The 288,358-nt window shown below is 42.3% G+C and overlaps 4 protein-coding genes across 13 annotated transcripts; 2 read left to right on the top strand and 2 right to left on the bottom strand.

Annotated features, from left to right (window-relative positions):
• Window positions 1–83,338: 83,338 nt before the first annotated feature.
• Window positions 83,339–154,238, top strand: tprb (translocated promoter region b, nuclear basket protein). 2 transcript variants are annotated; one of them, XM_060917353.1, is made up of 50 exons: window positions 83,339–83,519; window positions 93,024–93,128; window positions 94,873–94,946; window positions 95,097–95,193; window positions 95,292–95,395; window positions 96,971–97,135; window positions 97,433–97,525; window positions 97,602–97,682; window positions 97,892–97,979; window positions 100,487–100,627; window positions 100,705–100,808; window positions 101,055–101,252; window positions 101,437–101,544; window positions 104,494–104,723; window positions 105,006–105,169; window positions 105,255–105,397; window positions 107,608–107,756; window positions 107,905–108,067; window positions 114,885–115,019; window positions 115,103–115,243; window positions 115,801–115,966; window positions 117,177–117,343; window positions 120,196–120,348; window positions 121,038–121,358; window positions 121,479–121,666; window positions 122,991–123,138; window positions 123,228–123,365; window positions 123,743–123,874; window positions 125,715–125,845; window positions 126,047–126,257; window positions 126,422–126,568; window positions 127,687–127,885; window positions 129,516–129,706; window positions 129,849–129,922; window positions 130,046–130,242; window positions 130,450–130,731; window positions 131,358–131,500; window positions 131,612–131,692; window positions 132,175–132,366; window positions 133,031–133,153; window positions 142,629–142,716; window positions 142,846–142,985; window positions 143,256–143,324; window positions 143,447–143,544; window positions 143,716–143,822; window positions 144,204–144,302; window positions 149,814–149,967; window positions 152,351–152,469; window positions 153,739–153,828; window positions 154,012–154,238. In XM_060917353.1, exons 1-50 carry the CDS (start codon window positions 83,369–83,371, stop codon window positions 154,053–154,055), a joined length of 7,026 nt encoding a protein of 2,341 aa, XP_060773336.1. In that variant the 5' UTR covers window positions 83,339–83,368; the 3' UTR covers window positions 154,056–154,238. The 2 variants fall into 2 exon arrangements, with proteins under 2 accessions (XP_060773336.1, XP_060773334.1); XM_060917351.1 differs by having other exon boundaries at window positions 143,444–143,544.
• prg4b (proteoglycan 4b) lies at window positions 153,894–168,089 on the bottom strand. Its single transcript, XM_060917354.1, has 13 exons — window positions 168,030–168,089; window positions 167,860–167,938; window positions 166,370–166,486; window positions 165,605–165,727; window positions 163,814–163,882; window positions 163,314–163,424; window positions 162,433–163,206; window positions 162,074–162,160; window positions 161,191–161,327; window positions 160,939–161,092; window positions 160,148–160,243; window positions 159,659–159,784; window positions 153,894–155,897 (listed from the first exon to the last, which is right to left on the bottom strand). Exons 2-13 carry the CDS (start codon window positions 167,924–167,926, stop codon window positions 155,776–155,778), a joined length of 1,983 nt encoding a protein of 660 aa, XP_060773337.1. The 5' UTR covers window positions 167,927–167,938; window positions 168,030–168,089; the 3' UTR covers window positions 153,894–155,775.
• A 5,208-nt stretch (window positions 168,090–173,297) lies between these two features.
• On the top strand, window positions 173,298–193,949 carry scyl3 (SCY1-like, kinase-like 3). Its single transcript, XM_060917350.1, has 14 exons — window positions 173,298–173,502; window positions 179,788–179,981; window positions 180,666–180,851; window positions 182,450–182,563; window positions 183,965–184,021; window positions 184,128–184,230; window positions 184,620–184,731; window positions 184,877–184,954; window positions 185,048–185,187; window positions 185,923–186,110; window positions 187,272–187,440; window positions 188,046–188,213; window positions 191,664–192,403; window positions 192,988–193,949. The coding sequence occupies exons 2-14, from the start codon at window positions 179,817–179,819 to the stop codon at window positions 193,048–193,050; spliced, it is 2,283 nt and encodes a 760-aa protein (XP_060773333.1). The 5' UTR covers window positions 173,298–173,502; window positions 179,788–179,816; the 3' UTR covers window positions 193,051–193,949.
• Window positions 193,950–194,068: 119 nt separating this feature from the next.
• On the bottom strand, window positions 194,069–278,739 carry firrm (fignl1 interacting regulator of recombination and mitosis). Of its 9 annotated transcripts, none has more exons than XM_060917341.1 (25): window positions 278,636–278,739; window positions 271,964–272,089; window positions 254,948–254,988; window positions 254,749–254,837; window positions 254,542–254,646; window positions 248,757–248,897; window positions 229,511–229,673; window positions 229,186–229,270; window positions 223,821–223,959; window positions 220,635–220,724; window positions 220,476–220,540; window positions 220,178–220,326; window positions 217,722–217,851; window positions 214,808–214,994; window positions 214,399–214,481; window positions 211,947–211,998; window positions 206,948–207,037; window positions 206,556–206,741; window positions 203,721–203,837; window positions 202,851–202,946; window positions 201,382–201,495; window positions 200,953–201,057; window positions 200,751–200,831; window positions 200,518–200,646; window positions 194,069–194,437 (listed from the first exon to the last, which is right to left on the bottom strand). In XM_060917341.1, exons 2-25 carry the CDS (start codon window positions 272,050–272,052, stop codon window positions 194,237–194,239), a joined length of 2,727 nt encoding a protein of 908 aa, XP_060773324.1. In that variant the 5' UTR covers window positions 272,053–272,089; window positions 278,636–278,739; the 3' UTR covers window positions 194,069–194,236. The 9 variants fall into 9 exon arrangements, with proteins under 9 accessions (XP_060773324.1, XP_060773323.1, XP_060773328.1 ...); XM_060917340.1 differs by lacking the exon at window positions 278,636–278,739 and adding an exon at window positions 272,231–272,343; XM_060917345.1 differs by lacking the exon at window positions 278,636–278,739 and having other exon boundaries at window positions 254,948–255,028; window positions 271,966–272,054.
• Window positions 278,740–288,358: the final 9,619 nt, after the last annotated feature.

Below are 288,358 nucleotides of genomic sequence, written 5' to 3'. Positions count from 1 at the left end.
ATTTAGACCTCATCACAGCACAGAGACAGCACTGGTTAAAGTAATAAATGACCTACTGTTGGCATCTGATCAGGGCTGTGTCTTGCTGTTTGTGTTGCTTGACCTTAGTGAAGCATTTGATACCACTGATCATTCCATTCTCCTGGATAGACTAGAAAATGTTGTAGGTGTAATTAATGATTTTGTGTATTTAAGATTGGGTAAGTGATCACTCTTTAATAATTACATGAAATCAGTCTCATTAAATTTGAAGGTTAATAGTTAAAATGAATCAATCCTATTGAATCGTTTAATTCGACTCATTTGAATTGAATCATACCATAGAATCAGTCTCATTTGAATCGTGTGAAGTGAATCATTCAATGAATCGAGTCAGTGAATCAAATCAGGGAATCATTTAGTGAATCGTTCAATGAATCATTTAGTGAATCAAGTGAATCATTTAGTGAATTATTTAAAGAATCAATTGAAGAATCGTTTAAAATTTGATAATTCAAATTGATCACTTACCAAACTGCATCTAATTATTCATACACCTTAGGAGTTCTTTTTTGATGTGGGCGACTTCAAAAGTATTTAAAAACAGCAGGTAGACACCACGCAATTTCAATAATAATGGAGTTTATTATAAAAAGATAATAAAAATTTTAATAAAAAGAAAAGGAAAAATTGAACAATCTAATAGCAGCAGAATTGAAATCTTCTGTAAACAGAGAGTGTGTGTGTGTGTGTGTGTGTGTGTGTGTGTGTGTGTGTGTGTGTGTGTGAGAAAAGAGAGAGAGAGAGAGAGAGAGAGAGACCTTGGCTCTCTCTCGAAGTTGGAATGTGTCCGTACCAGGACGTGCTATCTGCAATCTTGGTATGTGTGTGTGTGTGTGTGTGTGTGTGTGTCCGTGCCAGGACGGACCAGGGTGTCTTATCTGCAATCTTGGAGGAGGGGAATCCTCAAAGTTTAGTGAGCACGTGTGTGTATAAGCAGTTTTAGCTTGTGGGCTAACTGAACAAAAGAATTTCTAACTAGCCATGTGCTTCCAGGCCTAGTTTGTAAAAGCTGAAGGCTTTAATTAAAATTAAACATTCAAACAGTCATCTGTAGTTTATATGGCTTTAAATGTAAACAGGAGAATTGCAATCAAGGTTGAATTAAACTTAGGACTTATGATAGTTAATTCAAAGATGAGATACAGGACCTCTTGGAACAAAGGGGAAGGAGGAGGGGTTTGCCACAGGTTTCCTTTGTAGAACAAAGAGTTTAGCTCTGCCTTGCTAGCTTAAACATGTGGTCAGGGCCTGTGAACACGTGTTGAAAGCCCTCCTTGGAGACAGAGACTTTTCAAACAGCTAAACCCTCTTAGCTTTCTAGTATTACCCGAGTTACTGAAATCTTAATGAGATCAGGATATGTGTGAGTAATGAAATTAGAATGTTAGGAGAGAGAGAGAGAAAGACATGAACAAACTTATGGATTAACCAATTTTAAATCAACAAACAAATGATAGAGAACCAAGATTCAGTGTATACACTTCATTTAACTTCATACAATCTTCACATTAAGTGAATAACTAATTCCTAAGACTTAAACTTCTGTTTACCCAATGCCTTCTTACTGCAGAGGAAGTTTGTCTTCTGTCTGAAGTTGGAAGCTCGAGGAAGTTGCGCGCGCTTCCTGAGGTCAGAAGTCTTCGGTGAGGGAGAGAGAAGTTCTGAAGCTTTCTTTGGTGATATTCGTAGTTGATAAGACGAAAAGTCTTTGTTCAACACCATGCACGGATTTAAAAGAAAGAAAAGAGAAGACCTCTTTAGAAAACTGCCTTTGCTCGCAGCCGTGTACGCGTTAAAAGACAAGTAATACTTGCAAACCGGTTAATAACTCGCTTGAGTTGATGATCGCATGTTTCTGAAATCTAACTTGATCAGAGTTAGATAAAGGAGGAAACGAGCGGTCCAGACGTCTGATGGTGAGTACCCATCTTCTGGTCAGTCTCGGTTGGAGTCCGATGCGAAAGAGCGAAGATGGCCGAGTTCCAAGTCCTTTTGTTGAAACCTGAGGAATGTGTACGTGATCCCACCCAGGCGTGACGCAGTCAATGCGGAAGTTGCCTGGGAGTTGTAGTTCTGACACAAGATGGCGGCATGATACCTACAATGTTGTGGGAGTTAAGGGAACTACTATTGACCTTTAAAGCACTGAATGGTCTTCCACCACAGTACCTGAGCAAACTTCTGGTCCTTTATGACCCGCCACGCCTACTTAGATCAAAAGGTGCATGCTATCTGCTGGTACCTCATATAGTGAAGGCTACATTAGGGGCAGAGCCTTTTCTTACAAAGTCCAACAGTTATGGAACAGCCTTCCAAGTAGTGTTCAGGACTCAGACACAGTCTCAGCATTTAAGTCTAGGCTGAAAACATATCTGTTTAGTCAAGCCTTTTCTTAATTTTATTAGGTAAAAGAATAGATCTGGAGGGTCCTCAGGCATAGAGTGTTTTGGTAAACTGGGATGTATGGATGCTGTCAGCCCCCACTCACTTGCTCATTCAAGTTTGTTGATGGTGTAGTGGTTGGCTGATTTCTGTCCAAGGGTGCCCTCATGCCTGTGTTACTTTCTGGCTCTCCCCTTTTAGTTATGCTGTCATAAGTAGTTTTGGCGGAGTCCCTGCTTGCACTCAGCACAAAATGTATACTGTCCTTACTCATCAGGTGACATTGGGCATACCTATAGCAAGTGTTTTCTGTTGCTGTTTGCTATTTACCCCCAGCCAACTCCACCAGGCAGGTGGATGCAGCAGACTTTTATGAGAGTCTTTTTTCAGACATATTTAGATTTCAGAAACTTGGTCCCTTTTGCATTATGGGTGATTTTAACAGCCGTTGTGCAAATGTACAGGATTACATTGATGGGGTGGATGCAATAGAAGAAAGAAATATAGTGGATGTTTTATCTAACTCATATGGGGAATTACTTGTTCAGTTTCTTATCAGTGCAAATTGTTGTATTCTAAGGCCTTGTCCACACGGCAACGAATTCAGGTGAATCTGATAAAATTGTTTATCATTTCGGCCTGGCGTCCACACGGCACCGGCATTTTGGGTGCCCCAAAACGAAATCTTTTGAGAACGGGTTCCAGAGTGGAAAAATCTGGCAATGGCGCCGTTGCGAAGTCGTCTGGATGAGTAGAACAGATTTGTTTACGATGACGTCACAACCACATGACTGTCAGTGCTTCACGCTGGGTAGAAGTGTAACGAACTCGATGCGAGTTGTCAACAAATCCTATAACTTGGTTCATGAAACGCGCTTACAAAATATTTTCACTGCTTTCCAAAAACAAAAACAATCCCGCCAGCAAAAATAGGGGAAAAAAATGGAGCGATCTCACCTCTTCAGATGTTGGTTTAAGTCTGACAATACATTCCTCAAAAAGGGCATAGAAGAACAAAGTAATCAATCAATGTGTAGCATTCAATTTATTCCTGACCATTAAAGAATTCTGGAGGATATCAGAATGTTGGCGTACTGGCTTCCATCTACCCCATTCATTCCTCTTTTCGCGTCTTTCGATTTACGCTACTGATTAATAATCAAAACTTTATGTGGCTGATGCTACAGAAGAAGGGGTTTATGCGCATGCGTCTACTTCTTCTATTGTTCTGGTGTCTCCGATGGGACCATCTTACAGCGCACATAGAGGTGTGGCATGTGTATTGCATCGTTTTCAGCAAGCGTTGCATTGCTATATGCACCTGATATTTTACTGATCCGTTGCCCATGTGGACGCGATATTTAAAAAAAAAATCTCGTTGCCGTTGTCATGTGGATGTAGCCTGAATGGGAGAAATTACCATAATAAAGATTTTACATGTGTGTCATCTAAGGGGCTGTCTGTGAACAGAGAGAATCAGCATTCCATTGATCACCTTAACGGGCAATCCATTGATCACCCTAACGACTCTCGAGGCCTTTCACATCCAGCCCCCAGTGACCCACACCAACAGGATGACTCAACGACACCTTAGATGAGCTTTTCATCCATGAGAGGATAAATACCTGATACTGCCTACTAGTCAGACAGAACTGAAGAAGCCTTTTGAATGAGAGGTGAAACGTCTTCAAGAATCTTCAAGCAAGTCCAGTTGCTCTCTTTTACCACCCACAATCAAGCAAGATACATCATATTATAATAATGATGCCCACATTTGTAGTCTAATCACCTCATTTGGTGTTTTTCAGTTTTTTTATTTGTTCAGTGAGAGAAATCTAGTCTCTGTTGGTCTTTAATGAGTGCATCAAAGTCAGGTTGAATGTCTGAGATGGAGATGCGAAGCACAGCTGACATGATCATCGGTGAGAGAGGATCTATACCTGGATTTGTTAAACTTCATCACTGAAAATGTTTGTTCACATAAACATACTTGGCAGTCCATGTTTTGTTGAAAGCCCTGCATTCAGCATCTACCTTTCTTCTTTTTGCGGACATTTTGGGGGCTAAAGTCTTCTTGTGACCTGCTCGCAACAATGTCGATTTGGTGTAGGTATCAGATCTACAGATCGGCTCGGGCTCTGGCGCCTGCTGATGACGTCACACTATGTGTTTGGCTGGACTGTTTGAAGGATGACGTACAAGTTTGTGGTTGGTCTGGACAAATTACGGAAGTAGTTATCGTGGGATTAGGTTTCGGGGGATTTCATGTCATGTTCATGTTGTGCGCATTGCGTTTTTGTTGAACACAACTTCAAAATAAAAGCAATGCACATTCAGTTCATTCATGAGGTAAAATTAGAAAATATGTTTATTTTGTAATTTCTAATTAACCTTACGCAGGCTGGTCAGAATGAACCAAAGGGCCGGATGTGGCCCGCGGACCATAAAATGCCCAGGTCTGGTCTAGGGGGAGAAGATTTTGCTGGCTGGGAAGCAAGAGTAGATAATGTGTTAAGTGATGAGGAAAAAGAGAAGAGCAGAGAAGATGCAGCAGATTCAATGGGAAGATTGGAGAACAATTCAAAGGGGGGAGGGGAAGCAGTGACAGAGGAGGCAAGAGAGGAGGGAGAGAGGGAGCAGAGGTTATGACAGACTGTAACATTGGAGGGAGGGGTGGAGAGGAAGAGGAAGGGAAAATGAAATTAAGTGGTGGTCAGACAGATGGAGAGGGGTAACTGAGATCTGAGGTGGAGCAGTTTCTGAGGAAGACCAGGTCTAGAAAGTTGCCAGCTTTATGGGTTGGAGAGGAGTGCAGCAGGGAGAGATCAAAGGAATGGAGTAGTGGAAGGAAGGCAGCAGTGTGGGAAGCTTCTAGGTGAAAGTTGAAGTTTCCCAGGAACATAAGTGGGGTGCTGTATTCTTTGGATTTTAGTAGGATGTCCATTCCATTGAGGAAACATTCCACAGGGCCTGAAGGGCAATGATCAACAATGACAAACAAGAGAGAAGACTGAAATAAAGTGAAATTTAAAGGAGAAGATAGAGAGGTGACAAAGTGGAAGAGGTGAAAATTTCCATGACCGAGAGATCAACCAAGATCAACAGTACCACCACAAAGACCAGATGGTCAAGGGCGTGAGAGAAGGGGAAGGAGGTGGAGAGGGCTGCAGGTGTTGTGGTGTTGTCAGGTGAAATCCAGGTCTCAGTCAGTGCAAGGATGTGAAGGGACAGGAGGGAGGCATAGGCAGAGATGCAGTCAGCCTTCCATGTGGCAGACTGGTAGTTCCATAATCCAGCAGTGATCCAGAAAATGTCAGTTGAGGAAGATGAGGGGCAGATGAGGTTGGCGAGACATCATCCTCGTGGGGGTCCATGATGATAGAAGCACCTTCTGTGGGTAAGAGGACAAACAAAAATGGGGTAGAGACACATAATGAATAATTTATGGCAATGGTAGGAGAGGAAGAGCAGAGAGCTCTCCATAGACATTCCATGAGATCATCCACTCAGGGCAGGGGGTTGGTTCAGTCTCCAGAAGTCATTACAAATTCTTAGGCTTCTGTTGGGCTTTGATACTGTTAGGACTGGGACTGTTTTGGCCTCTAGAGGCAGCTGTTTTTTCCTTATCTTGTCATGTTTGTTTTGGCCTCTAGAGGCTGCCACTGTTTCTGTGTTTTGTGTTTTTGTTTTGACAGCCATGTGCCTTTGTTTTGTGCCCCGCCTAGTCCTCATTATTGTCACCTGTGTCCTATTTAGTTTGTGTATAAATACTCCCTCAGTTTGGTCCCTAGTCACGGAGTCTTTGTGCTGTTATGTTTAGCTCCAGTAACCTCTGTTCCGTGTTCCTCGCCTGTGTCTTTGTGGTTTTTGTATTTTGCTTTCTTTTGGACTTTTTTGGACTTTGTGTTTACCATTTTTGGATCCTCTGAGCATTTGTATTTTTGCCTCTTCTTTTCTGGTTTTTGTCTCTTTGTTTCTTTGAACTTTTGGTTTTTTCCCGATTATCTTTTGAGCGTTTGGATTATACTTTTGTTTTTACCCTGTATTGTAAATATTGTAAATAAACTGTTTTTCTACTCTACTTTCGCCTCACTCCTCTGCACTTGTGTCATTCCCCTGGTGGCCTAGTGGGAGTTTGCTGGATCACTACACCAGTGACCTGGGTTCGATCCCCAGCAAAACCCTAACAGATACTACCATGATGGGGCTGGACCAGGGGCTGGCAGACTCCTCAATTATGCCATCCTAGAACATCCATGCTATTTCTGCCTGAATAACCTAATGTCAAGTCAGTTTATTTGTATAGCACTTTTAACAACAGACATTGTCGCAAAGCAGCTTTACAGAAGAAATAAAGACTTTAAAAATATGAACTAATTTTATCCCTAATAAATGTATTTATCCCAGGTGAGATTATCCCAGAACACCAGGCTTCAGGGACCTGGTAGGGTCTCTGGTAGATCACTACTCTGGGCAGGCTTTTGATGTCACGTTGAACCAGGTGTGTGAGCCCAGGCTTGGTTGAGAACATGTTCTCAAACTGGTCTTCCAACTTGAGGTCTTCTTGTTGTGTGGAGTTGAGGGCTTCTCACCAAGGACCAAGGTATGCTTTTTGGGATCTGTAGAGGTGGTAGTAAATGCTGACAAGGCAGGAGCCGGTTGTTTCGTCTTTTACCCTGCTGTTGCAGATGGTATACTACAAACCCACTATAACAAACTCCTTGGGGGATGTCCAAATACTTCATAAAACTGAAAAGTTTGTAATACTGAAATTAACCCACCTGTCACACCAAACATTCACTCTTACCTAAAAGAAGACCACTTGTGTTTAATTTATATTTACGCTTAATTCACTTACATATTTATGAAGTAAAGGAAATAATACCCTGTCCACACTAGGGATTTTGTATCAATACGATACTACTTTCGTACCGCAACACCTGTCCACACTAGCAACTATACCGGTACTGTAGTGGTATAACTACATCGGTACAAAACCCACAAATGTATGGGTTTTGTACCGGTACAGTATCGGTACTGTAGTGCTTCGCTGTAGTGTGGACAGATGAAGCAGTTCTGTATCGATACAAATATAATGTGCATGTGCAATGAACCATTCCTACTTCTTCCGGGTTATTCATACAATACAATACGCACGTGCTTTCCAGCTGTAAATAAAACATCAAAATGGCTCAAAATGACTGTGGAGCTACATGGAGCAAAGAAAGGGGGGAGAAAGGGGGGAGGGGGAGGGAGGAAGAAAGGAGGAAGAGGGGGAAAAGGGAGAGAAAGGGAGGGGAAGAGAAGGAAAGAGGGAGAAAGTGAGGGGAAGAGAAGGGAAGAGGGAGAAAGTGAGGGGAAGAGAAGGGAAGAGGGAGAAAGTGAGGGGGGAGAAAGGGAGATTCATTTTCTTTGTTTCTTTCTCAACTGCCTCACGCGTTTTATACAATTCGACTGAATAAATTACCACCAGAAATACAGACTATACATTGACAACAAAAAGCACACACACGTTGTTTCATCCGCCATATTCTCGGAAGGAAGTTACTCGGTAACCACGGAAACATTTCGCGCATGCGCATTTCAACTACTGTGAAAGAAAACCACAAACATTTCTCGCTAATGTGGACAGATGCACTAAACTGTACCGGTATACTTTGTATCGATACAGTTATACCACTATCGTACCGGTATATATGTGAACACAGCTTAAGTCACTCTTAATTAAAGAAAATAAGTCGTACTCACCGTCATTTGTTTGCCACATCTTTTTGTCAGCCCATCATGTTGATTGCAGACAAAGTCTCGAAGCTCTTTTTCTTTAAAAGTTGACATTTAATTTTTCAGGATACCATATTCTTTACAGAAACACTTTAATTAGACAAAGTTATTGCTTTCTCACTATGCTTTAGACAGTCCAGGATATGAAGTTTGTCTTCAGTGGTGTCACCTCCGTGCATACAGCAGCATGCCTCGAACTGCTACTCACGTGCACGTATGCAGCACCATTAGGACCAATTATCATGCACCTGTTCTGCATTAGAGTGCAATTACAGCATTCACTTATAAGGACTCTCACTACACACAGACTTTGTGAAGTATATTTGCTGTACCTTGTGTCTCATGTTGCTGTGTTTTGTAGCACTGTGTTGATATTCTGGTTTCAAACTCTGTTTTGTATTTTGGATTTTGCCCCTTGTCTCTGCCTTTAATATCCTGTCTGTGCCTCCTTTGACCATTGTCTGATTCCTGTTTCTGATTTTTGATCACTGTTTGCCAGCATGTTTTTAAATAAAACTCTTCGTTTTCTGATAAGCAGACGTTTGAGTAGCCATGACAACAATGCTTATGGAGTAAAGACTTGAGTGAAACTGCTTTTAGCTTGTAAAATAAAGTCCTTTTAAGGGATTTTTTTAAGTCAATGATCACCATTCTTGATAATTGTGAGTGATTGACACCTAAGCTAGGTTAAGCCTTTGTTTTATGGTGTTAACACGTATTGTTAACTTGACTGCAGACTTGATTTCTTATTGTTTGTCTCTGGGGAGAAGAGGAATGCATGACTCAGTGATTTTTATTTTTTTTGAAGACTCTGACTCATTGTCATGGTGTCCTCATGAGGTACAGTCAGTGGGGTGCAATCAGCAGTCTGAAGGGATGCCAGGGCAGCAGTCCTTGGCTGGTGTGGGGGAGTGTGCCTTTGGAGCTGCTGTCTGAGGGCAAAGAAAGAGAGTGTATCAGAACTGACATTACATATGAGCATGCTCATCTGTGTGGTAAGAGCAGCACCCTTTTATACTCTCTGCACTTCTAGAGGGTGTGTGTCTGTTAATTATCCCACTTAAGCCATGCTGAATTGTTCTTCCTTGCCTTGCAGCCATGTGGGTACTGACTCTTCAAAATAGTGGTTCTGAAGTGGCACTGTGCCTTTAGAACCATTGCAGGAGCGCAATGAGGAATGAGACACAGCTTGTGTATGTAGGGCAGAGACAATCCCTTAACAGCACCATTGTAACCACACCAAAAAGCACCCATGTGCTTTCTTTTTGAGACAGTTAACACAAACCAAACAAAACTATGAATAAGGGAACCGAGAACTACTCATCATAAAGGCCGCACTAGAAGAGTGGCAACACTAGCTTGAGGGAGTATTCCTCCATTCCTAATCTTTGCTGACCATAGTAATCTTGAGTATGTCAAGTCTGCAAAATTATTAAAAATGCATCAAGCCAGGTGGGACCCTTTTTTTAACACATTATAATTTTACTTTGACATGTAGACCTGGGTCATAAAATCTTGAAGCTGATGCATTTTCATGTATCTGTGAAAAAAATTCAAGCCAAATAATCCCCTGAAAGGATCCTCTCTGAGTCGTGTATTCCAGGACCTCAAAACTGGGCAATAATGGAATATATCCAAAGGGCTCAATAAGAGGACCCAACTCTTCCTGAATGCCCCCCTGAAAAGACAGAGGTACCCTGATCTATGCAGCAGAATATACTACACCAGGTATATACTGTATGTTACTCAGATCTGGACACTCAGTTATTCAGAAAACAAAGAAGTTAGTGGAGAATAAATTTAGGTGGAAAACACTGATTATGGATGTTGAGAAATTTGTCACATCATGTGGAGTATGTGCCCAGTCTCAAAATTCATGGAAGCTACTAGCAGGTCTCCTCAAACCACTGCACATACCATGATGACCCTGGTTACACATCAATCTCGATTTCATTAGCAATTTCCCTACTTCTCAGGGTAACACTTTGATTCTCACCATTATCAACTACTTTTCAAAGCCTGTCATGTGGTACCCTTACCAACTGCTGACTAACTGAATACTGGAGGTATTTAGATTCTATGGTATCCTGAATAAATAGCATTTGATAAGGGATTTCAGTTCATATTGTGATTCTGGCATGCCTTTTTCACATATTGTATGTTTTTATAAAGAAATATGGAACAATCTCAAATATTGATGGTTGCACCATCACACCATGTGATAATTTATGATTTATACATCTATCAAGTCAAGTTTATTTTTATGGTGGTTTTAATAATAGACATTATCGCAAAGCAGCTTTACAGAATTTTAATGACTTTAAACATAAGCTAATTTTATCCCTAATTTATCCCCAATGAGCAAGCCTGTGGCGATGGTGGCAAGGAAAAACTCCCTCAGATGACATGAGGAAGAAACCTCGAGAGGAACCAGACTCAAAAGGGAACCCATCCTCATTTGGGTGATAACATGATAACAGTTTTAACACTTTTAACATTAAGTCGGTTTCGTTGATGTTATAAACTGTTCATTGATGGAAACTTGAGTGCAAAACTGTTCATGACAACTGCAGTCCTAAAGTTAGCAAGTCAACTGTAGTCCTCAGATATAAAAGCATTACTGTAAGTGTCCAGAGCATCTTCCAAGTGCGACTTTCAACTGTCCATATGGGGCCATCCTCCACAGGAGCAATGTGATGAGACTCCAGCCAGACGTAGGGCATCAGGATGGATCAGGCAGGTCTGAGGAGTAGAAGAGGTCAGCATCTCTATCTCAGGATTGGCATGTAACTCAGAGGGAGAGACAGAGTGTGTGGGGGAAGAGAGAGAGAATGAAAACACAGGTTGTTAGGTATGCCCAATGTCACCTGATGAGTAGGAACAGTATACATTTTGCGCTGAGTGCAAGCAGGGACTCCGGCAAAACTAACTATGACAGCATAACTAAAAGAGGAGAGCCAGAAGGTGTAACAGGTATGAGGGCACCCTGGGACATAAAGCAACCAGCCACTACACTGTCAACAAACTTGAGTGAGCAAGTGAGTGGGGGACTGACAGCATCCATACATCCCAGTTTACCAAAACACTCTATGTCTGAGGACCCTCCAGACCTACTCCTTTATCTAATAAACACTACTAACAAAAGGCTTGACTAAACAGATATGTTTTCAGCCTATCCATCCATTATCTATACCATTTATCCTTCAGGGTCACACGGGATGCTGGAGCCAATGCCAGCTGACTTTGGGCACCCTGGGCAGGTTGCCAATCTATCGCAGAGACAGACAACCATTCACACTCACATTCCCACCTACAGTGCAGGGTTTTCATTAGTAACCGATTGCCAATCTAAATCATCAGTTGTAATGTCGTCTGAATCGGTTGTTTTTCGGCTAAATGCAATTTTCCCATAATTGTTCGAATTTTCTCATTGGACTTACTTGATAAGGAACGCCGTTACTTGCGCGCCATTTGGTTGCTGAGGCTGTGTACATGTGACTAGATAAAAGGTGGGAACCAATTGGCTAATCCTTCTTATATCATCCAATTATTTAGCGCATATTAAATTATAGCATATCACGTGGTTCCCACATGGTAAAACGGCGACCCTATCCTGTATGGTATACCGTGATGGCGACCGCAAAAAAACAAAAGCGAACACTGTTCGATTTTGGCTTCACAGAAAAAACTGGTAAGTCTCACGGAAAATGCCCAGCAGTGTTCTCCATGGGCGCTTTTAAATTAGCGCCACATTATAATTCTGGCCCGCCACCCCTCCCTTGGCCAAAAAAAAGTTACTTCATCAGTATACACCAAATATAGTGTATAACAAAGTATTCACTTTATTATAATTTTGTAACTATTTAACACGCAGAAGACCATTAAATGAATGCATATGGGGCTACCTGAAGTGGCCAAAATAACTACCCAGTGGCTAAATAACTCTGCGGGTGTTTGTAGTGTTATTGTGCAATGGTTACACTTATCTATTATCTTTTCTGACCATACACAGTTACAGTAATTAAATAACAGCACACACACTAGATAAGTGAAGGTCTTTTATTTTACATATCTGTGATGTGTAGGTGAGAGCTGCATGTTCCCACTGCTTCACTGCAGGAGTTCCAGGTGAGAGGTCTGCACGGGACAGAATTTACAGTCCCACTCCCGCCCACTCCCACATTGTGCAGTCCCGCTCTGTTAGGGTTTTGCTGGGAATCAAACGCAGCTCGCTGGTGTAGTGATCCAGCAAACCCCCACTAGGCCACTAGGGGAATGACTCAAGTGCAGAGGCGTGAGGCGAAAGTAGAGTATCAAAAAACAGTTTATTTACAATATATGCACTACATACAATCCAGGGCAAAAACAAAAAGTATAATCCAAAGGTTCAAAGTCCAAAAAATGAGAAAAGAAGAGGCCAAATGCAAAACGCTCAGAAGATCCAAAAAGGTAGTACAAAGTCCAAAGAAAAGAAAAGAAAAGAAAAGAAAAGGCAAAATGAAAATGCTCAGAAGATCCAAAAGGGTAGAACAAATCCAAAGAAAACAAAATACCAAAAAAATACGAGAGCATAAGCAAGGTACACGGGAAAGAGGAAACAAACCATAGGTAGCACAAAGACTCCATGACTAGGGACCAAGCTGAGGGAGTATATATACACAAAACTAAATGGGAAACAGGTGACACTGAGGACAAACAGGCACTCAACACAAACACAAAATACAGGAACAGTGGCGGCCTCTAGAGGCCAAAACAAACAAGACAAGTTAAGGAAATAACAGCGGCCTCTAGAGGCCAAAACAGTCCCAGTCCTAACAGGATCCCCCCCTCAAGGAGCGTCTCCTGACGTTCCCAGGGTGATCCGGATAGGCCGAATGGAAGTCCCGACAAAGTTCCTTATCTAATACATCCCGAGCGGGGACCCAGCAGCGCTCCTCAGAGCCATAGCCCTCCCAGTCCACTAAATATTGGAGCCCACCGTGGACCCGGCGGGAGTCAAGCAGGCGGCGCACAGTGAACACAGTCTGACCCTGGAGGATGCGGGGGGGCGGGGGATTCCTAGGGGCAGGGGCATACGTGGACAACAGTACGGGCCGCAACAGGGAAACATGGAATGTGGGGTTGAGCCTTAGCGTCCGTGATAACTGAAGCTGGTAGGAGACAGGGTTCACCCTGCGCACAATGTTGAAGGGACCAACGTAGCGAGGAGCAAGCTTGTGATTCTCCACCTGCAGTGGAAGGTCCTTGGCGGACAGCCAAACCCGCTGCCCAGGGCGGAAAACGTGGGCAGGCCTTCTATGGCGGTTGGCCTGAGTCTGGTTTGACCTGGAAGTCTGGATGAGGGTCCTCCTGACCTTGCTCCAGGTCTTGCGACACAGTCTCACATATTGGTTGACCGAGGGCACTCCAGCGTCCTCCTCCTGGTCCGGAAACAGAGGTGGCTGGAAACCGAATTGGCACTGGAACGGCGACAGCTTGGTGGCCGATGACTGCAGGGTGTTGTGGGCATACTCTGCCCATGGCAGCCAGGTGCTCCATGATGTCGGGTTATCCATCACCAGGCCTCACAGGGTGGTTTCCAGGTCCTGGTTGAGCCTCTCCGTCTGGCCATTGGACTGGGGGTGGAACCCAGAGGAGAGGCTGGCAGTGGCCCTGATGAGCTTGCAGAAGCCGTGCCACACTCGGGAGGAGAACTGGGGCCCCCAGTCTGAGACAATGTCCTGTGGGAGACTAAAAACTCAGAAGACATGATTAAAAATAAGTTTGGCTGTTTCAAGAGCAGAAGGGAGTTTGCAGAGTGGTATGAAGCAGCAGGCCTTCGAGAATCTGTCGACAATCACCAATATGACAGTGTTACCTTGAGACTCAGGAAGACCCGTGATGACGTCAACTGCCACATGGGACCAGGGACGCCGGGGAATGGGCAGGGGATGCAGGAGGCCCTGGGGACGCTGTCGTGGGTTCTTGGTTCTGGTGCAAACATCACAGGACAGGACGAATGACCTCACTTCCTTATCCATGCTTGGCCACCAGAAGCGTCTTTTCAAGAAGTCCAGGGTCCTCCGAGCTCCCGGGTGGGCGGTGAGAGGGGACGAGTGACCCCACTGGAGAACCTTGGCCCGGGCTTGACGAGGGACGTACAGGAGGCCCGGTGGCCCCATCCCAGGACCGGGGTCCTGGCGTTGAGCCCGTCGGACAATCTCCTTGACACCCCAGCAGACAGGGGCCACAATCCGGGACACAGGGATGATAGGCCCAACTTCATTCTCCCTGTTGGTGGCAGAGAACAGCCTGGAAAGCGCATCAGGCTTAGTGTTCTTAGAGCCGGGGTGGTACGATAGGGTGAAGTTAAAATGACTGAAAAACAGGGCCCACCTAGCTTGTTGTGGGTTCAGTCTCTTGGCTTGCTGAAGGTACTCCAGGTTCTTGTGGTCCGTCCACACCAGGAATGGATGTTGAGCTCTCTCCAGCCAGTGCCTCCACTCCTCAAGGGCCAGTTTGACCGCTAGCAGTTCTCAGTCCCCCACATCATACCGGGACTCTGCAGGGCTCAGGCGATGGGAGAAGTTTGTGCAGCGGTGCAACTTCCCCTCCGAGCATTGAGAGAGAACCGCTCCGACACCACTGTCCGAGGCGTCCACCTCAACGATGAATGGTTGAGAAGTGTCCGGGAGGACCAGAATGGGTGCCGTGCAGAAGCGGTGCTTGAGGTCTTTAAACGCCTTTTCTGCCTGAGGAGACCAGACATAAGATCCACCAGTCCTTTTGGTGAGATCTGACATGGGTGCTGCTACGGAACTGAAGTTCCTGACGAACTTGCGGTAAAAGTTAGCGAATCCTAAGAACCGCTGCACCTCCTTGATGGACTTGGGAGTGGGCCAGTCCTGGACGGCCAGGGTCTTGGCTGGGTCCATTTGGAGTTGTCCCGTCCATACAATAAATCCCAGGAAGGAGACCTCGGGGACATGAAACTTGCATTTCTGGGCCTTCGCAAACAGATTGTTCTGTAGCAGCCTCTGGAGAACCTGACGGACATGGTGGCGGTGCTCCTGCAAGGTCTTCGAAAATATTAAGATGTCATCGAGGTAGACGAAAACGTGCTGATTGATCATGTCCCTCAAGACGTCATTGATGAGGGCCTGAAAAACAGCTGGTGCGTTGGTGAGTCCGAAGCGCATCACCTGGTACTCGTAGTGCCCTGACGGGGTGTTAAAGGCAGTCTTCCACTCGTCTCCCTGTTGGATACAGATGAGGTGGTATGCGTTCCGTAAGTCCAACTTGGTGAAGACGGTGGCACCTTGGAGCAGGTCGAATGCTGTGGACATCAGTGGAAGGGGATAGCGGTTGCGCACAGTGATCTTGTTAAGGCCCCTGTAGTCAATACATGGTCGGAGCCCCCCATCCTTCTTGCCGACAAAGAAGAAGCCGGCACCAGCAGGTGAGGTGGAGGGTCGAATGAACCCAGAGGCCAGGGCATCCTTGAGGTATTCCTCCATGGCCTTGCATTCTGGCTGAGAGAGGGAGAACAGTCTGCCCCGAGGAGGGGTAGTCCCAGGGAGCAAGTCGATGGCACAGTCGTAGGCACGGTGCGGAGGAAGAACGGTGGCCCTGCTTTTGCTAAATACTTCTTTCAAATCCCAGTATTCTGTGGGAACTTGAGATAACTCGGTGAGATCAGGAGGCTCGACAGGAGACACAGGAGAGCTAGAGAGCAGACAAGAGGTATGGCATGCAGGACCCCATTCCACAACCTGGCTTGTTACCCAGTCTATACGAGGGTTGTGGTGGGTAAGCCAAGGAAGGCCTAGAATGACTGGGAACTCTGGTGAATGAATCAGATGCAGGGATATTTCTTCTTTGTGAGCTTGAGACTGGAGAAAGACTGGAGAAGTAACTTGGGTGACTCTTCCGTCACCTAAAGCTTGGCCATCAAGGGCAGACACAGACAGCGGGATTTCAAGAGGAGCCGTAGGGACATTGATACTTTGGGCGAAGTGGATATCCATAAAGTTTCCCGCCGCCCCGGAGTCTAACAAGGCCTGACAAGAGTGGACAGACTCACCCCAGGAGATGGAGACCGGGATGTAGACTCCTTGGCCAGGGAGAGAGGGAGAGAGGGTAGGCCTCATCACAACCCTCCCTCGGCTGGACGGGGCGGTCCTTTTCCCGAAAGCTCAGGACATGATGCTCGGAAATGGCCAGGCTTGCCACAATAGATGCAGCACTTATCCCTCCTTCTGCGCTCCCTTTCAGCTGCGGAGAGATGAATACAGCCAACTTGCATGGGCTCTGGACAGTCACTGGAGGAGGTAGACAGGCTCCAGGTCGAGGCAGTGAGGCCGGGGAAGCTCAGGACTCGGCGGCGCTCTCTAATCCTGTTGGCAAGACGAATAGCATGTGAGATCAGGGTTTCGAGGTCACTTGGGCATCCGATAGAGGCCAGGCTGTCTTTGATGGGGTCAGACAAACCATGGTGAAAGGCTGAAACCAGGGCAGCCTCGTTCCATCCGCTGACTGCTGCGAGCGTCCGGAACGCAATGGCGCAGTCTGCAACGCTTCCTCCTTGCCGGATGGACATGAGCTTTCTGGCTGCGTCTGTACTGATGTCCGCCTGATCAAAGACATGAAGCATCTCTTCTGTAAACAGCTTGAAATCAGAGCACTCGGGTCCCTGTCTCTGCCAGATGGCCGTGGCCCAAGCTCGTGCCTTATCAGCTAACAAGGTTATCACAAAGGTGATCTTGCGGCGATCCGTAGTGTAGGTGGTAGGCTAGAGCTCAAAGGTGAGTTGGCACTGGGTAAGGAACTCCCGGCACTCACCGTGCTTGCAGTCATACCTCTGTGGTGCAGGAAGGCTGGGTTCACGAGGTGAAGGAGGCAGCGTGGCGGAAGGCACTGGAGCGGGAGCAGATGGTGGAGCAGGAGCTGGATCAGGATGAGGAGATGCGGGCAGAGGAGTCAGCTGTGCCAGGGTTTTCCCAATTTGCTGAAGCAGTACCTCGTGGCAAGCAAGGGCATCATGTTGGCTTGCAAGTGTTCTTCCATGAGTGTCCATGGTCGCTCCGAAGTGTGTCCAGCACAAATTATATATGATAGACATAAATTAATAATTTATAAATTTTATTTTAAACACGTTTTTAGTTAGCAGGACTGCAGCTTATCACCTCTCCTGCCCGCTCCCGCATTGTGCACTCCCCCTCCCGTCCGCGCCCGCAATGAGCTTTCAAAATTTGTCCTGCGCTGCACTGCTTTGCGTCGGGTCCCGCGGGACTCCTGCAGGAGTGCAGGGCTCTATTCCAGGTTCCTGGGTCAAAGGACCAAAACTACGGAGGCTGGGGTGGCTTTGTAGTGCCAGTCTCGGGCACGTGCACCAGATTCTGCATGGATTGGAGTGGTTTCACCCAATTAACATTGTGTATTCTAAAAAATATATGCATTTATTGTAATTGGGTATTTTGTTTATGCATGGAAGTTCATTTATTTTTCACACACAAAAAAATATAATTAATTCAGGGATGCATAACAGGCTCATCAGTCTCAACTGAAATGTCAAATGAGTCTCACACTGACAATCAAGATGATATGTACAGTAAGAATGTGTTAATTTTTTGTAAAATTATTTTAACAATGATTTAGCATTTCTTATCCATTTATTGGCCAGTTTCACTGTCAAAAAAGCCCAAAGTCTGTCAGCTTCAGGGGGACTTTGTCCCCCTGGACCCCCACTGGGGCCCCGCCCCCTCCACCGCCTTTTATTTTTGAAAAGGTGGAGAACCCTGCCCAGTTTACATTTTAAAAGTTATTGCTATTTTGCATGTTTGTCGTTAAACATTCAATTTCTTCATTCTGCAAGTGTTCATGTTATGTTCTGATTTCCCAAATCTTGATTGGGCTTTGTGGCATATGAACTGTAATTGCCATGAGACCAAGGAATGACTGTTGAATTTCTATTTCAGATGGACCATGGAGAGCTAACGATTGGCTGTTAGAAATTGCGAAATTCATTACAAAACCATCTCTGAAGAGTTTGGACTCCACCAATCTACAGTCAGACAGATTGTGTACAAATGGAGGAAATTCAAGACCATTGTTACCCTCCCCAGGAGTGGTCGACCAACAAAGATCACTCCAAGAGCAAGGCATGTACAACCCCGATTCCAAAAAAGTTGGGAAAAAGTCTCATCTCATCTCATTATCTCTAGCCACTTTATCCTTCTACAGGGTCGCAGGCAAGCTGGAGCCTATCCCAGCTGACTACGGGCGAAAGGCGGGGTACACCCTGGACAAGTCGCCAGGTCATCACAGGGCTGACACATAGACACAGACAACCATTCACACTCACACCTACGGTCAATTTAGAGTCACCAGTTAACCTAACCTGCATGTCTTTGGACTGTGGGGGAAACCGGAGCACCCAGAGGAAACCCACACGGACACGGGGAGAACATGCAAACTCCACACAGAAAGGCCCTCGCCAGCCCCGGGGCTCGAACCTAGGACCTTCTTGCTGTGAGGCGACAGCGCTAACCACTACACCACCGTGCCGCCCCTTGGGACAAAGTAGAAATTGTAAATAAAAACGGAATGCAATAATTTACAAATCTCAAAAACTGATATTGTATCCACAATAGAACATAGACAACATATCAAATGTCAAAAGTGAGACATTTTGAAATTTCATGCCAAATATTGGCTCATTTGAAATTTCATGACAGCAACACATCTCAAAAAAGTTGGGACAGGGGCAATAAGAGGCTGGAAAAGTTAAAGGTACAAAAAAGGAACAGCTGGAGGACCAAATTGCAACTCATTAGGTCAATTGGCAATAGGTCATTAACATGACTGGGTATAAAATGAGCATCTTGGAGTGGCAGCGGCTCTCAGAAGTAAAGATGGGAAGAGGATCACCAATCCCCCTAATTCTGCGCCGACAAATAGTGGAGCAATATCAGAAAGGAGTTCGACAGTGTAAAATTGCAAAGAGTTTGAACATATCATCATCTACAGTGCATAATATCATCAAAAGATTCAGAGAATCTGGAAGAATCTCTGTGCGTAAGGGTCAAGGCCGGAAAACCATACTGGGTGCCCGTGATCTTCGGGCCCTTAGATGGCACTGCATCACATACAGGCATGCTTCTGTATTGGAAATCACAAAATGGGCTCAGGAATATTTCCAGAGAACATTATCTGTGAACACAATTCACCGTGCCATCCGCCGTTGCCAGCTAAAACTCTATAGTTCAAAGAAGAAGCTGTATCTAAACATGATCCAGAAGCGCAGACGTCTTCTCTGGGCCAAGGCTCATTTAAAATGGACTGTGGCAAAGTGGAAAACTGTTCTGTGGTCAGACGAATCAAAATTTGAAGTTCTTTATGGAAATCAGGGACGCTGTGTCATTCGGACTAAAGAGGAGAAGGACGACCCAAGTTGTTATCAGTGCTCAGTTCAGAAGCCTGCATCTCTGATGGTATGGGGTTGCATTAGTGCGTGTGGCATGGGCAGCTTACACATCTGGAAAGACACCATCAATGCTGAAAGGTATATCCAGGTTCTAGAGCAACATATGCTCCCATCCAGACGACGTCTCTTTCAGGGAAGACCTTGCATTTTCCAACATGACAATGCCAAACCATGTACTGCATCAATTACAGCATCATGGCTGCACAGAAGAAGGGTCCGGGTACTGAATTGGCCAGCCTGCAGTCCAGATCTTTCACCCATCAAGTGGGCGAGGACCGCCCACTTGATGGCGAGACACTCCTTCTCAATTGTGCTGTACTTGCTTTTGCGCATTGACAGTTTCCAGCTGATGTACAGCACGGGGTGCTCCTCGCCCTCCACCTCCTGGGACAAAATGGCCCCCAGCCCTCTGTCCGATGCATCAGTCTGCAAAATAAAGGGGAGAGAGAAGTTGGGAGTGTAAAAGTGGCCCCCACACAGTGCAGCTTTTACCTCAGAGAAGGCCTGTTGGCACTGCTCCATCCACTGGACCAGATTTGGAGCCCCCTTTTTAGGGAGATTGGTTAGTGGGCTGGTGACATCCAAATAATTAGGTATAAACCTACGATAATAGCCAGCCAGCCCCAGGAACCATCTCACCTCCTTTTTGGTCTTGGGCAGGCTGCAATCGCTGCAGTCTTGTTAATTTGGGGACACACCTGCCCATGACCCAAGTGGAACCCCAGATACTGTACTTCCACCTGCCCAATTGCACACGTTTTCGGGTTAGCTGTGAGGCCCGCTCGCCTTTAGAATGGCCCTCAGATGTTCCAAGCGCCATTTGGCGCATCATAAAACGGAAGATACGACAAAAAAGACCTAAGACAGTTGGGCAACTAGAATCCTACATTAGACAAGAATGGGTTAACATTCCTATCCCTAAACTTGAGCAACTTGCCTCCTCAGTCCCCAGACGTTTACAGACTGTTGTAAAGAGAAAAGGGGATGTCTCACAGTGGTAAACATGGCCTTGTCCCAACTTTTTTGAGATGTGTTGTTGTCATGAAATTTAAAATCACCTAATTTTTCTCTTTAAATGATACATTTTCTCAGTTTAAACATTTGATATGTCATCTATGTTGTATTCTGAATAAAATATGGAATTTTGAAACTTCCACATCATTGCATTCTGTTTTTATTTACAATTTGTACTTTGTCCCAACTGTTTTGGAATCGGGGTTGTAATAGTCGTCGAGGTCACAAAGGACCCCAGGGTAATGTCTAAGGAATTGAAGGCCTCTCTCACACTGGCTAATGTTAATGTTCATGAGTCCATCATCAGGAGAACACTGAACAATGGTGTGCATGGCAGGGTTGCAAGAAGAAAACCACTGCTCTCCAAAAAGAACATTGCTGCTCATCTGCAGTTTGCTAAAGATCATATGGACAAGCCAGAAGGCTATTGGAAAAATGTTTTGTGAATGGATGAGACCAAAATAGAACTTTTTGGTTTAAATGAGAAGCATTATGTTTGAAGAAAGGAAAACACCGCATTCCAGCATAAGAACCTTATCCCATCTGTGAAACATGGTGGTGGTAGTATCATAATTTGGGCCTGTTTTGCTGCATCTGGGCCAGGACAACTTGTCATCATTGATGGAACAATGAATTCCGAATTATACCAGCGAATTCTAAAGGAAAATGTCAGGACATCTGTCCATGAACTGAATCTCAAGAGAAGGTGGGTCATGCAGCAAGACAACAACCCTAAGCACACAAGTCGTTCTACCAAAGAATGGTTAAAGTAGAATAAAGTTAATGTTTTGGAATGGCCAAGTCAAAGTCCTGACCTTAATCCAATCGAAAAGTTGTGGAAAGACCTGAAGAGAGCAGTTCATATGAGGAAACCTACCAACATCCCAGAGTTGAAGCTGTTCTGTATGGACGAATGGGCTAAAATTCCTCCAAGCCAGTGTGCAGGACTGATCAACAGTTATGAGAAATGTTTAGTTGCAGTTATTGCAACTAAACACACCAGATACTGACAGTAAAGGTTCACATCCTTTTGTCACTTACAGATATGTAATATTGGATCATTTTCTACTAGCTTTTCAGCTTGCATTCATCCGCTCACTCTATACACGCACATGCGTTGTGGTTGGGAGGGACCCCTTTTCTCTGCTCTCTCCCTCCTTTTATGCTCTGTTCCTGTAAGAAACACACCCACCCACACACATTAACTGACAGCAGATGGAATGACTTAGCCACTTACTTTCCCCGACCCTGCCCTCCATTCACAGACTGCTGCTTGGCCATGCCCCCGCTGCCACATACCCCCCCCCACCTGACTCAGGCCAGGGAGCCATCTGGCCTGCAGCTGACTCCCCCCCCCCCGATGGGACAGGAAGTCCGCCGCCACCATCTGTGCCCCCGGCCTGTGGATCACCTCGAACTTAAATGGCTGGAGGACGAGATGCCAATGCGTGGATCACCTGTTGGTATCCTTCATGCGATGGAGCCACTGGAGGGGTGCATGGTCCAAACAGAGAGTGAAAGGGCACCCCAGCAGGTAGTACCGGAGGGCGAGGACCGCCCACTTGATGGCGAGACACTCCTTTTCAATTGTGCTGTACTTGCTTTTGCGCATTGACAGTTTCCAGCTGATGTACAGCACGGGGTGCTCCTCGCCCTCCACCTCCTGGGACAAAATGGCCCCCAGCCCTCTGTCCGATGCATCAGTCTGCAAAATAAAGGGGAGAGAGAAGTCGGGAGTGTAAAAGTGGCCCCCACACAGTGCAGCTTTTACCTCAGAGAAGGCCTGTTGGCACTGCTCCATCCACTGGACCAGATTTGGAGCCCCCTTTTTAGGGAGATTGGTTAGTGGGCTGGTGACATCCAAATAATTAGGTATAAACCTACGATAATAGCCAGCCAGCCCCAGGAACCATCTCACCTCCTTTTTGGTCTTGGGCAGGCTGCAATCACTGCAGTCTTGTTAATTTGGGGACGCACCTGCCCATGACCCAAGTGGAACCCCAGATACTGTACTTCCACCTGCCCAATTGCACACGTTTTTGGGTTAGCTGTGAGGCCCGCTCGCCTCAGCAACTTTAGAATGGCCCTCAGATGTTCCAAGTGCCGCAGCCAATCATGGCTGTAGATTATTATATCGTCCAGATAGGCAGCCGCGTAGGCAGCACGAAGGTGGAGGACCCTGTCCATAAACTGCTGGAACGTAGCAGGCACCCCAAACAACCCAAAAGGGACCATGACAAATTGGTGTAAACCAAACTGTGTGGAAAAGGCTGTTTTCTCTCAGGATAGAGGAGTCAAGGGGATCTGCCAGTATCCCTTTGAAGAAAAGAAGAAAAAACCTTTATTTGTCACATGCACACTTCAAGCACAGTGAAATTCATCCTCTGCATTTAACCCATATGAAGCAGTGAACACACGCGCACACACACTCAGAGCAGTAGGCAGCCACACCAAAGCGCCCAGGGAGCAGTCAGGGGTCAGGTGCCTTGCTCAAGGGCACCTCAGCCCAAGGCCGCCCCACGTCAACATAACTGCATGTCTTTGGATTGTGGGGGAAACCGGAGCACCTGGAGGAAACCCACGCAGACACATGGAGAACATGCAAACTCCACACAAAAAGGCCCTCACCGGCTGCTGGGTTTGAACCCGGAACCTTCTTGCTGTGAGGCGACCGTGCTAACCACTACACCACCGTGCCGCCAGTGTTAGATCCAGTGTTGAATAAAAGCGAGCAGCGCCTAACCGATCAAGCAACTCATCAATGCGAGGCATTGGGTATGCGTCAAATTTAGACACCGCATTGACCTTTCTATAGTCCACACAGAACCGGACTGACCCATCGGTCTTGGGAATCAGGACCACTGGGCTGCTCCAGTCACTGTGGGACTTCTCGATTATGCCCATTTCGAGCATGGCCTTGAGTTCATCCCAAACCACATTTTTCTTGTGTTTGGGCAAGCTGTAAGGGCGGCTACGCACTACCACCCCCGGGGGTGTTTCAATGTGGTGTTCTATGAGGTGGGTGTGACCAAGAAGGGGCGAGAACATGTCAGAAAATTCCTTTTGCAACTTGGCTACCTCTGTGAGTTGGGCCGGTGAGAGGTGGTCTCCACAAGGGACTGGAGTGGTCCGAGATGTTATCTTTTTCACCTCCGGCCCCAGCTCCACCTTCTCTGGGACTATCGATGCCAACGCCATGGGGACCCCCTCATTTCAGCATTTTAAAAGGTTGAGGTGGTAGATTTGCAATGCCCCGCCCCTACCCGTTTGCCTCACCTCATAGTCGACGTCCCCAACTCACCGTGTGACCTCGAAGGGCCTTTACCACTTGATGACTAATGTGGAGCTCGACGTGGGCAATAATATGAGCACTTTGTCTCCTGGCATGAACTCTCTAAGGAGCATGCCTGTCAAACAGCCGGATTTGACATTCTTGTGCCTGCCGCAAATTCTCCTGGGTTAGGTCCGTGAAGGTGTGGAGTTTTGCGCGCAGATCAAGAACATACTGGATTTAGTTTTTGCTAGGTGAAGGTCGCGTTGCATAGTCCACCAGAACTAAAATAAAGTGATATCCCTGTGCTGACCAATCTAATGGCCTGACAAGATCCATCCCAATTCACTCAAATGGGGTCTCAATTAGAGGAAGAGGGCACAAAGGCGCTTTTGGAGTGGCTGCAGGATTTACTAATTGGCATTCACGGCATGCCGCACACCACCGACGGACATCCCCGTGAATCCCTGGCCAATAAAACCAGGCCATTATTCGGGCTAGTGTTCTATCTTGCCCCAAGTGTCCAACCATAGGATTAAAGTGAGCCACATGGAATACGAGTTCCCTACAGCTCTTTGGGATTAACAATTGGGTTATTCGTTTGCTAGTTTAAGTGTCCTGCATCGCTCGATACAATCTATCTTTAATAATAGCAAAATAAGAAAAGGTCAGTGCCGCGCTTGGCTGAAAAGTTTGACCATCGATTACTCTCACTTGGTCAAACGCATGCCGCAGAGTCTCGTCTCGTGACTGCTCTACCAGGAAATCCCCAGAGGAATCCCCGAGAGAGGGAGGAGGAGCGGGCTGCTCCTCACTCTGACGCGGTATTGACGTAGACAGCTCTGTGACAGCTTCTCCAGTCAATGCCACACCCGGAACTTCCTGTTACCTACTACTGCAGGACCCACTACGTGTTAAATATTCCATCAGCTTTTTAAACCCTGGCCAATCAGTACCCAAAATCAACGAGTGGGTGAGACGAGGACTAACCGCCGCCTTTACTCTATGCATTTGGCCCCGGAATAGAATACGGACGGACCACACACACACACACACACACAGTGTTTCAAAAAAACCTTTTATATTATTTGAATCTAAATTGACCTTAAGTGTGAATGTGCGCATGAATGGTTGTCTGTGTCTATGTGTTAGGCCTAGGGTGTACCCTGCCTCTCGCCCATAGTCAGCTGGGATAGGCTCCAGCTTGCCTGCGACCCTGTAGGACAGGATAAGCGGCTATAGATAGTGGATGGATGGATGGATGGATGGATGGATGGATGTTCATTACACCCATTTGCTAGCAGGCAGTCTTGTGCTAGATAAGCACTGCCTGGTCAAGGCAAATATAATTGATTGCAAAGAATTAGCCAATCACTGAATAAGTTCAGTCCTATTGGTGCTGACTGACAGATTACAGGAGAATTAAATAAAAAGTGTCATTATGAAATAAAAGAAGCCTCTAGAAAAAGCCATTTTGAAATAAAACCTGTTATGAAACCTGAAACTGAAATATGTGTTACTATGCCATATTTATTTAATTTAGACTAAAATGGTAGTCCATAAGACCCTGAATGTTGCTAACTAGCTTTAGTAGCATTGCATTAACTTTGTGTAACCGGCTCCAGACCTACTGTAGAGGTATCTGGGCTGGCAACATGCATTATACAGCCTAAGCAGCACTGTAGATCTATGGATCAATAGAAAGAGAACCAAAAGTTAGAGTCTTGCTCAAGCCAGAGCTTGTTTATTTCTGAGCTGCGCATGAGCCAAGCTTGTTGTTACAGAGTCCCTCTAGTGAATCCACAGCAGCATGAGAACACCATCTACTGACAGAAAGGTGGATTACCTTGATGTAAACACTGTGTAAATAATGCTTAAATAGTTCATTTTATCACAAAAATTGGGGGAGGGGTGTCCGTTTATGTAAAAACTGAACATGTAGCTACTACACTCTCCCCTGCTTCAAGAAATGTCTCCAGGCATCTAGAACCAAATAAAGACAAGTAATGTGTCTTTGTTTGGTTTGTTAAGAGTTTGTCAAGAGTCTAGAAAGCCTGACAGTCAATGTACAGTCTACTGCAGTTATACAACTGAATGTCTTAAGTTACTGTGTACACTGATACAGGTCTAGCATGTCCACACTGGTGTAGGGTAGTAACAGGGTTCAGGAACAGCTGGGTAGTATGGCAAGGGGTAAGGGACTTGGGCAAACATCAAGTTTGCTCCAGGCCTCCAGGGCTGATATGAAGGTATGTGAGCATTTCTCGACATTTCATTGCTTGGGTTGACCTCCTCACAGGCAGCACTTCATCCTCTGATGGCTCTGTGACAGGGACACTATGCAGGGCTCGACATTAGCACTTGCCCGATGGCCCGGCGGTGTTTTTTACAGTGTTGGGAGTAATGCGTTACAAAAGTAATGAATTACTGTAATGCATTGCTTTTTGCAGTAACGCGGTAATGTAAGGCATTACAGAAAAAAAATTGGTAATATTTTACTCGGTACAAATGTCAGTAACGCGCGTTACAATGCATTTTTAACCTGGAATGAAGCGGTGGTTTTTTTTTCCCTTCATACAAATTCGCCAAAATCACGCGAGATCAGCAGAAGTGAAACGTCCGCGCAAAATGTTTCACTTCCTTTTCCTTTAGGCTAGTCAGACAAAAGAGAGAGATGAGTGAACCTGCAGCTGATCTAATGTCGGATAGCACATTCTCCAGATGGGCACACGCCCATTACTTTAAGTTTGTGAAAAATAAGGATGTGAAGAACATCGTAGTCAAATGCACTTTGTATGCTAAACCTAAAGAACTGTCCACTTCCCGAAATAGCACCAGTAATTTAACTAAGCATTTACAGAGGTGCCATAGTAACATGAAGTTAGCAAGGAAGCAAGCGGAGGATGAGAGTGGTGATAAAATCACAAAGCAGCCAAAATTAACGTTCTGCCACTCTGAGATGCTCCTTCAGCCTCAAGAGGTTAGGAGACTTGTGGCGGAGTATGGTGTTGAAGATATGCTGACAGTTTGTTTACATTTTTGTCCTGTATAACAGTTTTTTTTCTGGTCGGAAGTCAGACTAAAGTGATTGAGCTGCCTTTCCTTCGATGGCTAATATGCCTAAGCACTTCAATATCATTAAAAGCACTTTGATTTTGTTATTTCTAATTATGTTTTTCGAAATGTGACTGGGTAGCCTCATATAGCTAATAGTCATTGTCTAGCTGTGATTTAAAAGGCTTGTGGGTTTTTTTCAGGCCAGTTTTATTGTAGGCTACGATTTGCCATAATATGTTCATTTTTGTCAAATTTCTGAAATGGAGTCATATTCCTTAGGGTTAATCTTTTTTTTTATGAAGCATAAACTATGCTTATGCTGTAAACTTGAAAACAATAAAGGCATAGAAATGCTAATTTTGTATCGTGTCATATCTTTAGACATTACAATACAATACAGTTCAATTAATGTTAATATGAATAGGCCTAGTATTTCTATCACAATTTGCCAGACTTTCACCTTTTGTCTGTTCTTGCGATGATTGTTCCTTGTATTGTGCCATGAGCCATCACTGTGGCTATTATATTCTATTGTTTTTAACCATAAGCCTAGCTCAGTCAGATACCACATCACCTTCCACTGGATGTGTGATGAGCTAATTGAGCGTCTTGAGCTACATTTAGATTGCCAAATCCATACTTCCAGTTATTTTGGTGAGAGTAACTTAAAAGTAATGCAATAGTAGTGTAATGCCTTCATTTTAAATACAGTAATATTGTAATGTAACTAATTACTTTAAAATGACAGTAACAAGTAATAAATAATGCAAAACAGTTTTGAAGTAACTTGCCCAACACTGTTTTTTTTACATCTTTCGGGCCAGTTCGGGCCACTACATTTGGCCAAACAGTGGCCCGGGCGGACCAGTACGTTACGATACAAATTAACAAATCTTATTACTCATATTTTACCCAGAATTGTGAAGAAATTGTTCGTAAAATGCACCTTTTTGATACGAGGTCCGTCATCTTTGTTTTCGTCACGCTCCGCTCCGCGGCAGGAGTGTGTCGTCTTCGTGCATCTTCGGAGATGTTTGGCGCTGTTCGGAAGCGTCATTTTGGCAGGAAAATAGCATCTTGTAGACGAAGACGGTTGCGGCAAAGAGACCACCAGAACGGTGAAATTCAAATATGTTCAAACTCCACACTCCCCAACCTGGCCAAAGGCCAGGTAAACAGTTTGCCAAGGGGATTGGGGCAAAGAGAAAGCTGCCAGATGAAGAAGTGAAGGAGAGGAAGGCAGAGTATGAGAGAAAGAGAAAGTTCATACCCTCATGGACACAAAGATGGCCATGGCTGCACCATGACGCCGAGACAAACACTGTATGGTGTTCAATCTGCAGGAAATATCCTGATGTCGCTGACAAGTGAGTATTTATGCCTGGTCCTGGTAGACATCTGGTATGATTTCATACACCAGTTTAAAAGTTATTACAAGTTTGCTAGAAAAAAGCCATGTTTTTTAGTTTTTGTGAACAGAGGTGAGGAATATGTCTCAAAAATATATATTTTTTTAATTGAAACGTTGTGGAATAACAAGAAAATTCAATGACAACATGTGCTAGGTAAAAGTTATTACAAGTTTGCAAGAAAATAGCCATTTTTTTAGTTTTTGTGAACAGAGGTGAGGAATATGTGTGAAAAATACAAATTTGTATTTACAAAATACAAATACCTCTAGTATTTGGTAGATTCTAGTCGTTTTGTTACCCCAATAGCAGTGGATTTTTAATCTTTTCAGGAGCTCAATACTGTACAAGGGCCAGCTAGCGGAGCCATGCACTGGGTTTGATCCCCATCAGAAGAGTTTGTCACACGAGATGTGTGAACAGAGAGAGAAAGCAGAGACTCAGGCAGAGAATGGAAAACCTAGAGTTTTGACAGGAATTCACAGAAATGGAGATATCGACCCCAAGTTCCACCAACAGATGGAAAACATGTTCCACGTTGCCTACTACATCGTGAATAAAGAAAAGCCTTTCACAGACTACCCAGATCTGATTGATCTTAACACAAGAACTGGATCAGACATGCCAAAATGGTACAAGTCCGACAGAGCCTGTGCAAGGTAAGATACTAACTGTCACATTAAAATGTGAATGAAAGTTTAAGTTTAATTAGACAAATTTTATATTCTGAATTTCAATTATTATCATCTGATAAACTATTTGCCCAATGATTAATTATAGATTGGAAAATCTTCATTGAATTTGGAAATTTGTGTTTCAGTAAAAGTCCTGAAAGCTGGTTATTATACATACAATACATATAATGGTTATTTCTTCTATTTCTAATCTTGTAGGTTCACAGTGGACATCTACAACCAGGAGCGCAAAGAATTCATCACTCAATTAAAATCTGCCAGGTTTATGAGTGTCATGATTGATGGAGCGACCGACAGTGGCAACCTCGAGAATGAGATTGTTTATGTCAAGTTTTTCAATGAGAACAAGGGTGTCCTACAATATTACCTGGGGATTGAGGATATCAAACACGCAAATGCTCAGGGAGTCCTGTCTGCTATAGACCCTTTTCAGTCACGTGACCTTCGTAAACGCGACCACCATTTTGGACATGTAGCGGACTTCGGCTCGAATTGGTTTGAATGCGAGGAAGGCGACAAACGGAGAACATACAAGAAAAAGGAGCGAGATGCAGAAAATACCTTCGCTATCCAGCGACGTAGGGCATTTACAGGGCGAGCAGAGGGAGAAATAACAACAGTAACGACACATTAGCAACGCCGTACAGAAATAACGGTTTATGGCACAGACCCTTTCGGTTCTTGCTCATCTAGCTGCTACAATGACTGCTTAGACTGCAACAATAATACCTAACACACATTTAAGTATCCGTCGTAAAGACGTGAAACTCGTCGAGTGACGAGTGTGTTCATTGGTAAGCTAACACAATCTAAAAGTAGACATACCATCACACTGCCCTGGCGCTGTGTACAGTTTACCTTCTACGGTTTGTGCACTCACTATTTGCCATTACTTTCTCCAACCGTTGTTACAGATTACAGGGAACGGCCTGGATTTAAGAGACAAATACATGTTCCTCTTGTTTTGAACACTTATTTGTAGGCAGTGCTTAATTTGTAAAGTGGGAGGTCCCGGAGCGCAGAGGATGAGCGGCTCCGGTGCGGAAAAAAAGAGGGGGGGGGCGGCGCTGCGCTTCTGGGCATGTTTTGTAATAACACTGCAAATTAAGTTCATCTGCAGATATTTTGTGGATGTCGTTTCATGAGAGAAATCACCAACAAGACAGATATCAAAATCAGACATTAACACTAAATAAACTTGCATTTTTTTATTTAATTATTTGTTTGTTTGTTTTTTTTGTCACATAGTCAAAAGAGGTGTCGGATCACCGGATCCAGTGTAAATAGCTGCCGGAGCCAACGCCCGAGGTTCTGGAGCGCGCTCCGGCTTGCTCCCCCTCAAATTAAGCGCTGTTTGTAGGACACTGCCTCTGATCTGTCCTACAGTCTACCAACAGCAAAGGAACACAACGCTAGCTAATGTCGTTAGCTAATAGCTACTACAGAAGAACAGAAGTTACAATGGGTTATTTTAGCCTATTTGGTTACACACTCGCCGCCACAGAATGTTAACAGCAATGTAATGCCTTTTCTGGCTAATTTTATTCGTCTTACCTCCAACAAAGTGGTCACTACACAAGTGTTGGTATGCCGAGGGCTGCCAATCTTTCCTGTTAATGGTCGCTATCCATCTTCTCCGTCGGGATCCGATAAAATGATAACCCTTGCCTTGTTTGTTGATGGTTACTACATCCAGGTGCACAACAATATAGTGGCATGATGGAAGTCTTGCTGAAAATAAACACTTTCTTTGCTGCCGTTCCTCAATGCTGGCTGTGGTAAACTACTGGTAGTACATGTCCAAAATGGCGGCCGCGTTTGTCGTGACGTCACGTGAAAAGGGTCTATAGATACTGGTAAGTCTCATTTAATATTATAATGTTCAGTACAACCCCCTTGTCTAGATGGTGTACCAAATATATCTAGATGGATGTTATTACAGGTATATTATTTTTCATTTCAGTCTTTCTTGAAGCCGGCATTGCGGACTGGAAGAAGAAAATGGTATTCTTGTGCGCTGATGGTGCTGCGGTAAATATGGGTCGGAAAAATGGGGTTGCAGCCCAACTGAAACGTGAGATCGACTATCTCCTTGCAATACATTGTATTGCCCACCAGCTGGAATTGGGCATCACAGATGCAGTCAAGGAGAATGCCAAGTTAAAGCATTTACAGGAGGTAAATGTTCAAGTTCCAAAACTTTAACAATGTCTATAATGATTTGATTTGACTTTTGATATATAAAAAGTGTTTGAGCAAATATGAAAGAAAAATTTCAAAGTATTAAAAATATGTTCACAATAGTGTAAAAATATATAATTTAAAAAGTTAATAGCAGTGTTGCCTTGGTATAAAATATTGATAAATATACTTTAATGATGTTCTTATTTTCCCTCGTCAGGTGCTGGTATTTTTGTATGAACAATACCACTATTCTCCAAAGGCACTACGAGAACTGCAAATGTTAGCAGAGGTGCTAGAAGAAAAAGTGCTGAAACCAACCAACCTCAAGGGTGCCAGGTGGCTTCCATATATTCACAAAACTATAAAGGTACATTTTATTATTGATACAGGCCATCACTGAAGCATGTCAGTAGAGGAAGTGATTGTTCAAAATATATTTTCAAAACTTTTGATTTGATTTAAACATATTTTATTGTTTACCAACTAGCTATACAAGCTCACAAGATAATTTTTGAAACTCAAAGTATTATAAGATATATATATCTTATAATCCTTATAAGAGTCCTTAATCTGGCAATGAGTATTTCATAATATTTTATTATATTTTTTCCAGATTTTATGCTCAAGTTACTCTGTGTTTGTCGCCCACTTTGAGGACCAGATAAGTCCAGAGAGGACTCCACAGCCATCAGCAGCTGTCCAGGGGAGAGCAAAGAACATCCTGCGGTACCTCAAAGACTGCATGAATGTCCAATTCATGCATTTCATGTGTGATGCTCTGGATGTGCTCAAAACACTTAGCCAGAATTTTCAACTGGATGCACTGACTCCTGGTAAATACTTTAATATACATGTATATCAGGTATTCATTGAATGACTTGTGATAAGACAGTGTTCATATATTATCAGTTATTATTTTTTGCAGGACAAAATACATATTTCTATTTTGTTGCTAAAATAATTGATGAATATTGATGAATTGTTGAAGGTGAAGCTGTACAGTACCAAGAGACATGCAGTAATGGCCTGGTTGAAATATCTCTCGATTCTGGGATCATGCAGACACAAGTAATATCTAGTGTAGCATTGACAGACAAATATCAAGATGTTGAGTTGACCAATATACAAGTAAACAACACGTTAGCTGCAGAAAGAAAAGAAATAACAGGTAAATTGAGTAAAAACTTTTTGAGCAAGATATAGAAATAGTCAATCTCTACCAGTAATTATTTAAGTTCAAGTTTATTTTCTAAGAAATGATTTGGTTGCATAACTGTATCCAATTACTTCATAAAAAGTTCAATTTTTTATTCAAATATTAAATCTCTATTTCTGTGTTTTGTTGGCCATGACCATGTCACATTACCACTGCACCTAACATTGCACATTAATTTTTTAAAATTCTATTTACAGATGCCATGATTACACACGTACAGTCATGTCTTGGGGACATAATCTCGAAATTTAGAGCACTTGATTACAGCTTGTGGCCAAAGGTTGAGGATAAGGAAGCGTATGTTCTGCATGGCAAAGAGGACATTATGGACCTCTGCTACCACTACCAGAAACTGCTAGACTCTGAGGGAACAGATGTAGAGTCAGTTCTTGGGGAATACCGTTTAAACAAGGCATTCTGCCGTAACAGGAAAGTGCCCCTTAGGGAAACACTCCTAGAAATTCTACAGAGAGGTGAGTCTTTGTTTAATAGAAAAAATTAAATATATAGTTCAAAATATATCCTTCATTGGAGGTGCTGTATTAATAACTGTTTATTCATTTTGTTCTTAATTGACATAATTTGATCTGGCAATGTATACCCCTTTGTACTGAAAATGTTCATTCATTCATTCATTCATTCAAGTTTCAATACAAACATTATTGATAGACTTGTCTTTATTTTCATTTTTAGCTGATCTGAAGAAGTTTGCAGGTCTGGGTATACTTGCAGAAATATACCTAGTGATGGCAGTGAGTACTGCAGTCTGTGAGAGGGGATTTTCGTGCATGAAACGAGTGAAGACTGATTGGCGTTCATCTCTGACCACAGTCTAACTGAATCGACTCCTGTATTTAACCTTGGAAGGCCCTAGTCTTGACCAGTTTGATGCCCACTCTGCTGTTACCAGGTGGTGGAATTCTGGTCAGCGTTCTAGATGTCCTGGTTTCACTGTCTGGGAAGGCCGCCAGTCTCAGCCGACCGAGGAGGAACTAGAACAAGAGCTGGAGGAGGTCGAGCGCCAGATCGAGGAGAGAAGGGCTGAGTTTACCAAAGTCTCAGATGACCATCGAGACACACTTAGTGACACCATGGCAGCAGGATGTGCACGCATTTTAGATGAGAGTGTGGAAGAGGAAATTGCACTAAACTATAAACCTTAAATTGACTTTTTTGCTATTTCAGTGGAGTGCACATTTTCAGAAGCAAAAACATTTTATATATTTATTTGAATTTGATTTGACTGTTTTTGAGTCCATTGCTGGTAATTTGGACTGAGTTACTGTCTTTTGTCAGTATTGTTTTCAGGTACAAAATCAAAATATAAGTTGTGATAATCTTGAGAAGGCTCTTTTTAATTTTTTATTAAGATTATTTATGGGGGGGCTATGAATTTATGGAGGGGGTCATGAAAAAGTGACACTACTTGATGGGGGGGGTCATGAAAATGTGACCCTACTTTGTATGGAGATGAGGAGATTATTGCCTCCGACAATGATGTGGCTTGGGGATATTTTGCAAAAATTTTCAACCTCACTGTGCTCGGCAACAACATATACCCCTAAAGTCTACTTTTCTAGCCAAAAATCAATGATCATAGTGTATTATGAACTGTATGAAATGTGGTGGCCCGAATGCGGGTACCGCGCGCATTTGGGCCACTACATTTTCCATTTGGGCCAGTAACTTTTCAATTCCACTGGCCCAATGGGCCACCAGTGGTAAATGCTTAATGTCTAGGCCTGCTATGGTCAACCTGCTCTTCTGAACCTGCCTCTTTCCTAGTGTTGGCTCCTCCGTTAGTTCCGAAGATATACTAGTGCATCTCAAAAAATTAGAATATTGTGAAAAAGTTCAATATTTTCCATCAGTTATTTAAGAAAGTGAAAATGTTATATATTATAGACTCATTACACATAAACTAAAATGTTTCAAGCATTTTTCTATTTTAATTTTAATCAGTATGGCATACAGTACAAAAACATAAAAAAAATCTCAAAATATTAGAATATTTCATTTCGAGTTTAAGTAAAACAGTATGAACACAGTGCATCTCTCGGTCTAGTTCAGTACACACAACCACAATCATGGGGAAGACTGCTGACTTGACTGTTGTCCAGAAGATGATCACTGATGCCCTCCACAAGGAGGATAAGCCACTAAAGGTCATTGCTGAAAAGGGTGGCTGGAAAAGGTGCATAAGCAACAGGGATGGCCGCAGTCTTGAGAGGATTGTCAAGAAAAGTTGATTCAAGAACTTGGGAGAGCTTCACAAGGAGTGGACTGAGGCTGGTGTCAGTGTATCAAGACCCATCACGAACAGATATCTTCAAGAAAGGGGATACAACTTTTGCATTCCTAATATCAAGCTACTCCTGAGCCAGAGACAATGTCAGAAGTGTCTTATCTGGGCTAAGGAGAGAAAGAAATGGACTGTTGCTCAGTGGTCCAAAGTCCTCTTTTCAGATGAAAGTACATTTTGCATTTAATTTGGAAATCATGGTTCTAGAGTCTGGAGGAAGAGTGGAGAGGCACAGAATCCAAGGTGTTTGAAGCCCAGTGTGAGGTTTCCACAGTCTGTGATGATTTGGGGTGCCATGTCATCTGCTGGTGTTGGTCCACTGTATTTTATCAAGTCCAAAGTCAACACAGCCATCTACCAGGAGATTTTAGAGCACTTCATGCTTCCATCTGCTGACAAGCTTTTTGGAGATGCTGATTTCCTTTTCCAGCAGGACTTAGCACCTACCCACAGTGCCAAAACTACTACCAAATGGTTTGTTGACCATGATATTACTGTGTTTGATTGGCCAGCCAACTTGCCTGACCTGAACCCCATAGAGAATCTATGGGGTATTGTCAAGAGGAAGATGAGAAACACCCGACCCAAAAATACAGATACGCTGAAAGCCACTATCAAAGCAACCTGGGCTTCAATAATACCTCAGCAGTGCCACAGACTGATCACCTCCATGCCACACCGCATTGATACAGTAATTCATGGTAAAGGAGCCCCAACCAAGTATTGAGTGTATAAATGAATATACTTTTCAGAAGTTGGACATTTCTGTATTGTAAATCTTTTTTTTGATTGACCTTAGGGAATATTCTAATAATTTGAGATACTGGATTTCTGATTTTCATGAGCTATAAGCCATAATCATCAAAATTAAAACAAAAAAGGCTTTAAAAATTACTTTACATGTAATGAATATAGAATATATGAAAGTTTACCTTTTTTAATTAAATTATGAAAAAAAAGGAACCTTTTCATGGTATTCTAATTTTTTGAGATGCACTAGTAGTTGTAGCAGCCAGGATTGGCATCTGCACTGAATCTGGCACTGCCAATGGGTCAGGTTCCTGTGGCTGTTGCAATTGAGCTGTCCCTGTTATCTGTCTCATTGGCTGAAACTCTGGAGCAACAGCACTGAGTTCACTGTGTGGTTTAAACTGAGGCACTTGGTGTCTGATTCTTCTTTCATACACAGGTATGGTCCTGATTCAACATGTGTATTCATCCTCTTCATCAGAGTGTTCAGACTCCTGCTCCATTGTTTCATTGTTGTTTATGTGTTCTCTTTCTGCTTTTGTCTATTCTTGGGTGCATGCTGACTCTGCTCATCTTGTTCCAAGGGCAAATCATTAATAGGCAGTAGACGTTTACGATGCAAGACACAGAGGATTCAGTCTCCTGTCTCTGGCTGAACTCTGTACACAGGTCTATCTCCAAGCTTTTCAACAACATGATGAATTCTCTTTTCCCAATTGAGGTATTTCACCTGACGTCACAGGGTCACATGACGCCCCGGTGTCCGCCATTTTGGATGGCAAGCTACATACTAACGCTGCAGACAGAGAGGGAGAACCAGTTTGGAAAAAAACGTGTTACAGACACCTAGAATAGATTAATTTGTCAGTAAGCACTCTATAAATAACCATGGTGTTTGCTTGTTGTGCTGTGGGCTGCCACAACAGACAGGGACAGTGTGCTCCTTTTACCGGTTTCCTACTGACCCAGACAAGAGGGCCAAATGGATTGCAGCTGTGAAAAGACAGGATTGGGAGCCAACAGAGTACTCCAGACTTTGCAGTGATCATTTAATTTCAGGTTAGTTTATCAGTCAACGCAATTTTGATAAAATATATAGCAAAAAGTAAATGGGTCAGTGTTTGTTTACCCATCTGAGCAGTGAAACAAGGCAGTGTTAATTTGTCTAGGGTTGCATGTAGCAGACATTTTGTTCTCCTGTTTGTCATGTATTATTTTCCTTTTGATGAATAAAGTTTATAAATACTACTTATATCATGTCATAGCCGGAGCTCGCTAGCGCGCCGGGGAGCTCGCTAGCGCGCTCGCTGGCGTGCCGGGGGAGCTCGCTGGCGCGCCGGGGGAGCTCGCTAGCGCGCTCCGGCTATGACATGATATAAGTAGTATTTATAAACTTTATTCATCAAAAGGAAAATAATATTCTATTCAATATTCTATTCTAATCGCCCAAACCTGTGTATGGCGATGGGTCAGTGAACAATCCTGGTGGAAGCAGGTAAACGTCGTTCTCTAAGCCTGCTAACCTCAATTTTTGCAAATACCTCTCCCTCTGCTCACCCTGTAAATGCCCTACATTGCTGGATAGTGAAGGTGTTTTCTGCATCTCGCTCCTTTTTCTTTTGTTTTTCGTTTGTCACCTTCCTCACATTCAAACTGATTCAAGCCGTGCCGTCCAAAATGGCAGCATCACATGACTTGGTCACGTGGGTGAAATACCTCAATAGGCACAAACTTTGTCTGGGAAACCTATCTGAAAGAGATTTCTGACAAGCACATGATCTCCAGGCTGTAGCACAATGCCTTTAACATGCCAATCATAGTCTTTTCTTGTCCATTGTTTTCAATGAGGACCACAGTGAGGCCCTTAGATGCTAATCTTGTGAGTGCATGTGTGGCTAATAAGGGCAATGAAAGCTCAACACCCCCCTCCCCATTATGGATTTGGGCTCTCCATAATTTGACCACGATGGCGGCGCGTGAACAACTCAAGGCTCAGTGTCTCTCCAGATTTTACGAATTAGCGGTGTTTTATCTGCTCCTTACTGGACTGTTCATTCAGTACAGCACTGCTTTAACATCTTACAGCAGACAGGAGCTCTTGGGCATTGGATCACAAAATTCCGACAGTTTTATCACCAATCTTCGACTCATCCCAGAGGTCTCCAGAACGCTGGAGGCTGCTCACTCTTTCCAGCCCGGCGGAAGTGCTCGCAGATGGCGTCGGGACTGTAAACAAAGGCGGGGTAAGCAAGGGGGACTACAAGCTAAGCTAAGGCTAACACCGCATCGGCTCCCTTTACCAGCATTTTCCTTGCTAATGTCCGGTCTCTGGCGAACAAAATGGATGAACTACGACTCTGCGTCGCCAACAATAAATGGATTATGGACTCCAACGTCATGATCTTTACACAGACATGGCTAAACAGCAGTTTTCCGGACAGTGCTATTGAGTTCGCAGGACGCCACGCTCACAGTGCAGACAGGACTGTAGATGGCTCTGGCAAAACCAGAAGTGGAAGTTTGTACATTTATACAAATAGAGCTTGGTGTACAAACTGTTATCGCCGAGAGACACTGCTCACCTAATGTGGAGTTTCTCATGGTTAAATGTAGACCTTTGTATCTCCCAAGAGAACTCCTATCAGTTATAGTTACTGCTGTAAATACACCACCAGACACTACCCAGATAGCAAAAGGGCGTTGATTCGATGGGGAATCATCGGCATGTTCTTCGACCATACGCCGTCGAATCATCATGGATCACCGGCGTTGATTCAACACCGCTTTGCTCATACGAGTTTGCGTTGAAACGACGTTGAAAAGTGGATGGTGGCCGACAGAGAATAGACCCCCTTTCACCCTTTATTCAACTACGGATTTCGGTCGATTTATAGTTTAATTTTCGGCGATGATTCATCCAACTTTACTTCCTGTTTTATGTACAACAGGAAGGCTACAAATTAAGCAAAACAGGCTAAATTAAACTAGCTAACAATAAAGCATCGGGGCTCTTGCCTAGGATGAACACACACATGCATACTTCAACCATGAAAGTGAAACTTAATTTATATCAATGTGCGTAGGCTACGTCCTGTTTTATGTACAACAGGATATAAAAATGCATGCAACAATGCACCTCTCCTAATGTTTGTCAAGCTATCTAATGAGGCATAACTTTTAACATTTATAAGGAACAGAACACACTTGAACAAGTTCTTAGAAACATTTTATGATTTATTTATAATTTATAATTGTGGCCTATTCCTCCTGCGGCGCAGACACCTGTACATGGAAACAGAAAAACATAACCAAAATTAATTTGATGCAGCATTGATAAAGAAAGTCAGCAGTAGGCTATGGGTTTCTAAATGCCACCCTACCTCATTATTTGGACATGGGGAAAAACTATATTTAAAATCCAAAGAGGGATGGAGGGAGGAAAATTAAAACAAAAGAAAGAAATGAAATATAGAGTAGAGAATATTTGATAAAATTAAGGATGTTTTTATTCAGTAAACATTTAAAAAAAATGTTCTACAACACTCTAGCCTAGTGACTTACCAGTAACAAAATAGACTTTAATGGCCCTTTTCCACTACCCTTTTTCAGCTCACTTCAGCTCGCTTCAGCTCACTTCAGCCCGACACGGCTCGCGTTTCGACTACCAAAAACCAGCACGACTCAGCTCGTTTCAGCCCTGCTTAGCCCCTAAAACTCGCACGGTTTTGGAGTGGGGCTGAAGCGAGCCAAACCGTGCCGACTGAGGCTGGGGGCATGAGCAGACACTCCCCTGTGCACTGATTGGTGAGGAGGAGTGTCCTCACATGCCCACACACGCCCCGCGAGCGCGCTGGGATCTGTAAACACCGCAAACCCGGAAGGAGAATAATTATGAATTACGAGAATTTCTGAAGCCTTATGCGCCTCGCCTCATCTATACGCTCTTGCCAGTATCTGTCCGCGTTGTCGGTGACAACAAGCCACAGCACCAAGACCAGCAACACTAACGACTCCATGTCCTCCATGTTTATTGTTTACTATTCGGGTCGTGAGACTACCGCTTAAAAGATCACTGAATCAGTGACATACAGAGCATCGTGGATGAGTTCGCGGAGCGCAAGGCTCGTCGTATGCCCTTCAAATAATGCGCGCAGTAGGCTATTGATGTTTTATTATGAGCCATGTACAGTATGTCGCCGAATGTTTTTTTTGTTTCTGAGTTACATGTTCGTTTGAAGGACTTAATGTACAAAATAACATAGTTGCACCCCGGAGTGTTGAAATTGGTAAACACAGTGCATTCAGTGAGGTTTGCACCGCCCTCCTTTTATTTCTGACTCTTCCTGTCACCGTTGCAACCTCTGAGCGCTCATTCGTATGCCCTTCAAATAATGTGCGCAGTATAGGCTATTGATGTTTTATTATGAGCCATGTACAGTATCCTAATGTTTTTTGTTTCTGAGTTACATGTTCGTTTGAAGGACTTGATGTACTAAATAACATAGTTGCACCCGGTAGTGTTGAAATTGGTAAACACCGCAGTTGCGGACATTTTGTAGCCTAAAATGATGTTATGATAAGCTTTAATAAAGGGCCCGGTCATTTGCCCCGCCCCCGGCCCGGCTCTGACTTGTTCCGCCACTGTCACTGATGTCACTGTTTGCGCTGCTTAACGACATCACATGACGTCCACCCACTTTCGCTAACTCCACCCAATGTGTCCACCCACTTCCAGCCAGCACGGTTCAGCGCGGTTGTAGTCGAAATGCAACTCCAACAGCCCCACTCAGCCCGACTCAGCTCGACTCGGCACGGCACGGCTCAGCCGCGTTTGTAGTGGAAAAGCGGCATTAGTATTCAGATCCGCTCTGCATAAAGCAGCTAAATCCTCTCTCTGTCTCCTGGCAGAAAGCTCCTTGGTTTGCTTGTTGTCTCAATCACAGCTGGTATTCTGTAGAAAGACTTCTTTTCACCTTTCCCATCAGCTTTGTTAGAACCCTAACACAGCACAAAAGTTTACCATTGTAGGTTTTTGATGAACCAAGTGCCTCGTGGGTTCACATACCGCGCGCTGCCGTTATTTCCCCCTAATCACGAGTTTGTTGATCTTCCAATGTGGCGCAGGGTTTGTTTACTTCCGGTTTTGGGTGACGTCAGTGAAAGGGGTCTAATGGGGGCATTACCGCCACCCACTGGATTGGGGTGTAAAGCAGTCTGAACAAAACGTGTAAACATAAACAGGAGAAATGAGCCCGTTTTTCTAACTCGTCCTCACTTAGTCTACTTTTCTTTTTTGATTAGTCTGGATTTGATATTGTAAATTTAAATGTGAATCAATGTATATTCATCGGACATGAACAAATGAATAAATCTTGAGTAATCTTGAGGGGCGTGTATGTGTCCGGGGCGCGGTGTCGCGGGGGGGGGGGGGGATCGAACGAACCCTCCGATCCCCCCTGGCTACGGGCCAGAATTAGGATCATCCTACCAATGTTGAAAACTGGCCGGCAAAAGTGACGATGGTTCAACATCGTATATTCGACCTTCTCTGACGGTCGACAGATCAACCTTTACCCACGGTGATTCAACAGTGATAAATCGACCTTCTCCGACGGCAGAGAAATCGACGTTTCACTGCGCCGTTTCAGCGTTGATTTTCTGACTTATGATGGAAACCGACCATTCTGACCAAGAATCGGCGCCGTTTCAACGTCCCTCTGCTATCTGGGTAATGCTCAGCTTACAATGGAAGAATTGCATGCAGCCATTAGCAAACAGCAAGAAATGCACCCAGAGGCTGCCTTTATTTTTGAAAGTGACTTTAATCACTCCAACTTGAAGACCGTACTTCCTAAACTGCATCAACATGTTACCTGCCACACAAAAGGAAATAAGACACTGGACCATGTTTACTCCAACATAGCTGGAGCCTACAAAGTTACACCCCTCCCCCATATGGAGCACTTGCATGTGACGTCACAGCCGATCCAGATTGTGACAGACGCCATCGTGTCGGTCAAACGCCATATTCTGTCTTCTACTTCTACTTCTGGTTCTACTTCTGCTTTTACTTCTACCTTTTCTTCTGGAAAACCCTACTATATACAATTCTACTACAACGGCTGCGGCTACAAGCTCTCCCTACCTGTGCACATTTTTTATGTTTTTTGTGTGTATTTTTGCATGTTGTTCGTCTGTACCGGACTTCAATATCCACTACAACCGTATGGACTTACTGGACATTGGTTTCCAGCAGAAAATGACGGTTTGTAGCGATTTCCATCGCATGCACAACATTCCAGACGAGAAAAAAAAAATTATAACATTCCGGACGAGACAGCAAGACCAGCGGGGTCTCCGTGGATTGTTATCGGAAGCAAAGCGAAGGAGGCGGCGCCGGGAGCAAAAGCGAGGCTACAGGCAGAGCCGGCCTGTTGACTAAGCTCAGAAAACAGCCACTCAAATCTCCACTGCTAAGCCTCTATCTCTCCAACGCCAGATCCATGTAAACAAGACGGACGATTTGGAATTACCTTATTCTATTCTATAATCGGCTGGTCAGTGCTATACTCAATACTTAAGTGACTTACCCATCCAATGAGGATTCTTGTTACAAGATGCCACATCTGAGTCACTGACAAATCCTGAATTTCTGTAGAGATAACTGTCCAGAGATTTATAAGCATGCAGTGCTTCACCACTGAACAGCGAGGGAAAGTTGATGAGGTAATCATACACGTCCGGGTATTCCGCTGGCAGTTCAAAATCCGGTCGTGAAAACTCCGTCCGGAAAGCCATAAGGGTCACAAATCTGTAGATCGTTTATTTTAGACATATATCTAGTTATCTGTTCATTAGAAAAATGAGCCGTGTAGTCCGTCGGTTGAAATTGATCCATTCTGTACACGAGTGCAGCAGTATTCAGCGGTGTTTTTGACCGACAAGATGGGGGTTGTGTACTTTCCGGTCACGTGACTGCAAGATCTCTATTGAGGTATTTCACCTGACGTCACAGGGTCACGTGACGCCCCGGTGTCCACCATTTTGGACGGCAAGCTAGCTAATGTCAACAACATAGTAGCTGGTATGTTACTGTAGCAATATTTACGTTCAGTCATTTGGATGACTGTTAAAACCTTTCAGTCTCAAGTTTTTCCTTTACTGGATTTACTAGTTTACTGAGCTAGCGCGCGATGGCTCCGGGCTCGGCCGGAGAGCGCGCGATGGCTCCGGGCTCGGCCGGAGAGCGCGCGATGGCTCCGGGCTCGGCCGGAGAGCGCGCGATGGCTCCGGGCTCGGCCGGAGAGCGCGCGATGGCTCCGGGCTCGGCCGGAGAGCGCGCGATGGCTCCGGGCTCGGCCGGAGAGCGCGCGATGGCTCCGGGCTCGGCCGGAGAGCGCGCGATGGCTCCGGGCTCGGCCGGAGAGCGCGCGATGGCTCCGGGCTCGGCCGGAGAGCGCGCGATGGCTCCCGGCTCGGCCGGAGAGCGCGCGATGGCTCCCGGCTCGGCCGGAGAGCGCGCGATGGCTCCGGGCTCGGCCGGAGAGCGCGCGATGGCTCCCGGCTCGGCCGGAGAGCGCGCGATGGCTCCCGGCTCGGCCGGAGAGCGCGCGATGGCTCCGGGCTCGGCCGGAGAGCGCGCGATGGCTCCGGGCTCGGCCGGAGAGCGCGCGATGGCTCAGTAAACTAGTAAATCCAGTAAAGGAAAAACTTGAGACTGAAAGGTTTTAACAGTCATCCAAATGACTGAACGTAAATATTGCTACAGTAACATACCAGCTACGATGTTGTTGACATTAGCTAGTGCTAACAGCTAGCTGCTAATACACTGCTACAACTACACCCACCCTAATAATACAGTTCTTGGTCATTGCCTGGTAACAGCAAATTTATAACGGGCCATGTCTCAACAGACTAAGAAGTTATTTCAATGACATTTAATAACATTTTGTTTATCCTGAGGACCGAAAGTAAATGAAAATGTGAACAAACCTTAGCTGTAATCAGATGGCGACCACCGGCTCCAGGGACGACCCGCTGATGTAGGCATGTTACCCAGCCTGACACAAAATATTTGTAGGCATCCAAACTCGTATACGCTTTCAGATCAATACCTGTGTATGGCGATGGGTTTTTAACAACATAGGTATACAGATCCTGTGGGCCGAAGTCAGGTAAAGACGAGGGCTTCGTGTACTTCCGTACGTCAGTGAACAATCCTGGTGGAAGCAGGTAAACGTCGTTCTCTAAGCCTGCTAACCTCAATTTTTGCAAATACCTCTCCCTCTGCTCGCCCTGTAAATGCCCTACGTCGCTGGATAGTGAAGGTGTTTTCTGCATCTCGCTCCTTTTTCTTTTATGTTTTTCGTTTGTCGCCTTCCTCGCATTCAAACTGATTCGAGCCGTGCCGTCCAAAATGGCAGCATCACATGACTTGGTCACGTGAGTGAAATACCTCAATAGGACAGTCAGATCACCTTTCTCTGTTTCTCACCCCTAAGTATTCACCACTCATCCAACGTGTGAAACCCATAGTGAAGACAATAAAAGTGTGGCCAGAGGGGACAGACTCTGTGCTGCAGGACCAGTTCAAACACACAGACTGGAATATGTTTGCCATTCAAGCAATCCGTCACTCCCACACAGACATTGAGAGCTACACTTCCTCTGCACTGGACTACATCTCCACCACCCAGAAACTGATCACCTTGTACCCAAATCAGAAACCTTGGATGAACAGAGATGTCCATCTACTGCTGAAAGCCTGCAACACTGCCTTCAGATCAGATGTACAAGCCTACAGTACAACCAAAGCTGACCTGAAGTGTGGCATCAAGAAGGCCAAGCACTGCTACAAACAGAAGGTTGAGGAGCATTTCTCCAACTCCACCCCCCCATGTATGTGGCAAGGCATTCAGGTCATCGGTGACTACAAGTCCAACAACCCTTCCCTTCCATCCTCTGATATCTCCTTTCTCAACGAGCTCAACAATTTCTATGCTCGGTTTGAGGAGGACAACCAGGAGTCTGCATCCAGGGTAAGGCTGACTATAGACCACCAACCCCTAACACTCTCCCCCACTGATGTCAAAGCAGTGCTGAGCAGGATCAATCCACACAAAGCTACAGGCCCTGATGGCATCCCCAGATGTGTGCTCAGAGCATGTGCTGGGGAGCTGGCAGGGGTCCTGATGGACTTATTCAACATGTCTTTGGCCCATGCTGTTGTTCCGACCTGCTTCAAGACCACCTCCATCGTGCCAGTACCAAAACACTCCACTCCAGCATGTCTCAATGACTACCATCCAGTAGCACTCACCCCCATCATTGCAAAGTGTTGAGAGCAGCTGGTCCTAGCACATCTCAAATCCTGTCTTCCCCCCCAACCTGGACCCCCACCAATTTGCCTACCACAAGAACAGGAGCACAGAAGATGCAGTCTCCATCGCACTGCACTCCATCCTCTCGCACCTGGACAATGGCAACACATACCCCAGAATGCTGTTTATAGACTTTAGTTCAGCATTTAACACTGTCATCCCCTCTAAGCTTATCACCAAACTCACAGATCTGGGCATTAGTGCTCCCATCTGCAACTGGTTGTTGGATTTTCTAACCAACAGGCCCCAACATGTTCGCTTAGACCATCACTGCTCCTCCACCCTCATCCTAAACACTGGCATACCACAAGGCTGTGTGATGAGCCCGTTCCTCTACTCCCTTTTTACTCATGACTGCAGACCTGTACATTACACTAACACCATCATCAAGTTTGCAGATGACACCACAGTGATGGGCCTCATCAAGGACAACAATGAGTCAGCCTACAGAGAAGGAGGTGGACCGCCTGGCTGTGTGGTACAGCGAGAACAACCTGCTGCTCAACACCAATAAGACCAAGGAGCTCATCGTGGACTTCAGGAGGAATGCTGACACACACACACACACCCATCCACATCAATGATGCAGCAGTGGAGCGTGTGACCAGCTTCAAATTCCTGGGGATCCACATCTCGCAGGACCTCACCTGGACAACCAACTGCTCCAACCTAGTTAAGAAGGCTCACCAGTGTCTCTTTTTCTTGAGGGGATTGAAGAAAAACCACCTCTCTTCAGACATCCTGGTGAACTTCTACTGCTGTACCATTGAGAGCATCCTAACCAACTGAATATGGTCTGGTATGGGAACTGCTCTGTCTCGGACCAGAAGGCACTGCAGAGGGTGGTGAAAATCGCCCAGCATGTCGGGAGAGCCTCACTTCCTGCTATTGAAGACATCTACAGGAAGCGATGTCTCAGGAGAGCCATAAACATCAACAAAGATTCCTGCCACCCAGCATACAAACTGTTCACTCTCCTGCCCTCTGGAAGGCGCTACAGGAGCCTTCGGACCAAAACCACCAGGTTCAGGAACAGTTTTTTTCCTTCAGCTGTCTCACTGCTGAACTCCGCCCCCCCAGTCCCCCCCTACACACACACACACACACACACACACACTCACCAACCCGCCGTACAAACTGAATTGACTTGAACTGACTTCACTGCACTATCACCATTTGCACTACTGTTTATTCATACCGTGTTTTGTATATACTGCAAATATCTATATCATACCATTGCACTATAGTTCATTCATATTGCACATTTGTACATACTGTAAATATCTATCATACCATTCCATACCCTGTAATTCCTGTACATTTATATTTGTATATTACACTTGTTATTTACTGCTATGCACTTCTGGTTAGATACAATCTGCATTTAGTTGCCTTGTACCTGTGATGTGTGCAATGACAAAGTTGAATCTAATCTAATCTAATCCATCCTGGTCTGTCCTTTGCTGATTTTTCCCAGGTGTCCAGGTTGACCTCAAAGCTCCTAAGAGACTCCTTCAAACTGTCCTTAAAGCACTTTCTTAGACAGCTGCAAGAGCACTTCTCTTAACAGAGTTCACCGTAAAGTCTCTTTGGGAGCAGGTCATCTGACAATGCAGATTAGATGCCCTGCCCATCTGAGCTGGGCCTTCTGGAGCAGACAGTAAATGCTGGGGAGTTTGGCATGCTCAAGAACCTCTGTATCTGGAACTCAATCCTGCCACTGAATACGCATCAAACAATGCAGACAGGTAATATGAAAATGCTGGAGTGCCCTGGCATGACTGGCATACATGGTCCAGGTCTCACATGCATGCAGAAGAGTCGGTAAGAATCTACTGAAAGCTGCACTAAGCTTCGTGATCTGACTGTTCACCTCATCGTCAGCACAGCCATATCTGGACAGTGTGCTGCCAAGATATGTAAATTTGCTAGCAGGCTCAAGTGTCTTCCCATGAGCTGTAATTGCAGGCTCAACATACTCCTTGCTTGGTGCTGGCTGGTACATTATTGCAGTTTTCTTCATGCTAATATTGGCACTTGTATGGTGACATGTCCAGAATTCTTACTACAGACCTGAAGTTCAACCTCTGCCCATCCCTCAAAGGGAACATCTTTGCCATTAGCTGCAGTAATCTCCAAAGGCAGATCAGAAAGTAAGGATATGAGTGCTTGGATTTGGGGAAATACTTTTTCAATCCAGTCTCTCCCCACCATAATCACTAGAGCTCCTGACTCGAGCAACATCTGGAAAATGACTCTGTGGTAGCAGGAGCATGGTCAAGGGCTGGTTTGTGAATGGAGAATGAAGCCAGGGGAAGAACTACCTCTCTGTTCCTCTCCCTCTTTTATCTGTTCCCTGTCACTGCCCGCAGACACACAGACACAGCCCATCACACAACAAGTGCTTCCACTTTGCCATTCACCTTCCCTGGCTTTGCTCTCCATTCACAAACTGGCCCTTGACCACACTCCCGCTGCCACATACTCAACAGCACATTACATTACATAGACCATATGTCGCTTTCCTACGAGTTGTGCGGAGCACTTTTTTGGTGGTGGTTGACACTACATATGTTTGTTTTTACACGTGTGCTTATTGATACAGGGTTGACTGGTGTTGGGAGCTCCTCAGCTGTCATGGTTACTGACTGCCCCTCTCCAGTGACAACGGCTCATTTCCCAATATCTTCCTTTGCAGACAGCTGAGGGTGTGATGTCCAGCTTGGCCACAAACAAAGCAGTGAAGGCAGCTCACCTTGCTCTGCTGTACATAATCATTTGCTCCTGGTGTCAGATGTTGGTGCCTGAGGACAGGCTGCTGGTGACTGGGGGTCCCCAGGTGACACCCTGTCTATAGTCTTCAACATTTGAACCAGATATTTGATCAGCGAGTCAGATCTTTAATAGCACCACAATTAGCCTGTAATGCAGTGTCAACTTTAGCTTGCTTAGCTGAGTCACTACTGTCCAGGCGAGCTGTGTTTACAGTCACTGGTCAGGCTTTAGCTACTGTACCAAGGCATTTTAGTCTTTCTCCCTCCTCACTAGTAGACTTGGTGATTTGATCTAAGAGGAAGTCATCACTAACATGCAAGTCTGTGAGAAGGGGTTTGAGGTCATGTAAAATGTGGCTGTTTTGCTCATTTAACCCATGGAAAAGCATGTGGAGAAAGGTACTTTGAACAAGCTTTTTGTCATAGGTGAACTCTGCACCAAGTTGTTGTGACTCAAACAGAACATGCTGCTTTAAACCCACGATTCTGTACAAAAAGTGCTGTGGGCTCTCTTTGTCTTACTGTTTAGCATTACTTAACTCTTAGAAAAGCTCAGTATTGTTTTTGTCCCTGATGTATGCATGGAGAAACCCCTTAAACTCATCAACAGTTAAGTCACTTTTGTTAGTTAATATCTCTCTGAATGTACCATGTTTTATGATCCTAATCACAGTGCAAATTACCTCTGACTCAGTAAAACCTTCTTGCAACCCTTCATCTATTTGTTTACAAAGGTTACTGTAAGACAGGTCAGAACCAACATCAGAGATTTTCTGCCATGTAACTTAAACTGCCTCCATGGGAGCAGAGCTGCAAAATCATTAAACCTCGTAACTTGATCTCCCATACTGGAAGGCAGACTCACCCTACCAAGGGGCACACCACCAACACCTGCTGTGAGTGACTTGGAAGATTATGGAATGGCAAGGTTCCTGTCTGGCATACCGCTGTCCCTTCCCACGGGCGATGGGAGTGAGTAAATGTCTCTGTTCTCTGTAGATGGATGAACCCGCACATCTTTGTCCCGTAGAGAGGGTGGCAGAGTGTGAATGTCTCTCGCCCTGTGTGATGGATTTGTGGGAATGTCTGTGGTGAGTATAGTTGAATGTTAGTCTGGATTGTTGTGGTCAGGAGGAGGTGGAGTGGAGCATCCACTCCACCTCCTCCTGACCACAACAATCCAGACTAACATTCAACTATACTGACCACAGACATTCCCTGTTGATGGGTCATTGCATCTCCCATCTCAGGGAACACAGCCTTGCAAGCTCCAACTGCTCCAGTGTCCATGGCCAGCAGGTCACTCAGCATGTCGTCAATGAGGAGGAGTTGAGCCATCCCTGCATCCTCCAGGGCTCCCAATTTCTCACATAATCAACAATCAGGTCATACAGTTCTGGTTCACTCAGATCATCAATGTTGCGAGTTATGCTGCCATCATCAATTGAACTTGCAACTGCCAGTAACTGACTTACACTCAAATCAGACAGTCTTCTCTGGATCTTGAAAACCAGCATCTGCTGTGTGGTGACAATGACCGTTATAGCATTACGTGAGTAGCCGCTACTCTGTGGATGACGCATTGGACTGCAGCCCTCCCCGAAGCTTTGGACACAGGTTCACGCCATTTTGGCACCCACTTCACCATGCTAGATCAATCCCGGACGAGCTATCCAACTGTGACCAGCTCCATACCTAGGGGTATCTGGGCCAGCAACATGCAATACACAGGCTAAGCAGCCCTGTGGATCTGTGTATCAATAGAGAGAGGACCAAAAGTTAGCATCTTGCTCATGCCAAAGCTTGTTAACAAAAAAAAAAAAAAATGGTGGTGGTGGGGTCTGTTTCATTAAAAATTGAACATGAAGCATTTCCAACCCACTACAATTGCACTGGTCATGCAACCCTTTCATATGTCCTCCAACTTGTTTCTACTGCTTTAGAATTTATTTCCATGTTTAAAGGAACAGTCCACCATACTTCCATAATGAAATATGCTCTTATCTGAATTGAGACGAGCTGCTCCGTACCTCTCCGAGCTTTGCGCGACCTCCCAGTCAGTCAGATGCAGTCAGACGCACGGTCACTCCTGTTAGCAATGTAGCTAGGCTCAGTATGGCCAATGGTATTTTTTGGGGCTGTAGTTAGATGTGACCAAACTCTTCCGCGTTTTTCCTGTTTACATAGGTTTATATGACCAGTGATATGAAACAAGTTCAGTTACACAAATTGAAATGTAGCGATTTTCTATGCTATGGAAAGTCCGCACTATAATGACAGGCGTACTAATACCTTCTGTGCGCTTCGGCAGCGCATTGAGACGGAGCTCAGATATCAATGCGCTGCTGAAGCGCGCAGAAGGTGTTAGTACTAGGTGTTAGCCAGCCTGCCCCGGAGCGCGCTAGCCAGCCTGCCCCGGAGCGCGCTAGCCAGCCTGCCCCGGAGCGCGCTAGCCAGCCTGCCCCGGAGCGCGCTAGCTCAGTAAACTAGTAAATACAGTAAAGGAAAAACTTGAGACTGAAAGGTTTTAACAGTCATCCAAATGACTGAATGTAAACATTGCTACAGTAACATACTAGGTACTATGTTGACATTAGCTAGCTTGACGTTCAAAATGGCGGACACCGGGGCGTCACGTGACCCTGTGACGTCAGGTGAAAAACCTTAATTGTGGATGGGGTTTCCTTTCATTCTTTCTATAATTGAAGCTGGTCAGAGATTTCTTAGCGACAAGCTCTTTAGGTAACTATAAATCCTGCATCGTCACTACCTCCCCTCAGTTATCTTTGTCTTGCTGAGAACACAACACCTTTCTGAAGTATGTGAGTTTACTAGCCAGTCTGCTCAGAATTTTGCTTAATCGCAAAGCTTTCGATTCAGCTAAATAATCCACTCACTATTTACAACAACAAAATCCTCTCTTGAGTCAGCTTTCCACAGGGTCTTATTTTTAAGAGCTTTTGCTAACTTAAGCCAGCTTTAGTGACTCTCCAATAGGTGCTGTTTAGCTTGCAATGTTTGTCTGGTATATATTGCCTGCAGATGTAGCATGAGACAGTTCTATCTCTGTGGAGATAGCTTCACCTACTCTATCAGGGCTGACAAAAAAAAGTGGCTAATGGTGGATAATTGTCTGTGCAACACTCTTACTCCCCATTTTCAATGGGGAATTCCAACATAACTTTGTGCTATGATTCAATGGTTTAGTAAATATGACAAAAATAAAATTGAGATTTTTACACAAGAGTACATTAACAATTACTTAACTGCTTAATCTCCGTACAAAATTAAATTCCATATATCCATAAAAGAGTACGTTTTCGTTCATCTACTGAGTTAGATTTACAGTTATTTAACAATTGCTTGAAAAAAGAGAAACTTCATAATGATTACTTGAATCAATAGAACACTTAAGCATGAGGAAATTACATCATGTCGGAGCACCATACATACCTGTCAACTTTGAGGTTTGAAAAAAAGGGATATTTCCCAGATTTTTAACTCAAAATAAGGGAAAATTTCGGAAAGTCATACCCTTCACCAAAAGTGGGTGTGTAGTTGAATGGGGGGCAATTTTCTATCTAGTATTTGTGATTTCCTGTACTCTGGTGCATGTTGGTGATAGCCAAGACCCAAACTCAATATGCTTATGGTTTATAGAGTGCATTTGTGAATAAACTATACATTTATTTTTATTTGCTTTCAGTGGTACCAGTTATTTCCCAAATTAAGGGCTAAAATACGTATCTTATGTTAAAATAAGAAAGGTAATTATATAACCAGTCAATAAATTCAATTCCATTGCAATTTATTATGGTTTTACCATAGCCATGGCCTCAGAACACTAGATAGATAGATAGATAGATAGATAGATAGATAGATAGATAGATAGATAGATAGATAGATAGATAGATAGATAGATAGATAGATAGATAGATAGAGTAATAAAGAGATAAAGAGTAATATAAGATATTAAACCAAGAGTGATTTAAAATGGGTAAGTTTCAGATAGAAAATATAGACAATGAGTGGATAAAACAGTTAATACACCAATTAGTTTACACTAGGCTATTTATGAGGTCTTAGCCAGGACATACTTAATGTAAACATGTGTAGCTTACCTTTGATTATTTGGGAGGCTTTTGTTTTCCCCATGGAAAATTTCTTTGCGATGGAAGAGTCTGGGAACATTCCAGCCACGCACTTGTTGAAATCATCAAAGAAAGAGAGGCTAATGTTTTTCTTAGCTATTAGCATCGCCATCTTCACCTCAGACCTAATCAGTGTTGCCAGATACTGCTGACGTTTTCCAGCCCAAATTATGTTCAAAACCCGCCAAAATGCACTTGAAACCGCCCAACTTGGGCGGGAAACCTCCCAATCTGGCAACACTGGACCTAATCACTTGTTCAGCCTCGCCTCCGGACGTAGTTCTGTAATTACTGATGCCTGACAGGGCGGGGACATGAATTCATGGCCCGACTTCCTGCTGTAAACTCCTGTCAGAGGCGCGTCATGAATTCTGGACCTACCGACTTTTTTATATTGTGAAAATATGGGACTTTTATATAATGTGAAAATACGGGACTTTTATATAATGTGAAAATACGGGATATTTTCGGGAAAATAAAAAAACGGGAAGACAGCGGGAAATAAGTCAAAATAAGGGATTTCCCGGGAAAAACGGGAGGGTTGACAGGTATGGCACCATACCTAAGAAAAAATGGTAAACCCATCGAGTCGATTTTTTGTGGTTTCTCTGTGTACGTGTACCACCACTCATACACACCGCCTAGTGGTCAGTGTTAGTAATTACCACTCATACACACCGCCTAGTGGCCAGTGTTAGTAATTACCAGTCATACACACCGCCTAGTGGCCAGTGTTAGTAATTACCAGTCATACACACCGCCTCGTGGCCAGTGTTAGTAATTACCAGTCATACACACCGCCTAGTGGCCAGTGCTAGCCAGCAAAGAAATAAAATAAAAGACTGGCTATGATATAAGAAAATTCTACAACCCAGAAACAGATGGGAGCTCCGCTTTTAGGCAGTGCCTAAATCTATATATTATTTGTATAGCACGTTTAACAATAGACATTGTCTTCTCCCAGGCGCACCTTTCATACTCTAGGATTGATTACTTTTTTATTGACAGTACTCTTAATTCATGTGTAAACTCTTCTGACTGTTTAAGTATCGTAATATCTGACCATTCACCTTTCTCATCTCATTATCTGTAGCCGCTTTTAGAATCAGAATCACTTTTATTGCCAGGTATGTGGGGACACACGAGGAATTTGACTCTGGTTTCACTTAGCTCTCATAGTACAAAACAGATAAAAAGCGTATACACAAAACAAACAAACAGGAAAAAAATGGTGCAATAGGTGCATAGTGCAAAGTAATCCAAGTAAGTCAAGTATGGAATAGATAAATATAAAGTATACAGAATTACGGTATGAGTGTGCAGATATTTTACAAGTGATATTACTGATATATGAATCTGGATTTTAGCTGTTCATCACAGAAAGGATTTTCCCTTTTGGTGCAATACGGAGCATAGTGCACAAATGAAATAGTAAATATAAATAAGTATAAATATAAATATGAGTAACAGTGAGCACAGAATGACAGTATGAGTGTGCAGATATTTTGCAAGTGATATTACTGATATATGAATCTGGATTTTAGCTGTTCATCACAGAGACAGCCTGAGGAAAAAAAAACTGTTCTTGTGTCTGGTTGTTTTTGCATACAGTGATCTATATTGCTTCCCTGAGGGGAGAAGATTAAACAGATTGTGACCAGGGTGTGATGGGTCCGCAGAGATGTTACCTGCCCGTTTCCTGACTCTGGACAGGTATAGGTCTTGGATGGAGGGCAGGTTGACACCAATAATTTTCTCTGCAGACCTTATTGTGGGGCGGCACGGTAGTGTAGTGGTTAGCGCTGTCGCCTCACAGCAAGAAGGTCCGGGTTCGAGCCCCGTGGCTGGCGAGGGCCTTTCTGTGCGGAGTTTGCATGTTCTCCCCGTGTCCGCGTGGATTTCCTCCGGGTGCTCCGGTTTCCCCCACAGTCCAAAGACATGCAGGTTAGGTTAACTGGTGACTCTAAATTGACCGTAGGTGTGAATGTGAGTGTGAATGGTTGTCTGTGTCTATGTGTCAGCCCTGTGATGACCTGGCGACTTGTCCAGGGTGTACCCCGCCTTTCGCCCGTAGTCAGCTGGCATAGGCTCCAGCTTGCCTGCGACCCTGTAGAACAGGATAAAGCGGCTAGAGATAATGAGATGAGATGAGATGAGATGAGACCTTATTGTCCGTTGCAGTCTGTTCTTCTCCTGTTTGGTGACTGATCCAAACCAAACAGTGATGGAAGAGCAAAGAACAGACTGAATGATGGCAGAGTAGAATTGTGTCAGCAACTCCTTAGGCAGGTTGAGCTTCCTGAGCTGGCGCAGAAAACACAACCTCTGCTGAGCCTTTTTGATGATGGTGACTGTGTTGGTCTCCCACTTCAGGTCCCAAGAGATTGTGGAACCCAGAAACTTGAAGCTTTCAACAGCAGTCACAGTGTTGTTGATGATGGTGATGGGCAGCAGAGTGGGGGGGACTTCTCCTAAAGTTCACTGTCATCTCCACAGTTTTGAGTGTGTTCAGTTCCAGATTGTTCTGACCGCACCACCAAACCAGCCATTCAACCTCCCGTCTGTATGCAGACTCGTCACCATCTTGGATGAGGCCGACGACCATTGTATCGTCCGCAAATTTCAAGAGTTTATCAGGCGGGTCTCTTGAGGTGCAGTCGTTGGTATAAAGGGAGAAGAGCAGTGGGGAGAGCACACACCCTTGGGGGGCACCAGTGCTGATAGACTGAGTGCTGGATATGATGCTCCCCATCCTCACCTGCTGCTTCCTGTCAGTCAGGAAGTTTGTAATCCACTGACAGGTGGAGGAGGGCACAGTGAGCTGGGTGAGCTGGGTGTAGAGGATGTCTGGAATAATGGTGTTGAATGCTGAACTGAAGTCCATGAACAGGATCCTGGCATACGGCCCTACAGTGTCAAGGTGTTGCAGGATGTAGTGTAGACCCATATTTATTGCATCATCCACTGACCTGTTTGCCTGGGAGGCAAACAGCAGGGGGTCTGTGATGTCCTTCAGGTATGACAACACCAGTCTCTCGAAGGACTTCATGACTACAGATGTGAGGGCTACAGGCCTGCAGTCATTCAGTCCTGTGATATTGGTTTTCTTAGGAACCAGGATTATTGTGGAGCGTTTGAAGCATGAGGGGACTTCACACAACTCCAGGGATCTATTAAAGATCTGGGTGAAGATGGGAGCCAGCTGGTCAGCACAGACCTTCAGACAAGAGGGTGACACACCATCTGGGCCAGGTGCCTTCCTGATCTTCTGTCTGTGGAAAAGCTGACAGACATCCTCTTCACAGATCTTGAGTGCTGGTGGGGGGTCAGAGGTGGGGGGTGGCAGAATGGCAGGGGGTGTAAATGGGTCTTTAATGACTGAAGGGGGGAGAGGTGTGAATGTGTCGAATCTGCAGTAAAACACATTCAGCTCGTCAGCCAGTTAATGGTTCACTGCAGTGTTGGTGGATGGTCTCCTATAATTAGGCCCTGTCCACACGGCAACGGATTCAGGTGACTCCGATACAATTGCTTATCGTTTAGGCCTGGCGTCCACACGGCACCGGCGTTTTGGGTGCCCAAAACACAATCTTTTTGAGAACGGGTTCCAGAGTGGAAAGATCTGGCAACGTTGCCGTTGTGAAGTCATCTGGATGAGTAGAACGGATTTGTTTACGATGACGTCACAACCACATGACTGTCAGTGCTTCATGCCGGGTAGAAGTGTAACGAATATCACCAGGAAAAAGCCTTACAGAGCACTAGTGAGAGTGAAACACGAGCTTGGATATTATTATTATTACTATTATTATTATTATTATGTTCAGTGTTAGTTCACAGTAGTAATGCAAGAAGCAGAATAGTGACAATAATAGTGAAGCAAAAACATGCAATTGTACAAACACTGCAGCTCTACAGCAAAATATTCATTTATGAAATGGTCTGATTCTTAACACCAGTAGTGCCAATGATCTTCTCATTGCGATGCGAGTTGTCAACAAATCCTATAACTTGGTTCATGAAACGCGCTTACAAAATATTTTCACTGTGAATATTTATTGTGTAATGGTGCAAAGTGAGAGAGAGAGAGAGAATAGCCCGTAGGGCAGAGTCAATCCCGCCAGCAAAAATAGCGAAAAAAAGGAGCGATCTCACCTCTTCAGATGATGGTTTAAGTCCGACAATACATTCCTCAAAAAGGGCGTAGAGGAGCAAATTAATCCATCAACGTAGCATTCAATTTATTCCGGACCATTAAAGACGCCGCCTTCCGCGTAGAATCATAGGTCATCCTCGCCGCCATATTGGAAAGGTCAAAGCGGAGAATAAAGATTAGCTGCGTTTAACTGTACCAACAGGTTTGCCGTCCAAACGAGATCACATGGGATTACCTTTCACAGGTGAGACTGGAAAAATACTTTTCATTGTATTTGGTCATTATAATGTAATTTTCCGAACAGATTTTCCTGACTTTGTGGCTAATATGAAATCTCGCGCATAATAGTTTATGCGCATGCATCCTTACTTCTTCTATTGTTCTCGTGTCTCCGAAGGGACCGTCTTACAGCGCCCCTAGAGGTGTGGCATGTGTATTGCATCGTTTTCAGCAAGCGTTGCGTTGCCATATGGACCTGATATTTTACTGATTGTTGCCCATTTGGACGCGATATATTTTTAAATAACATCTCGTTGCCGTTGTCGTGTGGATGTAGCCTTAGTAATGTTCTGCAGGCTTCTCCACACTGACGTTGGATTGTTTGCTAAAAGGCTGTTTTTAATCTTATCAGCATAGCTCCTCTTAGGCCCTGTCCACACGGCAATGGATTCAGGTGAATCTGATAAAATTTTTTATCGTTTCGGCCTGGCGTCCACACGGCACCGGCGTTTTGGGTGCCCCAAAACGAAATCTTTTGAGAACGGGTTCCAGAGTGAAAAAATCTGGCAACGGAGCCATTGCGAAGTCGTCTGGATGAGTAGAATGGATTTGTTTAAGATGACGTCACAACCACATGACTAGAACAAGCAGCACTGTTGCATGCATCATTCGTAACAGAAATTGAAATTGTTTACACGTTAACCTGACTGACCTGCCAGACAGACAATTTACACCTGCTTTGATGAACAGAAAGTACAGCCTTCCACACAAAGCAACAGTTACCTGACTATAATGAAGGCAGAAGGGAAAAGGGTCAGAAGACCCTTCAACAGACTGTTTTGTATGAACCACTGCATTGCATTCACTTTTGTATACAGCTTTTCTTTTAAATAAACAAGTAACTGAACCATTTCTTGAATTTCTTTTTTTTATTGGATAAGACTGCTTTTCAAAATATTCACACACAATATAAAAAGTTATATAAATTATATAAAAATGCTTTTCAAAATGTTCACACACAATAAGAAAATTAAGTTATATAAAACTATGCACACTAATGAAACTAATTTGTACACACAGAAGGCATGATTTCCTCGCGTAGTCGCAGCCATCTTCTTCTTGTTGTGTGTTTGTTCCTGTGAGTTTGTTCCTGTGAGTGCTTCACACCGGGTAGAAGAAGGGGTTTATGCGTGTAACAGATGTTGCCTTGTGTTGTTCACCGGTCTTTTTATTCTGAAGAAACGAGACACAAATACACTGCTGAGGACGGGCTGCAAACGTCCAGTGGCATTGGCGCTTACATTTCCAAAACGAACTGAAAGAGGCCAGCGCCTCGTTCCCATAATTACCTGCGCTTTTAAAGGGCCAGCGCAGAATTTCCCCACCACTACACACAATGGCAAGTGGAAAAAAATAAACCCGTTACATGCGCATGCGTCCTACTTCTTCTTCTATTGTTCTGGTGTCTCTGATGGGACCGTCTTACAGCGCACGTAGTGGTGTGGCATGTGTATTGCATCGTTTTCAGCAAGCGTTGCGTTGCCATATGGACCTGATATTTTACTGATCCGTTGCCCATGTGGACGCGATATTTTTTTTACCCGCTAAAAAAAAAATCTCGTTGCCGTTGTCGTGTGGATGTAGCCTTAGCTGCTTTCACCTCCATTGTCAGTGTGTTTCTGGACTGATTATACAGAACTCTGTCTCCACTTTTGTAGGCCTCTTCTTTGTTCTGACGAAGTTGCCTGAGTTTTGCAGTGAACCAGGGTTTATTGTTGTTGTGTATGCGGAAGGTTTTGGTAGGCACACACATCCTCACAAAAACTGATGTAAGATGTCACAGTATCAGTCAGTTCATGCAGGTCTGAGGCTGCAGCCTCAAAAACACTCCACTCAGTGCGGTCAAAGCAGGCTTGTAGTTCCACTTTGGCCTCATCAGACCATCTCCTCACCGTCTTAACTACAGGCTTAGCAGATTTCAGCTTCTGCCTGTAGGTCGGGATAAGATGAACCATACAGTGATCAGATAGTCCCAAGGCTGCACGGGGGACAGAGTGGTAGGAGTCCTTTAAAACAGTGTAACAATGGTCTAGAGTGTTTGTGTCCCTGGTGGGACACTTAATGTGCTGTTTATATTTTGGCAGTTCATGGCTGAGGTTTGCCCTGTTAAAGTCCCCCAAAACAATGAGCAAAAAGTCTGGGTGTTTTTTCTCCACGTTGTTTATCTGGTCAGCCAGGTGTTGTAACACCTCATTAATACCCGCCTGAGGAGGGATGTACACTCCAACCAGAATAAACGAGGAAAACTCTCGCGGAGCATAAAATGGTTTGCAGTTTATGAATAATGTCTCCAGATGAGGACTGCATGATTTGTTTAGAACTGTGACATCAGTACACCAACCTTCGTTAATGTAAAAGCAGACTCCACCTCCCCTCGTTTTCCCTGTGAGCTCCGTTTCGTGGTCCACTCAGTGCAGGTGAAATCCAGGCAGGTGAAGAGAAGAGTCTGGGATGTGCTCACCGAGCCAGGTTTCAGTGAAGCACAAGGCAGCAGATCTGTTAAAATCCGTGTTGATTGTGTTGAGGAGCAGCAGTTCGTCCATCTTATTGGCCAGAGAGCGGACGTTAGCCAGGTGAATAGACGGGAGCACAGTGCAAAACCCCCGCTGCCTCAGCCTGACGAGCGCGCCGGCTCGCTTCCCCTGGTGTCTCCGGCGTCCTTGGCGTAATCCATAGAGAGCTGCTGCTCCTCCAACAAGTAGCTCTGGAAAACTTTCCGGATCAATGAAAGCCGATGAAAAAACTTTACTGGTGGTCATTCCAATGTTCTGATTCTGATTCTATCACATATCACATTTCACTATGGCCGACAGTAAACCCAAACAAAGAGGAGGTTGATATTGTCGCTGGCACACCAAATAATGTTAGTTGTATGAACACAATTTTTACCCCTGATAAAAGATGCATTAGTTCCCATCCAGTTCAGCTCAGAGGCGAAACTGGATCAAATTTGAGCAGCAGCATCACCTGGACTTTCACAAAACTCTAAGCAAATATACTTCTCCATGTTCAGCACATTTCAAAGATGGCTGTTATAAAAGAAGGTATTCTGCCGTCCTAGTTGGTGAAAATAAACTCCATGCCGTCGTGTGAAAAGGGTCCGTACCAACCAGAGACTGTCGCAATAAAACCACCGGAAATCATCGGTAAACCCCAAAAAAGACCAGTAAATTCATAAACCAAAATGTTATATTTTATGCCAGTAGCGAGTGAACAGTCTCCGTCGTGTGATATTGTTTTTATTGTTCTTTCCGTGGACCTTCGTCACAAGTAAGACTATTAAGACCTATTCTTGTAGAGATGGAATAATGAATAAACATTCCACCCAGCTTATTTATTATTCATTATACAACAAAACTAGGTATTGCTTTGTAAAGAGCCTTATCAATAACACTAAAGGTAAAATGAAAACGAAAAGCTAGGGTTCATATTTCATAAAACTACCCGATTTACTAAGAGCATCGCCATCTTCGTGCTATGTGGTGCCAACTTTCTACTTATGTATGTCGTCCACCACTTTGGAGATTTAACTCTCTTCTGGCAGACAAAGAGTTTTGCAACTTTATTTCAAATTCTTTTAACGAGTTCTTGTCTTTCAATCAAAATGACTCCTCTTCATATTCATTGCTATGGGAGACTCTTAAATGTTACCTGAGAGGTCAAGTTATTTCTTATTCTGCTCTTTCAAATAAAAAAAATAATGCTAGGCTTCATGAACTTACATCTGCAATTAGTGACCTTGATCAAAGATATGCACTGAACCCTTCTCCGGAACTACTCAAGCAGCGTTTTGATTTGCAGGCAGAATTCAATCTTGTTTCAACTAAAGGGGCAGAGCGCTTGTTACTACACAGTCGTGCCTCATATTACTAGCATGATGACAAGGCCAGTCATTTACTGGCACATCAGTTATGACGACAAGCCAGTTCCCGATTGATACTTAGTATTAAAAACACTTATGACACTATTACTACAGATCCTTTGGATATTAATGCTACTTTTAAATCATTTTACTCTTCATTATATAAATCTGAGTTTCCTACAGACAACACTAAAATGAACGATTTCCTTCAGAACCTCTCGATTCCTGTCACTGATATTAATATTGCTATGCAATTGGACTCCCCACTCTCCCTCAATGAAGTATCAAACGCTATTAAAGCTGTGCAATCTAACAAAGCCCCAGGCCCTGACGGGTTTCCGATTGAATTTTTCAAAACATTTATTGGTAAATTGGCACCGCTACTTTTATCTGTATTCAATGAATCTTTAGAAAGTGGTTCACTACCACCAACTTTAACACAAGCCACTATAGCTCTCTTTCTCAAGAAGGACAAAGATCCAACCTCCTGTGGTTCCTACAGACCCCTATCTCTGCTTAATGCTGACTAAAGGTGTTGGCTGAAGTAATTGCATCTTGCTTAGAGAATGTGCTTCCTCACATTATATCTGGAGAGCAAAATGGTTTTATAAAGGGACGTCAATTGTTTAATATCCGTACACTTTTCAATATAATTTATTCAAAACATTCGGTTGAACTTCCTGAACTTGTGATTTCTTTAGATGCTGAAAAGGCATTCGATAGGGTAGAGTGGGAGTACTTGTTTGCAGTTTTAAAGAAATTTGGATTTGGTGGTACATTTATTTCTTGGATTCGCCTCCTTTATTCATCCCCTAAAGCCAGTGTCCATACTAATGATGTCTATTCTGATTATTTTGCCCTTGGACGTGGCACTCGCCAAGGATGTCCTTTGTCACCGTTGCTCTTTGCTATTGAGCCTCTGTCTATTACCTTACGATCTTCCCCCTTACTCAAAGGAATCACACGTAATGGAACTGAATATAAATTATCGCTATATGCGGATGATTTGTTATTGTATATAACCAATCCCACTTGCTCGGTCCCTGCTGTTTTAAGTATTCTAGAGAACTTCGGCAACTTTACAGGTTATAAATTAAATCTGGGGAAAAGTGAATGTTTTCCCGTTAATATTGCAGCATGTCATCTTCAACAGGCAGGTTTACCTTTTCGATTTAGTCCATCAGGGTTTAAATACCTAGGTATTAACGTGACTCGTTCTTTGTCTAGCCTTGCATCAGCTAATTTCATTCCCCTTATCTCAAAGGTTACTTCTGATATTCAAAGATGGGGCAATCTCCCCCTTTCATTAATCGGCAAGATCAATGTTGTTAAAATGAATATTTTACCAAAATTTCTATTTTTATTCCAGTCAATTCTTCTTTTTCTGCTAAAACATTTCTTTGACTTGCTGGATAAAATAATCTATTCGTTTATTTGGGGTGGGAAGTCACCTAGGGTTCGTAAAACTTTACTGCAGAGATGCAGACTTAGTGGAGGACTTGTATTTCCTAATTTTCTAGCCTACTATTGGGCTGTTCACATTCATAAACTTTGCTACTGGTTAAAATTTCCCAGATTCTCTTGGTGTAAATTGGAACCATCATCCTGTAGGGGATCCTCTATACCTGCTCTGCTTTATTCCTCTTTACCTACAAAACCCTCTCTATATACTGATAACCAAGTGGTTCTTAACACACTCAAGATCTGGTATCAATTTAGACGGCACTTTAAATTTGTAGCTGCATCTTCTTCGGGTCCTTTAAATAACAACCATTTATTTCCTCCATCACTTTCGGACTCAACATTTTCAGTGTGGTTTGACAAGGGTATTACACAATTCAAAAATGTATATGTAAATGGTGTCCTCGATAGCTTTGCCAATTTGTCATCTCGCTACGGCCTCCCTGTTACTCATCTGTTTCACTATTTTCAAACTTGTGCTTTCCAATGAAGGTACCGCGCCTTTAAATTTGATACCTGGTGGGTGCGTAAGTTCCAATAGAATAAATGATGATAGGATGTCTTTATCCATGCACCCTAACCTGTATTCAAGCTTGGTTGTAGACCTACTACCTGTTTTCCGTGTACGTGGCCTTGTCTATATATGGGCGTGTCTTTATTTTTAATTGTTTGCACTGAGGATGGTCTGATTGTGACCGAAATGTTTGCACTTTTCATTTGGGTAGCACTTTTTGTTTGTTTTAATATGCAATAAAAGTGCATTATTATATCGGCATATAGGTGTGCGAGTTCCCTTTGTTTGGTTCTAGTTAACTATTTTCAAACTCACAATTTTGTTACCAAGTATTTCCCTAATTTCCCCTCTTTACCTTCAGAACAGCAGTGGAAAACCATGCTATCATTTATTCCTCATCACAAGGGAATCATTTCAAAGTTGTATGATAGTATCTTGGCTTTTAGCGACCACTCAAATGCTAAACTTAAGGCCCTGTCCACACGGCAACGGATTCAGGTGAATCTGATAAAATTGTTTATCGTTTCAGCCTGGCGTCCACATGGCACCGGCGTTTTGGGTGCCCCAAAACTAAATCTTTTGAGAACGGGTTCCAGAGTGGAAAAATCTGGCAATGGCGCCGTTGCGAAGTCGTCTGGATGAGTAGAACGGATTTGTTTATGATGATGTCACAACCACATGACTGTCAGTGCTTCACGCTGGGTAGAAGTGTAATGAACTCAATGCGAGTTGTCAACAAATCCTATAACTTGGTTCATGAAACACGCTTACAAAATATTTTCACTGTGAATATTTATTGTGTAATGGTGCAAAGTGAGAGAGAGAGAGAGAGAGAGAGAGAGAGAGAGAGAGAATAGCCCTTAGGGCAGAGTCTTTAGTCCAAACACTGCGGAAGCAGTACCAAACCGCGTACCACCCGTGCGCTTTCCAAAAACAAACAATCCCGCCAGCAAAAATAGGGAAAAAAAGGAGCGATCTCACCACTTCAGATGTTGGTTTAAGTCCAACAATACATTCCTCAAAAAGGGCGTAGAAGAACAAAGTAATCCATCAACGTGTAGCATTCAATTTATTCCAGACCATTAAAGAATTCTGGAGGATATCAGAATGTTGGCGTACCGGCTTCCATCTACCCCCATTCATTCCTCTTTCCGTGTCTTTCGTTTTACGCTACTGATCAAAACTTTATGTGGCTGATGCTACAGAAGAAGGGGTTTATGCGCATGCGTCTACTTCTTCTATTGTTCTGGTATCTCCGATGGGACCATCTTACAGCGCACGTAGAGGTGTGGCATGTGTACTGAGGTATTTCACCCACGTGACCAAGTCACGTGATGCAGCCATTTTGGACGGCACGCTTAAGTCCTTCAGTGCAAGGCGGTATGAGATGGTGGAGACCTTTGCACATTTTAACAAGAAAGTAAGCTGTGATTCGTGTTAAATTGGATCTGTCTTTTATCACAAACACTGTACCCAGCCTTGGTATGGAGCCAAGGTTGTCGACAGAAGTCAACAGTTTGATGAAGGATGACCCCAGCAGTTTGAAACGGTACAAGGTAGGCTATGTTCACAACACTGTCTTGTTACTCGGGGGATCCGAGATCCCCTGAAACAGACCTGAGATCCTTTGAAAACATGATTTGGGAAATGTTGGGGGGTCTCTAAAATATTGGCAAAATGATGTTTATTGACATAGCAATCGTGTGTAACGGGAAGCATTTGCATATCCAAAGTGTTGTGTTTACATGACAACGACTGCTGCTGCCAGGTTGGTTGTTGAGTAGCCTGACTGTTTTTTTTTTTTCTTGCGTGTGGTATCATTGTTGACGCGAGGTTGTTTTTTGAACATGCCAATGCGGACACGATTTCCCCTGATGAGTTATGACTTCAGACGCAATGCGTGTGTGGAGTCCGCGTGATATGTGCGTAAGATAGGCTTCTCATGTGTTTGGAGATCCGCGCTCTTTTTTTTTCTTTTTTTTTCTCTTTCTTTCTTTCTTTTTACTTAATTTCCCTGTTTATTTCTGTGTCCCGTTTCTTTCTAGCCTCTGTTATTGCGTTTTATGTCTGATGTCTGCTACATGCAACCCTAGACAAATTAACACTGCCTTGTTTCACTGCTCAGATGGGTTAACAAACACTGACCCATTTACTTTTTGCTATATATTTTATCAAAATTGCATTAACTGATAAACTAACCTGAAATGATCACTGCAAAGTCTGGAGTACTCTGCTGGCTCCCAATCCTGTCTCTTCACAGCTGTAATCCCTCTTGTCTGGGTCAGTAGTAAACCGGTAGTGATGTGTCGGTCGCGAACGATCCGGTTCAAAGAGCCGGCTCTTTGAAGTGAACGACGGGAGCCGGCTCTTCGGTGGGAGCCGAATTAGATTTTTGTCCTTAGGTGCCTCAGAGAGAGAGACTTTCACAAAAAAAGTTGCTGTCTGATTGCATCTTTGTGTTGTCTATTACCATTCAAAGGAAAAAAAGTAGCATGGTGTACGCCTGCTTTTTTTGGTTGATGTCATTCACAGCTGCGAAAATACGAAAATTGGTGTAATGCTTAAAGCTGTGGAGCGCAGGGGAGAGGAGTCTGTGAGGCACCTGAGGAGGGGAAAATCAGCTGTGTATTTTATATTGGTAATATAACACAGTTTTGCATTATGTTTGTGAGAAAATAATTTATTAATTGGTAAGTAAGTTTTATTTCTATAGCTAGAACATTGTTACACTGCTATACTTTACAAAGCTTTACAATGGCTACAAAAACTAAAAAATAAAATGGAAAACATCCTATTGATAAAATATAAATAATGTAATTAATTAACTAGTTAATTGCAGCAATTAAATCAAAAATAAAATCTCAGGAGCCGTTTGGGAGCCGAAAGAGCCGGCTCCTTATAGTAAAAAGAGCCAAAAGAGCCGAAATTCCCATCACTAGAAACCGGTAAAAGGAGCGTCCTGCACGCTGTCCCTGTCTGTTGTGGCAGCCCACAGCACAACAAGCAAACACCATGGTTATTTATAGAGTGCTTACTGACAAATTAATCTATTCTAGGTGTCTGTAACACGTTTTTTTTTTCAAGCCAGTTCTCCCTCTCTGTCTGCAGCGTTAGTATGTAGCTTGACGTTCAAAATGGCGGACACCGGGGCGTCACGTGACCCTGTGACGTCAGGTGAAATACCTCAATTGCATCATTTTCAGCAAGCGTTGCGTTGCCATATGTACCTGATATTTTACTGATCCGTTGCCCATGTGGACGCGATATTTAAAAAAAAAAATCTCATTGCCGTTGTCATGTGGATGTAGCCTAATGCCGCTTTTCCACTACAAACGCGGCTGAGCCGTGCCGTGCCGAGTCGAGCTGAGTCGAGCTGAGCGGGGCTGTTGGAGTTGCATTTCGACTACAACCGCGCTGAACCGTGCTGGCTGGAAGTGGGTGGACACATTGGGTGGAGTTAGCGAAAGTGGGTGGACGTCAGGTGATGTCGTTAAGCAGCGCAAACAGTGACATCAGTGACAGTGGCGGAACAAGTCAGAGCCGGGCCGGAGGCGGGGCAAATGACCGGGCCCTTTATTAAAGCTTATCATAACATCATTTTAGGCTACAAAATGTCCGCAACTGCGGTGTTTACCAATTTCAACACTACCGGGTGCAACTATATGTTATTTAGTACATCAAGTCCTTCAAACGAACATGTAACTCAGAAACAAAAAACATTAGGATACTGTACATGGCTCATAATAAAACATCAATAGCCTATACTGCGCACATTATTTGAAGGGCATACGAATGAGCGCTCAGAGGTTGCAAAGGTGACAGGAAGAGTCAGAAATAAAAGGAGGGCGGTGCAAACCTCACTGAATGAACTGTGTTTACCAATTTCAACACTCCGGGGTGCAACTATGTTATTTTGTACATTAAGTCCTTCAAACGAACATGTAACTCAGAAACAAAAAAAACATTAGGCGACATACTGTACATGGCTCATAATAAAACATCAATAGCCTACTGCGCGCATTATTTGAAGGGCATACGACGAGCCTTGCGCTCCGCGAACTCATCCACGATGCTCTGTATGTCACTGATTCAGTGAGCTTTTAAGCGGTAGTCTCACGACCCGGATAGTAAACAATAAACATGGAGGACATGGAGTCGTTAGTGTTGCTGGTCTTGGTGCTGTGGCTTGTTGTCACCGACAACGCCAACAGATACTGGCAAGAGCGTATAGATGAGGCGAGGCGCATAAGGCTTCAGAAATTCTCGTAATTCGTAATTATTCTCCTTCCGGGTTTGCGGTGTTTACAGATCCCAGCGCGCTCGCGGGGCGTGTGTGGGCATGTGAGGACACTCCTCCTCACCAATCAGTGCACAGGGGAGTGTCTGCTCACGCCCCCAGCCTCACTCGGCTCGCTTTGGCTCGCTTCAGCCCTACTCCAAAACGGTGCGAGTTTTAGGGGCTAAGCAGGGCTGAAACGAGCTGAGTCGTGCTGGTTTTTGGTAGTCGAAACGCGAGCCGTGTCGGGCTGAAGTGAGCTGAAGCGAGCTGAAAAAGGGTAGTGGAAAAGGGCCATAAGTGTACTTGGGAAGGGGAATTGGGAATACAAATACATGAGGAGTTCTGGGAACAGGCCATAGAGAGGGTATGATCTACCACCTCTTGTGCTCATCTTGGACTTATTCAGTTTAAAGGGCTGATGACACGAACATGACTCTATGCAATTTCTTAAATAAACTATACAACATGGCAAACATGTTAGATTTCTGTTATAATTACGTGAAAAGAAGCTGTTGTTATGCGAATATCCAACTTTTAATTGCACAGCGCAAGAAAACTGGGTCCGTGGCTCGCGGCCATGCTGTGACGTCAGCAGAAGAACACGCTGCGGTTCACTGGCTGTTCTACTCAATGGAAATGGCGCATGAAAACGCCAGTGAACTCTCTAGTGCTAGCTCTTCCTCTGAACAAAAGAACAACCAAATACTGGTACTTTAAGCAGTGATCATGATGGCATGATTTTATCTGATTTTAAATAAATGAGATTGATAATAATGTGAATGTTCACAACTAGTACATACAAACTCTGCAGCTTCTGATTCAGCAGCTGCGTCATACTCCGCAAAAACATCAGCAAGAACCTACAATATAAATGGAAATGCAATACACTAAGCTCAAATGACTTTTGGAAAGTATAATTTCTAAATTTTTTCTACATATTCTTGAAGTCGGTCATCGGGGTACTTGCTACCGTTCCCTAACAACGCATGGCAAAGGGTAAAGTGTAGTGTTGCTACGAGTACTTGCTAAAGCCTCCAGTGGAAGATCCTCAATGTGCTGATAAGACATACAGTTCTATATAACACACAAGTGTCACGATAATCACAAAACAGATGCAAATTGTTAAAATACCTAATTTTTAAGCAATCATGTATTGATCTCTTCCGAATAGAATCTATGATAGCCTACCCTCTTTACCCTTTGCCTCTCGTTGCTAGGTGGCAGTTACATGAAAGCCGCAAGCTTTCACAAGCAAATACATGACTGATATCACGCCGACTTTATGATTACATTTATGATTATCATGAATGTGTACTCTATGATGTGTACTCTATGAGCGGTCTGGAGCGAGTCACTTCCAAGATGGCCGCGCAGACCGCATGGTTACTATTTTTAGCATCATGTCGGAGCACTCTATAGCTCTACGTACCTTTATCTTATGTCATTTCTCAACACATGTTCTGACAGGAGGACTGTCTTTGGAGGAGTCGCCTTGTCCCAGGCGACTGCTGGATCCGGCATAGCTACTAGTAGACCCCCTCCGGAATACTGTAGGCACTGCTGATGGTAGCAACACACGTTTGTGCTGAACTGAACACCCAAGAGATTCTTTTAAGCTGGGAAGGGTGCCAAAACAATCCAAATCGAAGTGTTCAGAGCACAGGACGGATGTTGTCACGAGTGTGCCTGACTTGCTTCACCCACTTCGCATGCAGCTCGGGATCTCTGGGAAACTTGAATAAACTTACCCCATCCTTGTGGGGTTTTGGAGCAAAAGCCGGCAACACAACGCGAAGGCATAATAACTATATATATATATATATATATATATATATATATATATATATATATATATATACACACAGTGGTGCTTGAAAGTTTGTGAACCCTTTATAATGTTCTATATTTCTGCATAAATATGACCTAAAACATAATCAGATTTTTACACAAGTCCTAAAAGTAGATAAAGAGAACCCAGTTAAACAAATGAGACAAAAATATTATTCTTGGTCATTTATTTATTGAGGAAAATGATCCAATATTACATATCTGTGAGTGGCAAAAGTATGTGAACCTTTGCTTTCGGTATCTGGTGTGACCCCCTTGTGCAGCAATAACTGCAACTAAATGTTTCCAGTAACTGTTGATCAGTCCTGCACACCGGCTTGGAGGAATTTTAGCCCAATCCTCCATACAGAACAGCTTCAACTCTGGGATGTTGGTGGGTTTCCTCACATGAACTGCTCGCTTCAGGTCCTTCCACAACATTTCGATTGGATTAAGGTCAGGACTTTGACTTGGCCATTCCAAAACATTAACTTTATTCTTCTTTAACCATTCTTTGGTAGAACGACTTGTGTGCTTAGGGTCATTGTCTTGCTGCATGACCCACCTTCTCTTGAGATTCAGTTCATGGACAGATGTCCTGACATTTTCCTTTAGAATTCGCTGGTATAATTCAGAATTCATTGTTCCATCAATGATGGCAAGCCATCCTGGCCCAGATGCAGCAAAACAGGCCCAAACCATGATACTGCCACCAACATGTTTCACAGATGGGATATGGTTCTTATGCTGGAATGCAGTGTTTTCCTTTCTCCAAACATAACGCTCCTCATTTAAACCAAAAAGTTCTATTTTGGTCTCATCTGTCCACAAAACTTTTTCCAATAGGCTTCTGGCTTGTCCACATGATCTTTAGCAAACTGCAGACGAGGTGCAATGTTCTTTTTGGAGAGCAGTGGCTTTCTCCTTGCAACCCTGTCATGCACACCATTGTTGTTCAGTGTTCTCCTGATGGTGGACTCATGAACATTAACATTTGCCAGTGTGAGAGAGGCCTTCAGTTGCTTAGAAGTTATCCTGGGGTCCTTTGTGACCTCACCGACTATTACATGCCATGCTCTTGGAGTGACCTTTGTTGGTCTACCACTCCTGGGGAGGGTAACAATGGTCTTGAATTTCCTCCATTTGTACACAATCTGTCTGACTGTGGATTGGTGGATTCCAAACTTTTTAGAGATGGTTATGTAACCTTTTCCAGCCTGATGAGCATCAACAACGCTTTTTCTGAGGTCCTCGGAAATCTCCTTTGTTCATGCCATGATACACTTCCACAAACATGTGTTGTGAAGATCAGACTTTGATAGATCCCTGTTCTTTAAATAAAACAGGGTGCCCACTCACACCTGATTGTCATCCCATTGATTGAAAACACCTGACTCTAATTTCACCTTCAAATTAACTGCTAATCCTAGAGGTTCACATACTTTTGCCACTCACAGATATGTAATATTGGATCATTTTCCTCAATAAATAAATGACCAAGTATTATATTTTTGTCTCATTTGTTTAACTGGGTTCTCTTTATCTACTTTTAGGACTTGTGTGAAAATCTGATGATGTTTTAGGTCCTATTTATGCAGAAATATAGAAAATTCTAAAGGGTTCACAAACTTTCAAGCATCACTGTATATATGTATATATATATATATATATATATATATATATATATATATATATATATACAACCCCGATGCCAAAAAAGTTGGGACAAAGTACAAATTGTAAATAAAAACGGAATGCAATGAGGTGGAAGTTTCAAAATTCCATATTTTATTCAGAACAGAACATAGATGACATGTCAAATGTTTAAACTGAGAAAATGTATCATTTAAAGAGAAAAATTAGGTGATTTTAAATTTCATGACAGCAACACATCTCAAAAAAGTTGGGACAAGGCCATGTTTACCACTGTGAGACATCCCCTTTTCTCTTTACAACAGTCTGTAAACGTCTGGGGACTGAGGAGACAAGTTGCTCAAGTTTAGGGATAGGAATGTTAACCCATTCTTGTCTAATGTAGGATTCTAGTTGCTCAACTGTCTTAGGTCTTTTTTGTCGTATCTTCCATTTTATGATGTGCCAAATGTTTTCTATCGGTGAAAGATCTGGACTCCAGGCTGGCCAGTTCAGTACCCAGACCCTTCTTCTACACAGCCATGATGCTGTAATTGATGCAGTATGTGGTTTGGCATTGTCATGTTGGAAAATTCAAGGTCTTCCCTGAAAGAGACGTCGTCTGGATGGGAGCATATGTTGCTCTAGAACCTGGATATACCTTTCAGCATTGATGGTGTCTTTCCAGATGTGTAAGCTGCCCATGCCACATGCACTAATGCAACTCCATCCCATCAGAGAAGCAGGCTTCTGAACTGAGCGCTGATAACAACTTGGGTCGTCCTTCTCCTCTTTAGTCCGAATGACACGGCATCCCTGATCTCCATAAAGAACTTCAAATTTTGATTTGTCTGACCACAGAACAGTTTTCCACTTGCTACAGTCCATTTTAAATGAGCCTTGGCCCAGAGAAGACGTCTGCGCTTCTGGATCATGTTTAGATATGGCTTCTTCTTTGAACTATAGAGTTTTAGCTGGCAACGGCGGATGGCATGGTGAATTGTGTTCACAGATAATGTTCTCTGGAAATATTCCTGAGCCCATTTTGTGATTTTCCAATACAGAAGCATGCCTGTATGTGATGCAGTGCCGTCTAATGGCCCGAAGATCATGGGCACCCAGTATGGTTTTCCGGCCTTGACCCTTACGCACAGAGATTCTTCCAGATTCTCTGAATCTTTTGATGATATTATGCACTGTAGATGATGATATGTTCAAACTCTTTGCAGTTTTACACTGTCGAACTCCTTTCTGATATTGCTCCACTATTTGTCGGCGCAGAATTAGGGGGATTGGTGATCCTCTTCCCATCTTTACTTCTGAGAGCCACTGCCACTCCAAGATGCTCTTTTTATACCCAGTCATGTTATGCCGCTTTTCCACTACAAACGCGGCTGAGTCGGGCTGAGCCGTGCCGTGCTGAGTTGGGCTGAGTCGGGCTGAGCGGGGCTGTTGGAGTTGCATTTCGACTACAACCGCGCTGAACCGTGCTGGCTGGAAGTGGGTGGACACATTGGGTGGAGTTAGCGAAAGTGGGTGGACGTCAGGTGATGTCGTTAAGCAGCGCAAACAGTGACATCAGTGATCTTTTAAGCGGTAGTCTCACGACCCGAATAGTAAACAATAAACATGGAGGACATGGAGTCGTTAGTGTTGCTGGTCTTGGTGCTGTGGCTTGTTGTCACCGACAACGCGGACAGATACTGGCAAGAGCGTATAGATGAGGCGAGGCGCATAAGGCTTCAGAAATTCTCGTAATTCGTAATTCTTCTCCTTCCGGGTTTGCGGTGTTTACAGATCCCAGCGCGCTCGCGGGGCGTGTGTGGGCATGTGAGGACACTCCTCCTCACCAATCAGTGCACAGGGGAGTGTCTGCTCACGCCCCCAGCCTCACTCGGCTCGCTTTGGCTCGCTTCAGCCCTACTCCAAAACGGTGCGAGTTTTAGGGGCTAAGCAGGGCTGAAGCGAGCTGAGTCGTGCTGGTTTTTGGTAGTCGAAACACGAGCCGTGTCGGGCTGAAGTGAGCTGAAGCGGGCTGAAGTGAGCTGAAAAAGGGTAGTGGAAAAGGGCCATTAATGACCTATTGCCAATTGACCTAATGAGTTGCAATTTGGTCCTCCAGCTGTTCCTTTTTTGTACCTTTAACTTTTCCAGCTTCTTATTGCCCCTGTCCCAACTTTTTTGACATGTGTTGCTGTCATGAAATTTCAAAATGTCTCACTTTCGACATTCGATATGTTGTCTATGTTCTATTGTGAATACAATATCAGTTTTTGAGATTTATAAATTATTGCATTCCGTTTTTATTTACAATTTGTACTTTGTCCCAACTTTTTTGGAATCGGGGTTTTGTATATATATATATATATATATATATATATATATATATATATATATATATAAAATAATGTATAATAATACTAATAATGATAAACTGAACACCTGTCGCATCAACAACAAACTGGTAAGTTAGGAGGAAGATTCTTTCGCTGACGTCATATAGCCCCTCCTCCTCATTCGTCTCCTGGGTGCTGCAGCCCCGTCAGATTTGCCCAAATAGCCGCGTTTTTTATCATAACTTGTAAAATAGGCGCCTTCGTGAATTAATATATGGATCATCGGGAATTACTTTTTATGTTATAAAACATCGCCAAAGATGTCAAAAATGTGTCATCAGCCCTTTAAGGTCTTATACAGGGCACATTTCTCTAAATCCAGACTATCTGAACTGTATTCGGAAGTTGAGGACAAATGTGATAAATGTCACGGCTCTCCTTGTCACCTTAGCTACATGTTGTTTTTTCTTTGTCCTGTTCTGAAAGGATTCTGGGCGGGTTATTTTACTATTACGTTGACTGTTCTTGGGTTAAATCTCCAACCTTGCCCTCTGATGGCTATATTTGGGATTCCTGAAGGCCTCTGCATGCTCTTGCGACAAGGCTTTCGCAGATAGCTTTTCGCAGACAGGTGTAATTTATCGTTGAGCGGAGAGTAATAGGCGTGCGCGATGTTATTCACCGGCACAACGCAAGGGGGCGCGAAATCGCTAGGAGTAGTTGGTGGGTGTGGTTAGTGGAGTGTTTATCCTCTGGTTACTTATAATGACTAGAACTTTTTTTTTATAATGACTAGAACTGGAGTCGTATAGATGTACGTACTTCCTCACTTCCTCGATCAACCGCTCTTCATGCTGCTCCATCTTCGCTCGTGTTTTTAAAAATGGCGGTCGTGAAAACAAACCAAACCGGGAAAGTAGGGAAGCGGAAGTGCTTGTACAGCGGATGTAGAGTGGACCAATCAGAGCCCTCTTGTCTGCGACGCTGTCTGCGAGGCTTCTGCGGTGGTCACAATTTTTGGGAGGTGCGCGCAGAGCGTCTGCGAAGGTGGGGAGGGGCTACGCAGACACCATCTGCGACGCCGTCTGCGAGGACTGGGTTGTCAGCATAAATTGGCCTTGACCCCTCACTTGCACTTAACTCGACACAAAAGGATATTATAGCTTTCACATCCTTACTAGCAAGACGTTTATTATTGTTACATTGGAAATAAATATCCTTCTATCTCCCAGTGGCTTACAGACATGTTTTTTTAAAACTTGAGAAGATTAAATACACGTTGAGAGGCTGTACGGCCAAATTTTTCCACAAATGGCAACCCTTTCTTTCTTATTTAACTAATTTAGAGGTACTGCCCGATTGACTGTGTGCCTGCTATGGTTGTACCTTTTATATCGCATGAATAACCAGTAGTAGTTGTGTTGGTCATGGTGAGCTGAGTGGGGGGTGGGGTGGGGCGGTTGTTCATTGTCTATTACACTGCACTCTGTAATTTAATTTAATTTCTTTAAGTTGATTTATTTTCTTCTACATTCTTAGAGTGTTTTGTTTTAGTTGGTAAAAAAAGGTTGCATTGATGTGCTTAGAGATGCAGTCCTTGGCACACTTCCCAGACAACTGAATGCACACCAAAACCCAGCTGGTTTCAGTGACTCACAGGAGGTCAGAGAGAATCAGCATTCCATTGATCACCCTAACGGGCAATCCATTGATCATCCTAACGACTCTCGAGGCCGTTCACAACCAGCCCCCAGTGACCCACACCAACAGGATGACTCAATGACTACGTTTACATGCACATCCAAATCGAGCTGCTGTCGGTAATCGAGCTGAAGGTCCCAGCAGGGTGCCAGAGAAATCCAATCGTACATGCACACAATGAAATCGGGCTATTGTGTGAGGTGCATTGTGCACCCGAGCCACAGGTGGCGCTACACGCCCCATCGTGTTGGTACACTTCCAGTTGTCATCATGAAGAGCTATTCAAGAGTGTAAACAAAGTTATCAGTTCCGTGTTCTCCATTGCGCATTTTTCTCCCGTCCATGAATTTTAATATATTCAACTCCTTAAGCTGAATGAGCATGAACTCTGTCTCCTCATTGCTCCAGAAGTGCACGTTTCTGCTTGCCTGTGGCAGTGGGGGCGTGGTCAAGCGCCGGTCTGTGACAGGAGGGCGGAGCCAGGGAAGGTGAGTGGCAGAATCACTACACCTGACGGTAATTAACCTGTGTTTGTGTGTCTTCCCACTAATCGCGCCCTATTTAAGGAGGCAGAGGGGAGAGCTCATCCCGGGACTAGAACATAGCGCGCGCGCGTGTGTGCGCGCGCGCTTCTCTCAAGAATAAAAGTAGGTTGTTAAACTGAAAAGTCTGACAATAAAAAGCCTATTAGTACCAGAAGCTTTGTCCTGCCGTCCTCTGTGCTCCACCCACACTTCAGAGAGCTCTACATCGCCATTTTCTCTTCTTCGTTTGTTCCTCCTGACCTCTTCTGCTGCTCGCTACTACTGTTGTCATGCCGACCGAGGTGTTGTGTTTCCCGCTTGTGGTCTCGTCACTCGTCACTTCCGGAAGGGGCAGTAAGTAGCTCGACTACTAGCTCGATAGGGTATACATGCACTAAGTAGCTCGGCAGAAATTGCATAATCTAGGTCGTGTAGCTCGATTCCAAGAAATCAAGTTCAGTTCAATTTCAGCCGAATTAAGGTGTATACATGGCATTTTGAACTTCGATTTCAGTCGAGCAACGGCAGAAATTCGATTCTCTCTATGTGCATGTAAACGTAGTGAATGACACCTTAGGCCAAGTTTACATTAGACCGTATCTGTCTCGTTTTCTTCGCGGATGCACTGTCCGTTTACATTAAAACGCCTGGAAACGGGAATCCGCCAGGGTCCACGTATTCAATCCAGATCGTGTCTGGTCCGGTGCTGTGTAAACATTGAGAATACGCGGATACGCTGTGCTGAGCTCTAGCTGGCGTCGTCATTGGACAACGTCACTGTGACATCCACCTTCCTGATTTGCTGGCGTTGGTCATGTGACGCGACTGCTGAAAAACGGCGCGAACTTCCGCCTTGTATCACCTTTCATTAAAGAGTATAAAAGTATGAAAATACTGCAAATACTGATGCAAATACTGCCCATTGTGTAGTTATGATTGTCTTTAGGCTTGCCATCCTTCCACTTGCAAGTGGTAAGTGACGCGCATGCCCGATATGCACTGAGATCACACACACAGCGGCTCAGTCCCGAATCACTGCTTGTGTGCTTCACTCGCGCGCTCTGTGAGCTGCGCAGGGCCGGAGTGCGCACCCTCCAGAGGGCACTCGCTGTTCAGGGCGGAGTGATTTGGAGCGCAGGATGCCTGCGGAGCCGAGCGTATCTGTGTATTGGTGTTGCTGTGTGCACGCTAATCGTTTTAAAAACATTAATCTGATGATCCGCTGATACGGTCTAATGTAAACCCCACCTTAGATGAGCTTTTCATCCATGAGAGGATAAATACCTGATACTCCCTACCAGTCAGACAGAACTGAAGAAGCCTTTCGGATGAGAGGTGAAACGTCTTCAAGAATCTTCAAGCAAGTCCAGTTGCTCTCTTTTACCACCCACAGTTTACTATGACCTGGATGACTGAGAATCTTCACAGACATGTTAAAAGGGTAGTAGGAGGTCCAGCCCCAGTTGTGAAAGAGGGGAGGCCGTGTGTAAAGTGTGACAAAATTAAAGAGGAAACACTGATTGTGTCTAAAAGTAATTTTATATTGTTCATGGCTGAGGTTATCAATTGTTCAGCACAGACTTCACTCCTGAGTGAATGTATCAATGCGCTGTCGAAGCGCGCAGAAGGTGTTAGTACGCCTGTCATTATAGTGCGGACTTTCCATAGCATAGAAAATCGCCACGTTTCAATTTGTGTAACTGAACTTTGTTTCATGTCACTGGTCATATAAACCTATGTAAACAGGAAAAACGTGGAAGAGTTTGGTCGCATCTAACTACAGCCCCCAAAAATACCATTGGCCATGCTGAGCCTAGCTACATTGCTAACAGGAGTAACAGCGCGTCTGACTGACTGGGAGGCCGCGCAAAGCTCGGAGAGGTACAGATCAGCTCGTCTCAATTCAGAGAAGAACATATTTCATTATGGAAGTACGGTGGACTGTTCCTTTAAAAATGAGAGATGGATTTTAGAGAAAGTGGACTGGGACAAATTTAGAGAGGTAAGTGATGAAATGCTGTCATTAATAGATATAAATAAAGATATTGAAAGCTTATGTAAAGATATTAGTGCTGGCATAATTAGTGCAGCAAGATTAGCCATTCCTAAGTCCAAACCTAAGCAGTTAAGTAAGATAGTTCCATGGTGGTCTAATGAATGCAAAAAAGCAATAAAAGATAGGAACAAAGCATTTAGAGTCTTGAAAAGAACGCACAATTTCCAAAATTTAATTGAATTTAAGAAGTCTCAAGCGGTTGTAAGGAAAACCATAAGGGAGGCTAAGAATGGTTACTGGAGAAAGTTTTGTGATTCTATAGGAAGAACTACTCCAGTGGAGAGAGTCTGGGGCATGATAAAGAAAATGAAAGGAAGTGGGAAAGAATATGGTTATCCTGTGTTGATTGACAGTCAAAATATAGCCATTAGTAGTATTGACAAAGCAGAGATAATGGCAAAGACATTTAGTAAGGTACACAGCACTGAAAATCTTAGGCCCTGTCCACACGGCAACGGATTCAGGTGAATCTGATAAAATTGTTTATCGTTTCGGCCTGGTGTCCACACGGCACCAGCGTTTTGGGTGCCCCAAAACGAAATCTTTTGAGAACGGGTTCCAGAGTGGAAAGATCTGGCAACAGCGCCATTGCGAATTCGTCTGGATGAGTAGAACGGATTTGTTTACGATGATGTCACAACCACATACGCTTCATGCCGGGTAGAAGTGTAACGAACTCGATGCGAGTTGTCAACAAATCCTATAACTTGGTTCATGAAACGCGCTTACAAAATATTTTCACTGTGAATATTTATTGTGTAATGGTGCAAAGTGAGAGAGAGAGAGAGAGAGAGAGAGAGAGAGAGAGAGAGAATAGTCCTTAGGGCAGAGTCAATCCCGCCAGCAAAAATAGGGAAAAAAAGGAGTGATCTCACCTCTTCAGATGTTGGTTTAAGTCCGACAATACATTCCTCAAAAAGGGCATAGAAGAACAAATTAATCCATCAACGTGTAGCATTCAATTTATTCCGGACCATTAAAGACGCCACCTTCCGCGTAGAATCGTACGTCATCCTCGCCGCCATATTGGATGGGGCAAAGCGGAGAATAAAGATGCCTCATTCATGTGCTGAGTTTAACTGTACCAACAGGTTTGCCGTCCAAACGAGATCACATGGGATTACCTTTCATAGGTGAGACTGGAAAAATACTTTTCATTGTATTTGGTCATTATAACATAATTTTACAAACAGATTTTTCTGACTTTGTGGCTAATATGAAGTCTCGCGCATAATAGTTTATGCGCATGCGTCCTTACTTCTTCTATTGTTCTGTGTCTCCGATGGGACCATCTTACAGCGCACCTAGAGGTGTGGCATGTGTATTGCATCGTTTTCAGCAAGCGTTGCGTTGCCATATGTACCTGATATTTTACTGATCCGTTGCCCATGTGGACGCGATATATTTTTTTTAAATCTCGTTGCCGTTGTTATGTGGATGTAGCCTAAGAAAGTTAGGCAAGTCTTCTCCAGGGGAAGATGGGATTTGTTATTCTATGTTAGAGAATCTAACTGATAAAGGAAAGGAAGTTCTATTGGGTCTTTATAATAGGGTCTGGACAGAGGGAATAATACCAAAAGTATGGAAAGAATCTATAATTATCCCTATTAAAAAGCCTGGGAAAGACCCAAAGATCCCTAGCAACTACAGACCAATAGCACTAACATCTCAGATGGGGAAAACAATGGAAAGAATAATAAATAGGCTAATATATACAGTTGAGGCTAAAGGACTGATAGAAAATTATCAGAGTGGTTTTAGAAGAGGGAGAGGCACCATGGACCCTTTAGTATATTTAGAGGATACCATAAGAAGAGCCCATGTGAATAAGGAATCAGTTGTGGTTGTCTTTTTTGATATTGAGAAGGCGTATGACATGATGTGGAAGGAGGGCCTTTTGATTAAGTTAAATCATATGGGAGTCAAGGGAAGAGTTTTTACATGGGTTAAGGAATTCTTATCAGATAGAACAATAAAGGTGAGGATTCACGGAGTGACAAGTGAGTGGTATCAGGTAGAAAATGGTATCACACAAGGGAGCATTATCAGTCCTTTACTGTTCTCCATTATGATAAATGACATTTTTAAGGAAGTAGAGAATTTTGTAGATGTAGCATTGTTTGCAGATGATGGTGCTATATGGAAAAGAGGGAGAAATATTGAATTTGTGGTGAGTAAGATACAGCAAGCAGTTGATGTAGTGAATAAATGGTCCAATAGATGGGGTTTTAGGATCTCTATTGACAAAACTAAAATAATATGTTTTCTCAAGAAAGAAAATGGTTAAGGATATAAAAGTGAATATCTCTGCTAATGAATTGGAAAGGGTTGACTCCTTTAAATACCTGGGCTTATGGTTTGACCAAAGATTAACGTGGACAGTGCATATACAAAAAATGATTGATAAATGCAAGAAAGTAATAAATGTAATGAGATGTCTATGCGGAGTGGAGTGGGGAGCAAGCAGACATGCTTTAAAAACAATTTATACACGTTTGATTAGGTCTGTGCTTGACTATGGAAGTATAATATATGGGTCTGCAGCCAAAACACTGCGGAATAAGTTGGATGTGATCCAAAATCAAGCATTAAGGTTATGCTGTGGCGCTGTTAAAACTACTCCAGTGTCAGCTATCCAGGTGGAGATGGGAGAAATGCCTCTTCATCTTAGAAGAGAACAGTTAGCCATTGTGTATTGGGCAAATTTAAAGGGTCATAATGAAAATCATATGAGTCAACCAGTCCTGAGGCAATGTCAAGAGCGTGGAAATGCCCAAGTCAGAAGTTTTGGTTGGGTGATTAATGACAAAGTTAATGAGACAGGGTTTAGTGAATTAAAGATAAGTCCTACTGTGCCTATCCCAGCTGTCCCACCATGGGTCTTTAAAGAGATATCCATTGACCTGGGGTTATTAGAGGAGATGCAAGAGAGTAACATGGACAAATTAAGGGTTCAGAGCTATCTTATGGAGATGTATAGAGAGGATATAATTCTATATACAGATGCCTCTAAAATGGCTGGTAAAAGAGTTGGGGTTGCTTTTGTTATCCCAAAGTTAAAAGTCAAAGTAGGAAAAAGAATCAATGATGATCTAGCGGTTTATACAGCGGAGTTGGTTGCTGTGTGGCTAGCCCTGCTATGGGTGAAAGTTAACAGGCCAAGGAAGGCAGTAATTGCTTCAGACTCCAGCTCAGCTTTGATTAGCATTGGAACGTCCCAGTCAAAATCAAGGCAGGACATTGTGTATGAAATATTACAAGTTGCAAATAATCTGTTAAAGACAGGAGTTAGGATAACTCTTGTATGGGTACCAGCTCATATAGGAGTTGTAGGGAATGAGATGGCAGATAAGTGCACTAAACAAGCAACTGGAAATCCCAACATAGGTATTGAAGTCGCTTACAGCAAGGCAGAAATTAAAAGTATGATTAAAAACATAGTTAAGGGAAAATGGCCAGACTGGGAGACAGTTTTATAATATCCAAAACAAAGTGGGAAAGAGCAGAAACAACCAACAGAAGTAAGGAAGAGGAGGATGTTTTTTTCGAGAATGAGGTTTGGTCACACAAGATTAAATAGTCCTTTGGTGATGTTAAAAAAGCATGCAGATGGAAAATGTGATTTCTGTGGCAGCCCAGAGTCTACAGAGCATGTTATTTTGCAATGTCCTAAATACCAGGAAGAAAGACAAAGATTAATTTTACAGTTGCAAGAGAAACGATTAGTGTTAAACTTGGAGGACATTCTGCAAAGAAGTACAGGTGAAGTCTGTTTCAAATTAGAGCCCTGCACTCCCGCGGGAGTCCCACAGGACCCGCCGCAAAGCAATGCGGCGTGGGACAAATTTTGAAAGCTCATTGCGGGCAGGCGCGGGTGGGAGGGGGAGTGCACATTGCGGGCGCGGGCGGGAGGGGGAGTGCACATTGCGGGCGCGGGCGGGAGGGGGAGTGCACATTGCGGGCGCGAGGGGGAGTGCACATTGCGGGCGCGGGCAGGAGGGGGAGTGCACATTGTGGGCGCGGGCGGGAGGGGGAGTGCACATTGTGGGCGCGGGCGGGAGGGGGAGTGCACATTGTGGGCGCAGGCGGGAGGGGGAGTGCACATTGCGGGCGGGAGGGGGAGTGCACATTGTGGGCGCGGGCGGGAGGGGGAGTGCACAATGTGGGAGCGGGCGGGAAAGGTGATAAGCTGCAGTCCCCCAAACTAAAAACGTGTTTAAAATAAAATTTATAAATTATTAATTTATGTCTATCATATATAATTTGTGCTGGATATTTTATTTGGCATTAATAAAAACATTTTAAGATGCCTAAATTTGCGGATGTGGTCTAATCTCGCGTACGTTTCCGATTTCTTTCCGCTCTTCCGTGTTTGAGATCTCCGATCATGGCAGAAGAGCAGAGCTCCTCTAGTGAAGCTCACAGTCACTACGTTTACATGCACATAGAGAGAATCGAATTTCTGCCGTTGCTCGACTGAAATCGAAGTTCAAAATGCCATGTATACACCTTAATTCGGCTGAAACTGAACCGAACTTGATTTCTCGGAATCGAGCTACACGACCTAGTTTATGCGATTTCTGCCGAGCTATTTTGCGCATGTATACCCTATCGAGCTAGTTGTCGAGCTACTTCCGGAAGTGACGAGACCACAAGCGGGAAACACAACGGCCTCGGTCGGCATGACAACGAATCATGACAACGGCATGAATCTTTTCTTTTTGTGGCATTGTTTGCACTGTTAAAATTTAGCTCACTTATTGTATCACCAAATACATCTGTACAGCTGTTGCATAGCTGTGAATTGTGTACATAAGTCATTGTATTTGTGTATATATATATATATATATATATATATATATATGTCCAACATCTGAAGAATGTCAATAAAAACAAAACAACTGAACTTTTTGTGTGTTTATTAAGACATAAGTTAAATTGTAAGCAAAAAAAAATATTTTTTTGTAAGCAAAAAATGGACTTTAGAAAAATATTATTGTGCAAAATAAGTTGTCTTACAAAACAGTGGTCTGCGCCGGACAGTTTGTAGCCATAGTCTGTTAGAGCAAGCCGAACAGCTTGAGCACGGAACTGCTAGTGTTGCCAGATTGGGTGTTTTAAGTGCATTTTAGCGGATTTGAACATGGTTTGGGCTGGGATACGTCAGCAGTATCTGGCAACATGACTTGGTCACGTGAGTGAAATACCTCAATAGCTCTTCTTCATGACGACAACCGGAAGTGTACCAACACGATGGGGCGTGTAGCGCCACGTGTGGCTCGGGTGCACAATGCACCTTGCACAATAGCCCGATTTCACTTGTGCATGTAGGATTGGATTTCTCTGGCACCCCTGCTGGGACCCTTTGCTCGATTACCAACAGCAGCTCGATTTGGACGTGCATGTAAACGTAGTCATTGCTTCAGAAGTAAGTGCTGCTTTAAAAAGAGGCACATTTACCGTTAAAAAGTCAAGAGTCCTGAAATCAGACATTTGGAAGTCGTTCTCACTCGTGTACGACGCACCCCTGAACGTGAGCTGTAGATATTTATGCTCAAATCCACTCAAAGTAGGGGGCGGGGCACCATCACGCTGTGTCTTTAAATTATAGTAATTTCTTATAGGCCTACTTGTATTTCCTAGAATGTAAATGTGAAGAGTGACATATAAGCTATGTGCAATGTACAATATTCTTAATATCCACTGTAGATTTTGGTAGGTGTGTTGGGTATCTCTGTAAAGCCTCAGCTGCGCATGCCGCCTGGCAACGCACACCCTCGCTACGTGCGCTAGGTGAAGGATCGGTCAGTGGAGAGCTCAGCTAAGCTCAGCATGTTTAATTCCCCAAGCCAATGACAAGAACTTTCGTGAGAAATAACGCGAACGTCTGCATCATGCTGGATTTGCGGGCGGGAGCGGGACAAAATATGGCAGGTGCGGGCGGGAGCGGGACTGAAAATCATAATTCTTTGTGGGAGCGGGACTGAAAATTCTGTCCCACGCAGACCTCTAGTTCAAATATGTATTTAGTTTCTTAAAGTGCCATTCCACCATTGGATGTATTCTTTGGCATAAAATACAATATATTTTGACAACATATATAAATGGTATCACTAGATAGAGAAATCTTTTAGCTTCAAAATGATATATCAAACATAATTTTTTGACAACGACAAGTATATTAATTTTGCGACCAAAGTCACCTACCCTTTTAATTTCCGCGCGTGATGTCATCGGCAGGTTCCCCTTCTTGTGTACCACGTGACGTGTGACGTGGCACATATTATCAGCAATGGCGGATAGAACGCGATAAAAATAATACCAATAAATCTAGCTAATACCAATAAATCTAGCTAACTGAAAGATTAACTCAAAATTTTTCGCAATTTTTTGGCCCCCATATATGAGGAGAAATGACTCCCTCACTTTGGGGGTTTCCTGGTCTAAAAATAGACCGACACGTGGTACACAAGAAGGGGAACCTGCCGATGACATCACGTTTCAGTACCGCGCGGAAATTAAAAGGGTAGGTGACTTTGGTCGCAAAATTAATATACTTATCGTTGTCAAAAAATTATGTTTGATATATCATTTTGAAGCTAAAAGATTTCTCTGTCTAGTCATGTTGTCATAAAATATATTGTATTTTATGCCAAAGAATACATCCAATTGTGGAATGGCACTTTAAGGAACACGGGTTTAATTAAAAGAATTTAGGGTTTGTTTGTTTGTTTGTTTGTTTTAAACTCAAGTACTACACCCCAGTCCAGCTGGTGGCGGTAATGCACCATTGAAGCTAGTTGCCAACCGCCATAAAACCGGAAGAAGAAGAAGAAGAAGACGGAGCGCAAACAGGACAAAAAAACAAAATGGCGGCTGCGCTGCAGCAAATCTTAGAGCGAGCCGAGTTGTCTAAACTCTCCAAGGCGGCGCAGGGAAAACTAGAGAAGTACCTGGTGGAGCAGCAGAGTGAGGCTGATTACTTTAAAGCGCAGTATGAGCAGCTTCGATTGGACAGCGGTAAATATGATCCTTCTTTCCTCGCCCTGACCATTCAGTGGGCTAGTTAGCCGGCTAAGAGCAGGGAAATGTGAGTGTAGCGTTTTATTATACAGAAAAATAAGCTTGCTCTCCTCAGACAGTTTGTAAACAGCAGCACGGGTTGTGGCTACTGACAGCTTTATGTTGTTAGCTGTAGCTACGATGTAGTTTCGTATCTCACGGCGCGTACCTCCCAGAAATGTAACTATACACCGCTTGGTAACATCACATTTCCGGTTGCTCCTTCATCTCCGGAAAAAATAAAAATCGGAATCTACTATGTCACGGTATTGTTTATTATGTTTATACTAAGTGTGAGGATCTATAGCGGCTGTACTTCATCATAACGGTCAGTTTAATCCTGCAGGATCACACACTTTTTCTTTTTTGTCGGTGGTGTACATCATAACTCAACAAAAACTCATAAAGCATCTGTCAGTCAGTGATTAATAGAACCGTGGATTTAAACTAGGGGCACTGAAGTGTTTTCGATCGGCTCAAACTGCTGAATACGAACGAGTTAAAGTCTTAAATGCTTTCAGTGGGAATTCACTTTGTTTATAATTAATTACATGAATTGGTTTCGTTTCTCTCTTTAAAACTGCTTCGAAACATTTTGTCCATGTTATTTTCTGTTTATTCCTACAGTAAAGTATCGGACTCGCGTTGCGTTTTCACTCTTCTTCTGTGTGTAAATTCTGGTGTGTCTCATGCGACAGCGCCTCTAGAGGACACGAGCGCCGACGCCACACTTCAGGTGTAAATAGAGATCTTGCATGTGACGTCACAGCCGATCCAGATTGTGACAGACGCCATCTTGTAGGTCAAACGCCATATTCCGCCTTCTACTTCTGCTTTTACTTCTACCTTTTCTTCTGGAAAACCCTACTATATACAATTCTACTGCAACGGCTGAGGCTACAAGTTCTCCCTACCTGTGCACGTTTTTTATGTTTTTTGTGTGTATTTTTGCGTGTTATTCGTCTGTACCGGACTTCAATATCCACTACAACCGTATGAACTTACTGGACATTGGTTTCCAGCAGAAAATGACGGTTTGTAGCGATTTCCATCGCATGCACAACATTCCGGACGAGAGAAAAAAAAAAAACACATTCTGGACGAGACCAGATTGCGAGACCAGCGGGGTCTCCGTGGATTGTTATCGGAAGCAAAGCGAAGGAGGTGGCGCCGGGAGCCGAAGCAAAAGCGAGGCTACAGGCAGAGCCGGCCTGTTGACTAAGCTCAGAAAACAGCCACTCAAATCTCCACTGCTAAGCCTCTACCTCTCCAACGCCAGATCCATGTAAACAACACGGACGATTTGGAATTACCTTATTCTATAATTGGCTGGTCAGTGCTATACTCAATACTTAAGTGACTTACCCATCCAGTGAGGATCAATTTCTTGTTTACAAGATGCCACATCTGAGTCGCTGACAAATCCTGAATTTCTGTAAAGATAACTGTCCAGAGATTTATAAGCACGCAGTGCTTCACCACTGAACAGCGAGGGAAAGTTGATGAGGTAATCATACACGTCCGGGTATTCCGCTGGCAGTTCAAAATCCGGTCGTGAAAACTCCGTCCGGAAAGCCATAAGGGTCACAAATCTGTAGATCGTTTATTTTAGACATGTATCTAGTTATCTGTTCATTAGAAAAATGAGCCGTGTAGTCCGTCGGTTGAAATTGATCCATTCTGTACACGAGTGCAGCAGTATTCAGCGGTGTTTTTGACCGACACGATGGCGGTTGTGTACTTTCCGGTCACGTGACTGCAAGATCTCTATACACACAAAAACCGGCCGTTAATGCTGGTTGTGTGTCGCTATAAATGTTGCCATTCAGGAAGGGACATCGTTTCCCTAACCCTGAAACAAGGTAAATGTTGATTCGCCTAAAGGCCAATTTATGCTGACAACCCAGTCCTCGCAGATAGCGTCGCAGACAGTGTCTGCGTAGGCCCCCCACCTTCGCAGACGCTCTGCGCGCACCTCCCAAAAATTGTGACCACCGCAGAAGCCTCGCAGACAGCATCGCAGACAAGAGGGCTCCGATTGGTCCACTCTACATCCGCTGTACACGCACTTCCGCTTCCCTACTTTCCTGGTTTGGTTTGTTTTCACGACTGGCATTTTTAAAAACACGAGCGAAGATGGAGCAGCACGAAGAGCGGTTGATCGAGGAAGTACGTACATCTATACGACTCCAGTTCTAGTCATTATAAAAAAAAAGTTCTAGTCATTATAAGTAACCGGAGGATAAACACTCCACTAACCACACCTACCAACTACTCCTAGCGACTTCGCGCCCCCTTGCGTTGTGCCGGTGAATAACATCGTGCACGCCTATTACTCCCCGCTCAACGATAAATTACAACTGTCTGCGAAAAGCTATCTGCGAAAGCCTTGTCGCAAGAGCATGCAGAGGCCTTAACAGTCGCTAAGATTATTTAAAATAAATTTTTAATTTTTTTTTTTTAAATCTAGCGCATGCCCCAAGTGTAAGACTGCGACTCTGCAGACCCACTGATCTCTACATAAAATATCTGGGTGGTTCATTCACTCCTCAGAGTGAAGCCGCCATATTACCTCGGACTGGATCGGTCATATCTCTGCGTAGGAAGCTACACAAAACTGGACATTATTCATTTAATTGTTGAGGGGGTGAAACACAACAACTGGACATGTTCTTTATACACGTGGGCGCGTGCGTGTGAATAGACCAGTTCACAGATATTGCCGCGCATGCGCAGGGTCAAAGGTCGAGGCCTCATCGGAGATGAAAACATAGCGGCAAACAAGCCAAACCTTAGTAAATACGCCTTATGGATATGAGAGAACGGGGATTGCCAACTACCATGGGGGTAGAAGAGTTAAGGGCGCTTGCATATGCCACAGATATTTTGAAAATCCAGCCTGTACCGTCCAAGGAAGACGAAGAAAAATCGAGGTATGTACCTGGTGATACTGCAGTTTTTGACAGGTCAACATCTGACACGGAGAAATAATATAAATCGTGCTGCCTACCAGATTACAGTCGTCTGTTTTATTGTATCAGTACTAGTATCACTTACTATACTCATCAGTCATAGATTAGTCCAGTACAACATGACCAGCTTGCTTTTTTTCCATTTGACTGTCGCAAGTTTTTTCAGGCTGGTACAGTCAAAAATTGAAAAAAAAGTTTTGGCCTCCTAAACTAGTCATCGATTCTACTAGTGTATTAATTGGAGTCGACATGAAAACGTTCGGTAAAAACTTTAAACTACTACAATCTCTTCTTCAAAGTTTCACCAAATGGTTTTATTTATGCAATTTAAGGCAAGGCAAGTTTATTTATATAGCACATTTCATACACAATGGCAGTTCAATGTGCTTTACAGAAGTAAAAACAAAAACAGTAAACAATAGAGAAATAAAATTACATAAAATAATTTTATCTTTATTCTAAAATAATTAATTAAAAGAATTGAAAGAATTAAAAGAAAATAATAAGAATTAAATAGTAGAAATAAAATATTAAAATGCCAAAAAGAAAAAGGAGAAAAAGAGAAAAAAAAGCTCATTTAAAGCTCATAATACTGTATAACTTTGGTCGAGTAAAAACACGGAGCAAAAACATGGCTGAATCCTGAATGACTCCTATTTGTTTAAATAGGGGACTACATAGGCGCCAAAATATAGTTTCTTTTTCCCTGCCATGGAAGCGCACTTGTATACGGAGGAGGAAAGCAATTTGCATTACAGCTGTGAGGTGGCTCGGCTCGGTTTTCCCTTTCGGGCGCTCTTGTTTTCTGTTAGAATTTGGTGAAGAAAAAAAAATATATTATTTACCCGCTTACCGGGTCCATTAACATAAATCTGACAGCTGACAAGGTCGGGATATAAACGAACTTTTGTGTTAAACTGTGTGCTTGGATTCACATAATTTTTTCTGTATACACTCACTTAAATGTACACTACAGTCTTCTCGCATCCACTGTTCAAGCAGTCGACGTCCTTTGTAGCAATCGACAACGCAACAGTGTCCCCACAGCGAGCCTGTAGCCTCTGCCATTGTTGACATGCTCTACTTCCGCCCGTTTATGAGGCCTTAACCTTTGACCTTTCCTACAACTCCTTGCGGTTTGTCGTATCTGTGAACTGGTCTATAGTTGATTTCTGTGGAGTATTTGTGTTTTAATCAATGTACGATATTCAATACATTTATCATAGATAGTCAGGAAGATTACTGCAAATTATTATTTGAACCAAATAGAAAATACATAGTACACGCATAACAGAGAAGAAAACAGTGTACATTACAACGTGACAGAACAATTCTAGTTTCCCCAGAGATGGAGACAGCACGTGGGTCAGGGTCCACAAAACTAGTCATTTCCTGTTTCTTGGAGGCATATGAACCCTCATATACTGTTCCAGATCAGCAATTTCAAAACAAAACCATACATTCTGTTGCACAGAATGAAAAATGAAATGAAACTAATCAAGCAAATAATGGATGGAACAGAGGCTTATATGTAGATATTACAAATTAACTGTTTAGAAACAGATTGATCTGTGGCTATAGTCACAAATTATGTACAGTCATCTAATAAAATTTAAGAAGTCTTGAATTAATTATAATTTACTGCATAATTATAACAAGGCAATAAATTATTCTAATGCTCCCTTTTTTTAGGAAATATTTCCATACAAATTAATATTTCCAAAACATTACAATTTTTTGACAAATTTCAAGAAAACCTAAATAACATCAGGCATTATCTATTTATAACTATATCAAACAAGAATAAGATAAATATAACAATTCAATAGTATAAAAAGTCAATGTGTGTTAAAGAAGGTGAGATATTAGTGTGAGCGCTGAGGAATAATCTATAAATTATTTAACTCTATCAGGATTGATTCATGTGTTGTGAATTACGGTATGTGACCAATAAATACTGTTAAGACATGACTGTGAGAATGAAGTGAAAATAGCAAATAACGTGAGAAGATAATCCTGTTTCAGCAACTGTCCTAAATAGAAAGGAAGAAGAAATATACAAAAGATACACTGTATAAGAGAAGAACTGAAATAATCTCCATAAAAATATAGTAGTAAAAGAGCCGTTCAAAAAATGATCAGAGACTGAACGGGAAAGGGGGGGAGGAAACAATAACAATGAAGGGGAGCACTATCAAGATATGTAAGGAAGGTGAGTAAAATTGAGAAAATAAGAGGAGGTAATGAAAGGGGGAAAGTCAGGAAATACTTTTCTTGGGGCAAATTTGATCAGATATGATGGTTTAACACACAAGCTAAATACACGCAATGTGAGTGGTAATATGGTGGCCAGATGGCTTCATTCATCTGTACAGCATGGATTGGCAAATGAGCTATCCAGATATTTTACGTGGAGATCAGTGCTGCAGACACACAATAATGGAGTGAAGCAGCAGTCATGTGATGTGTGCCAAGACATCACATCCTGGAAGGGGTTTCTATCTATTTATTTATTTAGTGGGGACAAGATAATGACTTGTGATATTTATATCACCCTTCTGGACTTTAGGGGCTCTGTTCATTCAGAAGGTATTGATTAATTTTATATAGACGCACAGAGCTGATTGTGGTTATAACTATAACATAATTAAATAATAACAGTATAGTTATGATGATCTGTGTGAGGGTGGTGGGATACGGCACAATGCTGAGCGGAGTTACTGTCCCCACCACATGCTAGATTATTTGGATTAGTTTCCTATAACCACATGGTCTGGAATCTGTTATTTAACTCATTTTTCAATAAATGGCGCATTTTAATGCTTTACAATTACAGTGGGGCAAAAAAAGTATTTAGTCAGTCACCAATTGTGCAAGTTCTCCCACTTAAAAAGATGAGGCCTGTAATTTTCATCATAGGTATACCTCAAATATGAGAGACAAAATGAGAAAAAAAAAATCCAGAAAATCACAGTCTGATTTTTAAAGAATTTATTTGCCAGTTATGGTGGAAAATAAGTATTTGGTCAATAACAAAAGTTCATCTCAATACTTTATATACCCTTTGTTGGCAATGACAGAGGTCAAACATTTTCTGTAAGTCTTCACAAGGTTTTCACACACTGTTGCTGGTATTTTGGCCCATTCCTCCATGCAGATCTCCTCTAGAGCAGTGATGTTTTGGGGCTGTCGCTGGGCAACACGGGCTTTCAACTCCCTCCAAAGATTTTCTATGGGGTTGAGATCTGGAGACTGGCTAGGCCACTCCAGGACCTTGAAATGCTTCTTATGAAGCCAGTCCTTTGTTGCCCGGGCGGTGTGTTTGGGATCATTGTCATGCTGAAAGACCCAGCCACGTTTCATCTTCAATGCCCTTGCTGATGGAAGGAGGTTTTCACTCAAAATCTCACGATACATGGCCCCATTCATTCTTTCCTTTACACGGATCAGTCGTCCTGGTCCCTTTGCAGAAAAACAGCCCCAAAGCATGATGTTTCCACCCCCATGCTTCACAGTAGGTATGGTGTTCTTTGGATGCAACTCAGCATTCTTTCTCCTCCAAACATAAGTTGAGTTTTTACCAAAAAGTTCTATTTTGGTTTCATCTGACCATATGACATTCTCCCAATCCTCTTCTGGATCATCCAAATGCTCTCTAGGAAACTTCAGACGGGCCTGGACATGTACTGGCTTAAGCAGGGGGACACGTCTGGCACTGCAGGATTTGAGTCCCTGGCGGCGTAGTGTGTTACTGATGGTAGCCTTTGTTACTTTGGTCCCAGCTCTCTGCAGGTCATTCACTAGGTCCCCCCGTGTGGTTCTGGGATTTTTGCTCACCGTTCTTGTGATCATTTTGACCCCACAGGGTGAGATCTTGTGTGGAGCCCCAGATCGAGGGAGATTATCAGTGGTCTTGTATGTCTTCCATTTTCTAATAATTGCTCCCACAGTTGATTTCTTCACACCAAGCTGCTTACCTATTGCAGATTCAGTCTTCCCAGCCTGGTGCAGGTCTTCAATTTTGTTTCTGGTGTCCTTTGACAGCTCTTTGGTCTTGGCCATAGTGGAGTTTGGCGTGTGACTGTTCGAGGTTGTGGACAGGTGTCTTTTATGCCGCTTTTCCACTACCAACACGGCTGAGTTGGGCTGAGCTGTGCTGTGCCGTGCTGAGCGGGGCTGTTGGAGTTGCATTTCAATTACAACCGCGCTGAACCGTGCTGGCTGGAAGTGGGTGGACACATTGGGTGGAGTTAGTGAAAGTGGGTGGACGTCACGTGATGTCGTTAGGCGGCGCAAACAATGACATCAGTGACCTTTCAAGCGGTCGTCTCACGACCCGGATAGTAAACAATAAACATGGAGGACATGGAGTCGTTAGTGTTGCTGGTCTTGGTGCTGTGGCTTGTTGTCACCGACAACGCCAACAGATACTGGCAAGAGCGTATGGATGAGGCGAGGCGCATAAGGCTTCAGAAATTCTCGTAATTCGTAATTCTTCTTCCGGGTTTACGGTGTTTACAGATCCCAGTGTGCTTGCGGGGCGTGTGAGGACACTCCTCCTCACCAATCAGTGCACAGGGGAGTGTCTCCTCACGCCCCTAGCCCCACTCGGCTCAGTTTGGCTCGCTTCAGCCCCACTCCAAAACCGTGCAAGTTTTGGGTGGTGAGTAGGGCTGAAGCGAGCGGAGTCGTGCTGTTCTGAGGTAGTCGAAACGCGAGCCGTGTCGGGCTGAAGTGAGCTGAAAAAGGGTAGTGGAAAAGGGCCATTATACTGATAATGAGTTCAAACAGGTGCCATTAATACAGGTAACGAGTGGAGGACAGAGGAGCCTCTTAAAGAAGTTGTTACAGGTCTGTGAGAGCCAGAAATCTTGCTTGTTTGTAGGTGACCAAATACTTATTTTACCGTGGAATTTACCAATTAATTCATTAAAAATCCTACAATGTGATTTCCTGGATTCTGTCTCTCATAGTTGAAGTGTATCTATGATGAAAATTACAGGCCTCTCTCATCTTTAAGTGGGAGAACTTGCATAATTGGTGGCTGACTAAATACTTTTTTGCCCCACTGTAGATTTGATGATGTGGGATGTCTAAGAGACAAGTTAGTTCCTGTTCTCACTTTCTTACAGCTGTGATAATCATTCCTTGACTAGCCCCTCTGTCTCTAGCTGTGTTTCCATTAACCTGCTGAATGCACAATTTAAAATTGCAAACTAAAGAATAATGGAAATGCATGAATTTGGGGGGGGGGACAAAACTCTTATCGCAAAAAGTTATGGTTACATGAGGTGACTCTTCAGATGATTCAATAAAACACTATTTTGCAAAATTGAAATGGCAACAGGTTTTTGTCTAAGTCACAGAATATGAAGAGCAAATAGAAATGCTACTTTTCTGAAAAAAAAAAGTGTGCTCTGTATCGTGAGTGGAGGAAATCAGCTTTAATCACATAACATCACTTGGTGGAAACACAGACCAACCACAATTGTTTTGTTGAAATTTGTAGAATATGACTTGCGCAAAACTGCAATGGAAATCCTGCTTCTGACACCCCCCCCCCCCCCCCAAAATAAATAAATAAATAAATAAATAAAACTATAGAAACGATAACCTATTGGAACTACTGCATTAATATAAACCTATTGTTTGTGTTATAGCTGAAACTACTCTTCAAGCTGCGCTGCTATACAAATACGTTGTTTCTATAGTAACAGCTTATACACAAGGACTTGTACAGAAGACACTCAACATAATCCAAGACTAAAAAAAAAAAAACCCTGATTAACAAAGTTATTTAGCAAATGAAAACGTATGCTCTAGGGCCTGACAAAAACACACTTTTATTTTAACTTGCTTTTTGTCAGAATACTAAAAAAGGCCATTACGTATTAAGTAAGCCATGACTCTTTTATTTCAAGTTGTCACTATCTTAAAGAAGAAACTGTGGGTAGTTACCATGGTAACTCGGGTAACCTTCACCAAGACTATAATCAATGTTCAGATACAAATTTTTGTATGAAATAAGAGGCAAGTAGTTGGCAAACTTTGAAAAATCGCTTAGATGTGCCTTGGATTCAAGTTTTACATTTTGTCTGTTTGGTACGTGTTGGTGGTCGATTGGCAGATTTTTTTTTTTTTTTTAAAGATTTTTTTTGGGGGGGGGCTTTTTTCACCTTTTATTGGATAGGATAGTGTAGAGACAGGAAATGAGCGGGAGAGAGAGACGGGGCGGGATCGGGAAATGACCTCGGGTCGGAATCAAACCCAGGTCCCCAGATTTATGGTATGGCACCTTATCCACCTGAGCCACAACGCCCCCAGATTGACTGTAATAATGAGTTATCGTGCATGAAAGTAGGAATAGAGCCAGTGCTTTGGCTGAAGCTGCTGAATGCTCAGTTATTTTATTCTATATTTAGCACATAAATGTAAATTTAGCTACTCTTTTTGTTAACAAATTGTGGACTTTTTTGGTTGTTTAATTTAGAACAACAGTACTCTGTCCTGGAGAAGCAGTACACAGAGAGCCAGAATCAGTGTCTGTCTGTAACAAAAGATCATCAAAAACTCCAGGAAGAGTTTACATCACTTGGTAAGCATTTGTAAAACTTTTTGCCTTATTTAAAAAAAAAAAAAAGCCACTGCCCATAACAGGAATGAGCACTATAGACCCTTTTCAGTCACGTGACCTTCGTAAACGCGACCGCCATTTTGGACATGTAGTGGACTTCGGCTCGAATCGGTTTGAATGCGAGGAAGGCGACAAACATAAAAGAAAAAGGAGCGAGATGCAGAAAACTGTATTTACTAGTTTACTGTAATTATGATCTGGCAGCTATTTACACCGGATCCAGTGTAAATAGCTGCCGGAGCCAACGTCCGAGCTTGCCGCGAGCTAGCGCGCTCCGGAACCTCGGATGTTGGCTCCGGCAGCTATTTACACTGGATCCGGTGTAAATAGCTGCCAGATCATAATTACAGTAAACTAGAATGGAATGTTAACAGCAATGTAATGCCTTTTCTGGCTAATTTTATTCGTCTTACCTCCAGCAAAGTGGTCACTGCACAAGCGCTGGTATGCCACTATCCATCTTCTCCGTCGGTCAGCATCTGCCGGGATCCGATAAAATGATAACCCTTGCCTTGTTTGTTGATGGTTACTACATCCAGGTGCACAACAATATAGTGGCATGATGGAAGTCTTGCTGAAAATAAGCACTTTCTTTGCTGCCGTTCCTCAATGTTGGCTGTGGTAAACTACTGGTAGTACACGTCCCAAATGGCGGCCGCGTTTGTCGTGACGTCACGTGAAAAGGGTCCATAGGGAAACTGTCACACTTTTTGTTGGCAATATACACTCACTGGGCACCTTATATCCCATTTAGTTGTAGCTACACGAACCATTTAGTAAGTGTAACTTAGTCATAATTCTGTAGTAAATGTAACAAAGTCATTTGCCCTGTCATTTGAATCGCTACCTAAAGGAAACAATACAGTGGTGCTTGAGCCTTAAGTTTGTCCAGGTCTCTCACCTTATTTGTGCACTTCACTCAAACAAATGAATATCACCGTCATCCTGTAGATTGATAACTATCCCAATTCGTTGATGTCCAGACTTTGGCCAAGTTTACATTAGACCGTATCTGTCTCGTTTTCTTCGCGGATGCACTGTCCGTTTACATTAAAACGCCGGGAAACGGGAATCCGCCAGCGTCCACGTATTCAATCCAGATCGTGTCTGGTCCAGTGCTGTGTAAACATTGAGAATACGCGGATATGCTGTGCTGAGCTCTAGCTGGCGTCGTCATTGGACAACATCACTGTGATATCCACCTTCCTGAATCGCTGGCGTTGGTCATGTGACGCGACTGCTGAAAAACGGCGCTGACTTCCGCCTTGTATCACCTTTCATTAAAGAGTATAAAAGTATGAAAATACTGCAAATACTGATGCAAATACTGCCCATTGTGTAGTTATGATTGTCTTTAGGCTTGCCATCCTTCCATTTGCAAGTGGTAAGTGATATGCGCTGGGATCACACACACAGTGGCTCAGTCCCGAATCACAGCTCGCGCGCTGTGTGAGCTGTGCAGGGCCGGAGTGCGCACCCTCCAGAGGGCACTCGCTGTTCAGGGCAGAGTGATTTGGAGCGCAGGATGCCTGCGGAGCTGAGCGTATCCGTGTATTGGTGTTGCTGTATGCACACTAATCGTTTTAAAAACGTTAATCTGATGATCCGCTGATACGGTCTAATGTAAACCCCACCTTTATTTGCACCTCAGCCCCAGACTCCTTGACTGTAACCAGATTACCCATATTAATATACTGTTTTACAGATGAAGAGTTAAAATCTCTCCGTGAGAAAACGAAGGAGCATGAATCCTCGTATGCAAAGCTGGAGTCAGAGCAGGTAAAATAACAAGTTCTTAAAATACATTGACTCTATGGATTTGTTTTAGTGAGTCAGTTGGTGGCAGATGAGTGCAGATGCGCTCAATCATCTTGGTTATGACTCCTGTATGGGCTATGATGTACTCACGTGTTCTGTATCACCATGTAGAAGGAGCTGTCCAAATTAAAGGATGATCTGGAGGCTGAGAAGCGAGACCTGGTGCGGACGCTGGAAAGAACATCGCAGGAGGTTGGGGGCCAGAGTGGTAAAGGAGACAGATGTTCACTTTATGAAATCACTAAATCCACTGTGCACCTGGAAAACTGTAAATGGTTTTAAATGTTGCATGTATTTCTCCTTCAGAGGATTTGAAACGGCTCAGTGACAGGCTGGTGGAAGTCAGCGCTACAAATATGCAGTTACGGTTGAAGCTAGATGAGCTGGAGGCTTTGGAAGTCTCAATCAAGGTACAACTTGACAAGACATGGAGGTTTTGTGAATGACAATCTCCACCACTAGGTGGCATTGTGTTTTCCACTTATCCAAGATTGTGTGTCTGTCCAAGGTTCTCAATGGTGTGATATTCCATGTTTAATGTTTGTAGGATTTGTATGGAATTATTACTGTATTCAGGAGATAAACTGATATTTTGGAAGTGATCCAAACAGCATCAAGCTCAAATGTCTGAAATAGGTTTTTCTTCAGTCACTTTTGTCTTTGTTTTGAAGTATATTTAAGGGTATTTCAGACATGCACATTAGTAACAAGAAGGACTAAACTTGCTGGTGGTGGAGTTCTGGTCCTTGAGTACCTTCTGTTCTATGCATTTTAGTGTGTTCTGCTCTAACGCACCTGTTTCTACTATCCATCTATTATCTGTAGCCACTTAAGCTGGAGCCTATCCCAGCTGACCATGGGCAAGAGGTGGGGTACACCCTGAACAAGTTGCCAGGTCATTGCAAGGTTAACACATAGAGACAAACAACTATATTCACACCTATGGTCAATTTAGAGCCACCAATTAGCCTAACCTGCATGTTTTTGTACTGTGGGGGAAACCGGAGCACCTGGAGGAAACCCACACGGACATGGGGAGAACATGCAGACTCCACACAGAAAGGCCCTCATCAGCTGCTGGGCTCGAACCCAGGACTTTCTTGCTGTGAAGCAGCAGCGCTAACCACTATACCACTGTGTCGCGGGCGCGCCCCCCACCCCTTACTAATAATCGCCCAATTAACAGCCTTTTCTGCTTTGAAGTGTTTTTCCACACAGGGCAACCCCCCCCCAAAAAAAAATGTAGGACAGGGAGCACCCCATGACCAGGGGTCTCATTTTTTATCAAGTGTGTTTGTGTAGTTTTGTGTGTAATCTATATCTACACATTTTTCTATATATAGAATCTGATTATTATCAAGTATATTTATACTCACTCCACACTGTGTATGTAGGAATCTGTAGTGCTTATTCATGCACAGATGAAATGTTAAAAAAACAGTTGTGTAAAATGCACATCTAAAGATTTGAAAGTACGACGCAAACTTTTTTTTTTTTTTAAAGATTTGTGAACTTGTTTTTAAGGAGAGCAGGAAACTCTTTAAGAGTGATGAGCAAATAACGGTTGATTTCGTTTGACCAGTGTGATTTTAGTTAATCCCTGTTCTACAGTGTTTAGCCATGGGCACATTTCACATCGCACATGCTGCATTATATTTTATTTCGTCTCTCATCTCTGCTTTGTCGGTGAAATTCATCTTCTTAGATCTTTTGGCATGTTCCAACAACCAGTACCGTGCTCAGGCTAGTGGGCTTTTAAAGGGAAAATTGTTTACTTTGTGTAAATGCAGAACTTTGTCCTCAATACCCATTTTGCTGGTGTGATAGGAGATGAGAAACATTCTTGACAGTTCTTAACTGAACTTGCCCTTCTGCCATGTCATTAGTATGTGTCTTTATATGTAAACCTGGCACTTGAATTTGAAGTGCCTGGTATTCTGGTAGAAAAGCCCACTGCAGTTAAGTGTGTGTGTGTGCGCGTGCAGTATAAAGAGAAACGGGTGGAGCAGGAGAAGGATCTGCTCCAGGGGCAAGTGACCTGGCTGAGCGAGGAACTGAAGGCTAAAAGTGAGGAGCTTCTCTTGCTATCACGGGAGAAAGGGAGTGAGATTCTAGAGCTCAAGTGCAGCCTGAGCAACAAAGACGATGAGGTATGATGGTGCTGGGTTCAATTTGACTTTCTGAATGAGAACTGGGCGCTGAATCCGTTATAGAACTAAGGTTTGCTGTCTTGGCCATGGCATTCTTGCAAAACCAGCTTATAATTTTATAAAATTAGTGACAGTCTAGGTACATAAAGGGAATAATAATAATAGCATACTGAGAACTGAGCTAGTTCGTAGCACTTTTAGACATTGTCACTCTTCTACATATAAATATCTGTATGTAAAATTGAATTGGTTAGTGAACAGTGGTGAGAAAAATGCTCGTGTGTATTTTTTGTGCAGTGCATCAGAGTACAGGACCGGCTGGTAAGTCTGAAATCCTCCAATGAAAACCTTCAAAAGCAAGCCGAGGACTTGATCAGCAAACTGAAAGAGGCGAGTCACTGTTCCTTCACTTTAGTGTGTCACAGTTACTGCAGCATATCAACTAATACCAGCTTCTTTTGTTTAGGCCAAAGAACAGCAAGATGCTTCAGGAGAGAAGTTCCGCAATGAGCTTAATGCTAATATCAAGCTGTCGAACTTGTACAAGGTGACAAGCTTGCCAAACTGGGGAGGAGTGTGGGCTGATCTAACATTTTCATTTAAAAAAATAATTGACCCAAATGTTAATATTGACTAGAGTCTGTCTATTTCTGGTTTTAAATGTGGACAGCATTAGCATTTTTTTTTAAGGGGGGGGGGTTTATACATAGAGTTGGGTGTTGTGTTTTCCTGGATGATTTGTTGATGTTTCATCAGGGAGCAGCAGCTGATGCAGAGGCAAAGAGTGAAGAGCTGGGCCGGGCTGTGGAAGAGCTGCATAAACTGCTAAAGGAGGCAGGAGAGGGTGAGAGGAGAGATGCACTCTGTTCTCTGACTGTTACACAAGTCCAGGATTAATATGAAGTGAAATTTTGTGTTTCTAAGAAATCATGCAAGAGTAAAACCTGCTGGCAGAATTGTACATTTATCGGTAACTATTGAGATCTGTGTTTTCGGTTCTTGAGAAAGAGGAGGGTTGAGCCTGGCTTTTTAGTGGGGCGGTTTAGCTCGAATATTCAAAAGGATTGTGCATTTTGTGATACAAGCATCAAATTTGGCACAAATGTACATTGATATATGGCGAACATTTTGAGATATTGAGCCACTCGGAATTCTCCCTTCATGTCCGCCATATTGGAATTCAAAATGGCCGCCATTTGAAATCTACATTTTCGATTATCTTTGGGTCTAATGCTGCTATTGACTCGATTCTGGTGTCTAAATGTATGTTTTGGGGGGCAAGGAATCCAATGGTAACAATCTGCATCGCATATTTTGTACCAATGAGCCGCCATATTGGATTTCAAAATGGCCGTTGTTTGGTATCCATTTTTCAAAATGACATACTTTATTACAGTACTCCACTTAATTCATGAGAGATGAATATTCATCATCATGTATACAAGACAACATTTTACTCAAAGTCTGTGAAGTAAAAATTGTTTCGACAAGTTTGAGTTATTGATTAGATTCTGTGTTGTTCTAGGTTTGATATGGAACCCGAAGGAGTTCCAACAGTTAAGCAATAGGCTAATTATCCTAAAGTAGGTGAAGGTGACGGGCAGCACGGTGGTGTAGTGGTTAGCACTGTCGCCTCACAGCAAGAAGGTCCTGGGTTCGAGCCCAGCGGCCGACGAGGGCCTTTCTGTGTGGAGTTTGCATGTTCTCCTCATGTCTACATGGGTTTCCTCCGGGTGCTCCAGTTTCCCCCACAGTCCAAAGGCATGCAGGTTAGGCTAACTGGTGACTCTAAATTGACCGTAGGTGTGAGTGTGAATGGTTGTCTGTGTCTATGTGTCAGCCCTGTGATGACCTGGCAACTTGTCCAGGGTGTACTCCGCCTTTCGCCCGTAGTCAGCTGGGATAGGCTCCAGCTTGCCTGTGACTCTGTTGGAGAGGATAAGCGGCTAGAGATAATGGATGGATGGATGGAAGGGTGAAGGTGACTGCATTGTCAAGCAGGAGAAGGTGTGTTCCTGAAAGTTTAACTGGAACAACTAGATAATGCTGATGAACAAGAATGAGCATCTATTCCGTCCTCTGCCTCTTGGTTACTTACTCAGTCACTGACTTTTGGTGGATGACTTCCTCATGATTGTACCAAATTCTTTCCTTTTTTTAAAATGATGGATTTAATATTGCTCTGTGGGTGCTCCAAGTTTGGGATATTTTTTTAATAACCAAACCCTAATTGACACTTTTTCAGAACCTTGTCCTGCATGTGTTTTCATAGGTTATTGGTTTTCATGATGCTGTTTGCTTAAGTATGCTCTCTAATAAACCCTGGAGCTTTCTACAATCAAATCACTGTCTTTAGAATGGAAATCACCTCATAGTTTCTGAAACTTTCAGCTGATTTAACCATAACTAATTTAGGGGTTTTACACCAATGGAGGGTGAATAGTTGACTAATTTTTTTTATTTGTAAATAATTTTGCAAACTATACTGATCAATCCATTTCTCAATAATGTGGGCTATTTTGTGTAGAGACATGACATACAGCTCTGGAAAAAAAAAAAGAAATAAGAGACCACTTAAATCTTTTCTTAAATCAGCATCTCTGTGTACGGCAGCCATTTCATTCCAGTGTCTGTGCTGGGATTCCAACACATCTCATTTTACTTAATGAGGTATTGATTAGGTTATCACCTGCACCAAATATTATTTAATGAGGAAAAGTATAAAATCCACTGATGTGGTCATCACTATCCTCTTGCAATAGGACCAGTCTGGATGGCAAACACAGTGCTAGTATTACCTTAAATTTAATTGGAATATAAAAATATCTATTCATGTAACAGTCCACAGAATGGAAACAACAGGGAAGTGAAGTTTAGGTCAGATAAGCGCAAATGTAGATTTCAAATGGCGGCCATTTTGAATTCCAATATGGCAGACATGAAGAGAGAATTCAGAGTGGCTCAATATCTGAAAATGTTCGCCATATGTCAATGTACATTTGTGCCAAATTTGGTGCTTGTATCACAAAATGCACAATAGGTTAGCTATGCTGCCCCACTATTTCCCTAATTACTCAAGCACAGGTCAGTTAGAAACCCTCAGATATCTGAATATCATGCACGTTAGCACTTTTTTATTATTTGAAGTGCACTGGCTCTGAGTAAAATCCAATGTGATCTTTTTAAATGGGACAAAGTACACATAATGAAGTGTATTTATGTACGTTGAGCGTCTCCATATCAAACACAAGTCATTCTATTAAATATAAACTTTAAAGAAACTAATGGCCATTAGTGCATATGTGGAGGCAGGCATTTTGTTTCATGAACAATGAGCTGTTTTGTGTGCAGCTCACAAAGCTATGGAAATAAAGCTGGCTGAGGCAGAGAGCTGCAAACAGAAGGAAGTAGCTGAACTGAAGGAGCGTATTGGCATCCTGGAGAAAGAACTGGACAATGCCAATGATCTTCTGTCAGACACCACACGCAGAGGTCAGCAATAATGTCTGTGGCTTCCCTCTGCTTACACTCAAATCATGTATGTAAATTAATTTGTTCTTTATTGATAGTTGGCACCACATCTGCCCTGGTTCTCCCAGATGAACAGCTTAGCACCATGTCTCCCACTGCAGCAGCGGTCACCAAGATCAGGCCAGGCATGAAGCTCACAGAGGTACTTTCCCCAGGAGCTGTTATTTTTAAAGGACACATCAACACCGCTAACACGACTAATATCCACCACTGAATATTATCCTACTGACACTAGCATAATTAGCATGTTTGGAGTCCACTGAGCTAAACCAAGAAAAGAGTAAAATGGGAAATGCTGCAGTTATTTTCAGAGGTTTGCATGGCACCATGTTGCATGGATGTAGCTTTTAAAATATGTTGTGTACATTTTCACATGCTTGCTGCACAGATCTACACCGCATACGTAGACTCACAGGAGCAGCTGCAACTGGAGAAATTGGAGAGCAAACGTGTGAACAAGTACCTGGATGACATTGTGCAGGAGGTTGAAGCTAAAGCACCCATACTGAAGAGGCAGAGGGAGGAGCTGGAGCGTGCACAGAAATCTGTGGCAAGTCTGTCGGCCAAGCTGGAGCATGCTGTGCAGGTAAGGAAGAAGAGAGAAAAGTAGCGAGTTGTCTTTGCTCCACTATGTACTTGCCAGAGAAAACGGCTAGGAGCAGGTCTGCTTTTATCTCCAATATGTACCATCTTTGGTTTAGCTTGTTGTTTTGAAGTATTTCAAATAGTCTTAGATTAGCATTGAATAATCCTGTGTCTTGTTTTATCAGGAGGTACAGCGCTTGCAGAAGGAGGCAGATGAAGCCAACAAGCATTCATCTCTGCTGGAGAGAGACAATCAGAGGTTTGAGGTGCAGCTGAGCGACATGGCTCACCAGGTGAGGCTTAATGGGGGGGTGCATTTGTACAAATCACTATAACTGGGTAGACATCATTACGGGTAGAAAAGTGAAACCAGTGTCTTTTTGAAGCCGTCTAGTGGCTGGCTGTAGTACAATTTCCAACCCTGCCCATTGGTCCTCTTGGTAACATCAAATTTCTTTCTATTCCACGAAAATCGGCACTCTATCAGGATATTATGTTAATATATAATATGTGAGGCTTTATAGTGGCTATAGATCATTTATAACAGCTAGTTTAGACCTGTGGAATTAAACACTGGGCTCACCACTGGCAGGGGGAACCGTAAGGGTCTGGTGCAATGTGGCTCAGGTGGCAGTATGAGGCAGGTGCCTTGGTGGTCCGATCCCCGGCTGACAAAACTGGCTCTTGGAACATGGAACATAACCTCTGCCTGGAAAGGAGCCTGAGCTGGTGCAGCAGGTAGAGGGGTAACGGCTAGATATACTATAGTCAGGTTCACATCAATGCACAATATGGGCTCCAGAACCAGACTCCTGGAGAGAGGCTGGACTCCAGAAGAGAGTTGTTCTCGGTAAGAGGTGGTGAGCAGGTGTGGATTTTCTCATAGCCCCCTGGTTCGGTGCCAGTACGTTGGAGTTCACACCAGTAGATGAGAAAATTGCCTCCCAGGGTCTTCAAGTTTGGGCACATGCTCGGACTGTCTCTGCTTATGCACTGAACACCAGTTTGGAGTATTTGGCCTTCTTGGAGGCTTTGGGTGACTCTATCGTTCTTTTGGGGGACTTTAACTCTCACGTGGACAATGACCGCAAAACATGGAACGGTGTGATTGGGAGGAATGGCCCACCTGATCTGAACCTGAGTGGTGCTCTCTTATTGGACTTCTGTGATAGGCATAATCTGTCCATAATGAACACCATGTTTGAGCATAAGTACTCTTGGTACCTGAGCACTCTAGATCTTAGGTCAGTGATTGATTTTGTAGTCATATCAAACCTGTGGTCATATGTCTTGGACACTCAGGTGAAGAGATGAGATGAGCTGAACTATCAACTGATCACCACCTGGTAGTGAGTTGGATCAGATGGCAGGGGAAGACGCTGGACAGACCTGGTAAATCCAGATGTATAGTGCGGGTGTGCTGGGAAAGTTTAGCAGAGCCCCATCAGAGAGATCTTCAACTTGCACCTCTAGCAGAGCTTCTCCTGCATTTCAAGAGAGGCTGGGGACATTGAGTCTGAATGGACAATGTTCTGTGCCTCTATTGCTGAGGCAACTGTATGGAGCTGTGGTTGCAAGGTTGTTGGTACCAGTTGTGGCGGCAATCCCCAAACCTGGTGGTGGACTCCAACATTTAAGGGAGTCGTCAAGCTGAAGAAGGAGGCCTTCCAAGCCTGGTTGGCTTTTGGAACTCTCGAAGCAGCTGACAGGTACTGTCAGACCAAGCGGAGCGCGGCTGCAGCAGTTGTGGAAGCAAAAACTCGGGTGTGGAAGGAGTTTGATGAGGCTATGGATAAAAGCTTTCAGTCGGCCTTGAAGAGATTCTGGCAAACCGTCAGGTGACTCAGGAAGGGAAAGCAGTGCGTTTTCCATGCTGTTTACAGTACGGATGAGTGCTGTTGACCTCAACTGGGTATATAGTCGGGCAATGGAAGGAATACTTCAGAGATCTCCCGAACCCTTCTGACATGCCTTCCATACAGGAAGCAGAGTTGGAAGACTCATGGAGGACTTGCCCGTAACTAGAACTGAGGTGATTTGAAGTGGTTTAAAAAAAAAAAAAATTCCTCACTGGCAGGGCTCCAGGAGTGGATGAGATTTGTCTGGAGTTCCTGAAGGCTTTGGATGTTGTTGGGCTGTCTTGGTTGAGATGTCTCTTCAACATTGCATGGAGCTTGGGGACAGTGCCTCTGGACTGGCAGACTGGGGTGGTGGTTCCTATCTTTAAGAAGGTGGACCAGAGGATGTGCTCCAACTTTAGGGGGGTCACACTCCTCAGCCTCCCTGGGAAAGTTTATGGAATTGTCCATTTGTCGAACCTCTGATTTCAGGAGGAACAATATGGTTTTCATCCTGAGGGAACGCTGGACCAGCTTTTTATCCTCTCAAGGAGGTTCATGGGAGTTTGGCCAACCAGTCTATATGTGCTTTGTGGACTTGGAACAAGTATATGACCGTGTTCCTTGGGGAGTCTTGTGGGAGGTTCTCTAAGAGTATGGGGTACCAGGCCTCTGATGGTTGGTTACCTCGATGAAAGGAGTGAGAGCTTGGTTTGCATTGCTGGCAGTAATTCAGACTTGGTCTCAGTGGGTGTTGGACTCTGCCAGGGCTGCCCTTCATCTCTGATCCTGTTCGTAATTTTTATGGACAGGATTTATAGATGCAGTCAGAGGGTGGAAATTGTCCAGTTTGGGGGCATCAGGATCACGTCATTGCTTTTTGCAGATGATGTGATACTTTTTAGTTTCATCAAGCTGTGACCTCTAGCATGCCCTGGGACAGTTTGCAGCTGAGTGTGAAGTGGCTGGGATGAGAATCGGCACCTCCGGATTGGAGCCTATGGTCCTCAGCCAGAAAAGGGTGGAATATCTTCACTAGGTTGGGGATTGGTTGCTGCCTCAAGTAGAGGAATTTAATCTGGTTCCCATTTTGATCTACTGTGTAAAAACGGTCAAGATGGTGACATTCAGTTCGACCAAAATTAGACTTCATTATTGCAAAACAGGATGAAATGGTACCATGTTGTCCCTGAAAATGCAATCTGTGAATAAAAACTATACAACACAAGGTGGCACCTAGCAGTACTAGGTTATGTATACACAAACCTTTCACTAATTTTAGTGTTCTGCCTGTCTATTCTTTTAATTAACTAAAACCTAAAAGTGTGTGTGTGTGTTGTGGGGGGGGTGTTTGAGATACTCCCGGCATCTCATTGTCTCACTGCATCTTCCTCTGTGTCTCAGGTACGGGTGTTGCTGATCGAGCTGGAGGAGGCTCGCGGGAATCTTGTGATCCGTGATGAGGAAGAACCGTGCTCGGCAGATGTGAGCAGTGTGTCTGAGGTAATATCACAGCACTTGGTCACGTTCCGCAGCGTGGAAGAACTGCAGCAGCAAAACCAGCGCCTTCTGGTGGCCCTGCGTGAGCTTGGAGAAGCACAGGAGAAAGGAGAGATGGAGGCTGAGGGTAACAAGTGAGTGGCTCACTGCTCAGCAACATTACCTGACAACTGTGATCTCATGCTTTTTGTAAGAGATGTTAAGGAGAGCAGTTTACTAAACAGAGTGAACATTTATTTTTATCAAGTGTTTTACAGTACAGACTTTTTTTTTTCTTAAGAAGCTTTTGCATACCTTGTGATGCCATAACTCAAAGTTAAGTGGTGCAGGATAGAGCTAAGGAGGAAGAAACTTGGCAGAACCAAGACTCAACTGTTATCGGTGAAGTAAGAGTGTGTGTGTGTGTTTGCTTGCAGACAGACTGAGCTACAGAGTAGTTTGGAGAAGGCCCAGACTGAACTGGAACAGCTTCGAGATCAGCGTACACACCAGATGCAGCTGGTTGAATCTATTGTGCGCCAGCGAGACATGTACCGTGTCCTGCTTGCCCAGGCTACAGGGGTTAGCTTCTCTCAGCAAGGTGACAGCAGCTTGACACAAACTTAATTTAATTAGCGATTAGACAATTTAAGACTATTGTGTTAACGTGATGATTTGGACTCTAGGTGTTTCCCCAGAGGAGTTCTCTCTTACCTCCACCCCCCGCCGTTCCCCTGCGGCCACGCCCACTGCAGCCACACCTACTGGCCTTGTTGCCACAGCAGTTGAGTCCACAGAGACAGTGGAGGCCAAGGCTGCCCTGAAACAGGTGAGACAGGCAGCGTGAACTGGTTAATACAAAGTGTGTGCACTAGAGGGCAGGCAATGAAAGGGTATAAATAGATTAGATCAGGGGTTTTCAAAGTGTGGGAGAGTCAGCCCCCCCTCAGAGAGCAAATAAACAACAGCGCCCCCCCCCCCCCCCCCCCCCACACACACACACACACACAATTTTTGTTGTTGCTATACTTGATCTTCCATTCGTATTTAAAAAAAAAAAAAAAAAAGGTTGTTGTACACTTTTTTTTTTTTTTTTCTTTTACACATTTTAAACATCTGTGCTTTTCTTTTTAAAACATCTTGTTTTACACATTTTAAACATCTCATAGCATCATTAGGTAGCACATCTTGGCAGACAACACGCTGTGGCAGTGGAGCTTCTTCAGATCCAGTCCATGAAAATCCAAACTTTAAATAATCGTGGTCATACTTCCTTCTTTTTTCAGTCCCCCCAGGATTTCACGGGCCTTTTTTGTGATTGTTGCGGGCTAAAATGTCTGATGTGGGGGTTTTTCCAAAAAATTGCGATGAAAGTTGCGGTGTTTTTTAGGTTTTTGTTGCGATTACATTGCGGAAGGAAGTGAAAGTTGCGAGAAATTGTTGCAATTTTCTCTTTTTGTGATTTAAAATTGAGTGATATGTTAAATATTAAGTTATTACCGAAAGTGTGGAAAGCCTTTTCTTGTGGGGTCAATGTGACCTTGAGGTTTTTATCAAACATTACAAGTTTTGTATTACTCCTCTCCCTATTTAATTTATGATTAGGTTGACAGGAATGAACAATTGAATGCAGGAAGTTTTGGAAAAGTCATTTTTTCTTTTCATTAAAAAGTTTTATGCTAAAATTGTAATGAGTTTTGCATTTTGAGACCATTTTGTTGTTTTTTTGTAAATATACACTCATTCTGAATTTGATGCCTGCAACACGATCCAAAAAAGTGGTGACAGGGTCAGCAAAAGACTGGGAAAGTTGTGGAAGTTCAAAGGACACCTCTTTGGAGCATTCCACAGGTAATCAGGTTAAGTGGTAATTGGAAAGGCTCAGTTGTTCACAAGCAAGGATGGGGTGAGGTTCACCACTTTGTGAAAACTGTGTGGGTAAATAGTCCAACAGTTTCTCAACATACAATTGCAAGGAATTCAGGGATTTCATCAACATTCCATAATCTCAAAAGATTCAGAGAGTCCAGAGAAATTTCTGCATGTAAAGGGCAAGGCAAGAAACCAACACTGAACACCCATGACCCTTGATCCCTCACGTAGAACTGCATTAAAAACCGACACGATGGTATAAAGCATATTAATACATGGGCTTTTGTACATTTTGGAAAACTGATGTGGATGAACGTAGTTCATTGCTACATCTACCATGCAAAATGAAAGCCATATATCAACATCCAGAAATGCAACAATTCTCTGGGCCCGAGCTAATCCGAGATGGGCTGATGCAAAGGGGAACAGTGTGCTGTGGTCTCTGAGTCTGCATTTTGATTGTTTTTGGAAATCATGAACATTGTGTCCTTGAGGCTAAAGTGTCACCAGGACAAAGTTCAAAACTCAGCATCTGTGATTTTGGTATGTGATGTGTTGGTGCCCACAGCATGGGTAACTTGCACATCTGTGAAGGCTTCATTAATGCTGAAAGGTACATGCAGGTTTTGGCACAACATATGCGGTCATCCAAATGGCTTCTCTTTCAGGGATATCCCTGCTTATTATTCCAGCAAGACAATGCCAAGCCACATTCTGCACATGTAAGAACAGCATGTCTTCATAGTAAAAGAGTGGGTGCCAAACTGGCCTGCCTGCCTCCCATTGAAAATATGTGGTGCATTTATGAAGTCCAAAATACAACGGTCTTTTATTGAGGAACTGAAGTCCTAGATCAAGCACTGGTGGGGAAAGAATTTCACATTCAAAATTTTAACAATTGGTATCCTCAGTTGTTGAATCACCTTTTTCTTTTAAAACCAGTGGTAAACATGCCCCTATCCCAGCTTTCTTGGAACATGTTGCAGGTATCAAATTCAGGAAAGAAAGAAAATGAGGGGAGATATAAAAATCCACACACACACGCATTGCAATAACCGCAAAGCAACATGCACAGTTAGGTGTGTTGTAATCTCCTGCAGTAATGTGAATAGTTTTTGACTCTAGAATAATTTGGAGGTGTGTGTGTGTGTGTGTGTGTGTGTGTAGCTCCAAGAGGTGTTTGGGGCCTATAAGAAAGAGAAGGCTGAAAGTGAGAAGGCTCTGACTGAGCAATGTGAGAAGCTGCAAATGCAGGTGTCAGAACTGAGATCCCAGAACACCAAGGTTTCCACTCAGCTGGAGTTTGCCTCTAAACGGTGAGTGCTGAGGATCTCAACACATTTTTAAACATTACATGCAGTTTAATCCTATACACCATGTACTTCACTACATACAAGTATTTTACTATATACCTGTTTTATTACGGATGTATAGAAAGGTTATTTTTTTGTGTGCGTGTGCCAGATATGAAATGTTGCAGGATAATGTGGAAGGTTACCGTAAGGAGATTGCTTCTCTGAGGGAGAAAACCCAAAAGCAGGCTGTCACTGGGCAGAAGAGTGAGCAGACTGTCCACAAACTCACCCAGGACTTGCGTGCAGCTAATGAGAAACTGTCCATGGCTGAAGTAAGTGTGTTTATGCTGCTGTATGTTCGCTTGTCATTTTTTTTTTTTTTTTCTCTTCTGCTTTTCCAGTGTACTTTAGCAATGCTACACCTAGGTTTAAAGGATGTAATGTTAATAGTGATTAAATATAAGCAGAAGCTGTGCCGCCCCCTGTACGGTGGTGTAGTGGTTAGCGCTGTCGCCTCACAGCAAGAAGGTCCGGGTTCGAGCCCCGTGGCCGGCGAGGGCCTTTCTGTGCGGAGTTTGTATGTTCTCCCCGTGTCCGCGTGGGTTTCCTCCGGGTGCTCCGGTTTCCCCCACAGTCCAAAGACATGCAGGTTAGGTTAACTGGTGACTCTAAATTGACCGTAGGTGTGAATGTGAGTGTGAATGGTTGTCTGTGTCTATGTGTCAGCCCTGTGATGACCTGGCGACTTGTCCAGGGTGTACCCTGCCTTTCGCCCGTAGTCAGCTGGGATAGGCTCCAGCTTGCCTGCGACCCTGTAGAACAGGATAAAGCGGCTAGAGATGATATGAGAAGCTGTACAGGAGACCTTGAAGCACTAAGTTGCCAAGATGGCGCCGCGGACAGTTGCCTTGGTACTTCGCTCTCTCGTACTTTCTCCGTTTTTGTGTATTTGTTGTGTTTCTTGTGCTTCTTCTCTGGTCACATACTCCAGAGAAGAACTCCTAAACATTGGAATAATCACCAGTAAAGTTTTTTTCATTGGTTTTCATCGATCCGGAAAGTTTTCCAGAGCTACTTGTTGGAGGAGCAGCAGCTCTCTATCGTCTCCGCTGGAGACACCGGGGGAAGCGAGCCTGCGCGCTTGTCAGGCTGAGGCAGCGGGGGTTTCGCATTGCACTCCCGTCTATTCACCTGGCTAACGTCTGCTCTCTGGCCAACAAGATGGACGAACTGCTGCTCCTCAACACAATCAACACGGATTTTAACAGATCTGCTGCCTTGTGCTTCACTGAAACCTGGCTCGGTGAGCACATCCCAGACTCTTCTCTCCACCTGCCTGGATTTCACCTGCACCGAGTGGACCGCGAAACGGAGCTCACGGGGAAAACGAGGGGAGGTGGAGTCTGCTTTTACATTAACGAAGGTTGGTGTACTGATGTCACGGTTCTAAACAAATCATGCAGTCCTCATCTGGAGACATTATTCATAAACTGCAAACCGTTTTATGCTCCACGAGAGTTTTCCTCGTTTATTCTGGTTGGAGTCTACGTCCCTCCTCAGGCTTGTTACTGAGGCGTTACAACACCTGGCTGACCGATAAACAACGTGGAGAAAAAACACCCGGACTCTTTGCTCATTGTTTTGGGGGACTTTAACAGAGCAAACCTCGGCCATGAACTGCCAAAATATAAACAGCACATCAAGTGTCCCACCAGGGACACTAATGGCCCTTTTCCACAACCCTTTTTCAGCTCACTTCAGCCCGACACGGCTCGCGTTTCGACTACCTTAGAGCAGCACGACTCAGCTCGCTTCAGCCCTGCTTAGCACCCAAAACTCGCATGGTTTTGGAGTAGGGCTGAAGCGAGCCAAACCGAGCTGAGTGGGGCTAGGGGCGTGAGCAGACACTCCCCTGTGCACTGATTGGTGAGGAGGAGTATCCTCACATGCCCCGTGAGCACGCTGGGATCTGTAAACACCGTAAACCCGGAAGAAGAAGAATTACGAATTACGAGAATTTCTGAAGCCTTATGCGCCTCGCCTCATCTATACGCTCTTGCCAGTATCTGTTGGCGTTGTCGGTGACAACAAGCCACAGAACCAAGACCAGCAACACTAACGACTCCATGTCCTCCATGTTTATTGTTTACTATCCGGGTTGTGAGACTACCGCTTAAAAGATCACTGATGTCACCGTTTGCGCCACCTAACGACATCATGTGACGTCCACCCACTTTCGCTAACTCCACCCAATGTGTCCACCCACTTCCAGCCAGCACGGTTCAGCGCGGTTGTAGTCGAAATGCAACTCCAACAGCCCCGCTCAGCCCAACTCAGCACGGCCCGGCTCAGCTCAACTCGGCCGTGTTGGTAGTGGAAAAGCGGCATAACACTCTGGACCATTGTTACACTGTTTTAAAGGACTCCTACCACTCTGTCCCCTGTGCAGCCTTGAGACTATCTGATCACTGCATTGTTCATCTTATCCCGACCTACAGGCAGAAGCTGAAATCTGCTAAGCCTGTAGTCAAGACAGTGAGGAGATGGTCCGATGAGGCCAAAGTGGAACTACAAGCCTGCTTTGACTGCACTGATTGGAGTGTTTTTGAGGCTGCAGCTTCAGACCTTCATGAACTAACTGACTACTGTGACCATCTTACATCAGTTTTTGTGAGGATATATGTGTGTGCCCACCAAGACCTTCCACACATACAACAAACAACCCTGGTTCACTGCAAAACTCAGGCAGCTTCGCCAGGCCAAGGAGGAGGCCTACAGAAGTGGGGACAGAGTCCTGTACAAACAGGCCAGAAACGCACTGACTACGTTTGCATGCACATCCAAATCGAGCTGAGGGTCCCAGCAGGGTGCCAGAGAAATCCAATCCTACATGCACACAATGAAATCAGGCTATTGTGTGAGGTGCATTGTGCACCCGAGCCACAGGTGGCGCAACACGCCCCATCGTGTTGGTACACTTCCGGTTGTCGTCATGAAGAGCTATTCAAGAGTGTAAACAAAGTTATCAGTTCCGTGTTCTCCATTGCGCGTTTTTCTCCCGTCCATGAATTTTAATATATTCAACTCCTTAAGCTGAATGAGCATGAACTCTGTCTCCTCATTGCTCCAGAAGTGCACGTTTCTGCTTGCCTGTGGCAGTGGGGGCGTGGTCAAGCGCCGGTCTGTGACAGGAGGGCGGAGCCAGGGAAGATGAGTGGCAGAATCACTTCACCTGACGGTAATTAACCTGTTTGTGTGTTTTCCCAGTAACCGCGCCCTATTTAAGGAGGCAGAGGGGACAGCTCATCCTGGGACTAAAACACAGCGCGCGCGCGTGTGTTTTTCTCTCAAGAATAAAAGTAGGCTGTTAAACTGAAAAGTCTGACAATAAAAAGCCTATTAGTACCAGAAGCTTTGTCCTGCCGTCCTCTGTGCTCCCCCCACACTTCAGAGAGCTCTACATCGCCATTTTCTCTTCTTCGTTTGTTCCTCCTGACCTCTTCTGCTGCTCGCTACTACTGTTGTCATGCCGACCGAGGCTGTTGTGTTTCCAGCTTGTGGTCTCGTCACTTCCGGAAGTAGCTCGACTACTAGCTCGATAGGGTATACATGCACTAAGTAGCTCGGCAGAAAGCGCATAATCTAGGTCGTGTAGCTCGATTCCGAGAAATCAAGTTCGGTTCAATTTCAGCCGAATTAAGGTGTATACATGGCATTTTGAACTTCGATTTCAGTCGAGCAACGGCAGAAATTTGATTCTCTCTATGGCTACGTTTACATTAGACCGTATCTGTCTCGTTTTCTTCGCGGATGCACTGTCCGTTTACATTAAACCACCTGGAAAAGCCGGGAAACGGGAATCCGCCAGCGTCCACGTATTCAATCTAGATCGTATCTGGTCCGGTGCTGTGTAAACATTGAGATACGCTGTGCTGAGCTCTAGCTGGCGTCCTCATTGGACAACGTCACTGTGACATCCACCTTCCTGATTCGCTGGCGTTGGTCATGTGACGCGACTGCTGAAAAACGGCGCGGACTTCCGCCTTGTATCACCTTTCATTAAAGAGTATAAAAGTATGAAAATACTGATGCAAATACTGCCCATTGTGTAGTTATGATTGTCTTTAGGCTTGCCATCCTTCCACTTGCAAGTAGTAAGTGATATGCGCTGGGATCACACACACAGCGGCTCAGTCCCGAATCGTGGCTTGTGCACTTCACTCGCGTGCTGTGTGAGCTGCGCAGGGCCGGAGTGCGCACCCTCCAGAGGGCACTCGCTATTCAGGGCGGAGTGATTTGGAGCGCAGGATGCCTGCGGAGCCAAGCGTATCCGTGTATTGGTGTTGCTGTGTGCACGGCTAACGGTTTTAGTGTAAACGCGAATCGTTTTAAGAACGTTAATCTGATGATCCGCTGATTCGACGTAATGTAAACGTAGCCTATGTGCATGTAAACGTAGTGACTGACGAAAGAGGTGAAAGCAGCTAAGAGGAGCTATGCTGAAAGGATCAAAAACAGCCTTTCAGCCAACGATCCGGCGTCTGTGGATAGGCCTGAAGAATCTCACCAGCTACAAACCATCCCCCAACACTGCAATGAACCATCAACTGGCTGACGAGTTGCATGTGTTTTACTGCAGATTTGACACATTCACACCTCTTCCCCCCTCAGATATTAAAGACCATTTACACCCCCTGCTATTCTGCCTCCTCTTGCCTCTGACCCCACACCAGTACTCAAGATCTGTGAAGAGGATGTTTGTCAGCTTTTTCGCGGACAGATCAGGAAGGCACCCAGCCCAGACGGTGTGTCACCCTCCTGTCTGAAGGTCTGTGCTGATCAGCTGGCCCCCATCTTCACCCATATCTTCAATAGATCCCTGGAGCTGTGTGAAGTCCCCTCATGCTTCAAACGCTCCACAATAATCCCAGTTCCCAAGAAAACTACCATCACAGGACTGAATGACTACAGGCCTGTAGCCCTCACATCTGTAGTCATGAAGTCCTTCGAGAGACTGGTGTTGTCCTTCAGGTGTGACATCACAGACCCCCTGCTGGACCCCCTGCAGTTTGCCTACTGGGCAAACAGGTCAGTGGATGATGCAATCAATATGGGACTACACTACATCCTGCAACACCTTGACTCTGCAGGGACGTACGCCAGGATTCTGTTCGTGCACTTCAGTTCGGCGTTCAACACCATCATTCCAGACATCCTCCACACCAAGCTCCCCCAGCTCACTGTGCCCTCCTCCACCTGTCAGTGGATTATAAACTTCCTGACTGACGGGAAGCAGCAGGTGAGGCTGGGGAGCATCACATCCAGTACCTGGACTATCAGCACTGGCGCCCCCCCAGGGGTGTGTGCTCTCCCCACTGCTCTTCTCCCTTTACACCAACGACTGCACCTCAAGAGACCCGTCTGTTAAACTCCTGAAATTTGCAGACGACGCAACGGTCATCGGTCTCATCCAAGACGGTGACAAGTCTGCATACAGACAGGAAGTTGAACAGCTGGTCTGTTGGTGCGGTCAGAACAATCTGGAGCTGAACACGCTCAAAACTGTGGAGATGACAGTGGACTTTAGGTGGAGCCCCCCCACCCTGCCGCCCATCACCAACAGCACTGTGACTGCTGTTGAAACCTTCAGATTTCTGGGCTCCACAATCTACCGGGACCTGAAGTGGGAGACCAACAAATCACCATCATCAAAAAGGCCCAGCAGAGGTTGTACTTTCTGCACCAGCTCAGGAAGCTCAACCTGTCTAAGGAGCTGCTGACACAATTCTACTCCTGCCATCATTCAGTCTGTTCTCTGCTCTTCCATCACTGTTTGGTTTGGATCGGTCACCAAGCAGGACAAGAACAGACTGCAACGGACAATAAGGTTTGCAGAGAAAATTATTGGTGTCAACCTGCCCTCCATCCAAGACCTGTACCTGTCCAGAGTCAGGAAACGGGCAGGTGACATCTCTGCAGACCCATCACACCCTGGTCACAAATTGTTTAAACTTCTCCCCTCTGGGAGACGCTACAGATCACTGTATGCAAAAACAACCAGACACAAGAACAGTCCCCCCCCCCCCCCCCCCCCCGGCTGTCTCTGTGATGAACAGCTAAAACCGGATTTAAATATCAGTAACCTCAACTGTGAAATATCTGCACACTCATACAGTCATTCTGTGCACACTATATTTACTAAGTCATCCTTGCTCTATGCACCATTTTGCACCAAAAGATTCTACATGTACATAGCTTTTTTTTGTTTTTTTTGTCTACACTTTTTGTTTGTACTGAGAGCTAAGTGAAACCGGAGTCAAATTCCTCGTGTGTTCACATACCTGGCAATAAAAGTGATTCTGATTCTAACATAATTGAAGATGCACTTAAGAGTGAAATGTTAAGCCAGTATCTCACTGGGCTGCGACAGCTTGCGACTAGTTGGAGAGACAACAATTGCGATTAAAATATGTGAATTGGTGACAATTTTCACATGGAATCACACTGAATTGATATTTGCATATTTTATCGCAATTGTTGTGTCTCCAACTCGTCGCAGGCTGTCACAGCCCAGTGAGATACTGGCTGAACTCACACTTCCTGTCTCACGGAAACTGACTTGAGAAGGGTTCGTGACAGCTTTGCGACACCAGTGACGCATTTGTGGCTATTTTGGGAGAAATTTTGTCGCACAAATTTTTTCAGTATGGTCAAAATTTCAGTGACGAAGGAGCGACACTTTGCGACTCGTGAGGAAATTGAGAAGCCCAGTGAATGTTTCAAGACACTTTTGAAACTCTCTCGCGAATGATGTTCGCAAGCTGTCGCAGCCCAGTGAGATACTGGCTTTAAAAACCATATCACCTTTACGTAATATTCATATTCTCGTTTTTAGAAGAGATACAAGTGATAGCTACAAGGTTGGTATTTTAGTGTAACAGACCAGATACAACTGATTTTAACAATTTTTTTATTTAAAAAAAAAAAATATATATATATATATATATATATATATATATATATATATATATATATATATATAATTATTTTTTTTTTTTTTAAGTTAAAAGGTGTTGAGAATAAAGTGAACTTGGAAACTGTATATGGGAATTGTTCCTCAGGACTGTGAATGATGTTTTGACCTCTCAGTCACAAGCAGAGAGCCTACGTAAGGAGAGAGACTTGCTGAAGATGGTGGAGTCCAGTCTGAGCCAGGAGAAAGAGTCGATCCTCGCTCAGCAGAGAAGCCAGAACCTCCTGCTCACCAATCTCAAATCCATCCAGGTACTGAAGCCATCGGCATTATTCAACATACACTGACACCCAAAGCAAATGGTGTGTTTTGAGGTGTTCATATGTTCTCCCAGGCCACATTAGAGCGCTCGGAGACAGAAACTCGCCAGCGGCTCACAGCACAGGTGGAGAAGCAGGAACGAGAGATTTCCCAGCTGCAGAAGAAACTGGAGCATGAGGTGGAGCAGAAACATGTGCTAGGGCGTAATCATGATGTAAGTACCCTCTATCAGTTTTCGGTCGTTTGTGCTGTCTCGTTAAACTGCCTTAAAGGAAAACATAAACCAGAATACAATATACCTATACAACACATTTGTGCTGAGTTAAGACAGAGACTCAACTTGGCTGCTTGGTGCTCTATGACGAGCACAATGGCACTCACGGAGATATGAGCATGAAAGTTGGAGCTTGAGAATTTCATGTCAACTCTGGTTAGAGAGATGAAGTGAAGGAGCTGAACAGACTAAACGACTAAAGAGCTGCTGCATCAGTTTTTTTAGGGTAGGGATTAATTTTTCAATTGGTGCCACTGTGAGCAGGGGCTAGAACGGTTTGCTCCTGGTTGCAGGACAAGGAGTTTGTTTTTCAGTAGTTTCAGAAAGGTTCAGGTTATTTGTGGTTCTGTTCACATCTTACATATGTTGTATGTCTCAGAATATTGTGGTGACAGTAATGAGTGCACAATGTTTCATCTCTCTGTATATATGTTTAAACATGGAATGTCATTGGAGCTAAAATCGGAGGAACCTGAATGTGGGGTTATTGTTTGCAGAAGCAGCTTTTGGATGCTAAGAAGCAGCTGGAGGTGCAGTGCGCATTGCACCAAAGGACAAGAGAGCAGTTGAATGCTGCACAGCAGGAGCTCAACAATCTCCAGCAGCAACTGAATACCGGAGAGCGAAGGGTTTCCTCAGCCAGCACCCACACAGGCCTCACAGGTAACACACGCTGCCCACTATTTATTAATGCCAGGCTTTCGTCTAAACGGGGGAACAGGGGTGCTGCGCCCTCTTACTCTCGGCGTGCGCCCCCTTATCGACTCCGTGAAAACATCCCAGCAACACTACGTGACAATGTGTCTGATCATCAAATACGTTATAATTGCTCCAAAAATATTCCAATCATAGTAGATACACCGCCAGACGGTGCAAAAACAATCCAAATTGGGTTTTCCAGACTGAGGCGCCATGTTTAGTTGTTTACTTGTCGCGGCTGCTCTCGCGAGATTTGACATGGGTTACATACAAGGTCAGCTGACTTCTAGAGCAAGATTTCTCGAGACTGAATGACCTTTCACCCACCGGCGTGGGAGCTTTTGACAGAAGTAGTTCGCGAGTTGTTTTTGTTGACACTTGGGCATTTAAAGATGTCATCCCGCGGCACGAAACGGAAGAAAGCCAAAGACTGTCTGGGGCAGAAGATGATTACTTCTTTCTTTTTCAATGTTGACAGACAATTTGTTATAATTTCCCTCTCAGATAGCCTCAGAATGTCCCATTGGAGCATTTTTCAAAGGCTTTGCACGGCGAGGGACAACCGGCTCCCTCGCCATGGTGAGCGCCCTCATACTAAATTTTTCTAGAAAAAACCCTGAATGCACTTTGAACTTTTTGCAGTGCCTTTTAAATAACCGAGTAATAAAATATTTAGTTTCATAAGCAAAGGAATACAACTAAAGAGAGAATTTTGAAAGTGCACTCAACAAAATTTGTTTCTCTGCCTCAGTCTGAATGACCGTCTTCCTGATCTATTTAGTATTTATTTAGTATGCTCAGATTAAATATAGACACATTATTATTTTTTTTTTTTTACTAAAACGGTACTAACCATCTATTTAGCACACTATAAAAAATATTTTACAGCTAATTAATTTTTCTACGATGTACATATGTGGGCCTTTTCCCTGTCAGCTGTAACTGGTTTTAGATTCCTCTCCTGTTGACGTAAATGTCAGTGACTACAACCGTCTACTGCTCGCAGTTCTTCTGTGAAATGTTTGTTTACGGCCCACAATTCATCATTGCTTCCTTTTACCTCACTGAAATGGACAAACCAAAGATCATGCTGACTTCCTTGGTTTTGCACTGCAGTATATTGTTAATACTGTGGCTTAACTGCATCTTGCATCTCATTCCTTACCTGTCACAGGGCCGCAGGGCGGTGAAGAGGATGTAGAGGAACTGCGTACACATCTGAATGAGGCTAAGAGCAGAACTGAGGAACTGGTGGAGAGACTGGAAAGCACCACTGCCTCTCTTGAACAGTACAGAGCCATGTGCCTCAGCCTCGAGGAGGTCCTGGAGAAAGAAAAACAGGTGACAAATGCAAAATGAAAGTAATGTTAAGGCATTATGCAAGCTTCAGTAATATATTAAATATATTATTGACTCAGATTATCTGCTTTTTTTTTTTTTTTTTTTTTGGAAATATGATTACTGCAAAACAAAAAAGTGAGTTTATTAGTCTCATCTCATTATCTCTAGCCGCTTTATCCTGTTCTACAGGGTTGCAGGCAAGCTGGAGCCTATCCCAGCTGACTACGGACGAAAGGCGGGGTACACCCTGGACAAGTCACCAGGTCATCACAGAGCTGACACATAGACACAGACAACCATTCACACTCACATTCACACCTACGGTCAATTTAGAGTCACCAGTTAACCTAACCTGCATGTCTTTGGACTGTGGGGGAAACCGGAGCACCCGGAGGAAACCCACGCGGGCACGGGGAGAACATGTAAACTCCGCACAGAAAGGCCCTTGCCGGCCACGGGGCTCGAACCCGGACCTTCTTGTTGTGAGGCGACAGCGCTAACCACTACACCACCGTGCCGCCCCGAGTGTATTAGTCGTGAGCTTTAAATTGTGGTTTCTCAGTTTATAAATGATGTTAATTGCTTTTAATATTACATATTTAAACGCAGTTAAACAATCACTCTGTCATACGGTTTGTTTTTAAGTAGTTTAGTTTGAGAGAAATCAGACCTGATAAACATTACTTTGATCCAAAACTATATAGTAAAATCTGGATTGGAGTGGACTTGTCATGTTTAGTAGGAAATCATCGTGCTGTGGTTATACTTTTTTTTTTAAACTTATTTTTTTATTAATCAAAAACAGAAATTAGACAGTCAGCAACCATACAAATACTAAAGAGACAGTAGACAAACACGTAGACCATAAAACCAAATCCAAACAACAAAACAAAGGGGGGGCTTTGCTCTTCTCAAAACATCATAAGCAATACAGGAGTCCATCTCTTCAGGAGCTTCTCTTTCTGAAGCCTTAGGTTGTGAGTTATCTTCTCCATCCTATATATTTCCCATACTCTATCTTTCCATGATTGAAATGTTGGATCAGTAGGTTTCAGCCAATTTACAGTGACCCCTTTAACAGCTGCTACTAGAAGGATTTGTAAGGGGTATAGATCATCTCTACATTCAAAGCCTTGAAGGACCGCTCCTAACACATACAGGGGCTCTTTAGGGATATCTGTACGAAAAATATCAACCAGTGCAGAAAATGTATCATCCCAGTATTTCCTCAGCTTTACACACGACCAAAAGGTATGAAGAAAGTTCGAATCACTCTCTCACCACATTCCCTCCAACAAGAACTAGTGGATGAAGATCCATACTTCCCTGTTATGTATGGGGTCCTAAAAAAATCTAACAACCATTTTTCATCTGAATTCCCACCAACTATTAGAATGTCACCTTGTGTGCCTCTGTACAAATTTCAGCCCATGTGTCTGGAGAAATATCTAGCTGAAGCTCTGTCTCCCATTTTAGTTTAATGTATAGTGTATCACAAGTGTCCATACTCTGGAGGCAATTGTATAGACATGAAATAGTCTTCTTACAAAAGACACCAAGTTGAACCCCAATAAAATATTGTTCTATTGCAGATGGTGAAAGGATTCTTTCAGGATTCAGTATTAGGAAGTTCAAATTCTTCCTTGATTTGGGAAAAGGGCTTAACCCTGTTTAACTCAATTAACTGGTGAATATAAGTAAGGCCATATCTAGCCCAGTGTTTGAATCCTACATCTAATTGCAACGGCTTAAAGTTGGGAGTAGATTTAATTAAAGTTAGACTTGAAATTGAGTTTGCTAATTTATTTCTTCTGTACTTCTCCATATCTGAGTGGTGTGTTTAGACCATATGCTTACCCTACAGGATTTCAGAGAAATACTTGAGAAAGCTAATTGTTGTAGTGTATATTCACACTGTGATACCTCTATATCCAGCTATCTGGTGGAAGTATCATTTGTAATCCAAGCCACCAAGCTGTGTAGCCCAGAAATATAATTTCAGACAAGGTAGGGCAAGACCCCCTTCAGATTTAGGGAGCTGTAGCGTTTTTAGTCGTACCCTTGGCCGCCTACCTTGCCATATAAAATGGGATATCAGCCTATCCAAAATATCAAAAATGGACTTCGGTACAGGAATAGGAAGCATTTGAAATGGGTATAACAACCTTGGAAGAACATTCATATGGATGGATTCTATTCGGCCTAGCAAGGACGGGGAGAGATGACCAACGGGCTAGATCCTGTTTAATTTGTCTAATTATCATAATTTGCATTGTATAACTTGTTATACATTGATTAGAGAAAATTATTTTGAATATTTATTAAAACCCCTTAAGCTCTAACTTCAGCTCATAAATGCTACATCTTGTGATCTTTTCTCTGATATTCCTCAAGGGGAAATGGGGTAATTCCTGTTTTTGAGGTGTCAGATAGTGTGACAGGTTTTTTGATGGATGTATATGTTTTCCCTTATATTTCTAACCCTTTCTCTTTCACAGACAACTGCCAGCTAGATAATTTAGTGAGCTAGCTACAAACTAAAAACTTTCATTTACTGAGGAACTCCCTCTATATACAGTGTCCTGTATATTCTGTCACAGCTTTAATGTTTTAGAGCTATTTGATGTGCTATTTTGAAATGCCATGTCTCCTATGAATGAGTAAAACTGCATTTTTACTGGCTGATGCATTTCCATTTGAAGTGTGTGTGTAATTTTTATTTTATATATATATATATATATATATATATATATATATATATATATATATATATATATATAAATAAAAATAAAATCAGGGTGTTAGTGTTTTTTAAACGAGATCAATGCTGATTATTGTGGCTTCTCTTTCAGGTAACTGAACAAGTGAAGATGTCCGTTGAAAGCCAGGTTTTGGAGGCTCACGAGCAGCTTCAGCAACTGGAAAAGAAGCTTCTAGAAGTTGAGAAAGAGAAAAATGAAATGCAGGAAGAGAAACAGAAAGCTGTCGCAGCCATTGAGCAGCAGGTGCAGTTTTTTCTTTGTCATTTTGTGACATTTCTATAAAAACAAATGACCACCTGATTTATGTACTGAAGTTCTAAGGGAAATAATCATTTAGTCATTTCAGTTTTCTGTGTATACCAAAAAACTTTTGTTGATTTTATGTGCATTTATCTACAAAACACTCCTCTTGGTTGGGCTACTTGCACTCAGGGATATGACAAGTTTCCATTTTTCAAATTGTGCTGTTTTTGCGTCTCTGGTGGCATTTGTTTGCAATTGTCAGTACTGTTTATTTCCTTTGTAATAAGATCAAGTGCGTGTCTGCTATAAGGTATTTAATATAACCTGACCAATTATAGGATTTTAAAGACTAATACCGGTTTTTATATTAGAGGACTTTAAAAAAAAATCTGATAACGATGTGTGGGCCTGTTGAACCGCACAAAGATTTTTTTTTTTTTTTTGGTGTGTAGTTATTTAAGAGTCTTCACCAAGATAGCATGACACAATGCAGTTTTAAAATATTTTGTCATAAATAGTACTTTGAACAAAAATGCAGCAAACTGTAGAGTACCATTAATGAACATTTTAAAGGGAATTGTTTGGAAATGTAATATTTAAAGATGTATATTTTTTTTAAAGTTTACTTATTTACCAACTTTACCAAATAAGTAAGTAAAGCAGCTAACTTAATTCATTCCTGGTTTCAGGTGAGTGAGCTACAGCAGAACCTGAGCAGTCTACAGGCTGAGCATCAGGAAGCATTGCAGAAGGCAGCTATGGCGGCTGCTCAGGAGCAGCAGGCTGTGCAGGAAAGCCAAGAGCAGGCGCATCTTGCCACGGAGGCCCAGGACAAGTATGAGCAAGAGATGGTGTTGCATGCAGCCGACGTGGAGGCCCTGCAGGCAGCCAAAGCCCAGGCCCAACATGCCTCTCAGCTCCGCCACCAGCTTGAAGAGAAGCTCCAAACGGTCAGCACACAACTGTTCGAGGCCCGAGTATCCTGGGAGGAGCAAGAGAAGATCCTCAAAGTATGTTACAGCAATAGGATGATCACTGGGAAATTTACATATTAACTAAATGAATAATATTCAAAAATATATTTTTATCATTTACTTAAAACCTTTTTACTTTTGTTTTCTGTCTCTCAGGAGGAGCAGTCTAAGATGGAGTCACACTGTCAAGACTTGCAGAGGCAGAACGAACTCCTGCATGAGCAGATTCAGGCCATGAGTGGAAAGATGGCAGTCCAGCTACAACAGTCAGCCGGCGACAGCTCACTCAACGTTTCTCTCACTGAAGAGGGGAAATCTCAGGAGCAGCTTCTCGAGATCCTCAGGTTCCAGTTGGTTCTAATTTGACTGAGACTCACTGACCCAGTGCTCGCCTCTCTGTATCTTTTCCTTCCTTGCATTTTTGTGTCTTGCTCACTTTGAAAATGTGTGAATCTTTTGATTTTGAACCTTTAGTCATTTTGTGTTTTTTAAATTTCTACATTCCATTTCTCTTTTAGCTGAAATTCAGTTTAGCTGTTTTCTATTTAATAAGTTTAGTTTGAGTCATCATGGAAAAACGGACAATGATGTATAGGATGCATCATTTATGAGCAAGGTGCCCCCCTCATTATAACTGGAAAATACCAGTTGTGTGTGTATATAATTACTGAATAAGTAAGGCCGAATCCCATTTCACCCCTTGGACCAACCCCTTGGCCCTTCCCCTCCATTTTGCGCGTTCACGTGAAGGGGTAGGGGTATCCCAATCCCAGTTAACGCGGAGGGGAAGGGGTAGGGCTTCTGTACCCCTCCAAATGGAGATTTTCCTGGAGCTGACTCCGAACGAAGGGGTTTGAGTGATTTCCCACAATGCCATGCGGATTTCAGCGAGATTTCATGCGGATTTCAGAAAGATGGCGGTTCCCGCGGCGAAAGATTGTCATAAATGTATTTTCTCCATTATTTGCGTGTTTTAAGATGTTATCCAGAGGAAACACGCCGCTTGATTCGCTTTCGAGCTGAGAATGAGCAGCGATTTCTGAAATCCAAGCTGCTGCTAAAAAGCTTTGGGAGTGAGTATTGTTTTCGGTTGCTTGACTGCGTACGTTTTGTTCTGTTATTCTCGCTTTTATTGTTTACATGAGTGTTCTGACACCTCATTCTGTCGGATGTAGTGCACGAAGCGCCAAAGATATCCCATTCAGTGGTGTTAGTTAACAAATCACACCCTGCCAGCAGAGATTTCTGGTTCTGGCTCTGACTGTAGCGGCTGGTCGCAGCCAATGACTCATTTGGTCGCGTTTTGCTAACGTAAACGCTGACGGAGGTACGCGATGACGTATGCGATCGTTGAAGGGCTATCCCAATACGTAAGGGTTGAATTTCAAGCCCTATCCCTTGTAGCTCAGTTTCAAGGGGAAGGGCCAAGGGGAAGGGGGAGGGGTAGGGGTAGAAATTAGAATTGGGATTGGGCCCAAATAAGCCTAATGGTGATCAAGTACAAAAGTACCAACCACCATTTATGCAGTTTTATTATATTAAGTTTTCAATTTCAGTTAAATTTGTGGTAATTATTATAATTTTTTTTTTTGTTGTTACTAAATTTTTTTCTGTGAATAATTTTTTTGTTTCCGTTTACTGTGTTAACCCTCCTGTGGGCTCATAAAGGTTTGTTCGTCGGGAGAAAGAGATTGCAGAGTCACGTTTCGAGGTGGCTCAGGGAGAGTGTGTGCGGCACAGACTGCGAGTGGAGCACCTGGAGCGGGAGCTGAAGGAGGTCCAGGACACACTTGGTGCTGAGAGAGAGAGAATGCAGGTATGTAGGCAGTTCTAATTTTTTTTTTTATGTTAAAGCTTTGCACTCTTCTGTAGATCCTGTTGTCTTATGCCTTTTACTCTTTAAAGGTGACTGCAAAGACCTTGTCCCAACATGATGAGCTGATGAAGAAGACCGAGACCATGAATGTGCTGGTGGAGACTAATAAGATGTTGAGAGATGAGAAGGAAAGACTGGAGCAGGAGCTGCAGCAGACTCAAGCCAATGTAAAAGAAAACACACTGGTTGATTTTGTTTAAATTGTTTGCTAAACTAGGGGTTATGACCCCACATGGGGTTGCTTGATTAACAAACTGGATAAATGGGAATGCCTTTTGTTTCATTCATTTATTTTGCAAATTAATGCTAGACATGTCATTTTGTGTGCTAATATTCTGTTACAGCAAGTTGTGCAAACAAGCCACCTTTAACAGTATATGTGCTGTTTTATTTTATTTTTTGCCATCCTTAGAAATACTTGGTGTAGGAATGCATTGATTTTTAAAATTTCCCTTGTGTGCTCTTCTGGACTGTTATTGGGTGTTTTTTGTGATTACTGCATAGGTATGAGGTAATGTACATGATTTGTACTCCTCTATCTCAGGTGAGCAAGCTGCAGTCAGACATGTTGCCCGTGCAGGAGTCGAATGCCGAGCTGAGTGAGAAGACTGGCATGCTACAGGCTGAGAAAAAACTTCTGGAAGAGGAAATCAAGCGCTGGAAAGCACGCACTCAGGTCAGCACCCCAACCAGCTGCTGGTTTAAGTTGCTTTTTGATCTAAAGATACAGATATAGGATATATTGATGGGTACACAGATCAAAGCCAGGTTTCCATCCAAGCTAATTTTTTATTTTTTTTAAACCAAAAAAAAAAAAAACAGTGATTTTTTTTTCAAATGATTATTCATGTAGGCAATGAAGACAGCATTTATCATTCATATTTTCTAAATACCCTGACTTTCGCCCATAGTCAGCTGGGATAGGCTCTAGCTTGCCTGCAACCATGCACAGGATAAGTGATTACAGATAATGGATGGATTTTCCATACATCATCATAAACTCTTTTTCTGTTTCACTTTTAGTATTTACTTTGCCAAGTACATAATAGTTGTATCTACATAACTTTTTTTTTTTTTTTTTAAACTGTCAAAGCAAAACTTATGTAATGTCGTTACATAAAACTGTTATCATAAAAGGGCACAAGCTGCTAGTAGAAAAGTTTGCAAACTTATAATTTAATTGATTATCCTCTGTATTATGTACAGATGTGGAAACTTAACTGTTGATGCATAGACTACTCTGTTAACTCTTTAAGGATCATTGAATTGTTAAAACCAAATAATACAAATCAGAGAAAAGGAGCCAAATCCATAAATATTTGCACAGTGATAGTTGTTTTCCACAGTATATTAGATTTGAAATGAAATAATGAATATAAGCTCAAAGTACAGAATTTCACCTTTAATTCAAGGTGTTTATATCCAAATTTTTTATATTATATATAATATAAAATAATCCCCCCGCCCCGCCAAGGTGGTCCACCCCCTTTTTTTTTTTTAAACAGCCAAAAGTAATTGAACAGCTGGCTGCTCAGTTGTTCCATGACCAGGTGTGTTATTTCATTTACAAGGAAGCAGATAAAAGATCTAGATTTGATGTGAAGTGTGCATTTGGACACTGTTGCTGTTAATTCTCAATGTAAAGTCCAAACAGCTGCCACTGCCAGTGAAGTAAGCCATCATTAAACTGAAAAATTAAAACAAACTAATGAGAGGGAGGGAGCAAAAATGTTAGGTGTGGCCAAAGCAATTACTGAATGCATTCCTGTAAAGAACATACTGGGGAGTTCAAACACCAAGAGTCCTGGAAGATAACAGAATTATTTCCCTGGTGAAGGAAAAACCTCTTCACAACATTTCATCAGATAACCACCACCCTCCAGGAGGTCGGTGTATCTGTATCAGTCAACAATCAAAAGAAGACTTCACCGGAGTACATGCAGAGGATTCACCTCAAGATGTAAACCTCAAAAGCAGGAAGAATCCAAGATGTTTTTTAGGGCAAAAAAGGAGAATGTTCTGTTGTGGCCAAGCCAATCACCTGACCTGAATCCAACTGAGCTGTATTTCACATCCTGAAGAAAATACTGAAGACAAAACACTCTAAAAACAAGCAGGAAGTGAAGACCACAGCAGTAAAAGCCTGGCAGAGCATCACCAGGGTAGAAACCCAGCATCTGCTGATGTCTATGGGTTTCACATTTCAGGCAGTCATCAACTGCAAATGATGTGTAACCAAGTATTAAAAATGACCATTTATCATTGCTAATCACATTTATAAAGTGCTGTAATTCCTACACCCTTTACTCAGTTTTGATTAAAACTGACCGTTTGCACTTGGAGTTCATGTTCAATTAATTTTAATTTCAGCTCCAATGTACATAGGTAAACAGCTAAAATAAATAACTTTGTAGATGTTTAAATGAGTGTAATTAGTATAATGCTTTAATGTAATACCATACATGGTATGATGTATAACAGTTTTTGTAATTGTACTAATGGTAATTTCTGTGTAGTTCCTGGTGAGCCAGCAGAAGAACACGGACCCAGAAGAGTATAAGCGGCTGCACTCTGAGAAAGAAACCCATCTTAAACGCATCCAACAACTCGCTGAGGAAACCAATCGGCTTAAGGCAGAAGCAATCAGGTAGGGGGGGAAAAAAACCTTATTATTCACTCATGAGCCAGAAATTATTATTAATTTCTGTGATGATAAACAAATTTAGTTGTGAGCTAAAATTATTGTTACAGTAGTAGATGACACTTTTCCTGCTTCCAAGGTAAACGTCCCATTACCAAAAACTAGAACAGGATTTGTTGCACTGTTTCTCTTCTGTTTTATCTGCAGGAGTACTGGTTCAGTCACCACACTGCAGTCTCAGGTGCAGAACCTGCATGAGAATCTTGGCAAAGTGACAGTCGAAAGGGATGTTTTGAAGAAAGAGCTAGAGGCCAAGACTCTGGACATCCAGGAGAAGCTTAAGACCATCACACAGGTCAAGAAGCTTGGGCGCCGCTATAAAACCCAATATGAGGAGCTTAAAGTTGAGCACGACAAGGTGAAATTTCTTTATTTATTTAGGGGCTGCTGTCTAAGAATCCATTAGTTATGATCTCTAAGTGTTGATGAATAAACACAAATGCTAGGAAGCTATGAAGGGATCAGTTTGCATGGTTCAGATAAGAGTCTATCATGCTAAATTCTTAATTTTTCTTTGTATAGATGGTGGCAGCTGCTTCCTCCGCTCCAGTTCAAGACCAGGAGGCTCAGCAAGCCTCGGCTCAGGAGCTACAGAGCCTCCGAGATTCCCTCAGTCAATCAGAGGCCAAGACTCGGGAGCTGGAGAACCAACTAGAAACCTTAAACAAAGTGAGTCTGTTGTATCCTGTTTGTAATTTCAGTAAAGTTAACTACTGTAATGTAGTGTGGGTAATCTTTTTTTTTTTTTTTTTTTTTTTTTTTTTCCTGTGGATAGTTAATATTAATTCCATAAATATTATTAATTGTCCAACAGAATCAGAATGCAAATATAGTGCATAGAACCTGGTGTGAATGAATGCAGAGGAAGACTTGGGAGGCAGGTGGAATTTGAGCAGAACTCCAGGCTCCTTTTTATTTTTTCCACCATGCTTTTCGGCACACTTTCAAAAATGCGGCACAAATAAATGAACTGAAAAGGGGGCCATCACTAGTTTGTGGCTTTTATCCCATTCAAGTTCATGCTCAGCAGGGTGTGTGTATGGCATGCTCCTATGACATGCATGTGCTTGCGCGCTCTCTCTCTCTCTCTCTCTCTCTCTCTCTCTCTCTCTCTCTCTCTCTCTCTCTCTCTCTCTCCCTTTTTTCGGCAGTTCCTGAAAGCACAAGGAAATACACAAGTAGACTAGTATTAAGACAGGTGAGAATCATCACGTTACCTGTCAGTTCATCCCAACTCTTCTTTGTCCACCACAGACACTCTGCCATGCCCCTGCTGCCACACAGTTTTATTTCTTTCCATTCATCAAGTCATTGTCTATAGCATTTATGCTACTGAGGGTCACGGGTGAGCTGGATCCCAGCTGCCACTGGGTGAGAGGCAGGGTACGCACTTGGCAAGTAACCAGTCCATCACAAGGCTGACACACAGACATGAACAACCATTCATGCTTATGAGCAATTTAGAGTAGCCAGTTGACCTAATCCGCATGTCTTTGGATTATGGGAAGAAACCAGAGCACCCGGAAGAAACCCACACGGTGAGAACATGAAAACTCCACACAGAAAGACCCTATCCAGCTGTGAAGTTCGAACCCAGAATCTTCTAGCTGTGAGGCGACAGTGCTAACCACTGCACAACCATGCTGCCCACAATTCTGCTTAGAAAATTTAGCCGGTCATGAGTGGTACCAGTGGCTTTAGCCATTTTGCAGAACAGTATCTCTAAATTTCAATTTAAGAGATTTAATTTGGTTAACTCTGTACTCAACTGCAAGTGTTCTCTCCAGGCAATAGGGGAGCGTGAGACAGAAACTCGCACTGCACAGGACCAGGCATCCCATCTGCAGGGCGAGCTAACACGCATGCGCCAAGAGCTGGTGGAAAAGTCAGCCCAAGAAGACAGGCTTCGGCAGCAGCTGGCTGAGAAGGAGGATCGGACCAGGAAGGCGATTTTGGGGGCAAAGCAGAAAATCAACCACCTTGTGGGTAAGAACTTCGAGTCATTTTTCTGCCCTTGTTTATGACATGAAACCATTAATAAAAAAAAATGTAATGGTGCGCATACTTGTTCACCTCAATCAATTAGACTGTCATGAAAAAGGTGTGGGGTTTTTTTTTGTTTGTTTGTTTTATAATGCAATTAAAGGTAAACTTTTCAAATATTATATTCATTACATGTAAAGTGAAATATTTCAAGTCCTTTTTAGTTTTGATTTTGATGATTATGGCTTATAGCTCATGAAAATTGGAAATCCAGTATCTCAATTTATTAGAATATTTCCGGAGATCAAAATATTTACAAAACAGAAACATCCAACTTCTGAAAAGTATGTTCAGTTATACACTCAATACTTGGTTGGGGTTCTTTTACCACAAAGTGCGGCATGGCGTGGAGGCGATCAGCCTGTGGCACTGCTGAGGTGTTATTGAAACCCAGGTCGCTTTGATAGCGGCCTTCAGCTCATCTGTGTTTTGGGTTGGGTGTTTCTCATCTTCCTCTTGATGCACCATAGGTTCTCTCTGGGGTTCAGGTCAGGTGAGTTGGCTGGCCAATCAAGCACAGTAATATGGTCAGCAAACCATTTGGTAGTAGCTTTGGCACTATGGGCAGGTGCTAAGTCCTGCTGGAAAAGGAAATGGGCATCTCCATAAAGCTTGTCAGTAGATGGAAGCATGAAGTGCTCTGAAGTCTCCTGGTAGATGGCTGCATTGATTTTGGACTTGATAAAACACAGTAGACCAACACTAGCAGATGACATGGCACCCCAAATCATCACAGCCTGTGGAAACTTCATACTGGACTTCAAACACCTTGGATTCTATGCCTCTCCACTCTTTCTCCAGACTCTAGGACCTTGCTTTCCAAATGAAATGCAAAATTTACTTTCATCTGAAGAGAGGACTTTGGGCCACTGAGGAACAGTCCAGTTCTTTCTCTCCTTAGCCCAAGTAAGAAGCTTCTGACATTTGTCTCTGATTTCAGGAGTGGCTTGATTTTAGGAATGTGACAGTCGTAGCCCCTTTCCTGAAGATGTTTCTCTGTGATGGCTCTTGATGCACTGACTCCAGCCTCAGTGCACTCCTTGTGAAGCTCTCCCAAGTTCTTGAATCGACTTTTCTTGGCAATCCTCTCAAGTCTGCATTCATCCCTGTTTGTGCACTGTTTCCAGCCAGCCGTTTCAGCAGTGACCTTCTGTGGCTTACCCTCCTTGTGGAGGGTGTCGATGATCGTCTTCTGGACATCTGTCAAAGTCGGCAGTCCTTGACATGATTGTGGTTGCGTGTACTGAACTCGACTGAGAGATGCACAGTATTTATACTGTTATTCAAACTCGATGAAATATTCTTATATATTTTGAGATGGTGTTTTTGTTGGTGGTGGGTTGGTTATTTATTTATTTATTTATTTATTTATTTATTTATTTTGCACTGTAGGCTATAATTAAAATAGAAAAATGCTTAACATTTTAGTTTACATGTAATGAGTCTACGTAGAATACATTTTCATTTTCTTGAATAAGTGATGGAAAATATTATTGAACTTTTTCACAGTAGTCTAATTGCTTGAGATGCACTAGTAGAGTGTACATTGTGACATTCCTATTTCCTTGTGCAGATGTAAAGGGACAGTTGATGAAGGAGAATGAGGAGCTGAAGCAGCAGCGTGAGGAGCTGGAGGTGCGCTTGAATGCCCTGCGCTCACAGTACGAGGGCCGACTAAGCCGGCAGGAGAAGGAACTGCGGGAGCTGCGGGACCTGCGCGAGCAGCAGGAGAGACATGTAGAGCAGAGAGATGAGCCGGTGGAGGTAGGTAACTTTCAGAAACTTCTCAGTTGGCTTAAACAGTTGTAGATGCAGCATGGGATGTTATGTTGACAAGGAGTTGATCTATTAATAGGCATTTAGCCACTATTTTGTCTCTCGGGTGATCAGTGTGTTATGTTCCCAGACTCAGGAGCAACAGAGGACGACAGAACAGAGGCAGATTTCTTTGAAATCCACACCAGTGGCTGAAAGGGGCAGGTGTGTTATACTCGACACACAAGTATTCATGCTTCTTTCATTACTGTGAATGACTTAAGTGTGCAACTGTGTAAGAATTAACATTATTAATTTGTAATGTTTGCTCATACTTTGTTTCTTCAGTGCAAGCAACTCGGAACCCCCTACAGCTAATATAAAACCCACGCCCCTGGCAGCGACCCCCAGCAAGCCCCCAGCTATTCCAGGGAACAAGCCCACTCCAAGAGCCAGTATAAAACCAATGATCACCCCTGCCGCAGTGCCCACACCCACTCCTACTGCGACAGTGATGCCCACCACTCAGCAGGAGAGCCAGGAAGGTAGGTATTGGTGTTGAGGTTACACACAATACGTGTCTAACCCTGCTTCTGGAGATCTTCCACTCTAACAGCATGATAATGATAATTAGCATTTAAGATTATAGATTGATTTAAAGGAAGTAATAATAATTCGTGTGTACATCTGAAAAATAAGGCAGTTAGCCACTTGGAGATTTTATTTTCTGATTTACTGTTGCTTTTCTCCAGCACTGTCCTCAGAAGCTCCTCTGGAACATGTGCCTGTGTTTGGAAGCACTACTGGATCTGTGCGCTCCACCAGCCCCAACATTCAGACCACTCTGGCTCAGCCCATGCTAAGTGTCCAGCAGAGCCAGACCACTGCCTTCGTCCAGCCCACGCAGCAGCAGAGCTTGCCCCCCACCGAGCCTGCAAGTCAGGAGCCTGCCTCTGCCACCATGATGATGGAGGCTACACCCAGCACTTCCCAGATGGAGAGACCTTCCACATCCACAGCTGTGTTTGGGACAGGTGAACTTAAAGTTAATGATGATAATAATGAACTAAATCTTGTATGCATTAAGTGGCTTTGAAGTCACTGATCCAATGGGCTGTCTGTATTGCCCTGAAACCAATACATGTGCCATTAATTTTTGTCTCGCCTGCGTAGCAGTTTTGTGAGGCATAGCGGTCACTTTTCCGGATGTCCATCGGTCTGTAAAAACTTCGACATTTTCAAATATCTCCAAAAGTAAAGGTGATCCTGTGCCCATTACTGCATATGCATATTCACCATGTGGAGGGCTTCTTCCCCAGGGGTGAATTTTTTAAATTGTGACCTTTTGTCTATGATGAAAAATTAGACAAAAAAACTTCGACATTTTCAAATATCTCCAAAAGTAAAGGTGACCCTGTGCCCATAGCATTTTAACATCCACCCTAATTATGCCTCCTCCCCCAGATGGGTTTTTTTTTTTAAATGTGAACTTTGATCTTTTGTCTTAATGCAATGTGAAATTGTTTGCTTGCTTCTGAGCAGGCGAGACTTTGCTGTGCTTCTGGTTGATTTAATGCTGTACATATCAAGGATGGCACAGTGGTTAGCATTGCCTCCTCACAGCTCCAAGGTCCCTGGTAACATGTTATTTACTCTGCAGTTTCAGCAACACCTGGCAGCACCTTAACAAAGCGGCCTCGAGAGGAGGAGTTGGATAACATTACAGTGGAACTGGAGCCTCAGGAGGAGCCCACTGAACCTCCCATCTCCAAGAAGCTCCGCGTTCAGAGAGTGGACCTAGAGGTGAAGCTTACATCTAAAACACAAGCAGATGAAACGTCGGCCCTACATACCACAGCTATTCAATCAGATCAGTGCTCCTCATGTCTCAGCCTTTTTAATGTTTGCTTTTAGATGGAAATGCTTGCTGAGGACAGCACTGAAGCTGAGAGTGTGGTACCAGGAGGGAGCCAGGAAGCAGTTGATGCTGTTGAAGTAAGTTTGTGTATTATAACAAGGAATTCTTCTACTACTTGTAATGTTTTTCCATCAACTAATACTACTACAGACTACAACAATCCTGACATTTATCAGATTATGTCATAGAATGAGAACATTTTCAAGAGTTTGTTAACTATAACAGACACCCAAACTAACACAAGATGATGCTGGATTTTTATTTTTTTTATTGGTTCCATGCACTTTGTTTTGTGGAACAATGTCTTGCTTGCATTTTAAGCCCTGATTTGTTCAATTCCCAACAGACAAATTCAAAATAAGAGCAAAATAAATGCACACTGGCTGTCTAGGGAAATATTGCCCACATAAATACAAGTTGTACCATGAGGCCAAGCGCATAGTGTAATGGTATATGGTATAGACTGTATCATACTGTAAAGAATTTGTTGGGGGTTACTGTATCAAATATAGCAACATATGAGCTGTGGACTGGAGACATCTATGGTATTTATTTGTAGGAGTTGGAAAATTATCCCACCCTGGGAGAGATGGATGAGCCTGTGGCATCTCCGTCTGTACCCATGGAATTTCTCCTTTCCCAAGTGTCTGATTCACACAGTCAGGAAGAGCCAGACGAGCCAGTCATAGTCATCGTCAGCGACTCGGAAAGTGAGGAAGAGCAGGAGGAAGAGACAGATGAAGAGGAGCAGGTAACATGACTTCATTACTTGTTAGGAGCTACAGTATGATTACCTACACAGCACATCTGCTCTTTATAGCTGCTAAATGGTTCGTATTCCTTGTGGGGCAATGTATGTCCAAAAAATGGCACCCATTTTTATTCTTTAACCATTTTTTCAAAAGCATTCCAGTGATTATGATTAAGCATAAATACACAGGTGATTATAGAAAATTGTGCATGCTGATGATCAGGAAACAGTCCAAATTTCTTGACCAATCACCTCAAGTGACTCAGCAAAATGGCGGCCAATTGCTTTGTCACCGTGAGGAGGAATTACAAATTATGAAAGGAAATGCTGTTCCTAAAAGTGCTAAAGATGCTACAAAGTTTGGTCTAAAACTATTCAAAGGTAAGGTGGAATTGTGATTTATCTATTTCAAAACAAAGTAATTTAACTCACCATAGAGAAGTGACAAGTCTGTGCCCGCCTTTATTACATTTGCATGCTGCTTTTGAAGTTTGAAATAAATGATTTTTCTTTTGAATAGAGATTGTGGGGGGGGTTTGGGGGGGGGGTTTAAACATTCTAGTGATTTCTTCCTTTTTGGGAAGTAATTTGCTTGTGTTGGACCGCACAGCTGTTCTTGGTGAATGAAAGGTTATAGCTTTATGTCCTTGTTTTTGCATCTCAGGATTATGAGGAAGAGGAGGATGATGAGGATGATGAGGGAGGAATTGAGGTGGAAGGAGAAGACAGCAACGAGGGGAGTGGCAATGGAGATCCCAGTGAGGCCTATGAGGGTGACAATACAGAGGTAAAAACAAACACTTTGGTGCACCAGACGGATTTGTTTTTCCCCCATATAGGCTTCATATAGCTGCAGGAGTTACTTTATTGTTGTTAATAATGTGATGTACAAGTGTTGTTGTTTTTTTTTTCATTTTTATTATTTATTCAGTTGTTTATTTCCATTGCAATATGTAAATATCCTGTGTTTGGATGTTAAGAGCATTTCTGTATTTTATTGGGGTGATTTTCTGTTATTCTATGATTACTTGTGCAAGATGGACATTGTGTAACAATCATTGTTACACCCCACTCGATTTTGGCTTTTGGATAAAGTTCATGAGGGAGACATTCCAGCAAGCTGCAGGTGCCACGCGGTGCCTGGCTGATGTCAATTAAAAGTTCACGTGAACAACTTCAGGCTGAGACGTTGTGGCGACACACTCTCGGATGCGCTCGACACAGCTGGACAGCTCTCAGTGCCCTCGCTTCAGAGACTCTCTTGTCTTTTTTGGATATTTTTTCCTCGCGTTGGATTATGCTTTTCGGACTTTTCCCTTCACGGATGTCTCTGGAAACACCACTGCTACTTCGGAGGACATTTAAAGACTGTGAACAGTTCGACGGTCAGGGCAATGGGACCTGCTGACCGGTGCTTGCCTAACGCGAGGCACAAAGGGACCGTGAGATAACAAATTCTGTGTCCTTTATATTTTGTTACGAATATGTCTGTCTGTATTTTGATGTGGTTTGAAAAGGGAACCTTTTGTTTTGTGACCTAGGCCTAGGGTTTTGTGTGTGTAACGTGTTGGGGTTTTGTTTGAACATGTTTCACTTCTGATTTAATGTTAAAACTTTTCTATAACCGAATTCGGTGTTGGGCTTTTTTGTGATAACCTCTCACGTAACATAATGGGGGCTCGTCTGGGATCCAAGCTGCGGATTCCGAGTCATTTGTAGCTTATTAACATTGTGAAAAGAAGAAGTTAGTGTCCAAGCTATTTTTTTCCCTTTGTCATCATGGCGAAAGTGAATAATTTTCTGGAAAGCCCAACCGTTGCAGGTCTGCAGGAGTTGAAAAAAACTGAGTTGCTAGAAGTCGCCATGTCTCTAAATCTAGTTGATGTAACTTCTACTTTGACAAAAGCTAAGATAGCTCTAGCTATTGCTCACTATTATCATGATGATGTTTTTACAAGTACTGATTTAGCGCAGTTTGCAGAGCCTGAACCTAGCTCCGCCTCCGACATGGAGAGTAAAATAATGTTACTGCAGTTAGAATTGGAACGAGAGAAAGAACGTGCAGAAGAAAGAAAAGGAGAGACAGTTCGAACTGGAGAAATTAAGGTTGGAAAATGAAAGACAGAACAGAAAGAGAAAGACAGGAAAGAATGGAAAGAGACCGACTGCAGATGGAAAGAGAAATTAGATGTGGAAAGAGAAAAAATAGCAAAGCAAATAGTTGGCAAAGTTAGGAAAGAAAGAAAATGCAAGTGATTTTGTTGCAAGCAGAGAAGTGAGATTGGTTCCACCGTTTGATGAGCTGGAAGTAGATAAATACTTTCAACATTTTGAGAAGGTGGCCGAGAGTTTAAAATGGCCCAAAGATTATTGGCCTTTTGATGCTGCAGAGTGTCTTAAGAGGGAAGGCACAGCAAGCATATTCAGCTTTGTCTGTTAATGATGCAACAAAATATGATGTGGTTAAGAAAGCCATATTGACTGCCTACGAATTAGTGCCAGAGGCATACAGGCAGAAATTCAGAGGCCTAAGAAGAAATGAAAATCAAACTCGTGTTGAATTTGCACATGATAAGGAGGTGTACTTTGAATGCTGGTGCATGTCTAGGTCTGTTGGTGATGACTTCAAACTGTTAAAGGACTTGATGCTAGTGGAAGAATTTAAACGGTGTGTTAAGGATGACATTAAGTCATATCTCGATGAAAAAGATGCCAAGACATTCCATGAAGCAGTGAAGCTAGCTGATGAGTATTCATTGACGCATAAGTCCAAGTTCGGGGTCCAGGACCGGCAGTCTGCTGTCAAGAAGACTGGTGGCAAACCTGTCATTGCACATACCACCGACGTGAAAGTCAAAACGACTGAGAACAAAACGAGGAGTGAAGATGCTAAAAAGGAAGCGTTTTCAACTCCTACTTGCTACTATTGCAAGAAACCAGGTCAGGTCTTGTCTGAGTGCCTACACCTTAAGAAGAAAAAGGAAAGAGAGGCGTCTGCTAGTGGCAATGCTTTAGTGGCGTCGAGGGAAATGCCTCTTGACTTTGGTTCAATGGAGCCATCTTGTCCTCTTGAGACTAAAAAAGTTGAGTCATCTGATCTTTTCAGGAAAGATTTCCTGCCTTTCGTGTCAGAGGGATTTGTTTCTTTAAATTAAAATTCTGCTCCTCAGCCCATTCGAATTCTTCGTGATACTGGGGCTTCCCAGTCACTTTTGTTGAAAGAGGCCTTGTCCTCCTGTGAATGTGATGACACCGCTATGGGTGACTTCACTCTGGTTCAGGGTATAGAGGATGTGCAGTCACGTGACCCGCACGCGTGTACTCCGCCACATTGGACGGCATCAGGATAGTTTACCTTGCGCGAGCGTAATGGATCCAGGGAGTAATCCCCAAGAAAATTCGGAAAATACCCCATCTACATCGCACGATTACTTGTCTAAGTTTTGTTCAGCATCTTGAAGGTGACGTGAGGCAGCGTTACGTGTAAAAGTGTTCCAGGTTGGGGATTGCAGATCCGTACAACTTGCCGCAATCCTTGTTCAGGGAAATTCGGAGCTGCGGTGCCGACGATTTGCCCGATCTGGCCTACCACGACATTTACAATTTTCTTGTTAATCGTGAATCGTGTTACACTGGCAAAGCCCTCAAAGCTTACAAAAGCCTGGAAGCTTATAAATATTTTGTTGCGGGATGGGTATCCCAACTATACCTCTGGAAGGTTCCGAAGAAGGAAGTCTACTTGATAACCTCACGGATAAGTGGCATTAAGACGTTTATCATAAAGAGACTATGCAGGACGTTTTATCTTAAAAATGTTCGTAATCTAAACTCAGTTCCAGATAATGACAGGGTTGTAAATATGTATGGTTTTTGTCTGAAAAACAGTAACTCAGAAAGCCGCGCACGCCTGCACGGAAGCTGCGCAAATGTGCGCAGCTTTCTAACCAACTGCCTTCTTCTCATACTAATACTTCCTATGTTTCATGGACTGTAACAGCATTTGCTCATTTAGTAATTTTAATACATAATTTACTCTGATGAAATTATTCAGACACTCCAACGCCCCCCCCCCCCCCCCCCCTAAAAAAAAACGGATCTGCACGATTCAGCCGTGAAAAAAGCACATCCGCCGTTTTGCATCCCTGTTTAAACTCATAGGTTAACCGACTTTAACCAGCTAATGAGGCTCTGTGGTCGGTCAAGATTTTTTTTTTAGTTTTCGCCATCCCTACTATGGATTGGCTTTTCAAAGGCATATATGAGCCAAAAAGATAAAACATTGTCATGGACTAGGCCAGGGTAGTAGGGCTAGGCATAGCCATTTTAAACGTTAGAGACTGTCTAGTTTCTAAGTATGCAGTTATCATTCAATCCGAAAATCAACTTAACAGATGTACTAGGAGTATTGAATTAGAAGATTACACCTACCTGATATGAAGTGTTCACTACAAATTCGGTTGGTAGAACTGGGGTTCCAGTTTTCTCTTCGCACAACAGACACCCATTTTGCGCGTCTCTCCTCGTCTGCAGGGAATCTATAAAATGACAGGCCCTCCTTTTGGCCCTGTCTATTGGTACAACCAAATGCTGAACAAGATATAACCATTCTCAAAAGATCTACTCCCACACACTTGATAATTAGAACGGGTTCATCTAAGTTCTATGCGCGGCCATGCCATCCAAAATGGCGGATAAACAAATATCATGTGACCTCTTGACGTCACGTGCACGCTCTCTATAGAGGGTAGGATCGTGACCGTACCTCTGCACTCCATGTTCTTGAAGTCAGACTTGGTTACAGGACAAGTTAAAGGTCCCATGGCATCGTTTTTTCATTAATTGTGCGGTGGTCTCTAGTATGAATGAATGCCCTGTGAGCCAGTTTTGGTGAAAAAAATGCTGTGGTTCTCCTGTTTCAGGCTGTTCTAGTTTGGTGGAGGAGTGGGTGGCAGGAGAATGACAGGATTTCAGCTCTTATCATTAATATTCATGACATGTAAACGTGTTACCTCTGATTGGCTAACAGCACTGTGACGCTACCTCCAGTGGGTCAGAACAAGCGGATGTGGGTGTCTTACTATGGCGAGAGAGAAGGAACAAACCGCGAAGGGAAAAATACCGCACGCTGACGTCATTAAGGTGCGACGCGAGGAAATAAAATAAATTCAACAAATGTTTGGGTTTTTACTGAACAAACAAACAAATAAAATGAACGAGTGACTTAAAAAAAAAAAAGAATGTGGGTGTCTTTGTAAAAACTGTTTTGATTGGCTATTATAACAGAGCATGCTGCATGCTTTTTGGTTTTGTAGCGCAGAGTACCTGGCTAACTGCAGGAAGCGGTTAGCTGCACAGCTAATGTAGCCATTGCAAGGCTAACGCACCGATTTTAAAACACGGCAAAACGACTTAACAGTTATACACTTACTTGTTCGGTGTTTGTGGCTGATGCGGCAGGGATGCTTGGTACGGACCCAGGCTTCAGTGACAGTTGATGTGCAAAACCTGCCCTGTACTGTCCCAAGTTGTGGAAACATTCATCAGGAAAATGCTTCTGACAAACATACACCGTCTTAGGTAGACTCGACGGCGTATTATTGGAGTAAATAAAATTAAGCCACTGCGTCTTCAGGGGCTCTCCCGTCGGCAGTAAAAACAGACTCCTTTCTGTGTTGTCACATCCATGTACAGCGCAACTTCCATGTTTGGTGGCAACTTTTGAGCTGGGTGGGCAATCCATACAGTGGGTGGGAATCCGGGGGGGGTGGGGATCATCTCCCTTGCTGACTTAGTAAAGGGAAGAGCCTATCAATGCGCCATTTTGACGCGCCATTCTCAAATGTTGACAAAGGGTGGGCATAGTTTGGTTTACACATTATGAAATATCTAGCCACTGGGGTGACTTAAGAAGGTCAGAGGAACTCATTTTAACATTAAAAAACCTCAGAAAGTGAAAATTTCATGCCATGGGACCTTTAAGGTGGGCCTCATGTCCAGCCTGCCTATTAAAGGTATTTCTTTGTTGCTAGGCAATGACTTGGCCGGTGGTAAAGTTGTCCCCTCTATGCATTTGACTTCTCAGCCGAGTATTATAGAAGAGTCTAATGTGGATTCTGATGTGTTTCCCTCGTGTGCAGTTACTTGAGCTATGGCCAGAAAGGCTAAAGAAGAGGAGGACAGTGTGCAATCTAGCACTGTGCTACATCAGGACACTGACGAGTCTGGTCTCAAAGTAGACCGTGATTCTAGGGAGAGTGACTGCCCTGACGAGGTGTCGGACACTTTTTTTTTTTTTTTTCCTCCTTGAAACACTGTTTGAACAGGATCATAGTAGTTCACCAGTGGAAGCTAGTGAAGATCCTCAGGTGTCTGATGAGCTGTCTTTGTCAAGAAAACAGCTAATTACGGAGCAAAGCAATGATGCAGAAATTGCTGAGTTGAGAGGAAAAGCTCTCTCTGAGGACAAAATTGGAAAGGTGCCAGTTGGTTATTACCTGAAAGACAGGGTGTTGAGAAAATGGCACCCCCCTGATATTCCTGCAAGTGAGGACTGGGCAGTCGTCCATCAAGTTGTTGTTCCTAAAGCCTACAGGAATGACATCCTCACTATGGCCCATTGCTTACCATTAGGTGGTCATCTTGGTGTTAACAAAACTGTTAGCAAGATTATGAAGCAGTTTTTCTGGCCAGGATTACGTAAGGATGTGGCTAACTTTTGCAGGACGTGTCACAGTTGTCAGATGGTTGGCAAACACCAGTTGGAACCTCCCATGGCTCCTCTAAAATCCATCCTAGCCTTTGGTGAACCGTTCTCCAGAGTGATCGTGGATTGCGTGGGACCTTTGCCGAGAACTCTGTCTGGAAATGAGTACATGTTGACTATTATGTGTGCCGCTACAAGGTTCCCTGAAGCAATTCCACTTCAAAATATCAAAGCAGCTACTGTTTCAAAGGCCTTGATTAAATTCTTCACTTTGTTTGGTCTGCCGAAAGAGATCCAATCAGATCAAGGTAGCAATTTTACCTTTGGACTCTTCCAGCAAGTTGTCTACGAGCTGGGGATCAAGCAGATCATTTCAAGTGCCTATCACCCTAAGAGTCCAGGATCTCTAGAAAGATTTCACGCTACTCTGAAAACAATGATCAGAGCCTACTGCTTTGAGAATGAGAAGGACTGGGACGAAGGAGTTCATTTTTCGCTGCTAGGGAGTCAGTCCAGGAGTCCCTTGGATTTAGCCCATTTGAATTGGTGTTCGGGCATCAGGTGAGAGGACTGTTAGCCCTATTGTGTGAGCAGTGGACATACAAAGACACCCATGTGAATCTGTTGGATTATGTCTTGAACTTCAAGGAGAGACTTCACAGGGCCTGTGCATTGGCTCGAGAAAAGCTTGAGTCTACCCAAGGAAAGATGAAAACTTGGTGTGATCGAAAAGCCAGAGCTAGGACATTCCATCCTGGGGACAAGGTGCTTGTGTTGTTCCCAATGCAGTCCAATCCCTTGCAAGCTCGGTTTCATGGCCCCTATGTAATCCATGCAAAGGTCAATGACCTCAATTACCTTGTGTCCACTCCAGACAGGTGAAAGGCTAGGCAGCTATGCCATATCAACATGTTGAAGCCTTACCATGATAGGCCCATGGAGGTTGTGTCAATGGTCAATCAGCAGTGTGGTGAGAGCTCTGTAGAGGATGAGGAGTCGCTGGATGAAGAACCCTCCGTCAAGCCCGACGACATTCTTTGTAAACTGTCTAATTCTGACATACTGCAGAGCCTGGACTCAAAATTATCTCACTTAGAACCTGCTCAACAAGACCAAATGACTGCCTTGATACTCAAGTATCGGGATCTGTTTCCAGATGTTCCTAAGAGAACTCATGTGGCCGTTTATGACGTCGATGTGGGTGACGCTCCGCCCATCAAGCAACACCCATATCAAATGAGTCCAGAGAAATGCAAACTTGCCGAGAATGAAGGGCGGTACATGCTGGAGCACATCATCATTCAGCCGTCTCACTCTGACTGGAGCTCACTGTGCGTACTAGTGCCTAAGCCCGATGGTAGTACACGATTTTGTACCGACTATAGAAAAGTAAATGCTGTCAGTAAAACAGATGCTTTTCCAATCCCAAGAGTGGACGATTGCATTGACAAAGTTGGACAAGTAAAGTTTCTCACCAAAGTTGACCTGTTGAAAGGATATTGGTGTGTTCCACTAATGGAGAGAGGTCGAGAAATCTCTGCGTTTGTCACACCGCCGGGGTTGTATGAATACAATGTGCTCCCTTTCGGAATGAAGAATTCCCCTGCCACATTTCAAAGAATGATCCATTCTGTGGTTAAGGGCTTACCCAACACTAGTGCGTACATTGATGACTTAGTTACTGGCAGTGACACATGGGAAGGTCATATCACTGATGTTGAAAAACTGTTTCAGAGACTGTCAGAAGCCAATCTTGCAGTTAATCTGGTGAAGAGTGAATTTGGCTGTGCCGGTGTTACTTATCTGGGTCATGTTATTGGCCAAGGCAAGGTGGCCCCTGTTGATGCTAAGATCCAGACTATAGTGTCCTATCCAGTTCCCGGCACCAAGAGAGCCTTGAGACGATTTTCAGGCATGGTAGGATACTACCGTAAGTTCTGCAAGAACTTTGCCGAGGTAGCTGTGCCTCTGACAAATTTGCTTAAGAGAAGTGAGAAGTTTGTGTGGACTGACACCTGCCAGAAGGCACTTGACGAACTGAAATGCTTGTTGTGTCATTACCCTGTTCTCAGTTCCCCTGATTTTGGCAAGCCATTTGCCCTAGCCGTGGACGCTAGTGATGATGCAGCAGGTGCCGTGTTATTATAAAACAATGAGTGACAGTGTTGAGCATCCTATAGCTTACTTTTCAAAAAAGTTAAACCGGCATCAAAGGAACTATTCAACAATTGAAAAGGAGCTCTTAGCCCTTATTCTGGCAGTTCAACACTTTGAGGTATACGTTTGTACCAGTCAGAAACCTTTGATTTATCTATACGGATCATAATCCCTTAGTGTTCTTGGGTAAAATGAAAAACAAGAACAGAAGGTTGTTAAACTGGAGTTTAATTCTTCAAGAGTATGACATTGTAATCAAACACATAAAAGGTAAAGACAATGTTATTGCTGATTGTCTATCCCGCTGTTGAAAAGTGTAAAAATGGGATAAAGAAGAGAACTTGACTGAAAATTTTGATCTTTAAAATCAAAATTTTCCCTTTAAGGGGGAAGGTGGGATGTACGTGTTTGTTTTTTGTTTTTTTTTTCTTTTTCTTTTTCCCCATTTTTATTATTTATTCAGTTATTTATTTCCATTGCAATATATAAATATCCTGTGTTTGGATGTTAAGAGCATTTCTATATTTTATTGGGGTGATTTTCTGTTATTCTATGATTACTTGTGCAAGATGGACATTTCTGATGATCATTGTTACACCCCACTCGATTTTGGCTCTTGGATGAAGTTCATGAGGGAGACATTCCAGCGAGCTGCAAGTGCCACGCGGTGCCTGGCTGATGTCAATTAAAAGTTCACGTGAACAACTTCAGGCCGAGACGTTGTGGTGACACTCTCTCTCGGATGCGCTGGACAGCTCTCGGTGCCCTCGCTTCAGAGACTCTTGTCTTTTGGATATTTTTCCCTCGCGTTGGATTATGCTTTTCAGACTTTTCCCTTCACGGATGCCTCTGGAAACACCACTGCTACTTCGGAGGACATTTAAAGACTGTGAACAATTCGACGGTCGGGGCAATGGGACCTGCTGACCGGCGCTTGCCTAACGTGGGGCACAAAGGGACTGTGAGAACAAATTCTGTGTCCTTTATATTTTGTTACGAATATGTCTGTATTTTGATGTGGTTTGAAAAGGGAACCTTTTGTGGCCTAGGGTTTTGTGTGTAACGTGTTGGGGTTTTGTTTGAACATGTTTCACTTCTGATTGTTAAAACTTTTCTATAACCGAATTCGGTGTTGGGCTTTTTTGTGATAACCTCTCACATAACAATAATCGGTCAAAGGGCAAATATTTGTTCACATGAGGAGTCTGAGGAAATGATTTATGATTTGCACCCTAGATTATCGCACCACCCCATAATATAAAATGCCATTCACAGAGGGGGAACTTTTATTTTGCTGCCTGTCTTTTTGCTTTTCATTACATTGTCATCAAATACAAATGGATCAATACATTCTTTCAACATTGACACCCTTGCTTTGTATTTCTTTGTCTCTTTCCCTCAGGGTCCTGATGCCACAGACCCAGGTACTGAAACCGAGGAAAGTCTCGGTGCTACAGACTCTACCCAGTGTGTGGCTGTTCCTGCCCCCTGTAAGACAGTCTAACACACTTCTTTTTTTTTTTTTTTTTTTTTTTTTTTTGCGCGCACATTATGTCCAAACACTGTTCTCTACTTGACCTTGATGTTCTTATTTGTCACTTTTTTTTTTTTTTTTTAAGTGGCGTTCTCCACTGAACCAATCACCAGCTCTGCACCTCGTCCTCCACCGTCCCCACGGAGACGACAGCAATCCGTGCCTTCTCGACTCAGTGTTCTGGCTCCACCCATACAGGAGCCAGCACCACCCTCTCAAGTGCAGGTATTTACAAATCGTGTTTTTTTTTTTTTTTTTGACTATTTCATTTATCGTCATATTTATACAAAATACCTTGTTTTCCATCATTCCTTTATTCATAGCTCATCCAAGCATTTTTCTGTTTCTTTCTTTGGATATTTTTTGGTCTTTAATGGATCTCATTCCACCGAATATGTCCAACACAATTTTTCAATAAACCAGTAGATGGAAACCACTGTAGTGAATGCAATACAGCAACGTGAATGACCATTAGTTGAATGCTTGTTTTCTCAGCGCATCCCTGTGCGACGGCAACCAGTCGGACGAGGACTTCAGCTGACTTCGGGGGTGTCCGGCAGTACAGTGAGTAGTCTTCCAAATTTCTGTCTGTATGTATGATGTGCATTTTCAGCTTTTGGGTTTCTCTTCTTTGTCTCTATTATTTGATTCTACCCTTTTTATTCTCCCCCCTGCACTTCCAGCAGCCACAGCAGCACTTCCATGAGGAGGATGACCGCATGGTCCCAAGCACCCCCACACTGGCTGTCTCCCATCGTACAGACTGCTTCAGTGAAGCTCTCAAGTGAGTATTAACAATCAGACAAATCCAGTCAAATCTCGAATTAGTTTTGATTGTAACGAGAACTTTCAGCTTCTCTTAAGATCTGTATTTTCTAACAAGTCACCCAGATAAAGCTAGTTTTTCAGCAGTTTGTGTTTGTTGATTGCACCAATGCCCACTGTGTTGTTTAAGTTCACCCCAGGTAGCAGGCGTGCTGCGTTTTGGCTTCGGCCTCTCGGATGACGTCCCACAGACCAGCTCTTCTAATGCAGATCTGGACCAGCTGGCCTCACAAGGAGGTAGTGTGTACCTGCGGAATCCTTCCTGCCAGCTTGCTATAAGTCACACCTTTTATAAAAAAAAAAAAAAAGCAGTGAAATCAATGAGTGACATGACGAACCCTGCAAGCTTAAAGGAAAAAAAAAACCTGTTTTTTAAAGTGGAAATGCTTTGTTGCAACTCCCCCACCCCCAAAAAATATGTCTGACCAAGCCATTTGTCCCCCACTTCACTACCACTACCCTTTTAGTCTTGTCACTTCACTACCTGTTGTACCACTTCAACTTCTGCAACTTTGACCAGATTACAGATGATGTGACATGAAAAATCATTAGATTATTTATATGGTCAGGCATGGAGGTCTGTGTGGTGTTGATGGTGTGCCTGTGTGTACTCTATAGGGCTTGGCATGTATGACACTCCCCTGTTTCTATCCACTCATGAGGACTCACCAGGGGGACGTAGCGTACCCACCACCCCCCTCCAGGTGGCATCTCCAGGTATGTGTGCCAGCAACACAAACGCATGCAAACATGCCTGTGTACCCACTCACAGAGACGCACCCTTTTTTCACCTGTCCAGGAAGACATTCCTGAAGCCATGATGTCATCCAATTGCAACCCCGTTTCCAAAAAAAGTCAGTGCTGTGTAAACCTGTAAATAAAAACAGAATGCGATGATTTGCAAATCACGGAAACCTTGTATTTAATTGAAAATAGCAAGGGAGTAACTTTTGATTTTGACATTGGTGGGGACACAAAAGTGATCCAAGGCAGAGCTTCCGAAAGGCTACCACAATGTAAATTTATCAATTCTATAGCAACTACTGTAAACACATACACACTACCAGTAATACATGACGAGGCATCTTAGAAAAGCAGCCTTGACATGAAGCTCTGATTTTAAAGCCACATGGGTGAAGCATTGTTATTCAGATCAACATCACACTAACAAACATTTGCCACAGTGGGGCTGAATCTCATGACTGACATATCCATCATTAACCTCACCTGTGAATTTCCAACCTCTCTTTCTGCTTCTCCATCTCCTCCTCTGTCTCCTCCAGCTGTGGATTCTCCTCCATCCTCTCCTTCAGCCTCTGCTCCTCTTTCTCTTCCTGCCTCTCTTCCTCTACCTTCTCTGCACGGTCTTTCATCTCCTCCAGCCTCTCTGCTTTCTGTCACCTTACAAAAATATGTTGATGCATGACATATGAACAGATTAGGGATAGAATGACTGTAGAGTTTCATGGTAAGGTTGTAGCCTCAGCAAAAAGGGCTAGCCAAAAAGGACACAATTATTGCATAGACTATAATTTATTCCCCACAAAAACATGGATACATAATATCACATGATCTTCTAGAATCTGATGATTTATTACTTTTACACCACACAATTCCTAATTTGTGTTTAAGCAGTCATTCTGTCTCTTCCACAGAAATGCATGAAAATAAGAATTAAAAACTAAGCATTTTTAGCATTAATTTTTTTTTTTTTTTTTTAAATTCAATATCTGTATTGTTTGACGGGGGGGGGTGTGTCTCAAAATTCACTGACTGCCTTATTGAGGCACTCATAAATAGGTGCTACTGGTGGCATTTTCTATTCTGTAAGCTCAAATTTAGTTAAAATTATATTTGGATATATAATTTAGTGATTGTCTATTATAGCATGATTATTACATTAATATTGCATTTGTAGTATACCCCCACTTTTGTCTTTTTGTTGCCCCTCCATTTTCCATATTATGTCTTTTTTGTTGCCTGTTTGTGTTCGTACCGCGTGTTATGATTTTCACTGCAGATGTGCTTGTGACTTCTATGTTCATGCTGCAGTTACCAATATTCGTCTGTAGGTGGCAGTAAAGGACCATGGATTTGTTGTATCTAGCCTAGTAGTAGTAGAAAGAGGTCTCTGTAAAACGGTGAACGCAGCAGACTCAGCAGCGGTCACGCTGTTGATTCTGAAATGCAAGTCGCACATCTGCATGGCCATGCAGTAGCCTACATCTGACTACTTACATTCTGTAAAACCATTAGGTTTTACAGAATTAACATTCATCGAGGATATTATCTAACACCAAGTTACATTGCTCCAGCATTCCTTTTCTCTGCAGCTATGCAATAGCCTAGCTCTGATGCGTCCGGTCACGTTGCTAAACCTGCCTAAGGAGCCACAGCAATACTTTTATGAAGGGTTTCCATACATCAAAAGGATTTTGAGTTTTTAAAGCTCGACAGAAACCCTGCACTTACATTCTTGACTTTGAAGAAGAATGAACGAATGTCTCGTTTCTTGGGAGGGGGGCCGTCATCCATGATACTCAAGTCAGCATGCAAGTCGTAGGGCAAGCATGCATGGACATCGAAGTCCAGCTCAATTTGTAGGCTGACGGAGAGTGGGGGGTGCGTGGGGTAGGTCAGGTGTGTACGTGTGAGATACGGGGGGTTGATGGGCGGGTAGTCACGGCTGCTGTGGGAAGTGTGCTGCTTTTACAGCAGATGGAGTGACAGCTGGGATAGCCAACCATGTAAGTTAGCGAGAAACAGATAGCTAATCAGAGAATGTTATCTACGTTAGAGGGGGGATTATTAGCAGTGTCATACATTTAACTCTTTGTGTGTCATATAATCATTGCTCAGGTTAGGATATCGGTTTTATTGATCGTGATTACACAGTAGCGGCTGAATATTGGTAGGGACACGTCCCTAGTGTCCCTACCCAAAATTACGCCCTAGGAAAATAGTACAAAGACAACATATCAAATGTTGAAACTTTTTTTTTTAAATAAACTTGTATGATCATTTTGAGTTGAGACCCAGTAACATGTTTCAAAAAAGTTGGGACGGGGTAACAAAACACTGGAAGAGTTGTGTAATGTTACTAAAAAGCTTATTAGTTTAATTGTCAACAGGTCAGTAACATGATTGGGTATAAAAAGAGCATCCCAGAGAGGCTGAGTCTCTCAGAAGTAAAGATGGGGATGAGTTCACCACTCTGTGAAAGACTGTGTGGGCAAATAATGCAACAATTTTAAGAAAAATGTTCAATGTAAAATTGCAAAGAATTTGAGTATCACGTCATCTACTGTCATGTTGTTAAAAGATTCAGAGAATCCGGTGAAATCTCTGTATACAAGGGACAAGGACAAAAACCAACATTGGATGCCCAGTGATCTTCAGGGCCTCAGGAGACACTGCATTAAAAACAGACAGGATTCTGTATTGGAAATGGCTGCGTGGGCTCAAGAACACTTCTGAAAACCATCGTCAGTGAACACCGTTCATCACTGCATCCACAAATACAGGTTAAAACCATCTGTAAACAATATCCAGAAACACCGCCGCCTTCTCTGGGCCTGAGCTCTTTTACGATGGACTGGGGCAAAGTGGGAAATTGACCTGTGGTCTGATGAATCAAAATTTGAAATTCTTTTTGGAAATCATGGACACCACATCCTCCAAGCTAAAGAGGAGAGGGACCATCCAGCTCATTAGTGCACAGTTCAAAAGCCAACATCTGTGATGGAATGGGGGTATTAGAGAGAGAGATACTTTAATGATCCTTTGCAGGAAATTACAAGTTACAGCAGCATCAACCATACTCAGGATTTATTCATCAACCATACTTAGACAAGAATAAATAAATAAATAATAAAAATAAACAGATCTATCTACATAAGTTCACAAACTTATAGAAATACTAAAATTTAAAATACAGAATTTTAAAAATCAAGCTAAAAATAATAATTCTAGGGGCAGCACGGTGGTGTAGTAGTTAGCGCTGTCGCGTCACAGCAAGAAGGTCCGGGTTTGAGCCCCGTGGCCGACGAGGGCCTTTCTGTGCGGAGTTTGTACGTTCTCCCCATGTCCGCGTGGGTTTCCTCCGGGTGCTCCGGTTTCCCCCACAGTCCCAAAGACATGCAGGTTAGGTTAACTGGTGACTAAATTGACCGTAGGTGTGAATGGTTGTCTGTGTCTGTGTCAGCCCTGTGATGACCTGGCGACTTGTCCAGGGTGTACCCCGCCTTTCGCCCGTAGTCAGCTGGGATAGGCTCCAGCTTGCCTGCAACCCTATAGAACAGGATAAAGCGGCTAGAGATAATGAGATGATAATTCTAACCATAAATACTAACCATAAATCTATTTACATAAAGTTCACAAATTTTTATAGAAATACTAAAATTAGTACACATGGGATGAGTAGCTTGCACATCTGGGAAGGCACCATTAAATAAAATATCTCACAAATAAACAAATTGAGCTAAAAGTTGTTTGTCTGCCCTTTATAAAAAAAGCTGCATTTTGAATTTGTTCTTAATGATATAACCACTAAAGTCATGAAAATAGGAATATATATATATATATATATATATATATATATATATATATATATATATATATATAAATAAATTTTTTTTTTTTGGTCAGGGAGGCCGCCATAACTATCGTGCGTGATTGTCATTTTCCACAAGCACAACGGAGGTGTACAAGTGCATGCTATACTAGTGTCTGCAGGGCAAGGTATTCTGTCAGGGATGGTTGGAGAATGATCGAAGTCCAGAAGATCTTTATTCTAAAGAAAAGTGCAAACAGGCAAGCGGTCCAAATCGGCAGGCATATATCATGAACAGTAAAACAGGCAAAAGGTCAGGCGAGGCACAGACAGAATATCTTGGAAGCAGGGTCAAAAACGAGGAACAGGAGTCAGGAAACAAGGCTCAATGTGTCACAACAACGCAGTACTTCGCAAAGTAAATCTGCATTCTGAGTCCTTGTTTAGGCATGCTGATTGCACCTTAATCCCATGCAGGTGTGTCTTATTCGTGGCACGCACGCGAGTCAGTTTAGAGTGCCTGAGAGTCCTTCTGTTGTGACAACTAGACTATAGTATATTATGGTCTAGCATGACTTCTCGGTGATTATTTATTTATTTTTTTATTTTTTTGCATTTCTCCACAAAAATTATGGCAATGCAGTATTAAATAATCAAAATAAAATGGTGACTAGTTTGTTGCCATTTTATTTTTTTGTTTTAAATTTACCTGCTTATCTTCCATCCGTTTGATGTTATTCTATCCGGTATGCTGTCGTGTGGAATCCTACATCATGCAGTGCCGCCCTTGTTTTCGTCTCCTGATACACCCGTATATCTGGCTAATCTAGTATGGCCAGGCCTGGGGAAATGGCCCAACGGACTGATGTTACAACTTCAACGTTTTTTAAAGTTAAAGTCTGCTTTTTTTTAATTTATTTTTCATCTAGAACATCTTGTATTAATGTATAATGATGACATTTCATAACCCCATAATTTCAAAATTTCCTGGTTATTCACTTTAATGCTGAATGATGTATACAGGTTTTGGAGCAACGTGCTGCCATCCAGATGATGCCTTTTTCAGGGAAGGCCTTGCTTATTTCAACAAGACAGTGCCAAACCGCTTTCTGCACACATTACAACTGCATGGCTCCGTAGTAAGAGAGTCCAGATGCTAAACTGGCTTGCCTGCAGTCCAGACCCGTCTCCCATTTGAAACATTATGAAGTGCAAGATACGACAAAGGAAACCCTGAAATGTTGAGCAACTGAAGTTGTGTAATCCAGCAAGAATGGGACAACATTTCTCTTTCAAAACTGCAGCAATTGGTCGTCTCAGTTCCCAAACGTTTACAGAGTGATGTTGAAAGTAGACGTAATTCAAAACAGTGGTAAACATGCCCCTGTCCCAACTTTTCTGAAATGTATTGCTGGCATCAAATTCAAAATAATCATATATTTTTCAAACAGTAAAATTTCTGTTAACACTTTATAGCACCTTTTGTTCTATTTTTCAATGAAATGTAGAGTTTCAATGATTTGCAAATCCGTTCATTGTGTTTTTATTTGTTTTACACAGGATTTGTAAAAGATCTAGCTGTGTACTTCAAAGTGATAATTCCTTTATTATTCATAGGGTTAATTATCTTTCATTCTGTATTGGCACTGATGATCATTTCCTCCCATTCCAATCAGTGACGACATTTTTGGACACACAGCCCTCAGAGGTGACTGAGCACGCCTCCCAGTCTGTGCCAACAGTAAGCACGTCCACACCGAGTGTGTGTGTTGTGTCGGGGCCCAGCACGGCTGAAGAGCGGGATGTCCTGCTCGAGGCAGGGGAAGATGGGTGAGCTTGTACATTAGACACTGTATTTTGGTTATTGGTCTTGCTTTTTAAGAACACTAACATTTTAACCCGATCTCTGTAGTGTGTGTGTGATTACCACAAACAAGAATTCTTACACGTTTCCTTGACTGAGAAATGAACACGTTTGTAAAGGCACTTTAGGTGAAATCCATTTTGGGAGAATGCTGTGATGAATTCTTCAGTGGTGCTTGTACTTTGAGCTGTAACTCTCTGTAGAATTCATCCTTTCAGAGATTGATTTAACTTGGGGATACCACAAAATCACTTCAGTGTTGTAGAGTTTTCATGAAACTTGAATGTGCATAAACTACAACTTTGGTAAGACATTATCTTGTGTCTGTCTTATCTTAAGAGATTTAATGTTTATGCAGTTGAATTTATTATGTACAGTGTCCTCCATGGTTATTGGCACCACTTGTATAGACAAGTAAACAGTGTTAGAAAAAAAAATCCACCTTTTGGTGAAGTAGCTTCATCTCCGGGGTGGCACGGTGGTGTAGTGGTTAGCGCTGTTGCCTCACAGCAAGAAGGTCCGGGTTCGAGCCCCGTGGCCGGCGAAGGCCTTTCTGTGCGGAGTTTGCATGTTCTCCCCGTGTCCGCGTGGGTTTCCTCCGGGTGCTCCGGTTTCCCCCACAGTCCAAAGACATGCAGGTTAGGTTAACTGGTGACTCTAATTTGAACGTAGGTGTGAATGTGAGTGTGAATGGTTGTCTGTGTCTATGTGTCAGCCCTGTGATGACCTGGCGACTTGTCCAGGGTGTACCCCGCCTTTCGCCCGTAGTCAGCTGGGATAGGCTCCAGCTTGCCTGTGACCCTGTAGAAGGATAAAGCGGCTAGAGATAATGAGATGAGATGAGCTTCATCTCCCATTGAAAAAAAAAAAAAAAGAGAAAAATCACACCTTTTAATTGAAAAATTTATTCAGGGAAAAAAAACAAACACCTCATCAAGAAATAATTGTTTTCAACAAAAGCAAATATGCCATGATTATTGGCACCCCTGCATTTAATACTTTTGGACAACTTCCTTTTGCCGATAAAACAGCACAGAGTCTTCTCCTATAACATTAGGTAAGGTTGGAGATATAGAGCAGGGAATCTGAGACCATTCCTCTTTACACAGTCTCTCCAGATCATCCAGGGTTCTCAGCCCTCTCTTGGGCTCTCTCCTCTTCAGCTTACCCCACAGGTTTTCAATGGGCTTCAGGTCAGGGGATGGCCATAGCAGAAGCTTGATTCTGTGGTCAGTGAACCATTTTTTGTGTTGATTTGGACATATGCTTCGGATCATTGTCCTGCTGGAAGATCCAGTGACGACCCAGTTTTAGTTTCTTGGCAGAACAGGCAGATTTTGATTTAAAATGTCCTGTTATGTCATGGAGTCCATGATTCCCTGTACCCACACAAGGTTTCCAAGGCTTTCAGAGGAAAAACAGCCTTAAAACATCACAGAACTTCCACCATATTTTACAGTTGGGATCAGGTTCTTTTCATTATAGACATCCTTTTTACACCAAACCCACCTTGAGTGTTTATTGCCAAAAAGCTCCATTTTTGTTACATCAGACCATAGAACACAGTTCCAGTTAAAGTTGTAGTAGCGTTTTGCAATTTCAGATGCTTATGTTTGTAGTTAACTGAGAGAAAAGGCTTTTTTTTTTTTTTTTTTTCTGGCAGACCTTCTAAGTAATCTGTTGGCATGGAGGTGGAGTTTGATGGTGGTTTTGGAGACTTGGAAACCCCAACACTTGTAATTCAGGGATCCTTGGGGATTTATTTTGCCCTGCTTACTCTTCTCTTCACTGTATGTAGGGTATGGTATGCATGTCTCTTTTCATAAAGGCGCCATGCTAGGTGGCAGCCTGTTGCAGCAGCTCCTGTGTGTTGTGGGTTTCCTTCTTTATTTTTAATTTATTCTGTGTTTGTTTGTTTATTTATTAAATATAATGTATATAATTTGTGTGTGTGTGAGAGAGACATGAAGTTACTTCACCAAATGGTGAATTCCCCCCAAAAAGCTAATCTTTGCAAGAGGTGCTAATAATTGTGGAGGGCACTGTAGTTGCATGTTATACTGCTTATCAAACAGTTTTGAGTTGGAGTTAAACAGCTTTGTTTGAATTAAACAATTTATAATAAATGTGTTTCAGATAAACAGGTTTTCAGGAATTTTTCTCAGTACAGGGTAATTTGGCCCTTGATAACTTCATGTAGGCTGTGCTTAGGGATTTTTTTTTTTTGTGGCATTTATTTTAGTGTTTTCATTACAGGGAATTTTGGTGCTTTGGAATCATGATCTGTTTGGTCGAACAGTATGGATATTGGCTTGAAGTGAAGGGAGTGTAAATTTTGTGTGTGTTTAGAAGCAATACAGAGGTAACACTGGAGTCCTCTTCTCAGACTGAGGTTGAAGAGCCAGCTCAGCCTTCAGATGAGGCCAGTCTCCCCTCTACCAGCCAGGAGCCCTCGTCCAGCTGCGCAGGTACACACGTGTGTTTTTATATTTATATATAATACACACACAAAAAAAAATTTACTCCGTTCATCTGAGCCCAAACTTTATGCTCTCATTGATATTGAAGCTTGCAACAATTCCTCAGGCCAAAGAAAGTACTGCTATTAATCCCACCTGAATACACAACCTTTAATAACTAATACCCATGTTTGAAACTTGGGTATGTAATTTTCAATGAGATGTCTAGATTTAAACAATGCTTGGGCCAAACAAAATGTGTGTTTCCGGTTACCCGACCGACCCTGTAAAAACACTGCGACCCTTTAACTGTTTATGACCACGATAAACAAACTATTTCTTGCGCCCAACCCTACCTGCTTGGCAGTCACCTGGCGAGTCAAACGAGAACCGCTAGGGCGTGTCATATAAACCACTCGGCATTTGCCGAAAGACACGAGGCCCGTCAGGAGTAAATTGACAACCAACACGCACCTCCCTCTACCCCAGCCCTTTCAAACCGGCACGGCCTGGTAGGACGGTGCCTCGGCCAGTCATTCGCCACCGTGCAAGCGCTGCTCAGCGACTTAAGTTTTGATTTGATCCATGGCTCCAGCCCACCTTTAAACGTTTATAACTCGGACACTGGTCGCAGCAAAGCCAAATTTCGTAAGCATTTCTAGACAGGGGTCACAGTTAAATGCAGTTGAATACATAGCTGAACAATGCTGCGTATTCTTGCTAGTGTTACAATGATGATCATCTTAGATTAAGTAGAAAAACTGGCCACCCTTGTGTTCATGCCTCGAAGGGTCGGATATAAATGACTGCTTGCACACGCGCAGTATATTTCATCAATTCTTCCGGGTGCCTATAAAATGGAGGTTAGCCTCGGAACAAAAAGTGACACAGTGGACAGAAATGTTTGCTTGTCAAATCAGCCTATTGCAATGCAAAAGATATTCACAACAATTAAAAATATTTCCAAATGAAGAACTATAGAATAACTACAACATTGGTTCCTACAACAAATCACACAGTTCTGACATGCTGGGATCAGTTGAAAATGTTTAACGAGTATTTTCCAAAAAGTTTTCAAAGGAAACTTCTCACTTTTTCCTACCTACCCTAGAAAATTTGCCATAAACTTTTGGGATAATTTTTTTTTTTTTTTTTACCTTCCTACCTACCCTATTTTGAAAACCCAGGAAACACTTATATTATTTTGTTTGGCCTTGTCACATGATTTGTCATGTGGTTTTGTCCCCCCCCCCGCCCTTTACTTTCCTTCTTCCTCAGACACAAGCAGCACTCAGCCACCCAAAGTCAGGACAGGATCAGGCAGACAATGGACTCGTGGACGGGCCACCAGAGGTTTCGTTAAGAGAGGTAAACCTTTTATATATCGTGTGTACACACGCAGGCATCCATAACTACAAGAATAAGCCAAGATGAACATTGGTACAATTTTATTAGAAATAACTGACAATTATTAAAAAGCTTCTAGTATATGTCACACAAACAGTGTGCCTGGAAGATGGTCACAGTGCTTCATCCGGTTTCTTCCTGCAGATGGATCAGGAGTTATGGGAGTGCGGAGGCGCTTTGCCCGATGAATAAAGTGCCAGAGATGTTGCAGTCATTCTAGTTGCTAATATAATACCTGTTTGACAAGCTTATTCCTCTGGAGTTTTGATCATTCTCAAGTTCAGATTGTTTCAGCCATTTGAGTTTCATTTAAGCACCTACAACATTGCTTTATTTTATGTGTATGCAATAAAGAATTTTTGGTACAAAAAGATTCCTTTTTTTTAAAGGCAGCTTTCACACAAGGCACAACATACTGGACAGGAAATTTTGTGCTGGTATGAGCAAAGAAAGAGGCTCACTTGACGCATGCACTGTAACCATAACTACAATCCTGCCAGTTGTATCAGCTACCAGTAGCTAGCTAGCCTAATTTGCTGTCTGGCTTAGATTTATTATCTGCAGTAATTATTCGTTTAACTTGGATGCTGAGGAGCTGCCTTCATTGCAGCTTTGGCAGCAGAAAATCAAGGGAAGAGGAGCTGTGTGCGTGACGACTGTATGCAGCCACAGTTAAAGTGGATTGTCGCACCATATAATGGAGACATGGGACAAGGCAGACCTGGGACAGTTTGTATTATAAATTTAATTTCAACCAATCAGGTTTTACCTTCTGTCAGGAGGTAGATGTTGCTCCTTAGAGTAATCTACTTGCTTTGGAGCCACGTAGCTGGACCACTGCAGTAAGATTTGTGCAGTTCAATAATTTTGTCAACCAAAACTTGTATTTTCTACTTTGCAGTCTAGCTCCATGCTATGGTGTAATGTCTGCTGGTGAATTCAGGATTTGTTTGAAATTTAAGTATGTAGCCTAGAGTTACCATGCATAGTATTATTTATTAAACTTAAATTCTGGGGGAAATAACATTTTAGAGGATTTTTTTTTTTAAGGCCAAATGGGGAGAGTTGGGACAGTTCATGTTACAGGGTTTGTTTTTTCTTGTGGTTTATGAATATAAAATTTTAATAAAAATATAAGTTTAAAAAGTTTTGTTAATGTGGGCATGTACCTGCATGAGGATGAAGCTTATTTCATTCCTTCTTGAGAATGGAACTGTTTTGTCTAGTGAGGTTTAGGGAAACTGACATTTTTCTACAGCTGTACCAGCATTGTGTTTTCATACAGTTCATATGTTACAAGTTTTGATTATAAAAATTAAGCATTTAGGCCTAGGTATTTTATTTTTGTCTCATGTCTCCCCACAAAAAAATGACACAAAGTGAAATCTGAAGGCCAGTATATGTGACAAGCTAAGAAACTGTTATGGTAATAAGGTATAGTATAAATACACTAATGCAATATTAATATGATGCTACCTGCAAAGAATTTCACACAATCTACAAAAGCTGAAAACTTGTCCCAAGTCTCCCTGCTCTCCCTTACCAATAAATGTTCCAAAAATAGTCGTTATTTTGCAGTGTTGGAATATTTTCAATGCAACATGTCATAAATATCTGTATTTACTGGCACAATGGGGGCACATGTGCCTCCAAACCTGTGACCTGATTGGATTTTATAAAGCATTTGAACTTCGGAAGTGTCTCATTTAAGGCCAAAAGAAATGCAGTGCCTTTTAAAAACTTCAGCTTTCCACCTGCTTCCCATATAATTACATGTAAAATGTGTTGGCAGTTGAGGGGGGAAAAACAAAGTGTGAAAGCACCCTCAATGTATAAAAGCTTCACTCAATGTCGCTGTAGGATTGTTAGAGTAGCACACAGTCCTAATCTTAAAGGACTTCGTGTGTTCTACACCTTACTCGTCTCTGGGCATCTGAACCAACTTTTGGCTGATTTTTGCTTTTCTCGTCCAGCCCTAGGAGTGAGAATGACTGGAGTGTCCCCTTCCATCCTCAAACTGTAGTACTTGGCTGGGGGGGGAAAGATAACATTTCTATTAACAGTAATGTATCTGAATGTACCAAGCATGTTCTTATGTAGTGATATGATTGTACAATGCACTGAGGTTATGCCTTGAGCTGCTTCGTCAACCTTTACTACAGTTGTGGTCAGAAGTTTACATACAATGACATGAATGTCATCTTGGATATGAATGTCATGACAATATTTGGGCTTTCAGTAGTTTCTTTGAACTGTTCTTTTTCTGTGGCAGAATATTTTGTACAGCATCTTTAATTAAAAAAAACATTAGAAACTGGTACACAAGTTTTAAATTTCTTTGGGTTTTCTGAAAACAACACAGGGTCAAAATTATATATACAGGGTCAAAAATTTATATATGCTCACTTGGATTATTAATTCAGAGGTGCTGAAACTTCCAAAATGTCTCTTATCTTGCCAAAGTCAATATCTCTTAACTTCCTAAAGAAGTTAAGAGACCTAAAGTGGGTGGCATGGTCGCCTCATAGCAGTAAGGTTCTGGGTTCGAATCCAGCAGCTGGCGAGGGCCTTTCTCTGTGTGGAGTTTGCATGTTCTCCCTGTGTCTGTGTGGGTTTCCTCCGGGTGCTCCGGTTTCAAAGACGTGGTTAGGTTAATACGGGGTGGCCTTGGGCTGAGGTGCCCTTGAGCGAGGCACCTAACTCCCAACTGCTCCCTGGGCGCTGTTAGCATGGCTGCCCACTGCTCTGGGTATGTGCGTGTGCTCATTGCTCGTGTGTGTGTGTGTGTGTTGACTGCTTCAGAGGGGTTAAATGCAGAGAAGAATTTCACAAGCGTGTGACAAAGTTCTTCCTGTTAGTGATCATGATTGACTACAGCTGGTAGCTTCTCTGTGCCTTCATAAAAAGGGTTTGTTTACAGCACTCATTGGATTGACCAACACAGTAAAGTGGGGAAGTCCAAAGAGCTCAGTGCAGATCTGAGAAAGAGGATTGCAGATATACACAACTCCAGAATGTCTCTTGGAGCCATTTATAAACAACTGCAAATTCCAAGATCAGTTCAAACAATTGTATCCAAATTATTGTGAGGTGTAGTAACTTTGCCAAGCCACTTTGCTTCAAGAAAATCCGAACTGTCACCCTCAGCTGAAAGGAAATTGGTTTGGATGGTCAGGAACAACCTAGGAACCACCATGGCACAACCCCGCCATGAACTGAAAGCTGATGGATCACTATCTACAGTTCAGTGAGTTTTACATCACCATGGACTAAGAGGCTGCTATCCAAGAAATAATCCCCTGCTCCAAAATTGACACCTTCAAGCTTAAAGTTTGATACTGACTACACGGACAAAGAAAAAGCCTTCTGGAGGATAGCTGTATGGTCAGCTGAGACAAAGATCGAGTTGTTTGGCCACAATGACCACCATATACAGATGGACACTGTACCAGCTGGTGGTGGTGGCAGGATCATCATGCTCTGGGGCTGTTTTGCTGCCAGTGGGAACTGGTTCATTGCACAAAGTGGATGGAATAATGGAGTACTACCTCAGAATTCTTCAGCATAAACCATCAGAAACTTTAACGGGACTTGGGAGTTACAACAGGACAATGAACCCAAAAATGCATCAGAGCTGGTTGTGGAGGATAAAGCAGGCTAACATTAAGCTTCAAACAACCCTGACTTCAACCCTATTGAAACTATATGGACTGTGTGCTTATAAGTCGAGTCTATGCCAAGAAAAAAAAAAAATTTAATTGAACTCTACCACTTCTACCATGAAGAGTCATGAAATATCCAACTAGAATTTTGCCAGAAGCTTGTTCATGGTAAACAAAAATGTTTGGTCAAGGTAAATCTTACGAAGAGACATTTTACCCAAATATTAGAGGTGCTGTATGTATAATTTTGACATGGTGTTGATTTCAGAAAACCAAAGAAAATTAAAACTTGTGCACCAAATTCTAGGTGTTTTTTAAAGATGCATGCTGTACATTCTGCCACAGAAAAACAGTTCAAAAAAGTTACCGAAAGCCCAAATATTGCCATGACCTTCATATCCAAGATGATTTTCATGTCACTGTATGTAAACTTCTGCCCACTACTGTACCTTAAAATAAAACTCTATATGATTACCATATAGAATAGGTTTCGTTTAAAACACATTTGTAGTGATTCAACACTTCTTGGGAGGAGCTAAAGTGTGACCATGTCATGTTTTGTTAATGACAGCATGACCAGAGAGTATAATCATCTGCCATGACCTCAGGCCTCTAACTGGTGCCTAGTTGATGAGGTTTAAAGAAGCTGCCAACTTTCCTACCCCACCCAGCCAGACATGATTTCAAACAAGGTTTGGAACAACCAAGGCTGTATCCCAAGACCTTTTGTATTTTCTTGCAGAAGAGCACATGGATAGAGCCCTTTTTCTCCAGCCCCATTTCCAAAAAAGTTGGGATGCTGTGTAAAACTTAAATAAAAATGGAATGTCATGATTTGCAAATCACTGAAATCCCATATTTCACTGAAAATAGTACAAAGATAAAATATCAAATGCTGAAACTGAGAAAATGTATTGTTTGAAAAATATCTGCCCATTTAGAATTTTATGTCAGTCACACATTTCAAGGACTTTGGGACAGGGGAATGTTTACCATGATATTGCATCATCTCTGTTTGCAACATCACTCTGTAAACATTTGGGAACTGAGATCAGTTGGTGTAATTTTTAAAGTGAAATGTTGTTCCATTCTTGCTTGATAGACAATTTCTGTTGCTCAGTGGTTTGAGGTCTCCTTTGTTGTATTTTTCATTTCATAATGCACTAAATGTTTTAAATGGGAGACAGGCCTGCTTGCAGTCCAGACCTGTTTCGCACCTAGACTCTTACCATGCAGTTGCCCTGCAGTTGGAATATGTGCAGAATGTGGTTTGGCATTGTCTTGCTGAAATAAGCAAGGCCTTCCCTGAGCAAGATGTCATCTGGATGGTAGCATGTTGCTCCAAAACCTGTATATATCATTCAGCATTAATGGTGCCTTCCAAGATGTGCAAGCTACCCATGTCATGTGCACTAATACTCCCCCATACCATCACAGATGCAGGCTTTTGAACTGCACTTTGATAGCAAGCTGGATGGTCCTTCTTAGCCCTTAGGATGCGGTGTCCATGATCTCCACAAAAAAATTCAGATTTCGATTTGTCAGACCACAGCACAGTTTTCCACTTCGCTTCATCCAATGTTAGTTTTCAGCCTTGTCGCTTACATACAGAGATTTCGCCAGATTATCTGAATCTGTTAATGATATGTACCACAGATGATGTGATCCACAAATTCTTTGCAATTTTACATTCAGGGACATTATTCTTAAATTGTTGCACTGTTTATCCATGCAGTCTTTCATAGAGCAGTGAACCCCTCCCCATCTTTATTTCTGAGAGGCTCAGCCTCTCTGGGATGTTCTTTTTTTAACCTAATCATGTTAATGACCTGTTGACAGTTAATCTTTTTTTTTTGGTCAAGATTACACAACTTTTCAAATCTTTTGTTGCCCTTGTCCCAAGTTTTTTTGAAATGTGTTGCTGGTGCTAAATTCAAAATAAGCATACATTTTTCAAAAAAAATTCTATTTCAACATTTGACATGTCTTGGATTTGCAAATCATTTGCATTGTTTTTGTTTTACACACCGTCCCAACTTTTTTTTTTGGAAAGTTGTACAAATGGTGTTCATTTTCTTCACATCCTGAATTGTGGGTAAACTTTGGAACCAAATTGTAAATGTACTTACTTGGGGAGAATGCATAGTATTTGTATCCGTCCCCTCCTGGAACGCGTATTGACACAGCTGATGTCACTGTTGACGGAAAGCCTACCCAAGTCTTGTTAACGACGATCTGTTGACCAAGTGGAGGGACTAAATGAAAGGGAGAGAATCAAAGTTTTGTATGCTGTGGCATCATTCAGCTTGTATATATTGTTCAGGCAAACGTTCAAGGTTTGAGTCATCCCTCCCATCAGTGTGTGAGGTCAACTGGCACTTTCTGGAATAATGTTCAGAAAGTTCCTGGAGAAAGGGATTACGTCACTGGCGAGCCATGGCGTCTATTCATGCTCTTATCTCTGTGTTGTGTTTACAGCAGGGTTTATCTACACACAAACTTTACCCACTCTCTCTTTCAGTTATGACTGTTCACTCCTTTCATTCTTATAACCCCCACTCCAACCAACTGAAATGAAATTGTGCTAAGAAAACCATTTCCTTCCATAAGGTTGTTACCTGCTTCCTTTCTGAATCTCTTCTTTATTATGACTGCAGCTGACTTGCTGCCACAGTCAGGTGTGTTGAGGTAAGTGTATCTCTGAGCCAGTCCACCTACAGACAATGCAAGTGTAAGAAGTTTGGAAAGCCACATACTATAATTTTCTGCAAAATACATCAGCTTTATAAAGAAAATCTTACCAGAGCCTAAAATTATTTCAAAAGTAAACTTTCTTGAGATGAATAAAATGTGTAAAATTACACATTTTGCATAGGAACTTAACATGTTAACAGTATGCTGTGGTTATCACTTTAAAAATACTTTTTTTTTTCTCTCTGCAGATGAGCCAATCAACTAACAAATCTGGAATGATTGTCAGTTGTGTAGGTGTTTTGAACTCTCTGATATTAAATGACAACCCCTGGAAGCCCTGCCCCATTCCCCCATCTTGCATTTGTAGTCTCCCTGTCGGGCTTTGAGTTGAATTGAAATAAAATGTATTTGGTCACAAAAAATAGATATTAAAATTTGGTCACAGAAAGTTTGAAAAAAGATGAAATTGGGCCACAAAAGAGTAACAAAATTGTTAAAACCATTTCATGATTTAAAACCTTAATTTCTTTTTTTCCCTTTTGCCTGTCAACACAGACATATTAAAAAAAAGTTTAGGCAGTAGACAAACCTGAAAAATGTACTTATTAGTCATCTATGGGATTTGTAAATCTGTTATAGTTATAAATATTCTTAATACTGGGAGAAGTTCAGCACAACACTGATGGAATTAAAAGCAAGATCACACTGTTTCAACCTCTTTTAAAGAATAACACGGACTCCCTCCTGCTTCTGTACTGGGGCATAGATAAAGCTGCAACAATGTGACCCCCAAGTCCAAAGCCCTCACTGAGGGGTCTAGGGAAGTTGGCATCCATAACGCCATTTTCAAACCTCCAGTATTTATCCCCCTGTGGAACACATACAATGCACATACAACAAATCTTGAAATTACTTGTATATGATTTTACATTAGTATTAGCACTTTAACAGTTATTGGTAACAGTACCTTGAAGATGTAGGTCTTGCCCTGACAGTTACAGCGTGTGAAGACAGTATCAATAGGAGAAGGGATTCCCCAAGTGTCTGTGATTAAATGAGCAGGCCCAGCCTTTCGTCTGGAGTCCAGCATCCAAAAGTAGTGGCCTAGTATACAATATTGTGGGAGAAGCATATATGGTACTTCAGCAGTCACAATTTGCTGCAAGTATGTTATTTTTGTGAATAAAACATGTTTTCCCTTTGAATGAACTCAAACTGTCCATTACTGCTCTGGGTATGTGTGTGCGCTCATTGCTCATGTGTGCGCGCGCATGTGTGTGTTCACTGCTTCAGATGGGTTAAATGCAGAGAGGAATTTCACAAGTGTGTGATGAATAAAGTTGTGCTTTTCTTTCTTTCTTAAAAGTAGAGTGACTAAATACTTTCATCCTGGTCATGGTCACTGTGATGCTTATCCCAGGGAAAACTGGGCTCAAGGTAAAAGAATACACCCCATATGGGATGCCAGTCCATTGCAGGCCGCAATGCACATATACAATTAATCACCCGAGTGCCAGTAGAGCATTGAATGACATGTTTCTGAGAGGTGGGGAAGAAACCAGGCCACTGAGGAAACCCATGCAGACATGGGGAGTAACTTGAACTCGGGGAGTAACTTGAACTCAGGATCTAACCAGGAACCTTGGAGCTGTGAGGCAGCAGTAATACCCACTGCGCCATTGTGCTTAATGCTGTATGCCAACCATAAATTTTAGCCATTGTTTTTAAAACTGGGTTAGAGAAAAAACTGTTTATGACTCAGTTTCAGAAAGGGCTAAAGATCTGAGTTATGCCATTTGCACATAATGTTCTAAGAAAATTCAAAACTTTGCTGGAAATAAAGTCCTGACCTCGAAAAACCACAATGGTACCATTCCTAAGCATAGTCAAGCCATTAACTGGAAGACCACTGCAGAGATTTGTGTCACTGTTGGCATCTGTGAAAAAGAAAGCAAATGTGAAGACCAATATGATATATACACCACAGTTAGTTGTTTTTGTATTTGAAGTGTGTGGATGCTCTTATTTTTAATGGCATGCCATGTTCCTCAGAAAGAGCTTCTTATACTTTTTTCATTTTAAATATTACAGGCATTTGAAAAATGTACACATGGCAATGTACAGCATGCATGTGGTTCTTAATAAATGAAGGCGTCATTGTTAGCACAGTATATATTAAGTAAAAGTAAAGTAAATGTGGTATCCTTACCTGCCTGATAATCCTGAAGGTCCTGTAGATTGTTGTTAGCATCCTTTGGTTTAGTGGGTTTTTCTTGCGCTTTCGTTGGAGAAAGGCTAACTACAGCAGAAGCATGGGTGCTTTCTATTAAGGCAGGGTAAGTTGGAGAATCTGTTGAGACTATTTTCTGGATTTCCAGTCTTTCCAAGGTTGTGTTTTCACTGGGTTCCAACTGAGCCTCAGTCTGCTTATCAAGGTTTACCTCTGGGTCCTGTCTGTCTTCAGATTGGAAAGGGTTAGAAGGCTTAAGGTCTAGATTATTAGCCTGAGCAGTGGCTGAAGGTGTGGATTTGGGTTCTGAGGTGCTCTGAGAGTTTGTTGTAGTACTTTGGTCAGATGTTGGTGTGGAATTTATTCTAGTTGAAGCCATTTCAGGAGGAACAGTGGGAACTGAGGCATTGTGAGAAAGTTCCTCCAGTTCAATGACAGACTGAGGATTTTTAGCAGTTGATTTAGAAGCAGCTATTTCAGGATTATCATATGCATCAGTGCTTTTGGGCTCTGTGATAAGTGGAGTGGTTGTTGTGGTTGTTTTTGTATTCAGATCAGTCTTTTCAGATGCAGGCATGATGTCTGTTGGGCTTGCGGTATTTGGATACTCTTCTGAAGGCTGTTGGGTGACGGCCAGCCTAGGTGGAGCTGTAGGAAAATTAGGAGCTGAATTGTTAAGAGAAAGCTGCTCAGGTTCATAGATATCCTGACGTTTTTCAGGATCCTTTTCAGGCACAGGAGAACCAGTTATACCTAAAAGGAACAGCATTGTAGAGTTAAATTAACGGGAAGAAATGTACTGATAAGGAAACTGTATTTCATTTTACTTTAAAGCTTTGAAGACATATTCATGGCCTCACTTGGCACTGTTACAAAATCAAGCAGGTCAGTGAGAGGTGCCACTTGGTTTTCAACTGGGTCCAAAAGCTCATCAGTATCATAGGGTGAGGGCTTGCTACCACTCACAGCATCTAGAGGGGAGGAGTGCAGGAAACATGACAGGCCAATGAGCATAATAAATATTCTTGATCTACTATTAATAGATCATCAGCCATACTTACAGGAAAAAGGAAAGCAAAACATTTAAAGGAAATGTCAACAAAACATAATAGGCACCCAGTGATCATAGCAAGTTGCATGTTTTATTTGATGGGTACTAGCTTTTTGCATTGGTAGCAATTTAAACATTTTATTTTCATTCAAGTGGCTCAACTTCTCACTTTATTTTTGGGAAAAGTGAAAAAAAATCACATAAAATTCTTTTTATAGTCAGCTGGGATAGGCTCCAGCTTGCCTGCGACCCTGTAGAACAGGATAAAGCGGCTAGAGATAATGAGATGAGAAGATAACTAAACATTACCTTCAGTCGTCATGTCGTCCAGAGGAGTTGTCACCTCAAGCTCACTATATTCTTCTTCCAATGACGAATCTATCATTCATTCATATAGGAAACCAATATTACAAGTACAACATTGTTGCACGATTGTTTGACTTGTGTCTACAGTCATGGTACCTGTAGCTCTGTTACTCTGAGTTTTTAAAGCAGTGGCTGGCAGTTATACATGCACCAACAAATTTACAATCAATACTCAAAGCAATCAACAAAGCATGGCTTTAAACTACAGTGATTCGGTCTGCATGCACACTGTCCATAGTACACGTTCCTAATCCTGTCCTTGGAAACACAGCATTTTCAGTCAATTTCAGCTCCCTACACATTTGAACCAAGTTTCACCAAGTTTATACTAATTATTAGGCTTTATTGTTCTCATCTCATCTCATTATCTCTAGCCGCTTTATCCTGTTCTACAGGGTCGCAGGCAAGCTGGAGCCTATCCCAGCTGACTACGGGTGAAAGGCGGGGTACATCCTGGACAAGTCGCCAGGTCATCACAGGGCTGACACATAGACACAGACAACCATTCACACTCACATTCACACCTACGGTTAATTTAGAGTCACCAGTTAACCTAACCTGCATGTCTTTGGACTGTGGGGGAAACCGGAGCACCCGGAGGAAACCCACACAGACACAGGGAGAACATGCAAACTCCGCACAGAAAGGCCCTTGCCGGCCACGGGGCTCGAACCCGGACCTTCTTGCTGTGAGGCGACAGCGCTAACCACTGTACCACTGTGCCGCCCTGGCTTTATTGTTATTATATGTAATAATTAGAAAACCTATAAAACATGCTATATGGGATCAAGTATACATTAGATTGTAAAGACAAAGAATTATGTTAACTCATCAAGGTAGTTAATTATTGGTTCTCACTTGAAATAAATAACAGTATATATAAGAGTCTACTCATTTTACAGTGAGATACAAATTCATGGTATATTCAGTGAGTAACCAATTGAATTGTTATTGCTTAAATGATAAGTAATATGCTTTCTGGTTTGAATACAGGCCACTGCTCAGCCATGCATAATAACACTTTATAATACACAGTTTAAACACTAGTGACTTTTTTTTTAATACCGAGTTATATGCCTTCTAGCATTTTGTAAAATTTTAAAATGGGCTATGTTCCAATAAGAACACAAAGCTGAATTTCAGAATTTGGGACAGAGCTGCTGAGTGCCTGAGTTGGTTTTAGATACACTCAATTAGGAAAGTCTGGGAGGAAACAGCAGTGAGTTACTTGTGTGCACAGTAATAATAAATATAGTCAAATACAGCATTTATTCAAGCAGTTAGTATGCATTAGACCTGTACAAAATAAACAGTGCCTTCCAGATTTATTGGCACTCCATAAAAATAAGCAAATTATCCACTCATTAAAACTACTTACAAAATAATAGTATTCTCTCTCAAAATGTGTTATACTGTATACTGACACACCTAAACAATATTTTAAATAAATGGAAACAAATGGTCATTCGTGAAAAACTTTTTTCCCCTGCCATCAGGTTTAGATATGGCTATAGATGATGAGCCAAACATACTTCCAAGTCAACATAGAACCTGTAGTCTGGATCAAAGAAGGAAGTTAAAAAAAATTGTGTTTGGGGAAAAAAACTATACAATAGTGCTTGTGCTCAAACTATTGGTTTCTTTTGGTATATTAATTTTTGCAATAATTCTGAAAGACACTGTATCCTGCACTTCTAGAACTAAAGTTTGAGAAGAAGCTGCTGTTGCAATTACCTTCGATGTTACATTGGGTCTCATAGTCTGGACAGCACTGGTTGTATTTAATACACTCAATATCACAGTGACACTGTTTCCCTCTCTTAAAACGCTCACCACATCGGCCTGTACAGGAGTCTCCTATAGCGCAAAATAGAAAGTCTTTTTTATCAGTCAGGTTTGACATTAAAGTTTCAATCAGGCATTTGTGTTTTCATTGAACTTGTGAAGTGACATTTTCTTTGATCCTTACAGTGTTTTCTTCTTCTTCAGTCCAATTCCAGCAATGTGATTATTTACCAAAGAATTTTTACTGACTTCATTTGTTCATTTGTTTTTATTTGTGTGTGATGATTGATTACATTGCTCCTGATTAGTTTACACATAGGGTTAGACAGTAATGATATAATAATAATAAGTTAAATTTCTATAGCACCTTTCACTATCCCAAGGTCCCAAGGTTTTTTTTACAGGAAAAAAAACTAAGCAGTAAGAGAGGAAGAGAAATGTTCATGAAAGAGATGTCTCCAATTGAGATTTGAAAGCAGAGAAAGAAGAGCAGTCATGGAGAGATTGAGCAAGAGAATTCCAGAGTTTGGGGGCAGTGACACTGAAGGACCTGCCCTGGAAACTCTGGTGCATGGGACATAGGAATATGTATGTGGGATTTCAGTTTAATGATTAATATTATGCATTACCAGTATAATCATATCATAACTGTCCATTTTAAAACAACGTAGCCCATAGCAATACCTCTACCAGTAGAGAGCAGAGGACACTTACCTGAAGTGCAAACAGATTCATAGTTTTTGCAGCACTCTCTGTGTGAGAGGCACTCGTAGTCGCACTGACACTCGTTGCCTCGGAAATAAGCTTCTCCACATCGACCTCTGCAGCTTTCTGCAAAATCACATAAAGTAACATGAGAGGACATACTCACCTGCATCAATGCAATGCCATACTATCACAGCTTTGCAGTGACATGATCTTGGCCATTATGGATTTTTTAGTGTTTTTGTATATAGTTTGTAACCTGTAACTCATTTATAGTTAAAATAATACAGGTTCATTTTTCCTGATGTTAAAAGTCATTATGTAGCAGTGAAAAGTTCAAAACAACATTGAATGATGAGGATCCCATTTTATCATGTACACTGTTCATAAAGTTGCATTTTGTTGGTATATGATGACTCACTTTAGTATCTTTTGCTATGCGTAATTTATCAGCCCTCTTCTATCCTGTCCATCAGTGGATAGGCACCACCATAGATAGACAGGACCATCACTTCTCAGATTATTATTATTATTATTATTATAGCGGCGGCACGGTGGTGTAGTGGTTAGCGCTGTCGCCTCACAGCAAGAAGGTCCTGGGTTCGAGCCCCGGGGCCAGCGAGGGCCTTTCTGTGTGGAGTTTGCATGTTCTCCCCGTGTCCGCGTGGGTTTCCACCGGGTGCTCCGGTTTCCCCCACAGTCCAAAGACATGCAGGTTAGGTTAACTGGTGACTCTAAATTGACCGTAGGTGTGAATGTGAGTGTGAATGGTTGTCTGTGTCTATGTGTCAGCCCTGTGATGACCTGGCGACTTGTCCAGGGTATACCCCGCCTTTCGCCCGTAGTCAGCTGGGATAGGCTCCAGCTTGCCTGCGACCCTGTAGAAGGATAAAGCGGCTAGAGATAATGAGATGAGATTATAATAGCACTGCTTGACTGGTCCCACCATCTCTCGTGGTACAAGAAAAACATGAATCAAGGCTCTTCTCTGTTCTGGTGTCCAAGTGGTAGAATGAACTTCCACTGGATGAGCCCCGACTATACTAACCTCCTCAAGAGTGTTTTCAGACTGATAATACTCTTAGACCTTGACCTACTGAACCTGAAGAAGGATGTATTGTTTTTTTAATAGAGCACTTTTGTAAGTTGCTCTGGAGAAGGACGTCTACTAAGTTTCATGAATCTGAAATGTTAGTGTATTTGTGTAGTGCTAGTATGACAGCATGGCAGAGATTACGCAACCTCAGTGTCACTGCTGGGTTGAGAAATAGTCCACCAGCCAACAGCATCCAGTGATTGGAAACTTACCCTCAGTAACAATTGACACAAACTATGCATGGAAAAATTAAATATAGTATCTAACTTCAAGATGATGCAAGAAGTAGCTACAGAAGCTTGAATCAACCCATTTCTGAGCAGTACACTTTGCAGGTTATACATTTCATGCATCTGCATCTGACTGTCATACAATTTCATCAAACAATTTTTAACATACTCACTCTGGGTTGAGGAGCATGTGAACAGGACACACACTGAGAGCAGGAGGAGAGACACAGAGCTGTTCATCTTGACAGGAACCTGATTGGATTCATGAAGATGGTAAGTCCTTTCCTAAATGTGCAGAACAGCTCAACAAATTAAAAATCATAGCAAAGTATTTGTGCCTTACCTGGAACACGAGCTCATGTGTGAGCTGTCAGTGTCTGTGAGGATGTCTGTGTGTGTATGTGAAAGAGTGTGTGAAGTTGCTCTGATTTTATAGACGCTAGAAGCGGAGGTGTTGACGTCATGGGCCGGTCTCATCCAGTCTCTTTGATCAAAACTGTGAGATTTGTAAGCATCTGGCGGTGAGGGGAGAACACCCTGTCTGAGTAAAGGCCAGAGTGCAGTTTAAAAAAACCAAACAGTTATTTACAAAAAGAGCGATGAAGGTACTTTTCTCTAACCATTAAAGACAAAATGTTCTGACTTAACCTGGAGCTTCCCATGGGTTTTTTGTTTGTTTGTTTGTTTTCTGGATTTTACAATACATGAGGGGAAATGTACAGTACATTAAATCCATGTTCAAACAGCCATGCAGTGCTTATTTACGCTATTCAATATTAAAGTTCTATACAAATAAAATCTTTGCAGACTTCATACAGTTTTTACTGTTGTGTGATTTTATACTTGATATCAGAAATATACTGTATGTTAGAAAATTCTGAGAATGTGCTTTTTCCTCTGAGGACACAATGTACCATCATGGAATCACACTTCAAAAAAATATTAGGTGTCTATCTAAGTATTGCATGTGTATGCAACATAGTTAGACTGATCTGAAGGCTTTTGTATGGAAGCATATTGCTACCACACCAGGAAAAAAGAAAAAAATCAGCATCATGTAATAACGTGAAAAATTTATTGTTATAGCAATATATTTTTCACATTATAAAAAAATATATTTTCATGTTATTACATGAAATGTTTCACATTATAATGTGATAACTTGTTTTCATGTGATAACATGATCATTTATATTGTTAAAACACAAAACTTTTCACATTATAACACGGTAACTTTAAACTCATGTTTGAATCTATGGTTTGAATAGGGTGTATGGAAAATAAACTGGGTAATATGGCTCATTTACATGAATACAAGCTCTATTTCACGCTTGGGTTGAGACATGGCGAGATTCTACTGTTACTGAACATGGTGGATGACACTGTTATAAGTATGTGCGCTCTAAGAAGGATTTTAAAATACATGGGGCTGTCCAGAAGGACAGGGATCCCAGACGTCCGCTATTTAGCGGAATTCCGCTATTTTTCTAGCTAAAGTGGTGGTGTTTTTTTTTTTTTTTTTTAAATCTCTTGTATATCCGTTAAAAATATGTTTGTTTAAGTAAAATGACCAGCAGAATATGTTCTGATTCGGTTTGCTTGTTTAGCGATGTTTTTGTCAGCTTTGTTTGTTCTCGTTGACATTCGGGAACACTCGGAAGTTAAATTGATGTAAATACCGCGAGACTGTACGCGATAGGACGAGAAAACAATATGGCTGCGCCCATTTGCTAGAAAATGTTTTAACTCTGTTCGTGCTTTTGTTTCTAATGCGTTGAACTTAATTCAATATGCAGGGCTGTGAAATTTCCTCGGATTCTGTCGCGAAAAATATCATCTTCACAAAACGTCTATTTTTGCATTAAAAATCATTGGGGGGGTCTAGTCGGTTTTAATCACCTTGCACGAGACCGGCGGCTCAATACAGCCGGACTAGCGGAGTTTTATGCCAGCTGAGCGTGGAACACGTGGCCGTTGCCAGATTGGGCAGTTTCAAGTGCATTTTGGTGGGTTTTGAACATATTTTGGGCTGGAAAACGTCAGCAGTATCTGGCAACACGGACAGAGCTAAAAATAGCTATTGCGTGACCTGGCACCGCGTACGTGAATTTTGTACTTACAGGGTGCAAGATCAGACATAGTTAAGATGCCATCAAAAAGGAAAGCTAAGGAGGTGTTTGAGAGAGATGCAAAGAGGGCTAGAAAAGAACACACAGACAGACTGAAGGAAAAGATGAAAAAGAACAAGTTTGCAAAACTGAAAGAGATGGTGTTAAAGAAAAGAAAATTAAAAGACTTTCATTAGATGCTGTTTGACAGACTATGAACATTTTGTAAATAGCTTTAATAGAGGAATGCAAATACTATAGAACTAATAGCCTTACTGAAAGATGAATTGAAAGAAATAGCTGGGAGTGATGCAAAGAGGAATAGAAGGAGCCAGAAGTAAAAGAAAAGATGTAAATAATATATTAGATAAGAAACATTAGTTTTTTTAAACTTTTGCTCTGTAGACAAGAGACATTGTGACAGATTCTTGGAAAAAGCCAGGACATAATACAAGAATTAAGTGTAATTTGGAAGACAACCGGTATCTCTCACTTAAATATTGAGCATGATTTTTCACAAAGTCATTTTGAAAGGCCTATCAAAGTTTTCTTTTATTAACATTTCTTTAAATTGTTATTTACACATTTTTTTACTTTTATTTTGATTAAGAGATAAAATACATAGGCACTTATTAGATATTTCAAGGTATTTTACATGGATCTTTCATTTTAAAAGAGAAAACTGTTGATAGGTATTTTATATGGCAAAATGAAGACCAAGACTAGTCAAATATTTACTTGTTGAGATAAATTTTTTACTTGCAGGAAATGCTCAGAATACACCATATAACACCTAAAATGGCTTGGTGTCTGGGGCCCTGTGGGCCCCAGACCCCCGGCTTATGACCCCCCCTTTTCCTCGGATTTCTTATTTACAATTTCACAGCCCTGAATATGTCGTGGAAAAAAGATATCGTCCATAAAAGAGATAGCGGAACAGTGTCCGGGTTAGAAGAAGTATATTCTTCAAAGCTACATTTTCATCTAATTTTTATAAATAACAATTTTTTTTGCCACTTATGTCATTGATTACAAAATATGGCATCAAATAGATACACATTATTGTTAAATTCTGTTGCTTTTCTATGTTAAATCTATGTAAAAAATGTGTTCTATAGCATCTTTAAATGTTAAAATCTCAACAGCTTCAGGGGGCTTGCAGCCCCCTTGACCCCTGCTGATAGTTTCTTACATTCCTCTATTTTTTTCAATTACTGCTGGGATCCCTGAGAAGGAAGAAGTCCAACCCACTGGAGGTAGATTATAACCATGGAGCCGTCGATGCCCCTCCAGCTGATCAATGAGAAATGATGCTACCACCAGCGGGTTATAAATGATCACATTATAACATGAAATGTTTCACATAATAACATGAAAATATATTGTTATAACAATAAACTTTTCACGTTATTACGTGATACTGATTTTTTTCTTTTTTTTCTGGTGTGGTAGCAATATACTTCCATACTTTTGCATTATAGCCATGAATTAATGATTTTTAATGATATACATTCATTTACATATTATATTAGTGTAATACATTATACATACATTAGACAAGTATGCACTAGCCCTGTGATGACCTGGCGACTTGTCCAGGGTGTACCCCGCCTTTCGCCCGTAGTCAGCTGGGATAGGCTCCAGCTTGCCTGCGACCCTGTAGAAGGATAAAGCGGCTAGAGATAATGAGATGAGATGAGAAGTATGCACTAAAGAACTCTTTCTTTCCCACCACCATCAGACTCCTGAACAGCTGACAGGAGTCTATAACCATGGACTACCTCCCTGTAAACTGTCCTTGACTGTTTACATTTGCTTACATTTGTTTGCACATTACTGCCCTTTTTGCTGCTTTTCCATGACTGTTTACATCAGGTTACATTGTTTGCACATTACTGCCCTTTTTGCTGCTTTTCCATGACTGTTTACATCAGGTTACATTGTTTGCACATTACTGCCCTTTTTGCTCCTACGTCCGATCATTGCCTTATTTTTGTATTACACTACCTATTTTGCACTACATTTACCTTTATTTTGTACTATACTGGGTGTTTTATTATTATTATTATTATTATTATTATTATTATTCATCTCATCTCATTATCTCTAGCCACTTTATCCTTCTACAGGGTCGCAGGCAAGCTGGAGCCTATCCCAGCTGACTACAGGCGAAAGGTGGGGTACACCCTAGACAAGTCGCCAGGTCATCACAGGGCTGACACATAGACACAGACAACCATTCACACTCACACCTACGGTCAATTTAGAGTCACCAGTTAACCTAACCTGCATGTCTTTGGACTGTGGGGGAAACCGGAGCACCCGGAGGAAACCCACGCGGACACGGGGAGAACATGCAAACTCCGCACAGAAAGGCCCTCGCCGGCCCCGGGGCTCGAACCCAGGACCTTCTTGCTGTGAGGCGACAGCGCTAACCACTACACCACCGTGCCGCCCCATTATTATTATTATTATTATTATTTTGCACTATATTGCCTTTACTTTGTATTATTTCTTCCGCCTACTTATTTATTTGTAATTGGCATTCATGGTGGACAGCAAACTAAGAATTTCATTGTTCAAGAGGACATGTCCTTCCTGTGCATATGACAGTAAACACTTTGAATTTGAACTATTCCCTTATGTATGAAATAAATCTCTTTTGTTCCACTGAACAAAGATGCATAAAGCAGAGGGAGTAGTACAGGTAACAGTGAGGATGAGATGGCCTTTTGTGATGAGGAAGATGATAAGCACATGGAGAAAGTGAGAGTGAGGATGATGATGGTGGAAGATAAGGAGGTAGAGTGGCAGTCATGATTCAAACAGAATGATTAAACAATGCATTTGTAATACATTTCACTCTGTATGTATTTAATCTTGCTCCTAGTGCTAGTTTAAGTTACTGATTATGCAGATTGAAGGTTTTTCTTCCACTTTTTCCACAAACATCCATTGTTTCAGTATTTCACCTTATGGTACATTGTTGCCTTAAGGCAACAAAATCCAACATTAAAAATAGTTTGGAAAATGATATTGATAATGTTATTCTCGTTTTAATATAGAAAAAAACACCACTAATATCTCCTCCTCGCTTGCGCGCGCGCTCTCAAACTGCCTTGTGCTGATGAACCTGCCGCCTGCTCGGACCACCAAGGACTGAACCATTAATGTCATTTGAGGGCAAATACATCCATCCACATTTACAAAACCTCTTAAGCATTCATGTAAGGAAGCTAAATATAAGGTCATTATTTATTCAGACAGATAGTTTGTATGAAGAGAGGATTAGTTGTTGTTATATTCAAAATGTAACCGATTGTATTATTTAAATCTATAACCCCCGTAACACAGAAATACTTGGTCTCGTCTCAACCGTGGCTGAATAGCGAATGGCTCCACCTTAGTAATCAAGTGCACTAGATAGGACACAACTCTATGACTTTATTTCCTGTTTATAGCGCTAACGTAAGGTAGCATTTAGAGATTTGGGATTGAGCCAGTGTTCGTGGTTGGCAAACAGGAAGTGCACGGTGTTTTGGAGTGTACGGTTATTGATGCAGTCGGTGGAAACAGTAATTTTTAATGACGGTCCAGATGATTTCTTGGATGTCGTTGTAAAGGAAACACTGTTTATTATGTGCTAACCGATTTTTGTTTACCGATTAGCTAACGAGCATTGAGGTGTGCAGGTGATTCGGCCATCCAGGTAGGTAGCACAGCTAGCTATGCTAATCATGTATCTGGCTAATCAGTTAAAGGTGTCGTATTAGGACATATCCTGGCAGCTCTCTCTCTCTGTAACACACCACACACACGTCAAGTCAATTTATTTGTATAGCACTTTAATAGGAGCTCGTTCTTGAATTTGAGATTCCTGTTCTTAGATGCAGGAGTGGAACCCAATGGTGTCTTCTGCTGTTGCATGCTGAGATGCTTTTCTGCCCACCACGGTTGTAAAGAGTGATTATATGAGTTCCTTCCTGGCAGCTCGAACCAATCTGGCCATTTTCCTCTGACCTCTCTTGTCAACAAGGTGCTTCCACCCACAGAACTGTCGCTCACTCAATATTTTTTGTTTCCCGCACCATTCTGTGTAAACTCTAGAGCTTGTTGTGTGTGAGAACCCCAGAAGATGAGCAGTTTCTGAAATACTCAAACCAGTCCATCTGGCACCAACACCCATACCACAGTGAAAGTCACACTTTGAGATCACAATTTTTCCCATTCTGATGTTTGAAGTGAGCATTAACTGAAGCTCTTGATTTGTATCTGCTTGAGTTTATGCATTGTGCTGCTGTCGAGGGCTGATGAGAACTGCATAAAACAGCAGATTTGAGTGCAAAACTGTCCATGACAACTGCAGTCCTAAAGTTATCATGGCAGTTGTAGTCGTCGGCCATCATAGCAAAACTGTAAGTGTCCAGAGCCAACATCTAAGTCCATCTTTAGACCGGGGTTCTCAAACTTTTCTACTTTAAGGCCCACGTATTCATACTTGTAACGGATCAAGGCCCGTTAAAAAAGAGCCCCAACTTCTTTTTTTTTTTTTGGCTCTTTTGTTCTATCAGAATCTAATAATCTATTGTAAATTGTTTTAATGGAATACAGCATCACTCCCTGTTACAGATGGGAGTCTAGGAATTAAATAAATGCAATAAACAAACTGTCTTTAATTGTAGGTATTGTATTTAAAAATGTATGGATGTGCCAGTAGCCAAAATAAAACCATGCATGCAGGGCGTTCTCAATCAAAAGGGATTAATGATCCAAAAGTGGATTCTGGGCAATTAACACAAGAACTTATTGCCATGTTTGTTTACAGCAAACAAGCAAGTTATTAAAACCAAGAAGTACACTCAAAAGAAATGGCTATAGAAAGCACTAAATGGGATAGATCCTTACGTGTTAACAAAGAGAGATTTTTTCCTATGAGTTGGAAAATTTATCCAGCCGTTGAGTTCCCCGACATCTCAAGCTACCTGGTGCTGAAGACCTTGTTCTACATGGACAAATGGATGAAAGCCTGGAAGAGCACGGAGGTGTACAATTTTTTATATGTGGCTGGGTTAAAGATCTGGTGATCAAGACACCTACAAGATAAATCCTGTATCATTTATGTCCAGGCAATTAGGAATTTTTGGGCTTTTTGTCCACATCTTTTTGATGGTTGTGAGGATGCTCTAAGTTTTAGTATTGGGTGTAAACAAACCACAGCCGGTTGATTCTCAATCCTCCCTGCTCTTCTTTTAGGTAAATCATTCACAAAGATCCACAGAAACCCCTTTAAAGACCTGGGTATTACGCATATTATATATGCATTAGTTTATCCCCTAGAGCGCCAACGTTGTAAAATTACAACATTACCTTTAAGCCGCCCATAATCAAACAGTAAATAAAAACACATCTGAGGAGTTGAGCGTGTCCTGAACTTCAAAACATCACGAAATAACGGAAAATGGCGAGAAAAGTGATTTGTGAATCCAAATTAAATAAATCTGAGGAATTTACAAACCTTTCACGAAGTGATCACTGCACACTCAAGCATTCTTCGACTTGGCTCCTTTCCATTGCAGCAAAAGGTTCAAGAGCCACCTTTCTCATCGTCTTTTAGTAAAATCCTTTGCCCTTTCACCCTTTATCACTTCACACGGAACCCGGGAAAAAAAAAACTCTTATCAGTTTCACGGTTTGTTCAATTCGAGCAGCCCAAAACAACGCAAGCATAGGGCATTTTAAGGACTAGCAAGGCACCCTAGTGATAGTAACACTTTGTAAACAGTGAGCTTAGCTGACCACCACTTCATGTCTTGCATATTTAATGAGGTGGATGTGACCTCGGATGCAACCTATCAATTGTACCCTATTAAAAATTAGCTTCAACTTGGAAAAAAAAATCCGTGGCCCACTAGATGGCACTAAGTGGTGCACTAATGGGCCGTGGCCCAGTGGTTGAGAAACGCTGCTTTAGACTGTCCAGATGGGGCCATCATCCACAGGAGCAAAGTGATGAGAACCTCAGTAGGGTACCAGGATGGATCAGACAAGTCTGAAGAGCAGGAGAGGCCAGCATCACTTGTATCTCAGGATCGACATATGTATTTCGATAGAGAGAAAAACACAGGTTGTTAGGCATGCCCAGTGTCCCCTAATGGTTAAGGAAAGTATACATAGTGCACTGAGTGCAAGTAGGAACTCTGGGAAGACCAACTATCACAGCTTTACTAAAAGGGAAAGTCAGAAGGTAACACAGACATGAAGGAGCCCTGGGAGATGAAGCAGTCAGCCATTCTATCGTCAACAAACCCAAGTGAACACACACCTGCACATTAACACATTACACACTAACATACTTCTGCATGTATACAGACACTAACACACTTCTGCACACCACTACATTAACTAACTAACACACAGTAACACCCACTCCACGACACTAACTAAACACAATAACACACATGTGCACTCCACTACACTAAAACACACACAATAACACGTACAGTCCACGACACTAACATGCAATAACACACACGCGCACTCCACTACACTAAAATGCACACAATAACGCACATGTGCACTCCATTACACTAACATACACACAATAACACATGCGTGCACTCCACTAACACACACAGTAACGCACACATGCACTCCACTACACTAATACACACACATGCGCGCATTCCACTATGCTAACACACACACACAATAACGCACACACTTGTGCACTCCACTACAATAACACACACACTAACACGCGGGCACTCCACTAACACACACAACACACCACTCTGTGCCACTCACACACACGCACTCCGCAACACTGTCACACACAATAACATGCATGAATGCACTTCACGACACTAACTAACATGCCACTCCACTAACACACACCATAACGTGTGCGCACACCACTAGCACACACTAACTATTTAGATAGTGTAGTGATGTGTGTGTTAGTGGAGTGCACGCGCATGTGTTATTGTATTAACTAATATACACAGAGCACTAACACACACAGTTAACTTAATATGGAAAATGAATTATCAGTTTAAATGCATTCAGGTTAATTCGGTTTAATTTATATCGTGCTTTTTAAGAACATTTCCACGTTATCACATCGTCATCCCTTAAGTTGACTGATCTCTGTTTACAATCGATGTGGAATTAATTGCTGATTAATCCAGCTCTTCTCTGTTGACTTTTTTTTTAAATTAATGTCTTTTATGCTTTTAATAGGTCCTGTAAAGATTTTTAACTTTGTTCACGGTTATCTGTTCAGAGTGTATAAGCGATAATGGTCACTATGTGATGGTGCAGGAACATCATAGACATTTTAGCAGTCGATGTCAGATCACAAACTGAACTGATTAGAGTTGTCTGTTTCACTACGGCACGTGTCGAATTCAGAATCCTAGCAGTGCTTTAGGCGTCTTTATGCAGACGGACTGCATTTACTGTCGTGTTGGTTTAAAGTGTCTTCTAACATGATGTTAGGTTTACAGGAAGATGCCAAGGCAATGTTAGAAAATAAATAAAATACATTTCTACATTCATTCTGGTAGAATGTGTACAGTACCAGTCAAAAGTTTGTACATACCTACTTATTCGTAGGTTTTTCTGTATTTTGATTATTTTCTACATTGTAGAACAATACTGAAGACGTAAAAACTGAAATAATGTGACATTATGTAGTAAAGTGTTAAAAAAAAAGCTTCATATTTTAGATTATTAAAAATATCTAGCGTTTACCTTGATGACACTTTGTGCACTATTGGCATTATCTTAACCAGCTTCATGAGGTAGTCACCTGGAATGCTTTTTAGTTAACAGGTTTACCTCGTCAAGTGTTAATTAGTGGAATTTCTTGCCTCCTTAATGTGTTTGAGATCAAATAGTAAATAATAAAAATGTAGTAAATAGCCCTATTCCCCAACTGTAGTAATCCAGATTATGTCAGGAACAGCTCAACTAAGTAAAGAGAAACGACATCCATCATTACTTTAAGGCGTGAAGTGTCTTTTAATTAATAAAAATAAAGAAAAAAACATTGAATTAAGAAGTGTGTCCAAACTTTTGACTGGTACTGTATATTTATATTTTCTTTAACTGTCAATGTCAAAGTGTATTACTGGCTTTAAAAATTTTTGGTCAAAGCTTTGGACAAATCTTGAGTTTTAAACACTTTCAGCCACAGTGACATCTAATGGGCTTTCTCCGGGCCACCACTCATATATGCTGACTGATTATATGTACTTCATACGTAAAAAGAGAAGGGATTTTTAAAATTATTCTTTAGATGCTGTTGGGCCTGAAAGTGAAATAAATTCCATTGTTTTGCTGTACATAATAAAAACTCAGTTTGGTGTTACAGATATGATGTGAATGAGAAAATGTTGGATTTTGTGTGGTGTTTGTTCATCTCATCTCATTATCTCTAGCCGCTTTATCCTGTTCTACAGGGTCGCAGGCAAGCTGGAGCCTATCCCAGCTGACTATGGGCGAAAGGCGGGGTACACCCTGGACAAGTCGCCAGGTCATCACAGGGCTGACACATAGACACAGACAACCATTCACACTCACATTCACACCTACGCTCAATTTAGAGTCACCAGTTAACCTAACCTGCATGTCTTTGGACTGTGGGGGAAACCGTAGCACCCGGAGGAAACCCACACGGACACAGGGAGAACATGCAAACTCCGCACAGAAAGGCCCTCACTGGCCACGGGGCTCGAACCCAGACCTTGCTGTGAGGCGACAGCGCTAACCACTACACCACCGTGCCGCCCCGGTGTTTGTTCAAACTGAAGAAAAATAATTTAGCTCAGTTCTAAACACAGTGTGTGTCTGTTTGTTAGGACATACCATAGTCTGTTTAGTTATTATAGTAAGGATGCAGGTGGATGTTAAAAATCACCAACATGGATATTTTCCTGTGCATTAGAATTGAAGTTCAGGCATGTTAAAAAAAAAAAAAGTAGACATGCTTTGACGGGCTTATGTCAGGTGATTAAAAGTAGATCTGAAACATTCAGTTGTGGATTTTTCTCCTTTAAATACATGTTTTATGAAAATGTTAGTGTTCTGAAGTTGAAATTCAGTGTGTTGTCCCTGTCATAGGTTAAAGGTAGACTGCCTTTCAGATTTTTCAAGTGTAGGTCATAAAAATAATTTTCCCTGACACCCAATTATTTTTGCTTAGTGGACCGAAAGCTACTGAATTCGAATCACAGACTTCCAATTTTTTAAAATTAAAAAAAAAAAAATAGAACAATTAATGAATTTAGGGCCACGTGGCCCTAAATTCTCGGCTATTTTTTTCATGCTTTAGCATGACCCAATTCAAGATACTACGTCATGCATAACGTGGTGGGCTTTCCCTGTTGACACAAGACATTGTGGGATACAAAATTGAAACAAGAGAGAAAAATGGAGGACGTGAGTGTGCAAATGAAATGTGAAAGACCAACTACAGTAACAGAAAGCGAGATAAAAAGATATGTTATGAAGGAAAGGAAATGCAGGCCCAAATTAATAAATATTGGCGGTCAGCAAGCACCTTGGTGTGATCAGCTGTTCGTTTAGCAACAAGATGATGTAACTGTCAGTGCACGGTCAAGGTAAACTTGCACATGCGCACGTGGACTTCCTCTGTTTGCTTGACTCCGCAAATCACGTGATTTCATGCATATTATTTGCTAGGGAATCCCTTCAAATTAAATAACTTCCCAGCCACAGAATGGCCCGATATTTTGTGAAATATTACAGAAATAAACATGTATCATAATGACCAAATTTCAGAGTGAACTAAATTTCACAGATTTTATGAAATCGAAAGGCTGTCTCTCTTCAATGTTTTGTATAAGGACCATAGTGGCGTGAACTGCAGAGGGTGACATGTGCCATGTTCACTACACTAAGCTGAGGTCTAAAATGCTACAAAGTCCTTGAACCCAACACTGATGTCTCTTCTGTTTTTCTGTCCCTCCAGTGTGTTTGGCTGATCTCACAAGAGTCAGCATGGGAGCAGAGAGCAGTGGGTTGAAGGGCTGTGTGCTTGAAGAGCCATCAGTGACTCTGCCTTCAGGCCTCACCATGTACTCTGCTGTGCTGCAGGATGGAAAACCAGCCTCTGTCTTTGTCTACAAGCAGGGCAGTGAAGACAAAGTGAACAAAGCTGCCAAGGTACAGTGGTGAAGACACTGAAGAAATGGTTTGGGAGGAAAACATACCTTGAATACCGCTAATTAGACAGGATGCAATTGCTGTCCGGACCCTTCTTCTTTAGATTTGCATTTGCAGCTACAGTTAATGAAAGCTTGTTGACAAACAGTTTCATCATTTCATCATCCACACTCATCTCAAACAATGCTGAGTCAATTAATCTGTCCCTGTCATACTGTTAATGGTGTTAATTAGGTAAATGAGATTGTTTGGGACAAAAGCTGTTTTAGTATGACTTTTGCACAATGCTAATGGATGGTCATAAGCTTAGCTTAGCTTTGGTAATCTCACAGATTTAGAGTAAAGCTACAGCAGCTGTTATTTAGTGACTGCATTTGCTGTAACTGGAAAGTTTATGGAAATTTAATTTTCACCTGAGCCACACCTTTTAGAACATCTGTGCAAACAGTACATATGTTGAAAGAAAGCTCTTGTATTCAGGAGCTGAGAGTGTCTTCTGCAGGGTTGGAAATGAACCACCATGGCTAGTTGTTTTCTGATATTTGTAGCCAGTCAGCTCCAGATTTAAATGTGTTCATGCCATAACAATAAACGTTGTTGATAAATATAATATACTGCACTTTAGATGTTACATGAGGGCCGTTGTCTACAGTATAAGCAAACCAGAGCTCTGTTCCCTTTTAGCACCTGAAAACTCTCAGACACCCGTGTTTGCTGCGCTTCCTGTCATGCTCCGTGCAGAATGGAGGCATACACTTGGTGACGGAGAGGGTGCAGCCGCTGGAGCTGCTGCTGGAGAATCTCACACCTGAGGAGATCTGCGCTGGTATCTATGATCTGCTGCAGGCCCTTGTATTCCTCCATGACCGGGTAAGAGCAGTGAAGGAGTGCTTCAAATTTGAATAATCTGATTTCTTTGATATTAGGTACCAGTCAAAAGTTTGTACACCCCACTCATTCATAGGTTTTCTGTATTTTGACTATTTTCTACATTGTAGAACAATACTGAAGACATAAAAAAACTATGAAATAACAGAACTCATTTTGACCGCTTGTATCTGCGATCTCATTCCTTTCAGTCACTACCCATAGCTCGTGACCATAGATGAGGGTGGGAACGTAAATGGACCAGTAAATTGAGAGCTTTGCCTTTTGGCTCAGCTCTCTCTTCGCCACAACAGATCGGTTTAGCGTCCACATCACTGCCGATGCTGCACTGATCCGTCTGTCCAACTCCCACTCTCCCTTACCCTCACTTGTGAACAAGACCCCGAGATACTTAAACTCCTCCACTTGAGGTAGCAACTCCCCCTTACCCGAAGTAGGCACTCCACCTGTTTCTGGCTGAGCACCATGGCCACAGACTTGGAGGTGCTGATCCTCATCCCAGCCGCTTCACACTCAGCTGCAAACCATCCCAGCACATGCTGTAGGTCACAGATTGATGAAGCCAACAGGACCACATCATCTGTAAAAAGCAGAGATGCGATCCTGATGCCACCAAACTGGACACCCTCCACCCCTTGGCTGCAAATGACAGCTAGAGATCGTTCCCTGACCCAAAGGTGTAAGGAAACGACCCTCTCGTTTACTGGGGAGAACTCTGATATTGGCGTGCTGAACTGGGTGGCTACCAATAGCCCTGCCCAGCACCGCTCACCCTTAGCAACTCCAGCATGGAAGAAAGTCCAACCCCTCTCCAGGAAATTGGTTCCAGAGCCCAAGCTGTGCATGGAGGTGAGCCCAACTATATCTAGTCGGTACCTCTCAACCTCCTGCACAAGCTCAGGCTCCTTCCCCACCAGAGAGGTGACATTCCATGTCCCAAAAGCCAGTTTTGTCAGTTGGGGATCAGTACGCCAGGGTCTCCGCCTTTTGGCTGCCACCTAATCCACAATGCACCGGACCCTTATGGTGGCATCTGTGGGTGGTGGGTCCACAAGAGAGTGGTTCCATGTTGCTCATTCGGGCTAGGCCCAGCCGGGCCCCACGGACATAGGCCCGGCTACCAGGCGCTCGACGATGAGCCTCTCCCCCAGACCTGGCCCCAGGGTGGGACCCTGGTATCCCTGGTCCGGGTGAGGGCACTTCGATCCTTGCTGTTTCTCTCATAAGGGTCTTCAGAGCTGCTCTTTGTCTGACCTCTCATCTAGGACCTATTTGCCTTGGGAGACCCTACCAAGGGCAAATGCCCCCGACAACATAGCTCCTAGAATCACTGAGGCACTCAAACCCCTCCACCACATTAAGGTGGCTATTCAAGGAGGAGGGGTTAATTGTGGACCTTTTGTCAAAAGCTGGAAGCTGCAGTGCACAGGGTTAGCTACAGTTCAAATACTGCTACAGGGTACAACAGTTGTACTCAGGCAGTCCTGGGACTTAAACTCACAGTCACCCATTCACTTAAGAGTTATATTTTAAATGATATAGAATGTAGTGATCTTTCTTACCTGCTTGTGTGTTCTCAGGGAAAATCAAGCCACAACAATGTGTGCATGTCCTCTGTATTCGTTAGTGATGATGGACACTGGAAGCTTGGTGGGATGGAAACAGTTTGCAAATTTTCTGAAGCAACACCAGAGGTAAGTCATGACAAAATCCCACAGCCCCTTGCTCACGTCTCTGAGACAGTACAATCATTTGAGCCTTCTAAAATAATCCTATAATAATGAGTTATTACATAATGTGCTGGAGAATAGATGCTTTCGGATCAAACAGTTCTAGGGACTTGTTGAGAGGAACCACCCACTAGGGCTCTCGCCCGAGAACTACATACTTCGAAGAGCTTTTTTTCTGTTTATAATCACAAACTCCAAAGACTCTGAAGTGACATAAGCTGGCTTGCTAGCATGACATTAGCAGGAAAGGCATGAGGGGAAGTCATGGCCTAATGGTTAGAGAAACAGCTTTGGGACCAAAAGGTTGCTGGTTCGATTCCCTAGACTAGCAGGATTGACTTAAATGCCCTTGAGCAAGGCACCTAACCCCCAACCGCTCCGGCAAGAGTGGTGGCGTACCTTGTGTCTGATTAGCCAAAGAAAAACTGATGATGTGATCATCAGTTCGGGCATTGAACCCGACCAACTAGCAAAGATTTTTATATTCCACTTAGGTACTTCAAAATCACCTTGTGTTTCCTCTGTTGCAGATATACTTAAGTCTGGACTTCACAGTCGGTCCATTTGTCTGTGGTGTGGTGGTGGTGTTTTTTTTTTTTAAGCGCTAACATTAAGCGCTATTGATTATAAGGCTAAAGTTTTACACAGATTTTTAAAAATGGCGGTTGTTGGCGCTGCGTTGGCTCATATTTGACCAGTTAACATGCACTTATGTCACTCATGGCTCCTCTTGTACTGGGAGAGTACCTACCCTGAAGTATGAGCTAAAAAATTCCTCAAAACAGCATTCTGAGAACTACAGTCATCCTCAGTTCCTGCAGTGTGGACACACACAAGGAAGAACTTCCTCCAAAAGTTCTAAGAGCTATGAATAACTTTTTTTACTTCAATTAAAGGTTGGATTTCTCTGTGAGATTAAGCTAATAAACCACAAAGACATTAATTTTACATTAATTTTGGAAATGACTACCTCGCTCTGTACGATTTATGGTATAACTCACACAATCCTCCACCAAATGGTAGGTTAATGTGAGGACTTCACTCGATGTGCAGACTGTATCACAGCATAACCAGCACCAAAGCATTTGGTACTTGGTACAGTATAATGCCTCTATATTGCCTTTTTGAAAAACAACTACAGAAAGAATAGTCTTCAGGGAACAGCTCAATCAGTGAACACTTACTGAACTCAACAAACAAACAAATACCTTTATTTCATACCTACTAACAATATTACAAATATATAGCAGTATTTTATTAGGTGTATGTCACCCAGAATAACCAGCAGGTTAAACTAAGCTTGGGTGAAAAAGTTCCTCTGGTCCGAAAGCACCTAATGCTTGAGAACGTTTTGTTTTGTTCCAGTTTCTCACCAGTGTTCAGACAGTAAGAGAAAGCAGCACTGTCCCTCCTGAGGAGAAGGTGAGGCACTGTCATTTGACATTATACGATTTTCCATTACCTCAAAAGCCATTATGGTTCAGTGACTCAGTCACAAAAAAAAATATGGTGTTTTTTTTTTCTATAGCTGGGTGGATTCAAGACGCTTCCTGAAAAACATGCCCACGCGCGAGATGCCTTCTCCTTCGGCGTGCTGGTGGAGTCCCTCATCCCCTTGCTGAGCAGTTATGGTTAGTAGTGTTCTTAATTCTGCAGTACATATGAAATGTGTCTGAGAATTAAGTCCTGTGCTGTTGTTAATCCTCCAAGGGATCAATGCAAATCGTTGCTGTTGGATATATGTTTTACAGAAAATACACGGTTATAGCACAATCAGTGAATGTGTCCTCCTTTAGTCTTCATTCATTCATATCCAAATTATTAATGTTAGTCATCTTATTTTGCTCTTTGGACACTTGGTCATGTTATTCCACTATGCATCATGTTTTTCCATTTCCTTGTGGTTATGGTGTAAGAGTCTGTCCAATCTTCATCTTCCTCCGCTTCGTCTTTCATTTATTGTTTTTATTGTATTTCCATTTGTCTGAGCATTTTGTTGATCTCTGTCGGTCTGTCTCAGTGTCGAATGAGTTGTTGGAGAGTCTAAGGAGCACGCTGCAGGTCAGCCTGTTGACCTCTGACCCCACAGTGCGGCCAGCTCTCAGCAGTCTACTAACTCATGAGTTTTTCAGGTGTGTGTACTGTGACCTTGTAGCACAAAGATAATGGCTAGTCTAGTACTACTAAGCATTTTTGTATTAAATGGATATCTTTACAGCTGGTTATTAGATTTATTAAATCCCTAAATGTTCAGAACTTTTCTATTTATCTCAGCAGGAATGACTTTCTGGACATCATGAACTTTCTAAAGAGTTTGACTTTAAAATCTGAGGAGGAAAAGCATGAGTTTTTTAAGTAAGACTTTGTGCTACTCTGCTTTAGTTTTATTTTATTTTTATGGTATAACACACTGTAGTAAAGATGTGCTCTATGTGTGCTTTTCTTCAGATTTCTACTGGACAGAGTTCACACTCTCCCTGAAGAACTAATTGGTGCTCGTTTGGTTCCTAAACTGTTAAATTCCCTGGTGTTTGCTGAACCCACCGCTGTGAAAAGCTTCTTGCCTCACCTGTTACAGCCCAAAAAGGGTATGCATAGGACATTGTTATTGATCTCATCTCATCTCATTATCTGTAGCCGCTTTATCCTGTTCTACAGGGTCGCAGGCAAGCTGGAGCCTATCCCAGCTGACTACGGGCGAAAGGCGGGTTACACCCTGGACAAGTCGCCAGGTCATCACAGGGCTGACACGTAGACACAGACAACCATTCACACTCACATTCACACCTACGGTCAATTTAGAGTCACCAGTTAACCTAACCTGCACGTCTTTGGACTGTGGGGGAAACCGGAGCACCTGGAGGAAACCCATGCGGACACGGGGAGAACATGCAAACTGCACAGAAAGGCCCTCGCCAGCCACGGGGCTCGAACCCGGACCTTCTTGCTGTGAGGCGACAGCGCTAACCACTACACCACCGTGCCGCCCATTGTTATTGATACAATAAAAATTCTAATTTGTAACCTTGGAGGGCTGCGAACTACGGGGCAAAAATGCTCCAACGATATGAGGGGAAAATTTATTAAAACAGGGATGTCAAACTGACTTTAGGTTATGGGCCACATGATACTTAGTCCAACATCAAGTGTGATGAACCAAAAAGAACCATTTTAGTGACCTATAACACATCATCAGCAATTCTTACGCGCTCAGTTATGTGCATTGATCTGAAAGTCACGTTTTGAAGGCACAAGTGGATTGAACACGTATCACCAAACTCATGAACATTGTGTGTCCCTGTGATTCTGTGGTGGTGTTGCAGATTCAGCTGTAAGAGTTGGGGAGGAATGCCTACTGTCTATGCCACTCTACCGGAGACACGTAGTGCCACAGCTTCTGAAGCTCTTTAAAGTGAACGAGGAGCATGTCCGGATGGTGCTGCTCTCCCATATCCACCTCTATGCTGAGTTCCTCTCACATGATGAACTCAAGAACCAGATCCTACCTCAGGTAAATGTGAAACTACAAGAATAGGAAACACTCCTTGAATTTTGTCATAATCACATATAGTGCCCCTTAAAACAATGAATGTAAATAAGGAAAATGACCCAGAAAAACTGCACTGCTAATGCTAGGCAATTCACCTTACAAAGCTCTTCCAGGTGCTCACACAAGCATGTTTCCTTGTCAGGTGCACAGTCTTGCAAGTTGTGATGTTCTGCCAGGCTGATTCATGTATGCATATACTATATCATGTTCTGAATGAATTTTACCAAACTTTGGATGTTGTGATGTGCTGTCTTGATTTTGTTCCATGTTTTTAGTTGGCCATAGCTACTTGGTTTCATTCATTCACTGGGTATGAAGTGGGAATACACCAATCCATTGCAGGGCATCATGTATACCCACATTCACCCATGGGGGCAATTTAGCATAGTCGGTCTGTTCACCCATATGGTTTTAATCTGGAGAAAGCCATGTGGACAACATGCAAAACAGTAACCCAAGATCAGAGTCAAACACGGAGCTATGAGGCGACAAAGCTAACCACTGCACCACCACAATGCCTACTTAGCTTAGATATACTGGACTATTAAAAACTTTGTCATGCAGGAAAAAATAAGGCCACGCCCTGCCAAGAAGATAGAGTATACCAAGTCTATGGAAGTTTTAATTGTAAAATAGTAAAAAGTTTCATGGTAAAAGTGTTCATTATTTAAATTTTTTACTAATTTTTAATTCATGAATTAATTTAATTTATCAAATTTCTTGTGGATTTACACATTAATAAGCAAATCATGCTGTTAACATGTTCATGAACTGTTACTAACAGCCATGTGACAGTGTTTCCAGTGCAGTGCTGACAGTAGTGAGACTCAAATAATCAAAACATGGTGAATAACAAAAACATAGTTGCACTATACAGAGAAAACTGTCAAATAGCATTATAAACCATGTTTGTGGTCTGTGAAATGTGCGTTTTCAAAGTAAGATGCGGCAGAAAAGGATCTCCCACGTCCCTGCACTTACACTAGAACATTTGTACTCGAATTGAATACTGTCCCCCCACTAGAAGCCTATAGAAGTTGATCTTATTACAGAAAATTACATTTCAAAGTGTTTAAAACTCTTTATGAAACTGGTTTGTACATTTATTTAACAATTTTTTAGGTAATGCTGGGAATGAGAGACACAAATGATGCTCTGGTTGCCATGACGCTGCAAAGCCTAGCAGTCCTGGTGCCGATACTGGGAGCACAGGTGGTGGTGGGTGGTGAGAGGACCAAAGTCTTCAAACTTACAACACCAAACTTCAAGTCCACAGAGGTTACACCCGAAAGTCAGTTTGTTATTTGTGAATTCATGTGATTTATTACTTACTTTTCCATTTCCCACTTTTTTTCACCCATTAATCTCAGCAAGGTTACTTTTTCAGAAAGTGTTTACATCAAATTAAGTTGACATGTATATGTAAATATACAGCGTGTCTCCAAAGTCTGGATCCATAAGCGTTCTTCCTTTTTATATATATATATATATATATATATATATATATATATATATATATTTTTTTTTTTTTTAATTTCAGATCTAAGATGGCTTTGAAACAAACAATAGATCAAATTGTTCTTGTATTCAGCAAGCAAGAATTTCCAGGGCCATCAATTTGAACATTTGCTGAATTTAAAAATTGCCTCTGGATTCAGACTTTTGGGACACTCTGTATCTGTAAATATATGTTATATACATGTACTCCATACATGTATGATCAGCAGGTGTATTGGAGTGTTTGCTTCTGTATCTTCTCAGTTCAGCTGTCTATAAAGTGAATGAATGAATTAAAAAAAGCATAGCTCAGAACAGGAGTACAGACAATGCTGTTTGTGATACTGGACTGGTGGCTATAATCCTCTTTTCCCTATTCCTTCTGGCTTTCTTGTGCAGACTCACCAGTTCATATCGTTGGAGTGTCTTTGCCTCGTAGTGCACAGCCCTCCAAGGTTACAAATCTGTTGCCTAAGCGTTTGGAAGGAGGAGAGCTTGTTCTGGACAAGCTGAACTCTCTCCAGTCAGTCAGAAGAGAGGTGGCTGCCCAGCTGCCTTCTACATCAGGTAAGGCAGAGGAATGGGGGAGTCTGTATCAAACATCTCATAGGAAAAGATTTGACCATGAGCAGCTCCAGCATGACTGGTCACTGACTGAATAGTGCCTTACAGGGGGATATCTGATGTATATTGCCTTTAGGTTAATTTTATATACACACAGTGGTGCTTCAAAGTTTGTGAACCCTTTAGAATTTTCTATATTTCTGCATAAATATGGGCAAAAACGGCATCAGATTTTCACACAAGTCCTAAAGTAGATAAAGAGAACCCAGTTAAACAAATGAGACAAAAATATTACACTTGGTCATTTATTTATTGAGGAAAATGATCCAATATTACAGATCTGTGAGTGGCAAAAGTATGTGAACCTTTGCTTTCAGTATCTGGTGTGACCCCCTTGTGCAGCAATAACTGCAACTAAATGTTTCTGGTAACTGTTGATCAGTCCTGCACACTGACTTGGAGGAATTTTAGCCCATTCCTCTGTACAGAACAGCTCAACTCTGGGATTTTGGTGGGTTTCCTCACATGAACTGCTTGCTTCAGGTCCTTCCACAACATTTCGATTGGATTAAGGTCAGGACTTTGACTTGGCCATTCCAAAACATTAACTTTATTCTTCTTTAACCATTCTTTGGTAGAACGCCTTGTGTGCTTAGGGTTGCTGTCTTGCTGCATGACCCACCTTCTCTTGAGATTCAGTTCATGGACAGATGTCCTGACATTTTCCTTTAGAATTCGCTGGTATAATTCAGAATTCATTGTTCCATCAATGATGGCAAGCCGTCCTGGCCCAGATGCAGCAAAACAGGCCCAAACCATGATCCTACCACCACCATGTTTCACAGATGGGATAAGTTTCTTATGCTGGAATGTAGTGTTTTCCTTTCTCCAAACATGGTGCTTCTCATTTAAACCAAAAAGTTCTATTTTGGTCTCATCTGTCCACAAAACATTTTTCCAGTAGCCTTCTGGCTTGTCCATGTGATCTTTAATAAACTGCAGATGAGCAGCAATGTTCTTTTTGGAGAGCAGTGGCTTTCTCCTTGCAACCCTGTCATGCACACGATTGTTGTTCAGTGTTCTCCTGATGGTGGACTCATGAACATTAGCCAATGTGAGAGAGGCCTTCAGTTGCTTAGAAGTTACCCTGGGGTCCTTTGTGACCTCGTCCACTATTACACGCCTTGCTCTTGGAGTGATCTTTGTTGGTCGACCACTCCTGGGGAGGGTAACAATGGTCTTGAATTTCCTCCATTTGTACACAATCTGTCTGACTGTGGATTGGTGGAGTCCAAACTCTTTAGAGATGGTTTTGTAACCTTTTCCTGCCTGATGAGCATCAACACTTTTTCTGAGGTCCTCAGAAATCTCCTTTGTTCATGCCATGATACTCTTCCACAAACATGTGTTGTGAAGATCAGACTTTGATAGATCCCTGTTCTTTAACTAAAAAAGGGTGCCCACTCACACCTGATTGTCATCCCATGGATTGAAAACACCTGACTCTAATTTCACCTTCAAATTAACTGCTAATCCTAGAGGTTCACATACTTTTGCCACTCACAGATATGTAATATTGGATCATTTTCCTCCATAAAAAATGACCAAATATGTTTGTGTCTCATTTATTTAACCGGGTTCTCTTTATCTACTTTTAGGACTTGTGTGAAAATCTGATGTTGTTTAAGGTCATATTTATGCAGAAATATAGAAGATTCTAAAGGGTTCACAAACTTTCAAGCACCACTGTATATACACACACACCTTAACATGTACACTGTTATGGAGTCACAGGAGTGCCATAAAAAAAAAAAAACGGAACACTGTCATTGGAATGCCTAAAAAAAAAACAGTGTAAAAGAATAAAATCAGATAATGACCAGCATACACCCAGAGGAAAGAAATTCTCTTCTTCCCTCCCCGATTCAAACTGCTACCACATCTACACTGCGCAAAGCAGGATTCATGCATGCAGGAATAGGTTGTATTTAGTCACATAATACTTGCTTGTGAGTTTACTTCTGGTGAAAAGTGGTGGTCAGGCAAACCAGTTTGATTGCCATTATGCAAAGAGCCAGTAAAACCGTCTGTCTATTTTTGCAGTTTAGAGGCCAATGTACATTCAAGATACCTTCATAAAGTTGCTGTTTGCGATGGGATAGATGCTTACACGTTAACAAAGAGATTTTTCGTACGAGTTGAAAAATGTATCCATCCGTTGAGTTCCCCGACATCTCAAGCTACCTGGTGCTGAAGACATCGTTCTATACAGACAAACAGACGAAAGCCTGGAAGAGCACGGAGGCGTACAACTTTTATATGTGGCTGGGTTAAAGATGTGGTGATCAAGACGCCTACAAGATAAATCCTGTATCGTTCATGTCCAGGTAATTAGGAATTTTTGGGCTTTTTGTCTGCATCTTTGCGATGACGCTACAAGTTTTAGTATCGGGTATAAACAAACCACAGCTGCTTGATTCTCTATCCTCCCTGCTCTTCTCTTCCAGGTAAATCGTTCACAAAGATCCACAGAAACCCCTTTAACGACAACATATGATGACCCCGTGTATATCCCTTAATGACGACATATGATGCCTTGTCTAAAACCTTGTCTTTAGACTTTTTTTCTTGTAAATATGTTCTCAGGGTGAACAGTATATACATATACAAGGGTGGCTGTAGCAACTGCTTTAACGGGTAAAGAGTTAAAGACCTGGGTATTATGCATATTATATATGCATTAGTTTACAATATAGCGACCATGATCAAACAGTAAATTAAAAACACACCTGAGTTGAGTGTCTCCTGAACTTCAAAACATCACAAAATAATGGAAACTGTCGAGAAGTCATTTACAAATCCAAACAAAATAAATCAGAGAAATTTAAAAACCTTTCACGAAGTGATCACTGCAAACTTGAGTGTTCTTCAATGCCCTTTGATTGTAGTGGAAGGTTCAAGAGCCACCACTCTCATCGTGTTTTGGTAAAAACCTTTGCTCTTTCAACCCCCCCCCCCCCCCCCCCCCTCCTTTTTAATTGTTTCACATTTTGTTTGATTCGAACAGCCCAAAACGATGCAAATGTAGTGCATTTTAATGACTAGCAAGGCATCCCAGCTATAGTAACGTTTTGTGAACAGTGAGCTTAGCTGACCACCACTTCATGTCTTGCATGTTTAATGAGGTGGATGTGACGTCGACTGCAACCCACTTATTGACTGTTCAGCCTCGGCAGGAAGGCCTGCTCAACGCTAGTTGATTGAGTGAGTGGCCAAGCTGTTAAACAAATGAAAAAGCAATAGGGAATAGCAAAAGCAATAAACAAAAGCTTTTTTTTAAAACATTTCTTATTCTTTTGCAGATTTATTCTTTTTATGGCACCCCTGTGACTCCAAACACTGTATTAATTAAAGTTGATGTCTGATTTTGTCCACTGCTGTGTGGAAATATAGATCCTCCCTTGAATGGCTTCAGCCAAGAGAAAGAGGGCGAGAATGGCAGCAGAACAGAGAGGCCAGATGAAGACTGGCCCGACTGGGAAGACGCGGGGGAGAAATCTGGCAAATACCAGTCTGTACAAATTAGCATAGAGCCTGCAGACAGTGACTCAGAATTACCAACCACTGCTGCATATGATGATGAGGGACCTTGGGATGATTTAAAAAATTCTGAGGTCATCTCCAAGCACTCAACTGCTACACCTCACCCAGTCCTGTCATCAAAATCCTTAAGCGATGGTGCCATAGGACCTGTATCTCTACCAATTTCTGAACCTGCAAGAGAGTCTAAAGCACTCAAACTGAATACTGCTTCAGTAACATCTGCTTCTGAGCAGAAATGTTTGTCTTCAGGTACAGCCTGGGAGCAGAACATGAAAGATACCAGGCTCAGTAAACCAGGTTTAGCTACAGAGGCCAAACCTAAAAATGGATACAGGAGTGCAGGAGGACTAGGAGAGGAGTTCACCATTGAGGTGAAAAAGAAACCAGATAGAGATCCAGAGCTGGACCTCTTCGCTGACATGGTACCGGACATAAAGCTATCTTCTCCTACCATGTTCTTACCCATGGGGAGTTCAGTCAGCAAGCCTGAAGGACTTCCAGCTGCAACACTATCTCACACTGAGCCAGACACTATACACTTAAACACACTGGAACTGACATCCAAGTTTGCTGCAGTAGACATGACGGAGGTGAGGTTTGTTTCGTTCTGATCCTGTTACTGTTCTAGGAAGTGATGTGCTGATTTATCAGGAGTTAATAGGTAGGGCTTATATTTCGGTAGCTCTGTGAGCAACACGAATCAATCACACCAGTGCATTACAACTTGTCAGTTACAAAGCCAATCTGATTTCTTTCTGCTAAATGACTGTGATGAAACAAAATCCACTCAGTGTATTGATGCTGAACAAGTTACCATCAGCATCCACAGTGTGGTGCTGTTTGTGAGCTAATTAACCACCTCTGATCTTAAGGATATCAAATGGTTCAATCATATGTCCTGTTTTGCAGTTCTAGCATTTTTATATACTTGGAAATAACCCTAGTGATAATCAGTGACTCATTATGAATGAATATAGCAATTAGTTTAAACCTATGTATTTTTAAAAAAAATACTAAAACTTGTCTTTGCAATACTGATTCACAAAAAAAAAAAGGCCAGGACACAAGTTCTGTAGCATCAGTTTGTGTAACTTGTACAAAAATGCAGTTCTCATAGCTAATTGTTTCCTGAATAGATCTGGGGTATTGACTACAGTCTCCTTGTCTTTCACAGACTGATGCAGAGGGCTGGGGTGACAGTGATATCAACTGGGAAGACGAGAACACCTGGTCATGATCACTGGAGCTGTGAACAAAAGGCTGTGCACAAAAGTCAATTTCTAAGACAGTCCAAATGTAAAACTGAGTTGGAAACCACCATGGCTATTGTAGGCAGTTGAAATGCCTCTTAACACTATTGTAAATGCAGAAGTGTAGCTTTAGTCCTACTAATTTGGACAACATTTCATGTATGGGTATTCTGAAAATATATTGCTCACTTCAAACTGTATTATTACATTAGGGTAATCTTTTGCAGCTCACTTATCATAATTGTATAAGAGAGCATCAAGCCAAAATGGAAGATGCAAAAGCTGTCAACGGTATTTTATAGGATGTAAGCTCTTGTCTGTGGTATCTATAGCTTACAATAATTCAGACCACCAACACAACTGGCAGGATGTAACTTTGAAAATAAATACAGTCACTTTAGTAGTGAAGAGCTCTGATTTGCCAAATTGGTGGATCATGAGATTTGCAATCAGGTCTGGGATGTTGAAGGTTGGTTTCTTTCTTGAAGCTGCCCCCAGGAATGAAACTATTCATGATATGAAGTGTTAGTGTTTACTTGCCTCTCATAGTCTTTCTGGAAACCTTGTGTAGCTCTTTGCCAAATCCTGACACAAATGTAGCTTTTAGCTATGAAAGCATTTTCACCAGAAGTACATGTGCAGCATTTGTCCTCAGTTTTAGGGATTTCATTTGTGCCATGAGTGGTTCAACTTAGTTTAGCTTATACTACAAGGAGCCTTACAGAGAATAGTGAGTTTCAACATAAATGTGTGTATAGTATATTATTTATATACAAGTACACAATTTATTTTGTTTTAGGGGTGGGGTTTTGCTGAAGCAAAACAGAGAATAATTTATTTGTATTGTATGCTGATGAAATGAAATAAAAATAAAGGTTTCATGGTCTTTATCTGATTGTTCTTACACAAAATGAGCACTGTCAAATTTGTTGTGCTTAAACATTCCACTACCCAAAGTGAATGAATGAGATAAATCAGAGATTGTTGAAACCAGTAGAAAGAGCATTACATGAAGTATACATTTAATGTACAAGTAGTATCAAGAGATTTTCATATAAAAAATTAAAAAAATGCTATTTCCCAAATTACATTATTTAATTGCAACTGAAACTCAACTGAAACAGCCAGGACTATGAGAAACAGGACACGATGCTGTGCTTCATTGTTTCCTTATTAGAGTGGATGAGGACTATTACTATTGATTTGTGTGATCAGTGCTTGTAAGGCCTGTAGTCTTGATGTTACCCACTGTGGCAGAGATGAAGCTGTACCCCCAATACCCTGCAGTGCCCTCAGAGCACTTTCTGCTGCCTGGAGGTAGCGCTCATACTCTTCTTGTTTACAGGTCTCTTGGCGTGGCCGCTTGGCACATGGCTGATGGACAAAAGGAGTTGGAATTCAGCATATGTTGTCCGTTAGTGGCTAACAGTAAAGGACAAGCGCTATTTTTTTTTTTTCAATATTTATACTTTATTTGTGAATTACAAGTATGTACACTCAGCTAAATCTACCACCATGTTATCCCTCCTCTACTTGTCCATCAGTGTAAAAGGGACTACCACTGACTAGATATTTGGAAAGTGGATCCTTCTCAGAGCATAAGTGACACTGACGTTGTGTGTTTGGAGCTGGTGTGAATTGTGCTGAGGCATTTAAAAATCGAAGTACACAGTCCCCCAACCAAACCTATGTAGCCAACAGAATATGTTGTGCATTCTGTATAAATTTTGTCTATGGCTCTAATAACCCTAATAATAAATATAGCAGGTTTACCCAAGTGTACATACTCAAGTATAAACTATAAAACTGCTTCTAAAAAAACTTGGGAGGCTGTGTAAAATCATGTAAAAAACAGAATATGATGGTTTGCAAATCATGGAAATCCCTATATTTCCCTGAAAATAGTACAAAGACAACATATCAAATGTTGAAACTGAGAAAATATTGTTTAATGCCAGCAAAAAAAAAAAACCTCTCACTACCTGGTGGAACATCTTATAAATAAGTGGGTAACTTGCACATCTGGGAAGGCGCAATTAATGCTGTAAAATATATACAGGTTTTGAGCAATAAGTTGCCATCCAGATATCTTTTTCAGGGAAGGCCTTGCTTATTTCAGTAAGACAATGCCAAACCGCTTTCTGCACATATTATAACCCTATGGCTCTGTAGTAAGAGTGTCCAGGTGTTAAACTGCCCTGCCTGCAGTCCAGACCCGTCTCCCATTTAAAACATTATGAAGCACAAAATACGAGAAAGGAGACCATGAAATGTTGAGCAAAAGAAATTGTACATCAAGAAAGAATGGGACATTTCACTTTCAAAACTACAGTAAATCGGTCTCCTCAGTTCCCAAACGTTTACGGAGTGTTCTGAAAAGTAGAGGTGATGCAGCACAGTGATAAATATGCCCCATCCCAACTTTTTTGAAATGTGTTGCTGGCATCAAATTCAAAATGAGCATATATTTTTCACAAAATAAACTTTCTCAGTTTCAATGTTTGAGATGTTGTCTTTGTACTATTTTCAATGAAATACAGGGTTTCCATGATTTGCAAATTTTCACACTGTTTTTCTTTTTTACACAGCATCCCAACTTTTTTGGAAATGGGATTGTATAAATACTCAAATATACAGGTGCTGGTCATATAATTAGAACATCATGAAAAAGTTGATTTATTTCAGTAATTCCATTCAAAAAGTGAAACTTGTATATTATATTCATTCATTACACACAGACTGATATATTTCAAATGTTTATTTCTTTTAATTTTGATGATAACTGACAACTAATGAAAATCCCAAATTCAGTATCTCAGAAAATTAGAATATTGTGAAAAGGTTCAATATTGAAGACACCTGGTGCCACACTCTAATCAGCTAATTAACTCAAAACACCTGCAAAGGCCTTTAAATGGTCTCTCAGTCTCGTTCTGTAGGCGACATAATCATGGGGAAGACTGCTGGCTTGACAGTTGTCCAAAAGACGACCATTGACACCTTGCACAAGGAAGGCAAGACACAAAAGGTCATTGCTAAAGAGGCTGGCTGTTCACAGAGCTCTGTGTCCAAGCACATTAATAGAGAGGCGAAGGGAAAGAAAAGATGTGGTAGAAAAAAAAGTGTGCAAGCAATAGAGATAACCGCACCCTGGAGAGGATTGTGAAACAAAACCCATTCAAAAATGTGGGGAGATTCACAAAGAGTGGACTGCAGCTGGAGTCAGTGCTTCAAGAACCACCACGCACAGACGTATGCAAGACATGGGTTTCAGCTGTCGCATTCCTTGTGTCAAGCCACTCTTGAACAAGAGACAGCGTCAGAAGCGTCTTGCCTGGGCTAAAGACAAAAAGGACTGGACTGCTGCTGAGTGGTCCAAAGTTATGTTCTCTGATGAAAGTAAATTTTGCATTTCCTTTGGAAATCAAGGTCCCAGAGTCTGGAGGAAGAGAGGAGAGGCACAGAATCCACGTTGCTTGAGGTCCAGCATAAAGTTTCCACAGTCAGTGATGGTTTGGGGTGCCATGTTATCTGCTGGTGTTGGTCCACTGTGTTTTCCGAGGTCCAAGGTCAACCCAGCCGTCTACCAGGAAGTTTTAGAGCACTTCATGCTTCCTGCTGCTGACCAACTTTATGAAGATGCAGATTTCATTTTCCAACAGGACTTGGCACCTGCACACAGTGCTAAAGCTACCAGTACCTGGTTTAAGGACCATGGTATCCCTGTTCTTAATTGGCCAGCAAACTCGCCTGACCTTAACCCCATAGAAAATCTATGGGGTATTGTGAAGAGGAAGATGCGATATGCCAGACCGAACAATGCAGAAGAGCTGAAGGCCACTATCAGAGCAACCTGGGCTCTCATAACACCTGAGCAGTGCCACAGACTGATCGACTCCATGCCACGTCGCACTGCTGCAGTAATTCAGGCAAAAGGAGCCACAACTAAGTATTGAGTGCTGTACATGCTCATACTTTTCATGTTCATACTCTTCAGTTGGCCAACATTTCTAAAAATCCTTTTTTTGTATTGGTCTTAAGTAATATTCTAATTTTCTGATACACTGAATTTGGGATTTTCATTAGTTGTCAGTTATAATCATCAAAATTAAAAGAAATAAATACTTGAAATATATCAGTCTGTGTGTAATGAATGAATATAATATACAAGTTTCACTTTTTGAATGGAATTACTGAAATAAATAAACTTTTTCATGATATTCTAATTATATGACCAGCACTTGTATACTAAAGAAGCTACAGGTGTTCAACAAATATACACCTTATTAGGAACACCTGTATGTATACCTGTACTTTCATGCAGTTATCCATTCATTCATGTTTCAGCAGCACAATGCATAAATTCATGCAGATACAGGACAAAAGCTTCAGGCAATGTTCACATCAAACAGAATTTTTATAACCGTGGTGAGCAGAAAAGCATCTCAGCACACACAAAATATTGAACGTTGAAGCAGATGAGCTAAAACATCAAGTCACATCAGGTTCCACTCCTGTCAGCCAAGAACAGGAATCTGAGGCCATCATGAGCACAGACTCAGAAAATAAACAGCTAAAGGTTAGAATTACCAAAAAAAACCCCGACCACACCAACACACAACATCTGGTCTTTTTCTAGTCTTCAGCTGTCCATTTTCCGTGAGTCTATGTCCATGACAGCCTCAGATTCCTGTGCTTCACTGACAAGAGTGGAACCTGATATGATCTGCTGCTGCTGCTGGAGCTCATGCACTTCAAAGTTCAATGTTTTGTGTGCGTTGATATATTTTTCTGCTCACCATGGTTATAAAGAGTGATTATTTGAGTTACTACAGACTTTGTCAGTTCAAACCAGTCTGGTCATTCCCCTCTGATTGACAAGGTGTTTCAGCCTGCAGACTCTCTGTTCACAGGATGTTTTTTGTTTTTCCACCTGAGTTTGTGTAAACTAGACTTGAGTGTGAAAATCTCAGGAGCTCAGCAGTTTCTGAAATACTCAAACCAGTCCATCTGGTACCAACACCCATGCCACACTTAAAATCACAGATCACATTTTTACCCCATTCTGATGTTTGTTGTGAACATTAACTAAAGTTCTTGACCTGTATCTGCATGATTTTATGCATTGTGTTGCTGCCACATGATCAAATGTTTGGATAACAGCAAAATTGAGCAGGTGTTCTGATGTGTGTGTGTACAGTGGAGATCAAAATTAGAACAACCTATAATTTGCTAAATTTTAAAGTCACTGCTTATACATATTTGAAGTTATCCTAACAGGAATAGGAGGGCAGGTTTTTGAGCATATTTCATAATTTAAGTATATTCCGGAGCACAATATAATAACAAATGAGAAATTTGAAGAACAAATCTGATCAAAATTAGAGAACACTTTCAGATACCTCCCAGTTATTGGTGTTAATTTTGCACCTGGTGACAATTTCCTTAATTATTCGACAAGCCCCATTTATCTGGCAGCCCTCCTAGGTACTTTGCAAGATGGCAAGCCACTCTAAGGCGACCGAAACCCTGCGACAGCAGGTTGTCCAGATGAAGGCCAAAGAGATGACCCTCTCAGCCACTGCAAGAGAAGTTGGGCATTCCAAGTCTGTGATTTCTAAAATACTGAAGCTTTACAATGACACTAATTCATTCAAGTCCCCCAAAAAGGCTGATCATCCACGCAAGACAAATGCATGAGAGAACAGGATCATGCGGAAACTCTCAATGGGGAATCAGTTCAACACTGCAGCTGGAATTGCTTGCCAGTTTAGTGCTGAACAGGGCAAAGATCTGTCTCGGCATACAGTGTCTCACTGTTTAAGACAATTAGGACTGAAAGCCTACTCTGCAGTGACCAAACCTCTCATAAGTAGAAAGAATAAAAAGGCTAGACTAGCCTTTGCTGAGGAGCATGTTGTGTGGACAGAGGAGAACTGGTCCAAAGTTCACTTTGGTGATGAAAGCAAGTTCAATTTATTTGGGTCTGATGGGAAACACTATGTTTGGTGTCGAACTGGGAAAAGACCGAACCCAAAGTGAACCAAAGTAGTCAGTTAAATTTGGAGGAGGAAGTGTCATGGTTTGGGGGATGTTTTCTGCAGCAGGAGTTGGGCCTCTTGTACAACTACATGGCAGAGTGAATGCAAATATTAATCAGAACCTCCGACGGCAACATACAATTCCTTCACTGCAAGCGTCCCCCAATCAGCCCGCAAGACAATTTCATGCAAGACAATGCCCCCTGTCACACTACAAAACAGGCAAAGCAGTTTCTTGAAGCTAAGAACATTGAAACAATGAAATGACTCCGGCCAGCCCAGAGTCCAGATCTAAACTCTATAGAGAATCTCTGGAAAATCCTTGGCGACAAAGTAATGGCTAAGAAACCCACTACAGTTACCAAACTGTGGAAGAGACTCCAAGAAGAATGGACCAAGACCAAACCAGAGCAGTGTGAGAAACTAGTGATGTCCTGTGGGCGCAGATGTCCTGAAGTCATTCAAAGCAAGGGCCTCTACACTTGCTATTAAGTTCTGAATCCTGTAGCCCTCAAAAAATTTTAGTTTTAAGCTTCTCTTCTGTGACAGTGGTTACTGTTCTCTAATTTTGATCACTGTGTTCCACACAAAGTTTTTTTTTTTTTTTGCTGAAGTGCCTTGGTTATTTAAAACAAACAAACAAACAAACAAACAAACAAACAAACAAACAAACAAACAAACACACTAGTACAATAGCTGATATTCCTTCAAATTCTGAGCAATGAAGATTAAAAATATTTCAGAATAAAACAAATATTTATAAATTGTTCTCAAATTTTGATTACCACTGTGTGTGTTATATATCACATACATATCTCTCACACACACTTTCCAGAAAAGTTGGGATATTTTCCAAAATAAAATAAAAACAAAAATCTGATTTATTAATTCACATGAACCTTTATTTAACTCACAAATGTACAAAGAAATGATTTGATATCCTCACCTGTTACCAATTAACTTGCTTATTGTGGAATCTACCAAAATGGTGTTACTCAAAAAAATTAAATAAATAAATAAATAAATAAATAAATAATGTTGGGACAGAGGCAAAATAACACTGAAAAGTTTATAGGATATTCAAATGTGTTGCAGGCATCAAATTCTTACTTTGCTTATATTTACGAAATGAAATTAAGTTGGTCAGTAACTTAACTGACCAACTATTGAAACCAACAGTAACTACTGAAAATCTTTTCTTTGTTCTTTTGTATTTTTATTCTTTTATTTTTGTATTTTTATTCTTTGTACTTTTGTATACCTCTGTTGTACTTTTTAAATAAAGATTCACATGAATTTACAAATGACAGATTTTCATTTTTATTGCATTTTGGAAATAAATTAAAATATTTATTGCATTTTCCAGCTTTTCTGGAAATGTTTTTTGTGTGTGTGTTACTATATGTAGATCACCTCAGCAACAGATGTTTGTGCAGACGTCTTTTCCCGTCTTTCTAGTCTGTTGTTGTGTCTTTCTATTACAACTGCCTCAGCCCTCAGCTGCTCCATATGGACTCCTGCAGCCTGCTGGTCTGTGATGATCTGCAGAGGTAATCATGCACTGATATTCCTCAACAGTATATTCAGTTAACACAATCTCAAATGATAGCATGTTGGCATACATGCAGCCACATTATGTCACATACTTTACTGAGGAAGTTCACCACTTTGTTCTTTGTCTCCTCTGTGGTCAGACTTTGAGAGATGAACTCTTCATGATTAGTGGCCTTGAAACAGAAGGAAAGGCAGCATCAGAGGAGTGTTAAACCCAGAAGGAATACATTAAAAACTATTCAGTGTAAGGATGTTTGGAAAATAAAGGATTTCTGTCCATTAGGAGAGTCTAACCTCAGCAAAAGTGGCAAAGGCTTCCAGTGTGTGCTGATGGAGCAGCCAAGACTCGTGAATCAGTAAAGTGCTGAACAGACAACTGAGTCTGGGCAGCACCTGAAACTACACACAACAACGAGAAACAGTCATATTCAATTAATCAGGCTTTTACTAATTAAGTACAAAAACAGCCATATATTAAAAACTGATGAGAGGTTTACGGGGAACAATAACAACAGCAGCAACAAAGATTGATGCAGAATTTCATGATTGTGTTCACGTGGATGCTATGGATCAATGGAAACAGTCGAGAATTAATATCTGTATGGTTCAATTGGCAAGAAGGAATCCAAGCTACGTTTACACAGTTATATATTGAAAATAAAAATAGCAAATTCTGCTTGGTTAATAAAAGGACAAAGATCCTGTCCACAAAACTAGTATTACCTGAATATCAGCAGGAACAAATACTTTCCCCATGGAGGCCAAATACTCCAAAATAGCCAGTACCAAGTCATCCTGACACTTCTGCAGATTCAGGCCAATGAGACAGGAAAATCCCTAAAAACACCACAATACTACACTGGTGATATACTGTACACTACATATAAATGGTACATATGTACAGTTACAGCCAGAGGTTTACATACATTTATCATGGACATGAATGTTGTGGCAATATTGGGATTTCAATGATTCCTTTGAACTGTTCTTCCAGTTCATGGCAGGTGTGTGCCTTGGTGTTTCCTGACCATCTGAGCCAATTTCCTCTCAGCTAAGGGTGACTGTTTATCTCTTCTCTTGGACCTTGGCAAAGTGGCTACACCTCCGAATAATTTGTACTTGCCAAACAAACCTTTATGTTGGCACAGAGAAATTACCACTAACACTAACAGGAAGTTAAGAGGCCTTAGCAAGTTAGACATTTTGAAACTTCCAGCACCACTGAATGAATAATCAAAGTGGGTGCAAGTGTTATATGAGTGATTCCACGCTTATGGGTACTGAAATGGGGACATGAACTTATTTTTAAAAATTCACCTAAAACCATTTCTTTTTTTTTACCATCAGGTCACAAAACATGTAATCTTTAATGAATATGTTAAAAGATAACTTTAATTTTCTGAGATGTAATAAAAACATATTTATATGCCAAAGTCAGAACGTAACAGAAGTGTTGTGGACATATATATTCTCAATTTTAACAATGTAGAATTACTTTTTGAAACATAGGAAGGTGATGTTTTAGCAAATATAATTAATAAACATGTGTAGAATAAACATACACATTCTTTCAATAAGATTATATAGTATATGGTATATAGCTAGATTGTAATTAATTTGTAACAGACGCGAGATGGACAATCGTAACAGAAGTAATGTAACAGACATCATTTTGGAACTCATAGGCTTGACTTTGGCATATAAATATGTTTTTATTACATCTCAGAAAATTAAAGTTATCTTTTAGCATATCATTCATTAAAGATTACATGTTTTGTGACCTGATGGTAAAAAAATAAATGGTTTTAGGTGAATAAGTTCATGTCCCCATTTCAGTACCCATAAGCGTGGAATCACTCATATATATATATTTTTGGACCATATATAATTTTAATCCTGTGGTGATTAAAACCCAAAATAAAAAAAATAAAAAAAACCTGTGCCCCGAATTCTGTTGTTGTTTTTTCCCAATAAAAAAATGCATGTTGTATGATCATTTTCCCCCAGAAAAAGAATGGTTCAAAGAAAATCACTGAAAGCTGAATATTACTATTACATTCTTGTCCATGACTGTATGTAGACTTCAGACTTCAACTGTATATGAGGTACAGTGGAAAGAAAATATGTAACATGAAACAAACGAAAGGAAAAATGGGGAAGAACAGGTGAGAAGGAAATGATGAACTTGTTACCTGAACTATGGCCTGTGGTTCTATACTTTTAATCAACTTCCCTGAAATGGACAGAAGCAGCCTCAAGGTACACTGAAGAGAGGGGTGGATCTGAACCTACACAAGAGACAAAACGGCTTAAAATGCGTACATATGTACTATATGAATAAATAAACCATATGTTAAAGCTATGGTGCATTGAATTATACTTCTTTATTTTAAAAAAAGAAAAAAAAAAGAATGAATTACTGACTAAGGGTATAAAAATATCATGTTCCTGAGCTGCTATGGGTCACCCCTGTAGTGTCAGGTTGGAAACTCTTCCTTAATCAGTATTTTTAAACGCTGTTATATCAGGCAAGTGTGTGACATCGTGGGTCCCCAAGTGTATTTTAGCTAATGTGCTAATACTATCTGGCTTGTCAAGAACAAAAGAGACAGTCTAAATAATAAAATAAACAGATAACAGATCAAGTAGTACAAATAGACACATCAGAATACCAGAGGTGATGGCTTTTGTTACTTGTGTGTCTGTCCCAAACCAAATACTACCGTACTAAATGGTCTGTCAGTACACCATTGGTGCCGTTATCAAATAATCATATTACTAAGTGTGCATTAAGCAATTTTGGATACAGCCTTGAATTGTCTCTTAATGTATATTGTGAGTCGGTGTAACATGACTGAGCACTCAGCCATGAGATTAATCTGGCCACATTGTGAAATGTTCTTTTCCAAGCAGCCATACATGTTTTTTTTTTTAAATCAGGGAGGGTGAAACTACAAAACTTTTACATTCAGCAGATATTAAAAAACAAAACAAAACAAACAAACAAAAAAACACATAATAAAAACAAAAAGTGTCCAATTGTACAGTGTTTGCTTTTTAACCTGGGCAGCATCCATGCGATTCCACAGCTGATGAATAATGGTTAGTGAAGAAGTCATACACTCGGTCTGCAGGGGCTCTGCTCGGACCACCACCAATAAACAGCTCAGTGCCTTGTTCTGAATCAGGATGAAACGAGAGCGAGAGAACTTCAAAATATAAATTTTTATATAGACAACAGTGAGGTAAATTGTATTCAAATTTTCTTTTTGATAATTAGGATGTTAAATTGTAATTTTTTTGGGAGTGGGAGGCTGGGGGAGGGTACACTGAAGAGAGGGGTGGATCTGAACCTACACAAGAGACAAAACGGCTTAAAATGCGTACATATGTGCTACATGAATATATAGTACATATGTACACACATGTACGGGGGTGGGGGGTGTTCTTCCCAATTTGATCTGACTAATTTCCACCCAGTAGCTAACTCTCCCCCATCACACATGGTATCTACCAACCGAGGAAGATGGGGATAGCTCATGCTGCATCACAGGGCAGCGCAACACACTCAGAGGAAAATGACCTCATCTGCAAACATGAGCTCACAGATGTCCATCATTGGTTCATGTCACTGTGAGTGACGAGAGAGAGAGACTATGCCCCTCCCAGATGTCTGAGACATCATCGGGATTCAAATTCATAATCTCTGGACAACAGGGAAAACACTTTTCTGTTACGCCACTAAAATGTAATTTCAGCACATCCACAACATGTAACAGCTAATTTGCAGAAGAAAACTAACAAAAGGTCTGGAACTCATTCTAAATGTTTTCTGTCAACAATGAAGAGAAACGAAGAGTCAATGCCAATGAAGGTGACTGCCCTAAAGCTGAATGTCAGAATAAGTTCATCACAGATGTAGCCAGAATTACACTCAGGATATCTATAACAGTGTATGAATTACAGCACTTTTAATATGTGGACCCTACTTTTTAAGGGACCAAATTTTGACAAAATCACAAATTCATTTTTAATACTTGGTTACTCATCATTTGCAGCCGATGACTGCCTAAGTCAGGAACCCACAGACATGAGCAGATGCTGGATTTCTTCCCTGGTGATGCTCTGTCAGGCCATGATTGCAGTGGTCTTCACTTCCTGCTTGTTCTTGGAGTGCTCTGCCTTCAGTTTTTTCTTCAGGGAGTGAAAGACAGCTCAACTGGGTTCAGGTCAGGTGACTGACTTGACCACAGGAGAGCATTCTACTTCTTTGCCTTAAAAAAGTCTTGGGGTACTTTCAAATTAAGCTTTAAGATATAAAATTAAGATTGTTTATCTGCACTGTGAAATGCCAGTTCCACTGTCAGTCAGACACACCCACGCTATAACATGAGGTGGTAGACTTCACATCATGAACAGTTCCTTCATTTCTCCTACCATCATTCCGGTACAAGTTGATCATCTGTCCATCAGATGCTGTTCCAGAACCAAACCGGTTTAAAAAAAAAAGTTTTTGACAAACTCGAACATGGCCCTCCTTTTCCCGTCTTCTTTTGATTGGTGACTTTGACAGAAATGCACCTACCTCTTGGAGGGTGCTCTTCATCTGACTAAATGTTTTTCCTTCATTTGGAAAAGAATTCTTCAGTCATCTACCACAGTTGTCTTGTAGTCTTCTCTCCTTTATGGTGTTCCTGAGCTCACCAGTGTTTTTTTTCCTTTTTAATAATCTCATCTCATCATCTCTAGCCGCTTTATCCTGTTCTACAGGGTCGCAGGCAAGCTGGAGCCTATCCCAGCTGACTCCGGGCAAAAGGCGGAGTACATCCTGGACAAGTCGCCAGGTCATCACAGAGCTGACACACAGACACAGACAACCATTCACACTCACATTCACACCTACGGTCAATTTAGAGTCACCAGTTAAACTAACCTGCATGTCTTTGGACTGTGGGGGAAACCGGAGCACCCGGAGGAAACCCACGCGGGCACGGGGAGAACATGCAAACTCCGCACAGAAAGGCCCTCGCCGGCCACGGGGCTCGAACCCGGACCTTCTTGCTGTGAGGCGACAGCGCTAACCACTACACCACCGTGCCGCCCATGTTTTATAATAAATGATACATTTGTTTTGATTTTTTCAGTCTAATGATGGCTTGCTTCACTAGCAGTGGCAGTGCTTTGGACTTCATATTGCGAATTACCAGCAAGAGAGAGTCCAAATACAAATACCACACTTCATATCAAATCTACTTATGAATGGTTGAAAGGAGAAAACTTCAAGAATCCAGTAGAAGGCAACAGGAAAACACTACTGTAAATTTCCCTAGTTAGAGCATGAGTAAGTGGGTGTCATTTACCACCACACTAAATAGGTAAAGGAAAAGTACACTCAAGATATTTATGTACAATAGAACTCTTAAATCATAAAATAATAAGTATGCTGATAAAAAAATAAAACCACACTGATTTTCTCATGGTCACCAACTTATAAAAACAAGCAGAGTCCTAGATTGTTGTGAATTTCTATTTAACTCATCTCATCAAAGTTTGTTCAGGGTCAGACTTGGAAAACTGAACACAATACGGTAGCCTTGAGGCACATGATCTGTGCCAGGTTTTTTTTTTTTAAATAAACTCCTGTTGAAATATATCCTGTTTAAATGTTTACATCTGTGTGTGAAAGGCCCACAATGCCACTAAAAGATAATCTACACAAAAACCCAACATCATTAAACACTGCCTTTTAAACTAGTATGATCTGGAAACACACAAAGTAAGCTGGGAGGAGATGGGTATGTATCTATTTAACCTCTGATAAAGAAGGGAAGCTGTTTCTCATGTCAGTTTACCCCTTCACACAACTGAGAAACAGATTTGTTAAGTGAGGTCCTCACCAGTGTATGTATGTTCCCCAGCCGGTAGCCTGCACCATGCCAAGTATCAAGAGCAGCTTGGACTCCGCTCAGTACCTCCACTTCCACACGAGCACGCACATCCGAGCACAGACTACTGAGCAAAACTGGACTCCACAGACAGAAGTTCTCATCCTTAGATGGCAAGAAGCATTCAACAAACTCCAACTAAATGAAATAATAAATGCACACACACACAGGGATAGTGAAAACAGTAACAATGTCACATGGAACTCATTGGAGTCTGTGAAACACAAAAGCTTTCACTATAGAACACTAACTGCACTAATACACGTATCAATGCCATATAGTTGATGAACGATGCACTGTGTGTGTGGAGAGAGAGAGAAAGAGAGAGAGAGAGAGAAAGAAACCTGGTGGTTTGGGGTCATAAGAAAGAGCAGACGTCTTAGCAGCAAACCCAAATGAGTCAGCTGATAGCTTGCACTTGAGCACGACTTTATCTACAACAAATACAACAGAAAGAGAGAGTCACTAAAGTTGCAGTCATGAACAGACAAACAAAGTAAAACATCTCTCAAATCAAAACTGCTACTTGCTACATGAAATATTTGTTATTAAAATGTACAGTCACAGGAGAAAACATGTTTTTATTTATCAGGGCATATATAACAATTGTGTGGTCACTTAGGGTTGAGGTCTGGACTTTGACTTGTCCATTCCAACACCTTGATTTTTTTTGCCTCCCTTGGCCATTCAGCTGTTGATTTGCTGGTGTGCTTGGGATAACTGTCCTGTTGCGTGACCCAGTTTCAGCTCAGCTTAATCTGCTGGACAGATGGTCTCACATTTATCTCAAGAATATTCTGGTATAAAGTGGAGTCGTTGTCTCAAACAAGTTTCGCCCGGTGCCGTGGCAGCAAAACAAGCCCAAATCATCAGTCCTCCACCACCACACTTGACATCAAAATAGCTTTAAAAAAAAAACTAGACTGCATTTCGCAGAGAAAATGCAAAGTGTGCTTGCTGAGCTGTAGCAGAACAGCTATCATGCTAGCATGCTAAAATCTAACATGCCAACATGCTAATGCCAACATGTTAACAACTAGCATGCTAACAGCATACTAACATGCTAAAAGCTAACATGTTAACATGTTAATGCTAACATGCTAATAGATAACATGCTAACAGCTAGCATTCTAACATGCTAAGGATTAACATACTATTTGTTAAAATTCTAACACTAAGGCTAATATGCTGACAGCTATCATGCTAACAGCTAACAGGTTAACATGCTAATGGATAGTATGTTAACTTTTAGCATGCTAACACGCTGAGGGTGACATGCTAACAGCTAACAGTTAGTATGCTAACATGCTCAGGCAAACTCGCTAACAGCAAACATGCGAACTCTGCATGCTACCATGCTAATCCTAACATGTTAACAGCTCTCATGATAACATGCTAACAAATCACGAGCTAACAGCAGGCATGAGATCATAATGGGTAACATGCTAACAGCTAGCATGGTAACACGTGAATGCTTATATGCTAATTGCTATCATGTGTGCGTGGAAGTATTCCTAATAAAGTGGCCATTGAATTGAAGTTGATTTGCTGTCAAAGTCTCAAATGAGCAGATCCTTGCCAAATGCATCATCACCTATGGGTGAAGGGAGGAATGACTCAGTCAAGCTTCCACTGATTAGTGGCAAAATGGAGAAAAAATGTAAGGATGAAAGGCAAGACAAAGATGAGTGCGGGTCAGAACCGATATCATGTGTGAGATGGGTGATTTGGCCTGAGGTGCCGTATTAAGTTTGGTGGATGTGTGGTGAAGTGTTACTGAGCAAAACTCCACTCATTTGAATGGGGCCAAAAATCAATGGAAGCCTATGGAGGTAAAAAGAGATGCGTGAAAACCAAGGAAAAGACGAGTGCAGGTCTCAGATGAGGGGATGGATCTGTGCGGGGACTTGGCCTGAGGCATCAAGTGAAGTTTCTTGAAGTTTGGACACTTGGTTAAAAAAATTGGAGTGTGAAAGTTTTTCTCCTGAAACACCATTTTCAATGGGGCCAAAAATCAATGCAAGCCTATGGAGGAAAAAGGGATGAGCAAAAAGAAAGGAAAAATATGAGTGCGGGTCAGAACCGATTGCATGTATGTGTCGGGGGAGTTGGCCTGAAGTATCACATGAGGTTTGGTGCATCTGCGATGGAGCGTGTCCGAGTAGGACGATTCAATTCATGAGCCCTATTCATTCTCTATGGGAAAAAAACAAAAGAAAAACTACAAGAACAAGAGAACGGGGGCATTGATCCAAAAGCTGTATACAAGCACACTACACTACTTCGGGCCAGACGTCTCAGAGTTGGAACGGTGTCTCTATCTCGAACGCCCTAGGAGGAATAGTGGATCCAAAAAACGTGTCGGAATAAGGCAGAATAAGTAAACTTAAGAACAACAATAGCGTGCTTGCCTTTGAAACACAGACTTTCAGCTTTAAATTTACCTCACCCAAGAGGTACTGTAGGCGTATCTGTGTCAAAGAGAAGTCTTCATCAGAGTAAATACAGAGAGTATACCACAAGATGTAAACCATTGGTAAGCCTCAAAAACAGAAAGAACAGCATGTATGGCTGCCAATGGAACTGGTTCTATCTATCTATTTATCCATCTATCTATCCATCCATCTATCTATCTACAGTGGGGCAAAAAAGTATTTAGTCAGCCACCAATTGTGCAAGTTCTCCCACTTAAAAAGATGAGAGAGGCCTGTAATTTTCATCATAGGTACACTTCAACTATGAGAGACAAAATGGGGGGGAAGAATCCAGGAAATCACATTGTAGGATTTTTAATGAATTAATTGGTAAATTCCTCGGTAAAATAAGTATTTGGTCACCTACAAGCAAGCAAGATTTCTCGCTCTCACAGACCTGTAACAACTTCTTTAAGAGGCTCCTCTGTCCTCCACTCGTTACCTGTATTATGGCACCTGTTTGAACTAGTTATCAGTATAAAAGACACCTGTCCACAACCTCAAACACACTCCAAACTCCATTATGGCCAAGACCAAAGAGCTGTCAAAGGACACCAGAAACAAAATTGTAGACCTGCACCAGGCTGAGAAGACTGAATCTGCAATAGGTAAGCAGCTTGGTGTGAAGAAATCAACTGTGGGAGCAATTATTAGAAAATGGAAGACATACAAGACCACTGATAATCTCCCTCGATCTGGGGCTCCATGCAAGATCTCACCCCGTGGGGTCAAAATGATCACAAGAACGGTGAGCAAAAATCCCAGAACCACACGGGGGGACCTAGTGAATGACCTGCAGAGAGCTGGGACCAAAGTAACAAAGGCTACCATCAGTAACACACTACGCTGCCAGGGACTCAAATCCTGCAGTGCCAGACGTGTCCCCCTGCTTAAGCCAGTACATGTCCAGGCCCATCTGAAGTTTGCTAGAGAGCATTTGGATGATCCAGAAGAGGATTGGGAGAATTTCATATGGTCAGATGAAACCAAGATAGAACTTTTTGGTAAAAACTCAACTTGTCGTGTTTGGAGGAGAAAGAATGCTGAGTTGCATCCAAAGAATACCATACTTACTGTGAAGCATGGGGGTGGAAGCATCATGCTTTGGGGCTGTTCTTCTGCAAAGGGACCAGGACGACTGATCCGTGTAAAGGAAAGAATGAATGGGGCCATGTATCATGAGATTTTGAGTGAAAACCTCCTTCCATCAGCAAGGGCATTGAAGATGAAACTAGGTCTTTCAGCATGACAATGATCCCAAACACACCGCCCGGGCAACGAAGGAGTGGCTTCGTAAGAAGCATTTCAAGGTCCTGGAGTGGCCTAGCCAGTCTCCAGATCTCAACCCCATAGAAAATCTTTGGAGGGAGTTGAAAGTCCGTGTTGCCCAGCGACAGCCCCAAAACATCACTGCTCTAGAGGAGATCTGCATGGAGGAATGGGCCAAAATACCAGCAACAGTGTGTGAAAATCTTGTGAAGACTTACAGAAAACGTTTGACCTCTGTCATTGCCAACAAAGGGTATATAACAAAGTATTGAGATGAACTTTTGTTATTGACCAAATACTTATTTTCCACCATAATTTGCAAATAAATTCTTTAAAAATCAGACAGACAATGTGATTTTCTGGATTTTTCTTTCTCATTTTGTCTCTCATAGTTGAGGTATACCTATGATGAAAATTACAGGCCTCTCTCATCTTTTTAAGTGGGAGAACTTGCACAATTGGTGACTGACTAAATACTTTTTTGCCCCACTGTATATCCCTGCGATGACCTGGTGACTTGTCCAGGGTGTACCCTGCCTTGCCCCTAGTCAGCTGGGACAGGCTCCAGCTTGCCTGCAACCCTGTACAGAATAAGCGACTACAGATTTTGTGTGTGTGTGTGTGTGTATATCTCACAGTATTTGGTAAAATTTTGTTGTCTGACTCTGTGTTTAGAATACAGTCCGGAGCTTCTTTTTAAGTGGGAGAACTTGCACAATTGGTGACTGACTAAATACTTTTTTTGCCCCAGTCTATCTATCTAAATTTAATTTATTTTAATTTATTTATGTGACTGCTAACAACATCAGCAGGATGAATTACAAAGTTTGCAGGGCTATATTATCTGCTCACATTCAGCCAAACGCTTCACAACTCATTGGACGGTGTTTCACAGTGCAGCTGGACAATGACTCAAGATTAATTTGAAAGTAACCCAAGACTTTAAGGTAAAGGAGTTAAGTGTTCTGCAGTGGCCAAGTCAGTCACCTGACCTGAATCCAACTGAGCAGCATTTCATTTCCTGAAGCAAAAACTGAAGGCAAAACACCCCAAGAACAAGCAAGACATGAAGACCACTGCAGTAGAGGTCATCACCAGGGAAGAAACCCAGCGTCTGCTCATGTCTATGAATTCCAGATTTCAGGAATTGTAGAATTTGTAACCAAGTATTAAAATGACAATGTAATTTATGATTGCTAAAATAAACATCTTTGTACAGGACTGTACATTCCTGTAGATATTTTGACAAAATATACAAATAATAATAGATTTAGAATAAACAGAATACATTGTAATTATATAGAATCTATAATTATAAACTTATAGATGATTATTATAAACTTTTTGCTCTTCCTTTGTAACAGGGCACAATACACACCCACCCAATGCCTTAGATAAAGCATCCAAGCCAAGCACTACAGGTAAGAGTAGCATGATCTTACAGACAGGTGTCCACTTCCCAAAACAGATTTGACACCAATTGTCACCTCTGTTGGGGTGTTGGTGAAACAGAGAGCTTAATCCTGTCACTCCCAGGAGAGATTTCCAAAAATCACTGAGAGCACAGAAAGAAAGGTCACATTCAACCGCCTACACTCACCAAGTGAGCTGTGAAGAGAACGTGGTGCAAACATAACTCAGCTGTGCCGTATCTACACACACACACACACACACACACACACACACACACACACACACAAGGAAGAAAAATAAAGTTAGAGAAAGTCACTCAAATATGCATTCAACACACACATACAACCCTAATTCCAAAAAAAGTTGGGACGCTGTGTGAACTGTAAATTAAAACAGAATGCGATAATTTACAAGTGGAAACCCTATATTTCATTGAAAACAGTACAAAGACCACCTATCAAATGTTGAAATTGAGAAATTTTATTGTTTTTTGAAAAATACATGCTCATTTTAAATTTGATGTCAGCAACACATTTCAAAAAAGTTGGGACAGGAGCATGTTTACCACTGTGTTGCATCACCTCTACTTTTAATCACTGTCAATGTCTGGGAACTGAGGAGATCAAATGCTGTAGTGTTGAAAGAGAAATGTTGTGCCATTCTTGCCTGATCTACAATTTCAGTTGCTCAACAGTTTGGGGTCTCCCTTGTCATATTTTGTGCTTTATAATGCGTCAAATGGGAGACAGGTCTGGACTGCAGGCAGGCCAGTTTAGCACCTGGACTCTTATTATGGCGCCGTGCAGTTTTAATATGTGCAGAAAGCGGTTTGGCATTGTCTTGCTGAAAGAAGGAAGGCCTTCCCTGAAAAAGATTTTGTCTGGATGGCAGCATATTGCTCTGAAAAGTACACATATCATTCAGCATTAATGATGCCTTCCCAGATGTACAAGCTACCCATATCATGTGCACGAATACACCCTCATACCATCACAGATGCTGGCTTTTGAACTATGCACTGATAAGCCGGATGGTCCCTCATCTCTTTAGCCTGGAGGACACTGTGTCCACGATTTCTAAAAAGAATTTCTACTTTTGATTCGTCAGACCGCGAGACAGTTTTCCCACTTCGCCTCAGTCCATTGTAAAAGAGCTTGGGCCCAGAGACGATGGCAGTGTTTCTGGATATTGTTTATATGTGGTTTTAACTTGTATTTGTGGATGCAGTAATTAACTGTTTTCAGAGATGATGGTTTTCTGAAGTGTTCTTGAGCCCATACAGTGATTTCCACTACAGACACGTGTCTGCTTTTAATGCAGTGTCACCTGAGGACCTGAAGATCATAGGCATTCAATGTCAGTTTTCAGCCTCGTCTCTTGTATCTGGAGATCTCTCCAGATTTTCTGAATCTTTTAATGATATTATATACCATAGATGATGTGATCCCCAAATTCTTTGCAGTTTTCATTGAGGAGCGTTATTCTTAAAATTATTGTACCATTTGCCCACACAGTCTTTTACGGAGTGCTGAACCCCTCCCCATCTTTACTTCTGAGAGACTCAGCCTCTCTGGGATGCTCTTTTTATACCCAAATCATGTTACTGACCTGTTGCCAATTAACCAAATTTGGGTTTTTTTTCTTCATAGCATGAGACAACTTTTTCAGTCTTTTGTTGCCCCTGTCCCAACTTTTCTGAAATGTGCTACTGACATCAAATTCAAAATGAGCATTAATTTAAAACAAACAAAATTTATGTTTCAACATCTGATATGTTGTCTTTGTACTATTTTCAATGAAATATAGGGTTTCCACGATTTGCAAGTCTTCACATTCTGTTTTTATTTATGCTTTACACAACATCCCAAGGGCGGCACGGTGGTGTAGTGGTTAGCGCTGTCGCCTCACAGCAAGAAGGTCCTGGGTTCGAGCCCCGGGGCCGGCGAGGGCCTTTCTGTGTGGAGTTTGCATGTTCTCCCCGTGTCCGCGTGGGTTTCCTCCGGGTGCTCCGGTTTCCCCCACAGTCCAAAGACATGCAGGTTAGGTAAACTGGTGACTCTAAATTGACCATAGGTGTGAGTGTGAATGGTTGTCTGTGTCTATGTGTCAGCCCTGTGATGACCTGGCGACTTGTCCAGGGTGTACCCCGCCTTTCGCCCGTAGTCAGCTGGGATAGGCTCCAGCTTGCCTGCGACCCTGTAGAAGGATAAAGCGGCTAGAGATAATGAGATGAGATGACAACATCCCAACTTTTTTGGAATTGGGGTTGTAGATTAAACTACTCTACTTTTGAAAACTAGAAACTAGTTACTGCTTCAAGTACAGAGATTGGTTAACTTGGCTGAACATGACTCCTGTAATTAAAATGAATTCCCATTCCATGACCACAACACCATGTTCTTGAACTATATGATTACTGAAATCAGTCCCAGGCAAAATATTTTTTGTAACTGTATTTTACACAGGCTTTCCATCCAGGAAATCCAGGAACGACTTTATTGGGGGGGGGGAACCCACCAACTTATTCATAAGAAAACTACATAAATAACATATGAAACACACGTTGATTGATTGTGTAGCTGACTCAATGGGAGTTATGGAAACTTTGCAGTCACTGCTGGGTGTGTGCACACACTCACCGTGCCAGGAAGCACCAGACGTCAGTGGCTAATACGGCTGTCTGGGTGTCTGACTGGAGCACAGCACCCAACAATGACCGCTCCTAACAACAACAGAGAGAAAGAGACTACACTTCACCATGTGCACAGATGTGACATCCATCAATCCATTTCTGTGCACAGAGTAGATCCCAGATGCCAAACCCTGCTCCTGTATAGTGACGGTTCATGGTTTGGATACCCCTACACCGTTACATTATACTGTACCTAGGTGGGTCTATTCTACGTTAGTGAGTATCCACATCAGGAGGACTCACAAGTGGATCTTGATCCAGATTTGTAGGATGTAAGGTGTTACCAGCACAAGAATCTTTGCAAGATTCCTGGAACCCAGGAGCAGGTACCAGCTGTAGTGCAGTACTGTACTAACCAGCCTCGGGAAGTGTTGAGCGGGCAGTGCTGCCACACAGCCACACAGATGTACACACACATGCTGGTGCAGGCTCACTGTGCCCTGAGCCTGGCCATGAAACATCACCCCAGGCAACTGTACAGGGACAGTCCGTTCTACCATGCAGTGACGGAAACTCAGAAAAACTGCTTCAAATATGGACAACCTGGGGGGGGTTAACAAGAGAATTCAGGGTTCCTGCACAGTTTTCATTTCAAAAGTTCCATACTTTTTCCATACTCAAGTTTCCAGACTTCACGAAACATTTTTCAGACCATATTTGACACCACAGTACAAATAACTAGATGCTTATTATTTAAATAAATTATTTTAAAATCTAACTGTTAACATGCATCTTAGATTGAGAGTATGTAAACTAGTATGTTGCCAAATAATTGCCAGAAGCAAGCAAGTAATTGCTGACAGTAATTCTTTTCATAGGGCCAAAAATTTCTAGTGGCTCTTTGCAACTGGGAATGTTCACATATAAAAAGATCTGAATTACTTTATTTCATTGGAATTGATTTCACTGTACAACCCCAATTTCAAAAAAGTTGGGATGCTGTATAAAATGTAAATAAAAACAGAATGCAATGATTTGCAAAACCTTTTCAACTTGTATTTAAACCTTTTCAACTTTTCTGTAATACGAAGACAAAATATTTAAATGTTCAAACTGATCAACTTGTGTGTGTGTGTGTGTGTGTCCATGCAACATGCTTCAAAAAAGTTGGGACAGGGGGCGTGTTTACCACTGCATTACATCACCTTTTCTTTTAACAACACTCTGTAACTGAGAACTGAGGACACTAATTGCTGAAGTTTTGAAGGTGAAATTCTTTCCTGTTCTTGCTTGACACATGACTTCACTTGCTCCACGGTCCAGGGTCTCTGTTGTATTTTACACTTCATAATACGCCATACATTTTCAGTGTGAGGCAGGCAGGCCAGTTTAGCACCTGCACTCTCACTACAAAGCCAGGCTGTCATTACACGTGGAGAATGTGGCTTGTCATTGTCTTGCTTGAATAATAAGCAGGGATGATCATGAAAAGATGCCTTCTGGATGGCAGCATGTTGCTCCAAAACCTGCATGTACCCTTTAGCATTAATGGAGCCTTCACAGATGTGCAAGTTACTCATGCCAAGGGCACCATCCCCCCCATGCCACACACACGCCATTACAGATGCTGGCTTCTGAACTTCGTTACCAGGACAATCTCGATGGTCCTTTTCTTCTTTAGCCCAGAGGACACAACATTCATAATTTCCAAAAAACAATTCAAAATGTGGACTCATCAGACCACAGCACATTTTTCCACTTTGCATCAGTCCATATCAGCTGAACTCAGGTCTGAAGAATTCAGCAGCGTTTCTGAATGTTGTTGATATTTGACTTTCACTTTGTATGGTAGATGCAACAATGAACTGTGCTTACCAACAGGGGTTTTCCAAAGTGTTCCAGAACCCATGTAGTAAGAAGAAGAAACCTTTATTTGTCACATGCTCACTTCAAGCACAGTGAAATTCCTCCTCTGCATTTAACCCATCTGAAGCAGTGAACACATGCGCGCACACACCCAGAGCAGTGGGCAGCCACACACAGCGCCCGGGGAGTAGTCAGGGGTTAGGTACCTTGCTCAAGGGCACCTCAGCCCAAGGCCGCCCCAAGTCAACCTAACTGCATGTCTTTGGACTGTGGGGGAAACCGGAGCACCCGGAGGAAACCCACGCAGACACGGGGAGAACATGCAAATGCCGGCCGCTGGGTTCAAACCCAGAACCATCTTGCTGTGAGGCGACCGTGCTAACCACTACACCACCGTGCCGTGTCCTTTGTACAATTATGTTGGTTTTTAATGCAGTGCTGTCTGAGGAATTGAAGGTCATGGGTATTCAATGTTGGTTTTCAGCCTTGCCCCTAATGTGCAGAGATTTCTCTGGAAGGTTAGGCTGTGCAGAGCCACTGTATTGCTCATGTTCACTTTACTGTATAAGAATGAACACCTTGCTCCAGCTGTCAAATTATTATTTTTTTTTTTGGAAATGAAATGAGCATGCTGCAGGGTTTTTGACCTCTGCATTCAAACACCGAGTCCTGCTGAATGTCCCCCCCCCTTCCCATTTTCCTTCCAAGTTTAGAAATTTCTCTAGTTTTTTCCCCTCCGATGATTAATTAATTACTTTAGGTAAATTTAAAAACCTCATGTCCTTGTTTTGCTCAAAACGACTTGCACATCCAAAAATGCAGCAGAACCTTCCCATACCAATCAATAATAATTAACTTGGCTGAATGAAGCCTGACAAGCATGCTCCCTGTCGTAGCGGCGTAGTTACCATTGCTGTGGAGTCACGTGATAGCGCAAAGCCTCTATTAGCCTGTTTCCCTGTGGAATGTTCCAAACAGGTGCATTTTGAGCATTTAACAACTTTTCCAGTCTTTTGTTACCCTTGGCCCAACTTTTTTGGATCTTGTTGGAAGCATCTAATTCAGAAGTGTATATTTATAAAAAAAAAAAAAATAGTTTATCAGTTTGAACATTAACCATCTTGTATTGTATTCTATTGAATAAAGGTTAAAAAAAAAGATTTGCAAATAATCGCACTGTTTATTTATGTTTTACACAGCATCCCAACTTTTGGAATTGGGGTTGTATTTATATTTTATATATTAGATTTATGAAGTAAGTGGAGTTTCTTGTGTAAAAAGGTTTAACTGTGAAGTGCTTCAGTTTGTGTATGTAAAATAAATGCATAATGTAGGACTACTGCTAATCATTCTGGAAAAGTACAAAATTATTGTATAATAACATTTGAAAGCAAATTTTTTTTTAAAGAATTGTACAGACCCACATAAGTCTTTTTCAACAACCATTAAATCTTAATAGCACACCTGTGTGTTTCCTCTGAGAACTGACTACCATCATACCAGAGACAAAGCGTCTCATCTGTCTGGGTGCAGAGCTTCCCAAACACATTCACCAGCAGAAGACACTGGGGCAGAGCAAGCTCCGGACTGTATTCTAAACACAGAGTCAGACAACAAAATTTTACCAAATACTGTGAGATACATACACACACACACACACACACACACACACACACACACAATCTGTAGTCGCTTATTCTGTACAGGGTCGCAGGCAAGCTGGAGCCTGTCCCAGCTGACTAGGGGCAAGGCAGGGTACACCCTGGACAAGTCACCAGGTCATCGCAGGGATATACAGTGGGGCAAAAAAGTATTTAGTCAGTCACCAATTGTGCAAGTTCTCCCACTTAAAAAGATGAGAGAGGCCTGTAATTTTCATCATAGGTATACCTCAACTATGAGAGACAAAATGAGAAAGAAAAATCCAGAAAATCACACTGTCGGATTTTTAAAGAATTTATTTGCAAATTATGGTGGAAAATAAGTATTTGGTCAATAACAAAAGTTCATCTCAATACTTTGTTATATACCCTTTGTTGGCAATGACAGAGGTCAAACGTTTTCTGTAAGTCTTCACAAGATTTTCACACACTGTTGCTGGTATTTTGGCCCATTCCTCCATGCAGATCTCCTCTAGAGCAGTGATGTTTTGGGGCTGTCGCTGGGCAACACGGACTTTCAACTCCCTCCAAAGATTTTCTATGGGGTTGAGATCTGGAGACTGGCTAGGCCACTCCAGGACCTTGAAATGCTTCTTACGAAGCCACTCCTTCGTTGCCCGGGCGGTGTGTTTGGGATCATTGTCATGCTGAAAGACCTAGTTTCATCTTCAATGCCCTTGCTGATGGAAGGAGGTTTTCACTCAAAATCTCATGATACATGGCCCCATTCATTCTTTCCTTTACATGGATCAGTCGTCCTGGTCCCTTTGCAGAAAAACAGCCCCAAAGCATGATGCTTCCACCCCCATGCTTCACAGTAAGTATGGTATTCTTTGGATGCAACTCAGCATTCTTTCTCCTCCAAACACGACAAGTTGAGTTTTTACCAAAAAGTTCTATTTTGGTTTCATCTGACCATATGAAATTCTCCCAATCCTCTTCTGGATCATCCAAATGCTCTCTAGCAAACTTCAGATGGGCCTGGAGTCCTGGACACGTACTGGCTTAAGCAGGGGGACACATCTGGCACTGCAGGATTTGAGTCCCTGACGGCGTAGTGTGTTACTGATGGTAGCCTTTGTTACTTTGGTACCAGCTCTCTGCAGGTCATTCACTAGGTCCCCCCGTGTGGTTCTGGGATTTTTGCTCACCGTTCTTGTGATCATTTTGACCCCACGGGGTGAGATCTTGCGTGGAGCCCCAGATCGAGGGAGATTATTATTAGATGCAACAATGAACTGTGCTTACTTGTATGTCTTCCATTTTCTAATAATTGCTCCCACAGTTGATTTCTTCACACCAAGCTGCTTACCTTTTGCAGATTCAGTCTTCTCAGCCTGGTGCAGGTCTACAATTTTGTTTCTGGTGTCCTTTGACAGCTCTTTGGTCTTGGCCATAGTGGAGTTTGGAGTGTGACTGTTTGAGGTTGTGGACAGGTGTCTTTTATACTGATAACGAGTTCAAACAGGTGCCATTAATACAGGTAATGAGTGGAGGACAGAGGAGCCTCTTAAAGAAGTTACAGGTCTGTGAGAGCCAGAAATCTTGCTTGTTTGTAGGTGACCAAATACTTATTTTACTGAGGAATTTACCAATTAATTCATTAAAAATCCTACAATGTGATTTCCTGGATTCTTTCCCCCCATTCTGTCTCTCATAGTTGAAGTGTTCCTATGATGAAAATTGCAGGCCTCTCTCATCTTTTTAAGTGGGAGAAATTGCACAATTGGTGGCTGACTAAATACTTTTTTGCCCCACTGTACACACACAAAAATCTACAGCTGCCAAGCTTTAACCCATTCTTCCACAAAAAAATTAGCAGAATGAACTCTAACACAACGTAATTTAGAACATGTAACTACAGGATGACTGAAGGCAACTTATCTTCAGCACAAAATTTGCCAATACAATAGGGCAGAGATCATTACTGGCACATTGTCCTGAGAGAAAAAACACAGGATACACATTTAGCAAACTGTCATGACTGATCAGTGGAGTTTAAAAATATCTCTAACACTTTTATGCACACACAAGGACAGTGTGTGTCCCTGACTGACAGGAATAGCACTATATTAAATGACCAGAGACCTTGGCTCTTTGCAAGCCATCCACAAATCATTCTCCAATGGCAGTCTCCTTTTCCTGATCCCATTCAAATGACGCCAAATATCTGATCTAACACAACTATTGCTGAGCTCCATGGTTCATAATTGATGCATTGTTGAGGTAAGTCCTGAGAAAGGACTGCTGTGGCCTTACTCTGGGCAGGGGTCAGAACACACTCAACAAAAGGCCTCATGGGTAAAAGCTGCGTCAGCATGGCATCCATTGGAACTAAAACACCACTACTCAGCTCTTCAACCAGGACAACCGGCACAGATGGGGCTGAGGTACAAGGAGGAAATTTACTGGAGATGGAAAAGAAAGAAAATGTGGTGGGGGGGGGAAGCAAAGAATAATTTAGTACTGAAAATGAATATAACTGGCTAAAGAGTGGTCTGAATATTACTACACAGCAAATGGCCTATCTAGTGCTACTTAATAATACTGAGATTACCTGAGGATTTGAAGGTACAGCTGGTGAAAACGACTACAGAACTTTGAAAGAAATGGATTAAATTCCTGTTAATGAAAAGAAAAATATAACTATAAATCTATAATTATCAACAAGTTATAATATCATCTATTAATTTACTAATAAAGTGCCTGTCAGTACCTTTATGTAATGGACCAATGTGTTGGTAAAAAACCTGCACATCTTTGTGGTTTTCTGGAAAACCTTGTATTCAGGGCATTGCAATATTTCCTTTCAAAGAGTAAAATAAATAAATAAATAAATAAATAATAAACAAACACACACACACCAAAAAAAAACATGTGGTTTAGTTCCCAACACAACATGCAAATTATCTGTCACACCACTACATCTCCATTCACACTGCAGTAAAATCCACACAAAGTCTGACTGAAATAGGAATAAAACCATACTAGATACGGTCCATGCAAAAAGAATACATAAACAATGAGAAATTAAAAAATGTATAGACACGTGCACACACATGCACAAAACTCCAAATCAGAAAAATTTTGGACGGTATGTGGAAATGAAAACTGAAAACAAGGATTTGTAAATAATCTTTGACCTGTATTGCACTCAAAACAATACAACAGCACGTTATTTGATGTTTTACCTCGTGAATTTTATTGCTTTTTTTTTTTTCAAAATAAACACTTATTTCAATTTTGATTCTTGCAACATATTAAAAAAAGTTGGGAGGGTAAAACATTTACCACTTTATAATGTTTCCCTTCCTTCACACAACACTTAAGATGTTTAGGAACTGAAGACACCAAGTGATGAAGCATCTCTGGTGCTATTTTGTCCCGTTCTTCCTGCAAACAGGTCTTAATAGGGGAGCTGCCCTAAAGGTTAGAGAAGCAGCTTTGGGACCAAAAGGTCACTGGTTTGAGTCCCTGAACAAGCAAGAAAATGTGTGGGTAGGGGGAGTGAATCAATAGCACATTTCCCTCCTTCTACTTCCATGGCTGAAGTGCCCTTGAGCAAGGCACCTAACCCCCAACTGTTCCCCAGGTGCTGCAGCGCAGCTGACTACTGCTCTAAGCACGTGTGTTCACTGCTTCAGATGGATAAAATGCTGAGAAAAAATAAAATAATTATATGAGTGATTCCACGCTTATGGGTACTGAAATGGGGACATGAACTTATTCACCTAAAACCATTTCTTTTTTTACCAATCAGGTCACAAAACATGTAATCTTTAATGAATGATATGTTAAAAGATAACTTTAATTTTCTGAGATGTAATAAAAACATATTTATATGCCAAAGTCAAGCCTATGAGTTCCAAAATTATGTCTGTTACATTACTTCTGTTACGATTGTCCATCTCGCGTCTGTTACAAATTAATTACAATCTAACTATATACCATGTTAATCTTATTGAAAGAATGTGTATGTTTATTCTACTACACATGTTTATTAATTATATTTGCTAAAACATCACCTTCCTATGTTTCAAAAAGTAATTCTACATTGTTAAAATTGAGAATATATATGTCCACAACACTTCTGTTACGTTCTGACTTTGGCATATAAATATGTTTTTATTACATCTCAGAAAATTAAAGTTATCTTTTAACATATCATTCATTAAAGATTACGTTTTGTGACCTGATGGTAAAAAAAAGAAATGGTTTTAGGTGAATTTTTAAAAATAAGTTAATGTCCCCATAAGCGTGGAATCACTCATATATATATATATATATATATATATATATATATATATATATATATATATATATATATTCACTGTGCTCCAATGTATATGTGACAAATAAAGACATTACATTAAAGGCATTTAGCAGACACTCTTATCTAGAGCAACATGTAACATACCCAAAGCAGCCTGGGGAGCAGTTGGAGGTTGGGTGCCCTTGCTCAAGGGCACTTCAGCCATTCCTGCTGGTCCAGGGAATCGAATTGGCAACCTTTTGGTCCCAAAGCTGCCACTTTAACCACCAGGTCATGGCTCCCTTTCTTCTTAAGGTGTGCAACAGTATGGGCCATCATTATAATTTTCGTTTCAAAATTCACCATACATTCTCTACTGGGGACAGAGAAGACAAGCACCCTCTTTCTCCACAGCCATGCCTTTTTAATGTGTACAGAATGTGATTTTGCATTATCTTGTTGAAATATCCCTGGAAAAGGTGTCATCTTGAAGGTAGTACATGTTGCTCCAAAATCTCAGTATACTTTTCCGCATTAATGCTGCCATCACAGAAGTGTAAGTTACCTTCGCCAAGGGCACTGACATAACCCCATATCATGGCAGACCCTGGCTTTCGGACTTATTGCTGGAAACAGTCTGGATGGTCCTTTTCATCTTTGGTTTGAAGCACATGGCATCCACACCTTCCAAAAAAGACCTGCAATACTGATTTTATTCTGACTACAATACACATTTCTACTGTGTGACGGTCCATCCCAGATGCCTCAGCCCACAAAGACAACGATGGTGCTTCTGGACCCAGTTAACATAAGGTTTCCTTTTTTGCACAGTAAAGTTTTAACTGGCATTTATGGATGTAACTTTGTATTGTAGAGCTTGACAAAGGTTTGCCAAAGTATTCCTGAGCCCATGTGGTTATATCAGCTATAGATGAATGATGGTTCTTGATGCGGTGCCATGTGAGGGATCAGAGATCACAGGTGTTCAGCTTAGGCTTGTGCCCTTGCGCTTTACGCATCGAAATTCCTCCAGATTCCTTGAATAGTTCAAATGATATTATGCACTGCAGAGGGTGAAATATCCAAATCCCTTCAGATCTTTCTTTGAGTAACATCGTTTTTAAACATTTCAATACTTTTCTCATGTACTTGTTGACAAACTGGAGATACTTGGCCCATCTTTGCTCCTCAAAGACTAGGCCTTTCCTGGATATGGATTTTTTACCCAATCATGATTAGAATCACCTGTTGACATCACCTAGTTCAAATCACTTCATTACATGAAATAGCTTGAGTTCATGTTGCCTGCAATGAAATACAAGTCAAAGTAAATTTAGAAAATCACTGCTTTCTTTTTTATTTGCATTTTCCATACTATCCTGACTTTTTCTGATATGTGTGTGTGTGTGTGTGTGTGTGTGTGTGTGTGTGTGTGTGTGTGTGTGTGTGTGTGTGAGAGAGAGAGAGAGAGAGAGAGTGTGAGTGAGTGAGTGAGTGAGTGAGTGAGTGAATCCAGCACTACTGGATTCTACTGTTGGTCACACGTCCACTTTTTAGTCAAATTCTTCCTTAAAGGGGCCTGCTGTGGACTCATGTGTCTCTGATTTAATAAATGTTGAGCACAAGACCTATGGACAGGTCCAAGTGTACCTTCAGATCTGACTGCTGCATCTGCTCTGCCATCTCCAGAGAGTTCTGCAAAGAGGCCAGCAGGTCCTCACACAAAAAAGTAACGAGGTCACTGTGCCGCAAGTGCTCCTCCACCAGAGACTGGTATTTCACACTTTGCCTAGAAACAAAATGGTTAATGAATTCTTGATAAATGTAGAAAATTTAGAGCATAGACCGTAAATCAATTCAAACACCAAACTAGAAAGAATAGAGCAGCTGCACTCTCACACGCTGCCATTATTCAATTGAATTATGAAGATATATATATTTTTTTTTAAAGAGATTTTTTCATCTTTATTGGATAGGACAGTGTAGAGACAGGAAATGAGAGGGAGAGAGAGACGGGGAGGAATCGGGAAATGACCTCGGGTCAGAATCGAACCCGGGTCCCCGGATTTATGGTATGGCGCCTTATCCACCTGAGCCACGACGCCCCCAAATTATGAAGATATTTTAAGTTCGTTTCTTAGACAAGGATTTTTTTTAAGCTTGTTACCTCGTTAACAGTTTCGGCGAGAATCTCCCGCCTTCTTCAGAAACAGTCACCAGATGTCGAGTGGTGACGTGCCTTATCAGCTGATGTTGCGTTACGGAGGCATGAACGTCCCGCCCAATTTGACAGATATTAAAAATAAGTTATGGAGAAGATTGTGCCAAAGAGGTACGCTACCTGGAAAAGCTAGGAAAAAAACTGGCGCGACAAAGAAACCATCTCCGCTTCAATCTCCGCTGCCGAGACGAAGGCGTCATTCCAGCAAGCCTCTACATAAAAAATCCGATACCAACAAGAAACGCGGAAAGGACCATCGAAAAAGCGCGAATGACTCTGGTAAGAGAAAGAATCAGATGCACGACTAACAAAATAAATTTAAACACAGAAATAGCACAAAGAAAACAAGATTTCAAACGCCGGTTCAAATTCAGCAGTGAAATGGAAAAAAATATGGAAGAACATTTGAATGCAATACAAGAACAAGAGTTTTCAAAAACAAAAACACGCCATATTAAAAAACTGAACAGACTTATCAGTAAGAAACAAAATAAATGCAAGGACAAGCAAACAAACGAAAAATGGATTTGCAACCTGTCTAAACACACACTAACAACAGCAGAACGCACTATACTCTCACGGGGACTAAACTATGCCATCACACCAAATAAAATCCCGAATGAAGAATTCGTATTAGCCACGGAACTAGCGTGCAATATGATACAGGACCAAGGACAGAAAGCCGCATTAAGGAACGAAATAGCAGGCATCCTCACCTCAGCTAAACCGCCACCCAGAAACATAACCAAACAGGAAATGGAAGCCATCAGAACACTTACAAAGAACAAGAAAATAACAATATTACCGGCTGATAAAGGGAGGACCACGGTTATCATGGACACTAATCAATATGAAAAACAAATGAATGAAATGCTCACGGACCCAAACACATATGAAGTATTAAAAAAAGACCCGACGGAGGAAAAGAAAAAAAGACTAAAGCTATTACTCAAGCCGTTACTGGACGACAACAAAATCGATAAACAAACATACAACCACTTCATCCCCACAGCAAACATCACCCCCCGGATATACGGCACACCGAAAATTCATAAACCCGGAGCACCACTAAGACCCATAGTAGACAGTATAGGATCAGTTACCTACAACCTTTCCAAGACACTGGCAGACATAATCAAACCACTCCTCGGACTTACGGAATACCACTGCAAAAACTCAAAACAACTGGCGAAAGAATTAAAGGAAATCAAGATAAAAAAGGATGAAATGTTTGTATCGCATGACGTCATATCCCTCTTTACAAAAACACCGGTCACAAACACTCTCAACATAGTAGAAAACCGGTTAAAAGCAGACAACCCTGAAAAAACGCACAAAACTTACAGTACAGGACATAACAAAACTATTACATTTCATATCCACTTCCACATATTTCCAATTTAGATGCATAATCTATAGACAAAAAGAGGGATTTGCAATGGGGGACCCGCTATCTGCCACTCTATGTAACTTTTTTATGGAGGATCTGGAAACCCAAGCCATAGAAACAGCACCAGATGACTGCAAACCCATTTTCTGGAAACGATATGTTGATGACATTCTCGAAATAACCAAAACAGGCCACACACAACAATTCACGGATCATTTAAACTCCATAGACAAGACAGGCAACATCAAATTCACACACGAAGAGGAAACGGACAAGACAATAGCTTTTTTGGACTTAAAAATACACCACACAGAATAAGGGAACATTAGAATTACAACATACAGAAAACCTACACACACCGACCAATATCTTCTCTGGACATCTGAACATCCCATCGCACACAAAATGTCAGTAATCAGAACACTATACGACCGAGCACAGAGCATCACAGAGGAGACAGACAGACAGGAGGAGGACCAACACATCCAACAGGCATTAAAAAACTGCCAATATCCACCGTGGGCAATTCGGAAAGGGAAATTACAGACACAAATAAAAGAAAAAAACAAACAAACAAGAAAAAACACCGAAAAAACAAACCGGGGCTTTGTCACACTACCATACATAAAAGGAGTCACAGAACGCATCCAACGATCCATGAGGAAATACCACATCAATACCCCGGTCAAACCATACAAGAACCTCCGACAGCTGCTAGTTCACCCCAAAGACAAAATACAACTGGACAATAAATGCAACGTCATATATGAAATCCCTTGCCGTTCATGTAATAAAGTCTATATTGGTGAAACGGGCAGATGCTTCCATACTCGAAGGAAAGAACACCAAATAGAGTGTGAAAAAGAAACAACAAAAAGACTCACAAGATCCGAAAAAGAAAAAGCAAACCAAGAAAACCTAAAATCAGCCATTTCAGATCACTGCAAACGACATAATCATATAATGAATTGGGAGGAGGCCAGAGTCATTCGCGCTGAAGAAAATAGATTCCAGCGTTGGATTTTAGAGGCAGTGGAGATACGTAAGCGGGCGCAGAGGACGATGAACCGGGATGAGGGAGCGTACGCGCTGTCGCACACCTGGAGCGCCGTCCTGGAGGAGCGACCTGACAGCAGGAGGCGTGAACTACCTGTCAAATTGGGCGGGACGTTCACGCCTCCGTAACGCAACATCAGCTGATAAGGCACGTCACCACTCGACATCTGGTGACTGTTTCTGAAGAAGGCGGGAGATTCTCGCCGAAACTGTTAACGAGATAACAAGCTTAAAAAAAATCCTTGTCTAAGAAACGAACTTAAAATATCTGCAATAGTTAGACATAATGAACATCCACTACATATGAATTATGAAGAATTATTAATTATTCTTCAATGTCCTGTTGGCAATTTTAATATAATTGTATACATTTACAATAATAATAAAAAAGACAATTTGATTCAAAATGTAGAAGGCGCAAATTCCAAATTAAACCTATAGTTTATCACTGCAGTGATGTTGGAGGCCAAGCACCAAATGTAAGAAATTTGTAGGTTATTAAAGCAACAGTTTTCAGAGGCAGCATTCTCATCTCATCTCATTATCTCTAGCCGCTTTATCCTGTTCTACAGGGGAGGCAGCATTCTAAAAGGGTTTAAAACACCACCACCAGACACTTATTAGTCTTTCAAAAAGCCCGGTCCTGGGAAACCTTCTTGGCATGTAGGGGCCATATGGCAAAATACATAATAAATGTTTATTAAAATGATTAGTGTGAATTGTCCCTGAATACTCAGACACACTGTGTGAACAAGTTTTAGGCCACACCAGCTGCTTCGGAGATGCAGCAAATTCAAGCTTAATATTGTGTAGATCCCCCTTGTGTTGCCAGAACAATTCTGACCTGTTGAGACCTGGACTCCAACTTCTGAAGGTGTGCTGTGGTCTCTGGCACCATGACGTTAACAGCAAATCCTTTAAGTCTTGTAAGTTGTGATCTTGGGCCTCCATGGATCAGACTTGCTTGTCCAGCACATCAGACAAACGCTCTATTGGATTGAGATCTGAGGAATTTGGAGGCCGAGTCAACACAAAGAACTCTGTGCCATGTTTCTCAAACCATTCTTGTAAAATTTTTGGACCCAAAGTTTCCCAGCAGAACATCACACTGCCTCCACCAGCTTGCCGCCTTCTTATAGAGTATCCTGGTGCCATCTCTTCTCCAGGTTTGCGATGCATACACATCCAGCTGTCCACATAAGAAAATTTGATTCATTAGACCAGTCCACCTTCTTCCATTGCTCCATGGTCCAGTTCTGATTCTCACGTGCCCATTGTATAAGCTTTCAGCAGTGGACAAGGGTCAGCATGGACACACTGACCGGTCTGCAGCTACGCAGCTCCATACACAGAAAGCTGCAATGCATTGTTTTTTCCTGATACTCTTTTATCATAACCAGCATTAACACTTTCAGCAATTTGTGCTACAATAGCTCTTCTGTGGGACTGGACTAGATGGGCTAGCTTTTGCTCCCCACGTGCATCAATGAACCTTGTGCATCCATGACCCTGTTGTTGGTTCTGGATTTTAAATGATCTGGTCCATGTGTCTAGCCATCACAATTTGGCTCTTGTCAAAGACACTCAAATCCTTATGCTTGTCCATTTTTCCTGCTTCCAACACATCAACTTTGAGAACTGACTGTTCACTTGCTGCCTAATATCCTAATATAATATATGGACATGAGTATTTTACTGGGAAATACGTCACTCATATTTTTCATACAAACTACATCTGGGATATGCAGATCCATAACTATGACAAATCTCTATATGTCACTCATGAGGAAAATCAGTGATTTTTTTTTATAAATTTGGGTACTTTTTGTTTATGAATGTCTATATAATTAAAAGAACATCACACATTGGCTTGAAGATATGAAGTTTATCCTTCTTGTGCTGAAAAACTCGTTTTTCATATGGAATACATCGCAGAGCCGAGTGACATATTTTCCGATATTTCACTCTGATGACGTCACTTCCAGTGTTTTACCACTGACTTGACACGTGCTGTCAAAGTGGCAAACAGGTTCAAAATTAAAAACTCTCTTAATTAACTTGCAATTTTTTTGTGTGGATGTGTCCATATAATATAAAGAACGATTTTTAGGGTGAGTGAAAAACCTCAGTCTGCAAAAGTAGGCTTTTCATATATATTTGGAACTTGTTAAAATACAAAACCAGGAGTTAACAGCATAAAACTGAAGTCAAAGAAGAAGATGGATAAATGGAGCAGAAACAGAGTGCATCATAGCAGCATGTTTCGTTACTATTAATTTAAATAGCCAAACATGACAGAAAGAACAAAATAAATAGTAGCAATAGTAATTTAGGTAATTTTTACTCACTTGATGATGAATTTCCATGTGTTAGCATGCAGGGCAATATCCAGATTGGATATAACTGAGCATATGTCCAGCAAACTGTGAATCACTGCACAAGAAAATAAAAACTATACTGTCTTCCAATTAAAAAAAAAAAAAAAAGTGTCAAAGTTTGATTCCCATCAAAACCCACCAGGAGGTCCAGACTTGCATTCATCTGTCTTGTAACTACATATCTTTTACTACTAGCTTCAGTGGAATAAATTAATTACAAATAATATCTTAAAAGAATATTTAGAAGCAAGTCAGGCATAAGGCTTAAAAGGAAAAAAAACTCCGATGGACTCACCTGTGACTATATCAGATATTTCCTCTTCAGAGGCACTGTTTTCCAGGCTGATCTTGTCCAGCAGCTCCATCAGGCACTTCTGGAGGGAGTACGCTTCTCTGAACAGGCCCTGTAGCAGATCCCCCACGAGTGACAGTCTCCCGCTGTATACAATCTCACTATCCTACAAACCAAACTGTAAATCAGTTGTAGACAAATCACACTGCACTATAAAATTTTAGCAAATCATTTCCATGGAGACGTGTTCTTTCAAGATGTTCAAATCTGAATGAGATTTGAGTCTGACTAATGCTGCAATTCATAATTCCCGATGTGCAACCAGGAAAAACCAAAAGAAACACTCCCTCAACTGAGAATTCCTACTCAGGGTTGTCTCCTCAACTCCAAGTTCCTTTGTGTTCAGCAAATGTCGTCAGCTCTGCACAGCCAGTCACCTCTCATCTTTAAATTAATCTTACTGCAACATATGTTACAGTAAGACTGCATCTAGGGATTTCGTGAAATCCCGGAGACTTTCACGGAATTCGTAAAATCACTGTTTCACTGAGAAATTTCACAAAATCATGAAAAATTCTGGAGATTTCACATAATTACTGAAACAATGCTCCAGTGATTTCACAAAATCCCTTATTGCAATTTATTTGTAGGAGATTCTTCGTTATTTCAGTGATCAGGCTCCTTTTGTCAAAGTTTCTACTGGATATACAGTATTAGATGTTTTATGTATCGAGCCACAGGTTTTCAAAGACAAGGTTTTGGAATTAACTTTATCCATAACTCATCATACACTTTATAGCATAGTGTAGCTGAAGGATTCGCAGGTGAGAACACCTGCCAGGGACCATGACGTGAATGCTCCTTCAATGGCCCCTCCATCTCAGAGCTAACCCAGACAAAACATAAATATGCGCTTTTTATCAGATTAGTTGGTATGGTAAACGGCTACAGCACATCACCAAGCCTGTCTACTTAGGGGTTACACTTGTTCGGTCCTTCACATACAAGGACCACATCACCAAGACCAGGGTGAAGGTGGGATCAAGGAATAGTATCCTTAGGAAGTTGACCAATACCAAGTGAGGTGAAGATGCTCAGACAATCCATATTACAGCTCTGGCTTTATGCTTCTCTACAGTGGAGTATGCTTCACTGGTCTGGAGTAGATCAGCTCATGCCACCAAAATTGACCCAGCTTTGAATGCTGCCTGCTGGGCTGTCACTGGCTGCATGAAACCCATGAAGGTAGACGACCTTTACTTGCTGTGTGGCATCACACCCCCTAGCATTAGAAGGACTGTTGCATCCCAGAAAGAGAAATTGAAACAGGAAAAAGTGACCCTCGCCACCCTCTTTTCAACCATGTGCCAACAGGAAAGAGGCTGAAATCAAGACACAGCTTCATACATTCTGCTGAGCCACTGAACAACAGCCCTCACAACCAGCAACTGTCCCTGTGGACCAAACATCTTGCCCAAGCACCGCACAGGGTGCCCATCAGCCCTAAAAAAAAACCCTTCCCCCTGGCTCCAGCAAAACATGGCCCTTCTGGTCATGTCTTAACCATATGAAAACTGCTGTAGGCCATTGCAAAACCAATCTAGTGAAGTGAGGGTATAGAGAGAATGACAACACCAGCTGCCTGTGTGAAGAGTAGCAGACTATGCAACATCTACTAGTTTGTCCACATCTACCAGATCCCTGTACCCAAGAAGACCTGGAAGCATTGTCCCCCTGTGTGAAACAATGCATCCTACACTGGATAGGGACAGTTTAATCTAAAGTTGTAGTGACTCGTGAAGAAGATATACTTTATGTACAACATGAACTTTATTTAATCACCCATCACACACATTATGTACAACATTATAAAATAAAATGCTTTGGACAGCACTATTGTCCAAATTCTACACATACATTATTACACTACAATGTATCTGTAAGCACTGATCTACATGCATCTTACACAATCATAACTACAAGACGTAGTTACTGTTTGACAAAGGATAATTCTTATTTTGACATGGAAGACTGCTGCGACACCTGCTGTTACAAAGTGTCTTTGGTGTGTAGCACTTGCAGCCTGTTTGTCAGACACTGTTTCTCGCCTTTACTGCAGTCACAGTGGAAGAACCCTTGTCCACCAGAAGCTATAGTGTTGAAAGCTTGACGAAGGGTAAATGGTACACTGTGTTAACATCAGAGTCATTTAAAGGTCACTGTGGACAGAGATCAAACTGAGCCCTAGAATACTGTACTTTGTGCTCAGATACCCAGCCTTCACTGCAATTCTGTACGTCATGTTCATCCCAATCTACAATAATGGCAACTAGCCTTAATGCCAGGCATTGCCCGAATCCCCGATTTGCCCAACCAAGATGCCCGGGCAGAAATATTTTAGCGAGTTAGGCATGTTCAGGCACACCTATGGTGGGCTTCTTTAAGCACAAAAATGATTTTTGAGCGAGTACATTACAAAAAACAAGACGTATTAACCAGCATCCTCGCCTCCCCTGTGATCATCATTGTTTTTTTCTTTCCAATTTGTAATGGCGATTCCGATTGGCTCGCTTCAGGCGCACATGCGCATGTGTGTGCATGTTCTTAAAGTGGTGCATATAGTGTTTACCATCCCCCTATCAAGTAGCTTCTGTGACCGGGGATTCTCAACAGTCAAAAGAATCAAAAGCGACTGAAGATCGCACACGCGCGCACACAGAGCACACTCGTACACACAGAGAGAACACAGAGAGAGAGAGAGAGAGAGAGAGAGAGAGAGAGAGACGTTTGTGGGTAATTATATGGATCTGTGATGCCTACTGGAAGAAGCAGGGAGGATTGGGAATCAAGTGGCAGTTGTTTGTTTACACCTGATACCAAAACTTGTAGCGTCCTAGCAACCATCGCAAAGACACGGACAAAAAGCCCAGAAACTCCTATTTACCCAGGCAAAAACGATACAGGCTTTATCTTGTGTTCTGAGCCACATATAAAAAGTTGTACTCCTCCATGCTCTTCCAGGTTTTCATCTGTGTCCCCATGTAGAACGATGTCTGCAGCACCAGGTAGTTTGAGATGTCGGGGAACTCAACAGATGGATAATTTTCCAACTCATAATGAACTTTATTTAAACACAATGCATTGATCAGCAGAGCTGGTAGGGTCGTGTATGTACAGAGAGAAATAATTACAAAAAACACTAAAATATACACAATCTTTTGAAAAAAATAAACAATCTGTTGATTATCTTCACATTAAGTTAATTAATAGTATACTGTACATAACTATTGTCTTTGTATTTAGTTATGGCTACAATATGATCAAATTTTATTCTACTAATGTCAAATTTAGGTGGTAAATTTCTCTTTCATAGGAAAAATTCTTTGTTAACATGTAAGGATCTATTCCACTGAGTGGTTTCTATATCCACTTCTTTTGAGTGTACGCCTTGGTTGTAATAACCTGCTTGTTGGCTGTATACAAACATGGCAATAAGTTCTTGTGCTAATGGATCACACTCCACTTTTGGATCATTCATCCCTTTTGATTGAGAATGCCCTGCATGCATGGTTTGGCTTCAGGCACATCTATACAGTTTTAAATACAATACCTACAATCTAAAAATTTGTTTTTACTGCATTTATTTAAATTCCCATCTGTAACAGGGAGTGATGCTGCATCCCATTAATACACTTTACAATAGATTATTAAATTCTAGATGAGATGAAAGACACATCTCATGGATGTGCTGGGACACATCATCAGTGATGTAACCTGGAGTCATCGGGAGTTTCAACATCATACACCCTCTCCCAGGCGACCCAGTCAGGATTGATCAGACCCCAGCTTGCGTCCCAGCAGCATTGATCCACAGATCCGCCCTCTTAATCCAAAGCCACCTTGTGGCTTTCTCTATGGCTTCTGCTGTATTCTGCATGGCTTTCTAGAAGGCTTTTCCATAGCTTATTTGGGTTTCTCCCTCACAGGAGATACAGGCTGGAATGCTAACCCTTCCTGACCAGATTGCCATCTTCCCGAGCTGCCAACCGTCTCTCCAGTAGTCACTAAACTGTTCTTGGTTGTCACCCAGTCTTTTCCTTGGTGTTACTGGCTCTGCCAGTGATTAAATTGTAATAGAATAGATGAGCCAAAATAATTGGGGATTTTTTTTAATGGGCTCCGACTCTGTACAAGTATGAACAGGTGGGCCTTAAAGCAGAAAAGGCTGAAAACCCCTGCTCTACAGGGCCCAGATCTTGATGCATATGATGTTGTTATAGGCAAAACAAAGTGCATTTTGTGTCCTAAATGCTATATAAAAAGACATACATGTACTCATACTGTACGTATGTCTTACATATATGATATTGATTTACAGTGGATATAAAAAAGTGTATACACCCCGTTAAAATGATAGGTTTTTCTGATGTAAAAAAAAAAAAAAAAGAGGGACCACGATAAATTATTTCAAAACTTCTCCCACTTTTAATGTGACCTATAACCTGTACAATTCAATTGAAAAACAAAACAAATCTGTTAGGGGGGAAAGCATTTTAAAAAATGCACAATAAAACTGGTTGCACAAGTGTGAACACCTTTAAACTAATACTTTGTTGAAGCACCTTTTGATTTAATTACAGCATTCACTCTTTTTGGGTAGGAGTCTATCAGCCTACCACATCTAGACTTGGCAATATTTGCCCACTCTTCTTTGCAAAAGCGCTCCAAATCTGTCAGATTGCGAGGGCATCTCTTGTGCACAGCCCTCTTCAGGTCACCCCACAGATTTTCAATTGGATTTAGGTCTGGGCTCTGGCTGGACCATTCCAAAACTTTTTTGGGATCATTGTCATGCTGAAAGATGAAATTTCTCTTCATCTTCAGCTTTCTAGAAGACACCTGAAGGTTTTGGGCCAAAATTGACTGGTATTTAGAACTGTTCATAATTCCCTCCACCTTGACTAAAGCCCCTGTTCCAGCTGAAGAAAAACAACCCCAAAACATGATGCTACCACCACCATGCTTCACCGTGGGTATGGGGTTCTTTTGGTGTTGTTTTTGCACCAAACATATCCTTTGGAATTGTGGCCAAAAAGTTCAACCTTGGATTCATCAGACCATGACACATTTTCCTACATGCTTTTGGGAGAGTTGATGTATTATTTTGCAAAATTTAGCCGGGCCTGGATGTTTTTCTTTGACCCTACCCCATAGTCCAGACATATGGAAAATACAAGAGATTGTTGTCACATGTAGTACACAACCAGTACTTGCAGGAATTTCTGGCAGCTCCTTCAGTGTTGCTGTAGGCCTATTGGCAGCCTCCCTGACCAGTTTTCGTCTTGTCTTTTCATCAATTTTGGCGAGACATCCAATTCTCAGTAATGTCACCGTTGTCCCATATTTTCTCCACTTCTTGATGACTGCCTTGACTGTACTCCATGGTAATATCTAATGGCGTGGAAATTTTTTGTACCCTTCTCCTGACTGATACCTTTCAACAATGAGAACCCTTTGATGCTTTGTAAGCTCTCTGCAAACCATGGCTTTTGCTGGAGGATGCAACTTAGTAAATGTCTGAACTTTATTTGGGGTGAATCAGAGTCATTTTAACTGATGGCAGGTGTGAACCCAAAAAGACTGAATGCTGTAATTAAATCAAAAGGTGCTTCAACAAAGTATTAGTTTAAGGGTGTGCACACTTATGCAACTAGCTTATTGTACGTTTTTTATTTATGTTTTTCCCCCTAACAGATTTGTTTGTTTTTAAATTGAATTGTACAGGTTATAGGTCACATAAAATTTGGGAAAAGTTTTGAAATTATTTATCGTGGTCATTTTTTTTTACATCAGAAAAATCTATCATTTTAACGGGGTGTGTATACTTTTTATATCCACTGTATGTTTCATGTTTTCAGGACTTGTCTTGTTCTTCTGTTGCAGAAATAAATGCTTTTTTAAAAATATATACTTTAAAAACATGTACTTTTCTCTAAATAACTCAATTATACCCCTAGAAAACATAAGCATTGCCTTGAACCGTGTGCTTGAAAACTTGCCGAAATACTGCAAAATTTTAGGGAAAAAGGAAATTCAAGGGAGGGCAAAATTTTTTTGAGGCCATTTGCCGTGTAGGGCAAAAGGTGTCAAAAGTTAACGTTGAAGCCTGGCCAAGTATGTTTCTTGGGTCACTTCTACCCCTGTCAACCATGGGAACAGCAACAGTATCTCCAGCTTCACTAGCCTTTAAAATTAACAAGGGAGCACTTGACCATCCTTTCTGCTTGGGATAACTGAGACTCACGTGCTCTTTTACGCTGATCACTGATGTCTTGAAGCCACTTGTCCATGGGTGAAGAACTCAACTGAGGAGGGTTGTGATGATGGTACAGTGCAGGAGCCTGGAAGCTTGTGGAAAGCTGGCTGGTGGCAGAAAGTGGCAGTGGCTGGGTGGTTGCAGGTGGTGATGGTGGCAGGAGGTGGTGGTAGTGGCTTGTTGGGCCTCAGGATAACAAACTTCGTGAGGTGGCACTAGATCATGGTTTATGACCTGAACTATCTTTGTGGGGATGACTGCATGTTGATAAGATCAACTTGACCATGAGAGTTAAATTCGATGGACAGATTAGGCTTGACGAGAACACCTGTAGTCTTGGGATGCTTCCTCCTCTCTTGACACACAAGGCAGTATGACTTGGAGTTCAACAGCATCTTTTGTGATGTTGGCATACTTTTGCTCAAGATGTTTCAGCATCAGGTCATGACCACCATGGCCAGTTGCAACGTGAGCCTTGCTGATGATATCATAGGTGTCTTCTATGGTGGCATAGTAGATGGGCCAATCTTCTGCTGACTTTCTCCTCTTAAGAAGCTTCTCCACAGCACCACACTAAAGTACTTCATACTTCTTTAGGATGTAATACTGGTGATGTGACTCTGCAGTGGAAATTTCAGCTGCTTTTCTCAGATCCGCAAACGGTCTTCTAGTACACCTCTTTAGAAATTAGATATTTCTCACATTGAGAATACATATTGAGCAATACAATGGCACTTGTGTCAAGGGGTGGGATATATAAGGCAGCAAGAGAACAGTCAATTCTCCAAGTTGATGTGTTGGAAGCAGGAAAAATGGGCAAGTGTAAGGATCTGAGTGACTTTGACAATTTATTCCAATTTATCATGCCAAAAGAGTTAAAAAGAAAAAAGTTTTGAGGGAGAAAAAGAAGGGTTCAATTCTGGCTTTAGTGGCAGAAGGATACAGTGGGCATTAGATTGCTCCCATCCTCAAAATTTCAAAAGACAGCAGTTCATAAGAACAAGGTCAAGCAGCAGACATTAGGGACAACAAAGTTATAGACTGGCTGAAGGTGAAAACAACTCTCCACTGACTGGGATGATCATCAACTTCTTCAAATGTCACTCAACAACCGTAGGATGACATCAAGTGACCTCCAAAAATAATGGCAAATGGCAGCTGGCATTAAGTGCACAGCAAGGACGGTTTGAAACAGCCTCCTATGGGCAGGCTTAAACTCATGCACAGCTAGAAAAAAAAAGCCCTTCATCAATAAGAATCAAAGGAGAGCCAGGCTGAGGATTGCTAAAGACCAAAAGGATTGGACCATAGAGGACTGGAGTAAGGTCGTCATCTCTGAGGAGTCCAAATTTCATCTTTTCCCATCACCTAGTCATCTAAAGGTTAGGCGGAGACCTGGGGAGGCCTACAAGCCATAGTGTCTCGCACCCAGTGTGAAATTTGGTGGAGAATTGGTGATGATCTGATGGTGCTTCAGCAAGGCTGGAATGGGGCAGATTTTTGTTTGCGAAGGACACATGAATCAAGCCATGTACAAGGTTATACTGGAAGAAAACTTGCTTCCTTCTACTCTGACAATGTTCCCTAGCTCTAAGGATTGGGTTTTCCAGCAGGACAATGCTCCATGCCACATAGCCAGGTCAGTCAAGGCGTGGATGGAGGACAACAAGATCAAGACCCTGTCATGGCCAGGCCAATCTACAGACCTGAATCCCACTGAAAACCTCTGGAATATGATCAAGAGGAAGATGGATGGTCAGAAGCCATCAAACAAAGCTGAGCTGATTGAATTTTTGCACCAGGAATAGCATGAAGTCACCCAAGAACAAAGTGAAAAAAAGACAGGTGGAAAGCATGCCAAGATGCATGAAAGCCATGATAAAATGTCAGGGATATTCCACCAAATATTGACTTCTGAACTCAAAGTTCAAACATTAGTATTGTGTTTAAAATTCAATATGATCTTGATTTCTATGCATTATTCAAGGTCTGAAAACACCATCTTTGTTATTTTGACCAGTTGTCATTTTCTGCAATTAAATGCTTAGTTGCAGAAAATTTAATTTTATGTGGAATTTGGGAGAAATGGTCAGTAGTTTATGGAATAAAACAAAAATGTTCATGTTCCTCAAACACATACCTATAAATGGTGAAACCAGAGAAACTTTTGCAGTGGTCTCATTTTTTTCCAAAGCTGTATATACCAGCACTGTTGCTTCACAGCAAGAAGGTCCTGGGTTCGAGCCCAGCAGCTGACGAGGGCCTTTCTGTGTGGAGTTTGCATGTTCTCCCCGTGACTGCGTGGGTTTCCTCCGGGTGCTCTGGTTTCTCCCACAGTCCAAAGACATGCAGGTTAGGCTAATTGGAGGCTCTAAATTGACCGTAGGTGTGAACGTGAGTATGAATGGTTGTTTGTCTCCATGCGTTAGCCCTGCGATGACCTGGCGACTCATTCAGGGTGTACCCCACCTCTCGCCCGTAGTCAGCTGGGATAGGCTCCAGCTTGACTGCGACTCTGTACAGGATAAGCGGCTACAGAGAACGGATGGATGGATGTTATTCATTTCACCCATCAATGGTGTTAATGTTATGGCTGATCAGTGTATAGTCACTATATATATATATATATATATATATATATATATATATATATATATATATATATATATAGTGACTATACACTGATCAGCCATAACATTAACACCATTGATGGGTGAAATGAATAACATCCATCCATCCGTTATCTGTAGCCGCTTATCCTGTACAGAGTCGCAGTACACATGTACACATAGACACAAGTGTTTAACTGGGGAAATATGCCACTCATTTTTCATATGAACTACATCCAAAAAAATTTTTTTTAAATATTTTTTTACTTGTGTGGTTTGATATGTCCTCTTTTGCTGCTATCCACTGTGCTGCTGCAAACAGGAAATTTCCCCACTGTGGGATAATAAAGGTCTTCTTATCTTATCTGGGACATCGAGAACTACAGACATATTTAAATAATATTAACTGGCTTTGAGTGGCCTTTCAGATATAGTCCATTCAGCTAGCATGATGCTGAACTCATCTTCGACTCTTTCAGTATCATGCTAGCTGAATGGAATATATCTGAAAGGCCACTCAAAGCCAGCCAATACTATTATTATACATACACACCCTCTTCATATCAACATTCTCGAAGGCCAACGCTAGCCTACCCATGACTAAGTGATGTTAGCGCAGCAGTACAGTCACCTTCCAGCCAGTGTAGCATTCGTCACTAACGTTAGCGAAGGCCAACGCTAGCTTACCCACGACTCAGCGCTGTTAGTGTGGCAGTCCAGTTACCTTCCAGCTGGTGTAGTGTTAGCGAAGGCCAACACTAGCACAGTCAAGCTAAATATTATTATTTTCCCTGTGTAATTTACTTAGTTACTTTTAAAATCAATATCGACAGCTACACACAATGGAGCTACCTGGCAGCCAAAATTCTCTCAAAATCTTCTGTTTTTAACGAAGCAAACCTGGCTGCCATGTTTATTTACAAACTGTCACTGTCACTAGCACAGAAGTTTTATGTCTCCGGCATGTGACATTGTGCTGTCTTGACAACGTGCAATATTGTAACAATATTGCATGCTCATTCTCCATTGGGTACAGTGGTGTAATACACAGAGGAGAAGGGATAATGATAATAGTGCACGCCATCAATAAACCACTAAAAGGGAATAGAATACATGTTTTTATTCCATGGAAAAAGTGGCCTGTATGTATAATAATTTCCAATATCCTCACAAGTGAGGATATCGATTAATTGCTTTGATAAATTTGGGTACTTTTTGTTTGTGAATGTGTCTATGTAATAAAAAGGAAAATCACACACTGGGTTCAGGATATAAAGTTTATCTTCTCTTGTTGAAAAACTCATTTTTTCACGCAGAAGACACCATGGACCTGAGTGACGACGACTTCTTTCGGCTATTTCCATTAGGGGTCACCACTGTGGATAATGTCCCTCCATCTCCTCCTATCCTCCATATCTTTTTCTGTCACACCAACCATCCTCATGTCCTCCTTCACCACATCCATAAATCTCATCTTTGGTCTTCCTCTTTTCCTTCTACCTAGCAACTCCATCTCCAGCATTCTTTTCCCAATATACCCTGGATCTCTCCTCTGTGCATGTCCAAACCATCTCAATCTCGCCTCTCTCACTTTGTGTCCAAGCTGTCCTACGTGTGCTGTTCCGCTAATATACTCATTTCTAATCTTGTCCAATTTTGTCACTCCCAATGAAAATTGTAACATCTTCCACTCTGCTACCTCCAGTTCAGCCTTCTGTCTTTTTGTCAGTACCATTGTCTCCAAACCTTAGAACATAGCTGCTCTTACTACTGTCATACACTTTCCTTTTCACTCTTCCTGGCAGCCTTGTCACAAATCACTCCTCCAGCCATTACAACCTGTTTGCACTCTTCTTCACTTCTCTTCTGCACTCGCCATTACTTTGTACAGTTGACCCCAGATATTTGAACTCCTCCGCTTTGACCACCTCTTGTCCTTGCAGATGTACCATTCCACTGTCCTCACCCTCCTTCACACACATGTACTCTGTCTTGCTCCTACCGACTTTCATTCCCCTTCTCTCTAGTGCATACCTCCATGTCTTCACATTTTCTTCCACTTGCTCCATGTTCTCACTACAGATCAGAATATCATCTGCAAACATCATTGTAGATGGGGTCTCTTGCCTGCTGTCATCCGTCAACGTGTCCATCATCATTGCAAACAGGAAAGGGCTTAGGGCCAAGCTCTGATGCAATCCAACATCCACCTTAAATGCCTCAGTCATTCTCACTGCACATCTCACTGCTGTCACACTGTCCTCATACAAATCCTGCATCAATCTCACATATTTCTCTGCCACTCTTGATTTCCTCATGCAGTACCACAACACCTCTCTTGGCACCCTGTCATACATGTTCTCCAAATCCACAAACACACAATGCAGCTCCTTCTGGCCTTCTCTATACTTTTCCATTAACATTCTCAAAGCAACTATTGAATCTGTAGTACTCTTTCCTGACATGAAACCACATTGCTGCTCACATATCTCCACCTCTCCTCTTAGCTTAGTTTCCCCTACTCTTTCCCATAACTTCATGCTGTGGTCAGCCAACTTTATGCCTCTATAGTGATAACACTGGACATCGCCCTTCTTCTTGAATATTGGTACCAGTATACTACAGTGGTGCTTGAAAGTTTGTGAACCCTTTAGAATTTTCTATATTTCTGCATAAAATATGACCTAAAACATCATCAGATTTTCACACAAGTCCTAAAAGTAGATAAAGAGAACCCAGTTAAACAAATGAGACAAAAATATTATACTTGCTCATTTATTTATTAAGGAAAATGATCCAATATTACATATCTGTGAGTGGCAAAAGTATGTGAACATCTAGGATTAGCAGTTAATCTGAAGGTGAAATTAGAGTCAGGTGTTTGTCATCCCATTGATTGAAATCAGGTGCGAGTGGGCACCCTGTTTTATTTAAAGAACAGGGATCTATCAAAGTCTGATCTTTACAACACGTTTGTGGAAGTGTATCATGGCACGAACAAAGGAGATTTCTGAGGACCTCAGAAAAAGCGTTGTTGATGCTCATCAGGCTGGAAAAGGTTACAAAACCATCTCTAAAGAGTTTGGACTCCACCAATCCACAGTCAGACAGATTGTGTACAAATGGAGGAAATTCAAGACCATTATTACCCTCCCCAGGAGTGGTCGACCAACAAAGATCACTCCAAGAACAAGGTGTGTAATAGTCAGCGAGGTCATAAAGGACCCCAGGGTAACTTCTAAGCAACTGGAGGCCTCTCTCACATTGGCTAATGTTAATGTTCATGAGTCCACCATCAGGAGAACACTGAACAACAAAATGGTGTGCATGGCAGGGTTGCAAGGAGAAAGCCACTGCTCTCCAAAAAGAACATTGCTGCTCGTCTGCAGTTTGCTAAAGATCACATGGACAAGCCAGAAGGCTATTGGAAAAATGTTTTATGGACGGATGAGACCAAAATAGAACTTTTTGGTTTAAATGAGAAGCACCATGTTTGGAGAAAGGAAAACACTGCATTCCAGCATTCGAACCTTATCCCATCTGTGAAACATGGTGGTGGTAGTATCATGGTTTGGGCCTGTTTTGCTCCATCTGGGCCAGGACAGCTTGCCATCATTGATGGACCAATGAATTCTGAATTATACCAGCGCATTCTAAAGGAAAATGTCAGGACATCTGTCCATGAACTGAATCTCAAGAGAAGGTGGGTCATGCAGCAAGACAACAACCCTAAGCACACAAGTCGTCCTACCAAAGAATGGTTAAAGAAGAATTAAGTTAAATGTTTTGGAATGGCCAAGTCAAAGTCCTGGCCTTAATCCAACTGAAATGTTGTGGAAGGACCTGAAGCGAGCAGTTCATGTGAGGAAACCCACCAACATCCCAGAGTTGAAGCTGTTCTGTACGGAGGAATGGGCTAAAATTCCTCCAAGCCGGTGTGCAGGACTGATCAACAGTTACCGGAAACATTTAGTTGCAGTTATTGCTGCACAAGGGGGTCACACCAGATACTGAAAGCAAAGGTTCACATACTTTTGCCACTCACAGATATGTAATATTGGATCATTTTCTTCAATAAATAAATGACCAAGTATAATATTTTTGTCTCATTTGTTTAACTGGGTTCTCTTTATCTACTTTTAGGACTTGTGTGAAAATCTGATGTTTTAGGTCATATTTATGCAGAAATATAGAAAATTCTAAAGGGTTCACAAACTTTCAAGCACCACTGTACCTCTCCACTCCTCAGACATCCTCTTAATTTCCAAGATCTTATTAAACAAACAATCTAGTCAAAAAGGCAATTGCCATCTCTCCTCAGCATCTCCATGCCTTCACTGGTATTTCATCTGGGCCGACTGCCTTACCACTTTTCATTCTCTTCATCGCTCTTCTTACTTCCTCATTGCTAACCTGCTGTACTTCCTAATTCACACTCTCTCATTTTCTTCATTCATCAGCTTCTTAAAAGTACTCCATCCACCTTCTCAACACACACACACACACCCTTTATCAGCCTAATCTGCAACACATTCTTCCCAGCTTGATCTCGTTATCTTGCTAATCAGTACAGGTCCTTTTCTCCATCCTTAGTTTCTAAGCTTTCATATAGTACATCATACGCTTTTCCTTTGCCATTGCTCTCTTTGCTTTCCCTCGCATCTTCTTGTATTCTTGTGCGCTCTCTTGATCTCTCTTTATATGCCAGTTTTGCTTTGCCATTTTCTTCCTTCTTATACTCTGCTGGACTTCCTCATTCCACCACCAAGTCTCCTTGGCTTCCTTTCTTTGTCCTGATGTCACTCCCAGCACCTTCCTAGCTGTCTCCCTCTCCACTTCTGCCATAGATGTCCAATCATCTAATGCCTCTTCACCCAATGTCTGTCTCACCATATCCCTAAATTCTGACTTACAGTCCTCCGCCTTCAGCTGCAACCATTTGATTTTTGGTTTAGCTTTCTCCTTCTTCCTTTAAAAAAAAAAAAAACCTCTAAAGTCATTCTCCCAAACATCATCAGATGCTGCTTAGCTACATTCTCCCTTGCCATAAATTTGTAGTTTCCAATCTCCCCACCTGAGAACACCTTCCTCCACTCTTCTATGTTACTCTATGCTCTTCTTAAAAGTATGTATTCACCACAGCCATTTCTTTGTTAAATCCACCACCATCTGCCCTTTCACATTTATCTGCTTCACTCCATACCTACTCATCACCTCCTCATCACCCTGTTCCCTTCTCCAATATGCCCATTTAGGTCTGCTCCAGTCACCACTCTTTTCTTTTTTGGTAGACTTTCAACCACTTCATCCAACTCACTCCTGAATTCTTCTTTCTCCTCCATCCTGCACCCCACTTGAGAGGCATATGCGCTGATAATGTTCATCCCTTTGATTTCCAGCTTCACACTCCTCACTCTGTCACTCACTCTCTTTACTTCCAACACCCTCTTAACATACTTTTCATTTAGGATTACCCCTACACCATTTCTCCTCCCATGTATACCGCGACTGAAAAGTTTGAAATCACCTCCAATGTTCCTGGCCTTACTTGCCTTCTACTTTGTTTCTTGTACATACATGATGTCAATCTTTCTCCTCTCCATCATATCAACCAGTTCTCTTCCTTTACCAGTCATAGTGCCAACATTTAAAGTTCGAACTTTCAATTCTACTCTCCTGTCTTTTCTATTTTCGGAAGAAATGCAAGTTCGCCTTCCACCTCCTCCTTTTCCCCACCAGTACCCTGCTGGGAAACAGTTCTAGTGGCAGTCAATGTTAACCCAGCCCTCTCGACCGATCCGGTATGAAAGTCCTCTTCATCATCTGCGTAGTCTGATTTGGTTTTACAACGGATGCCCTTCCTGATGCAACCCTCCCCATTTATCTGGGCTTGGGACTGGCACTAAGAATGCACTGGCTTGTGCAGCTCAGCGGGTCAGGATGGACTTGGTTGACATACTGTATTTCCTGATCTCTCACTCGCTTCGCTCACTCGTAATATATACATTCACCACTCAAAGACAAACTTCACATCTTCGTGCCACCATGTAATATTCCCTCACTCATTTTATTTATATATATTTAAAGGGATCCTCCAGCAGATTTATTCTCAAACTTATTTTAAGTAAAAGTAGTCGCAGATTTTAAAATAATCAAACTTTCAGTTTCGGAGACCAAATAATGTTAAAAAAATGAATTTTCTTTAAAATCTCTAAGATTTTAAAGAAATCTAGATTTAGATTAAGGGAGAGAATGTGTGTGGGGCAATGTGTGTGCCTGCACACTGTAAAATCTTGGTTTAAAATGGCTCAACTCGGAGCGCGACATTGCACTTTGTACTCTAAAATCTTTTTTTACATGAACTACAGCTGGTTCTGAGTAGAACAACAAAGTGAGCGTGTGACATGGTTTAAAACAGAGATTTTAGAGTGTGAGGCGCACAGCGTGACATGATAGTAAGTTTTCCTCCTGAAACTCCATTCATTTGAATGGGGAGAAAAATGAATGGGGTAAAAGATATCGCAAAAAGAAAGGAAAAGATGAGCGCGGGTCAGAACCGATTGCATGTACATGTTGGGGGAGATGGCCTGAGGAATCACATGAAGTTTGGTGGGTCTCCAATGAAGTGTGTCCGAGCAGGACAATTCGTGAGCCCCATTCATTCTCTATGGGGAAAACAAATGATGGGAAAACCACAAGAATGAGAGAACAGGTGTGTTGATCCAAAAGCTGTACACAAGCGCACCACACCAGTTCAGGCTGGATGTGTCAGAGTTGGAATGTGTCGATATTTTATTTATTTATTTATTTATTTATGACAAAGTGTTTTTCATTTTACTGGTCTCACACTGTGCAGTCTACAGATAATTCACTTGGTGGACTCATGGCTACTTGGGGAAAACAGTAAGGAGAGTTATCAGACTGCTTGCTAAGCACAAAGCAGCATGAAGCACACTATTGTTCTTAAGTTTACTTTATCATCATCATTAGTTATTCATCCATTTTTTGGCACCGTTACTTCTCCTACAGCTTTTGAGATATCGACACTGTTCCAACTCGGACGCGTCCAGACTGAATCATGCCACACACACACTGTTAATCTACCTAGCGCCATGTAGTTCAATATATTCCTTTAGCTATTCCCGTTACTTTTAAATACTTGATAATTTTTGGGGTTTTGTTTTCGAGTACAGTTTTTATTTCATCCTCGGTTGGTTCAGCACCACACTCCACCATTTTGTTTTTCTCCATCTAATCAGAGCGTGCAATTGCTGATATCTGGTGAGTATGCATAGAATAAAACACTAATAATTAGTATTCTATTCTGTCCACACTCACTGGATATGAGCAATTGCACGCTCTGCGTGTGAGATATACAGTATCACACACACAAACATACGGTGGATATAAAAAGTGTACACACCCCATTAAAATATGTTTTTCCTGATGTAAAAAAAATGAGGCCACGATTAATAATTAAAAAAAAAAAAAAACTTTTCCCACCTTTAATGTGACCTACAATCTGTACAATTCAATTGAAAAAAAAAAAAACAAATCTGTTGGGGGGGCATAAAAAAAAAAAAATAAAAAAAAAAAAACGTACAATAAGCTGGTTGCATAAGTGTGCACACCCTTAAACTAATACTTTGTTGAAGCACCTTTTGATTTAATTACAGCATTCAGTCTTTTTGGGTTCACACCTGCCATCAATTAAAATGACTCTGATTCACCCCAAATAAAAGTTCAGCTGTCCTAGTATGATTTTCGTGACATTTACTCAGTTGCATCCTCCAGCAAAATCCAGGGTTCACAGAGAGCTTACAAAGCATAAAAGGGATCTCATTTGTTGAAAGGTAGCAGTCAGGAGAAGGGTACAAAAAATGTCCAAGGCATTAGATATACCATGGAGCACAATGAAGATAGTCATCAAAAAGTGGAGAAAATATGGGACAACAGTGACATTACCAAGAACTGGCCATCCCTCCAAAATTGATGAAAAGACACGATGAAAACTGGTCAGGTAGGCTACCAAGAGGCCTACAGCAACACTGGAGGAGCTGCAGGAATTTCTGGCAAGTACTGGTTGTGTACTAGATGTGACAATCTCCCATATTCTCCATAAGTCTGGACTATGGGGTAGGGTCGCAAGACAAAAGCCTTTTTTTTTTTACAAAGAAAAACATTCAGGTTTGGCTAAATTTTGCTAAATAAATAAATAAATAAAATAAAATACATCAACTCTCCCAAAAGCATGTGGGAAAATGTTTTATGGTCTGATGAAACCAAGGTTGAACTTTCTGGCCACAATTCCAAAAGGTGTTTGGCGCAAAAACACCACTGTGCATCACCAAAAGAACACCATACCCACGGTAAAGTTTGGTGCTAGCAGCATCATCATCATGTTTTGGGGTTGTTTTTCTTCAGCTGGAACAGGGGCTTGAGGCCGAATCCCATTTCACCCCTTGGACCAACCCCTTGGCCCTTCCCCTCCATTTTGCGCGTTCACGTGAAGGGGTAGGGGTATCCCAATCCCAGTTAACGCGGAGGGGTAGGGGAAGGGGTAGGGCTTCTGTACCCCTCCAAACGGAGATTTTCCTGGAGCTGACTCCGAACGAAGGGGTTTGAGTGATTTCCCACAATGCCATGCGGATTTCAGCGAGATTTCATGCGGATTTCAGAAAGATGGCGGTTCCCGCGGCGAAAGATTGTCATAAATGTATTTTCTCCATTATTTACGTGTTTTAAGTTGTTATCCAGAGGAAACACACCGCTTGATTCGCTTTCGAGCTGAGAATGAGCAGCGATTTCTGAAATCCAAGCTGCTGCTAAAAAGCTTTGGGAGTGAGTATTGTTTTCGGTTGCTTGACTGCGTACATTTTGTTCTGTTATTCTCGCTTTTATTGTTTACATGAGTGTTCTGACACCTCATTCTGTCGGATGTGGTGCACGAAGCGCCAAAGATATCCCATTCAGTGGTGTTAGTTAACAAATCACACCCTGCCAGCAGAGATTTCTGGTTCTGCCTCTGGCTCTGACTGTAGCGGCTGGTCGCAGCCAATGACACATTTGGTCGCGTTTTGCTAACGTAAACGCTGACGGAGGTACGCGATGACGTATGCGATCGTTGAAGGGCTATCCCAATATGTAAGGGTTGAATTTCAAGCCCTATCCCTTGTAGCTCAGTTTCAAGGGGAAGGGCCAAGGGGAAGGGGGAGGGGTAGAAATTAGAATTGGGATTGGGCCTTAGTCAAGGTGGAGAGAATTATGAACAGTTCTAAATACCAGTCAATTTTAACCCAAAACCTTCAGGTGTCTTCTAGAAAGCTGAAGATGAAGAGGAATTTCATATTTCAGCATGACAGGGACCCCAAGCATACATCAAAATCAACAAAAGAATGGCTTCACCAGAAGAAAATTTAAGCTTTGGAATGGACCAGCCAGAGCCCAGACCTAAATCAAATTGAAAATCTGTGGGGTGACCTGAAGAGGGCTGTGCACAAGAGATGCCCTCGCAATCTGACAGATTTGGAGCGCTTTTCAATGAAGAGTGGGTAAATATTGACAAGTCTAGATGTGGCAGGCTGATTGACTCCTACCCAAAAAGACTAAATGCTGTCATTAAATTAAAAGGTACTTCAACAACGTATTAGTTTAAGGGTGTGCACACATGCAACCAGCATATTGTACGTGTTTTTTTTATTTTTTATTTATGCTTCCCCCCCTAACAGATTTGTTTGTTTTTCAACTGAATTGTACAGGTTATAGGTCACATTAAAGGTGGGGGAAGTTTTGAAATAATTTATCGTGGTCTCGTTTTTTTACATCAGAAAAACCTGTAATTTTAATGGGGTGTGCACACTTTATACACACACACGCAGAGTGACAGACTATACATTTCACTGTTCTGAGGAGGACAGCATACATCACAGTTCACTAGCTACCTTCTCGCTCAACCCCCCCAACACACACACACACACACACACACACACACACACACACACTGCTGCTTGTATGCACAGAATTCGAAAAAGAGGTCATTCCAAGTTTGGACTACCATCTTCCAAGGTGAGTTAAAAAAAGCATAAAAACAAACTTGCCTTCAGTCACTATCAATTATGAACTTAAAAGACAGGTTACAGCAGACCTATAAATGTTCAAGAGGCCTCTTAATTTGAGTCACAAAAGTACCAATAATTTTCTTTTTAGCTCATTACAGTGATTAGAGTCCATAAGACTGACTTTCATTTACATAATTTATGCTTGAGCATGTTCAAAATGACTGGAGTTTTTCCCTTAGAAGAAATGCAATCTGAGCAAGTTGTACCTTGCAGTGCTGGAAAGTGTCCTTTAAGATGTGGAGGATACAAGAAGGCAGAGAGCGGATGGACTCCAGGGAGGTAGCCTCGTCAAGAGCGCACACGTGACGCACACAAGCAGACAGAGTCTCCAATGTCTGCACCATCATCTATATACATAAACATTATAAGCAGCTTAAGTTAACAACACAACCTGCAGGAGAATTGATTAAGATGCTATATGTTGCACAGCCTCAGGGCCCAACATTAACTTTTCAATCCAATTGTTCAGTCAGACAAGCAGCAAGATTTTTCAATTGTCCTGACCATAACCTTTTTATTACTATGTATTTACTAGTTAAATAAAAGTGATTAATTTATTTTTTAAATCAATTATAATCATCATGCCTTAATGATTTTTAATTTTTCAATAAAACTCAAACTTTAACTGTAACAATAAACAAAAACTATCCAATGCCCCATTTTGATGCATGTGCTGTTATATCCCATTATCTGATCTGCAATTTTAACAAGAGTTAGACTCACCCAAATTCAAAGCTTCTGGAGGAAATAAAGGTAAATCTTGATTAATCCAGTCAAAGAAAGTATAAATTAATTTAAAGAAATGAAACCAAAAGAAAACGAGTTGGACATGACAAGGGTGACAATCATGTTGTGAATGAAAACAATGAAAACAGTGAGTTTGGCACTGTCGTAAAATTCCCTCCAAATATTGTATTATAATGCGTTCATGTGAACCATGCAAAAGAAAAATTACAATGAATGCCTGAATGAAATGAATATTCACCACAGATATTTATTTTATTGAGGTACTTGATCGCCACTTCTCTGATTTCGATGAATTCAAAGTCTAAGGGTGTTTTCACACTTGGTCCCTTTCAGCCATCTAACCGAACTCAGATCGATGACTCAGCATTTTTTGCGTATGTGAACACTCCAACCGTACCCAGACCCCTTTAAAGCGAACTGAACTGAGACCACCTCAGGAGGTGGTCTCAGTACGGTTCGCTAAAAATCAACGGTACAGTTCGCCTAATCTGCGCATTGTGAACAAAAAGCGCACCGGGTTCACTTCGCCTTTTTCACTGTAGTTTAACCTTCTTTGTTTGCCGTAGTTGGTCACGTGACTGTAGCAGGGAAACTCGACTTCCTTTTGGAACTTACCACAGCCGCTGGAATAAATTTATTTTCCTTAATCTGCACTATTTTTGATTCAAGAGAAAATTACCCAGAATTCCATGCACTGGGGGTCTGAGGGCTCTAGAGGACCTGGTGTGAACAGAAAGAGGACTGAGGCCCCATCAAAGCTTAACTGGACCAGAAAGAGAACCCAGTCCTCTTTGTAATAAATTCACAGTGTGAACACAAAAAGAACTGAGTTCTTTTTCTGTTGGTCCACTTAAAGAGGACTGTCTGGTTCCTTTAAAGGGGACCAGATGTGAAAACACCCTAATACTCTATAATTAGATATTACAACGTGGTTATTTTTACACACACACACGCTGTACTTGGCTTCCCTGGAATTTCATAAACAATAACACGGCCATATCACTGAGGTGATTGAACTGGTTTTGTTGGAACTTTATTGATGCAACTCTTGAACAATTACTATAAAAATTGTGATTTTCAACAATCCCTAAAAGATGTGGTCCCTGAAGTGTATAAAAGCATAAGGTATCATTACTATACTGTCTGAGGCAGCTATACGTAACACTTTGTTGAGTAAATTTTCTCTAGTCTGTAAACCAGATATGTAGAAAATGTGACAAAATATGTAGACTACTTATACTATTTATGTAAACTGCTTATTATTTAACTCTTTTTTTTTTTTATTCTATTGCAACTTTAAGCAAGTGTTCAAGGAGACTGGCCTCATCATGTAGCCTTAGCAGCGAGCCAGCTCATATAAATAATATGCACATGAACAAATGACACTATTAAACTCACCTCAACATATCTTTTACAATCGTTTACCCCACCATGGGCAATGCTAAAGTACTGTACTGTAACAAACAGTACAGCACGCAACACCATTATTTTACCCCATTAAGAAAGGGGACACTTTCATGTAGTCTGAGGTGAAGTGGGTTTTGTATTTTGTTTTTTGGGGCACTCTGCCATGATGCTCCTGGATACACTGAACTGATTGACTCTTAGTCAGGAAGAGAAGACAAAGCCCACCCACTCAGAACACTGATTAGTCTACTTAGCAGGACAGAGCAATCAGGATGCACGTGCACGCACTCTCTTCTCTCTCTCTCGTGCACTCGCGTTAGATTCCGCAATACTGTAACTAATTTGCAGGCATCAGGGCAGATCTCGACGTTTAGGGCTGCCCGATTGAAACATGCAAGTGAAACATGCATTCGGGCAAGTGGGATATGTCCCCAGCATGCCCGACCGGGCACGTTGGAATGAGCATACAGTATATTACAAACTAGCACCACAAAAATTAGGTTTTTTGATCTTTTCAGTTCCTAAAAGCGTCCCTCACTACGTACCCGCCATTATGTCTTGGCTGTTTTCTTAGTCTCGGTTTCATTTACTGCTTTGCAAGTTATTTTATATACCCCTGCTGTTGTAGTATGGTACGCATACTGTTTCTAGACTCCTTGTGCATGACGGCACGCATGCACTGTTTTTGCTAGTTCAAACAGAGAAATAGATAAAAGGCATTACTGTCTCCCCATTATGAATAAAAATGTTAACAAATAGAAGTAAATGCTTCAAGAACAATGAGGAAACGAGTGTTTAAAGAATACAGAGAGAGAAGCTGAGCCTGAAAACTCCAGAGAAATTCACGATTGTTTTTAAAATATATTTTACAAAAACAGAAAGTCGGAAGTGAGTATGGAAGAGTTTGCTTAAGAATCTCGTTTTATTTTTTTCAGCTCCCATTCGAGTCAGCTCCTTCATGAAAGGGTTTGATTTTCTTAAAGGTGAAGCCGCTTCCTTACGCTACGTTCACACTGCAAGGCTTAATGCTCAATTCCGATTTTTTTGTGAAATCCGATTTTTTTGTGAGGTCGTTCACATTAACAAATATATGCGACTTGTATGTGATCCTCAGTATGAACGAAAAGCGACCTAAAAGTGTTCCGCATGCGCATTGCAGGATACGACGACGTCACACGCAGTGAGCATGGCCAGTGTTTACGGAAGTAAAACTGCCCGGTTGTGGTATGACCCATCCAATCTAGCTTGAATAGCTGTATCCCCCCAAATGGAAATCAGCTCCCTAACCTCTGCGTCCTTCCATTGAGAAGATTCAGAACCTTCACAGCCCGAAGCGTCCCTCGCATTGATGTCATGCGCAGGGGCGCAGATACGTTTTTTGAACTGGGGGACAAAGCTGCCAGCAAACCAACCCCAACCCTGATATGCCTGTCAAACTTGTTGTGGGTTACCATAGCAACCAAGCTCGAGCTTGCAACCTGTGCAGTCTGCGCAGCTCAACCAACCGAATATCAGTCTTTGTTTTGTTTTATGGGAGTTGTTGCAACTATGTATACACTGCCGTGCACCTCAATAAACCGAATGGTAATTAGTCTTTTGATTTTTCCGTGAGGTTTGCCTTATGCAAAGAAAGACAGCATAGATGTTTTTTCCTCCCTATAAGTGGGGGGGACCGAACGAGGTGAATTTAAATCTGGGTGGGACGAGTCCCACTCTCTATCTGCACCCGTGATTATGCGCCATGTTGTTGTAACTTTTTTTGATAGACCCGCCGCCTACTTCAGCGCAGAATAGTGACGTTTGTGGCTTGTTGATGACGTGTAAGTCGGATGAATGCGACCTGGCGGTTCAGACTGAAGTCACATATGAAAAGAGCGGATAGGAATCGGAATTAGGACCACATATCCAAACGGCCTGGGTCGGATTTGAAAAAAATCGGATCTGTGTCGTTCATATTGTCAATAAAAGATCGGATACAGGTCACATATGGGCGAAAAGATCAGATTTGAGTCACTTCAGCCTGCAGTGTTAACATAGCCTTATTCGACACAGAAAACCCAGATTGGGTTCAAACAACTCGGGCATAAAAAAAACAAACAAAAAAAAACCCTCAACAAGGAGTGACATGCGCGGTAAAACCTGAAAGAACATAACAGATTAAGATCAGAGAGAGCTGGAGCTTTGTTTCTGTTATCAGAGGAACACAGTCTTGTGCAAAATATTTATATATGGGGGGGGGTTGTTACATCATCCACCTCTAGATTTATTTAAAAAAAAAACTCAACAAGGAGTGACATGCGCGATAATCTGTTATGTTCTTTCAGGATTTATCGCGCATGTCACTCCTTGAGTTTTTTTTTTTAATTAAAAAAAAATAAATAAATCTAGAGGTGGATGATGTAACAACCCCCCCAATATATAAATATTTTGCACAAGACTGTGTTCCTCTGATAACAGAAACAAAGCTCCAGCTCTCTCTGATCTTATTCTGTTATGTTCTTTCAGGATTTAAGCTCAGAGAGAGCTGGAGCTGTTTCTGTTATCAGAGGAACACAGTCCCATGCAAAATATTTATATAGCTGTTTTTTTTTTTGTTACATCATCCACCTCTAGATTTATTTAAAAAAAATTAAAAAAAAAAAAACTCAACAAGGAGTGACATGCACGATAAATCCTGAAAGAACATAACAGATTAAGATCAGAGAGAGCTGGAGCTGTTTCTGTTATCAGAGGAACACAGTCCCGGGCAAAACATTTATATAGCTGGGGTTGTTACATCATCCACCTCTACATTTATTTAAAAAAGAACCCCCCCCCCACAAAACCAACCGTGCTGCGTCATGACAGGGTGCACTGATTCAGTTACAGGTTGCCAGGTCTGTATGAAACACCCATAACCTACACACTAAACAATTTTAAACTCAAACAATTATCCTGTCTGTCCTGACGCAGCGCAGGTTTTTTTTTTTTTTTAACCTAGAGATGGATGATATAGCAAAAAAAAAAAAAACCCGATATATAAAAATACTCAAACACAGTACTGTTCAAAAGTATTGGCACCCTATTGTTTTCTTCATACAAACTTTGTTATAGATTTCTATTTTATGATTTCTCCATTATTGAGTAATGAACCTACAGTCAGAGAGAGTTCTGCACAAACACACTGAACTTTACAACAGCTGCATACATGTGAAATGGAAATAAATCGACTAAGACAGGAAAAACTATTTCAGATACAACTGTTATTGTCCGTTACAAATAAAAAGTAACCAATAACCAAACTTCAACTGAATGTGTGATCTTCATTTTATGTTGCAATTCACAACTATTCTGTGGTTTTCTTTAAAAAAAAAAGTAGTACTCGCAAAATAGGGGGCAAGTGATAATATTGGGGGGCAAGTGGAAATTAACCCCCACTTGCCCCCAGGACAAATGGGTTTAAAAGTTAATGTCGAGCCCTGCAGGGAGCGGCTTTCAATATGCAAAAGACTCCCGGACCTTCCAGGAGAGTTGAGAATAATTCAACTTGTCCCATTGTACAAGCAGATGCAGATTTGACTTGTCCGGACCAAACAATTACTTGTCTCGGACAATCGGACGACCATTAATGTCAAGCCCTAAGCCTGTAGTCGATCTGTCTACAGTGAATACCTGAAGAGGCAGTAAACGTCATTATACCAATTCACAGTGAAACGTGCCACTTAAACAATCAAGGCTGATTCTAGTTCAGTGGTGCAACATACCCAGACAATACCAACCATGTCACCCAACATGCATTACAAATCCCTGTAAATCTTAACACTGTGAGCTTTTCTAAAAAAAGGTAATTCAGAGAACCTGCAAAATGTTTCTGAGGAACGTATGCAGCTCAGTGTTCTGGCTAGACAGGTCTCCAATGTGCTTGGCAATCTCTTCCAAAAGGCCAGTAAACATCACCACCACCTGTAATCAACAATGCACGACATGTCCACATAAAAAGATAAAGTGATGTACATCATGTGAAATAAAACACACATTCAGCAGGGTGTAATGAAAGACCTTCACCTTGGGTAAGATTTTAGAGAAACATTCTTCCTCAAGTTCTGATGGAGGGAGATGAGGAAGGAACATGTTGACAATAATCTGCAAAACACCTGTAAATATAAACCACCAATGCAGATTATATCAAATGAATATTACAATACAAAGGCTAAAAGGTACATCACAGATGCATCACAAGGTGCATAGTATGATAAATGCTTACTGATGTGCTCATTCCAGCTATTTGTATTATGATGAATGGAGTACAACAGTCAAGGAACACAAGGTTGGGTGTCTTCTTAGCCTAAATTGTGTTACAAGGTTTGTGAGAGTAGTGAGTTAATAAATCTGTGGTTCACAAAAGGACCAAGACAGATAGGCATGGGGTTTAAGGTTTAAATTATTAGTTTTTAAATGTAATCATTGTTGATAATTAATCCTTTGTTTTCATGCAACATTTAAAAAATAAATTAAAAAAAAAAGTCTACGTTGTTGTCTGCCATTTTGATCCCCTATACAGACGCCATATCTGTGTGAAGACTGCCGCATCATGGTATAAATTGCCCACGTGGAGAAAACAAGCTTCTTCAAGGTTCTGAAAGTTAATATGCATCAGGGCCCTGAAGTTCAGATATTATCTGAAGAAAGGCATTGATTATGGAAGGTTCCCATTAATAAGGATGGAGTTATAAAGATAACAGTGCGAAGAGAAGTGGGATCAAATGATTGATTGTTCAAAACATTTTGCTCCTTCAATATTCCATTTTTACTTTCATAAGTTTTGTATTGACATTTTATGTGGTGAATTCTGAACTAATGTCCTTTGATTACATTACTCCACCTAGCTTAAGGCTTATTAAAGTAAAACATGTAACTCATTCACAACTCCACAGTGGATCAATCAAACTTTGATACGAGATGTACAAGTTCATGCGAAAATTTTAACTAAAAAAAATTTTAAATTCTCAACAATATTGAGAAACAGCAGGAGATCTTCCAGGAGAGATCTCATCACTGTTAAGTGCAAATAAACAGACACTTGGGGTGAATGAGTTAAATGAAGGACGTTTTTATGAGCAGTTCATGTTGTGTTTTAATTTCCTTAATTTACAATTTGATAAAATGAAATATTTTTAACTTCAGGTAAGAAGGCCCATCTGCACAACAGTACCAGTGCATTATGGATTCAGCCAAGGAATCCAAAGTTACAGTCGCAGTGCACTGTGGGTAATTACGTAGGTAGCAGTGACGTCAGTGAAAATGACCCACACAGAATATTTAACAGTTATTCCACGCAATCGAGTTGTACATGAGCACTGAGCTCTATGTAAAAATCTGGAAAACTCGCAGCCCAATCCCCACTGTAGAGATGAGTGAAGCCATCTGACCGCCATCTTACCACTCACATCATGTGTATTTGGTTTGTGCGTTAAATTTGCCCCAAGAAAAGTATCTCCTGACTTTTGTTCCCCTTTCATTACCTCCTCTTATTTTCTCAACTTTACCCACATTCCTTACATATCTTTATAGCGCTCCCCTCCATTGTTATTGGTTTTTTAATTTTTTTTTCCTTTTCCAGTTCAGTCTATGATAATTTTCTGAACGGCTCTTTTACTACCATAACTATTTTTACTGAGATTATTTCAGTTTTTCTTTGTACAGGAAATCATCAGACGCTGTCTGGGAAATAAGCCGCTGACCGGGAAATATGACCAACCCTGATTTAAGAGTACTTATCAATATACTGTACTTGCACACAATTTAAACTAAAATCATGTAGTTAAAACAATCATGCCCATTTTGTCAATTGGGTATGACATGTAGATGATCTACATTGTTAATTGTGCTTAACCTTAGGTAAACGAAAATAACTACTGACCAAACTAGAACAATAACATCTCACTCTTTATTTGCATCATTCACTGCCATTTCTGCCTAAGGCTATGGTCCTTCTTTCATTTAGGCTACTGAGGCTAATTTACTCAGTTTTTCTTTTTGAATTTGAGACGTTGAGCTTGAGCTCTCACATTAAATATCAAACATGTCTAGACTTTGGCTTTGATCTAGTCTGGAACATTTCCATCAAAAATCTGACACAGTCAGTGTTCATCCCAGACATCAATGTCAGATTTGTTTTGATTTTTATATATTATTATTACCTATATTATTTGAGGTTTATTTTCTAATTTAGTACGCTTAGACTCCACTGTACTGGATGGCCATGATATTGAGATAGTGTGGACTGCACTCCGCGAGATGGTTTACAACACGGCCCTGGAATGCCTTGGACCAACTACCAGAAAGCACAAAGACTGGTTTGATGAGAACTGCATGGAGATTGAGCAGCTACTAGAGGAAAAGCGCCGTGCATATAAAGCCCATCTCGACGATCCGACGTCAACATCAAAGCATGACATACGAAATGTGCGGAGCACCGTACAGGCGAAGCTGCCTCAGATGCAGGACTCCTGGCTAAATAAGAAAGCTGACGAGATCCAGGGCTTTGCTGACAGTAACGACATGAACTTCTACAACAGCTTGAAAGAAATCTATGGTCCTACCACCACAGGCTCACTGTCTCCACTTCTCAGTGCTGATGGGTCAACACTGATCTCTGACAAGGATAAAGTCCTCGAGAGATGGGCAGAACACTTTCAGAGTATCCTGAATACAACCCCGATTCCAAAAAAGTTGGGACAAAGTACAAATTGTAAATAAAAACGGAATGCAATGATGTGGAAGTTTCAAAATTCCATATTTTATTCAGAATAGAACATAGATGACATATCAAATGTTTAAACTGAGAAAATGTATCATTTAAAGAAAAAAATAGGTGATTTTAAATTTCATGACAACACCACATCTCAAAAAAGTTGGGACAAGGCCATGCTTACCACTGTGAGACATCCCCTTTTCTCTTTACAACAGTCTGTAAACGTCTGGGGACTGAGGAGACAAGTTGCTCAAGTTTAGGGATAGGAATGTTAACCCATTCTTGTCTAATGTAGGATTCTAGTTGCTCAACTGTCTTAGGTCTTTTTTGTCATATCTTCCGTTTTATGATGCGCCAAATGTTTTCTATGGGTGAAAGATCTGGACTGCAGGCTGGCCAGTTCAGTACCCGGACCCTTCTTCTACGCAGCCATGATGCTGTAATTGATGCAGTATGTGGTTTGGCATTGTCATGTTGGAAAATGCAAGGTCTTCCCTGAAAGAGACGTCGTCTGGATGGGAGCATATGGCTACGTTCACACTGCAGGCTGAAGTGACTCAAATCCGATCTTTTCGCCCATATGTGACCTGTAGCCGATCTTTTATTGACAATATGAACGACACAGATCCGATTTTTTCAAATCCGACCCAGGCCGTTTGGATATGTGGTGCTAATTCCGATTCCTATCCGCTCTTTTCATATGCGACTTCAGTCTGAACCGCCAGGTCGCATTCATTCGACTTACACGTCATCAACAAGCCACAAACGTCACTATTCTGCGCTGAAGTAGGCGGCGGGTCTCTCAAAAAAGTTACAACAACATGGCGCATAATCACGGGCGCAGATAGAGGGTGGGATGAGTCATATTTAAATTCACCTCGTTCGGTCCCCCCTACTTATAGGGAGGAAAAAACGTCTATGCTGTCTTTCTTTGCATAAGGCAAACCTCACGGAAAAATCAAAAGACTAATTACCATTCGGTTTATTGAGGTGCACTGCAGTGTATACATAGTTGCAACAACTCCCATAAAACAAAACAAAGACTGATATTCGGTTGGTTGAGCTGCGCAGACTGCACAGGTTGCGAGCTCGAGCTTGGTTGCTATGGTTACTAACAAGTTTGACAGGCATATCAGGGTTGGGGTTGGTTTGCTGGCAGCTTTGTCCCTCCCCCCAGTTTTTTGTCCCCCCCAGTTCAAAAAACATCTGCGCCCCTGCGCATGACATCAATGCGAGGGACGCTTCGGGCTGTGAAGGTTCTGAATCTTCTCAATGGAAGGACGCAGAGGTTAGGGAGCTGATTTCCATTTGGGGGGATACAGCTATTCAAGCTAGATTGGATGAGTCATACCGCAACCGGGCGGTTTTACTTCCGTAAACACTGGCCATGCTCACTGCGTGTGACGTCGTCGTATCCTGCAGTGCGCATGCGGAACACTTTTAGGTCGCTTTTCGTTCATACTGAGGATCACATACAGGTCGCATATATTTGTTAATGTGAACGACCTCACAAAAAAATCGGATTTCACAAAAAAATCGGAATTGAGCATTAAGCCTTGCAGTGTGAACGTAGCGTATGTTGCTCTAGAACCTGGATATACCTTTCAGCATTGATGGTGTCTTTCCAGATGTGTAAGCTGCCCATGCCACACGCACTAATGCAACCCCATACCATCAGAGATGCAGGCTTCTGAACTGAGCGCTGATAACAACTTGGGTCGTCCTTCTCCTCTTTAGTCCGAATGACACGGCGTCCCTGATTTCCATAAAGAACTTCAAATTTTGATTTGTCTGACCACAGAACAGTTTTCCACTTTGCCACAGTCCATTTTAAATGAGCCTTGGCCCAGAGAAGACGTCTGCGCTTCTGGATCATGTTTAGATACAGCTTCTTCTTTGAACTATAGTGTTTTAGCTGGCAACGGTGGACGGCATGGTGAATTGTGTTCACAGATAATGTTCTCTGGAAATATTCCTGAGCCCATTTCGTGATTTCCATTACAGAAGCATGCCTGTATGTGATGCAGTGCCGTCTAAGGGCCCGAAGATCACGGGCACCCGGTATGGTTTTCCGGCCTTGACCCTTACGCACAGAGATTCTTCCAGATTCTATGAATCTTTTTGATGATATTATGCACTGTAGATGACGATATGTTTAAACTCTTTGCAATTTTACACTGTCGAACTCCTTTCTGATATTGCTCCACTATTTGATGATACAGAATTAGGGGGATTGGTGATCCTCTTCCCATCTTTACTTCTGAGAGCCGCTGCCACTCCAAGATGCTCTTTTTATACTCAGTCATGTTAATGGCCTATTGCCAATTGACCTAATAAGTTGCAATTTGGTCCACCAGCTGTTCCTTTTTTGTACCTTTAACTTTTCCAGCCTCTTATTGCCCCTGTCCCAACTTTTTTGAGATGTGTTGCTGTCATGAAATTTCAAATGAGCCAATATTTGGCATGAAATTTCAAAATGTCTCACTTTCGACATTCGATATGTTGTCTATGTTCTATTGTGAATACAATATCAGTTTTTGAGATTTGTAAATTATTGCATTCCGTTTTTATTTACAATTTGTACTTTGTCCCAACTTTTTTGGAATCGGGGTTGTAGGCCCTCATCAATGAACGATGAAGCCATCAACAGGCTACTTCAGGTTCCTATTGACGAGACCATGGATGCCATACCAACATTTGAGGAAATTGAGAAAGCTATCCATCTTCTCTCAAGTGGCAAAGCTCTAGGTTTAGACTCCATTCCAGCTGAAGTCTATAAAGAGGGGGGAGTAGCCCTGACTGAGAAACTCCACCAGCTTTTTCAGCTCATCTGGCTTCATGAGGTTGTGCCACAGGACTTTAAGGATGCATCCATCATGCACCTCTACAAGCACAAAGGTAACCATCGTATCTGCGACAATCACTGCGGAATCTCCCTGCTGGCTGTCGCAGGAAAGATCTTGGCCAGAGTTTTACTCAACTGCCTCATTGCACATCTCGAGCAAGGTCTACTACCAGAGAGTCAGTGTGGCTTTCGGAAAGAGCACAGGACTACGGACATGGTGTTTGCTGCCAGACAACTCCAGGAGAAGTGTCAGGAACAAAATGTTGACCTTTATTCCACTTACGTCGATTTGATGAAGGCATTTGACGCTGTGAGTAGAGATGGTCTTTGGAGAATTATGGCAAAGTACGGTTGCCCCAGCAAGTTCGTAAACATCGTGCGTCAACTTCATGACGGCATGCTAGCAAGAGTCCAGGAAAATGGAGAGACCTCTGATCCATTTCTCGTCTCCAATGGAGTGAAGCAAGGATGTGTCCTCGCCCCCACCTTGTTCAGTCTAATGTTTTCGGCCATGTTGAGCGATGCCTTTGGAGATGCTGAGGTGGGCATTGGTATCAAATACCGTACTGATGGCTCCCTGTTCAATCTAAGAAGGCTGCAGGCTAAAACTAAAGGTCTTGACTGATACCATCAACGACCTTCTCTTTGCCAATGATTGCGCCCTGAATGCCGCGTCAGAATCTGATCTGCAACACACGGTCGACATATCCTTGAATGCCTGTAGTAACTTTGGCCTAACCATCAGCACCAAAAAGACAGAAGTCATGCATCAGCCAGCGCCAGTAAAGCCATACAGTGCTCCCAACATTACCATCAACGGGCACAGACTGAACGTCGTGGAAAAATTCACCTACCTTGGAAGCACACTCTCCAGGAATGTCACTGTTGCAATCGTTTAAGGTGGGTGGAGCACAGAAGCACGGCAGGCCAGAACGGAGTTCTCAAACTCTTTATTTTAGCTTTTCAGCTGTTATTTTACTACTCTCCCAGTCTCACTCACACACACGCGTTCTGGTTGGGGAGAGCTCTCTTCCTCTGCTCTCTCTCCTTTTTATAGGGCGTGGTCACTGGGGAAGACACACAAACACAAGTTAACTAACAAACATCAGGTGTAGTGATTCTGCCACTTACCTTCCCTGACTCAGCTCTCCGTTCACAGACCGATGCTTGACCACACCCCCACTGCCACATACCCCCACCACCCGACTCAGACCGGCGAGCCGTCCGGCCTGCAGCCAACTCCCCCCCCCCCCCCCCCCCTTGACAGGAGAGGAAATCCGCCACAACCATCTGCGCCCCCGGCCTGTGGATCACCTTGAACTTAAACGGCTGGAGTGCCAGATACCAACGGGTGATCCGTGCATTGGCATCCTTCATGCGGTGGAGCCACTGGAGGGGCGCGTGGTCCGAACAGAGGGTGAAAGGGCGTCCCAGTAGGTAGTAGCGGAGGGCGAGGACCGCCCACTTGATGGCAAGGCACTCCTTCTCTATAGTGCTGTAGCGGCCCTCACGCACCGACAGCTTCCTGCTGATGTACAGCACTGGGCGGTCCTTCCCCTCCTAGGACAGAACAGCCCCCAGCCCGACGCGTCCATCTGCAAAATAAAGGGGAGAGTGAAGTCAGGGGAGTGTAATAGTGGCCCCCCACACAGTGCAGCCTTTACCTCAGAGAAAGCCCGCTGGCATTGCTCCGTCCACTGGACCGGATCTGGTGCCCCCTTTTTAGTGAGATCAGTTAGCGGGCTGGTGACGTCCGAATAATTAGGTATAAACCTACGATAGTAGCCAGCCAGCCCCAGGAACTGTCTCACCCCCTTTTTGGTCTTGGGCAAGCCACAATCGCTGCAGTCTTATTAATTTGGGGACGCACCTGCCCATTGCCCAAGTGGAAGCCCAGATACCATACTTCCACCCGCCCAACTGCACACTTCTTCGGGTTGGCTGTGAGACCCGCTCACCTCAGCGACCTAAGGACGGCCCTCAGGTGTTGTACATGCCGCGGCCAGTCATTACTATAGATAATAATGTCGTCAAGGTATGCGGCCGCATAGGTGGCATGGGGGCGGAGGACCCTATCCATAAGCCGCTGGAACGTAGCGGGCGCCCCAAACAGCCCAAAAGGACGTGTGACAAACTGGTGTAAGCCAAACGGTGTGGAAAAGGCTGTTTTCTCTCGGGATAATGGAGTCAAGGGGATCTGCCAATATCCCTTTGTCAAATCCAGTGTTGAATAAAAACAAGCCGTGCCTAGTCGATCAAGCAACTCGTCAATACGAGGCATTGGGTATGCATCAAATTTAGACCCCGCGTTGACTTTTCTGTAGTCCACACAGAACCGGACCGACCCATCGGCCTTGGGAACCAAGACCACCGAGCTGCTCCAGTCACTGTGGGACTCCTCGACGATGCCCATGTCGAGCATGGCCTCGAGTTCTTCCCGAACCACCTTTTTTTGTGTTCAGGCAGTCTGTAAGGGTGGCTGCGCACTACCACCCCCAGGGGCGTCTCAATGTGGTGTTCTATGAGGTGGGTGCAGCCGGGCAGGGGCGAGAATACATCAGAAAATTCTGTCTGCAACTGGGCAACCTCTGTGAGTTGGGTCAAAGAGAGGTGGTCTCCACAGGGGACCGGAGTGGTGGGCGAGGTCAATTTTACTTTTTGAACCTCCGGCCTCAGCTCCGCCTTCTCTGGAACCACCGACACCAACGCCACAGGGACCTCCTCGTTCCAAAGTTTTAAAAGATTGAGGTGGTAAATCTGTAATACCCCAGCCCTGTCCGTTCACCGCACCTCATAGTCGACGTCCCCGACTCGCCATGTGACCTCAAAGGGTCCTTGCCACTTGGCAATCTATTTGGAGCTCGACGTGGGCAACAGCACGAGTACTTTATCTCCCGGTGCGAACTCCCTAAGGCGCGTGCCCCTGTCGTACAGGCGGATTTGCCGTTCTTGAGCCTGCCGCAAATTCTCCTGGGTTAGGTGTGTGAGTGTGTGGAGTTTTGCGCAAAGGTCAATAACGTATTGAATTTCATTTTTGCTCGGGGAAGGTCCCTCCTCCCAATTTTCCTGCAGCACATCTAGGATGCCACGCAGCTTATGCCCATATAATAATTCGAACGGGGAGAACCCCGTGGAGGCTTGTGGACCTCTCGCACTGCGAAAAGCAGGGGCTCGAGCCATTTATCCCAGTTACGTGCATCCTCGCTTACAAATTTTTAAATTATATTTTCGAGGGTGCGATTAAACCGTTCGACTAAGCCGTCCGTTTGAGGGTGATAAACGCTGGTGCGGATCGGCTTGATTCCCAGTAACCCATACAGTTTGCGCAGTGTGCATGACAAACATAGTGCCCTGATCAGTCAGAATCTCTTTGGGGATTCCGACTCGGGAGATGATGTGGAAGAGTGCTTCCGCAATACTACGTGCGGAGATATTGCGAAGCGGCACTGCTTCCGGATAACGCATTGCATAGTCCACCAGAACTAAAATAAAGCGATACCCTCGTGTTGACCGATCTATTGGCCTGACGAGATCCATCCCAATTCTTTTGAATGGGGTCTCAATTAATGGTAGAGGGCGCAAAGGCGCTTTTGGGATGGCCACTGGATTTACTAACTGGCATTTGCGGCATGCCGTACACCACCTACGGACATTGCCGCGAATCCCTGGCCAATAGAACCGGGCTATTATTCGGGCTAGTGTCTTATCCTGCCCCAAGTGTCCAGTCATGGGATTAAAGTGAGCCGCCTGGAACACCAATTCCCGGTGTCTCTTTGGGATCAAAAGTTGTGTTATCGGCTCCTTAGTCTGAGTGTCCTGCATCGCTCTATATAATCTATCCCTCATAATGGAGAAATAGGGGAAGGACAGGGTGGCGTTTGGTTGGAGCGTTTGACCATCGATTACTCTCACTTGGTCAAACGCATGCTGCAGAGTCTCCCCGCAGTGCCAGCAAACCGGCCCAGGCTCTCTCTCTGCACCGGTGTTTGGGAGCTCACTCACCTGAGGGGGGGAAGACACAGACATGGAAGTAGGAAACGGTAGGGCACCACAGGCCGGCTGGGGTGGAGCCGGCCCCCACCTCCGCGGTGGGGGAATGGGGTGAGGACAGGAAGCAGAAGGGGGGAGAGAGAGAGAGAGAGAGAGAGAGAGAGAGGAGAGAGGGGAGAAGAGGAGACACGCTGTCCTGCCGTCGGAACAGCCACCATATGGTCCTCCGCCAGCTCGATAGCCTGATTCAGCGACGCCGGGCGATGGCACTGGACCCACTCTGCTGCTCCTTCTGGAAGTCGGGCGATGAACTGTTCCAGCGCCACCAGGTCGATGATTCCCTCGGCGTCGTGGTTGTCGGCCCTCAGCCACCGCCGGCAGGCGTCCCGGAGTTGCTGGCCAAACGCGAACGGCCAACCGACCTCCTCCAGGCGCAGCGCGCGGAAGCACTGCCGTTGCTGCTCCGGGGTGCGCCCCACACGTTGGAGGATGGCCCTGCGGAGGTCGGCGTAGGCCAGCCGGCTGTCGGCAGGGAGCTGTAGCGCGGCCAGCTGCACCTCGCCTGTTAGCAGGGGGAGGAGGCGTGCCGCGCGCTGTTCCACCGGCCAACCCCACGCCTCTGCTGCCTTCTCAAACAGAGCGAGGAAGGCTTCAGGGTCATCGTGCGGACCCATCTTCGTTAGGGTGAGGTGGGGAGGGTCCGCGGCGGTGGTGATGGTGGACCCCGCTGACGCGAGCAGGTGCCCGAACGCCTGGCGATCTTCCTGCTGCGCCAGCACCAGAGCTTCAAACCGTTGTTCCTGCTCCTTCCGGAGGGTGACCAGCGCCTGATGCTGGCTCTGTTGGGCCGTGGCGAGGGCATGGATCAGGTCCTGGAAGGGGGAGGACTCCATGAGGCTGTTCTCTTCTGTACTCGGTCCTGGGTTTCGGCACCACTGTTGCAATCGTTTAAGGTGGGTGGAGCACAGAAGCACGGCAGGCCAGAACTGAGTTCTCAAACTCTTTATTTTAGTTTTTCAGCTGTTATTTTACTACTCTCCCAGTCACATACACACAAGCGTTCTGGTTGGGGAGAGCTCTCTTCCTCTGCTCTCTCTCTCCTTTTTATAGGACGTGGTCACTGGGGAAGACACACAAACACAGGTTAACTAACATCAGGTGTAGTGATTCTGCCATTTACCTTCCCTGACTCCGCCCTCCGTTCACAGACCAACGCTTGACCACGCCCCCACTGCCAGTCACCCTTGATGATGAAGTCACAAATAGACTGGCTAAAGCGAGCACTGCTTTTGGCAGGCTTCGTAAGAACATGTGGAAAAGACGAGGCATAAAAACGGAAACCAAGATCAAAGTGTATAAGGCCGTTGTTCTAACTACGTTGCTCTACGGTGCTGAAACCTGGACGGTCTATCAGCGTCATGCCAGGAAGCTGAACCACTTCCACACCACCTGCCTGAGGAAAATTCTTGGCATCAAATGGCAAGAGAAGATCCCAGACACTGAGGTCCTTACACGTGCTGGCCTGCCCAGCATTCACACCATCCTGATGCAGTCTCAGCTTCATTGGGCAGGCCACGTAGCCCGCATGCCAGACACACGTCTGCCAAAGAGACTTCTGTCGGCGAGCTAAAGCACGGCAAACATTCCCAAGGTAGCCAAAAAAAGAGATTCAAGGACACCCTTAAAGCCAGACTAAAGGTTTTCAATATCAGCCACACAAACTGGGAGCAATTGGCCCAGGACCATGAGGGATGGCGCGCTGCTGTCCGAAATGGCGCCTCAGCGTGCAAAGCCAAAAGAACAGCCTCCGCTGAGGCACGCAGGGCTGCCAGAAAAGCTCGATCTGCAAATCTGGCCCCAGCGTCCATTCCATGCCCCAGCTGCGGCAGATTCTTTCATGCGCAGATTGGCCTCACTAGCCATCTGCACACACACAGACGCTCTCCGCACACTGCGCACACTCCGTCCCCGGGATTTCTTGGATGAGTGATGGTCTTCGTCATATCGACAGATGAACAACGATATTATTTAAGGTTTATTTTCTAATTTAGTGGCTTTTTAAGTGTTCTTGTTGCAAATGCTGTTTTGCTTTTCTTATTATCTGCTTATTTATTCATTGTTTGTTTACATGTTCGAAATAAACTATCATCATTTTCAACAAAAACAGACAAGACAATGAAACAGATTTTCTGGGGTTTTTTTTCTTTTGCTCTTGCAAACCATCATAAAATGATATAGAGGGTCTGCGCAAATGGCACCATGCACACACGTAAAAATGATCACACACCATCAATACTCCCAGGTGAAATGTCTGTCCACAATCTTTGACTTAGTTTGAACAATTCACTGCTGCACATGCAGGCTTTTTTTTTTTTTTTTTCCTCGCCAACTACATAAATAACTTGTCCAGTTTTGTGTAGCTTCCAGTAGCCTAAATCAGCCTCTCTCAACCGGGGTGCCGTGGCACCCTGGAGTACTGTCTGGCTTCATTAGGGGTGCCATCAAAAAATACATATTCTAACATTGAAATAAATAAAATGAATTAAAATTCCAAAAAACGATAGTTACGCCTCATGCATCATCAAAATTTGTCTCACGGCCCCCTTTCCCATGTCACAACGTCACTGCTGGGGTCAGTGTATGGTCAGCGTGACTCCATATATATTTTATATGGGGGTGCCTTGAGAATTTGCATACTTCTGAAGGGTGCCGTGACTGAAAAAAGGTGGAGAAACGCTGGCCTAAATGACCGTTTAGCTCAGCGATGTGAGTGGTAAGATGGTGGACAGATGGCTTCACTCTAACGAGCCTATGAGCTCTCCAGATTTGTACGTAGAGGTCAGTGGCATGAGCTGATCATCAGCCGACAGGCGACGAGCTTATGTCATCCACTATCCACATTTCACGAAAATTTCTTCTTCTCTCTCAATTCTTCACCAGTTTTTATTCTTTTTGGCAGGAAGGTAGATCTGCCTGGGTTGCATATAGCTTCTACCCAAACTTGCATAATTGCAATTAATAATGAAGATATGGAGTAATTAATCTCTAACAAGCAGTTTCCACACAAATTGCTTCTTCTCCCTCAATTCCTCACTGATTTTGATTCTTTCAGGCATGAAAGTAGGGGTACCTAGGGTGCATATAACTTCTATCCAGATTTGCTTAATTACAATTATTAATGAAGTTATGGACTAATTCCTGGGCATGACATTAAACTGCATCCAGGCAGAGTAGGAAGGCTGTGTGTGGGGGTTAGTCAGTCCCAGGCTAACGTCTCATAAAATGAACACAAGAAGCCATTATTACCTACAATGTGACTGGCGGGTCGGTCGGTGCCAAAAAACCGAGCGGGGCCCATGGGTTGGGTTTTGGGAGAAGTCTGTATGGTGGAAATGGCGTTGATCATCTAAGGATCCTACGGTATTGAAGGCCTGCAGCAGCACCAGCAGTAGGTGTACGTGTAATAAAGGGCGGTTGTACAAATAGTTCTGGCCAGCTGCATCCGTAGCAGACTGGCGTCACAACGGATTATTAGTCTATAATTCTCTTGTATGTGAATGATGTATTATAATGAACAGAACGCTATGGAGTCGGCATTTAGGCCCCCTAGGGTTGACTGTGCTCCTAGAGATAGTGGGGAAGGATTAATTCCAGACAGAAGCTTTGAGACAGTTAATGACGAGCCACGCTTAAACATGGAGGCATGGATCTGATACTTCTCAGGCAACTTCTGGCAGAGGTCAACGATATCTGAATATTGCAACATGGAATGTTCGTACAATGAATGACTGTGTGAAGAAGAGGAAGTTGTCTATGTATGGACATTGAAAAAGACGTTCAGATAGTCTAGTTCAGGTGACAGTAGAAGGTGAAGTAGAAGGGAAGGCCCGGCCAGGACGAAGGAAAACAGGATGGATTGATAACATCAGGATGTGGACTGATGGTGGAATGGCCGTGGCCAAAGAAAAGGCATGCAAGAGAATGCTGACGGTTCTATGAGGACTATGGCAATGCAGAAGCAGCATGGATTAATTCAACCTTAATGAGCAGTTCAACAAAAATCGCTTCTTCTCGGTCAATTCCTCGCTGCTTTGGATTCTTTCTGACAAATAGGTAGGTATTCCTAGGGCGTATATAGTTTCTATATAGCTTGCAACATTTATTGTGCAAAGTGGCCCACTTTAGATTGTTCGTTCTGGACTAGACAGGGCTGGAGTGAGCTACGCTGTCATTGACGGTCTCGTTTAGTTACAATAGTTACCTCCAAGACTAACTTGGTGGACAGTGTTTATATCCTGAACAAAAGGTCGGTCACATAAAAATAAGCATCAGTTATATCGACTTGAAGATCTTGCATCTAGTTGGAAAAGTGGTCTAATTGTTTTATGAATAATAATTTGTTTAATAACACACACACACACACACCATCTCTAGCCGCTTTATCCTGTTCTACAGGGTCGCAAGCAAGCTGGAGCCTATCCCAGCTGACTATGGGCAAAAGGCGGGGTACACCATATGTGGGCGGCACGGTGGTGCAGTGGTTAGCGCTGTCACCTCACAGCAAGAAGGTCCGGGTTCGAGCCCCGTGGCCGATGAGGGCCTTTCTGTGCGGAGTTTGCATGTTCTCCCCGTCTCCGCGTGGGTTTCCTCCGGGTGCTCCGGTTTCCCCCACAGTCCAAAGACATGCAGGTTAGGTTAACTAGTGACTCTAATTTGACCGTAGGTGTGAATGGTTGTCTGTGTCTATGTGTCAGCCCTGTGACGACCTGGCGACTTGTCCAGGGTGTACCCCGCCTTTCGCCCGTAGTCAGCTGGGATAGGCTCCAGCTTGCCTGCGACCCTGTAGAACAGGATAAAGCGGCTAGAGATAATGAGATTTTATATATATATATATATATATATATATATATATATATATATATATATATATATATATATATATATATATATTAGTATATATACACACACACACACATACACCACACATATGATTTAGGGGTGTAACGATACACGGCGCTCAGGAGAAGAGTGGTTATTGTTATGTCTGCACCAATATGTACTTATGTTAGGGTGACCAGACGTCCCGGTTTTACCAGGACAGTCCCGATTTGGGGTTGTGTGTCCCGAGTCCTGACAAAAGTCTGTCGGGACACGGATATGTCCCAGTTTTCGCCACTCGCGACATTTGCGACTGAGCAGCGTGGGAATCATTAGCGGAGAAATGTCTACATTTACTATTTTGATGAATTGACAGGAATCGCAAACTTTCCTGGTTACTGCCCCCTGGCGTGGGTGTTTATTTAGCCACATTATTCCAGACAACAGAACGTGTTGCCATGCAACAATAAAATAAACATTAACTGGCGCGAATGTTCTTTGTCTAGCAGCTAGCAGCAGTAATGCCGCAGCAATTATGCCGAAAAGAAAATGTACCTTTTCCAAAGATTTACAGGGCACCTACCCCTTCCTCTGAGAGGTGCAGAACAATGCGCACAAAGTCTACTGCACACACTGTAATGCCGCTTTTCCACTACAAACGCGGCTGAGTCGTGCCGTGCTGAGTCGAGCTGAGTGGGGCTGTTGGAGTTGCATTTCGACTACAACCGCGCTGAACCGTGCTGGCTGGAAGTGGGTGGACACATTGGGTGGAGTTAGCGAAAGTGGGTGGACGTCAGGTGATGTCGTTAAACAGCGCAAACAGTGACATCAGTGAGCTTTTAAGCGGTAGTCTCACGACCCGAATAGTAAACAATAAACATGGAGGACATGGAGTCGTTAGTGTTGCTGGTCTTGGTGCTGTGGCTTGTTGTCACCGACAACGCCAACAGATACTGGCAAGAGCGTATAGATGAGGTGAGGCGCATAAGGCTTCAGAAATTCTCGTAATTCGTAATTCTTCTCCTTCCGGGTTTGCGGTGTTTACAGATCCCAGCGTGCTCGCGGGGCGTGTGTGGGCATGTGAGGACACTCCTCCTCACCAATCAGTGCACAGGGGAGTGTCTGCTCACGCCCCCAGCCTCACTCGGCACGGTTTGGCTCGCTTCAGCCCCACTCCAAAACGGTGCGAGTTTTAGGGGCTAAGCAGGGCTGAAGCGAGCTGAGTCGTGCTGGTTTTTGGTAGTCGAAACGCGAGCCGTGTCGGGCTGAAGTGAGCTGAAAAAGGGTAGTGGAAAAGGGCCATAAGTGTTTTGTTCCTGTACTGAGTTGGGTAGCCTATGTTGCAAATGATGTGCGCTCCTGTGGGGGCTTTCCTCGGGCTGTCACCCCTCTCCTCCTTTATTGCTGTTTTGTTTGAGTGTATTATTTTACGGAAGCCGCGAGAGGCCCTTCATATAATCTTTTTTTTATTCACCTTGTTATCCCAAGATAACAACATGATTAATTCAGGATCTCGAGAAAACACCACAACTAATTCGAGATCTCGAGAAAACAAAATTATTTCATGATCTCAGCTGGATCCATGTATCTCCGTCGGTAGAGACGAAGCCAGGCCAGTCTTCTGCGGAGGTGCCGCAGACTAATTTTGAAATTATCCCTTATTAAAAGACTTAATGCAATCTCTCCCTGTGTCAACCCCTGATCAAAATATTGCCTTATTAGGTGATCGATTATTCCAGACATTCTGATGACCAAAGGTGCATCTATACAGAATGAGAAATAGCCCCAAAGTCAGCATATCACAAGTCTCTTGGCGCACCTGAATGAACCATTTCTCAGCTGTTCACTCGAGATCATGAAATAATTGTTTTGTTTTCTCGAGATCTCGGAAGAACAGTTTTGTTTTCTTGAGATCTCGAATTAGTTGTGTTGTTTTCTCAAGATCCTGAATTAATTATGTCGTTATCTCGGGATAACAAGGTGAATAAAAAAAAGGATTATATGAAGGGCCTCTCTCGGCTTCCGTAGTATATATTCTCAAATCACTTGTCTCTTTTTTGTTTCTGTTTAACATACCATTCTGACAGTTTGGCCATATTGCTGTGTTGAACAGCTTGTTGCACCTTGCATTAAAGTGTTCACTTTTGTACACATCTTCTTGCTTTATTCATTCAGTTGTGGGGAATGGTTAGTAAGGTTGATTCTGACCTAGGCTATGTTGAGGTCACATGTCTACTTTAAGTTCATGCTATAGTGCATACAATTTTAGAGATATAGCCTACATGTGCATATGCATTCTTCTTGGTGTTCTCACAAACAGGTGAAATAAATCAGTTTAAATTTGGCCTATGGACATAGCCTGGCTTATTCTCAGCCATTACAAAATCTGTTGTCTGACTATAATTTAACTGATCTGTATACCACTATGCTACTAGATAACAAAATGCCTGTTTGTTTTATTTCATGCGAGATGTTGATAAATGTGAGCTTCAACAAAATGATAAGAGCACCTCTCTGAGTGTCACGTTTACGTAAAAAAAAAAAAAAAGGTGTGCGTGCACGAGCATGGTCGCGCGCAAAAGTGTCCCGGTTTCAGATTAGGCAAATCTGGTCACCCTAATTTATGTACATGTTATGTACAATATGTATCGAGACAAACGATATATCGTGTCGTTACGGCCCTAATAAGGTTGTATATGTGCCTAATATCTGATAAATATGATGTTTATAAACTGCTCTGTGATCATAAAGGGCTAGCAGGCGGCTGGAGAAGTTGTGAGCTAATAAACTGGTAGTAAAGAGCAAAGGATATGACCAGTTTGGGCAGAACCGCTTTCAGTTGTTGTTGACAGGTCTCCGGGCTCCACTGAACCACCTCCTCCAAAAGTGTAGCTTGAGACATCGCCAGAGCCAGTCAAGATATGTGCTGAGAGAAATCACTGTATTCAGCGAGGAAAGTGGAGTTAATGTACACACTGCTCACAGACCCGCTGCTAACTGCTAGCTAACAAGACACATTCAACCAAATAATTTAAAACCAGCCTGTAAACTCACAAGCGCGAAAAACATGTTACACTTACCATTAAAACATAACAGGAACTAACAAAACAAAAAAGATATGCACAAAAACTTTGCGTAAAACAATTCGTAAACATATAAACCAGACCCGCTCTGTGTTTTAAATTGACCTTTTCGCAACACTATGGACGAAACCATTCACCTGTCATTCGGAGGGGGGTACTGTGTGACATGATATTTGATGAAAGTTGTACAAATGTAACTCGCATGTTTCGTAGACTATTGTACAACACTCTACAAAGTACCACTGTAATGTGACCTAAGGCGTGTGCTTGACATCTTTCTATTAATATATTTCACTTCGCAAAAAAAAAAATGGTATGGCTCAAAAAATTGCGCGCTCGTGTGAGCAGTGACATCCGTAGTACGCGCGTCTCGAATTGGTCAGAAAGGTGTGTGTGTGTACGTACGTACACTGCCTGGCTAAAAATTTAAAAAAAATTAAAAAAATCGCGCACTAGTGATCGGAAGTGCGGATCTTTTAACTGACTCGGATCTTTGAATCTTGTTCAGTAAAATGAACGAATCCCTTTTTGAATAATAACTTGTTCATTTCGTTCATTTGAATTTGTGTCGTGCTGTGGCCCCTATAAGGTTCTCAAACAGTAAGAGCAACATGGTTTGCTTCACTTTGTAAAATTTAATACACAAGTTCACTTTTGTTAAGTACGGAAGCCGAGAGAGGCCCTTCATATAATCTTTTTTTTTTATTCACCTTGTTATCCCGAGATAACGACATAATTAATTCAGGATGTCGAGAAAACAACACAACTAATTCGAGATCTCGAGAAAACAAAACAATTATTCCGTGATCTCGAGAAAACAAAACAATTATTTCATGATCTCGAGAAAACAGCTGAGAAATGGCTCATTCAGGTGCGCCAAGAGACTTGTGATATGCTGACTTTGGGGCTATTTCTCATTCTGTATAGACGCAACTTTGGTCATTAGAATGTCTGGAATAATCGATCACCTAATAAGGCAATATTTTGATCAGGGGTTGACACAGGGAGAGATTGCATTAAGTCTTTTAATAAGGGATAATTTCAAAATTAGTCCGCGGCACCTCCGCAGAAGACTGCCCCCCCCTCTCTCTCAAGGCATCGTAAAAAGCCATTTCTGCTCTGTTACATGTCCGCCAATTTCTAAGTCTTCGTCGTCTGACCCACAGGGGGCGCAGCTCTGCTAGAAATCTCAGCTGTTTTCTCGAGATCATGAAATAATTGTTTTGTTTTTTCGAGATCACGGAATAATTATCTTGTTTTCTCGAGATCACGGAATAATTGTTTTGTTTTCTCGAGATCTCGAATTAGTTGTGTTGTTTTCTCGACATCCTGAATTAATTATGTCGTTATCTCGGAATAACCTTTATTTTGAAATAAATTTCTGAGTGGATAGTATCTCCATCCTTGACTCTTGTATGCTGCATAAATGGGAATATAAAAATATATATTTTTGAGAGTTAAAATCGACCGCAGAGTTGGCATTCGAGCTGCCCCGCTGAGCCAACCAGCCCTGAGTGCGTGACGTCACAGCGGTAACCGGTTTTAAGGCCGAGGCCTTTGGCAGCTATAGACCAAAGTCATAAAAATTTATGGTGAAAGTAAGAAATACTGTTACTGACTTGCTCAACTAAGACTGATTTGACTTCATTGATTGTGGGTTGACTCTCATTAAAACAGGATAGCTGTGATAACTTATGCAACATAGTACATGTACATGTATGCATTTTCACTGATAAAACATAAAAGGCTAATTAAATAATCAGATGAACTGAGACAATCACATTCTGAAGCAAATTAAATAATCTTATCTTAAAGACCCACTGACACCACTTTTTACACCACGTAATATGTGTATTTATTGTTTTATTGCTGTATTGTGAAACAAAATATCCAAAACTCAACTTGAATAAAGTCTTTGTAGAAAATCAAGAATTTCAGAGCCGATTTTGTGTTTTTTGCCCCGGCTTCTACAAGCGCCATGAGCCATTTACCCGTTTTTGCCGCTAGGGCGAGTGACGTCACATCAGTGTATGTCGTTCTGGATTGCATGAAAACAAATCACAAGTAATCTAAATCACAAAGTAATTCTTTTTAGAAATATTTTTGGTATGACATAACCATATAATTTAGATTCATGAATTTAAATTTACATTTTGATTTTCCAGATAGATGGACTCTGGTCTTCTTATTTCTTCGTCCAATTTTGGGGTCTGTTTGGCTTGCAGTTTCTGTGAAAAAGTCTATACAATTCTGAAATATAACAGCCAATATATCAAAATAATTCACAAGCTAATGCATGTGAAATAATTCAAAAGTATTTTGATGAGGCAATAGAGATGCCACAAAACAACAATTCAATTATCTCATCTCATTATCTCTAGCCGCTTTATCCTTCTACAGGGTCGCAGGCAAGCTGGAGCCTATCCCAGCTGACTACGGGCGAAAGGCGGGGTACACCCTGGACAAGTCGCCAGGTCATCACAGGGCTGACACATAGACACACAACCATTCACACTCACATTCACACCTACGGTCAATTTAGAGTCACCAGTTAACCTAACCTGCATGTCTTTGGACTGTGGGGGAAACCGGAGCACCCGGAGGAAACCCACGCGGACACGGGGAGAACATGCAAACTCCACACAGAAAGGCCCTCGCCGGCCCCGGGGCTCGAACCCAGGACCTTCTTGCTGTGAGGCGACAGCGCTAACCACTACACCACCGTGCCGCCCACAATTCAATTAAATTTTATTTAACACTTTCATGTACAACATACATGTTAACAACAAAATATTAATACAAAAATAAGAATAACATAAAGAGACAAAAGAACATTTGAACAATTTCATGGCATGTAGAAGTTGAAAACAATGTCTGCATGGTCTATGACAAACCTCAGATTCAATATTTGGAATAACCTTCTCTGCATGACCTGGCACATGTACATTGGGTTCCGAGTCTTCTATTTCTTGGAGCGTCTAATTTGAAGAAAGTTGCATTATATTATAGTCTGTCAGTATTTCGATTTCTATAATAAGACACGGGCCATGTTAACCTCCAGGACTCCCGAGGCAGCTGACGGGTATCGGCAGGCCAGGCGTGCTGCAGCTCGGGCAGTTGCGGAGGCAAAAACTCGGAACTGGGAGGAGTTCGGGGAGGCCATGGAGAAGGACTATCGGTCGGCCTCGAAGAAATTCTGGCAAACCGTCCGGCACCTCAGGAGGGGGAAGCAGTACTCTGCCAACACTGTTTACAGTGCGGGTGGGGAGCTGTTGACCTCGACTGGGGACATTGTCGGGCGGTGGAAGGAATACTTTGAGGATCTCCTCAATCCCACCGTCATGTCTTCCACTGAGGAGACTGAGGCTGATGACTCAGAGGTGGACTCGTCCATTACCCAAGCCGAAGTCACTGAGGTGGTTTGCAAGCTCCTCGGTGGCAAGGCACCGGGGGTGGATGAGATCCGCCCTGAGTATCTCAAGTCTCTGGATGTTGTGGGGCTGTCTTGGTTGACACGCCTCTGCAACATCGCGTGGCGGTCAGGGACAGTGCCTCTGGAGTGGCAGACTGGGGTGGTGGTCCCTCTTTTTAAGAAAGGGGACCGGAGAGTGTGCCCCAATTATAGGGGAATCACACTTCTCAGCCTCCCAGGGAAGGTTTACTCCAGGGTACTGGAGAGGAGAATTCGACCAATAGTCGAACCTCGGATCCAGGAGGAACAATGCGGTTTTCGTCCTGGTCGCGGAACACTGGACCAGCTCTATACCCTTCATAGGGTGCTCGAGGGTTCATGGGAGTTTGCCCAACCAGTCCACATGTGCTTTGTGGATCTGGAGAAGGCATTCGACCGTGTCCCCCGTAGTATTCTGTGGGGGGTGCTTCGGGAGTATGGGGTTCGGGGCTCTTTGCTAAGGGCTGTCCGGTCCCTGTACGAACGGAGCAGGAGTCTGGTTCGCATTGCCGGCAGTAAGTCAGACCTGTTCCCAGTGCATGTTGGACTCCGGCAGGGCTGCCCTTTGTCACCGGTTCTGTTCATAATTTTTATGGACAGAATTTCTAGGCGCAGCCAGGGGCCAGAAGGAATCCTGTTTGGGAACCACAGGATTTCATCTCTGCTTTTTGCGGATGATGTTGTCCTGTTGGCTTCTTCAAACCAGGACCTTCAGCATGCACTGGGGCGGTTTGCAGTCGAGTGTGAAGCGGCTGGGATGAGAATCAGCACCTCCAAGTCCGAGGCCATGGTTCTCGACCGGAAAAGGGTGGCTTGCCCTCTCCAGGTTGGTGGAGAAGTTCTGCCTCAAGTGGAGGAGTTTAAGTATCTCGGGATCTTGTTCACGAGTGAGGGAAGGATGGAGCGTGAGATCGACAGGCGGATCGGTGCAGCCTCCGCAGTGATGCGGTCGCTTTACCGGTCCGTTGTGGTGAAGAAGGAGCTGAGCCAAAAGGCGAAGCTCTCAATTTACCGGTCGATCTACGTTCCGACTCTCACCTATGGTCATGAGCTTTGGGTAATGACCGAAAGGACAAGATCGCGGATACAAGCGGCCGAAATGAGTTTCCTTCGCAGGGTGGCTGGGCGCTCCCTTAGAGATAGGGTGAGAAGCACAGTCACTCGGGAGGAGCTCGGAGTAGAGCCGCTGCTGCTCCACATCGAGAGGAATCAGCTGAGGTGGCTCGGGCATCTTTTTCGGATGCCTCCTGGACGCCTCCCTGGGGAGGTGTTCCAGGCATGTCCCCCCGGGAGGAGGCCCCGGGGAAGACCCAGGACACGCTGGAGGGACTATGTCTCTCGGCTGGCCTGGGAACGCCTCGGTGTTCTTCCCGAGGAGCTGGCCGAGGTGTCTGGGGAAAGGGAAGTTTGGGCTTCCCTGCTTAGACTGCTGCCTCCGCGACCCGGTCCTGGATAAAGCGGAAGAAGACGAGACGAGACGAGACGAGATAATAAGACACGGACGGGGTGATGAAAGGAATTTGTTGTAATTTTTTTTTTCTTTTATGGTATAGGAAAAAACATGCCGGATGACATCTTATGTCTATCACTCCACACATATATCATGTATATTATCCTAACTAAATATATGAAACAAGGTATTGGCCTTTCAGTTGTTGTACACACGGACTGGCCATCGGGAGTAGCGGGAGTTTTCCCGGTGGGCCGGTGGTTCAGTGTGGGCCGGCGGAGAAAAAAAAAAAAAAACAGTTGCGCGCTGGCCTTTAATATGATAAGCAATATTAACAGTTTCTTTAAGAAACTGTTAACATTGCTTATTACAGTTAACATTGCTTATTACAGTTGCGCGCTGGCCTTTAATATGATAAGCAATGTTAACAGTTTCTTTAAGAAACTGTTAACATTGCTTATTACAGTTGCGCGCTGGCCTTTAATATGACAAGCAATGTTAACAGTTTCTTAAAGAAACTGTTAACATTGCTTATCATATTAAAGGCCAGCGCGCAACTGTTTTTTTTTTTTCTCCGCCGGCCCACACTGAACCACCGGCCCACCGGGAAAACTCCCGCTGGCCAGTCCGTGTGTGCTGCTTTGGCCTATTGATAAGTAATATGCAATGGTATAAGACGCATTTGTGACGTTACAACAAATTTTAAACAACATACATGTATTGAATAACAACACATAGCCACATACCCTGGCTCGTTCTCTTTTGGCAAAGGCACCACCGGACTTTCGCTTTTTGACCGCCCCTTCGGGGGGTCTGCTGTCATCTGTTTCTCTTTTGACAGATTGATTCGGCCCTGGCCTGTCAAACAACGTCGGCACAGCTGACTCCTCCAACACCAGTGGATAAGTTGGATCAAACATTCTTCGCGTTCTGGATGACAAAGTGAAACAGTGCTCCTCGAAATGTGCTGAACAGAGACGTGACCATTTTGTTGACTTCCAGTTCGCACGCGTTTTGGAAACTTTTCTTTCCCACTCTTTTGCTATTTCTGGGTGTTTTTTCCAAGGAAAGGAATGGAGTTTCACTCCTTCCGACGTGGTGTTAGAACACCCGTAAGCCACACATATAATCCCTTTTCGGTTAGACGCCATTTAACTTTTTCACGCAAGGAAATCACAACACCACAGCTCAATATCACAAAAACGACACACTGATGTGACATCACTTCCGGCATCTCTGAATGAGCCCGTTCTTATCCAGGTCAATCTCCCGGCGCGAAATTTAAAATTACTTCTGAGGTTTAAAACGGACAGTTAAACCAAGAATTAAAACCAGAATTCATCTTTGGAGTCATATATTGTTTGTTTAGCAATTAATACGATATGCCTGTCAGTGGGTCTTTAACTTAAACACACAATACAAGTTACATGTATTAATCTAAATGCAGGTAAAGAACGTGTTGTTTTTGTTATTTTGTATCGAAATGAGAGTCGGAGCTTACCCGTCTGTGTTCTCACTTCTTGAAGGCCGATCTTGTGGCCAATTGTTTTGAAACAATCTGACTTTCAGTTGTTCATTCAGTTCTCCGTTCTTTCGCTTCTTCCACATAAAGGCGAGATGGCAGCAATATCCAGTTGCTGCCAAAAATAAATACTTTCCTTTTCTTGTAGTTTTATTTAATTGTTGGTACTGCACCCTCTTTCAATACGGGCTTATAGCCAATACTCCTCAACAGAGCAGGGGTCTTGTACAAGTCTTCAGTAAAATGTGCAGAGGAGAGACCACTTCGTAGCCGCCCAATGTGCCTGTGAACAACTCGCAAAACACGTCCAAATCTTTGAAGCTTGAACATTCTTGGGCCATGAATGCAACATAAATCCACCTTCTGTCGTGTTGCTGCACCCACCAGCAACACATCTACAGTACGTGGCATGGTGATAAATTAGCTCAAAATGGAGGATTGGAGTTGCAGTCAGCTCTGTGTTTTAGTATAGCGGAAATAGCAATGAGACCGATAGACTTCCTGCTGTGACATTGCGGACGTCAAGGTCATTCACTCAGACTGCTACCTATATGAATCACTTTAATTGTAAAAATTACTATATTAGATTTATTGTTAACGCTTAAAACTATTCCTGTGCCATTCTTGAGGTCTCAAGGCATTTATAAACGAAAGTGAGGCCATGGTTATGCGTATTTGCTTTAAGTAACCTCTTGGACTGTAGCCTATTGAGTCATTCAGTGGAAATGACTGATTACTTCAAGTTCAATTGAGTGTATGAGATTGTTGTGCCTATCAATAAAAATATTGTTCTATTCATTGTATGATAGCTATTTACTTTAGCCTACCTGGTCATTGAAAACCCATCATGTATGAACTCGTTCCAATGGAAAGGTAAATTAAACATCCATTCAACAGCTACAGTATACGAAAATATTCAGTAGCTACGAAAATGTTCTGGTTGACCAGCCAAAACTTAGCAAGCTCTGCTCTTGTCTTTGGTAATAGCACTGGTCATGTGACTACTGAAAGCACCTGAATAATGATCGAGAGAGTCTGACATGAAAGACCCGCAACTGTAATTTATGAACGGACCACTCCTCCCTACTGAGGATATGCAGCGGTCATGTGACAAATGAACAAGAGACTTATACCCAAAATAACAGTTTGTGAACGAACCTGAGTCTGAATGGCACGCATGCCCAGGAAAAAAATGACCAAAACACTTACTGAGATGCTGTGTTCCTCCCGAGTCATGCAAGAGATTAGTTGAAAATGAGCAAATCATTCATGAACGACACATCACTACTGCACACTAATATTTCATTGGACCGCCTTTAGCTGTGATTACGATGCACATTTATTGTGGCATTGTTTCAACAACCATATGCAATGTCACAACATTTATTTCTGTCCAAACCTGCAATAATTTTTCGCCGAGATCTTGTATTGAGTCTGCATCAAATCCCAAAGACTTTCAATGGACTTTCATCACTCTGTGGTGGCCAATTCATGTGTGAAAATGCTCCCTGAACTAGTCTTTCACAATTTTAGCCCAATGAATCCTGGCATTGTCATCCTGGAATCTTCTTCTTTCAACTGCTCCTGTTAGGGGTCACCACACCAGATGTCCTTCCTGACACAACCTTCCCCAATCTATCTGGGCTTGGGACCAGCACTAAGTATGCACTGGCTCATGCAACCCCAGTGGCTGGGTATTTTTACCAACTCTGCATGCCTTTGAACTGTGGCACCCAGAGGAAACAGACACAGGGAGAACATGCAAACTCTACACATCCTTCTAGACAGAAAGGCCCCCGTTGGCTGTGAGGTTTGAACCTGGAACCTTCTTGCTGTGCAGGGCCGTGCAAAGACCTTTGGAGGGGCAGGGGCTCAACATTCAAAAAAGGGCACTTGGAACAAATTTTTCACACAAGTTAACTTTATTCAAAACTAAATTTCAGTTGCAACTGAACATTCTGTGTGTGTGTGTGTGTGTGTGAGTGAGATCCATCTAAATGCTACAGTATTCTTCAAAGCAGCAGTCTTGAGTTTTCGAAGCTGCTAGAATATGTTAACGCCGTCGTTCAAACTAAAGTTTCCGAATCTGCCACGTTAATGAAATGGATGGAGCAAACGGTTTAAATATAGCCTAAGCGGCTTCATTAAATGATAAACAACCCTACACATTTACTGTTGTGTTCTAAGCTGCATAATATTGCAGCATGTTCAGATAAGAAATGAAAGGAGACTTTCAGTGTGACCTTACCATGCTGTTCCTCGCACTGTCTCCCATTGTCAACCGCCTGCATGCACTTTCTGCACGGAGGTTCACTGAATGCATGACGTCACAGATTGATGCCCGCATTTACATAGAAAAACATTTTATAAATCTATAATTTCATATATTATTGTCAAATTGTAGAGAATATTGATGTTGGAGCTAACTTATCTTTTACAAATATAAAAACAACAGCAACAACAACAACAAAACAGTCCCTATGAAAAGGGCACTTTGGACAGCAAACAGAAAAGGGGCAGGGGCTAGAGCACCTGTAGCACCGGTTCATTGCACGTGGGTGTTGCTGTGAGGCAACAGGGCGAAACCACTGCAGCACTGTGCCGCCCAACTGTTGTCCTGGACAATGGCCCGAGAAAACCATGTGCATGTTCCAGGCATATTGTCATCCTGGACAGTAGGGCTGTGCCTAACAGTGAAAGTAAAATCATTTTCACATACACAGTGCAAAAGAGAACTTGCAGGTTTGGGACTAAACAGTTGTGTGGCCATAAGAAAACCACTTGTTAGTGTGACTAATCGATATTGTCTTTCTGGAATATGCTCCTGATATCAGGGAACAAAAAAAACCATTGATGTGATAATCTTGTCATTCAGTACATTCAGGTCATCAGCTGACTTCATTTTCTTGCTGAGCCTCAACCTGACCAACTGAAGCAACATCAGATCATAACACTGCCTCCAAAGGCTTGTACAATGGCCACTATGCATGATGGATGCATCACTTCTTGCACGTCCCTTCTTACCCTGAAGCTTACCCTGGATTCATCAGACCACATGACCTTTTTCCATTGCTCCAGAGTTCAATCTTTCTGCTCCCTAGCAAATTGAAGCCTTTTCTTTTGATTAGTCTCACTAACAAGTGGCTTTCTTATGGCCACACAACTGTTTGGTCCCAAAACTGCGAGTTCTCATCGCATTGTGTGTGGAAATGATTTTACTTTCATTATTAAACACAGCCATGAGCATTACTACTGTTTATTTTTTTTAAACGATTTGACTTCAATAAACATTTAAGTGATCTCCAATCACAGTCAGTCAATATTTTTTTTTCTGATCACATTTCTTCTAATGAGTTGACGGTTCACCAGTATCCTTCCAGGTTTTAATAATGCACTGGACAGTTATTAACCCAATTCCAGTCATTTCAGCAATTTCTTTAGTTGTTTTCTTTATTTGATGCAGGCCAATAAGTTGGCCCTTCTAAAACACATCTGTGAAGGTTCTCAGTCATCCAGGTCATCGTAAACCATAGGTGCTTTCAGTTGCCTTCTTTAGCACCTACGGCCTTCTGAAACACAGTAACATCTTTTCCATGACCATAGGCTGTGTTGTCTAACATGGTTGTTTAAAAAATGAGAAGCTACTCATTGCATCAGTTTGGGTTAAAAGAATCGTTGCCAGCTGAAACGTTAATCACCACAGTAATTATCCAGTCAAATGCTCTTGAGTATTTGCTTATTTAAATCCAAATGACTGACTGACTGATTTATTTATTTATTGACCAGACAGTGTTTAAACTATCACATGATAATAAATTTTTGTATTGGGCTAATCAATTTGAAAAACCCAACATAATACATAAAGGATATGTATATGATATAAATTATTAGAACATAATTATAAATCTGCATTTTAATATTTTTCCACTAGTGACCCAAAATAAAGAGTTATATCTGAGCTACTGCAAATTGTAATAATATTTGTGGTATTATTCAGGAAATAGAGGTCCCACACTGGACAGAGCTGCAGTTGTACCATATTCTTTCCATTTTTCTTAATAACATATTTAATGGTACAATACTTGTTTTGGTAGCTCTTTGACCTTGATGATGCTATTTGTTTAGGTATATTCTCCAACAAACTCAGGAGCCTTCCAGGAACAGATGTATTTGTATGGAGATCACATGACTAGCACATGGGTGGATGCCATTCAACTAATCATGTGACTGCTGATGGCAACTATGTTTTTATTTATAAATAACTTTGAAGACTATAAGGGTTTTTCCTCCAACCTCAGTATTATGTAGATTCATGACAGGCAATCACTAACCACTTCAATAGTAACACCTGTAAACATTTATGCAGTTATCCATTCAGTCATCATATGGCAGCAGCTCAGTACATAAAATCATGCAGGTACAGGTCAAGAGCTTCAGTTAATATTCACATCAAACATTAGAATGAAGAAAAATGTGATCTCTGTAACTGACAGTGGCATGGTTATTGGTGTCAGATGGGCTGTTTTGATGTGAAAAGGGACACTAGGACTTGAGAAATGTTTCAACCTGGAACTGAAATGGACTTCACTGGGATTATACATTCAGCTGGCCACTTCAATAACTTGTATTGAGAGCTCTTTGAGCTTGATGATGCTGTTTGTTTAGGTATGTTTTCCAACAAATTTAGGAGCCATCCAGGAACAAATGTATTTATATGGAGATCATGTAACGTGGATTGTCACACACAACCATCTCTAGAGTTTGCATGGAACAGTATGAAAAAAACAAACAAAAACTTCCAGTTAGCAGCAGTTCTACATGTAGAACACACTGTTGATGAGAGAGAGATCAGAGAAGAACAGGACAGAAGGCTACAGGAACTCAAAAAACAACTTATTACAACCATAGTGGGCAGAAAAGCATCTCAGAATGCACAGCAGAAGACCACATTGGGTTTCACTCCTGTCAGCCAAGAACACACATTTGAGGCTACAGTGGACATGGGATGTGGGGAGAGTTGAAAATTAGAAAAACATCACCTGACCTTTTTCCAATCTACAACTGTCCTGTTTCAGTGAGTCTATGCTCAGTGTTGCATCAGAATCCCAAGAGATGAGTAGTTTCTGAAATAATCATACCAGACCATCTCGCCCCAAGAACAATGCCACGGTCAACGTCACTGAAATCACATCCCATACATTCTGATCTTGGATGTGAAAATTAACTGAAGCTCTTGACCTGTATCTGTAAACCAGATGACCGACATTTGTACTAGGATCCAATGCAGCTAAAAGTAAGCTTTCTGATTACATAGTAACTCTGGATGGCCTTTCTCTTTCATGCTGTGAAGCAGTAAAAGACTTTGGTGTAATTATTGACTCCAGTCTTTCATTTGAAGCTCATGTAGATATTATAACTATGATAGCCTTCTTTGAACACATACAGTTGAACTCAAAATTATTAGCCCCCCTTGTGGAATTGAACATAATTCTTGATTTCTCCATGAAAATGACCATTGACAACAAATGTTTTTATTCTTGAAATAAATGCACTATGAAGACATTGTCCAACAAGTTTCATTACGATATCTTATTATCACACTGAGTTTCAACCAAAAACAGCAAAAGTGAGATGTTCAAAATTATTAGCCCCCTGACCATTAGTAGTCAATTGTGTACCCTTTTTGACCCACAACTGACAACAACCTCTTGGAATAGTTTTTCACTAGGTTGGCACAGGTCTCCTGAGGAATTTTGGCCCATTCCTCCATTGCAAACTCTTCCAACTGGCCCAAATTGGATGGTTTTTGTGCATGGACGTTCTTTTTCAGCACTTGCCACAGGTTTTCTATTGGATTGAGATCTGGGCTCTGTGCAGGCCACTGTATGACATTGGTCTTGGTATCCTTGAAGTATTGCTGGACTATTTTAGATGTATGCTTTGGGTCGTTATCTTGCTGGAAGACCCAACGACGACCTAAGCGCAAAGTGAGAGCAGACTTCTGCATGTTTTCCTTCAGTATTTTTAGGTAATCTTCCTTTTTCATGGTGCCATGCACCCGAACCAGACTGCCTGTACCTGAGGCTGCAAAACAGCCCCACAGCATGATGCTGCCACCACCATGTTTAACTGTGGGAACTGTGTTCACAGGGTTGAAGGCCTCTCCCTTTCTTCGCCATACATAGGCAATGTCCATATGCCCAAACAGCTCCAATTTCGTCTCATCTGACCAAAGCACAGACTTCCAAAACTCATCTTTCTTCTTCAAGTACTCACGGGCAAACTTTAGTTGGGCTTTGATGTGACGATGTTTTAGTAAGGGGGTTCTTCTGGGACGATAGCCCCGAAGCCCCTTCCGATGAAGAGCCCTCACAACAGTGTGCCTTGACACACAAACTCCAGAAGAGGCCAGGTCAGCAACAATTTCCTTTGCAGATGTACGGGGCTCTTTACGGACATCTCTGACAATTTTTCTTTCCAGAGTTCTTGAGATCTTACACTTGCGTCCACGACCAGGTTTGTTCTTGACCGAATTTGTCTCCTTGTACTTGGCAATGATGCACCGAACTGCAGTTCTGGAGACTGTAAACCTCTTCGAAATGGCAGTGTAGCCTTGGCCCTTGTCATGAGCCTCCACAATCTTTTGTCGGAGTTCAAGACTTATTTCTTTAGTCTTCAGCATTGTGACAAATAGTAATCCTCCTCATTCATTCAAATGCCCTGTTCCTTGGAGTCCTTTTAAACTGTTGAATGGAGCCAATTGACTACAGGTGTTGCTAGGAAGCCAATTGATTGCACAGGTGTTGTTTAAAAGCTGATTGGTTAATTAACTGTGTTTTAAAAGCAAGAATCCACATGGGGGCTAATATTTTTGACCAACTCATTTTTACCTTATTTCATATAAAGACAGCCTAAAACTAATTTCATATTCCAAAATGCACCACAAACATCTGAATAGTACTGGTGATTGTTTGTGTATATCAATTTTTATCAATGCTTTAAACATTTGGAGGATATTTGGGAAAATGTTCCAAAATTTAAAGGGGGCTAATAATTTTGAGTTCAACTGTAAAAGAGATGTCAGTACATGATGCAGAAAAATTAGTTCATGCCTTTGTTACCTTTAGGTTGGATTATTGTAATGCCTTACTGTCTGGATTTTCCAATAGGGGCATAAACAAGCTCCAGATAGTCCAGAATGCAGCAACAAGTGTCCTTATTGGAACCAGAAAATATGACCACATCACTCCCATTTTATCCACAGTGCATTGGCTCCCAATCAGATTTTGCATTGGTTATAAACTAGTACTATTGACCTATAAAGCATTGGTCTTGCACCACAGTACCTGAGCAAACTTCTGGTCTTTTATGTCTCACCATTCCTACCTACATCAAAAGGTGCAGACTATTTGTTGGTACCTTGAATAGTGAAGGCTAAAGCAGGGGGCAGAGCCTTTTCTCACAAAGTCCCACAGTTATGGTACAGCCTTGCAAGTCTCAGTGTTTAAGTCTAGGCTGAAAACATATTTGTTTAGTCAAGCCTTTTGTTAATAGTTTTTTTAATTAGGTAAAGGAACAGATCTGGAGGGTCCTCAGGCATAGTTTGTTTTGGTAAACTGGGATGTATGAATGCTGTTGTATTTAAAAAAAAAATCCCCCTGAAATATATAAATCTTTCTAATTAACATTTGATCTTCAGTGGCATACAATATATATATTGTAACTATATACTCAGTTGACTTTTTCAAACTTTTTTCATCTATATATTGACCTGTTTTCTCTTTGGTTAACGGTTTCCAACATTCCCCACAATGCTGTTGGACTGCTTGCTAACAGTTGTGCCAGTGGAAAGTCTATTCAACCTAAAGAGAATGATAGAGCAGCACTTTAGTCCTTTAGTCTGTCTAGCTTGCTCACATCCTCATCTCTACATTCCACAGTCTCAGAAAATAAAGTACATTATTGTACCTTTAGGGGTACAATGGCTTGTCACTGGGGCAGTACCCTCTAAGGTACTAATTTGTACCCTTTATATACTGCTTGGGAACATATATGTACATTTTTTCCCTAAAAAGGTACACAAAGTTACCTTGAGGTCTATTAATGAGCCCAAGGGGGGTACATTACTGTAGATTGTATCTTGGGGGACAGAAACGGACTCCTACTGTCCCTCTATTTCTGACAGTGCACCCAAACATTTATGCTGATAGTATCGTCTGTGCCGTCATGCTTGCCATCTGTCACACTGCTAACTAGTCGAGCCAAGTTGCTGAGACTCTACTGTAACTCAGTGGGTAACTGTGTTGTCTAGCTGCATTGAATTCTGGAACTTGTAGACTCCACTACATTTACATCAAATTTCTCATTAATACAACATTAAACATTGCTGGAAAATGGTGAATGAGAAAATAAGCTCTTGTTCTTTTTTTAAGATGCTAAGAGTGAAACCTGACCATTGTCCCTTTTATTTAAGATGAATAACTTTTCTCTTGTTAAATGTCATTGAAACTGAGCTAGCAATGCCACCGTGTGACATCAATGGGGTACACAAATGCTAAATTGTCACAGAAGCAGTGAAAATACCGCATCAACCAACTAATTAACACCAGAATCACTTAGTATATCATAATGTACAGTGTGCTCCATGATTATTGGCACCCTTTGTAAAGATAAAATGAGAAACATGCTTCAGTTACATTGTGTTCAATATAATTTCCAGGGGTGCCAATAGTAGTGGCACATTTGTTTTTATTGAAAATAATCATTTCTTGATGAGGGATTTGTTTTTCTCTGAATAAATTTATTTCAGTTAAAGGTTGAATTTTTCTCATTTTTTTCGGTGTGAGATGAAGCTACTTTACCAAAAGGTCGATTTATTTGAACCCTTTTTACTGAGGCGCCGTTTACACATACCCGGGTATTTTTAAAAACGCAGACCTTTGCCTTCGTTTGTGTCTTTCGTTTATACACAAACGGAGTTTTTTCTTCTGAAAACGATTCTTTCTAAAAACCCTGGCAAAAGTGGAGATTTTTTGAAAACTCCGTTTTGCGTTTGTGTGTAAAGAGACCAAAACGGAGTTTTAGGTAATCTTCGCGCCACAAAAGAGCGACCATTGTACATATGACAACCATGGAAACACTCAGAGTAGCAGCATTTCTGTTATTAAGAGCTATATTCGCCTGTTTGCTTTTGAGAATAAAGCTCATTGACCAGCAGAGACGCATTAGGGCTCGGAGGACAGCAATTGCGGAGCTTCTGGTGACCAAAAGAGCCCGACCGTACCACCGCCAGCGTCGGCGATTTTGGGTTCGACCTGGACGGACTGCTATCTGGTGGGAGAATTTCGAGAATGGCGTTGTTGTCCCGGAGGAATGGCAGGAAAATTTCAGAATGTCGCGATTCTCACTCCTGTCACTCGCAGAGTTGGTACGTCCGTACATACAGGGTGAGTGTAGGGGAAACCGGGTATGGTTGTAACACGGGGGGAGTTGTAACGCCACTAATTCCACCAATCAGGGATAAGATACAAGTCATGTGGCAATTAGAATCTCTTCATAGTTCTTTTTCGACCACGCATGGACATTTGGAAATCGTTGGCGCAAGTTCTCACGGAGAGAAGTGAAAAAAACAAAGTCTGAGGTAAGAAAGTAACTTTTTTTTAATATTATTTTTTTTCCTAGTGCTTTACACATTGTAGGTAA

The sequence above is a fragment of the Neoarius graeffei genome, chromosome 3, assembly GCF_027579695.1.
Source record: "Neoarius graeffei isolate fNeoGra1 chromosome 3, fNeoGra1.pri, whole genome shotgun sequence".
In the NCBI taxonomy this organism is placed as follows: domain Eukaryota; kingdom Metazoa; phylum Chordata; class Actinopteri; order Siluriformes; family Ariidae; genus Neoarius; species Neoarius graeffei.
This window is presented reverse-complemented; position numbering and strand designations above follow the sequence as displayed.

Coding starts and splice junctions, on each gene's coding strand:
- tprb (XM_060917351.1), top strand. CDS start 83,369: ATGGCGGCTGCGCTGCAGCAAATCTTAGAGCGAGCCGAGTTGTCTAAA. Junction 105,398..107,607: donor CCAAGGCTGCCCTGAAACAG/GTGAGACAGGCA, acceptor GTGTGTGTGTAG/CTCCAAGAGGTGTTTGGGGC. Junction 133,154..142,628: donor ATGAGGGTGACAATACAGAG/GTAAAAACAAAC, acceptor TCTTTCCCTCAG/GGTCCTGATGCCACAGACCC.
- prg4b (XM_060917354.1), bottom strand. CDS start 167,926: ATGAACAGCTCTGTGTCTCTCCTCCTGCTCTCAGTGTGTGTCCTGTTC. Junction 166,487..167,859: donor CACATGCTCCTCAACCCAGA/GTGAGTATGTTA, acceptor GTGATTTTGCAG/AAAGCTGCAGAGGTCGATGT. Junction 160,244..160,938: donor CGTGTTATTCTTTAAAAGAG/GTTGAAACAGTG, acceptor CATTGTCTGTAG/GTGGACTGGCTCAGAGATAC.
- scyl3 (XM_060917350.1), top strand. CDS start 179,817: ATGGGAGCAGAGAGCAGTGGGTTGAAGGGCTGTGTGCTTGAAGAGCCA. Junction 184,022..184,127: donor CTGTCCCTCCTGAGGAGAAG/GTGAGGCACTGT, acceptor TTTTTTCTATAG/CTGGGTGGATTCAAGACGCT. Junction 188,214..191,663: donor CCAGCTGCCTTCTACATCAG/GTAAGGCAGAGG, acceptor GTGGAAATATAG/ATCCTCCCTTGAATGGCTTC.
- firrm (XM_060917341.1), bottom strand. CDS start 272,052: ATGTCTCAAGCTACACTTTTGGAGGAGGTGGTTCAGTGGAGCCCGGAG. Junction 254,989..271,963: donor GCGGTTCTGCCCAAACTGGT/CATATCCTTTGC, acceptor TTGACTGTTGTA/CTCCATTCATCATAATACAA. Junction 254,647..254,748: donor TCTCTAAAATCTTACCCAAG/GTGAAGGTCTTT, acceptor TGTTGATTACAG/GTGGTGGTGATGTTTACTGG.